We start from the raw sequence: 288,358 nt of genomic DNA on the forward strand, positions 1-288,358 counted from the left end.
GTATTTGAGTAGCTACTGGAATGATTGTTGTATAATGTACTGTAGATGACTTGATCCAAGTTAGGAAACGTAGGGTTGAATGTAAAAAGATGTGAGCAAGCCCCAGAGTCGTGGTGGAGTGGGAAAGGTGTGGCTGTCGTGCAAATGGCAAGACGTCTTTAGTGATAGGTAAGGAGTCTGGGCTGAGCAGCGCTGTGGTTGATACATCATTAACAGTAGTGGATCATTGTGATTCATGTTTTTGGAGTTTTGAGGCCAGAGGAGCTTTAGAGCAGTATGTATGGGCCTCAGATGTTGCATTTGGTGATAATATTATCAAGGCATGGTTTTTGGCCCTAAAAAAATATAATTCCGACGCCAAGAAAACGTGTGACAGGATGAGGCCAATAGTACTGCCATGACTGCACCGCCGCTATGTTAACAGCCACCGCAAATTACGCCAGCAGCACCATTAGCGTTCTACAAAATTGTTTATATTTGTCACTCCGTAAATGGACTAGATACATGTGGCATTTGGTTGATTTTAATAATAATCGTGGAGTTACTAATACTCTGTCTTATGTCCATGATTGTCTCAAATCACAAACACGGACAGGAATCCTACCCTAATGAATTTAATTCCAAGTGTCCTAATTTATTATTCGACAGCTGTAAAAGCAGTTGTGATTCCTCTGTAATGTGTGTAACTACAGTGTTTAAAGTTCAGTTTTATAGTTTGTGAAATACTGAACTTCTAATGCAGTTACAAATCAGTCTGCAGTCATTTCCTTAAATAAATTGCCTTATTTGAAAAGCTTCCTGATAATACTAGAGTTGGTCTGAGGCGAAAAAGGTTATTAATTGTTGCACTTATGCAATTTTATTAGAATTACAAAGAACTTGTGATGGTATTTGCACAGTCAACTACAGGGTGTTTCAGATATGATCGGTATATCTGAAATGGCAATAAAAACTAAGCGATCAGAGATAGAAATACACCGTTTGTTGCAATATGCTTGGGACAACAGTACATTTTCAGGCGGACAAACTTTCGAAATTACAGTAGTTACAATTTTCAACAACAGATGGCGCTGCAAGTGATGTGAAACATATAGAAGACAACGCAGTCTGTGGGTGCGCCATTCTGTACGTCGCCTTTCTGCTGTAAGCGTGTGCTGTTCACAACGTGCAAGTGTGCTGTGGACAAAATGGTTTATTCCTTAGAACAGAGGATTTTTCTGGTGTTGGAATTCCACCGCCTAGAACACAGTGTTGTTGCAACAAGACGAAGTTTTCAACAGAGGTTTAATGTAACCAAAGGACCGAAAAGCGATACAATAAAGGATCTGTTTGAAACATTTCAACGGACTGGGAACGTGACGGATGAACGTGCTGTAAAGGTAGGGCGACCGCGTACGGCAACCACCGAGGGCAACGCGCAGCTAGTGCAGCAGGTGATCCAACAGCGGCCTCGGGTTTCCGTTCGCCGTGTTGCAGCTGCGGTCCAAATGACGCCAAAGTCCACGTATCGTCTCATGCGCCAGAGTTTACACCTTTATCCATACAAAATTCAAACACGGCAACCCCTCAGCGCCGCTACCATTGCTGCACGAGAGACATTCGCTAACGATATAGTGCACAGGATTGATGACCGCGGTATGCATGTGGCAGCATTTGGTTTACTGACAAAGCTTATTTTTACCTGGACGGCTTCGTCAGTAAACAGAACTGGCGCATATGGGGAACTGAAAAGCCCCATGCTGCAGTCCCATCGTCCCTGCATCCTCAAAAAATACTGTTCTGGGCCGCCATTTCTTCCAAAGGAATCATTGGCCCATTTTGCAGATCCGAAACGATTACTGCATCACGCTATCTGGACATTCTTCGTGAATTTGTGGCGGTACAAACTGCCTTAAACGATACTGCGAACACCTCGTGGTTTATGCAAGATGGTGCCCGGCCACATCGCACGGCCGACGTCTTTAATTTCCTGAGTGAATATTTCGATGATCGTGTGATTGCTTTGGGCTATCTGTAACATACAGGAGGCGGCGTGGATTAGCCTCCCTATTCGCCAGACATGAGCCCCTGTGACTTCTTTCTGTGTGGACACTTGAAAGACCAGGTGTACCGCCAGAATACAGAAACAATTGAACAGCTGAAACAGTACATCTCATCTGCATGTGAAGCCATTCCGCCAGACACGTTGTCAAAGGTTTCGGGTAATTTCATTCAGAGACTACGCCATATTATTGCTACACATGGTGGATATGTGGAAAATATCGTACTATATAGTTTCCCAGACCGCAGCGCCATCTGTTGTTGACAATTGTAACTACTGTAATTTCGAAAGTTTGTCTGCCTGAAAATGTACTGTTGTCCCAATCATATTGCAACAAACGGTGTATTTCTATCGCTGCTCGTTTAGTTTGTATTGCCGTTTCAAATTTACCGGTCATTTTTGAAACATCCTTTATATTTTGAGTAGGTTAAAAGACTGACTATCAAAGCACATTTGTTATTCAATGAGTTACAGTTCGTTATGTTTCACTTAATAAATAATTATTTATGAGAATACTTAGTATTTCTCGTAATACTTGTGTAATTTTGTTGGTGAGCATGGTTCTTCAAACCACGAAAGTTTAAGGCCCTCATGTACTAGGCTAGTTAGTTAATGAAGCAAAGCAAAAGCTCCTTCGGAGTCAGTGTAGTTGGATTTGCATTCTGTGTAATTGCTTCAAACCGAGCTTAAGAGAGATATACGAACTGTCTTAGCTACATTACTGCAAGTTGACAATGCACGGGTATTGAGACCCTGTACTAAGTAATGATGTTATAGAATATGGTCTTTAACAGACCCCCCCGCCCCATCTAAATCAGAAGCATTTCATTTTCTTCCCTGTTAGGTATTACTACTAGTTTCATGTGTGTTGGTGACTGGTTCTGTAAACTGCTGCATCTAGTTCATGTAAGGTACGTCTTGTACATATCTCACTGACCTTTTGTTTATCTGACTTCCAAGTTAGTAGTACATTTATCTACAACGTTAGGTTACTGTGTTGTAGTGTGAACAGATATAAAGAAAGATTTAAATGTGTGTGTCAAGGAAGTTTAGGTTGGCCTGCTCCTTTATGATACTGATTGACACAAGAATATCTGATTAGGCTGATGACCGACATTAATATGTAATGTTACAACTTGCTTTTGTGCTGGGAAACGCCTGTCTCTGACTCAACTGTTTACTGTTAGTTATACTTTGCTGGAGTGTTTCGGAAACGAATCCCAATTTCCATTCCCTTATCTCACGGTCAGCCTCTTCAGAAATTCCTCGTAGAGGTTTAACGGTAACATCGACTGCCGTTTAAGCTGGCCTGTGTTACCGTTACAAGTCCTTCCGACAAACATTTATTTTTCGATTTCTTCACGTTTTTCATGTAGCCATTTCGTCTTAGCTTCTCTACACCTCCTATCATTTCATTCCTCAGCGATTTGTATTTCTTTATTCGTGAATTACCTTGATCGGATGCAAAGGACGAAGAAGAAGCAGAGTTATTGTTTTTCGAAATAAATACACCAGATCAGAAACTGCTAATTGGAGTAATCTATAAATCTCCAAACGTCGGTGCCATTTCCTCCTTTTAGTCTGCCCTGCCCTCACTCGTGACACAGTATGAACACATAATCATTATGGGCGACACAAACATCGACTTACAGTTAAAATCTCCCTCTGCCGAAAAACTAAGGCGACTGTTCCACTCCAATGATATGAGTTTAACACCGCTGGACCCAACTCATCACACGCCACACAGCCACACAATCATAGATATAGTAGCAACAAAGCGACCAGATAAAATAATCCGCGCCAATCAGACATCCGCTCCGGGACTCTCTGCTCATGACGTGATATTTTTAAATTACTCAATGCATACTACCAAAGAAAAATCTCACCTGGTAACCTACAGAAACTTAAAAAATGTTAACCATGACGCTCTTCAAAAGGATTGCTCAGACATCCCTTGGCATGATATAAGCAATGAACCGACTTTAGACGAAAAAATTCGGCAATTATGTCGCAAAATTATTGCACTGTATGATAAACATGCTCCTCAACGCACTGTTAAGGTAAAGAGAGCTCCCGCTCCGTGGCTCACCACTGCATTACACCAGTTAATGAATAAACGTGATGCTGCACATAGGGCCTTCAAGCGTAACCCAACTCCCGAGGCGTACGAAGCTTATAGGAAACTCCGAAACAGAACCAAGCAAAGCGTGAGGAATGCCAAAATCAGACATGCCCGCTCTGTCGTATGCGGCATATCAAAACCTGCTGCACTGTGGAAAAAGCTGCTCAGTTTCGGTATAGGGAAGCGAAGATCTGACGCTGTTTATCAAGCGTCTGCAGAAGAATTAAACGATTTCTTCTCAACAGCTGCAAACTGCCACGCAGCGACAAATTACCAGCCCCAAGATATCAATCTCTCTAGAGACAAGTTTTTCCTAAAACATGTCACTACCGGCACAGTACACAAGGCAATTATGAGAATCTCTTCCGAGGCAGTAGGAAATGTTGGAGTGAGCATTGGCTTGATTAAGAACGTCGTAGACACTGTCATTCCAGTTATCACAGACATCTTCAACCTGTCTCTTGTCAGTAGTACATATCCTACTGAGTGGAAGCAAAGTTTAATTAAGCCTATACCCAAGACTGACAACCCTAAGTCGCCAGGTGACTACAGGCCGATCAGCATACTACCTGCAATTTCTAAAGCCCTAGAGTACATCGTCCATGAACAACTGACGGATTACCTCAAAACTCATAACATCCACGACGAATATCAGTCAGGCTTTCGAAAGCACCATAGTACATCAACCGCATTAATCAAAGTAACTGATGACATTAAACATGCTATGGACAGACGTGGAGCTACTATCCTAACACTGCTTGACTTTAGCAAGGCTTTTGACACAGTTGACTTCGATATATTACTAATTGAAATGAAACAGCTGAATTTCTCAAACAGCGCAATACACTGGTTCGACAGCTACCTCAAAAAGAGAAGTCAACAAGTCATTTGTGGGTCGGAAAAGTCATCATGGAAAAGCGTGCGCTCTGGAGTTCCCCACTGTACATTAATGATATTTCTTCAGTGATTCACTCCTGCAACTACCATCTTTATGCCGACGACATCCAACTGTACATAAGTGCAAGCCCTAGAAACATTGCTGGCGCAGTAGCGAGTATGAACGCAGATCTTTGCTCTGTTTCTCGATGGGCACAGAACCTAGATCTGAAACTAAACCCCAAGAAATCCCAGGTCATACTTATATCTCATCCAAAGTTAATCAGCCGGTACTTTCTCGAAACAGTCCCTCAAATACTCCTCAATGGTACCCAACTACCATACCAAAAACAGTAAAAGACCTTGGAATAATCTTGGATGAACACCTAAACTGGGAAGAACAAACAGTCACAGCTTGCCGGAAATCGCTCTCCTCCCTACATGCAATTCAAAAACTTTGAAAAATATTTCCAACCCATGTTAAACAAAAATTAGTCCAAACACTAGTCTTGCCTATTCTTTACTACTGCGATGTAGTTCAACACGGCACAAATAGTGAAAATTCTAGATGCCTCGAGCTAGTGATGAATGCTTGCGTTAGATACGTGTGCAATATTCGGTTGTATGACCATATCAGTCCTTCATACTCCCATCTAGGTTGGATACGCCCACATAAGGCACGCGATCTCCACACGATGTGCTTACTTCATCGATTTCTTAGCCACTGGTGCCCCCAATACTTATCTTCTCACATTAAACACCTATCATCATTCCACAATCGCAACACCAGATCGGATACGTCTATCATCTTGGCTGTACCTTTACGTAACACAAAATCTTTCTCCGTGTCATTCTCCATCTCAGCCATACGACTATGGAACGCGCTCCCCTGTGATCTGCGTCTTATCCAGAACTACTCAACATTCAAGAGGGAACTCAAAACTTACATGTAATGGACGGTATAGCCACCATTCTTGTGCCCCTCCCATCTCTTTCTTTCTCCTCTCCATCACAGCTTCGAATTTTACCGTTCTATTTCTCTTCCTCTAACCTATTTATCTCTTATATATCTCTTTCACCCCATTCTACCATCTTATGTCTCTGCTCGATGAGAATAACTCACAAGCTGCAAGAACATAACGAGAAAATTCCCAAATAACAATGGGACTGACATTCAGAAAAGAAAAGTATGTTTACTTTCATATACATAGTCATTATTATTATTATTATTATTATTATTATTATTAATTGTTATAATTACTTTTTATTGTTATAATTATCATTGTACTACTGTTATAATATCAATTTTTTCTTTAACATCAATACTGCATAATAGGCTATATGTCCTTAATGTTATGTAGAAACTGTAACTCGTTCAATCTGAGTATGCCTGGTTAGGTGTAAGAGAGGGCCTGAAGGCCCTAATCTTGCCAGGTAAAATAAATGCATAAATAAATAAAATAAATAAATGAAGTATTTCTTCTGTTACCCATGGTTTCTTCTCTAATGTTACCCGACATATCCATCAGAAGCCCACATTTTCCGTTGAACGGGAAAGACAGTTGCCTGTTAGCGTTTTAGTTGCCTCAAGACGTCTGCGACGTGCTTTTACCCGTCCCTGGTGAATACCAGTGGGACGTATCCGTCCACTTGATCTTTTCCCATTCTTCTACTGTCAGATGACAGTAGAGACCGGCAGTTGCTAATCCGCTCGCTTTCTGTACCCGAGTATTACGCTGATTCCCAGACCTCAGTTAGTGACAAGCCAAATTATTCAATACACCACGGCAAGAGTCTGTTTTTCGAGGTGGGCATCAAATGAGGAACTCGAAGGAAAACCTTGTACTATGTGTGGAATAAAAGATCGGCAAAAATTCTTGAACGATAGGGAACTCCACTGTTAGCAAAAAACTGAGAGAGAAACAGAATAAAGTGTAAGTGGCTGAGTGATCTCTCTTCCCACAGTATACGACAGTCCTCCTGGAATGTAGTATGTGTCATGAATCAGTTGTCAAAAATACGTTTCTTGCAATAATACTTAACAAATGAAAAGACAAATTTAATATCAACACAGAACTATAGGTAGAGTTCAAGGAACCTAAAATCTCAATGTAGTTCTCATGCTATTCTGCATGAACATTAAATTTTTCCAACACTGATTCACAGACGTTTCCAGAAATCCTCCGGGACAGTAGATCTTCAAATTCTGATTGTGTTCCTTTCTTCAGATGCTCAAAATCACGAATCTTGACGAAATAAACCTCATATGTTAGTACGCCCCAACTGAAAAATCTATGGGTGTGGGATCTGAGGGTCGTGGGGATCCTTCAGTAGTGTCCCGTCTGACAAATCCATCCAACAAATTTTTCATTTAGGAAGTCCTTCAGAACTGACAGTAAAGTTAAAAAATAAGACACAGTTAGCCCATTGCTCAAAATCACAACCCCTACACACACTCCATGGGGATTCGTGGAATTCCAGTAGATACAGTTGTGTCTGTCTACTCTGCCTTTTACTTTGAAAGTCGAATTGTCGTTCGACAGATTGGTTTGATAAAAGTTGCCTTCGCATTCTTGTCGGATTGTGTACAACTCCCAGAATTCCATAGCCTGTCCGTTTCATATTCATTTAAGCCCTGAAGTAAAGTACACCTATATCGTATGAATTTCAGCTTTTCTTATTCCTACACAGCCTTGTTCTTGCTATTCATACTCAGTGAATGCATTTCTTGGAGATTTAGTCGGTGATTGCTAAAAACGCTGTGTGGCAACATTAATATTGTATGCTGTAGTAAGAGACGAAGACACGCAGCCGACCCTTTCTCTTCAAATTTTAAATTTAACTTGGGAATACAGTGTCGAGATTGAAGCTGGATGACACGAAAATCGTCTATAAACAAATGACAAACATTATTTTAATTTTGGTCATGTTTTCTCCATGTTTCCAAACAAATAAAAACCGATCTGTAATTAATTTTATAGCCATTGTTTATCAGTTAACAACAAGCAGCATACCTGATATTGTTTGTTTCAACAAACATGTGTATAATTCACACGTGTCAGGTTCACAACTGGCTATCAGTACGCTAGGCAAAAGAGAGTGTAAGGACTGGCAGTGACAACTGACTTATGGACTACCCTGTGTATTAATCTGTACATTCAGTAGGCACTCTGATACACACAAAACTGTTTAAAAAAATTGATCTGCTAAGGGCTTCTCTTGCACCAAAAAATTGGACCTGGGCGCCTAATTGTGGCTATTAAGGAAACTTATTAAAAAGACTAAACCACGAATGCTAGGTTCCTCAATCCTTTGTCCCTGGAACGGAAAAGTGTCTATAAAAGGGTAATATCCAGCGCGGCAGTTGAGAACAACTTGTTGCATCCTTTGGCTTGCCACCCTCGGCCTGTCTGCTTCATTGACTGTAGCTTATTGTTTCTCGCTTTCAGCATCTAACTTACAATCAGCTCACTCTCCCTGCGTCGACGGCGGGGTAACGGCTCCGACGAGGCTTCGCAATACGATACTCCCGCTCGTTTACCCGTTTCAGCCTACTGAAACAGTGTGCGCTGTAACATCTTACTTCCCATAAACAGAAAAGTGCTCCGGACGAACTTTTTCAATCTTTCATAATCCAGCGCTGCTTTTTTATGGAATGATGGCACCCTCCATCTAATGCAACTGAATGCCCTATTACTTCAAACGCTGTCGATGTTTACTTATTGTATACATACTCTCTCGTCTAGGAGAAAATGACGTACAGTCTTTGATATTAAGATATTCACATACGTTGTTCTATTTTTATATTTTTCAAGTGATAGTCACAAGAACATCCCACAGCTCCTTGTGAAATGGTCGTAGAATTATCTCTTAAAATTATATACAAAAGCACTTATTTCTTCCATGTTCCTGTAATCACAAGTAAGGCAATAGAGATTCACATCACTGATTAGGGAAATACACAAATGCGAAAATTTGTTTCTAAATATTGTAATGGAACTTTTCTAAGTTTACTTCTGTGAATTGATGCAGAATACGTAACATTTCATCGAAAAATTGATCTTTTGGTAGATTAGTAATTATAGTGAAAATATGTTTCTGTAAGAAGATCAAGCAGGTGATCAGTTTAGCAGTTTAAAATAGCTTAGTCATGGATACTGAAATAATTAAAGTCTCTTTCTGAGGATAATATAGCCATACGACAATTTAAGGTTAAGGTTCGATGTAAACATACAGCTTTAGAAGTATGTAATAGACAAATTAACTTTTAACAGTCATAATCTAGTAATAAATACTAAGAAACATTTGATATGAATATTAATAGTAAGAAAGTTGCTCGCCTTCCCCTCAGTCTGTTTCATCAGTGATTCCCTTAGGCCTGATGACACGAAATTTCTTTATATCCTGTTTCTGGTTCCACTTTTATCAACCAGTCTGAAATAGCATATTTCACATATCTGCACTTCCATTAAGAATGAATTTTCCGCAACGAAAGAAAATAAGAATTCTCCACTATGAACTAAAAGCATTTCCACCTACCTCGTTGGGATGATGAATGGGCCTTACTGCCGAGTTTCGGATCGATAAACTGTCCTTTCTGAGAAAGCATGGCATTCCTTTAACAAACTGAATTAGAATTCAGCACACGAGTCTGTGGGATGGAATGGCGGACCCAAGGGGGTAACAACCGTATTATCATTCACAGTTGAACCAAATATATCACTGCTTTTTTAATAAAGCAGGTAGAAAAGTGTGAGAAGACATTAAACTACTGCAAATGTGACGAATTATTGAAATAAAGTCTTACTACCATTGCTTGGATTATTTCTCGTACATGGCAGAAGGTCCTACTTGAAATTCAAAATTATTTACAGATGTATAAGTTAATAAATTTAATCAACGTAAATGCAAATAGAGTTCATAATCTTAAAAGTTATGGTTTAAATCAGTAGCTAGCTGCGTCAACAAATGAAACGTTTAACTATTAAAAAACAACTGAAATGGCCCGGTAAAAGTATCCACGATCACAATTAACAACGTTAAATAAGATACAAAAATAATAGAATGTTTAAGCAAACTGTTTAGCTGACCAAGGGTTAGTGACTTAACATCTGTGGTCATCAGTCCCCTAGAACTCAGAACTACTTAAACCTAACTAACCTAAGGACATCACACACATCTATTCCCGAGGCAGGATTCGAAACTGCGACCGTAGCAGTCACGCGGTTCCACACTGTAGTGTCTAGAACTGCTCGGCCACAACAGCGGGCTCATAATGCTACAGAAGGCCTTCAATATCTGGCGGTACCCAGAATAAAATTGACTTAAGTATTAATAAAAAAATCGGAAGAATTTTTCATAACACTCCAGAAGGTGATGAACTTAAATAACTGGCATAATTATTTCGGTAACTAGCACCAAAATAATGATTACAGGCTGGAAGAATTTTCAGGGAACTGTTGCTACCAATAAGCAATTAGAATAATTCGGCCTGTAGCTAATGACAATTAGGTAAGGCAAACAGTAGACACCACGCTCATACTCTGGTCGTATTTTACAGACAACCGTGAATCTATGATATGACAAGAAACCAGAAAGCTTAACGAGCATGCTTAATCAAAGATGCTCATACAATTGATAAGGAAAAACTTCGAAATCTCCAGAGTCTTAAAAATAACTCGTAGCGAGATGGCCGTTACTGCCTGAACCGCAATACCAATTAAACAAGCAGAAAAACTTAAACTAAGAAAATTCACTCAGTCATAGCAGAATTTAGGACAGGCATGATTTTGACCCATTGTGGTAGAGCGCCTTGCTGACAACGCACAGTAACTTCACACAATTTAATGCCCGCAAGATTCATATCAAATGTCAAAGATTCAGTTCGCACCGACAGTTCCCATCCTTACACAAAGTCTCAAATTTCTCCTAAGGTTCTCGCAACTAGCAGGGAATGGCTGCGAATCCAGGTTTCAGGTTGTCCCTCAGAAGCTTACTTCCCGAGGCGTAGCACGGCAAGGAATAGAGAGCGGACGCGGCTCAGTCACCGTCGCGCCCGTTGCATGCACCTCTGCTGGCCGTCCAAGACATTCACTTGCCCCAACAAGCCCACAGCTTAAACAGCTAACGTAGCGCTTCACACGATGGTTTCTCTGACCCCAACCGCCGAGGTTCCGCTGTCGCGCCGCAGAGGCACGCTAGAACAAAGATGGGCACACAACGGCACAACCGACAATCAAGAGATCGAAACGGGCGCCACTACTCACTATGAGTCTGTAATGACACACTCCACTGGAAATGAAACCAACACACGTGTTGGTAATCATAATGAGGTCATGAAAACTACTTTCGAATACTTTCATACATTCTCTGAAGGAAGAATCTGTGGCGGCTCAACATTTACGCTACCACTATCCTGTCAGGCTTGGGTAGCCAACTTGAGCGTGTTTAGTAGAAATCGCAAAAGAACTTGTCGAAAGTGTCAAAAGTCCTATACTCACTCCTTGCCTCTTTTTGTTGTTGTCTGTTCTGCTCCAGACACAGACGTACATCTGGAAGTATTTCGATTAGAAGATTCTCAATAAAAGAAATCATTGTCATAGCGCAAATGTTCCAAGCGTCACAGTCCGCAAACGAAGTTTGAAAATGGTCCCTTCTCTGCTCCCAGATGGATGTGCAAATGCAAAAAGCGGTGTAGAGTACAGTCTGCAAATGGCGGAATATATATTAGCACACGGCATCGAACAAGATAATGCACCCCAGTTTTGGGCAAAATGGTTGACCTGAGTGGCTGCCGCTCACACTTAAAGGACTTCCTTCGTTGTCAACGGATAAGAACATTCCACTTAAGTCTTAATTTTCACTAAAGGATTTGAACATCGTGTAGTCATTCCTCCTCTTCTGATGGTGAATATTCCGCTCCGATAGCTGAATGGACAGCTTTATGGGATGCCGTCCTAATGGGCCCGGGTTCGACTCCCCGAAGGGTCGGGAATTTTCTCTGCTCAGGGACTGGGTGTTGTGTTGTCTTCATCATCATTTCATCCTCATCCGGCGCGCAGGTCGCCTAACGTGGCGTCGACTGTAATAAGACCTACACCAAGGCGGCTGGAGCTGCCCCGTAAGTAGCCTCCCGACCAGTGACGCCAAACTCTCATTTCCAATGGTGAAAACGTTAGCTTTTGTGCACAGGAACCACTGAGGAATTATCCGAGTGCTGGCCTATGCATGTGTTTTAGTCTGTTACCCAGGGAACGTCTCAGAGATTGAACACATGGTGTGTACATGTAAACATTGCGCCAAGAAGCAGCCAACCATGCCATAATATTAACGCTTCCTAATCCACGCCACGAAAGCCGCGGGATCACATTCACATGCATTTCGGATACCACTTCTGTAAATCTTTCTGGTTGGCACTGCCTAATGCACATTTTTAATTAGCCTACAGATGTGGGTGAAGGATCCACCACTACGGAAACGACTAATCAGTTTTCGTAAAAATTGTAGAAATTAGTTCGATAGTCACCCTCATCCCATCCACAATATAATAGGGAGGCAGAACGTCTATTGTGAATATTCAAATCGGATGTGAGAAAGAGATTCCACGAAACTTGCAAAGAAGCAGTACTGGCGCTTTCTCTCAGCACGAGGAGACAACACCAATTCAAGCCAAGAATCTGGTGCAAATCGTCCACGGCCGACAACCCGTGACACTGCCGCATCTTCTGCTCTGCAGCTGCTCGGAAGGGTCGCCAACGGCATCTGCAGCCGGCGTATCCTGAAGCCAAAGTCTGCTGCCCAGAGCAGACTATCGTCCTCTTTTTTGTTGTATTTCGTCATAGGAGACACTAACAGAAGCTATTCAAAGGTTTTGAATGACGCTAGCCGTACTTAGGCATTGAAATCGCCAATGGCGACCAGTGGAAATTTGTGCTGGTCCGGAACTCGAACCATTGCTTCCGCTTGGCGATTGGTCACCTTAACCGCCTCGGACATCCAAGCACGCTTCCCATCCGACCAAAATTTCCAGCCTGACGCACACTACTTGCACAACATCAGCTACCCGTGAACCCACACTCCCATTTCAGGCTCTCACGAAAGATCGGGCTTTATGTGTATCCGTACTGAAATAATTTGTCACTGGATGTCGTGCCTTAATGATATAGCCAAGTCCGAAACACACCACACATATCACTAAGGTGTCACGACAGAAGATCCATTCTTTCATTGCAGATGCACATCCAGGCCAATGTCCAGCAGGAATCTGAATTGGAGAGTGCGTAGTTCACGAGCAGGTGATGCTACACTAGTAGTTTGCCACGTTCTGTGGATTTGGGTTGGATGGGGAGCCTGTTTGCATGATAGAGGTGGTTAAGTACAGAGCACGCCTTAAGCAGCAGACATGGCTTTAAGTTTCCGTTCGGCACAAGTTTTCAACTGTTGTCACTGATTAATTTCAGTTCGCAACCGTGGCTTGTTTCACTGAAAACCTTTGATTGGTATTTGTATGGCTGCTGGATCACATAAGACTTCTGTTCTTTTGGACATATATGAAAGAACAGGCATGCATAGATCGGAACTTAAGGCCTTCTGATCTACAATACTTGCATGGTTTTCGAATCTTTTTCGACTTTTATGTGTAATGAACACATGTGTACGTTAGTCTTCGTTAGCTACTGTCTTCAGAGACAGTGTGTGACTACAGAACAAGTTTGCCTAAGTAAGTTCGTTTCCTTTGGTAATTGACACAGCTTATAGGAAACGTCCCTTTTGGAAAATTATGAATTACTGTCCTGGTAAACTTCTACGTTGACAGCTGAGTAAAACTTAACGTACTCAGACAGTTCTCTCTTTAATTATTTTGATCATCACTAGACTGACACACAATAACTTTTTAGCGCAACGCGATCTGACTTTCAACAATCCATACAAAAGAATGGCCCTGACTAACAATAACCTATACCTTTAATGAATCACTTACCTCACAAAAATCTTCGTTACTCGAACTACTGCAATACATCGAACGCCAATACTGCCAGCTAAATAAAAAGACTAACTACTGAAAGCACTATCTACTAACAGGCATAGTTAGCAAATGAAAGATTTTGATAGAGAACAAACAATGTATTTACCTTAATAGCGTTCAAAAGTTATCAGTTCATGAAATCTACTCTTACAAATTTCCTTTTTCTGACGGACACACGTCCAGATCATCCGCTCTCAAAACTCTGCCATCTCTCTCCCCATGTCCACCACTGTTGGTAGCGCACCTTCACCTGCACAGCGCTCCGCACTGTTCACATCCAACACCCAACACTACGATAGCGAATATTCCAACAATGAGTCCAACCAGCCGCAGATGCACACAGCACAGTCAGTAATTGGCATACAGAGCGCTACGTGGCGTTACCAACATAAAATACCTAGATAGCCTACTTACAACTTTTGTCATAAGGATTACTGTCATAGGTGCATTGGCTGTGTGTACTCTTTCATTCCTTCCTAGAAACAACAGTAGGTGATTGATTTAGGTTCTAGTTCTCTGGAAAAGATACTGCCGTATGTCGATCATACACACATAAGACGTTATGCTTAACTAAAAAAGATCTTAACAACAATTCGCTAGTGCACTAAATGTACGTCACTACCCCGTTTTCCCATCACACAGACGCTTTGAAAGTAATTGATGGGTATTTTCTTCTTCCTGTTGGGTCCGTACAGCTGCCGCCGCATGCCACTTATCCATCCCCAATGATTTCCTTCTTTAGTTTCTGCATGACGTTATTCACCTCATGTTACTAAGTAACCTTCCGTCTTCTCCTTCCCTCTTTGCCCTGAGGATGGTACATCAATGTGTTTCTTGGCCATCTGTCGTCTGTCATTGGCATTCGTGTTCATAACAGGTGTCTTGCCCTTCTTTTGTTCCTCCTATGATGCTTTCTTGAGACTAGGTAATTTCCCTAATAGTGCTTCTTACGTGGTCTCGCCGAGATGCTCTACACGATCATCTGAGAAAGTCCCTATCCAAGGCTCTCAATTGGTTTTTATTTTTCCCAATAAATTCCCGGCACATACATTCATAAGTCGTTATAGGCACTACAGTACTTTTGTGGAGAAACGTCTTTACTTTCGGCCAACGGCCTTGCCGCAGTGGTAACACCGGTTCCCATCAGATTAGCGAAGTTAAACGCTGTCGGGCTGGGCTAGCAGTTGAATGGGTGACCATCCGGTCTGCTCTTGGCAAGCAGGATGCTCTCAGCCCTTGTGAGGCAAACTGAGGAGCTACTTGATTGAGAAGTAGGGACTCCGGTGTCGGAAACTGACATACGGCCGGGACAGCGGTGCGCTGGTCATGTGTCCATCCATATCCGCATCTAGTGACACCTATCAGATGAAGATGACACGGCGGCCGGTCAGTACCGTTGGGCCTTCATGGCCTATTCGGGAGGACTTTAGTTTTTATTAGTCTTTGCTTTAAAATTTATCTTAGGAGACCATAAAAGAGGGTTTAGCTTCTGGATTGCTGTTTTGCCTTGGGCTACTCGCTACTGGATTTCGCAATTACACGTTCCATCTTCCGAAAGGAAGCTACCAAAATATTAACATTTTTCACTCATCTTTGTGTGCTGGCCATCTAATATTACATTTCTTACATTTTCTCCACTGCGTACACATTCATTCTTTTAAAACTTCTATTCAATAATTACCAAATTGTGTTGCTTGAGGCTTTGCCGACGGACATGTTATATATATGGTTCTCGGGCGAGACGTCCGATGTCATAGTGAAAACTCCACAATATTTCATCAGCGCAACTGGCCGACATTTTCAGGTGCGACGAACACACTGCTAAGGCATGACTAGATCCCCCTATTTATGGCAGTTTTGGGCAGGAAGTGTGCATGCGTGGAGGCGCCAGATTCGATGGCCAAAGCGACGATATCAACCGAGATTTGTAAGGACAACAACGCCACCTGCAGACGAAGAACGAAAGACTTCGGTGCACGCGCGGAAGCTTCCGCTGTTACTCTGCGCTGTCATCGGCCGCCCCAGCGACCCCTGTCGGAAGCCGCAAACAAAAATGCGTGTCCGCGTAGGCGCGTGACCATCCTCCCGTTGTCAACAGAATATTTATGTTGCTGGCGAATCGCCATCCGTCGTATGACCAACAGTACTCCTCTCTGCTCGATGCGACTTCAATATGGCCGCTGGTGGATCCCAAGCTGTACTGAGCTGAAAGCCCGTGTCTCTATTTACAAGATTCGTCCAGCTACGTATTTCCGCTGCTTCCTTAATAACGCTATCCCAGTACGAACTCGTCGACGCGAGAATTTTGGTGTGTTGATATTTCATGGAATGGCCCTTACTGAGACAATGCGCTACCACTGCAGACATTTCTGGTTGCTCCAGACGAATGTAGCGTCGGTGTTCAGTACATCTCTCTTCTTGTGCGACAAGTTTGTCCGATGTACGACATGCTGCAGCTACTAGGAATCTCGTAAACAACGGGTCTTCTTAGGCCAAGTTGTCCTTAGATAGGCCCAAGAGAGCTCTGAGTTTTGCCGGCGGACGAAAGACACATTAAACTATAAGCCTCTTCAATAAACTTCCTTTTTTTGAATAGACACCGCTCATGTAGGGCAAGATGACCATTCCCCGTTGTTCTTCGCCTTGTTCCAGGTCCTCACGTTGCGAAACCCGATTCGGGTGTAAGGCACGGCGAATCTCCCTTTCGGATTTATTTACTGGCCGGTTTGGTCCTGGACCAAGATCATGGTACTACACAAAAACAGAACAAGAAGGGTAGAAAAACGCAATGACCAATATGACATGCAAGGCCAAAAATTACGTTAGGAACATTCAATATAAGATATATATGTTAAATATGCATTATAAAGCCAACGTGTCATATAATATGTTTTTCGAAATCCTAGGTACATGATTTAAATCAAGCAGAACAATTCTGAATAACCATATGAAATGCAGGCGCTAACCACTACAAATGAAGACATTAAATCGCCTCATGACAGACAGCAACAGAACCACATATGATCACGATATCATATTCAGGCACTATAGAGCACAAAAATAACACAAACATTGGGCTTAAGTGAAGACATCAGAGATTACATGGTCAAAATGTAGACACTTGTACACACTATGCTGTACAAAATACTACACTGCAACATATGTAAAAGTTTAAAATAGAAATCGGTTTCTTGTGCTTTAAAAGTAATCACACTTACTATAACCATACACAGACTGTGTCACATACTTGTAATTATTATAGTTAATATCAGGGACAATATGTAATCACACCAAATGGTAAGTTGAAAATACATGTTATCACCTTCCAGATGTAAATTAAGAAGCCAGGCTGATAGAGCCAACATTATCTACCTCAGAAGTAATAAAAAACAATGAAAATATAATCATATTTATGTTAAAGACCTAATCATATTTGTCATCACAAATGAAAAGACAAGAAAACAATAGAGGCGGCAGAACAGTAGATGTTTTAGAAGCATGAAAATAACATTTAAATACAATATCCTATATTGTGAAAGTGACAGAAATGTTATTGAGATAATTATTATTCAATTAACATCAGTATGTACATAAAGTGTCCTTTCTGGGGATACAAGCGTCCTTCTGAACCATTCAGTTTCCACCTACATGTCTATAGTAATTGGTTTAATACAAAGGGCACAACCTTCCAGTCTTGCTAACCTTACATATGTTGTTGTGGTCTTCAGTCCTGAGACTGCTTTAATGCAGCTCTCAATGCTATTCTATCCTGTGCAAGGTTCTTCATCTTCCAGTACCTACCGCAACCTACAGCCTTCTGAATCTACTTAGTGTATTCATCTTTTGGTCTTCCTCTACGATTTTTACCCTCCACGCTACCCTCCAATACTAAATTAGTGAGCCTTTGATGTCTCGGAACATGTCCTACCAATCGATCCCTTCTTATGGTCAAGTTGTGCCACAAACTTCCCTTCTCCCCAATCCGATTCCATACTTCCTCATTAGTTATGTGATCTACCCATCTAATCTTCAGCATTCTTCTGTAGCACCACATTTAGAAACCTTCTATTCACTTCTTGTCCAAACTATTTATCGTCCATGATTCACTTCCATACATGGCTACACTCCATACAAATACTTTCAGAAAAGACTTCCTGACACTTAAATCTATACTCGATGTTAACAAACTTCTGTTCTTCAGAAACGCCTTCCTTGCCATTGCCAGTCTACATTTTATATCCTCTCTACTTTGACCATCATCAGTTATTTTGCTCCCCTAATAGCAAAACTAATTTATTACTTTAAGTGTCTCACTTCCTGATCTAATTCCTTCAGCATAACCCGACTTAATTCGACTACATTCCATTATCCTCGTTTTGCTTTTGTTTATGTTCATCTTATATACTTCTCTCAAGACACTGTCCATTCCATTCAACTGCTGTTCCTAGTCCTTTGCTGTCTCTGACAGAATTACGATGTCATCGGCGAACCTCAATGTTTTTATTTCTTCTCCATGGACTTTAATACCTACTCCGAAATTTTCTTTTGTTTCCTTCACTGCTTGCTCAATGTACAGATTGAATAACATCGGGGATAGACTACAGCCCTGTCTCACTCCCTTCCCAACCACTGCTTCCCTTTCATGTCCCTCGACTCTTATAACTGCCATCTGGTTTCTGTACAAATTGTAAATAGCCTTTCGTTCCCTGTATTTTACCCCTGCCACCTTCAGAATCTGAAAGAGAGTATTCCAGTCAACATTGTCAAAAGCTTTCTCTAAGTCTACAAATGCTAGAAACGTAGGTTTGCCCTTCCTTAATCTAGCTTCTAAGATAAGTAGTAGGGTCAGTATTGCCTCACGTGTTCCAACATTTCTACGGAATCCAAACTGATCTTACCCGAAGTTGGATTCTACAAGTTTTTCCCTTCGTGTGTAAAGAACTCGCGTTAGTATTTTGCAGCTGTGACTTATTAAACTGATAGTTCGATAATTTTCACATCAGTCAACACCTGCTTTCTTTGGGATTGGAATTATTATATTCTTCTTGAAGCCTGAGGGTATTTCGCCTGTCTCATACATCTTGCTCACCAGATGGTAGAGTTTTGTCAGGACTGGCTCTCCCAAGGTCGTCAGTAGTTTCAACGGAATGTTGTCTACTCCAGGGGCCTTGTTTCGACTCAGGTCTTTCAGTGCTCTGTCAAACTCTTCACGCAATATCGCATCTGCCATTTCATCTTCATCTACGTCCTCTTCCATTTCCATAATATTGTCCTCAAGTACATCGCCCTTGTATAGACCCTCTATATACTCCTTCCACCTTTCTGCATTCCCTTCTTTGGTTAGAACTAGTTTTCCATCTGTGCTCTTAATATTCATACAAGTGGTCCTCTTTCTCCAAAGGTCTCTTTAATTTTCCTGTAGGCAGTATCTATCTTAACTCTAGTGAGATAAGCCTCTACATCCTTACACTTGTCCTCTAGCCATCCCTGCTTAACCATTTTGCACTTCCTGTCGATGTCATTTTTGAGACGTTTGTATTCCTTTTTGCCTGCTTCATTTACTGCATTTTTATATTTTCTCCTTTCATCAATTAAATTCAATATTTCTTCTGTTACCCAAGAATTTCTACTAGCCCTCGTCTTTTTACCTACTTGATCCTCTGCTGCCTTCACTACTTCATCCCTCAAAGCTACCCATTCTTCTTCTGTTGTATTTCTTTCCCCCATTCCTGTCAATTGCTCCCTTATGCTCGCCTTGAAACTCCGTACAACCTCTAGTTCTTTTAGTTTCTCCAGGTCCCATCTCCTTAAATTCCCACCTTTTTGCAGTTTCTTCAGTTTTAATCTACAGGTCATAACCAACAGATTGTGGTCAGAGTCCACATCTGCCCCTGGAAATGTCTTGCAATTTAAAACCTGGTTCCTAAATCTCTGTCGTACCATTATATAATCTATCTGAAACCTGCCAGTATCTCCAGGCTTCTTCCATGCATACAGCGTTCTTTTATGATTCTTGAACCAAGTGTTACCTATGATTAAGTTGTGCTCTGTGCAAAATTCTACCAGGCGGCTTCCTCTTTCATTTCTTAGCCCCAGTCCATATTCACCTACTACGTTTCCTTCTCTCCCTTTTCCTACTACCGAATTCCAGTCACCCATGACTATTAAATTTTCGTCACCCTTCACTATCTGAATAATTTCTTTTATTTGATCATACATTTCTTCAATTTCTTCGTCATCTGCAGAGCTAGTTGGCATATAAACTTGTACTACTGTAGTAGGTGTGGGCTTCGTATCTATCTTGGCCACAATAATGCGTTCAGTATTTTGTTTGTAGTAGCTTACCCGTATTCCTATTTTCCTATTCATTATTAAACCTACTCCTGCATTACCCCTATTTGATTTTGTGTTTATAACCCTGTAGTCACCTGACCAGAAGTCTTGTTCCTCCTGCCACCGAACTTCACTAATTCCCACTATATCTAACTTTAACCTATCCATCTCCCTTTTTAAATTTTCTAACGTACCTGCCCGATTAAGGGATCTGACATTCCACGCTCCGACTCATAGAACGCCAGTTTTCTTTCTCTTGATAACGACATCCTCTTGAGTAGTCCCCGCCCGGAGATCCGAATGGAGGACTATTTTACCTCCGGAATATTTTACCCAAGAGGATGCCATCATCATTTAATCATACAGTAAAGCTGCATGCCCTCGGGAATAATTACGGTTGTAGTTTCCCCTTGCTTTCAGCCGTTCGTAGTACCAGCACAGCAAGTCTGTTTTGGTTATTGTTACAAGGCCAGATCAGTCAATCATCCAGACTGTTGCCCCTGCAACCACTGAAAAGGCTGCTGCCGCTCTTCAGGAACCACACGTTTGTCTGGCCTCTCAACAGATAACCCTCCGTTGTGGTTGCACCTACGGTACGGCTATCTGTATCGCTGAGGCACACAAGCCTCCCCACCAACGGCAAGGTCCATGGTTCATGTATATCCATAAAAATGCATGTGAAAATTTGTGGTTGATGAGGATAAAGTTTTAAATGAGAAAACAAAGCTGTTAACCTCACCAACACATGTTGTAACAATAATACAGAAACTGTGTGACACTATTGTAACTATTACACCAATAACAAATAAACATAACGTCAAAAGCATGAGATAAGGAAAGCTAGAAGTCCTCACTGTCACGCAAATAAGATAAGTTAGAAACACAAGCACTAATATTAGGACTCGAAAAAAATTAAATATGCTAACACATTTAACATCAGCAATCACCTTCAGGAAGCAAAAGAACACAAAGAAGTAATACTCAGTGCACAAATTGAAATCTTACTAATCTTACTTTTGAATACCTCTAACAGTGTCACTGTTATAAAGTCGTATAAAAGGATAAGTAAGAGAAATGAGCTGCAAAACTAATTAACAAACAAAAATTCAAATATTTAGTGACACACTTGTAACTATTAGATCAATAACAGAAAAATGTGTCATCATAGGCGTAAGATGAGTAAAATCCATAGGTCCTAATCATCACAAGCATAAGATAAGTGAAAAGCACAGATCCTCATCTTCAGATTCGAAAATAGGAAAATATGCTGACACATCTACGATCTGAAATTAAATTCTGGAAGCAACAACTGCAGCAGAGATATGACTAAAATTTAGCTATTATCTACTCATATGTGTCCACACAAGAGACAAAGAAAAACGACTGTCAGGATGACAGGTTTCAAGAGGCCAACGTAGTAAATGAACTTCAAAAATTCGTACCTATACTGAAGGTACAGAAGACAATAAATCCACAGGGATGCTGAAATACAAAATACTATGGTAGCATGAAAATAACATTTATATCTGGCACCGTACATTTTCAAAGTGACAACGAAGTTACTGTTGTAATTCTTGTTTCAGTAACATCAGTGCCTACATTAAGTGTCCTTTAATAGAAAAACTGTCTGTCACAGTTCTAAGTATTGCACTAATACCACACAAATGCGTTTTAACAATCATAAGATAAGGGAAAGCAGAAGTCCTATTTATCAGATTAAAAATGGGAAAATATGCTAACACAATAGCATGAGAAATCACATTCGGTTTGCAACATCAACAACAAGAAATAATTCAAATATTACAACTTATCAACCTTGCAAGTAGCATACACGAATGTATATAGAAGTGTAAATTAAAGTGGGTGATGTACAAGGAAAAATGAGATGTTTAACTCAGCGACATTTGTTTTCTTATTAATTCAAAAGTATGTGATAACACTTGTAGCTCTTACACCAGTAATGGGTAAGCATGTCATCACAGACATACGGAAAGTCAGAATCACAAGTCTGCATCTAGAAGATTATATCTTTTTTTTTCAATTTATCATATGATGTGATGACATATTGTGCCTGACATTAACTTTAATGTTATTACTATGTCACACACTTTTTATATCCTGGCAATAAGTGTGGCTAGTTTTATAGCACAAAGAACTGACATTTATTTTAATCTTTAACGTAAGATGCATTATAGTATTTTGTACAATTTTTGTAAACATGTATTTTTCATTTGGACATCGTAATGTTTGATCCCTTCGTGTATGTTCCATGTTCGTGTTATATTTGTACTCAACGGTGTTTGACAATGGTATTGTGATCGTACGTCGTTCTGTTGTTAACTACCATCTGCCAGTTTAATATCTTCATCTGTAGTGATCAGCGCCTGCATTTCACACAGTTATTTTGTTCAGACTTGTTCTGCTTGACTTAATTATGTACCTCAGACTTCGAAAAATGAATGCTATGTAATGTTGGCTTTATAACTGGATATTCGACGTAGGTATCTGCTAATGAATGTTATTATCATAATTTCGTATCTTGCAGTTCATACTGTTCACTGCAATTTGCTACACATTTTGTTTTGATTCTACAGAATGGTGATCATGGGCCTTGACTGAAACCGGTCGATAAATTAATTACATTAAAGTAGCAGACTGATTAGGGAACAGGCCTCCTCGGCAATGATGGGTTTCACATTTCACTCTAGCTATATGCATTTAATTTTCCTATAGTTTCCCAAAATCATTTTAGTTAATCGCCAATACGATAACTTTTAATAGGTTGCCAAGATACTAACACACATTTCTTGAGTGACTGTTGTTGCGTAAAGATGAAAAAATATTTATTGATGAAAAAGTACAACACAAATATCTTTTACTGAATTTTACTTTGAAATGAAATGGTTGTTGCTCCGTCCTATGCTACACTGAGAACTTAATTTTGTTATTTCTTACTGTTGACTACTGACAAATGCAGCCCATGTACAGAATCTGCCCTGCAATAATCAAAGCGGTATACTACCATACACCGCTCTGATTACTGCAGGGACAGTTTCTGTACATGGGCTATCACCTATATTTGTCACAAACACACCATGGATAGTTCGTAAAAGGCCACAGATGTCTAAAACTAGTCAACAACAAGAAATAAAAAGTATACTTCTCAATGCAACTTTTTACGGACGTACAATCCTTTATTTCAGATATAAGACAAGTTGTGGATCTATTCTCCACTTGCAGCGTGCTGCAACTTCGTGAATCTTACTTTGTTAAGCACTGTCTATGAAATTAATGATGACTAGAACTGAGCAGTTCCAGTTTGCAAATTATTGAACAGTGCGACTCCACTCGAATATCTCTCTCAGCACTCTCCTGCGTTCTGCAGTGCACTGAATTAAACTGCTGGCTCGCTTGCACGTCCACCGATAATGCAACTGTCAATTCATTACCCTCTCTGACAATATTGCATTGCCCTCACTAGAACTACCTTACAAGTGATATTTATTTAACTTCATATTCAGATAACATTAAATTTCATCATACAAATATTAGTACACTTACTTACCAACACTGATGCTATGTTACTAGTAACTCATAGTCGCACATTGTCAGATACGTGCTCAAATTTGAAGTGTTCTTAAACTATCGCCAATGTGACATTTCTTAACTTGCGTCCTGGGGGATACAATCTAGACATTTGTTTCCTCGTTTCATTATGACAAGAAATTCACGTCTATTGATTTTATACTTCTTGTGCTCAATTTATACTCGCATTTCGGTCATAGAAGTGTGCTGATAAAGATTGAAACCAATTAATGTTTTGCAACAACATCCATATCTTTACCTGTGGAGTAGTAGAGGAGATTGAAGGAGACATTACATAACAGTAGTAACTACACAAAGTGATTAGCAGTAATTTTTACTGAATAGTAATAAAAGTTGAAGGTATGACATACCAATGAGTTAGTAAAATCCTACCACGAACTTTGCCATATTTCTAAAATCGAAATTTTGAATTTGCAAATTATGTAACTGTAACTCACGGAAAAGTGATTGTTGACTGACTCTGTACCATTACAGTAAACTATGAACTGAACTACAGAATTCATTAATGAATAAATACAAATAACTTTTTGAGTAAAATTAAAGATAGTAAATGTTACATTGAGCGATGTCACGAATTTTTGCATTTAAATAATTGTTTACTAGTGATGAGATCTTGTTCGTTCATTCTTACTGATTCATACCCATGAGCTGCTACCTAACAGAAACGTATTTGTTCACGTTGACATATCCGTCTGAAATCATGCTTGAGCAATATTTACCGATTGTGTGCTATCTTCTCCTTGCGACAAAACCAAAATTGTTCACCATTAACAAACAGTTACTATAATGACAGTAATTTTACTGGCGACGGTTAATTTTCTTTTTTCATCAACTAAATTTATAACTTTTTCTGCATTTGACTAACTAGTGTAATTTAGTACAGCCAAATTTTATATTCATTTAACATTATCCGCCGTTTTACCTCTTGTTGTCACTGCTGCAAGTACAAAGCAATGGCGATTCAGTTATAACTGTACCTACATTTCACGGTCTTAATTTATTCCTCAGAGCAGATGCCTTTCCCGTGCTAGGGGAACTTTAAGCACAAGTTCAATTTAAGGTCTAATTAGCTTTAACTGTAGTTGGTCGTTATAAAGTCTCTGAAAACTATGTTTGCCATTTTGTGACATTTTGTCTCATGGATGAGGGTGGGGTATTCGTGAATAAGTAACATTTTTACTAAAGTGTAGAGCTATATTAACTAAGTAATCAAGGAAAATGTTATTCTAGATCCATACGACATCTGGAAGTAATTTTCGGAACCGGATAGTGTATGGACACGACTGTATCTGTATAATAGTATGAGAAAAGTGCAGAAACTGTATTTTGTGAAATACAGTTCTCTTCTTAAAACGATTTTCGAACAAGATACATTTTCAAAGGAATTTGGCAATCATTCTTTCTTGATAGTTGAACTATACGCGTGCTTCTCCTCAAACTTCATGCCATCAGCGTATTTACTGTTAGAGCCCATAAATGCACCGAAATGACAGAAGGAACAATGTACTCATAAGTAATGTACTCAAAAAGTTATTTGTGCCTTTGATTTGGTTTGATTATGCTGATTGTTTGTCACGACTCAAGATATCCAGCCTTCCAATGTCAGGAGGAGTACTGATCACGTAGAACAAGTTTAACTGGTCAAGATACTCTGACGATGTATGAGCTGCGTCTGGGAGAGCTTGCAAAGTGTCTAACGTAATGCTGCTTGCGTAATTTTTTAAATTATTCCACATTAAATTTATGTAACAGATTTTTTGTTTTCCTCGTCATATTTCAGGTATATGAGGCCAAGGAGGAATCAAGAAAGGGAATTAAAGTTCATGGAGAAGGAATAAAATCGTTGTGTTTATCTGATGAAATTTAAAGGCTTTTACAAACATCTTTGAACATGGAAATTTAGTCCACTATAATGCATAGTGCCTTGAAAATGGTTTATAAGATGGAAATAAAACTACGGTTATTGAACAATGTCGAATTAAATGAAACGATGCTAAGGGAATTAAACTGGGAATTTAGACACTGAAAGCAGTAGATTAGTTTTTCCATTTGGGCAGAAAAGGAATTGACTATAGGTGATGTACAGAGGGTATAAAGCCTGATGTGTGATAAGTTTCCATATACTCGTCATACTTTTTGCGATGCGACAATAAACCTATGTCACTCTTGTCCAGCCAACTGCTGGTTCTTTGAGGTGGCGTAATGGCTTCTTTATGCGGAGGCTTTAAGTTCTAGTATAGCGTCGAGCAATGGAGCGTTTTTGAAGAATCTAACATCGAATTTAAATTTGTTAGAAGTGTTCCCTAAATCAATTTTTCTGGATTGTACCTGTGTGTGGAAGATAAACGTTGATGATTAACGGTTCAGGCAAAAACAGAAGAGAGAGTCTTGATATGAAGCGGTAGAGCATAATTTCGAAACTTGCGGGAGTGGATTGGATAATTAAGCAGATACTGAATTGGGGAGAAATAAACGTAAGGCCACAACTAGCCCAAAATAATAGTTCGGTTGATGGAATACCTCCTTAAGCACAAGGGAGTAAGTAATAGAGGAAAGTCTGAGGGATTACAACTGCAGAGGTAGACAAAGCAGTAAGCAAGAAGGCTTTCCTTACCATTAAGAATAATCCTGTATATTGCCTAGTGGATCAGTTTCAACACCTCCGTTAATAATTGTTTCAGGGTAGAATTGCCATAAATAAAAAATAAAAACAATAAACGTAGTAACTAACGATCTTCGCCCCCTTGCAATGTGTGACAGATGTTCAGTGTTTTGGGGGCTGTCGTCCGATATTCTACCAAACGCTATACAGCAGAGTAACTGAGCATTTGCTACCATTCTGGGACTTTAAGCGGACACTTTGTATCGGTATATTATGCAGAGGGCAGTATGGCGCTGGCCACACCCTGGGGAGTGCTGGTGGCATAATGATGAGTCACTGCTTATTTACGCAAGTGTCGAGTGAGGCGCGCCGCGTGGGCAGCGGCACTAAAATGCAAATGAGGGCTTCCCAGCGGCCAGCGTATGCCTCTAGTCCTCGGTCTGCCACAGGACAGTGGAAACGGAGAGTCCCGTTACAGCGGGGGCGCCTGCCCAATCTCGGTGCTGTACTCATACAGTCGTAAACGGATGCGACACCAGCCGCCACTAAATGTTTACCATATACAAGGAACTACCGGTCTGTATATGTATAGTAGGAACGTGAAGTGCAGAGATTATCATTACATACCTGATGCAATCAAAATTCCCTGATGTGTGATAAGCTTCCACATTCTCATCAAGTTTTTTGCGATGCGACAATAAACCTATGTCATTCTTGGTCAGCCAATTGCGGTTCTTTGAGGTGGCGTAAAGGCTTCTTAATGGGGAGGTTTTGAGTTCCAGTACAGACTCGGGCGTGGGAATGGTTTTCAATTGTGTCATTTGTCAGTTCTCTCCAGTTGCTGACCCAACGTCAAAAGTAATCGTTTATCTATGAAACGTTGTATATTGTTATGTGCACACACGGAGGAAACGTCGGAATTAGAGACTTCTTGGCTTCTAGTTCATCTTACAGAGGGCCAGCAAACTGGATTGTAACTTGCATGACTATATTTTTTGAAATATTTATTGTAACATTCTCAGTAGCAGTTAGTCACAACTGTGACTGATACAATGAGAATTTAAAAAAAATATACAGTTGCAGCATCCTTTATGACAATATGGCATCCATTAATATTTTACGATTTTGGTCATAGTTATCGACGATTGGGTTATCAAGTATTTCTAATAGTGACGGCCTTTATACAGCCTTTTTCTGCGTGCTGGAGCTGGCTCACCATGTATGATTTGTGGCAAACTGGTACCTTCTAACGAACTGCTCTAGCACACACCAATAGAAGTCTGTGCACTGCTGTTCAGAATTTGTCCAGAGGCGTAAACATTTAAGATCTAGGATAAATGAGTCTGGGTTCATTAATAGAAAAGAGAGTGCCGTATGGGAGTGCAGGCTTTCTCGCGAGTTCCGATGATAAAGTCTGCTCGGATTATCGGCCGGGTTCGTGTGCAGCTCGTATCTTCATACATGATGGATCGCAGGCTCTCCTGCCTTGTCTGCAGTGGCTGGACCAACCGCCAATCTCTCACCTCAAGAAGGATTGTTTCGGACGGTGCGGGAACTGTGGGGAATCGTGGCCAGAGGAAGGGGGGGGGGGGGGGAGGGAGACTCCCAGCTTAGCACAGTTCTGATGGAAACCGCTATCCAAGTTGACAAGGCCATCATTTAGCCGTATCTCCACTGCCTGTTTGATGATCAAACCCCACAACCAGTTCGTCCTGTACAACACCTCTCTCTCTGTTCAAAATCAAATATAGATATTTATTAAAAGTAATATCAAAATACGAAGAACATTTAGTCTTCCTAGCCGTGACGAAGGTTGACTACAAACAGCGAAGCGCGAAATCGAAATCGTAAATTTGTGGTAAGATCTCATGGGACCAAACTGCTTAGGTCATCGGTGGCTAAGCTTACACACTACTTAAACTAACTTACGCTATGGACAACACACACAAATCCATGCCGGAGGGAGGACTCGAACCTCCGACGGGGGCAGCCAAGCGTACCTTGACAAGACGCCCAAGACCACGCAGTTACCCGGCGCGGCGTGAAGTTCGTTTCATGACTTCATAACACAGCCCTTCCACTCAATTGCTGCGGCGAAAACAGATTTATTATCCTTACCTTCAGTGTAGATAAAAGTATTTCAGCAATATAGCTGCACAATGAAATCCTTATTCAATTTCTTTGTTCTTAATGCTGGCTCAAACGAGATACAACGCAGACAGTGTCGTTGAATGAAATATTCCATGACCGGTCACCGTTTGTGTTCACTCCTTAAACATCAGAAAAACAAAACAGAAAATATCGCCATAAACAGAAAAAAAAAGATTGAGAATGAATCTGTCTTCAAGAAACAAGTTGAGGCAACTGAGCCCCTGCTTTGTCGAAAGCTAAATTTTAATTTATAAGAAACCAGACTGCTTTCAACACGAGCTCTACGAGTTGAGTTACAACATATTATTATCTTCCGTAACAAGTTTGTTCTTACGCAGTAAATTCACTTACTCTCTACAGAAGCCCATGGATACTGAGTTCATTTTTTACTATGCTGAAGTGGTCATTAGATTAAAAGAGTCCCACAGTACGTGGTTTACCGATTCCAGGTGGATGGAGAGATAGTTTATTTCCAATAAGTGGCTGATGTATCATCTACAAATGCCTAATGTCTTTGAAGAATTTAAATAAAAAACGTTGTTGTGGTGTAACTAAAGGTACCATCAAACATCATCTTTACCGACAATTGAGTTTTGGTCGGAAGAGGCATGGTCCTGGTGAATCTTGAAACTGGGTACGTCAAAAACACCTGTTGTGTATATACTGCCTGACAAAAAAGTTAAGGACCCAGAAGGCGAGGAGGAAACGAAACGAAACTACGCTGATTGGGTGGTTGGGAGGGTATGTGATGTTATTTCACTGAGTAAAAATTCTACTAAAATTTGCTAAGAACTTTGCAGTATGAACTATGGCACTGCGCCCCACAACCCCTTCCCAACTGGCGTGTCCGCGCGGGGCAGTGGGTCGCCACGTGGTCTAGGGCGTCTTTCCACGGTCCGCGCGGCTCCCCCCGTCGGAGGTTCGAGTCCTCCCTTAGGCATCAGTGTGTGTGTTGTCCTTAGAGTAAGTTAGTTTCAGTTAGATAAAGTAGTGCGTAAGTTTAGGGATCGATGACGTCAGTGGTTTGGTCCCATAAGACCTTACCATAAATTTCCAAAAAAATTCCACTGGACTGGATGCATACTCTGATTCGGTTTCGAAGGTTGTCATAGAACCGTCGTATCTTCTCATAAGGTAAGATGGCCCAGAAATATTGTAACATTATGGATATTAGTACTGGGACGTAGTTGACCTGCGATCTGGTCCCATCATGTTTCATTAGAGGCAGATCTGGGGACTCTGCTGGTCACGGGAGTGCCTTAACACCACGCAGATGATTCATAGAGGCTGGTGTCATGTGTTGACGAGCATTGATTTGTTTGAAAGTGACACCACAATGCTGTTGCATGAGAGGAAACATATGAGGACGCAGGAAATCCGTGAGTTATTAGTGTGCTTCTGCAGATCCCACAGTCACCACTAGCTGTAGCTTGTAGACATGTCCGACGGCTCCACACAACGCCAGAAGTAACACCACCGTACTTCTCTAAGATAACGGAAGGATTGGACCTCTAGCCAGGTAGCCACCACACTCGTCGGCGATGTCCATCCAGAGTGGTGGAGAACTGTGACGATCATTGAACACATTTCGAGGTCATTTATCAGCAGTTCATGCTTCCCAGTCACTACAACACGCAAAACCAGTCGCTTATGTTGTATTGTTAACGGCAGTCTATCCATACGAAGGTATTCCTACAGTTGCTAGTCTCCGTTCAATGGTGTGGCTAGACACAGAATGATCCAGGGAGTTCATTACTTTTCTCAGATGACGTGCACAGATGTTGAGGGGTTACGATATGCTTGGTATACTACACGGCGATCATTCGTTTTGGTGTTTAGATATGATCCGCCAGAAACTTGACGATAATCTGCTGTCTCGTTCCCAGGCAATCGAATATTGGGCTTCCCTCACGTCAGAATGCCCCACAAATCAGGACATTGCATGATTTGACTAGCCAGCCGAATGGAGGCTATTGATCTGTCCCTCTCTTTCATAAACAAAATAGAGCATGTAAAGTTGAAAGATTAATCAGCTTTGACATAAAATTGCAAACACATTAAATACTTTGTTTCAGTGAACACACCGCCATTTGAGTCATACCGACCATTACGACTTAAGAACATGTGTTCGTCTTTTATATACCTGTTTTTATTAAATATGACGTGTTCGCACTATTATTTACTGATATTTTTACAAGATGATGATTTTACATATGACACTTCATGAGGAGTGAATGTTTTTCTTAATTTAAAGCCAGTTTTGAGCTTGATGTCCTGCTTTATATATTAATGACATTAACCCAATTATTGGAAAACCACGTAAAGGCCGAAATCTGGGTCGTAATTAAATAAAGAACAAAGAAATCAAATGGTGGTGTGTTGGTGTGTTTATTCAAAACTTATTGTACGACTATTGCTCAGCAACACCAAAAACAGTCATGAACACAAGATGAAGGAAAAAATTACATCAAATTAGGGAGCACATAGGAACGCAAAAGAATAAAAAAATTAAAATTCGCAGTATTTTAGAGGAATATTTTACATTACATTATAGCTCTACACCACCAAATATTATTAACGGCAAAGGCTGTTACAAATGGGAACAGCATGCATCCAGGCCCTAAAATATGCCAACAGTGGCTGCCTGCCATGTGAGCACTCTGATTAAAGGCTGGCATAGAAACTTCTAAAACAAGAAACGAACATACATACATAAACTAAACATAATGGTTTCACAAGCTCACAACCCGCTTCCTGTGCAGGGTTGTAGCACGCAATGTCAATAACAGTAATTATTACAATACTTTGGTAAATAAGAAAACTTTTTTAAAACCCAACTTTAAACAAAGTATACACTGCGTCAGTCAATGGCGCCGCAAAATTACTCACCAGTTACATTACTTGAAAAGGCAATACTTACTCTAACAATAACCGTCCAATAGCGAGCAAAACGGCCTTGCTGTGCTGGTACTGCGAACGGCTGAAAGCAAGGGGAAACTACAGCCATATATTTTCCCGATGGCATGCAGCTTTACTGTATGGTTAAATAATGATGGCACCTTCTTGGGTAAAATATTCCGGAGGTAAAACAGTCCCTCATTCCGATCTCCGGGTGTGGACTAGTCAAGAGCACGTCGTTATCAATAGAAAGAAAACTGGCGTTCTACGAATCGAAGCGTGGAAAGACAGATCCCTTAATCGGGCAGCTAGGTTAGAAAATTTAAAAAGGGTAATAGATAGGTTAAAGTTAGATATAGTGGGAATTAGTGAAGTTCGGTGGCACGAGGAACAAGACTTTTGGTCAGGTGAATACTGGGTTATAAATACAAAATCAAACAGGGGTAATCCAGAACAAGGTTTAATGTTGTTGTTGTTGTTGTTGTGGTATTCAGTCCTGAGACTGGTTTGATGCAGAACTCCATGCTACCATATCCTGTGCAAGCTTCTTCATCTCCCAGTACTTAATGCAACCCACATCCTTCTGAATCTACTTAGTGTATTCATCTCTTGGTCTTCCTCTACGATTTTACCCTCCTCGCTGCCCTCCAATTCTAAATTTGTGATCCCTTGATGCCTCAGAACATGTCCTACTAAGCGGTCCCTTCGTTTTGTCAAGTTGGAGAGCTGCATCAAACCAGTCTCATAGCTGAAGACCACAACATCAACAAATGAGCAATTAGTGAACAGCTGCTGTGATAACGGGCCAATGATTGCAAATTTAAGGTGTATTTCCGACAAACTCGGCCCACTTAACATAACTCAATACGACTGAAATCACAATAAGCTTTTAAAGGAACTTTACTCACGTATGAAAGTAAAAGACCGCTTTTGAAAAGCAACTACTACATTGACACACATAATTAACGTAAGGCTATCGACCATTTCACTACAACATGTCCTAGCAAAGTCTTGATAGTTAACGATATTTTTTATCTTAGCCAGAGACTGCCCTGAGGTGTTCAGCGCCGGCCGCGGTGGTCTCGCGGTTCTAGGCGCGCAGTCCGAAACCGGGTGACTGCTACGGTCGCAGGTTCGAATCCTGCCTCAGGCATGGATGTGTGTGATGTCCTTAGGTTAGTTAGGTTTAAGTAATTCTAAGTTCTAGGGGACTGATGACCACGGCAGTTAAGTCCCATAGTGCTCAGAGCCATTTGAATCATTTTTTGATGTGTTCAGCATTCGTTTTCTGGTTTCCGGCTGAGTGTTCCCTACTTTCCTCAGCTGGGGACTGGTAAGCGCCGCCAGTCCTCTGTAAAGTTTCAGCTACCACTTACTATATGGTGCGGCAGTGGAACGTTGTGTGCTACATGGAACGGCACTTTTGGCTTGACTACCCGGGTCGTGAGGATAGTAAAAACCTCTACAAAGACCTCTCAATAGCAAGGTGTAGTGTGCGCTGATGAGAAGCATTACTCTTGAGGTCGAACAATTGTTAGGGGGCAACCTCTGGGGGAACTGGACGCATCTTAGTTATATAAAGCTTACCTACGCTCGTGGGGCTCTGTCTCTGTGGACCCTCATTTTCGTGGTTGTAAACTTCGAAGTTAAATTGTTCCTCTCCCAGAGGAATGGGTGTACCGTTTCTGGGTAGGCCTAGTAACACCTAGTCTAACACGAAGACTCACGAAGTGAGACCTCATGACTCTAAGAGTTTTCACAGTTCTTGTGTTAATATTAAGAGAACGCTTCCTGTCGGCCAGGATGTGTTTTTAATAATTAAAAGAAAAGAAGGCATCTTTGAGAAAGTTTCCCCTTACCACATTAAAAAGGGCTAAGAGGGCATTGCTGGAAGTTTCAATGTGTCAGACGATTGTGCACTGGGAAGCTCTGGTATAACCTAGTTCGCAGCAAGTAAAGAACCTCCAGAAAGCAAAATGCCTCAGCGAATACGCCACTGAAACGGAACTCCACAGCACCTTCAACTAGTGCAAAGAAATAGTGTAAGTCGGAGCTCTGATAGAAAATCCCAGAGATCAGTGTGTCCATGAAGCCATCATTAGTATGTAAAACATAATGAAAAACTTGAGTGGCGATCTACTCAAGTCAGGTTCATTTACATTTACATTTAACAGCGCGACAACCCCAGAGCACGTCAATGATGGTTTTCTTCACGGAAGCATGTATCCTTATGTGCCCAGGCCAATGTGCTATTTTAAATAGACGTACTAAGGGCACACTACTCTCGGTTCTAAGGGTGAAGTCACTAGAGGCAACTGTGATAAAGCCTCTCAGAAATAGCTGGTTATTCATCTCACTCGAAGTGTGTTAATTGCTTTGGAAATCATCCTTTCTGAAGCAGGGACTGCTCTATCTTCGCCGGCAGCAGTAGCCGAGCGGTTCTAGGCGCTTCAGTTTGGAACCGCGCGACCGATGCGGTCGCTGGTTAAAATCCTGCCTCGGGCATGGATGTGTGTGATGTCCTTAGGTTGGTTAGGTTTAAGTAGTTCTAAGTTCTAGGTGACTGATGACCTCATATGTTAAGTCTCATAGGTCTCAGAGCCATTTGAACCTTCCTTGAAGAAGCAGTAGCTGAAAACATGATGCATATCCCCTGTGGTGAGGCCGATGACATCTATTAGACCATATAACCTCCCACATTCCCTACACATCTTTCACTTCAGCCCTTAAAAATCATATTTGGACAGCTGATGCCTCTACACAAACGAAGGTTGCTAGACTCAGCACTGCTGATGGCGTTCGTCAGTACACGTGTAACACTTCTGTTCTCTAAAAACCTAAAGCCCTTCAGTGAACATTAGATAAAGCCTTGGTTGCCAACCTTGCGGAGCTCCCTGTACCTTCAAAGTGGGAGTCTCGTAAACTACCCAGCACTGCCTCTACAGCCAGTGCCATAGATTCGTCTTTGGCCTTCTCCGGCCAAAGAAGGAAATGAGAAGCTTCCACTGCAGCTGAAAACAAGCATTAAACCGTCACAGTAAGTCGATGTCATTCGACCTGATGGTCCCACTGTTTCTGCTCCAGAGCCTATGGAATGTGAAGGCTGAACGTGGCATTAATTTCGCCCAAAGACTGAACATCGAGCAATCCACTACAGAGACAATGTAAAAGAGCGACACCATGATAAATGACTGATATACTACAGTGATACACGAATAGCTGTAGGACCGATGTGGAGATACTGAAACGCCTAGCGCAGGCACACCCTATATGCCTGTATTATATTTTGAAACCACTGACAACCCTGTGCTGTGGGACTAAATTCTCCACTGCTAGGAGGACCTAGTTGGGGAAAGAGCCATGGGAGGGCTTGTTGTCTTTATCAGTAAAGTAAACCACACCTCTGCTCTACCCTCTGTTAGTGATCTATAATCCTCAGCTGTTGATGTTCACATGAGTTAGAAGATTACTATCAGCTCACTCCATTTACTTAAACAGTATAGGCGATGTGTCTTTCATAGGTCTTGTAGACCAATACCACTGCCAATTTCTTCTACTGGGTGACTTCAGCACAGAAGATGTATTATGGAGCTCAAACTCAACGTGCTGTAGGAATCGAGTTTACGAGACCCTAGTGGTGTCTCAGGAGCTGTGCTTCTCAATACAGCAGTCCTACTCATTTCTCGGCTGCTGCTAGGTAGTCCCCGGCTGTCGATCTCTCTGCTCTCCGGTTCTCGCAGACGCTACTAAGTGGGAAACAACTGATGACAGTCATTCCAGTGAAGAATTGTGAGGGCCAAGGCACTATGCGTGATTAAAGAGAGGATGTAAAGATCATGCTATGCGTCCTGAACTCTACCAACAGTTCCACGTGTCCTACAAAAGTATAGGAAGCCATTAGGTTCAAAAAGGGCTCTGAACACTATGGGACTTAACTTCTAAGACCATCAGTCCCCTAGAATTTAGAACTACTTAAACCTAACTAACCTAAGGATATCGCACACATCCAAGCCCGGACAGGATTCGACCCAGTGACCGTAGAGGTCGAGCAGTTCCAGACTGTAGCGCCTAGATCCGCCTGGCCACCCCGGCCGGCAAGCCATTAGGAGTTTTCCGGTAAACACAGTCGTTTACGCTTAGCAGCAGCGACAAAAGAAGGCTATCACCAGATAACATCCAGGGACGTCGTCTGGACAATAGCAGAGCATTTTGTAACGACTACTGCCAGTGTCAGTCAGGATCAGATTCTCTGCAGCTATCGACCGACTGTGGAGACGGGCCAGATCATAAAATTGTGAGTCTTACAGCTGCCCTTTCTCCATGTACGACCTGGATTCAGCACTGCGTGAGGCTCCTGACACTGCTACCAATCCGGTACAGCATTTGGCAGCATCGTCAAATGAAATCATTCTCGAACGTTTTAATTTGATGTGGCAGGCAGACCACTTTCCCAACTCGTGGAGAGCGGTAATTCAGATACCTCTCGTTAAACTGGGTAAGGACTGTAAGTGTTCCAGCAGGTTGAAGAGTGTCGCTTTAATGAGTTGTGAAGTGAAAGGCCCTGGAACGAATGATTAACCGTCGCCTAGTTTGGTTGTTAGTGTCCTGGCATCGCCTTAGTCGCTCGAGTGTGGCTTCAGGAGATTTAGAGCCGGCAGCGGTGGTCTTGCGGTTCTAGGCACTACAGTCCGGAACCGTGGGACTGCTACGGTCGCAGGTTCGAATCCTGCCGCGCGCATGGATGTGTGTGATGTCCTTAGGTTAGTTAGGTTTAAGTAGTTATAAGTTCTAGGGGACTGATGACCTAAGATGTTAAGTCCCATAGTGCTCAGAGCCATTTGAACCAGGAGATTTTGGTCTACTGTGGATAACCTGACACATCTAGAGGTGGTTGTCCAGTAAGCTATCCTTCGTGAACATCACTGGCTCAGTATATTCTTTAATTTCAGCTGTGCATACTACACTACGTTGTATTCAAGAACAATTCGACAAGTGGAGCCGCCACCTCCCAATTTTCACATGGTCCCCTTCGGATCTATGCTAGTGACGTAGTGTTCGATCGTTCTGAGAATAAGAATGGTGCTTTTAAGAGGAATTTTCTGTTTCCCAATGTTTGTTTGTACATTACTCCATATTTGTGGACAAATTTGCTGTTTTCTGTTCCTCCGTTAGTACTGCAACAGCGACTCGTCAGTTGCAACTTACAGTGCGTAGGTTAGATGAGTGATCAGCAAAGATGGGTTTTCAGATTTTTGCACATAAGGATGCGTTTGCTCATTTTAATCGTTCTCGTCGTATTTTAAAATTACCTGATTTATATATGAGGGACACCATTCTGCATTTTAACACTCGGTAAGGTTTCTAGGATGCATTGTTGATTCCAAACTATTTGTGGGTACCACGCCAGAGAGAATTGAAAACCAGGACTCATAAGGCACTGAATGTCTTGCAGTGCCTTAACTACAGGCATTGGAGATGACAGGACGCGTCTGCTCGAGTTTTACATGGATATTGTGTGATGATGGGTGTACTGTTGGTGCAAATTGTATGGATCTGACGGGCCTTCTTATCTGAAGATCATAGCGTTACCTACCGTGAAGGGATCGGACTGCACCATCTTGCGCTTCCATTGACAACTTTTTCCATTCACGCATGACGTCTTATTTTCACACATCGTACTTACTCATATGTCTTTTAGGCGTGAATAAGTCTTTAGGACCTGAGCAAGGTATGGGGCACTAGTTTGTGAACAGAAGTAAAACGTTTACAATGTAGTACATTTTGAGTTATTACTGCAAAATTTATTTTGGAACCAAAATTAAGTAATCTCACTCGCAGAGAAAATAACCATAATCGGTTCACTTCATCTCGTTCCCCGAACACATTAGAGCCTTATCAACCAACACAACTGAGTACCACATTATCAGCAGTATCGTCGTCACTTCTGTTGTACGTAGTGGAAGATTACACGACAGCGAGTCACTTACACATAAATCCTTCATTTGCTGAAAAAGTAATTAATTCAAAATTGCCAATTTAATATGTCCGTACTACACAAAGGAAAAACGACTATGGTCGAATTATCGAGAAGGTGTGTGTTGCGACGTGCCACGACCTTGACTTGTGACTCAAAACAATCAGTTACTGTAGTAAAATCCAAGATGGCCGCCGAGTGAGATCACAGGTATTTTCTTCGTCCGCTAAAATAACTTATTTAAGAGGAAATAGTGCCAACTTTAAATATTCTTTGTTTTTATTACTTGCTGTAGTGTCCGTTCTTGTCACATAACTGAATATTAGCGTCCAAGCAGAGCTTGTTCTTGAAAAAACTTGTTCTTTAGCTGAGGTCCCGATAATCGCGACATAACCCGTAATTTTGCGTGACATAAACACAACAAATTCTATTCAAGTTTTCTTGATAGTGCAAAAATCGTTTAAAAAAGACAGCTACTAGTTTCATCAGTGTCTATTGTCGCAATAAAAGTGTAATTAAACATTTCTAAATCGTATTTAACTAACACATTTCGTATTGTTTACTAGTTAGATAGACGCGATCTAGGTCTAAATTTTCCGTGTTATAAACGTTTAAAAACCTGACCAAACACGCCTGATAACTTAAATTCTCTAAAAGCAAAGTAATTACAAATTCATTCTTCTGTTTTTGCATCTCTAAATCAGTAGAAAAACAACAACCACCGCACATAAGATCTTTGTGTCGTTTTTTTTTGCTTGCAGACATACAATCTCGCGACCTTGACAAATTTAAAACATTCTTTAAACTTAACTATTCTTTCGAAACTGACCATGAGTGAGAAATGTGGGAGCTGTTATAGGGTAGTGGGTAGAGGGATTTGTTGCCAATCTTGTAGGAAATATTTTCACTGGGGGGGATGCAGTGGGGATGGCTCTGAGGACGGCCAACTTTGCTCATGTTTCTCTGGTGCCCGTCGGGACTATCAACAGATGGGGTTTCACTAGGCATGGCCTACACCTAAACAGGACTGGGAAGGGAAGATTGGTACAGCTGATTCATGAAAGTATAGGGGGTGGATCTCGGGCCACACATGGTCAAATACCTGTTGTCATAGGTAGGAAAAGTAGGTCTTTTTTAGGATAAATCCAGACAACAGGTTCCCCTGCCTAAAGAGTATCTCTATCAGTTCAAAAAATACTGAAACAATCACTCACAAGACAGATTATAACACTTCAAAAATCACACATACCAGATGTCACAAAGAAAAACAAACCATCGGAAAGAGTAACATGGGGCATTTCACAGACTTAACAATCCTCCATCAAAACGTGCAATCAATAAAAAATAAAATACAAGCATTAGAAGTTGAGCTCCAATCTTTGAACTGCACAGTAGTTTGTATTACTGAGCACTGGTGTAGAGACACAGAAATCCAACATGTAGTATTATCATTGTATGAAAGGGCAAACTCTTACTGCAGAACTACTTCAAGGGGTGGAGGATCATGCATTTATATCAGAAAAGGAACACAGCTCAAATCTAGACATGACCTCAGTACAGTAAGTGAAGACAAACACATTGAAATTTCAGCTATTGAATTATCAGGGCTCGATATCACCAAGAAATTAATTATTTTGTGTGTGTATAGATCTCCCAGTGGTAGTGTGGACACTTTTTTCAATAAATTAACAGAAGTTCTAGATAAAGTCTCAAGTACAAAGGTCAACATAATTCTGTGTGGGGACATAAACATCAACACTAATATCATAAATGAATCCAGCAGCACCTTCATAAATATCCTTCAAAGTTTTGGCATGTCCCTATTGGTCAATAGTGCAACAAGGGTTACTACAATGACTGCATCAGTAATTGACCATGTGGCCACAAATATAGACAGGGAAAAATGTGATGTAGCTGTAAAAGATCTCGGACTATCAGACCATCTCTGTCAAATAACAACAGTAAAATCAGGCATCGAATCATTCCCTAAACTACAAGCCTATAAACGACATCTATCAGAATTCAAAATAAAAGATTTTTCAAAAGAACTAGAAAAACAAAGCTGGGATGAAGTGTATAAGGAAACCAATGTGAATATGAAATTCTCCAAATTCTCCACATTGTTTAAATTGAACTTTGAAACAGCATTTCCAAAAGTATGCATGACTGTATCAACATCTCACAAAAACAGATGGATAACAGCAGGTATTAAGAAGTCCTCCCAAACACTTAAACACCTCAGTTCCATGAAAAAGATTCACAATGATCCAGAATTCTTAAATTTCTATCATAGATACAAAAAGATTTATAGGAAGGTGCTGATTGCTGCAAAAAAGTCATTTGATGACAAAATAATATATAATGCAGAGAATAAAAGCAAAGCAGTCTGGGATGTTATAAAAAAGGAAACGGGGAGAGGCAAACAAACGCAGAATAACATACTGCTAAGGGAGGGGGATAAGGTAATAAATGATCCACAACACTTAGCAAACTATGTAAACGAGCATTTTTCAAGTATTGCAGAGCAGTTACAGCAAAAATTCCCCAAAACAAATATAACACCTGCAAAAATTGTTGCACTAGATACAATGATGTTACTTACAACCACAGAGAATGAAGTCAATAAAACTGTTCAAAAGCTAAAAAATAAAAAGTCAGAAGGCTTAGATGATGTACCAATGTGTGTACTGAAACAATGCATAGGGATTATACAAGGCCCATTAACAAATATAATAAATGAATCCTTCACATCAGGGACATTTCCAGAGCAGCTAAAACAGGCAAGAGTTGTACCTTTGCTTAAGAAAGGTAATGCAGAAGACATAGAAAATTACCGGCCCATTTCCCTGCTGTCAGCATTCTCAAAAATAATAGAAGCAATTATGAAAGACAGATTAATGAATTATCTGAATAAATACAATCTTTTAAGCAAATCACAGTTTGGTTTTCGAAGTGGCAAAAATACGGAGTCAGCCATAGTAGAATTCACAAAAGTTGTACTTAATGCTCTTGATAAAGATGAGTGTGTCACAGGCATATTTGTGGATCTTTCTAAGGCTTTTGATACAGTCGACCACAAGATTCTATTAAATAAATTAGAAGCATTAGGAATAAGAGGGGTAGCTAATGACTGGTTTCGATCATACCTAACAGATAGGGTACAAAGAGTAGAGATAACACATACTTCAAATAGATCTAAACATTTAGTAAAATACTTATCAGAACCAAAACATATTAATATAGGGGTTCCACAAGGTAGCATATTAGGACCAATACTATTCCTGATATACACTCCTGGAAATAGAAATAAGAACACCGTGAATTCATTTTCCCAGGAAGGGGAAACTTTATTGACACATTACTGGGGTCAGATACATCACATGATCACACTGACAGAACCACAGGCACATAGACACAGGCAACAGAGCATGCAAAATGTCGGCACTAGTACAGTGTATATCCACCTTTCGCAGCAATGCAGGCTGCTATTCTCCCATGGAGACGATCGTAGAGATGCTGGATGTAGTCCTGTGGAACGGCTTGCCATGCCATTTCCACCTGGCGCCTCAGTTGGACCAGCGTTCGTGCTGGACGCGCAGACCGCGTGAGACGACGCTTCATCCAGTCCCAAACATGCTCAATGGGGGACAGATCCGGAGATCTTGCTGGCCAGGGTAGTTGACTTACACCTTGTAGAGCACGTTGGGTGGCACGGGATACATGCGGACGTGCATTATCCTGTTGGAACAGCAAGTTCCCTTGCCGGTCTAGGAATGGTAGAACGATGGGTTCGATGACGGTTTGGATGTACCGTGCACTATTCAGTGTCCCCTCGACGATCACCAGAGATGTACGGCCAGTGTAGGACATCGCTCCCCACACCATGATGCCGGGTGTTGGCCTTGTGTGCCTCGGTCGTATGCAGTCCTGATTGTGGCGCTCACCTTCACGGCGCCAAACACGCATACGACCATCATTGGCACCAAGGCAGAAGCGACTCTCATCGCTGAAGACGACACGTCTCCATTCGTCCCTCCATTCACGCCTGTCGCGACACCACTGGAGGCGGGCTGCACGATGTTGGGGCGTGAGCGGAAGACGGCCTAACGGTGTGTGCGGGACCGTAGCCCAGCTTCATGGAGACGGTTGCGAATGGTCCTCGCCGATACCCCAGGAGCAACAGTGTCCCTAATTTGCTGGGAAGTGGCGGTGCGGTCCCCTACGGCACTGCGTAGGATCCTACGGTCTTGGCGTGCATCCGTGCGTCGCTGCGGTCCGGTCCCAGGTCGACGGGCACGTGCACCTTCCGCCGACCACTGGCGACAACATCGATGTACTGTGGAGACCTCACGCCCCACGTGTTGAGCAATTCGGCGATACGTCCACCCGGCCTTCCGCATGCCCACTATACGCCCTCGCTCAAAGTCCGTCAACTGCACATACGGTTCACGTCCACGCTGTCGCGGCATGCTACCAGTGTTAAAGACTGCGATGGAGCTCCGTATGCCACGGCAAACTGGCTGACACTGACGGCGGCGGTGCACAAATGCTGCGCAGCTAGCGCCATTCGACGGCCAACACCGCGGTTCCTGGTGTGTCCGCTGTGCCGTGCGTGTGATCATTGCTTGTACAGCCCTCTCGCAGTGTCCGGAGCAAGTATGGTGGGTCTGGCACACCGGTGTCAATGTGTTCTTTTTTCCATTTCCAGGAGTGTACATCAATGACTTTCCCAGTAGTGTTACTCATGGTGAGAAAATTCTCTTCGCTGATGACAGCAATATTATAGTCAGTGAGAGAACAAGAGAACTCCTTACCGAGAAAGCAAATGAAACTCTCAAGGAAGTTTACGATTGGTCAATAAGCAACAAATTGACATTAAACATAAAGAAAACTAGTGCCATGAACTTCAGTTTGAAGAGGAAAAATGACAATGTTAAATTACATGTAGATGGCACCTCTATATACTGTGTAACAAATGCAAAATTTCTAGGAATGAATATTGACTCTCAGCTGAAGTGGTGCGAACACACGAAGGTACTTGCAAACAGAATGTCATCAGCATGTTATGCCCTTAGAATTCTATCATCTGTGTGTAACATGCAGTGTCTTTTAGTTACATATTATTCATATGTACACTCATTTCTTAGCTATGGCATTCTTTTTTGGGGAACAAATCCACAAAATATGAACACAATTTTCAAACTCCAGAAAAGAGCCATAAGAATAATAACCAGAAATAGTAGTCGAGATCATTGTAAAGATCTGTTCAAAACACTGGTAATTTTAACTGCTCCATGTGAACACATTTACCAGTAAGTTGTACACATCAAAAGTAACATTGGCAAATACTGCACAAACAGCTCTGTCCATGACCATGCAACAAGAGATAGACTCAACTTACATTTACCAAGAAAAAATAAATATAAAACTCAAAACAGCATTTTCTACCAAGGAATAAAACTGTACAATAAATTACCGAAAGAGATTAAAGAAATTTCAAAAATACACTTATTTAAGAAGGCAGCTAAAAAGTACTTGTTATGCAATACATTTTATACATTGAAGGATTACTTAGATAAAGCAGAGTAGGGGTTTGATAAAAAAATGTTATACAAGCAAATAATAATAATAATGATGATTATAAAACATCCAATATTCCACATAACACCTTCACTTTATTATTTTTCTTCTTTTTTCCTTTCTAGAGACACTCTCCCCTCAAGCTATGCATAGCACAATACTAACACCTCTTCCTCTTTCTGAGCTCAACATCTCACTCATTATGAAGGGATGCTGACTCAGTTTTTCAGGATAGCAAATGGGAACTTGCAGTACAGAAAATGGCCCAAGGATCACCTGTGTGTGTGTGTGTGTGTGTGTGTGTGTGTGTGTGTGTGTGTGTGTGTGTGTATGTAGTGAGTGTAGTGTTATGAAACAATGTGTGTATAGTGTGTGCAGTGACTGATAGTGAAATATGAGTGAATAGTGTGGCATTACATTATATAATGAGTTATTTGTAAATAAATTATTGTATACCAGGAGTAAAATCTAATGATTGTCTCTAACTAGAAGTCTGTAAATATATGTGTATACGAATTAGCTTATTGTAAATTGATCTAAGCTTTTAAATACTTTGACATGTCCTATATCCTTGTAAAAAGAGATCTACGGATGAATAAAACTACTACTACTACTACTACTACTACTAGTGCAAAGTAACAGTTATATCCTACACACAGATGTTAAAATGCAAACAGTGTGAAGCTGAATATTGTGTTCATGCAGTACAGTTCACTTGCTTCATCTCCAAAATAAGGTTTGATAATTTTTTCCGCATTATCTTAACATTATTATTTACGATTACGGCCTCAACACCGAGAAAGAAAAGAGAGAAGGGAAACTTAAAAGACGTTACACACAAAGCAGAAAAATTAATTCAGAGTGTGATAACAAGAAGAAGAGCTATGTAAATGGAATTAATGGCGGATGCAAAGGAGAAGGGACTGGTGAGGGAAGTATACCATGCTCCTTCCCTCCACAAAATGTCCCGTAACCACCATGTCTCGATTCGAAAGACTATGGCATGTGTCGCAGTGCAACTTATACTTCGTCCTAATCTCCTCCTTTGCCCTCCTTCTGTACATGTCCTTATCCCCCTCTTTTAATTCATCTCCTCTTCATCCCTTCTCTCTCCACTTCCTCCTCCTCCACTCTCCCCTCAGTGTTCATCTCCACCTTCCCCCATCTCTATGTCTATTTCCTACCCCTTCTATCTGTCCGTCTCCTCTTACCCATCTCTCTGACCATGAAACTTGTTATTGTCAACAAAACCCTGAGTGGGAATTGAAGTCTTTTAAAACTAATAGGTAAATCTTTTGGGATCATCGGTGTACAGGATACGGGCTACCTGTGTGGTTGCTTACCTGTGAGAATAGTATCTTCGATCTCAATATGTCACATATTTTTAATCTGCGAACGGGTAGGACAATAAAGTTTCGAACGATTCGCATTCCGCAGTATTTTTCTGATAGTAAGACGATAACCTATATATACAAATTTTCATGTTTTCTTTTAAAACCGACTCCGAGAAAGAAAACAGCATGCAGTTGTGTATAGAACTTTTGCTTGAAGTTATATATAAAGAGAAAGCACAGATACTCGTATATGTGGGAGAAACAATTTGCTAAATGGTTTATATTCTCTCTAATCGTAGTTAAAACTGAATACGAGAAAGCTGACGAAACCCTACATTTTCAGAGCGCAGTATTTTCTTTCTCGCAGTCGGTTTTTACAGAAAACCAGTATATTATTGATTTTCTAACCATTACTTATTATATTATTATACTTAGCTGGTAACGACCCTCTTATTGTCTATTTTCATTTACTTTCTGAAAACGTTCCGTATCATTCGCAAACGTTTGAGAACATCGGGGAAATATACATTGAAAAATTCATGAACATTTTAGTATTTACGCGAAAAATACTCTCTAGTTCCCACTAAACATTTTAATTACGGTACTCTTAAAGCCACTTAATTATTCAACGCTAACCTAATTCGAAATAATGTATTGTGTCATTTACTTATAATTTTTTTTACAGAGCACTGAGAACATTCCAGAACATCCTGAAACATTCGTCAGCAGTCCAAAACAGTAATAATTAATGTTCGCGAACATTAACGAAAACTGAAAATTCCGATTGTTCGTTGCCAATGAAATACGTTAACAAAAATTCACAAGATTCTTCTGGCAGTTGTATGATTCCACTCATTGTTAGACTTGATTCGAAAACACAGGACTGAACTGATGTTCCATACTACTCATGGACGTAGCACCAAATGCTGTCATATCGAAGCAAGTACTGTATGCTCTCATATTCTGTAGGAATTTGCTTGATTCCGTAGCTTCTTCATTCATAATATAATTCTGCCAGACACACCTGCAGCAGCGCTAATCGAATTTTTCCACTCATGCAACAGAGCATACTTTAGACTTCAGGATGTGCTGAAGAAAAGATCCGTGTCAAGAAGTTTTAAAATCAGGCTGTACCAAAGTATGATTAATCCAGTGGTTATGTACGGTTGTGAAAGCCTCACCTTTAGGAGAAAAGGTGAAGAGAAACTACTTGTTTTCGAACGAAAAATCCTCAGAAAAATATGTGGTCCCGTGATAGATTCACAAACAGTAGAATGAAGAATTAGAAAAAAAGAATTAAAAGAGCTTTACGCGCAGCCTGACATTATAAAAAGAATAAGAAGAAGAATGTTGACCAGGGTTGGACATGTAGGAAGGATGAATGAAGGGAGGATACCCCATGATGTGTTTCAGGGAGCTGTAGCTGGAAGGAGGTACCAGGGACGACCGCGGACAAAATGGAAGGACAACACTGACAAGGACACCGAGGACATGGGACTACGAGCGACCGAGTGGTGGCAGGAGGCTCGCAACCGAGAACGATGGAGGAGGAGTGTGGAGCAGGCATACGGTCACTAAGGGCCAAGCCACCGATAAGTAAGTAAGTAGGTAGGCAGCACATTCCAGGTGGTTCTCTAAATAAGTTTTTGGCTCCAAGGAAGCCTGATCCATTTACTCAGTGACAAGGTGTTTGTGTCTGTTGTACTCTTAAGTGTGACTATAACGAGACGAACCATCAGCCAAACTATAATTTCCACGTCTTCTGTTTTGCACGTTTCACACACTAATCTCCTCCTCATGCTCTTGCAATCGTTGACTTTCACGAACTTCACTCACGGTAACTGTACCTACTTTATTTTGCACTCTCTTTTCTTCTGCAGCTTCTGTACCATAGCTGTCTGAGTGTCTCACTCAACCCTCTCCTGTAATTTCATCTCGCTGTTCATTTGTTTTCTCTTAATCTATTCCTCCTGTTAGATTGTGTAGCTAAATACTCTTCTCGTTATTGTGAAGCTAAACACGCATATCGCTATTGATCTGTTTCATTTTTGACGTTTTTCCTCTTTCTTTTCATTTTACCACTGGCAAGATATTCTCCTGTTTTCGATATCGGCAGTCTATTGAATGTTTTCTTTGATTTACACACTAAAATTTCACTCAATACACTACCTTACGAAAATCACTTTCACTTACATTTATTTCATGTTACATAATTTCCACTTTCCCTTGATATGTCGTAACCAGTTCCAAAATAATAGTGAAGCTTGTGCTAGACCATAACCTACGTGTACCTTATGAGCTGCAGCATATCGCCACCACAACTGGATAAGGGAACATTCGAGTCTACAGTATTCTTCAACATACTGAAACATTCTAGAACAGGCCTAACAGTCTGTAACATTTTGGAAGATTGTAGAACATTCTGGAACATTCCCGACACTTCTGGAAGATTCTATAACATTCTGGAATATAGATTATTTAGCATTCTGGCCAGTCGCGGCCACTTCGGCAGTCGATTCCCACCTGCTCCACCGCCTTCCCATGAGAAGTCTATTGGTGCGACCCCCTCTTTCGACATTTGAGTCTTCGAAACCAGTTCTTGCCATTGGATGCTGAAACCTTCTTCATGGAAGCGGGATGGAGGGCTACCATACAGCACACACCCTAGGGCTACAGGGTTGGGTTGCGGAGTTATAGCGACACATACAGACAAGCCACAGGTTGATTTATGAGAGTGATGCCTTCTTTCGACATCTATATTTTAGAAACCAACCTCTGCGGTTCAAAACCAAAACTTCTTCATTGATAGGGCGTTTGGGGGTGGGGATAACCACACCAAAAACATAACCACCATAGGGCTGCTGGGATGGGTTGCACAGTTATAGTCGCATGCACAGGCGTACCACTTTATTATACGTACATATTAATTACAAATATAAAAAAATGGAAGTAAATCGATCAACTGCTTTTCGAGGTTTCTGGTAACAATGCGAAAAAACGACATGTCTTTATATAGCACTATAAATTATGAGGTTTTTCTCTTCTGTAGGGACTTTGAAGCTCACATAAGTAAACTGCTACACGTCCAGTCACACTGACGTGACCACTTGTCAAAAGCCTGAAAAGCCACCCTCTGCTCAGCGCACCGCTGAGAGACGTGAAGGAAGAGAGGCAATGAGGTTCTACAAGAGTAGCCATGCCGACTACAGTGCCGTGGCCAACTGCACTCGGTTTCTCGGTTGAACACCCACGACGCGAACAGTCCTATCGAGAGGGTTCCACAGATGATCGATTGCATTTAAATCCGCTGAGTTTGGTTGCTAGGGGAGAAAGGTGAAGTAACTCGCCCTGGCTCGCCCTTTTGCTCTTCGAACTACGAACGTACACCACGAGCTGTGTAGCACGTTGCACTGTCGGGGTGGTAGGTGCCATCGTGGCGAGGAATACGAAACTGAATTTATCCCAATGACAGAAGCATACTTTTGTTGAACTATTCTGCCTTCCGGAATGACGAAATGGTTCATATGGCTCTGAGCACTATGGGACTCAACTTCTGAGGTCATCAGTCCCCCAGAACTTAGAACTAGTTACACCTAACTAACCTAAGGACATTACACACACGAGGCAGGATTCGAACCTGCAACCGTAGTGGTCGCGCGGTTCCAGACTGTAGCGCCTACAATCACGCGGCCACCCCAGCCGGCAATGACGAAATCATCCAGGGAATGACACGAACGCATACCCTATACCATAACGGTCCCTCCTCCGGCCTAGACCTTTCCGACGATTGTGCATTTCGCGCCGATGGAACATTAAACGTGATTCCTCTGAAAAGGGCACCTGTTGCCACTCAGTGGGAGTCTAGTTGCGGTATTAGCTCACAGATTCCAGCATTCGTAGCCAATGGAGATCATTCAGCATGGGTGCACGAATCAAACACCTGCTGTGGATGCCCATACACAGCAATGGTCGCTGCGGTCGTTGAGGAGGACGCTTGGTTCGGGCGATTAGCTTCTCACCTCTGGTCGCCCATACACATCTACGTACCCTGGGCACTATAGCGTGTGTTGTACCACTGTTGCGTCGGCCTCGGTTTTGGACAGTGCCGTTTCGCCATGCACGGTATACTTGAACTACGGAGGCACGAGAGCAATTTACAAACTTTCCCGTGTCGGGACTGCTTCTACACTTGGCCCGAGAGCCAATGATCATGCCATTTTGGACGTCACCTAAACGTCTCCGTTTCCGCATTAGGAGGACGGTGGCTCTGTTTTCAGACAGCGCCCCCTTTCTCTGTCCCCGACACGCTTTATGTCCATTCCGCTGCTAATGTTCGCACCTGCCGTCTGTGAGAGTTTATTGCACAATGACGTCGAATATAGGTAGTGGTCACATTAACGCGACTGGACCGTGTAGTGTTGTGTAGGTGGAGAAACATTGTCACTCGCAACCTTCGCTAGTTTTACACTTGCAATCAAGGCGACCAGCTCCGGCGCCTCCTTTTCCATCTCTTTCATAATACTGTAGACAATTTCCCGTAAAACACTGGATTTTGTGGACGAGTTGAATTTCCAGCTTGTTCCCAGACTTCTTTATTTATACAAAAAGTCAATTTTTTAAACTCCTCCTTTGGGAACCATATTAAAATTTAAGATTATCTCACCCAAGAAATCTGCACTTAGCACACTGACCATGGGCACTTAGCACACTGACCATGATTCGCTCCCCTCCCTCACCCCCTTCCACAGATTTGTCCCTGACCCTTGGGGAATATTGACTATTTATAACTGCGCATAAACCTATACTGAATTTATTGTTAAAGGCAGTCATACTCATGATTTAAAAGAGTAAGGTGGATGTGGAGATCAGTCTTTTACCTACAACAGAAATATAAATTTAATCCACCTTCCATGTGCAATATAGTATTCATAAGCGGAAATAATTAGCAAACAGGCATTATTCATTATGAAGATGACAGCAGCAACTAATTTACCGTTACCATAGCCTTTTGATACAAACATTAAATAAATAACATGATCCCCAGTCCTGATAGGACAAATTCTGAATATTCTTTTGTACTTAACTGAATTACTTTAGTTCAGGCTTTTCTTTTATTACTGCAAAATAAATTGGAAACAAGATGAACGCAGTTATACATGGCTATGTAACTTACTGGTTACCATTTTAAGAGTTGACGTGACCTAACTATAGAAAATAATTTTCTTTAAATATTCGTTTGACAAAAAACCGAATTTAAATCTACTATCTTATTCAAAATTCAAGCCATAGAACATGTGCACTGAGATGACTCTTACTCCCAGTACACGGTTAATTATTGATTTACATATAAATTCTTGCTTTGTAGCAGTTGAGCAGACGTTATAAGTGGTGACAAATACACTTAAAAATTTTTTCATGTATCAAATATTGCGAATTAGTAACGGCGCACTACTTTGCCGACCAGACCCATTGTTCTTGAAGTACTTGTGGCTTTACTATTTCACCACCTGTCTAGAAATTCTTGCATCCTCTACCGCTCATTTTCAGACACGGTTTAAGCTGTGCAAACTGTTGTCGCACTACTTCGTGGACAATATAACTAAGATTTCGTCGCACTAAAATTCACATTTTTGCTATACGCTTAAAAGTGTCAATTATATGACTTCACTATATGCTAACTAGAGTCAGTCAACATAATACACTTTTAAATACTCGCCAACACCCTAATTCGATAAGGAAATTATCTTAAATGACTGATACTAGTATTTACCAAACTATTTCACTTCTATGTATGACAACTGACGCCGCATGGAGACACGATCTGTCCTACAGGCTCGCTTAGTAGATTCTATTCTGCATTCGCTGCTAAAGGCAAACCGACGTCAAACAGAAATCGCGCCGCGGGAGAAGACAACGCTGTTCCCCGGCTGGGCTGGGTTCCTGTTGCCAAAACGGATTCAACGTGCTTGGGTGATAAACAGTCATTTGCAATAAACAACTTGTTTCTCAATAGTATTCAGATTATTAATTTAAATATATATTAATAAAATCTTAGATTTTTCAGATCAAACATACACTCCTGGAAATGAAAAAAGAACACATTGACACCGGTGTGTCAGACCCACCATACTTGCTCCGGACACTGCGAGAGGGCTGTACAACCAATGATCACACGCACGGCACAGCGGACACACCAGGAACCGCGGTGTTGGCCGTCGAATGGCGCAAGCTGCGCAGCATTTGTGCACCGCCGCCGTCAGTGTTAGTCAGTTTGCCGTGGCATACGGAGCTCCATCGCAGTCTTTAACACTGGTAGCATGCCGCGACAGCGTGGACCTGAACCGTATGTGCAGTTGACGGACTTTGAGCGAGGGCGTATAGTGGGCATGCGGGAGGCCGGGTGGACGTACCGCCGAATTGCTCAACACGTGGGGCGTGAGGTCTCCACAGTACATCGATGTTGTCGCCAGTGGTCGGCGGAAGGTGCACGTGCCCGTCGACCTGGGACCGGACCGCAGCGACGCACGGATGCACGCCAAGACCGTAGGATCCTACGCAGTGCCGTAGGGGACCGCACCGCCACTTCCCAGCAAATTAGGGACACTGTTGCTCCTGGGGTATCGGCGAGGACCATTCGCAACCGTCTCCATGAAGCTGGGCTACGGTCCCGCACACCGTTAGGCCGTCTTCCACTCACGCCCCAACATCGTGCAGCCCGCCTCCAGTGATGTCGCGACAGGCGTGAATGGAGGGACGAATGGAGACGTGTCGTCTTCAGCGATGAGAGTCGCTTCTGCCTTGGTGCCAATGATGGTCGTATGCGTGTTTGGCGCCGTGAAGGTGAGCGCCACAATCAGGACTGCATACGACCGAGGCACACAAGGCCAACACCCGGCATCATGGTGTGGGGAGCGATGTCCTACACTGGCCGTACATCTCTGGTGATCGTCGAGGGGACACTGAATAGTGCACGGTACATCCAAACCGTCATCGAACCCATCGTTCTACCATTCCTAGGCCTGCAAGGGAACTTGCTGTTCCAACAGGACAATGCACGTCCGCATGTATCCCGTGCCACCCAAAGTGCTCTAGAAGGTGTAAGTCAACTACCCTGGCCAGCAAGATCTCCGGATCTGTCCCCCATTGAGCATGTTTGGGACTGGATGAAGCGTCGTCTCACGCGGTCTGCACGTCCAGCAGGAACGCTGGTCGAACTGAGGCGCCAGGTGGAATTGGCATTTCAAGCCGTTCCACAGGACTACATCCAGCATCTCTACGATCACCTCCATGGGAGAATAGCAGTCTGCATTGCTGCGAAAGGTGGATATACACTGTACTAGTGGCGACATTGTGCATGCTCTGTTGCCTGTGTCTATGTGCCTGTGGGTCTGGCAGTGTAATCATGTGATGTATCTGACCCCAGGAATGTGTCAATAAAGTTTCCCCTTCCTGGGACAATGAATTCACGGTGTTCTTATTTCAATTTCCAGGAGTGTACAATGGGGTGCCACATAATTATACTCACTGAACGGTTACGGCGGTTTTATTATTCAGCAATATTTTATGAACTTAAATTATATGTAACACTAATATTGCTCTTTTGTAACTTACTAAACTATTTCAAAGTCAAAAAAATCATCATCATCATATGCACTTTTGATTCAGGCATCCTTGCCTGTCCTAATTTCAAGTAGAAAGTAGAAGATCTTTCCATCTCTTCCTTTCCCTTGAGGTATATATTTGTGTATTACTTTAGGTATTCATTCTTATAATATCCTTTGAATGTATGCAAGCCCATCTTTCTGTACTGTTCTATTTTATGAAGAATGGTTTTCACAATCAATTCATTCCAATTTATTGCGTGTTTCACAATTTTTTATCCGATTCATGAGTTTTTAACCAGTTATAGGACTTAGCAGTGTCATCTCTGCTGGCGGTTAGAGTCCAAGTCTCTGACGCATGTAGTAGAACTGGTACTGCCATCACATTAAAAAAAAAAAAAAAAAAAAAAAAAAAAAAAAAAAAAAAAAAAAAACGTTAGTGCTGTCTCATTTCTGACTCTTTTGAGCAAAGAGCGGTTTATAGCACATATCAACGAAGGTTTCGCTGTTTTTGTTCTTGGTCTTTGTGATTATGAGACCTCACATCGTAGTTATTTAGAAGTATTTATTTGTTCTAGCGGCGTACCATCAGTGAATTTTTCTCTTTATTTCACCTTTCTATGGAATCCAATTTCTCAGTATTAGCTTTACATTTTACAATATCATAATCGCTGCTCTCTGTAATTCATCTTCTGAGGCCGCTAAGATTATTTGATCATCTGCAAACAGGAGTACACTTATACCTTTATTACTTAGCTTATAATGGGGCAGTACGTTATTGTGCCATGTCTTTATGACTCTGTGTGTATATTAAACAATATGGGTGATAAAAGACATCCCTGTCTCGCTACTTGACAGGTTTTTGTGGAGAATGGAATTCCTTTTCGTACTTTGATTTTGTTGTGTACACTTATTAGATGTTGGGACATACCATTCTTTTCAAAAAATTTCCATTAATTATCTCCGTTAACTTTATCAGAAGCTTCCTTGTAGTCAGTAAGGGCTGTGTATATGAGACGGTTCACTTGTGAAATGGTCGTACAGGAAAATTCCCACCCCATTGTAACCTCCTAGATGCTGTGTCCCACCGCTCGTGCACCTAGTATAACACCACGTTCAAGCTCACTTAAATCTTAATAATCTGCCATCGTAGTAGCAGTAACAAATCTAACAACTGCGACAGACATTTGTCATATTATACAGGCTGTATCCTGCCTCTCAGCATATCTTTGTATTTGAATATGCATGCCTATACCAATTTCAAAATGGTTGAAATGGCTCTGAGCACTACTCGACTTAACTTCTGAGGTCATCAGTCGTCTTACAACTAATTAAACCTAACTAACCTAAGGACATCACCCACATCCATGCCGCAGGCAGGATTCGAACCTGCGACCGTAGCGGTCACGCGGTTCCAGACTGAAGCGCCTAGAACCGCACGGCCACACCGGCCGGCTATACCAATTTCTTTGGTGCTTCAGTGTACATTATTGAATGGGCTTTCAAACAGCCACAATCAATGGCTTGACTTTTGTGCGTTCTGTGTCTTGTATGGGCGTTATCCACTTGTGTAAAGTGTTAGATAAGCTTGGAAATTGTTAGTACATATAGTGGCTGCCATTGTAACTCATTGTTCTGACAAAATTGTTCGTTCAGCCTGCTTTTCGTCACGTCTAGTTCGTTTGACATCTTTCTTGTATTTGGAAACTATGTGCTTCCAGTTTCGAGCCCTGCTGTTAATTGTATAAATTGCTAAATTTTGTTATTAATTAACTGAGCCTCTTCAAGTTTGTTTATGGACTGTGGGCATTGTGATTCTTTTAACAAGGATTCTTTAAAATTTTAATTATAATATTATTAATAAGCAATAAAGTGTATTCCCTGAAACAACAAATAACCAAATATGTGGATCCACTTCCATGCGTTTTACTTAAAGTTATCCCAACACTAATTGCGAGATATTTGTCACGTTCTACTATAATTTCAAAAGAACAACTTCAGATACCCTCGAAAACTGTGAAAAATAAATAATTTTTCTTTGAGGCCATCAGTCTTCTCATTGGTCTGACGCGGCCCGCCAGGAATTCCTCTGCTTTGCCAACCTCTCCTTCTCAGAGTGTCACTTGCAACCTAAGTCCTCAGTTATGTACTGGATGTATTCAAATGTCTGTTTTCTTCTACAGTTTTTGCCCTCTACAGCTCCCTGATGTTAAGTTTCTCGCTCTTCTCATTTCTGCCACATCTCATTACTTTCGTCTTTCTTCGATTTACTCTCACTCCATATTCTGTACTCATTAAACTGTCATTACGTTCAGCAGATCATATAATTCTTCCTCACCTTCACCATGGACAGCGATGTCATCGGCTAATCGCATCATTCATATCCATTCACCTTGAATTTTTAATTCCATTCCTGAACCTCTCTTCTTTTTGCATCTTTGCTTGTTCTGTGCACGGGCTGAATAGTAGGGGCGAAAGACTACGTCTGTCTTACACCCTTTTAATCCAAGCACGTCGTTCTTGCTCTTCCAGTCTTATTATTCCGTCTTTCCTCTTTTGCATATTGTGTGTTTATTACGCGTCTGTCTCTATAGCTTACCCTCATTTTCTCGGATCGAACATCTTGCACCATTTTACATTGTCAAACGCTTTTTCCAGGTCAACAAATCCTAGGAACGTGTCTTGACTTTTCTTTATTGTTGCTTCCATTATCAACCACAACGCCCGAATTGCCTCTCTTGTGCCTTTACCTTTCCTAATACCAAATTGTTCCTCATCTAACATCTCCTCAGTTTTCTTCTCCATTCTTCTGTATATTATTCTTGTCTTCGGAAATGTGTAGATGATATTTTTCCGAAAATTAGATAGTATGTCGCCAGACTCATAGATTGTACACACCAACATGAACAGCTATTTTGTTGCCACATCCCCCAATGATTTTAGAAATTCTGATAGATTCTTCTGACTTATATGATCGTAAGTCCTCCAAAGCTCTCTTTAAGCTCTGAGTCTATTACTGAATCCCCTATCTCTTCTATAGGGACTCCTGTTTCTTCTACTGTCACATCAGACAAATCTTTTCCATCGTAAAAGCCTTAAGCACTCTTTCCACCTATCCACTCTTTCCTCAGCACTTCACAGTGGGATTCCCTCTATCCTCTTAATGTTACCAACCTTGCTTTTAATTTCACCGGATGTTGTTTTGACTTTCCTGTATGCTGAGTCAGTCCACCCGACAGTCATTTCTTTTTCGATTTCTTCACATTTCTCAATTTCGTCTTAGCTTCTCTGCACCTCCTATTTATTTCATTCCTCACCGACATGAATTTCTTATTCCTGAATTTCCCTGAGCATTTTTGTACGTCCTTCTTTTCCCTGTACTGCCTACTGAGATACTCCTTGTTGCTGTATCTATATCCTTAGAGAACTTCATGCGTGTCTCATCATCCCTTAGTACCTCCGTACACTGCCTCCTTGCATGTTGATTCTTCCTAGCTAATCTCTTGGATTTCAGCCTACTCTTCTACATTGGGATCTGAGTCTGTATCTGCTCCTGGGTACGCCTTACAATACAGTAACTGATTTCGGATTATCTGCCTCACCATGATGTAATCTAACTGAAATTCTACCGTATCGACTGGCCTTTCCCAAGTATACCTCCTTCTCTTGTGATCCCTGAAAGAGTATTCGCTATTACTGGTTGAAATGTATTACAGAGCTCAATTAGTCTTTCTCCTCTCTCATTTCTTGCTCCTAGCACATATTCCCCTGTAACCTTTTCTTCTGCTCCTCCCCTACAACTGCATTCCAGCCCTCATGACTATTAGATTTTCATCTCCATTTACGTACTGTATTACCCTTACCGTATCCTCATACACCGTCTCTATCTCTTCATTGTCGGCATGTATACCTGAACTATCGTTGTCGTTGTCAGGTTGCCATCGATTCTGATAAAATCTACCCTGTCAGTGAACTGTTCACAGAGACACACTCTTCTGTTCATAACGAATCCTGCTCCCAGTATCCCATTTTCTGCTGCTGTTGGTATTCCCCTATACTCATCTGATCAGGAATTTTTATCTTCTTTCTATTTCACTTCACTGACATCCAATATATCTAGATTGGACCTTTGCATTTCCCTTTTCTGATTTTCTAGCTTCCCTAGGACAACTCTTCTGACTCGTAGAACGTATCGTTTCGTTGCTTATTTAGTGTTTTACTCATGGTCGCCTCCAGGTTGGCAGGCCCTTTCCTGGATGGGGGACTATTCTGGAATCTATGGCCAATGAAGAGATCATCATCACACTTTTTCAAACACAGGCCACATGTCCTGTGGATGCACATTATGTGTCTTTAATGCAGTGGTTCCCGTTGCCTTCTGCATCCTCATGTCGTTTATCATTGCTGATTCTTCTGCGTTTGGGGGCAGTTTCGCGTCCCAAGGACAAGAGAGTGCCTTGATCCTTTATCAACTCCTCCGCCTTCTTTGACAATGCCATTGGCACAATAAGGTTGACGTCTTATGGCGGCAGTGTTCGGTCGACAGTACTATTAAACAAAATTTAAGTGATGGAGGGTTTCGAACCAGGGACCGAGGACGTTTTGGTTACCAACAAAATACGTGCTACCCCATTTTCTTCATTATGGTTCGTTGCATTTGTTCGAGGCGGATATCCCATGACATCAATTCATGTTTAGTTTTTTATTATAGAGGGCAGCTAACCCTCTGACCGAATACGCTGAACAACCGTGCCCGCTACCCACAGGCCACGGGTGCTTATGTAATATGAATAAAATAATGTTGGTTCCTGGTATTGTCTTATTGGTATCGGAGTATTGGAGAAAAAAACACGCCGATATATATTGACGCTATTTGGTAAATATATCGATATATCTATGTGATGCTATTTCATCAACAGCCCTGTGGTCTTGTACTGAAGAGAAACGGTTATAAACAGTTGAGACGAGAAGAGTATACAAACTTCAGAATGCAGAAGATGATCGAGTAGCTAGCGACGACGTACTGAACCGAATGGGGGATTAAACATTATACGGCACTACTTATATAAGAAGGTAACACTTGGACAGGAGACATTGTAGTGGGACGTGAAATTGAATCGTCACCCATCCACCAGTGTCAGCCCAGTTTGCAGGTGAATGTAGTTTAATTTAGTGTTTTATTTAGGTATTTTGGTAATATTTATAATTGTTGTGAATTATCTTAAGTTTTGTATTTATTTTTATGTTTCATGTACGGAGAGGGCGGCGCAATGAACGGAGACAGAATCTTCGCTGCCGGGACCAGAGAGAAAATTGCTGGCCACTAAACGTCGCGGGTCGACAGCCAAAGAGAAACAGAAGATTCTGAAATCGAGTTGTTGCGTCGTGCTTCTAAAAACTGAAAAAATAAGAATTTGTAATGTTTCTACAACAATGACGTCATAGAAAGATTAATCATGTTGTAGATGTTCAGTACTATCTTGTCAAGGCTCAGGTTCACGTCTATATGTAGTATATAGGAAGATAATAAACTAGTGTATACTACAAAAGTTTAAATACGTGTTCCGTGAATTTATTTATGAAGAATTATTGATTTATTTGACAAGATTATTAATTTTGACAAGTTCATCGCGAGTTTGAGTCTTAAAAGTTTATTCAATGTGGTTTTAATATTTATTAAAGCAGATTCTTGCGTTAATATAATTTCTGGGATAAAACAAATGACATCTAAATTGAAAAAAGTTTGCGCACACCAATTGGAGTGAGTGACGTAATCCTGCGCATACGATTCAAATTATGATGTTTTCATTACAGTTTTGTTCAAGAACCATTCAGCGACCACTTATAAAAAGAGTGTAAATAATTCTGAAGTTTTTTGTAACTGACGTTGGTGACGAAGTCTGCACATGGTCATATGTCAAAAGAAAATCATTTATACAAAACTTTCGTCGTTACACTACAACATCCTGAGACGTCAAAGAAGTATTGCGGTAAAAACTGTAGAGGGAGACGAAGGCCTATCTTCTTCAAATGGGCTCAAAATGATACAGTGGATTGCACTACATATGGTAATGTCCAAATGTTTCAAAGTCGAGTAGCTATCATATAATACCCAAATAGCCTTAATTTCTCATCCTGTGACTAATACATCTTTCCGCATCTTATGTAATGCGTTACATTACATCGTTTTTTAGAAACTAAAGTGTTAGAAACTTCACTTCTCCACTTGTTGCAATTCTGTCCCGCACACAAGGCTAATGCCTTATCCAAGACAGCAAAGGAAATACAACAGCATATCATTTTCTGAGGAAACCGCATGCTACTTCTTATCAGTATGGAGCTGAACTATGAGACTGTCGAGGAAGTATTTTCTACAAATTAATTCTGGAGTGTACGTTACACTAGCATGCACGCTGCGCTAACCCCTCATCCCTGTGCCTTTGCCATGAACCTAGCAATTAGAGACCTTTTGACACTTTCCAACATGAGCTGAGGAGGACTGTCTCTTATGCCAGATAGTTAGGTAGATTTTGATGGAATATTAACACTGTGCAGATGGCTGAGGACCCAGCTATGAGGGACTGTGAGGCGGGCAACTACTTTTATTAACTTTAGTAGTACCTCAAGCGTTTCCTACATGATGGCACCTGTGGACGCCCACAAGAGTCTATCGCTCGCCTTTATCCATTGTACAGTGTCTGACAGAAATAATAAGCACACAAATTGGCAGGAGGAAACGAAATGAAACTTCACCTACTGACAGGGTATGGGATAGGTGTTGTAGAGTAGTTGTAACCTATGGTAAGCCGGCTGACGACTAAAGTAACTGTTCCTTGATATCCTAGCAACTGATACTGGAACGGAGTTGATGTCCGAGCTGGTCCGACACAATTGCTATCTGGAACATATTTGATAATATTAAAGGTCATGTGAGTATCTCAATATCAGGCAGACAGTTCGTTGAGACGCGTGTTCACGGGAATTGTCCTGTTGAAACATGGTACCACGATATTGCGCATAAGAGGCAACACATAAGGACGCAGGATATCCGTGATGTACCGTTGTGTCGTCTGAGTTGGCTCAGTCACTATTATCCGTGAGCCTGAAGACATAACTGACGACTCTTCACACGATGACGCCAGAAGAAACACCGCCCTGACTCTTCAAGACAGTGGAAATATTAGATCTCTCCTTAGGTATCTCCCATCTCATCAAGGATAGCGTAGAACTTCGATTCATCGCTGAACACAGTGTGACACCATTCATCAGCAGTCTATGCTTCCTGGACCCTACAGAAATCTAAACGGTATTTTTGTTCTGGTTTTAACGGAAGCCTATACACTGGCTGGTAATTCCCCAGCCTGGCTGATGCTAGACTCCGAACATTGGTACGGGATAACATAGGACGTTTCAGGAAATTCCTTACTGGTTCTCGGATGGCAGCCACAGATGCAAAGGGGTTTAAATGTGTTTCGTGCACAACACGGCTATCCTCCCTTGTGATGGTTTGACGTGGTCAACGTGTATCTCTGCCCTCACATTTCCATAGGGTGCAACATCGGGCCTTTCCCAGAACTGAATGTCTCAGATATTTATATATTGTATGATTCGACCAGTGAGCCAAACGTAGACCTATAATGAAGCAACCATTCAGACTTTACCAATTGCTGATAACTCTGCCCAATACGAGTACATGGCATGTTTGTGTCCACAGTGATCACTCTACATCTGACGCTGACATGCTCCTTGTATTGTCTAGCAACGCACAAAACACAAATAACACTAATTGCACCCTGTTAGCAGTTCTAGCAGTCACAGAGAACTGTGACTCTAGTCATTTACACATTCTCCGATGCTATTTACATGTACATAGCCACTCGACAATTTCTTCTGGGTACTTCAGTTTTTTGTCAGGCAGTGTATATACACTTAAAATAGTCGCTTCGTAACCAGAATCAAGACCAGTTCCGAAAGCAGGGTCGTCAATAAAGTTTGCTTAACACTGAAAGCAAGTTTCTTCGAACACAAACGTGCAGGCGCAAAGGTACAGAAGTGAACTCCTAGCCGCCGGCCGCGGTGGCCGAGCGGTTCTAGGCACTCAGACTGGAACCACGCGACTGCTACGGTCGCAGGTTCGAATCCTGCGTGGGGCATGGATGTGTGTGATGTCCTTAGGCTACTTGGGTTTAAGTAGTTCTAAGTTCTAGGGGACTGATGACCACAGATGTTAAGTCCCATAATGCTCAGAGCCATTTGAACCATTTGAACCTCCTAGCCGGAAAGTGCTGCTACTCATACAAACATCAAATAGTCCAGAATATACTAATACTAGCTTAGAGCCCGCTGCTTCGCTCACGTGAACTGTATGGTATGCAGAGACTTTTTGTTCTTATTGAATCGAACTTTTATGTTCAAAAAGTGCAACCCTTCTAAGCTTTTCACGCAAATGAAAGCCATATAAGCACGGTATTTTCCGAATGGAATTCTGACCAAAAAGCGATTCTGGTAGCTGAAGTCCAAAGTCTTTGTTAGTCACGTCTTTTGAGTTGTTGTAGAGATATTTACATAGCAACTTTCCCACACTAACAACTATTCCTTTATTTCTTACCGGGAATACCAACTGTCATAAATTTAGTTTAAACTTTCTTTAATGTTATGAAATAATTTCTTAGAAATTTGCATCTACTAGTGCGCTTCCTTAGACGTTGAATGTTCAGAAACGCTGAAACATGGACGATGAAACACTTTCTTCTTTAAATTGCTAACCGAGAAGTCAAATACCAGTGATCACAGATGTAGCAAGAAGAATCCTTTAGTAGTTTTTTAATAATTATTTATTTTCAAAAAAAGTTTCACCCCCTATTTTACACCCTTAGTGGTTGAATTTCCAAAGATGCTAAAACGTGTATTTTTCATTTTTTAACTGAGTAACCAAATACCAGTTTTCGTACTTCTACCTTCAAATTCACTTAATAGCCATATACTTTCAGAAACCCTTCCATCCCCTATGTCAACCCCCCTTAGAACTGGAATTTCGGACAACCCCTTCCTAAGACACGCCTACAGTATGAGCCATGTTCTCTCGAAATTTCAAGTTTCTCTCATTAGCGGCTTGGGCTGAGCGATAATGAGTCACTCAGTCAGGACAATACCTTTTATATGTAGAGATAGAAATCACTATTAACCTCCAGAAATGATAAATAAAAATTGGCCAAGTGAGAGAAGGACTGGCGCACTGAGGGTTTCGTACAAACTTCATTATAGATGTTGTTGTTCTTGTTGTCTTTAGTCCTGAGACTGGTTTAATGCAGCTCTCCATGCTACACTAGCCTGTGCAAACATCTTCATGTCCCAGTACTTACTGCAACCTACATCCTTCTGAATCTGCTTAGTGTATTGATCTCTTGGTCTGCCTCTACGATTTTTACAGTCCACGCTGCCCTACAATGCTAAATTTGTGATCCCTTGATGCCTCAGAACATGTCCTACCAACCGGTCCCTTCTTCCTGTCAAGTTGTGCAACAAACTCCTCTTCTCCCCAGTTCTATTCAGTAACTCCTTATCAGTTATGTGATCTACCCATCTAATCTTCAGCATTCTTCTGTAGCACCACATATAGAAAGCTTCTCTTCCTCTCTAAACTATTTACCGTCCATGTTTCACTTCCATACTTGGCTACACTTCATATAAAAATTTTCAGAAACGACATCCTGACACTTACATCTATAATTGATGTTAACAAATTTCTCTTCTTCAGAAACGTTTTCCTTGCCATTGCCAGTCTACATTTTGTATCCTCTCTACTTCGACCATCATCAGTTATTTTGCTCCTCAAATAGCAAAACTCCTTTACTACTTTAAGTGTCTCATTTCCTAATCGAATTCCCTCATCATCACCCGACTTAATTCGACTACATTCCATTATCCTCGTTTTCCTTTTGTTGATGTTCATCTTATACCCTTCTTGCAAGACAGTGTCCAATTCCATCAACTGCTCTTCCAAATACTCTCTGACAGAATTACAATGTCATCGGCGAATTTCAACGTTTTTATTTCTTCTCCATGGATTTTAATTCCTATTCCGAATTTTTCTTTTGTTTCCTTCACTGCTTGCTCAATATACAGATTGAATAACATCTGGAAAAAGTTACAACCCTGTCTCACTCCCTTCCCAACCGCTGCTTCCGTTTCATGCCGCTCAACCCTTATAAGTGCCATCTGGTTTCTGTACAAATTGTAAATAGTCTTTCGCTCCCTGTATTTTACCCCTGCCACCTTCAGAATTTGAAACAGAGTATTCCAGTCAACATTGTCAAAAGATTTCTCTAAGTCTACAAGTGCTAGAAATGTAGGATTGCCTTTCCTTAATCTATTTTCTAAGATACGTCATAGGGTCAGTAGTGCCTCACGTGTTCTAACATTTATGCGGAATCTAAATTGAACTTTGCCGAGGTCGGTTTCGACCAGTTTTTCCTTTCGTCTGTAACGAATACGCGTTAGTATTTTAGAGCTATGGCTTATTAAACTGATAGTTCGGTAATTTTCACATCTGTCAACATCTGCTTTCTTTGGGAGTGGAATTATTTTATACTTCTTGAAGTCTGAGGGTATTTCGCCTGTCTCATACATCTTGCTCAACAGATCGTAGATTTTTGTCAGGACTGGCTCTCCCAAGGCCGTCAGTAGTTTTAATGGAATGTTGTCTACTCCCGGGGACTTGTTTCGCCTCAGGTCTTTCAGTGCTCTGTCAAACTCATCACGGAGTATCGTATCTCCCGTTTCATCTTCTTCTACTTCCTCTTCCATTTCCATAATATTGTCCTCAAGCACATCGCCCTTGTATAGACCCTCTATATACTCCTTCCATCTTTCTGCTTTCCCTTCTTTGCTTAGAACTGGGTTTCCATATGAGCTCTTAATATTCATACAAGTGGTCCTCTTTCTCCAAAGGTCTCTTTAATTTTCCTGTAGGCAGTATCTATCTTAACTCTAGTGAGATAAGCCTCTACATCCTTACATTTGTCCTCTAGCCATCCCTGCTTAACCGTTTTGCACTTCCTGTCGATGTCATTTTTGAGACGTTTGTATTCCTTTTTGCCTGCTTCATTTACCACATTTTTATATTTTCTCCTTTCATCAATTAAATGCAATATTTCTTCTGCTACCCAAGGATTTCTACTATCCCTCGTCTTTTTACCTACTTGATCCTCTGCTGCCTTCACTACTTCATCCCTCAGAGCTACCCATTCTTCTTGTACTGTATTTCTTTCCCCCATTCCTGTCAATTGTTCCCTTATGCTCTCTTTGAAACTCCGTACAACCTCTGGTTCTTTCAGTTATCCAGGTTCCATCTCCTTAAATTCCCACCTTTTTGCAGTTCCTTCAATTTTAATCTATATTTCATAACCAATAAATTGTGGTCAGAGTCCACATCTGCCCCTGGAAATGTCTTACAATTTAAAACATGGTTCCTAAATCTCTGTCTTACCATTATATAATCTATCTGAAACCTGTCAGTATCTCCAGACTTCTTCCATATGTACAACCTTCTTTTATGATTCTTGAACCAAGTGTTAGCTATGATTAAGTTGTGCTCTGTGCAAAATTCTACCAGGCGGCTTCCTCTTTCATTTCTTAGCCCGAGTCCATATTCACCTACTACGTTTCCTTGTCTCCCTTTTCCTACTACCGATTTCCAGTCACCCATGACTATTAAATTTTCGTCTCCCTTCACTACCTGAATAATTTCTTTTATCCCATCATACATTTCATCAATTTCTTCGTCATCTGCAGAGCTAGTTGGCATATAAACTTCTACTACTATAGTAGGTATGGGCTTCGTGTCTATCTTGACCACAATAATGCGTTCACTATGCTGTTTGTAGTAGTTTACCCGCACTCCAACTTTTAGATTCATTATTAAACCTACTCCTGCATTACCCCTATTTGATTTTGTATTTATAACCCTGTATTCACCTGACCAAAAGTCTTGTTCCTCCTGCCACCGAACTTTACTAATTCCCACTATATCAAACTTTAACCTATCCATTTCCCTTTTTAAGTTTTCTAACCTACCTGCCCGATTAAAGGATATGACATTTCACGCTCCGATCCGTAGAACGCCAGTTTTCTTTCTCCTGATATAGATATACGAGGGTTATAGATATACGAGGGTTATTCAATAATTAAAGAGAAAATTGGTCTGATGAAGAAACTAACTGTTAGTAAGAAAGTTTGGTACTTGAAACGTCCACATTAGCTGAACAACGGTCTGTTATTCGTTTTTTACTTGGTTTTGCGAGAAACAAGTGAATCTGTAATGTAGAATGTCCAAAGTTTATAGAGAAAGTTGCATGTATAGTGAAAATTTTTATAATTGGGTAGAGCAGTTCAAAACTCAGTGACTGAGGAACACAGTTCTGGCCGACTAGTTGCAGTTTCAATTCCCTGAGTTGAAAGTCGAAATGGTCGCGTTATTGGTGCAGACCGCCGTGCGAGAGTGGAAATAATAGTTGATAAGGTTAAAGTTAGTACTGGTCCAGTTAATAAAATTATCTTTAACAAGCTGAACAATCTTAAAACATATTCAAGATGGGTCCCAAAGGAGTTAACGTGACTACACAAGGAAACAAGGTTGATAGCGTGCACGTTATGAAGGAGAAGGTGAGCATTTCCTCAACAAAATATTAACTTGTCATGAAACTTGTGTTCACTGTTATGAACCACAATCAACAACACAAAGCATGGCGCGGAAGCACACCAACTCACCTGTGAATAAAAAATTCAAAACCCCAACATCAGCAGGAAAAGTCATGTTGACGATGTTTTGTGATGCTGAAGGTCCAGTTTTTTGTGATTACCTCGAAGAGCAGCGTGCAATTAACAGCCAATACTATTCGTATTTGTTATTAAACAAGGTGAACTCAGCAGTAAGAGACAAACGTTATGGTTGTAAGGAGAGATGTGATACGCCAGCAAGACAACGCAGGTCCTCATATTGCTCAACTAACCCGTGAAACCATCGACAAAACGGACTGGGAGGTACTGCATCACCCCCCTTACAGTCCTGATTTAGCACCTAGTGAATTCCATTTGTTTGGTGCACTGAAGGAGGCGTTACGTGGGAAGATGTTCCAGGACAACGAGGACATGAAAACGTTTGTCGGAAATTAGTTCAAACATCGAGATAAAGAGTTCTTTGCAGCAAAAATTAAGAAAAAAGCTTGTAGCCCCTTGGAGAAAGTGCTTAAATGTTCAAGGGGATTTTGTTGAAAAGTAGAAAAAATATTGTTTTGTAAAAATAAACGCCTTTATCTCCAGATCCATTTGTCCCTTTAATTATTGAAAGAGATTCATATGTATCCTGGGAATCGAGAATCTCAACGATTTTTGTTTCTTGCCTAGTACTGATAATGATACTGTGAAGGTACTGGATGAGTGTGTTCCAAGCCCGTACCAGAATCTCTAAAGTAGTTCCTCAGTCCAGCACTTTAAATTCCTGAAGATAAACGTTAACTATGGATATTGTATAAGAGACACAGTCCCTTTGACTGTTGAGAGATATCACTAAACTCACCCAAAGATGTAAACAACCACGCATGAGCAACGCCTATTAGACGAAGGGGGCCCGGCAGCCGATCAGACCCAGTCATTCCACCAGGAAGGAGGTAAACGGCTCGTGATATCTGTTGTTCAGCCATGCCTAGACGGCCAATACCGTGGTTCGATCACGTCCGTTACTTTTTTATGACCGGAAGGGCTCTCGATAGGGGAAGTGTCCAGGCGTCGCGGAGTGAACTAAAGTGATGTTTTCAGGCATGGGGGAGATACAGAGAGACAGGAACTGTCGATGACATGCATCGCTGAGGGCGCCCAAGGGCTACTATTGCAGTGGATGAAAGCTACCTATGGATTATGGATTGGAGGAATCCTGACAGCTACGCCATCATGCTGAATAATGCTTTTCGTGTAGCCACAGGACGTTGTGTTACGACTCAGACTGTGCACAAACGGCTGCAAGGTGCGCAACTTCACTCCCGGTGTCGATGGCGAGGTCCATCTTTGAAACCTCGACACCTTGCAGCACGGTACAGATAGGCCCAACGACATGCCGAATGGACCGCAAAGAATCGGCGTCACGTTCTCTTCACCGATGAGTGTCGTATTTGCCTTCAAGCAGACAATCGTCGGAGACGTGTTTGGAGACAAATCGGTCAGTCTGAACGCCTTAGACAAACTGTCCAGCGAGTGTAGCAAGGTGCAAGTTATCTGATGTTTTGGGGTATCACTATGTGGGGCCGAGGTACGTCGCTGGTGATCATGGAAGGCGCCGCAACGGCTGCACGATACGTGAATACCATCCTCCGACCGATAGCGCAATCATATCGACAGCATATTGGCGAGGCATTGGTCTTCACGGATGACAGTTATACCCCCATCGTGTACATCTTGTGAATGATATCCTTCAGGATAACGACATCTCTCGAGTGGCCAGCATGTTGTCCAGACATAAACCCTATAGAACATGGCTGGCACAGATTGAAAAGTTCTGTTTATGCACGACGTGACCCACCAACCACTCTGAGGGATCTACGCGCAATCACCTTTGAGGAGTAGGACAATCTGGACCAACAGTGCCTTGATGAACTTGTGGATAGTATGCCACGCCGAATACAGGCACGCATCAATGCAAGAGGAAGTGCTACTGGGTATTGGAGATACCGGCGTGTACGGTAGTCTAGAGCACCAACTCGGAAGGTCTCACTGTATGGTGGTACGACATGCAATGTGTGGCTTTTATGAGCAATAAAAAGGGCGGAAATGATTTGTATATGTTGATCTTTATTCGAATATTCCGTACTGTTTCCAGAACTCTCGGAACAGCCATGATACAAATCAGCTACGCCAAACTGTAGAAAAATTGGACTACATCTTTTGCGATAGGTTCTAATCTTTACGTTCCTATTTTGGTGATACATCTCATATACAGTGCCTAACAAAAACATGGGATCACCCAAAATCCACTGTCTAATGTTAATGAAACTGTTTAGAATTGAACTTCTTTGTGACAGAGCGGTCACACCACAGCGTATCACTGATGTTAGTGTTTGGCGGTTTAGCAAGCCTGGGGCGTGTATAGCGTCATATATTGTTTAGTGATCACTTTGAAGGACACGGAAATGCAGCGTACTAGTGTCAGACAGCTTTATCAGCACTTAACAGAGTTTGAAAGCAACTGTTTGGTCGAATCGGGAAATACGTGGATTTGAGGGACATTTGTTTGCGACAGTAGGCCGATATTGGATATTGTGATCGAAGCACATCGTAAGTCCTATACATCTGCGCTTGCCATGCAAGAACATGCAACGGGTTCTGTGCAACTTTTTGTATCACATCGCAAAATTAGTCGCAGACTAGCAGCAGCCGCACTAGGAAGTTACGGACTTGTTTGTTGGCTGCCGACACCAACACCAACGGCTGCGTCTGGAGTGGTGCCGTGAACGGGAAGAATGAACTGCCGAATAATGGCGTCGCATTGTGTTTCGAGTTGTATCGCAGTTCCGCGCTTCTGAAGACCACTGTCACCGAGTTTGGCAGCTACCTGGGGAGAGATCCCATTCTTCCAGTGCCTTGGACAGGACAGCGGTCTTACACCTGGCGCATGGTGTGGGGAGTCGTCTAGTATAACCACAGACCGTGGCTGGTAATGAATTAGGAGCGACAGTCCCCTACTACGTTAGCTACTGTAAGGTCAGGCCAACCCAAGGCGGAGGTGTGGGCATTTACATAAAAAGAGGGGTATCCCATCACCAGGTACTCTTACCAGCTACCAATAAAATCGAAGCTGTGGTGGTGGAAGTAACCACTGCCACCGGACCTCTAACAATTGTTGCAATCTACCGACCCCCACAAGACGAAATAGAAAAGGGAGACATAGCTCAAAAAATAATTGAAATGGCTCTGAGCACTACGGGACTTAACATCTGTGGTCATCAGTCCCCTAGAACTTAGAACTACTTAAACCTAACTGACCTATGGACATCACACACATCCATGCCCGAGGCAGGATTAGAACCAGGGACCGTAACACCTAGAACCGCTAGACCACCGCGGCCGGCGAGACATAGCTGCTCTAGAGAAAACTGAAGGCAAACTCATAATAGGAGGTGACTTCAGTGCCAAACATCCAGACTGGAACTCTAGAGTAACCTCAAGAGCAGGCGCCAAAATTCAACGACTAGCGCACGACTACCACTTCGAAACATGGTGTCCGGTGGAGCACACACACTTTCCAAGGAAAAAAAAAAAAAAATTGAGGTAGGCCCGACGTCTAGGAGAATTGTGGGGTTTGTGGCCGCAAGAATGTCCTCCGACCACAACCCAGTGATTCAAGAGATCGATGAGAGAGAATGGGTAGCACTCCCACGCAGTGGAAGACCCCCCGCAAATGGACGGGCCGCACCCGCAAATACAGCTCCTGGAACATTTGCTTACTCATATTCGACATAAGAACATAGGGGCAAAAGTGTGGAAGATCACAAGAGATCAGAGCACCAGGAGGCAGCTCAATCGTCTACAGAGAGAGCTAAAGGTCGTGCTCAATGAGCACAGAAACCAGCAATGGATAAACCGCCTCAGAGCTCTCAAAGTAGACGATCACACACTATGGAAATCAACTAAGCAATTCACAAAAAGACGCGCTAGGATGCCGCCACTGCATGGCGAGAGGGGTCTGGCCTACAGCCATGTTGAAAATGCCAACGGCCTCGCCGACTCCTTCGAGAAGCAGTTTCAAACAGCAGAACCCCAGGATGAAGAGCATGAAGAGGTAGTCCGTTATCAGCTAGCCGTCTTCCTCAATGCTGGGGAGGACCCAGAGGACGAACCCACACTTTTCGCCCTCGAGGACTTGGAAAAAGTTATTAGGTCCCTCCCCACAAAAAAGGCGCCAGGACACTGCAGTGTCACCAATCAGTTAGTTAAAAACCTCCCACAGCTCGCGAACGTCTTCAGCGAGATTACTCGTTCCCGCTAGTTCACAGCTTACTGGAAACACGCGGAAGTGGTCGCGATATACAAAGCAGGGAAAGACCTTCTATTCCAGCAACACTTCAGACCGATTCGCCTCTTGCCAACTCTCAGCAAGATCTATCAGCGCCTCCTGCTAAAACACATACAGAAACTTATTACCAGAGAGCAACTTCTGCCGGATTTCCAATTCGGATTCCGGCAGAACCACTCTGCCCTACAACTGACCATGAGAGTGGTTGAAGCAGCCACAGAGAGCTTCAACCACGGAGGCTACAGCGGGATAGTGCTACTAGACGTAGCCAAAGCCTTCGACTAAGTATGGCAAGAGGGCTACTCTACAAGTTGTACACACAAGTGTTCCCCGGGAGCATAGTTAAGCAGATCAAAAGCTGTCACTCGAATAGAACTTTCTCTGTCAAAGTAGAAACAGCCACCTCCACCAAGAGGCGTATTCGTGCTGGGGTGCAACAGGGATCGGTCCTGGAGCCCGTTTTGTACAGTCTGTACACTGTGGACACACTGACGGCCCGCCTGATCACACATCACAATACGCAGATGACACTGCCTTCTACACACGAAATGCTAACAAGGACCTGGTCAATAATAGACTGCAAAGGGTTTTAGATGACACAGAAACTTGGGCCCATCGCTGCACACTACCATCAATTCTAAAAAGGCGCAGGCTATGCTGATCACCTGGAGGGTCGGAAGGCGGAGACCTCCTCAAGCCCTCCGCCGCCCCCCCCCCCCCCCCCGAAGGTCACCATCATCTAAACGGAACCCAACTCCCCTGGCGCAGAGCTGCCTAGTACCTTGGCCTAAGCTTGGACTCTCGTCTTACGTGGAAACCCCACACTGACGAGGTCCACAGGAAGGTCTGTGCCAGAATGTCCATCCTATACCCACTCCTCAATTCAACCAGCTCCCTTCCCTGCTCTGTGAGTGTGAACGTATATCAGGCCCTGAAATGGAGTATGCATGCCCTGTCCGGGGATACGAGGGGAAGCAGCACCTGGACAAACACCAGAGGCTGCAGAACCGTGCCCTCAGGAGGGCTCCCCACACCATGATGCCGGGTGTTGGCCCTGTGTGCCTCGGTCGTATGCAATCCTGATTGTGGCGCTCACCTGCACGACGCCAAACACGCATACGACCATCATTGGCACCAAGGCAGAAGCGACTCTCATCGCTGAAGACGACACGTCTCCATTCGTCCCTCCATTCACGCCTGTCGCGACACCACTGGAGGCGGGCTGCACGATGTTGGGGCGTGAGCGGAAGACGGCCTAATGGTGTGCGGAACCGTAGCCCAGCTTCAAGGAGTCGGTTGTGAATGGTCCTCGCAGATACCCCAGGAGCAACAGTGTCCCTAATTTGCTGGGAAGTGGCGGTGCGGTCCCCTATGGCACTGCGTAGGATCCTACGGTCTTGGCGTGCATCCGTGCGTCGCTGCGGTCCGGTCCCAGGTCGACGGGCACGTGCACCTTCCGCCGACCACTGGCGACAACATCGATGTACTGTGGAGACCTCACACCCCACGTGTTGAGCAATTCGGCGGTACGTCCACCCGGCCTCCCGCATGCCCACTATACGCCCTCGCTCAAAGTCCGTCAACTGCACATACTGTTCACGTCCACGCTGTCGCGGCATGCTACCAGTGTTAAAGACTGCGATGGAGCTCCGTATGCCACGGCAAACTGGCTGACACTGACGGCGGCGGTGCACAAATGCTGCGCAGCTAGCGCCATTCGACGGCCAACACCGCGGTTCCTGGTGTGTCCGCTGTGCCGTGCGTGTGCGTGCGTGTCCTCTCGCAGTGTCCGGTGCAAGTATGGTGGGTCTGCCACACCGGTGCCAATGTGTTCTTTTTTCCATTTCCAGGAGTGTACATGCTTCGTAATTTGTCTTCACTGAAGTATATCACAAGCGCTAAGCTTGAAATGAGTTACTGGCCGTATCGTCGTGCCTTGTCGTTCCATTAGGACAGGTACTGTCTGTGCCGTACAGGTGCAGAAACGTAAATAGCCTATGGTACTGCCTGAGATTTCCCCGATAGATCAGCTGGAGAACTTACGCTGAAACAGACAATTATTCCATCTACTTTCTATATGATACAGTATATAATTAATTTAATTACACTCCGTTCAATGAACAGTCACCGAGTGAATGTCTTTTCTCCTGCTACATGCTCGTCGCGCCGGCCTGGCGATTATTGAAGGCGGCACGGTATTACTGCGTCACCGGATTCGGTACTCCCTGATAGAAGGCCGTTCGCAGAATGAATAATTCACAAACTGTACCGCATCTTCTGCTCCAGTCACGCTTATATAACGAAATAAATGACTCATAATGAATGTAATGGAAGTCGTTAATATTGCATCCAGTTCTTTTTGGCGACACTAGTATTATTACCTGAGATTGCAAAAAAAAGGTTCAAATGGCTCTGTGCACTATGGGATTTAACATCTATGGTCATCAGTCCCCTACAACTTAGAACTACTTAAACCTAACCTAAGGACATCACACACATCCATGCCCGAGGCAGGATTCGAACCTGCGACCGTAGCAGTCGCGCGGTTCCGGACTGCGCGCCTAGAACGGCGAGACCACCGCGGCCGGCTCTGAGATTGCATAACATACCTCTGTTAGCAAATAAAACTGTCACAATATGCATCTCTCAAAGTGAAGTATGCTGTATACTTTTTGTAGTGTGCCAACTGTAAATTATAACTGTTCCTTGAGTTAGTAGTTGTTCTGAGTTGCTTTCTCTTTCTGTAATGTTGAGAATTAATTTATTTGTGGGGATCGTAATGAGCCTGCGAACCAATTTGAGATGAATGTGGAAGAAATTCATAATCGTCACGTTATCCATCCATATTTTCTTAAGAGCACTTGAAGTTTATTTGTCAAACGTTTGTCAAATCTATCAACTGAAGACAGCTACATGGATACTCAGCAAATTCCATTTGAGTGTCTGGCAGTTGAAAAAATTATTTCAACTGCGAGAAGTGCTAAAATGCGTTGTGATATAATAGCAACAATATTTTCCAGTATCCAACAATATATTTACATATTTTAGTCACACTACAAGTCACAAAATTTTTTTCTACATCGAATAATTAATTTCGGTTTGTAACAACCATCCTCACACAGAGTATACAGTTTTTAGCAATATCTGCTGACTCTGTATAATAAACAAACCGTGTAAGCTTTTCTGAAGATGGTTATTACGAAACGAAAGTAATTACTTGATCTATCAAAATATCTTTTGTTATCCGTGAATGGAACATTTACTGATAATATCTGTTCATTAAATTTTTCGCCGTGATACACTTACAAAGAAAGAAATGAACTCTTCACTGAAAGTGGATTGTTGTTGTTGTTGTCCTCAGTCCTGAGACTGGTTTTATGCAGCTCTCCATGCTACTCTATCCTGTGCAAGCTTCTTCATCTCCCAGTACCTAGTGCAACCTACATCCTTCTGAATCTGCTTAGTGTACTCATCTCTCGGTCTCCCTCTACGATTTTTACCCTCCACACTGCCCTCCAATGCTAAATTTGTGATCCCTTGATGCCTCAAAACATGTCCTACCAACAGATCCCTTCTTCTAGTCAAGTTGTGCCACAAACTTCTCTTCTCCCCAATCCTATTCAATACCTCCTCATTAGTTACGTGATCTATCCACCTTATCATCAGTATTCTTCTATAGCACCACATTTCGAATGCTTCTATTCTCTTCTTGTCCAAACTAGTTATCGTTCATGTTTCACTTCCATACATGGCTACACTCCAAACAAATACTTTCAGAAACGACTTCCTGATACGTAAATCTATATTCGATGTTAACAAATTTCTCTTCTTCAGAAACGCTTTCCTTGCCATTGCCAGTCTACATTTTATATCCTCTCTACTTCGACGATCATCAGTTATTTTACTTCCTAAATAGCAAAATTCCTTTACTACTTTAAGTGTCTCATTTCCTAATCTAATTCCCTCAGCGTCACCCGATTTAATTTGACTACATTCCATTATCCTCGTTTCGCTTTTGTTGATGTTAATCTTATATCCTCCTTTCAAGACACTGTCCATTCCGTTCAACTGCTCTTCCAAGTCCTTTGCCGCCTCTGACAGAATTACAATGTCATCGGCGAACCTCAAGGTTTTTACTTCTTCTCCACGAATTTTAATACCTACTCCAAATTTTTCTTTTGCTTCCTTTACTGCTTGCTCAATATACAGATTGAATAACATCGGGGAGAGGCAACAACCCTGTCTCACTCCTTTCTCAACCACTGCTTCCCTTTCATACCCCTCGACTCTTATGACTGCCATCTGGTTTCTGTACAAATTGTAAATAGCCTTTCGCTCCCTGTATTTTAACCCTGCCACCTTTAGAATTTTAAAAAGAGTATTCCAGTCAACATTGTCATAAGCTTTCTCTAAGTCTACAAATGCTAGAAACGTAGGTTTGCCTTTTCTTAATCTTTCTTCTAAGATAAGTCGTAAGGTCAGTATTGCCTCACGTGTTCCAACATTTCTACGGAATCCAAACTGATCCTCACCGAAGTCCGCATCTACCAGTTTTTCCATTCGTCTGTAAAGAATTCGCGTTAGTATTTTGCAGCTGTGTTTTATTAAACTGATAGTTCGGTAATTTTCACATCTGTCAGCACCTGCTTTCTTTGGGATTGGAATTATTATATTCTTCTTGAAGTCTGAGGGTATTTCGCCTGTCTCATACATCTTGCTCACCAGGTGGTAGAGGTTTGTCATGACTGGCTCTCCCAAGGCCGTCAGTAGTTCTAATGGAATGTTGTCTACTCCGGGGGCCTTGTTTCGACTCAGGTCTTTCAGTGCTCTGTCAAACTCTTCACGCAGTATCGAATCTCCCATTTCGTCTTCATCTACATCCTCTTCCATTTCCATAATATTGTCCTCAAGTACATCGCTCTTGTATAAACCTTCTATATACTCCTTCCACCTTTCTGCCTTCCCTTCTTTGCTTAGAACTGGGTTGCCATCTGAGCTCTTGATATTCATACACGTGGTTCTCTTCTCTCCAAAAGTCTCTTTAATTTTCCTGTAGGCAGTATCTATCTTACCCCTAGTGAGATAAGCCTCTACATCCTTACATTTGTCCTCTAGCCATCCCTGCTTAGCCACTTTGCACTTCCTGTCGATCTCATTTTTGAGACGTTTGTATTCCCTTTTGCCTGCTTCATTTACTGCATTTTTATATTTTCTCCTTTCATCAATTAAATACAATATTTCTTCTGTTACCCAAGGATTTCTAGCAGCCCTCGTGTTTTTACCTACTTTAATCTCTGCTGCCTTCACTACTTCATCCCTCAGAGCTACCCATTCTTCTTTCACTGTATTTCTTTCTCCTATTCCTGTTAATTGTTCCCTTATGCTCTCCCTGAAACTCTGTACAACCTCTGGTTCTTTCAGTTTATTCAGGTCCCATCTCCTTAATTTCCCACATTTTTGCAGTTTCTTCATTTTTAATCTACAGGTCATAACCAATAGATTGTGATCAGAGTCCACGTCTGCCCCTGGAAATGTCTTACAACTTAAAATCTGGTTCCTAAATCTCTGTCTTACCATTATATAATCTATCTGATACCTTTTAGTATGTGAATGAAAGTGGATTACCGATACTTATTCCAAAAACCTGAAAAGAACCAGAGAGTACGTTAACGTGGAAAAATTTTAATTTCACCTGTAACTGATAGTGTAAATACTAGTATTCATAGTCAGCTCGGCGCTGGGTTAAATACTACCGTTGTTTGTCGAAGCAACGAAAAGAATAAACACCAAAATTACCACGACCTTTGGTAAATACTACGAGGAACAATTGTTTTCTTCATGTTATTGTCCCTCGATTGAGGCGACCGTTTAAAGAATTAACAATAAGCAATCGGAAAGAATCAAATGTCAGAATGTGTGATGGACAATGGACTGCACACGGTTATTCCATAACCTAATTACGTTTAAGAGGAGACAGTTTGATTGCATTCTGTTAAGAAACTGAAACGATTGAATGGAAGAGTACGACATTACCAAGACTATAATCCAGCTTTCTTATAGGCCCAATGTTTGCTGCCGTGTCATTTGTTGCTGAACATGTAAGACGAGGTTTCAGTACTTCTGAATAAAGTTGGGAACCCAGTTCTCTTTCGACTGATGGGAACACCGTCGAGAAAAAATACATTCGAAGCAGAAAATATCCTGTTTGTTTCATGCAGTATACTGTCAGCGTGTTAATAACACTCAAGTAAATGCTCTAGGCAAAATGTATCAAAACCTGCTCATACGCTTTCAGCACCTGTTTAGAATATAAGCAGTATATTGTGTGTGTGTGTGTGTGTGTGTGTCTGTGTCTGTGTGTCTGAAATAGAGAGAGAGAGAGAGAGAGACTGTGTGTTTGTGCCATTCCTTTTTTACCTTTCCACCTGGGCGCGCTTTTGCCAACTCCCGTTTCAGAAACAGCTTTGGTGCAATTTTCACAGCTGGCAATAAACGGTGTAAAGTGCTAATACTGTGGTTCGTGTTTCATATACTGCGCAATAAATAGGTTTTTCCATGAAAACTTCACTCACCACTACGAGGACTGTTCAGCAATTCATGAGAAATTCGCAGAGCAGTTACTACGTGTGAATATTTGCTAGTTTCGTTGTGGGTTTACGCCATGCTCAAAGGAAACTTGAAGTTTATTCACATAAATGATCTCTAGAAACAAGCGCTTACGTTATAACGAGGGCATCTATTTCTCCTCTTACATAAGCTGAACGTGTACCCAGAAATAACTAGTGCTCCTTCTTAGTTGCTGTATACTTTTCCAGGTTTTAACGCTGCTAGAAATATCTCCTTTCGCTCATTTAAAGTAATTTTTACCGCTGTAAGATTCTATTGTAAGCCTCTTAAATAATACTAACATACTCTGTTACGAGAGAAAGGCCAAAACACTTTTTATTGCGTATTATGCACAGAGTATATTGGTACAGAATGCTGTGCTCAGTTAATAGCCAACTTGTTAACAGTCAACTTGAATTTTCTACCAAAATAAAATTTCTGCGATGTTTTTGAAAGTATTTCGATGGCGCTCCCTACAATCTTCAATAATGGGCACTAGAGTGGCCATCGCGAAATGAAGCACCTAAAGGCCACATCCGCTGTCTGCAGTCATCAGGCGTTACGCGCTGTGGGTCGTTCGCCTCATGGCTTTGTTACCGAAGTGCAGCAAGCCAGCGCCAGCTGAATGTTCAGCGCTTCCGGCCTATATTGTGTGTTCAATCCATGTTAACATTGCATCCACGGCGCAGAATCTCTAAATGTGAACATGTGCTTTGATTCTTCAGGAAAGGGAAATTCACAGCTGATATCTACCGGACTCTAACGATTTTGATAAAGATTAAATGACAGCTTCCGACTGTTAGAAAATTCCGCGGTGACGTCCTTGAGAAACAAAAATATTACCTAGAGACATGGGATATTTTAACATCTGAGTTTACTTGGTTTCTGAGCCAGAAGGCGTAATTTTAAAGAATGAAAGCTACCTAAATAAATAAAAAATATATAGTGAAAGTTATCTGAATAAATAAAAACATAGTGAAAGCTATGAAAATAAATAAAAATATAGACTGAAGTACTCTCTGCTTCTGATTGTAAGCCAGAGAATTGGAAAACTGGTAGAAGCCGACCTCAGCGAAGATCAGTTTGGATTCCGCAGAAATGTTATAACACGTGAGGCACTACTGACCCTACGACTTATCTTAGAAAATAGATTAAGGAAAGGCAAACCTATATTTCTACGATTTGTAGACTTAGAGACAGCTTTTGACAATGTGGGAGTGGAATACTCTCTTTCAAATTCTAAAGGTGGCAGGGGTAAAATACAGGGAGTGAAAGGCTATTTACAATTTGTACAGAAACCAGATGGCATGAAAGGGAAGCAGGGTCGTAGCTTATCCCCGATGTTATTCAATCTGTATATTGAGCAAGCAGTAAAGGAAACAAAAGAAAAATTCGGAATAGGTATTAAAGTCCATGGAGAAGAAATAAAAACTTTGAAGTTCGCCGATGACATTGTAATTCTGTCGGAGACAGCAAAGGACTTGGAAGAGCAGTTGAACGGAATGGACAGTGTCTTGAAAGGAGGATATAAGATTAACACCAACAAAAGCAAAACGAGGATAATGGAATGTAGTCAAATTAAATCGGGTGACGCTGAGGGAATTAGATTAGGAAATGAGACACTTAAAGTAGTAAAGGAATTTTGCTATTTAGGAAGTAAAATAACTGATGATGGTCGAAGTAGAGAGGATATAAAATGTAGACTGGCAATGGCAAGGAAAGCGTTTCTGAAGAAGAGAAATTTGTTAACATCGAATATAGATTTACGTATCAGGAAGTCGTTTCTGAAAGTATTTGTTTGGAGTGTAGCCATGTATGGAAGTGAAACATGAACGATAACTAGTTTGGACAAGAAGAGAATAGAAACTTTCGAAATGTGGTGCTACAGAAGAATACTGAAGATAAGGTGGATAGATCACGTAACTAATGAGGAGGTATTGAATAGGATTGGGGAGAAGAGAAGTTTGTGGCACAACTTGACTAGAAGAAGGGATCGGTTGGTAGGACATGTTTTGAGGCATCAAGGGATCACAAATTTAGCATTGGAGAGCAGCGTGGAGGGTAAAAATCGTAAAGGGAGACCACGAGATGAATACACTAAGCAGATTCAGAAGGATGTAGTTTGCAGTAGGTACTGGGAGATGAAGAAGCTTGCACAGGATAGAGTAGTATGGAGAGCTGCATAAAACCAGTCTCAGGACTGAAGACAACAACAACAATTACATTGTTCCCCAAAAAACGACATTCTTCCAAGAAGCGACGGAAGAATCAGCTAACATGGTATAATGTGTCACAACAGCACAATTAGCAGCCTCTTACAGTAGACTGTTGAGACAGATAGCAAGGCTAACAAAACTCAGTTGGTTAACAGTGTTTTCATTGCAAAATTGCGCCGAAGTACGTCACCATAAAGTTAAGAGGAACATGTACCGCTGCGAATGAAGCCATTGAAGTCGCGATATATACGAGGATGAAGGAAGAAGTCAAAAAGTGGTATCGTATCTATGGCACCGTCTGTACATACCTAAAAGTCATAAACAAGACCATCACACCAAAGTTCCACCTACGTGAGTTTGATGTTTTTGATAGCGAAGCTAGTCAACGCTTGAGTGCTCTCACACATCACATATTGTTGTTACAGAGATAGGAAGTAGCTATAATTAGTAATGTTACTGCACTTCTAGCCCAAATGTACAAAGAAATGTTTGAGAAAAGTTTTGAATACGCTCTTCACATCTTCCATCACAAGAAAATAGACAGATGTAATGAATTCAGTACCCTCTAGACAGTATTGTTTTCTAGAAGCACACAAGCAAGATGTACACATCTCTCCAGTTGTATCATAATTCATTGTTCCAATTTACAAACTGGTTAGTACACTGGATACATTAACCAAATGTAAGATATAATTCAGATCAATGTATGGTATTTCTATCTCAATGTACCTGGTATATAGGATAAAAGATCTATCGGTCTCACATAGTGCTAAATTAGTATTCTTTGATGTGTAAGATTTGTCTTCCAGCATACCAGTAGGGGAATGTGATGATATTTAGACAGAGTTGACGTACAGGTCTAATGTCAATACTATTTTCCGTGCAAAGGGACCCTAGATAGTTCAACTATGTTGTTTCTTCCTAATCCACTTCCACTTACATACGCATGGGAAATTATCAGTAAACTTTTTTGAATACATAGTCACTTAGTGAAAATATTAAATACTGGTTCCGGTCTCTAGATGACGTCCTTAATTTATGGACAGGCTGTACAAGGCAACTCTGCACTTTTTCTTTTCATACCTGTAACATCCAACATAAAAACATTCATTTCACCATGGATGGTGATAAAAAATCCATAAATTTCCTAAATATAACCAGCAACATTAGCGTGGTAACACACTGTTTCAAATTTTGTAGAATAACCACCACAAACACAGTATAAATTTTTGCTCACAACACCCAGTAATATACAGACACACGGTTTCCCACTCAGTAACTCACCGTCTCATATCTGTTCCCGTGACAAGAAGATTTCAAAGCAGAGTTAGATACAATATAATTTATTGCCTCAAACAATGCCTGCAGACCTATCCTGACTGACCATAGCATGCATAGGAAACAAAAACTGAAAATCATACCCGATCCCTGTGTTCACTCTGCTGCTGCTTCAACTGTCTGATGCAAATGGTCTACAATTCCATACCTGGATCAAGTACCAAGAGGTTTAACGAAAACACTGAAATCCTGGAACTATGAGGTTTCCTACTACGTAAGAAACACCGCAGTCCAGTGTATTTTTAAAAGTGAAGTAAGATCTCGATTACTAGCCAATGATGGGATGGTTGTACAAAATTACTTGTCATGACTTTAATAAGTTTTGTGTTGGTCGATCAGACAGACAAATAGCAGCTAGGTTGCCTAAACACCAACGCAGCTGGAGTTGGCAGAATTACGACACCACATTGCTGAGCATGTACTGACAGTCACAGCTATCACACACAGCCCCTTGTCATGCACACAACCAACAACTGCCAAATACACAGCCTACTGAAAGCCCTGGGAATCAACAAACATCTGGTCCGCAGTCCTGATTTAATATTAAATGACCAAATACAGCTCAATACCCCCCGTCTTCTAAATTTTACTCAATCCTCAAATTTTGCCAAATGTTTTCCAGTCTCTGTTTATTTCGGTTCCTACATATTCCTCTATTTATTTACTTAATTACAAGTGCCTGTGTCTTGCAAATACTCTGTTGTTAAAATTGTAAATTCTATCTTTAACCTGTTTATGTACGACTTTCCATATGTAATACCTATTCAAGTCATTTCTTTTGTACTGTTATCAAGTACTAATGTTATCGTATTCGTTTTGCTAATATAATTTAAACTCTTATATGGACACTGGTTTTCGAGTGAAGTGTTTGTGTTTTTCCTTGCTTTCTGCCTTTATATTTATTTGCTGTTCAGGTTTTTAGATTTGTTATTACTTTACCGTTGCTCTCTTAAAGATGACATTTACTGTGGTTTCGCACCTCACTTTAAATGAGGAACATCTTTTCCAATGTTGTTTACAGATACTGTGACTTCTTTGACGACGACAGTCATTTAAAGTTCCGAGAAGGCCTTGCAGACCGAAAACTGGTTTGCTAAATTAATTAATCGTGTAGAAAATTCATTTATAATTGCAGAATAAATTTCTTCATTTCCGTCTATGACCACAAACTTGTTAGGTCCTCAGACTACCGGTTTTTGTCGGCAATGGCCATCTTCAAATACGCTGCAAAATATGGGGAAATCTCAAACACAACCATTGGATTTTCTGCAGCTTTAAACAATAAAATAGACCATAATGAAAAGTATTACTGGCACACTTCTGAAAATTACGTGCTTTAAATATGACGAGGCACATTTGTTTTACAGATATGTTCTAATGTAATGAAACCATAATGGCATCGTCAAAAGTTAAATACAAAATCAGCTTAGCATTGTCACACATATATAAAATATGTAATGCACTAGAGTTATCTTGTTGACAGCGCTACTGTTCAAACGCCACAAGTCGCTGTTGTAGGCGTATACATATTCTTAAATGGCGCTTTTGTACGATTTGTAACAAAAAAAGAACACAATCGGTAATGTCCGTAGTGGGTTTACCAAGTTTATGAGTCATTACTGTTAAAAAACGCAATAAATTAAAAATACGACCGAAGTTAAATGATTAACAAGGAAATAGTTACGTAACAATAATTCTGATACGCTATTGTGGCGAATTTGAGATTAAAATATAATGACGTGTTTAAGGATAAGCTTACGGAGTCCATGGAATAATATAAAAATGACAAACGAAATAGAAAAAGAACCCAATTGACTGAAAACAGACTGTAATAAGTAATTAGCGCCCTCTGTTGGCGTGACCGCTAGAATGCCGCGTAGAAGAGGTGGTCAGAGGAACTTAACTGGCAGAGAGCCCCTTGTGCTGTGTCCTGAAATTCGCACCCAGTGAAATCCGCAGCCCGAAAGGTCCTTTAATCTCTCCGTCCTATCTCCGCCCGGCAGGCAGAAACGCTGCTCGGCAGAGAGGAGAGCCAAAGGCCTTATTTTACGACAATGTGTGGCAGCAGTAGTGTTGCCAGCAATATTGCTGCGACGCGTCAATCCCCAGGCCATTACACGAACCACTGCCCCAAGAATACAGAATCAGCTAAGGGCATTTAAAACTGGGAAAACGAGAAAACCAAATCACGAAATCTGTGAACCTAGTAAATACATCTATGACTTGAGTGAGAGAAACAGAAATTAACGTATACAAAGAGTGAATTCTGAAAAAGGCACTCCACCATCCACTAATCATCAAATACGCGACTGAAAACGATTCATAGAAACCTTCAAGAATACCTTCATCACCATATGAATCACAATCCATAGAGTGAGAACTATAAACGCAGAACACTATTGTGCGTAGATTTCGTTGAAGTACAAATTAAACAACACGATTGCTTTCAAACAGTACTGAAAGGAAATGAAATATTTATAGTACAACTGTGATGTGATAGGGCACTGTCTTACACTGGATATCGTCACTGATATTAATAAAATTGCGAAGTAAAATGTATAGATCAAAGATTATATATGTCATACTAAAATTCGTTGCATCATCATCTGTTAAAATTGTGATAATATTTACAATAAATAAGTCAGCGGGACGCACACTGTAGTTCATTGAGGAGCTTCTCCATTTTACATAAAATATTGTTGTCACGTGAATCACACCGTGTTGGATAATTAAGGCACAACAGTGAAGGAAAATATATATTATGCAGGTGTGTTAACATAATACAGTAAAGTGTAATTAAAATTGTGACAAATTTTAACACTGATCTAAGATACATGTAAGTTTTGACATAAATGGAACAGTCCTCACCAAACACATCCTACATACAAAATACGAAAGTAGTTAACATATGAACCATACTATTACTGATAGACTACATTTATTATCCACACTCGACGAATCGACTCGTTACAAATTTTATTCTCTGTAACAGGTGGCAAATGAAAATTGGAAATAGCCCGAAACTTATCAGCCAACACCAAATAAATAGCAGTTCTGGTGTAAAGTTAAAAAAAAAATTCAGCTCTTGAGACAGGAATATGAGACCTCCGTATCAACCACTATAAGCCGAAAACTGGACGGTGGCCACTCGTATATAGTAGTTAATAGTGGTATTAGTTTTAGCAATTCTATGATATATTCGAAATCGGATTGCAGCATTCTGGAAAAAATATGTTCCCAATATCGGCTAACAAGCTGAAGTTCCGTTAGCAGTTCGCCTGCTTTTAAAAAGAACGCATTCATGATGCTGTATTTCTTTTGTTTTCGCTAGTTTTTTCCTTGTAGAATGCAAATGTAGGGGAGCTCCACTCCCATCCACTATCTTGCTTTTGTTCATAAGCGGCCATAGCGTGGTTCATATAAAACATTTGGCCCGGAAATGTTTTGCAGCAAACAGTGCCATGCACCAGCGGTAGCAATGTTGCCGTACATTTGACTCTAATTCGTGTGGCCGTGTTATTGCTAGACAACACTGAAGGCCTATATTGTCAGCAATAGCCAATGTTTACAGTCCTTGTAAACGTACATTTACGTGGTGTACAGGGGAAGGGGACTAGTGATGATCGAATATGATTCGTAATGCCACATTATTTATTATGGGAAGTGCTCATTTCTCCTGTTAGATTATTTTTTACTTACTGTTATATATTCACAGACTACAATTGTAAACAGAAAGACCAATTTATAAACACAGATTTAAAAGATATAACCACTTCTACCTCGCAAAGAATATTTCAAGACCAACATAAAGTAAAACATGGTCCACAGTCGCGAATCAGCATACGATATATGTAAAGTATCTAAGACGCGTTGTCGTACTAACTAAACGTCCAGGGTTAGGCACAAACATAGGTGAAGTTAGCTATACACGGCTTTCCACGTCACATCTAGCACTACATAAGCGCAGCCCTTGTACCGGGCACCTTCATCTTCCCATGTTAAGCGAGAACGCATGTTATGTACTTTACATTACATATACATCATATACAATCCGTAGTTGTGAGCCATACTTTATTTTATGTTTCTTTTAAAATATGCTTTTGACAAGTAGAAGAGATAGGATTTTTAAATTATGTGTTTGTCATTTTACGTATATGTTTTATATTATTTATGGAGATGGACGACGTTGGCCTATACAAAACGTATGTGACAATTTTGTGAGTGCGTAAGAGAAAAAAGTAAAAAAAAAGCTATCAAACAGTCAGTATGATACTGCATATATGAATCGTCGTTTCTTATAGGAAATGATAATGTTGCGTCTATAGATTTTTCGTAATACTCCCATCACACTTTATACAGCCTTTGGACTGGATAAATGGCGAGAGCAAACTGTCATGTAGGAGTGTTTAAAATCAGTTTTTTGTAGTTTTATATGTTTTCTTTTGTATTTCATTTTTGGTTAGTATGAGCATTTAAATTCTGTACATTCTTGTCATATATGTCATCCAACACTAACTTATGGCTTCAATCAAATTTTTGGACTTAAGAGATAGCTTTCAAAAAAGTTCTGATGTTACCATCATCTTCATAGTTTTGTACTATTTTTTTCGAGCATTTCATCAAGTTTCTTGCACGTTTCTTACTTTTCTTTGCCTTCCATACTTAATCGTGACCACATTATTGCACATGCTGAGTTCTCTGCTTCTGTTTTCATACACTCGGTCACGTCTTTAATTTTAGGATTCGATTTTCGGAGGTTATTAGTTTTGTTATGCCAACTTTCTACATTGTCGGTGGTACGATGGCGGCATTCATAGCAGCTACAAAGACTGAACGGGGTTTCGTCATTTTCCAACCACCTCTCTATAAAATAGTGGAAAAACAGAAAAACCTTGGCAATATCCGGTGCTTGTGAATGTATCACGAGCCAGCCATCGCAGACATCTTCAGGTCGAAGGAGCCCAAGACCAGCACACATGCGAATTTGCGGCCTTACTTCTTCGTTTTCTCGGTGTTCGAAAGTACCTGGCAAGCTTGCACTTTCCTCCAGAGAGATTTCTTCAAATGGAAATGGTAGCCACGCACTTGAACCAATATTTAGCGCAGAAATCGCAGATGATTCGAAATCAACGGTGACGTTATTAGTTTTCCATTGTGGTACATTATCCACAACATCGCGGAAAAGACAGATATAAGGTTCTTTTCTTTTCTTTGGTAAGAGCGCAAAAGCCACCGGATAGACGTTGGATTAGTACTTTGAACTTCTTCATGAATAGTATATATTTGTGAAAATTATTGCTACAGCATTTGAAGGTCCCATCCAGATAAAATGTTGTTAATCTTTAGAGTCTCTCTTCCTGCTTTTCAGCTAAAAACTATGATCCCATCTCCAAAACTGTCATCACTTAAGAGAAAACCGCTTCCGTCATTCATGGTTAGTAACTGCTTGAAGATCAACTTCTTGTCGTGTTTCTGGCTCTTTCTGATTGCCATGTGATTTTGCCCGGTGCATGTATAATATCCTCTTCATTGATTGCTGTTCTGGAATTTCGGTAACAAAATCATGTCTTCAACTGTGTAAGTCGCCTAACACTTCGATATATATTTTAGAAATCGAAATCTCTGCCTCTCGTGACCTCTTCTTCACCTGATTCCACATCTTTTTTACTCCTAATCGAGCAACATCCGGTGTGTCACCTTGATGCTCGTTTGAACTAAGCACGATACAGTATTTGGTCTTAAGGATTCCTCGGCAGTGTGTTGTTCTATGTTTCGAACAGCGCCATATCACTGACCTATCTGCTTTAGTGGGCACATGGTCTACCGTGGGTGGTTGTTGATAGTTCCAAATCGAACATATAAGCACACAGAAACGTAAGGTGGAAGAGCTGAACACTCCCAGAGCTAGACTCACACTGACTGCGACTAGCCAAGCGGTTAGTCACTTGAGTGAACTAGGACTTCCCAAGTGCAGATAGGCCGTGCCGCACAGGGATCGTGAGCAGGTAGCTTCCAGCAAAAACTGGGTGTGAATTTCACTGATTTCTGGCTGAATGAGACTTTCACTGGGTAGGATTTTGATATATCCCTTCATATCCTGAGACACACGCTTCCTAGAAAAGATTGATCAAATACCTTATCACTCAGTTAACAGGGTTAACTGGTTAATGAAATATATAAATAGAGAAGGGACAAGAAATCACGAGACTAATACACTCAACGTAAGGAAACGGAGTGAATGTGTAATGAACTGTATATTAGGTAAAGTCAAAGGCAAGGATATATAAGACAAGCATTCAGTGATTATCAAACAAAGCAAAGTTAGCATTGGATTCAAAATAGCTCTTCCCATTCACGAATTTTACTGCCTCTTGTTTTTTCGATTTATAAATTTCGAGCACTCCTAACAAGGCATGCCTTCGCCGTGTGAAGAATACGCATATAATGTCAATGCTCCCTTAGAACGACCAGTTTATGATAAATCCAAACTCAAGGTAGTTTTGTTATGCGACTTCTTGGCCCTCTTTCTCTTGAGTAAAAAGCACTAAAAAAAAGCACTCCGTATTCAGGCTACAAGTGGCCCATCGGGACCATCCGACCGCCGTGTCATCCTGTGTTGAGGATGTAGATAGAAGGGGCATGTAGTCAGCACAGCGCTCTCCCGGTCGTTATGATGGTTTTCTTTGACCAGAGCCGCTATTGTTCGGTCGAGTAGCTCCTCAATTGGCATCACGAGGCTGAGCGCACCCCGAAAAATGGCAACAGCGCATGGCCGCTGGATGGTCATCCATCCAAGTGCCGGCCACGCCCGACAGAGATTAACTTCGGTGATCTCACGGGAACCGGTGTATCCACTGCGGCAAGGCCGTTGCCCCTTGAGTAAAATATCAATTTTTTGTTGTTGTAGTTAGCTAACAAGAAGAGGAAGAAGAAATATTTTAATAACGGAGGCACTAACTGGAATCAGCATAATCAGCAATTATTGTTTCGCTACCAATATGGTGATGTGTGACCGTGGGAAGATGTGTAAGTATTGCAAGGGCACTATTGTCGTTGCATAGCAACGGTTCTCTTAGAAGGACCAGACTTAGTGCAACAAACTATAAATAAAGATAGTTTTTCTTACTGATCATGCAGTTTACATTTATTATAGAATCAATGGCTGCCGATTATTAGCTTCACCGCATTAACAGTTTACAATTTCGTTCTCTGCTCACCATTATAAGACTGTGCAAACATTTACAATCCACATTGGGACAAGAAATAATGATAATGTTAAAAAGGTATTACAGTCGAAATTAGATATAATTAAAAATTGGAAAATCCAGGATGTAATAATCACAGTATTATGAGGAAAGATATATCGGAGATGCTGAGTCGCAGATAGGCAGATATACCGGAGATGCTGAGTCGCAGATAGGCACTACAAAAAGACTGTCAAAGAAATAAACTTTCAGCCAACACACACCTAGACACACACACACACACACACACACACACACACAAACACACACACTCGCGCAAACGCAACTCACACACACATAAGACTACAGTATCTGGCTGCTGGCAGTCTGTCATCGGCACGCGGAGACTAATAAACCTAGGTTACACAGAGATTAAACAGAATCACATTCTACTTCCGTGCAGGGAGAAGGGGAGCTAGAGAGGAAGAGATGCATGAAATTGAGCCCGTTCCAGCAAAGGCTTTAAGACAAATATACAATGAAAAGTATTCACAGAAGTTACATATTTTTCGTCATCTCAGATCTTCGGAGACTGTGGTTTCTCTTTCAAAATGTTCTATTGCATAAAAACTTCCTAGCAGATTAAAACTCTGTGCCCGTCCGAGACTCGAATCGAGTCCTTTACCTGCGAGAGGAAAGCTGCTCCACCCACATGTTTTCCAACTGAGTTATCCGATTACGACGTACGACCCTTCCACTCTTACCTCATCTCCTACCTCGGTTACTTCACGTAAGTTCTTCAGCGTAACTTAAAGAAGCAGGACTCCTGGAACAAATGAACTACTATTGCCAGAGTACAATGTTGTGGCCTCTTACCAGAGACAATAATAATTCTTCTTGGCCCTCCTACCGGTATCAATAAGATTGGTTTTTCATTGCTTTTTTGTTTAGTAGATGAGAATTTCCCATTAATTGTAAATGTGTTAATGGTTTTAGTTATAGCATTAGCGGTTTCTAATACTTCCACAGGAACGTTTGTTTAACAGAAATACTCAGACCATTACAGGCAAGACAGATGACAAGCTCTGGTCGTGAGATGTTTGTACATATTATTGTTATATATATCCGCTTCAAATGAACTGATATAAGACAACATATCACTACGTCTCCTAAGCTCTGGATTAGATTTAGTATTTTATACTTTTCAGTAACTGCTGGATAAACTTTACCTCACATAGGCACAAAATACTAGAAGCGGAATTACCAATAGAGGTTCTGCAGGAAGGAATGGAATTAAAGGCTCCGAGGAGGAGAATACAATGGAGGAAGGAATATAGGGAGGGGAGATTGAAGATTCAGCCAAGTCCGAAGAAGAAGAAAGAGACGGAAATCTAGAGGAACTACTACTGAGAGACAGAAAGGCTGTTTAGCGCCGCTGTCCTGTTCTTCTCTTCATTGTGAAACAAGTGCGACATCCGTCTGTAATTGACTTAATTATATCAGACCAGTAACCGAATTCAGAACTCATTTACGTCCCTTTCGATTCATTAGAGCCAATTTTAAGACCGGTTTCATTTTATTACTCCATCTCCTCTTACTTCTCCTTCTGTTAAAGCGGAACTGGAGCTAAACATTACTGCCTCGCCTGTTTGACGTTCTTTATTTTCGATATGGAAGAATCCGCATGTAACGAACATGCAGTTACCGTGGAATAAAGCCACAGCACAGAGCTTCTGGAAGCCGCTCATGTGGTCACAACGCCTTGAGGAGTCATTATGCACCTGTGGCAACAATGGTGAACCACCTGAACAGATGAACTGTCGAAAACAGTAACTTTCTTTCGAAGCATTGTTATTGCTTGCGTCCTCTTACTTTGAAAGTGACACTCCTTCAGTAGGGTTGCTGGATCAATAAGACAGCTTTGAGAATTTCGAATCAAGTGATTCTGTGAATCTCTAACAAGTATTTAAATGTGAACTTCAGGATAGTGATGCAGATGTGGAGGTAGAACGCAAACTTGAAGAGTTAACAAGTATGAAGACTTTTCTTACAATATGTAACAGGAAAAAGGATCTACTGTTTTCACCTTAAAGCAAAACAATTTTTTTATTGTTGTAATAACACACCGATATCCATGACTGCTGACATCAAATCGGAGTTCGTACTAGTACCTGAACGTGCTATGAGGCATATCACTCATTAATTTTAACAAAACAGAAAGAAAAGTTACAACCCTTTCTACTTGGTTTATGCCTTCCTCCCTCTCTTCCTTTTTCGTGTTATTGCTTTTGATTTATGCATACATGCCACTACAAAAATCACTGATAATTTTATTTATGTATAATTATCTTTGACTGTTACAAGTACATCTACATACATACTTTGAAAGCCACCATATGGTGCATGGATGAGGGTACCTTATATGCTTGTAGTCATTTCCTTTCCCTTCCCTATTGGAAACAGTGAGAGAGATGAAAAATTTTCTGTATAAATCCGTAGGAGCTTTAATTTGTCTTATCTGGTCTTCAAGGTCCTTAGGCGAAACCTGCATTGGCGGCAGTACAATCGATCTACTGTCATCTACAAATGCCGGTTCTCTAAATTTTCTCAATAACTTTCCGCGAGAAGAGCGTCGACTTCCCTGCAATGATTCGTATTCGAGTTCACTACGCATCTCCGTACCACTGGTGTGTTGATCGGACCAACCGGTAACAAATGAAATAATTCGATGTCTTCCTTCAGTCCGACCTGGTGGCAACACTAACCGCTCAAGCATTAATGAACAACGGGTCGCACTAATCCTTTGTAGGCGAACTAAACTCTCCTAAAATTTGTCCACTAAACCGAAGTCGACCATTCGTCTTCCCCACTACGATCGTTACGTCTTCCTTCCATTTCATATCGCTTTCCAACGTTACACCTCTAAACTTAAACGAACTGACTGTGTCAAGCTGCACACTATTAATGTTGTATTTGGATATTACAGGATTGTATTTCATCCGCATCTGCATTAACTTATATTCTTATAATTTTTTATATTCAGAGCAAATTGCTATTCATCGCACCAACAGAAATTGTATCTAAGTCTTCTTGTATAGCCCTACTCGTACAGCTACTCAACTGCAACACCTCCAATACAGCGCAGTATCATCAGCCAGCAGCTGCAGACTGCTGCTCATGCTGCAACACATAACTGAGTAAACTTTCGACATTTTGTAATTGGTCTGTCACTTATTTTCAACATTTTTCCTACTTTTCTTAACTCACATATCACTATTCTCCAGACGTAAACGACGAGCAAGTGGTAACGTTCTGGATTTCCATTACTGTACGATCATCCAGATTAAAGTTTCCCTTTGACGATTAAGGTGAATGATTAGATAGCTACCTCGTAAAGAACACGACCTACATCTTTCCAAACTTTGTAATGTTCGAGTATCTACTTGTTTTCCGGTTACATGTTAGACGGGTCGTTAAAATACTGATCTATCTTCCTTCTGGACGAGCAATATTCGAAATATTCTGTAGAAATACTTTTCAATACTCGAAAAGGTTTTATGCTCTTATACTTATTTCCACCGTTTAACGTTAATCCTTTGATCTGAATACCTGACAGCGTGTCTCCTATTTCTTTGATTTTTCATATTCTTCATAACACCTATCAATGAGAATACCTCTGAATTCATACCACTGCTTAGTGATTAGTTGTTAGAGATCAAGTCATTCAGTACACCCAGCAGTTTTCATTTCAAAGACGACGCCAGTCATATTTTTGCTTAATGATTATAATTGAATGTTGGACTGAATTATTTGTCCCATTCTCTGACAGCGCAGCAGAACAGTGGCACATAGGCCACGAGTCGCAGGGATTGTGTAACACTGTCGCCCATTGTCTTGAACTGGCTGCAAACAAGATATCGACCTGCCAGATAAGGCTGCGAGAACCAATTAATGGCAAGATGCAATCTAACCGTTTTCGCAGCTTAGCCTCCTCAGCCATGAGAAAATATTTATTAAATTTTTTTTATGTTTCCTTACACAATTTGATTATTACAGTACTAGAAACACAAGATAAATTTCTAAGGAAATCATTTAGTGTTCCTAGTCCTACAAAGGAATGCCCCCACAATGGACGTTATGTCTCAAGGTGTAATGAAGTTCCACAAATCATATTTCATCGAGAACATTATTTTTAATTTTATCGATGCATTTTTTATTTAAATTACCACAGAAATAAATTATATGGTTACAAAATTGTACCTATACATCTCTACTGTACAAAAGCAAAGTAGGTTAGAAAAAAAAATTGGGAATACAGTAGGACAATCATTTATTTCTGATGACAAATTTAATTTATTTATTCTTCGCAGCTTATGATAAAGCGTGAAGCAGTAGCGTGTATCTTGTAGGTAGAGGAAAACTTTGCAGGTGAAACATCGTATGCGTGCCTTATGAACTGAACACGCTGGAAACCGACAGCGATTTTTTGTAACTGATTGAGGAATTCTGGTAAGTGTAGAACATTTTTGGTTCGAAGGGTATCAGGAGGGAGATCAACTCCAGATTTTGAATGCTTTCTTGCTCGATTTTTGAAGTCATGATAATCATCAGATACCATTTCAGGTTCACGTGTATGCCATAGATATTCCTCATACGTTTCTCTGAACTAGAGGCAGTCTAGAACGTCATTCTTCAATGTACCCAACACAGCTTGATGACGTCTGTATTCTAGCCATGAAGCACAAATTGCGAAATCTGTGAAGTGTATAATCACTCTTACAGCCCACTTCTTAGTTCTGGCACTTACTGTATAATAGCTGATCAACCATTCGAGAAAGTCAACACTTCCCATATCTGAATTGCCGGTGCTTGTAGTTGAGGGATGGTCCACTTGAATGTACTTTTTTTATTTCCTGCGCCAGCGGTGACATTTATCAACTGGATTTACTTCTTATCTACTGGACATGAAGACAACAGGGCTATTGTCGAACCAATTCACTACACAAACGTGGCCGTCACTTCTCATTGGATCCGTTGGTAGGACATGTTCTGAGACATCGAAGGATCACCAGTTTAGGATTGTAGGGCAGCGTGGGGGGGGGGGGGGGGTAAAAATCGTAGAGGGAGACCAAGAGATGAATACACTAAGCAGATTCAGAATGATGTAGGTTGCAGTAGGTACTGGGAGATGAAGAAGCTTGCACAGGATAGAGTAGCACGGAGAGCTACATCAAACCAGTCTCAGGACCGAAGACCACAACAACAACAACAACAACAACAACAACAACATCCTAATCCTAGGATAGCACAGGTGTGACATCACTATTACAGAGATAAACCTTTTCATTCAATCTACTGCACATTTCAGCTTTCTCCAAGTATTTTTAAGATACCTCCTGTTTGTATATTCAGTAAGGGGGCCAAAAACATTTTCTGGCAGATTTTTACTCGCACAGTCATGAGGTCATGAGTTTACACCGACTTGTTCCTCAAGTCAGGTGCAGGTGGTAAGGGGAAAAATTCAAAGTTTTCTTCCAAAATATTCTGTCGGTGGTAGACTGAGTAGAACAGATTCTTTCAGATCTGCTATTGTTCCTGCCATCAGCTTCACCTACATCTTCTTAGCTGTATCTAATTCTTGTTCATTACTAACACGGTAAAGTGGATCTGTACAGGTATCATCATTATCATCATCATCATCATCAACACCATCTTCAGAGAGCTTCAGTTCACTAACATGTCTATTATATAATTCATTTACAAATTTTGAAATGTCTTTGAATCTGAAAAAAATCGAAATTAGGCCTAAAAATTGTAAAATTGTCCACCTGTAGCTTACAAATTTCTGAAACATAACTAATATTAACTTAATATTCACCACAGAATATAAAATGAACAATCAAAATATTATTTTTGTGAAACAAATGAAATATCTTTTCTTCACAAATCATGTTATGCATTATACAAGCCCCAATGTACCCTACAGGTTGCTCTGGAATTTCAATACATTATTCGAAGACAATTGTAAAATTGTTAAAACTATAATTTTAATTATTTATGCTCTGACTATTCATTTACATTATCCCATATTAATTATACTGATTAAATTAGAATAAAGTAGTAATAAAAAACTTACAAAGAGCATCTTCTCTGAAAACACGCTTTCTTCTGTCATCCATTTCTTATTCTGCCTGGCAAAAATGTGATTCAACACAATGACGATGAGGTGCTGCCAGCTCTGAACTTCCTTCAAAAACAATTTCCAGTGTAGCCAATGTGATATGAGGTCGCAGACAAAATTTTAAATAATGCCATGTTTGATGTCCCCAACAGGGGACACCAGGACTGAGAAGGTTAGGGGAATGTACACTTCGTACAGTTGCTGAGAACGGGTATGGGTGAGGCTTTGTTGTGAAGGGGACCATCATAATCACCTACACTATCCTTTCACTTATTGGGTGCTGATATTAACTTCTGTATCGAGTGTTCTGAATCGAAGTACCTGATTGCTCATGAGTTTCTACAATTCGGTATTTCCGTGTTCTTGATATTACCACGAATTCTAAGACATACAGGTATATACAAACGTTTAGTGTTAGTTTTCAAGCTGTGTAAGCTGGCGTTCGAGATATCATAGTAATTTTATTTCCTTCAGTTCAACTCGAACAGCGTTTTATTGGATCAGTCCAACATGTTTCTGCAGTACCCTTCCCAGTGCTTTGAGAACTGCATTGTGAATATTCATTATAATAAAGGGACCAACAGAATAATGTAAAACAGAATATGAAGTGTTGAAGCTATTACTACGGAACATAGTAACATTATTAGAAAGGAATTCGGTGCACGATATACGCGTAACAGTTCATGTGTGATCGGTTTCCAATCGGAACCATTATCAAAGACCGAATCCATAGGATCGAAAGGTACATTCAGGACTGATGTGGTCGTCCACAGCGTTCGCAACCGGGGCATTGTTTTTCATCAGCACAATGAAAGGGTGAGGTGCCGATTTGAAAGGCGAGTGACACAGCAGAATGAATGCTCCAGAACAATTAGAACTGCGGATTCAGACTCACCGTAGACGGCGTAGCTGCTAATGGTGAATCGTTTCCGCAACGGTGTTTGGCAGCACGGCCACAGTCGGCTCACCAAATCCGAGCGCGACAGACGCCAACAGGCCGCAGAGCTCGACACAAAGCAGGACCTGGCAAGTTATCGGGGCGGGCAGCTTTTGTCGGAGAGCATTCTGCTATATACAAACCGGCGGTCTCACAGCGGGGAACGGGTGAGCTTGAATGCAACGAGAATTCAGCGCCCCTCGCACCGTGTGCTAGAGAGAGCACTGTTCGGCCTTCGTTTAACACAGCCACGCTTTCAGAACGCGGGTCTGGAGGATTACTGATTCGTGTCGGTACTGAAATCTCTGGATTACGTACAGTATATATAAACGTCACAGTCTCTGCCGCTCGAACTTTCTGTGTGACAAAATACTGTCAGGTTTCAGCCCATAATAACTAAGAGACTAATAACACGAAAACAATCGTTCAGCCCACAAAGGACAAATCATGTCTGTACTTGTTAATAGGAGGGCACTGGGTATTACGAGAAAGAAGTATCTGACATCAACACTATGTTTCAAGCTTCAGTTCCCATCAGATTAAGCTGATGCATTTGCGCTTATTTCATTTAAAGTCACCCCTTCCCCCCTCTCATGTCCTCTAACCCACCTGTCCTTCACCGTTTTGGTTTCGGTCAATTGCATTACGATACTCTTGGCCAGTAGCGGTTATTTTAGTTCTGTGCTCTGTAGCGTGAGGACCGCAGTCAATCTGGTTAATTGTCGAACGGTATGATAGGGAAAAGTGCTGGTGTACCTGTCTGATGTGCAGATACACAAGAACGCATACCCAACGTGTGCCTGTGTGTGTGTGTGTGTGTGTGTGCGTAAGTCATTTTTAAAGTATGAAATAAAAAGTGTTTTGTTAATTGTTGTGCCTTAAAAGCTGTATTGTTGATAAAACCATTTGTTACTTTGTTATTTATTACAACAGAAGACAAGTATATTAATTTTTGAAAGTAATACTATCAAGTAAAGGGAAACAAATTATTCACACTGAAAACTATAATTAATCTATATACACCACGTTTCCTAATGAATCTTTATACCGCAGAGTCTTTTCCTTTTTGTATACAGTTTTCATACAACATTCGCGAACCGAGCAGTGCTTCACAACTGCAAAGTATATATGGAAATTAGATACACATCCTAAACTAGTTCGACCCTCCTCCTCTCTCGTATAAGCCTCCCCCACTCTTTATCGATCTCCTTTTCCTTCCCTATTTCTGTGTGCATAACCCCCCACTCTCTTTGTCTATCTCGTCATCCCTCCTCAATGACTACTTCCTCCTTCCTTTTCCTCTGTAAGTGCTCTTACGACAACATTTAACCTGAAGCTTTGTCAATCGTTAACACAAACGAAACCTTGACTGGATTCTGAAGTCACTTACAAAAAATGGATACATCAGTAGAGTCATTGGTATGTGGGGTTTGAGAGACACTAATCCATCGGCTCGATCTATGAGGATAATAGCTTCAGAGAGAGTATGTCACATAGTTTTAATCTGCAGATGGGTAGGACTCAAAAGTTTTGGACGATTGAGGTTCCTTAAAACCTACACCTAAGAAGAAAAAACAGTACACTGTAGTCTATACAAATTTTGTTTTAAATTACGAACTATTGGAAACAATAATATGAAAGAAACAGTATGTCTAATGGTTTATATGCCCTGCTATCACAGCTGAAAATGACTGCCAGAAAGAAATCTATATCACACATTTTTCACAGCTTACCTTATTTTTTCTTTCACAGAGTCTGTGGCAACAGAACACCTACGCATTACCAGTTAAAAAATATAGATCCTATTTGTGCCTCAATGTTCATCAGTATTTTGTGTAAAAGTTTGAAATAAACCATTGACGAGCTTTTTGAGATATTTCGGAACAATGTCTTTTCAGATGTCTTCTGAAGTAAACTGGTCGAGGACTTCTTCGGATTTTAGGTAACAACTTTGTAAATATTACATATATATCCTAATATTACATACAAATCTGAATTAAGTCAGGCAGTAATACACTCCTGGAAATGGAAAAAAGAACACATTGACACCGGTGTGTCAGACCCACCATACTTGCTCCGGACACTGCGAGAGGGCTGTACAAGCAATGATCACACGCACGGCACAGCGGACACACCAGGAACCGCGGTGTTGGCCGTCGAATGGCGCTAGCTGCGCAGCATTTGTGCACCGCCGCCGTCAGTGTCAGCCAGTTTGCCGTGGCATACGGAGCTCCATCGCAGTCTTTAACACTGGTAGCATGCCGCGACAACGTGGACGTGAACCGTATGTGCAGTTGACGGACTTTGAGCGAGGGCGTATAGTGGGCATGCGGGAGGCCGGGTGGACGTACCGCCGAATTGCTCAACACGTGGGGCGTGAGGTCTCCACAGTAAATCGATGTTGTCGCCAGTGGTCGGCGGAAGGTGCACGTGCCCGTCGACCTGGGACCGGACCGCAGCGACGCACGGATGCACGCCAAGACCGTAGGATCCTACGCAGTGACGTAGGGGACCGCACCGCCACTTCCCAGCAAATTAGGGACACTGTTGCTCCTGGGGTATCGGCGAGGACCATTCGCAACCGTCTCCATGAAGCTGGGCTACGGTCCCGCACACCGTTAGGCCACCTTCCGCTCACGCCCCAACATCGTGCAGCCCGCCTCCAGTGGTGTCGCGACAGGCGTGAATGGAGGGACGAATGGAGACGTGTCGTCTTCAGCGATGAGAGTCGCTTCTGCCTTGGTGCCAATGATGGTCGTATGCGTGTTTGGCACCGGGCAGGTGAGCGCCACAATCAGGACTGCATACGACCGAGGCACACAGGGCCAACACCCGGCATCATGGTGTGGGGAGCGATCTCCTACACTGGCCGTACACCTCTGGTGATCGTCGAGGGGACACTGAATAGTAGACGGTACATCCAAACCGTCATCGAACCCATCGTTCTACCATTCCTAGACCGGCAAGGGAACTTGCTGTTCCAACAGGACAATGCACGTCCGCATGTATCCCGTGCCACCCAACGTGCTCTAGAAGGTGTAAGTCAACTACCCTGGCCAGCAAGATCTCCGGATCTGTCCCCCATTGAGCATGTTTGGGACTGGATGAAGCGTCGTCTCACGCGGTCTGCACGTGCAGCACGAACGCTGGTCCAACTGAGGCTCCAGGTTGAAATGTCATGGCAAGCCGTTCCACAGGACTACATCCAGCACCTCTACGATCGTCTCCACGGGAGAATAGCAGCCTGCATTGCTGCGAACGGTGGATGTACACTGTACTAGTGCCGACATTGTGCATGCTCTGTTGCCTGTGTCTATGTGCCTGTGGTTCTGTCAGTGTGATCATGTGATGTATCTGACCCCAGGAATGTGTCAATAAAGTTTCCCCTTCCTGGGACAATGAATTCACGGTGTTCTTATTTCAATTTCCAGGAGTGTATTATCAGATCTATATAACTGTTCCCCTTTATATAATTATGTCTGTACTACTGTATATAAAAACAGGTCACTCCTTAACACTGTTATCAAATATCTCGGAAATTACTAGACCGACTTATGTCAGTTTTTTACATAATTCTCTTAATGCACATTCTGATATAGGCTATACATTTTCAATCTATATGACATATAGATGTACATGTAATATGTAAGAAAAGTTCCTGATTTTACTTCAGGTTTTTGCATGATGCTCTAACGAACATTCTGACAGACATAGGCCATATATGGTGAGTCAAACTACAAGTTTTTAATGATGTAACAATTTACCGAGATACCTTGCAGAATCGGTGAATGCGTCATTTTGTAGCAAACAACCTGACGTTTCATTCATGTAACGCATCAGTAGCCTGTTCCTCCACCAGAGACAGCTAGTGGAGTACACGGCATAAGTGGCTACTTAACCCGGTGCGGAGCGTGCTCATCGCGTGTTCTACTTTCTTGAGTGCACAGTTAATGTGCTACTTACACTGATGTGACAGCGCTCACTGTGTGCTCACATTTCTTGAAACGAAGTCTGCAAAAACTGTTCGGCATAAATTTCTCACTAAATACGCTAAAGAACTTCCCAGTAGAACGTTTTTGAGAAATGTTGTTCACTCCCACTTGGTAAATCATTGGGTCGTCCACGTGCTGAAAATTATGTTATCAGGTTAGGGAGAGTTTGGCCTACAGCCTGCAAAAGTCAGCGCGACGTTCATCGCACGAAACTGGCATTTCACATACGATTTTCGAGTACTGCACACACATTTAAGCTTGAAATCATTTAGATTCACAATTGCACAGCACTTTAGTGATGCAGATAAGGTTGCTGGGGGGGATTTCTATGCGGAAACGTTGCATCGGATAGAGGACGAGTCCGCAGCTCGTGGTCGTGCGGTAGCTTTCTCGCTACCCACGCCCGGGTTCCCGGGTTCGATTCCCGGTGGGGTCAGGGATTTTCTCTGCCTCGTGATGACTGGGTGTTGTTTGATGTCCTTAGGTTAGTTAGGTTTAAGTAGTTCTCAGTTATAGGGAACTGATAACCATAGGTGTTAAGTCCAATAGTGTTCAGACCCATTTGAAAAATTTGAACCATAGAGGACGATGAGACATTTCTGAACATAATAATCTTCAGTGATGAGTCAACATTTCATATCATTGGCATGGTGAGTACCCGCGGCTACAAAATATTTGGCAGCGAAAATCCACATGCAACCATGGAACATGTTCATAGCAACGTCAAAGTTACTGTGTTTTGTGCCCTTAGAAAACTGAAAGAGTATGGCTGTTTTTCTTGGTGGAGAAAAATGTCAGTGGTGATGTGTATCTGGATAAGCCTGAAAACTTTTTAACTGCATATATGACGAAGGTAGGATCGTTTACTACCAGCAAGACGGTGTCCATCTCATTTCCACTCGGAAGTTCGAGGTTTCCTCGGTAATCACTTCCTATGTCCGTGGATTGGCCGTGAAGGCTAATCTCAAGGCCACCTCGCTTCTCAGACTTGATACCAGCGGAGTTCTCTGGGTTTTACTAAGGATCGTGTGTATTTTTCTCCCCTACTAATGTACCCGATCTGAAAAATCGAATGTACGCTGCCATTGCTCAAGTTAGGCCAGATTTGCTGCAGAAAATGTGGAAAGAAACTGTCGCATAAAAAATAGTAGCCACGTCGAACCAAAATAACTCGACACTTTCAAGTAAAGCTTGAGGTTCTTTTCTATATCTACCTATTTCGTAAGCTGTTGCAATAAATTTCTGTATCATTGCAAAGTCGTAAAGTCCTTTCTCATTCACCCTGTTTATTTGGAATATATGTAGTATATTAATATACATAACGGGGAAATGATGTTACCGAAAATCTCGAAAAGTTATTGAGCGATTTACTTCAAATTTTACTCTTTATTCTAATAAGCACTCAGATGGACAGAGGATGTATATTTAAACGTATGTAATATATAAACAATTATATAATACATAAAGGGGAAAAGTGGTTATCAAATGTATATCAAATCATTATATGATACCCCAATGAACATCAGAGGGACAAAAGTTATACATTTTTAAAATAAACAACATATGGTTATATCAACAGTATACATAAGGGACACATTGTTGTCAAAGTTTTATATAATTCTGTATGTACGTTCATATATATATATGTGTGTGTGATTTATAAAGGGCGCACATTGTTCCCAAAAATGTCGAAAACTACTTAGCTTATTTATTTCAAATTTTTCTGCAACGCTGTAATGAACATTCAGATGGATATAAGCTTAACGTCACTTAAACGACAATGTATAGGTTTTCTATTAAAACAGACTATGATAAAAAGAAGTTGTGCTGTACTGTGTAAAATGCACAGTTCCATTTTGTGTCGCCGTTTCAACTGTGATGAGACGGCATGAAAACCATCAGATAAATTGTTTCTGAACATTATTATTTTCACTTGTATGTTTCCTCAAACAAAAATTACTTACTCAATAATGTGGAGTTTTGTTTTCTTATTTGCCATTGCATTTACAGAAAAAATAGAAGTTTATTTATGGCTCGTCGGATTACGTTTAGAATCTTACTACGAAATCTGAATTGTCCAAAATTTTATAAACTTAACCATTTGCATACTAAGACTGTGGAATACTATCAATGAAGCTACTGTCACCACTGATCCAGAAACTGGAGAGCAGTCTTTCATATTTCATATACCTAGGATCCCACCAGTTTTACCTATTCATTTATGCGGCTTCAGTTCCCAATGAAGGGGGCAGAGGAGATGGACAGAAACGAGGGGGGGGGGAGGGGGAGAAGGTGACGCACAGGAGGGGGCAGCAGCGGGAGGGGATGGGAAATGAGTGAGGGGAGGGGGTGATAGGTAGATAGAAGGGAGCAAGAAGTTGAAGATGTGTATTCAGTTTCCATATACCAGGTGATCAAAAAGTCAATATAAATTTCAAAACTTAATAAACCAGGAATAATGTGAATACAGAGGTAAAAATTGACACACATACTTGGAATGACATGGGGTTTTATTAGAACCAAGAAAAAAAAGCTTCACAAAATGTCCGACAGATGGAGCTGGACAGCAAAACGTCAGTGCTATCGTGACGGGTGAGAGGTACGCCGCCACTTTCGTCATGTTTGGCCTCCCAGGTCCCCAGACCTCAGTCTGTGCCATTATTGGCTTTGGAGTTACCTCAAGTCTCAAGTTTATCGTGATGCTCTAGGGATGCTGAAAGACAACATCCGACGAAAATGCCTAACCATAACTCTGGAGATGCTTTACAGTGCTGTTCACAACATTAATCCTCGACTACAGCTATTGTTGAGGAATGTTGGTGGACATATTGAGCATTTCCTATAAAGAACTTCATATTTGCTTTGTCTTACTTTGTTATGCTAATTATTGCTATTCTGATCAGATGAAGCACAATCTGTCGGACATTTTTTTGAAATTTTGTATTTTTTTGGTTCTAATAAAACCCCAAGTCATTCCAAGCATGTGTGTCAATTTGTACCTCTCTATCTACATTATTCTGTGATTTATTCAGTTTTGAAATTTATACTGACTTTTTGATCACCCAGTATATTTAGCAATTACTAGGTAATGCTGATTTTGGTACATATACATTTATATGTGATTTGTATTATAAAAATATCCTATGTGCACCGGAATATTCTTTGGGGTATCAAAGAAAAGTTTGAAGTAAATCGTCAAGAATTGTTTTAAACTGATGGTAGCAACAGTTCTCCTATTTTATTAAATATTTTGCCAATGTCCATCAGCATGTTTATTAGGGTATCATGCAAACATCTGAAGTACTTCAGTCAAGAACTTTTAGAAATTTTGGGAAACGACGCTTCCCCCTTACATATTACAAAACATACAGCCTATGGACATAAAAATGTTCATTAGAGTACTGTGTAAAAATTTGAATTAAATCATTAAAATACTTTGTATATTACAGTTACACTGAAGAGCCAAAGAAACTGATACAACTGCGTAATATCGTGTAGGGCACCGCGAGCTCGCAGAAGTGCCGGAACACGACGTGGCATGGACCCGACTGATGTCTGATGTAGTGCTGGAGGTAACTGACTCCATGAATCCTGCACGGCTGTCCATAGATCCGTGACAGTACGAGGAGGTGGAGACCTCTTCAAAACAGCAGGTTGCAAGACATGAGAGATATGCTCTATAATGTTTATGTCCGGGGAGTTTGGTGGCCAGCGGTAGTCTGTTAACTCAGAAGAGTGTTCCTGGAGCCAGCCTGTAGCAATTATGGACGTGTGGAGTATCGCATTGTCATGCTGGAATTGCCCAAGTCCGTCGGAATGCACCATGGACATGAATGTATGCAGGTGATGAGACAGAATGCTTACGTATGTGTCACCTGCGAGAATCGTATGTAGACGTATCAGGAGTCCCATATTACTCACAATGCACACGCCCCGCACCATTACAGTGCCAGCACCAACTTGAGCAGCCCCCTGCTAATATGCAGGTTTCATGGATTCATGAGGTTGTCTCCATACTCGTACACGTCCATCCGCTCGATACAATTTGAGACGAGATTCGTCCGACCACATAACATGTCTCCAGTCATAAACAGTCTAGTGTCGGTGTTGACGGACCCACATGAGGCATAAAGCTTTGTGTCGTGCAGTCATCAAAGGTACAGGAGTGGGCCTTAGGTTTGGAAAGCCCATATGGATTTTTCGTTGAATGTTTCGCATGCTGACACTTGTTGATGTCCCAGCATTGAAACCTGCAGTAGTTTGAGGAAGGGAAGCCATTCTGTCGCGTTGAACGACTTTCTTCAGTCGTTGATGGTCTCGTTCTTGCAGGATTTTTTTCCGGCCTCGCCGGCCGCGGTGGTCCAGCGGTTCTAGGCGCTCAGTCCGGAGCCGCACGACTGCTACGGTCGCAGGTTCGAATCCTGCCTCGGGCATGGATGTGTGTGATGTCCTTAGGTCAGTTAGGTTTAAGTAGTTCTAAGGTCTAGCGGACTTATGACCTCAGCAGTTGAGTCCCATAGTGCTCAGAGCCATTTGAACCATTTTCCGGCCGCACCAATGTCGGAGATCTGATGTTTTACTGGATCCCTGATATTCTACATGACTACTCTGCAACTCACATTTAAGTGCTTGGCAGAGGGTTCATCGAACCACAATCATACTATCTCTCTACTATTCCACTCCCGAACAGCGAGCGGGAAAAACGAACACCTAAACCTTTCTGTTCTAGCTCTGATTTCTCTTATTTTATTTTGATGATCATTCCTACCTATGTAGGTTGGGCTCAACAAAATATTTTCGCATTCGGAATAGAAAGTTGGTGACTGAAATTTCGTAAAAAGGTCTCGCCGCGACGAAAAACGTCTATGCTGTAATGACTTCCATCCCAACTCGTGTATCATATCTGCCACACTCTCTCCCCTACAACGCGATAATACAAAACGAGCTGCCCTTCTTTGCACCCTCTCGATGTCCTCCGTCAATCCCACCTGGTAAGGATCCCACACCGCGCAGCAATATTCTAACAGAGGACGAACGAGTGTAGTGTAAGCTGTCTCTTCAGTGGACTTGTTGCATCTTCTAAGTGTCCTGCCAATGAAACGCAACCTTTGGCTCGCCTTCCCGACAATATTATCTATGTGGTCCTTCCAACTGAAGTTGTTCGTAATTTTAACACCCAGGTACTTAGTTGAATTGACAGCCTTGAGAATTGTACTATTTATCGAGTAATCGAATTCCAACGGACTTCTTTTGGAACTCATGTGGATCATGCCACCTGACACACCATACAGCAATCTTTTCTAAATCGCTTTGCAGCTGATACTGGTCTTCGGATGACCTTACTAGACGGTAAATTACAGCATCATCTGCGAACAGTCTAAGAGAACTGCTCAGATTGTCACCCAGGTCATTTATATAGATCAGGAACAGTAGAGGTCCCAGGACGCTTCCCTGGGGAACACCTGATATCACTTCAGTTTTACTCGATGATTTGCCGTCTATTACTACGAACTGCGACCTTCCGGACAGGAAATCACGAATCCAGTCGCACAACTGAGACGATACCCCATAGCTCCGCAGCTTGATTAGAAGTCGCTTGTGAGGAACGGTGTCAAAAGCTTTCCGGAAATCTAGAAATACGGAATCAACTTGAGATCCCCTGTCGATAGCGGCCATTACTTCGTGCGAATATAGAGCTAGCTGCGTTGCACAAGAGCGATGTTTTCTGAAGCCATGCTGATTACGTGTCAATAGATCGTTCCCTTCGAGGTGATTCATAATGTTTGAATACAGTATATGCTCCAAAACCCTACTGCAAACCGACGTCAATGATATAGGTCTGTAGTTAAATGGATTACTCCTACTACCCTTCTTGAACACTGGTGCGACCTGCGCAATTTTCCAATCTGTAGGTACAGATCTATCGGTGAGCGAGCGGTTGTATATGAGTGCTAAGTAGGGAACTATAGTATCAGCGTAATCTGAAAGGAACCTAATCGGTATACAATCTGGACCTGAAGACTTGCCCGTATCAAGCGATCTGACTTGCTTCGCAACACCTAAGGTATCTACTTCTAAGAAACTAATGCTAGCAGATGTTCGTGTTTCAAATTCTGGAATATTCCATTCGTCTTCCCTGGTGAAGGAATTTCGGAAAACTGCGTTCAATAACTCCGCTTTAGCGGCACAGTCGTCGATAACAGTACCATCGGCACTGCGCAGCGAAGGTATTGACTGCGTCTTGCCGCTTGTGTACTATACATACGACCAGAATTTCTTCGGATTTTCTACCAAATTTCGAGACAATGTTTCGTTGTGGAACCTATTAAAGGCATCTCGCATCGAAGTACGTGCCAAATTTCTCGCGTCTCTAAATTTTATCCCATCTTCGGGATTTCGCGTTCTTCTGAACTTCGCATGCTTTTTCCGTTGCCTCTGCAACAGCGTTCGGACCTTTTTTGTGTACCACGGGGGATCCGTTCCATCTCTTACCAATTTATGAGGTATGAATATCTCAATTGCTGTTGCTACTATATCTTTGAATTTGAGCCACATCTCGTCTACATTCGCATAGTCAGTTCGGAAGGAATGGAAATTTTCTTTTAGGAAGGCTTCTAGTGGCACTTTATCCGCTTTTTTAAATAAAATTATTTTGCGTTTGTTTCTGATGGATTTGGAAGAAATGGTATTGAGCCTAGCTACAATGACCTTGTGATCACTAATCCCTGTATCAGTATTCACGGTACACTAGCGAAATGGTGCTAAGGGAAAATCGTCACTTCATCGCTACCTCGGAGATGCTGTGTCCCATCACTCGTGCACCGACTATAACACCATGTTCAAACTCACTTAAACTGAGGTAACCTGCCATTGTATCATCAGTAATCAACGTAACAACTGCGTTAGACACTTACTGTCATATATAGGCGTAGCCGACTGCGGCGCCATATTCTGCCTGTTTATATATCTCTATATATGAATACGCATTCCTATACCGGTTTCTTTGGTGCTCCAGTGTATATTTATATACCATGTATGCTAAAGCAATATTTATTATATGTCTGTCTGAATGTTCATTAAAGTATTGTGTAAGAAAAAATGAAGTAAACTCGTGAAGTACCTTCGACTGTTTTGGTAACAATGCTAAGCAGAGAGTTGACAAATGGTTCATTCAACTATTCCACAAACATATCCAGTATTTACAAAAGATAAATAACCATCCACATACTCAATTAGTCAAGTGTATAGTTTGAGTATGGGAGGCTCATGTTTCCATCTACACAGGTCAACCATTTTTCACCATGATGCCACAGGCTGACTCTCAGCTGCAGTGCAGTATGTACCTTTCAACCGAAAGAATACTTGTTGCACTTCAAGAATATTTGTTTCCCCGCCAGTGCCCTCAATCAGGTGCTTCTCATAATTTTCAGTCGTGAGAGACTGTGAGGGTGCACAGTGCACACCATTAGCCTGACTTCAGATGGTACCAGCATGTATACAATATACGATTATATACATTTTAGATCTGAACCCTACGCTTCACCATCTGTGACCCAATCAGAATGTCTTTCATTAAGCTGATAACCATTCCTTTTTAGGTGTTGTGCTATAAGATTTATCATCCGCATTTCCAGACATGTTGAACCCATTGAAATAGGATCTAATTACTTCATATTGATCACAGTAGATGAAACTGTTTGTGCCACAGACAGTAATTTGGGACCACCGAATCTTGGCTTCTAATCTGATGGTGGAATCGGTATTTGTGGAGTTTAGAGAGGTACAAGATACACTTACCGACAAAGACAGGATTCGTGAACTCCAGTGAAAGCTTAGGCACCTTACAGCGATTAGAAATTCATTGAAGATTGTGAGTCACTTAATTTGGCCTGGAAATGTAATCTCTTGGGCCAGTATGCCCTTCCCAAATGCAAATTAAATAATTTTGATTGCTCTTTTCTTACTTTTTCCAGGACATCTACGAAAACAGAGTCTTTTTCAATAAGGAGTCCTTTTCCATACCACATATGACGAGAATCCTCTGTTCGGTATTAACATTAACGAACTCCTTCAACCAGGGACGCTACTTGAAGGTGAAGTTGTTATTGACTCTAATAAGTTACAACCCCAAAACTGAGATGCTGTTGAGGTATCTGCAGTGCCAAATGTATCTTTGCTTTCTCCCCAGCACTGATATCAGCTTGTGGACAGAAACATTCCGCAGGCCTGGGCACTCTGGACCCAGAGGCAAGTCGCTGTGTGCGTCATCCAAATGGGTGGGATATGCCAGGTCTGCCTCCAAGGCATATACTTCACCAAAATTCGCAGCCAAATTTTGGATCCTTTTCTCCTATTTGGCTGTTTCACTTTTGCGGATGGTCTACGGAAGGCAGGATTCAGAACCTGCCTTCAAGACATATACTTCACCAGAATTCGCAGCCAAATTTTGGAACTTAATCTCCTATTGGAAGATTTCATTTTTACACATGGCGTAATGGAAGGCAGGATTCTGATTGTGTTTGGTAATGCAACACTCCGAAAATTTTTAGAAATGTCTGCTAGTAGGTGTACTCCAGTGTCCATGTCATATTTACCTGTTATATTTACCATATTATCGTAAATCATTGATGTTCAACTCTCAGCAAACATTACTGGATACATATGGGCTGCGTCCGATGACAGTGACTGTGAGTTTACTGGTGAATGCAATTATGACGGGCAATGTGTCCTCGATGTGTCTCTCCTTCGAATACAGGTATTAATAACGAAAGACCCACATCTTCGTCACGAGCAGAAACGTTACATCATCATAATATGCAGCCCTGGTAATATATGTATTTCCCAGACGTGCTGTCACACCAAGATTCTTAAGAGTTGGTTTCATGAAACACAGTGAATCCAGGAAGCTGAGCGTTACTCTTGGCGTGTTTTGGATGCAGACAGAGTTGTAATTTTCTACATGTAGTGTATGATGCTGACCTTATCATAATGGCACCCAAAATTAGCAAAATATTCAACTCAAATTATGGAATGAGACGGAAATGTGTCATTACAGTTGATATGTTGCATGCGTTGTGAGCCAAAATACAGAATATCCCTGCTGGATGACACTCTGAGTGGAGCTTCTGTATCTCTGTCCAACAGCAACACGCATTATGACAGTCCGCTCATGATAGTCATCGGAATAGTGTTACAATAAATCTCATTAACAATGACCATAAGTTTTTCGACTTATGAGTGCAACCATCTTTCATAACTATCCCTGATGCATGATTCAAAATGCTTGAGATTAGCATCATAAGGTCACACCATTGGTACAGCGCAAATCATGGTGCGTGTTATACAGTGAAGGTGCCGTGAGAGGGATTGTGATCACATTCACAACACACCTAGGAGCTAAAAAACAATCACTGCTTACAACTAAGGGGTAGTGCTTCTGGTGGTGAGCAGTCTTAAAATTTAAAAAACTTTTTATTCTCAGTAGGCGTTTCCACATGTAGCACATGCTGGTTGGCGTAATCAACCAGATGCTTTCCTAAGCATTCATATTAGTAAAGCAATTGAGACATTTACGAAACAAAATGTCATATACCACTATGTTTTCAAATTTGGGAGAATAAAAATAAATCTACACGTTTGGGTACAACCAACTACTTCATGTTTGACTTCTTTCTGCACAGTGTGTTCTTCTCCTGCCTTGCTTTATCTATATTCATATTATAAATGTGGACTGAACATCGCACTTCTGCCCCTAGAATTTTGGTATATCCTGGATTTTGATGGAACATGAGATGCTGTTGAAGTAATAATGCCTACAAACATCAGTTGTTCTGTTTGTATCTGTAATATGTGGATTTTTTGAGTGATATGAATCACTAGTCAGAAACGACCATGCAAACCAATATTCATCCCTGCGTCTAGATTTGGACGTTAATACATGCCTGTTTGTAAACTATATCTTATGGAAGAGGGATGACACTGAATCCTCCCCCCTCCCAGTATGTGGGTGCATACTGAGGTGGAATATGGGGCTGTGTGCCTCACCTGAACCTCTTTGGGAAAATGGTTCTGCATTGTGCCCTTTCTAAAAGTTCCAAACCACTTTTGGATTGACTCACTCTTAGATACCGCACCATTTTTTCCCCAGGTATTGACACTGATTCTTTCTCTTGGCATCAATGCCTTCTTTTGAGAGTTGGATGAGATTACAGTGTAGAACTATCTTGCATCTTCTGATGGGACACGACAGATCGTCGGATTCACAGAGCTATGGTTCCAAAATGTCATGAAATTCTCTGAAGACGTGGTATAGTCTCAATAACCCACATTAGCATTGTCAGCGTTAGCTGGTACGAGCCTGTCGCCGAAAGGGCCAGTAACATTAGCGCACCCCATTGTTGCTGCATGATTTACCTGGTGATCGCTAAAAGAGTGGGCCATTGGACTGCTGCTCGAAGGTTCACACTGACGTTTCTATCTAAACAGTATATTGTGTGACACACAGGGCAGGGGCGCATGCTCCATCCTCTATGACCTTCTCGCAGTGAATGCATCATGGTCCATGGACCCAGCTGTGATTATAAACACACGATTGTCACTTTTGAACGTGATTTAAATCGCCCACATTTTGGTAACAGTGGGTTCAGTGAATGTTTCATAGATTGAGCACCAGCAGTGAATTCATCATCATTAGGTCTGGCTGTGATGTGGCTACTGGTAATGCAAGCCTGCCTTTAGAAGGCACCAGTACTCCTGCAAAGAAAGAAATGAGATTTATAAATGTACTGTGTATAATACGCAGTAGGGACATGCATCTGTTAACAAATAATTTATAATTATGGTGCATTCATGATGGTGTAGCCAATAACAGATTTCATCCATACATGATCAGCATCATTGAGTATATTATTCATGCATTGTATTCAGTCTATTGTCAACATCATTTGCTGTATTCATGTGAAATGCATATAAAAAAACTCAAGAACATTCCATAATAAGCATTACATTCGAGCATAATATTATCTGTAGAATAAGAAGTAAAACTGCTTGTATATGATTCTTCAAAATCTTATTAGATCCCAGTGAATTTTAGCTTGACAAATGCAAGAAAATCATTTCATTCAGCTCATATGTTGTATTCAGATCTAGAGGAAAGAATGAAAGTAATTCATACGTTCATCTTCCTACACATCATTCTTGAGGAAATCCTTAGTTTCATCATCAGAGAGTGATGGCAGTATGCTTATGGCCTACTTGTCATCAGCTGGGAAACAAGGGTGTTTACTCGCCCCATCATCACTAGCATAGTCAGACTGCCGTCTTGTATTGAACTAGTAGCTGGAAATGATCCGCCATTCAGTGCAGCTTATTTACAGCCAGTGCCAGCATCCCTGTTCCAACTTTCAGAATACTGATGGTAGTGTATTTCACTTGCACCGCTCAGCTCGGAAATCAGTGAAGCAATGCACTTGCACGAAATTAGATTTGTCACAAGCGCACTGATTTGGTAGAGTATGGGTTGATTATGTGTTTGTACGTGGAACAGGAAGCCTCTAGCCTTGGCGTATACACATGTGCCACACAACCTGCTGTTATATAAGTGGCTGCACTGATGTAGATCATACTTTTTATGTGGGACCACTTGATGATGCATTTACACGTGGTGCACACCACTTTGAAATCTGATGCACACCAGAAACGCGCCAAGGCGACGAAGTGTGCAGCTCTCTTAAATACCAAACATGTCCTGTAAAGCTATCGTTATTGTACTCGATACATGCCAGCCCATGGGTCTCAAGAGAATGTGTCATGCATACTTAACCAGTAGGAGGCGTAGGAGGAGATGGGTAAACGAATACTTGTTTTTTTTTTAAAGACAATGTAACTTATTTGTAACCCAGAGCACCTGCTGCAAAAGAGTTAAAATAAAAATTGGGCATGGAGGAGAAGAGGAAAGATCATTTTCGAAATAGGCACCAGTTTACATATTAAGTAACTGGCGTAATTCTATATAGAGAGAGGCCCACATGGGCCCCTGGCTGCAGGATATCATTGATGGAAGCTACTTCCAACATTACATAGATGAAGCGCCTAAAATTCCATCTCTCATCCTTGACAAACTTGCACAGATAGCGTGTGCCGAAAATGGGTATAGAGGAGGTGAATAAATAAATAATAGTTATCTTTAAAAGACAGCTTCTTTTATTGATAATCCAACATAAATAAAATTTGCAACTCATCTGAAGGAAACATGTAACTACTTGTTGTTGTCACCATACATTTGCTTGAGTATTCAATTGACTGGTAGTGGTAAATCTCGAGAATTTGAAATGATGCGATGTTGAAGATTTCAAGAAATAACATCAACACTTTTGACGTAAGCTATGCCATCTGTATGATCACAGTTTCAGAGCAATGTCACCATTTTTCATACTAATTTCCCTCAGCATCCCAGCACTTGCTTTCATGAGAGTAAGCTACTTATGCAACGGTTCTTGAAGTCATAGTACACTGTACTGTAGTAAATTGTTTGTGTAAAGCGAAGATTATGTAATATTTCGTTTATACTAGAGCAGTGCTGAAGAACGTCCTAAATACAGATTGTCCACAGTCACAGTGAAACCCCTCTCTATCTGCAGTGATGTTTACGCTCTGACACATCACAATTAAATACTCCTCATGTGAATTAATTATTATTATTAAGTTATTACCCATAGCACTTTGAACCAGAATGACTTCCTGCTTGGTATTTGCCATGATGTACTTATTATTCTCCACCCCATTAAGATTTTGAGTGTGGTAAATGAAGTCTATACAATATTCACTTCACAGTTGTAAAAACAAGTGCTCGCACATCTGATTCCTTCAGAGTATCAGAAGGTTTGAGATGGGGTTATGTCCCATCCCCACAACTGTACAACATGTATGCAGACCATGTCATTAGGAAAGATCTTGATAGCTGGACCAAAGACATTTCAATTGGTGGGACAACTATCAACTACTTCCATTTTGCTGATGACACTGTGGTTTTATCCAGCAGTGAAGACGAACTTGCTGAGCTACTAACAAGACTAAAGGACCTTAGTCTAGAATATGGGTTATACATCAAGCTCAGCAAGTTCCAGCTCATGATAATTGATAGAGAAGAACAAATCCAGCTCACAGGTCGATTATAGGAACTGGAGGTCGTGCATTGCTTCATCAATCTTGGGTCAACCATCTGCAGCAGTGGAAGCTGTGAAGATGAGATAAGAAGACAGATCAGGCTAGGGCGAGTGGCTATGAAGAAGCTTACCAAGATCTGGCTCAGCATGGCAATAACTAGTAGCACAAACATCTGGCTAGTTGAAACACACGTGTTTCCTGTCTTCTTTTATGGTAGGGAAACATGGACATTCAAGGCCAGAGACAAACAGCGCATTGATGCATTATGCATTTGACCTATGGTGCTGGCTTACGATACTTCGCGTAAAATGGACCGAAAGAAGAGCAAATGTGTCTGTTATTGAACAACTAGATATTTCGGGACGCCTTTCTCTTTGAATCACCGAAAAAATTCTCCAGTTCTTTGGCCATTGTGTGAGAAGAGATGGAAAAAATCTAGAGAAAATAATCTTGCAAGGAAAGATCGAGAGCACAAGACCAAGAGGAAGAGTAGCGCGCAGATGGCTAGATCAAATCAAGAAGATCTCCGGTCTACCTCTTCCTCAGGCACTCAGAGGAGCTGGCAACCGTCCGGTTCCAACGGCTCTATGCACTATGGGACATAACATCCGAGGTCATCAGTCCCCTAGACTTAGAACTAATTAAACCTAACTAACCTAAGGACATCACACACAGCTGGCAGGGGTGGCCGAGCTGATCTAGGCGCTCCAGTCTGGAACCGCGCGACCACAACGGTCACAGGTTCGAATCTTGCCTCGGGCATGGATGTGTGTGATGTCCTTAGGTTAGCTAGGTTTAAGCAGTTCTAAGTTGTAGGGGACTGATGACCTCAGAAGTTAAGTTCCATAGTGCTCAGAGCCATTTGAAGGGAGGGAGGATTCGAACTTGTGGCCGCAGCAGCAGCGCGGTTCCGGACTGAAGCGCCTAGAAACACTCGTCCACAGAGGTCGGCCAATCGTTCGTGATGGAGATACTTGGTTCTTGGGACAACGACGTTCAGAAATGAGCACAGCGACTTATGATGAAGATGAAATGCACTGAAGTGGCTAGTTATAGGTCCATGTATGAACCAATTCGCATTTTGTAAAGCATTCAGGTCCAAAGTTGATGTGAAGATGTATGATTTAAGGGTCGGTGTTATTACAACGTTTCCTATGCAGTGGACCAGAATCCCATTCGGTGCATGTCTTGTTTCTTGAAGCACAAAGTTGAATTCCTTACATATCAAGCTGCGCTGTCACTGCTGGAATGCTTCCACCCCTCTTTCTCTTCACAAATTTTCCTTCCAACTATAGGAAGCTCTAGCTTGAACTCTGAAATCGTCTTTACGTTGAATGAGAATTCTTATCGTTTCATTAGTGCTAAGCTAAAGATTTGTGGGAGAATTCTCCCTAACAAATGATCTCAACATCGTTTGGTTGTACTAGGTGTGTTGTTCTTTGCTTCCACATTAATGTATGCAATACTTCATGCTCTCTTGGCAGCTCTATCAGAGCAAAGTAGTTCACTCTCAACAGTGACGAATTTTCTTTAAAGTATGAGTGTATGACATTATATCTAAGACTCAACTCTGTAATGATGAGCATGCTACTGGTTTTCTGTGCAGTCATTGGGCGAAGAATTAGGCAGAAATGTCCACATAGATATGATTCGACGTCTGAGTAACAGCAAAAATTGTAGAATACCTGGATCTTGCTGGTAAAGTCATCATCATAATTTCCTTGGGTCGACCTTGTTACTAAGGCTTTGGCGAGGTTAGTGTCAGACGGTGGATGTGTATACTTCCTGTAGCCACTCTGTGCCCCCTGTGACAGAATCTGTGTGCCCCACCTGTCTGTGTCTAGTGTAAGCGATGAAGTAGTGCGAACGTTTTCAAATGTATGTGCAACTAAGGCGGGACGTGGGGACCAGCCCAGTATTTACCTAGTGGGATGTGGAAACCGCCTTAAAACCACATCCAGGCTGTACAGCACACCTGCCCTCGTCTTTAAACCGCCAGGAGGATTCTATCTTGGGGTGGTGGGCCAACCCAAGTCGAGGAAGCAGTCCATTAGCACTCTCGTCTAACCTGGCAGGTGATCGCGCTGGTAAAGTAACGACACATTTCTTCTAGTGATCTAAAATAATCAAATGAATAGAAGTAATATATGACAATCCCAACCCTGTGAGTCCCACATTTTCCTGCAACATCTAAACTGGCAACTGCACATAGTTTATACTTCCATATTGTATTTGCCAACATATTCTGCATAAGCAGTTTACAAAATCTCGGCATTTTGAGGCTTCTGATAAATTTAAACAGTTTTGTATCTGTAAGCAATCAGTCTGGTAGTATCGATATGAGCTTATGTTTATAAAGAGCCCAACAACTTCTTTCCTTTGCGGTTTTCAATATAATCCATTATGGATAGCAATGGTGTCCCTACTATTCCTTCTAGCCTCCAGGAGTTACTCCTTCATATTTTGTGGATTCTCCTCTCGATTGACACATGACACCTGGCCCTTCTGCTAGTCAGTTGCTGGTAGGCCTGCAAGAGCAGATATTCAAAATGGGATGATTCCACCAGATGTCTTATGTAATGTCTTGTTCTGATGGGAAGCTGAGCCACTTCACTATGTCTTTGTGCCCTCGGCCTCTTATACTCTATGAGAAAAACGTCCAGTTGAGAGCTTTTCTGTAATTCGTCACTTCCAGCATTTTTTCACCTTCACCATTCTTCAGGATGAAAGTTTTAAGTTTTGTGCATTGCATTCTGGAAACTGTAAATGTCTCCATTGATCATTTCTGCAGGTAAGATTCTTCTGATTCAGTTTTGTGTTTCGAAATAAGCACCAAATGACCTACACTATATCACTACTGATGTGTTGCCACCATCTTGATAACATCATATACTGTGTATAGAAGATAATTATCATGAACATCAACTAGCCTAACCTTAATCTTAAAGTTTGGCTTGATTAGACTCCCTAAAAGATTGTTGTAGAGTGTATAGCCATTAGTATGTCCTTCTAAGTTTGAATCTCATCCACATATAGTTTTCCATCACGCTGTTGAAATCTTCCACAAAACTTGCTTGCATGTGGGAGAATGTCAAGCAGTGTTGTATTCCATATCGTTCGGCTACAGACTTGAAATGTCTATAGTAAAATTCACTTCCCTGGTTGGTTTCAAGATTGTCAGTGATTTGTTCCCATTTGCAGCAGTTGCTTAAATACCATTCCAGCTTCTTTCCCTGACTTTGCTTTCAGAGGCAGAGCCCAGCCAATATGATAATACAAGTCTTTGACCGTTAAAATATATTCGAAATCTCTACTGCATTGTAAATATTATTCTCTGAGAGCAGCATGCCATACACCACTTAAACCTTACATGCCTGCATGGAAATGTTTTGCATGCCGGTTTGTGGTCCTTATGAAAGATTCTCTCCATAATTACTCGAGCTGACATCTTTCTGGAATTTCTGAAATGATTGATATGATTTCATTCATGTGAACTGTATTCCCTCTGGCAGCTAAAGCTGTGAATAATTGTAGTCACTCTATGATTTCATTCAGATCATCGCAGTATATGTACTAAAGAGGAGGAGCGTCCAGTCTTTTATGCTCAACGTTAATGCCTTCACCAACGGTACGTGAATTAGCTAATGTGGGTCCCATAATACTCTTGTGTTCCCTTTTGACTGTAGATACATTTCAAAGGGAACCAAAAAATTTTTCTGTGACGTACGTTTACAGTGTCAGTTTAGATACATATGAAGTGCTTTGCCTATAAATTATTTTCTTTGAACAGACTCTGATTCTCATGATAAACCTTTCTATAAGAAATACACGTTTCTTTTTATTAATTGTCCTCATTAACTTGTATTTTCCGAAGTAAACAACTTTTCTCAATATGACCTGTAACTCAGTGTGGCCTAGTGCCTTTGTCTTGGTAACAGGAAACCGACAGATGGCACCTCATGCGTGTTTGAGGAACTATGTTAATAATCTCTGCTTCTCACAGAGAGCGCCGTGACTATCAGTCATTTCACAAGCGACCTATTGTTGTTTTCCATTTAGTCGTTATCATTTTGTGCAGATCAGATTCTTGTATAGTTCATTGGTTACAATTTTTCTAAAAACATTATAGTGTGCCAGTTACATCACGCAACTGTCCTGTTTGGACGTTTTTGTTACAGAATATATGACTTCTTCAAGAAAGTCTTGAGTTAGTAATCCCGACCATTTCTGCTACATATCTGGTAAATACCGTCAAGGAAAGCAACGACAAATATGTATGATTTTGTAAAAAATGCTCTTGGACATATTTTGGTAAGCAACTTGGACAACAAGATAAAAGTTGGGTCACACACAACATTTGTAGAACCTGCATCTAACACTTCGATACTGGAGGCATAGAGGACGAAAAGGTCTTCCATTTGAAATACCGATGACATGGACAGAGCCAAGAAACCACGTCAATGATTGCTACTTCTGTGCTGTGAATGTAAAAGGTATGAATCGCTGCAAAAAGCGCTCCTGGGTATACCTAAACGGACAATCCGCTAAACTACCAACCTTGCTTAGGGAATATTTGCCAATACCTGTATTTACATCCTTATCAGACGATTACTGTGATGATGTTGAAATGTTAGACAGTCAGAGTAAAAGAAATAGTGAACGTGAATTAGAGGACTGCTGTCCTGCACTGAAAAGCTTTTCTCAGCGCGAGCTAAACGACTTTATTCGAGATTGAAATTTATCTAGGAAATCAGCTGAGCTTCTTGCATCAAGACTAAAATAAAAACATCGCCCTCAACGTGGCTAATCAATAACATCCTGTCGAATTAGAGACAGCGACGTATTTTTCCAAATTTTAACGAGACGAATAACATCATTCGTTGTAGTGATATTTCTCGACTTTTAAATTTATTGGGTGTTCCAATACACCAACCAAAAAAGAATAATTTTCCTGTATCGCTGAAAGAAAAGTTTTAAATGTTTGTTGCTGCATAGCGGACATCAGTCAGTTTCGATCCGAGTAGATCATTCATCAACTCAAAAGAAAGAATATCAAAATGTTAAACTTGTTTTATAGGAAATTTTATTTCATCAACATCAGTCGTCAGTGTGTGCAGATTTAAAAAGGATGAATATTATATTAGGTCAGCAAAGTGGATACACTAAATATTCCTGTTTCCTTTGTCTGAGGAATGGTCGTGCGAAAAACGAACACTAGAGCCGGAAAGACTGACTGACGAGAATGAACCTGACGGTAGGAAAAGATAACGTCGTTCATTAGCCGTTGGTCACTCGGAAAAAAAGTCATTCTTCTGCCCCTACATATTAAACTTGGGCTTACAAAACGGTTATTTAAGTCTTTAGATAGGAATGGCGAAGCTTCATATATATTTCTCAAGAATTTCCTAGTCTCAGTACAGGAAAGTTAAAAGCAGGAATTTTTAATGGGCCCCAAGTCCATACTGTTATAAGCAATAATGATATCATGAAACACGTGAATGGAGTTAAACTGGAAGAATGGTCGAGTTTGCTATCAGCTGTCCAAATTTTTTGGGGATCAAAAGTTAAAGAACAGTAGACAGAAAGCTCCAGAATTTCAAAATCTAGGCACTAATATGAGGCCTTAAAATTTCATTTGTGCACAGTCATATAGGTAAATTTCCAGGGAACTTGGGCGATTACAGCGAGGAACAAAGGGAACGGTTCCACCAAGACATCAACGTTATGGAGGAAAGATGTCAAGGCCATTGGGATCGCCATATAGTGGCAGACTACAGCTGGAACTTGCAGAGATAATGTCTGGACTAAAAACTCCGAAGAAAATCCTTTACAAAATGTTTTTCTTATTTCTTATTGCTATATTTTTGTTGTTATGATTAACTTTACTATTCTTAGTATCATTTATTGCACTTTGTTTGTTTGAAATCATCTGATAACTTTAAAATAAACGTTTTAAAAAGATTATTCTCTTTCTTATAATTTAATGTCCAGTAAAAATTGATTATTCTTATCTCAAAAAGTACAGTCAGTTCAACAACAATATTACTATATCCGCATTCAGCAGGGCAGCATTGCCTGAAGCTGATAAATAAATCCCATGCTCCGGAATCACTGTTATCGTACGCAGTACTACATCATATGTTAGTACCTATTTTGGCCAATACTTGTTTCGGGTCCATGTTTTTAAGAATATTCGATTCAGTAAACCTAGTGTTCTTTCAAATTCCTTGCTCCCAACCTACACTGCATGCTCGGTTAAACGTATAGGACGTGTACCTAACACACGTGGTTTATCTGTGCTGGGCCTGTATGTTTGAATTCACTATCTCTCTGGTAGTTCATAAAATCGGTAATAGCGTATCATTCTTCGCATTCTTTTTCTTCTTCTTCTTCTTATCCATGTCGTCATCCTCCATCCTTAGTGTGTGAGAACTTTTCAGACTTTCATTTACTTGTATAAACTTTTCTGTGAAGGAATGGTCTCATTACAACTCTAGTAATTTTATCACTGGGAACGTATGGTGACTAGCATAAGATTACTTTAAGCTTTTTCGACGTGCTTTAGTGTACTAAACTGGTTTTGAGATGACATACAACTTATATATACTCTGAGACTAGCGGTGTTAATGGAACATACGTTCGATATCTATTGCCTTTCTAAAGCTCAGCTTATTCGTTAGTTATTTGTTGTCATCTTCAATTTTTCCATCAACATTTACCTCCTGTTGCTGGATTCTGTTCTTCATCATTTCATCTCTTCGAGCTACTGCATTGATTGCATGATCTATTTCTATTAATTTTGTGGTGAGTGACTCAGTATTTTTATCAGCATACAGAATATGTTTGTTCTGTGTAAAACACTCTACGAAGGAATGCATAACATGAGTGTAAATTTGTCCGTAGCCTACAGTATACTGATACAATTATCTGTTTGTCGACTGACTTCTAACCAAAAACATTTGGATGTTTCATCCATATTGATTGTTGTTTGGTTTCATCTTTTAATACATATCCAGAAAGCCATGGTGCCATCAATTCTAACACATGCTAACAAATCTTATTTATAATAACAATATATATATATATATATATATATATATATATATATATTGTTATTATAAATAATATGTTTTTAGGTTTTAGGTTGGACAGTACGTCCAAGTACATTAGGCAAGAGCAGCCATTAATCGATATTCCCTGGACAGCAGGTCTGGTGTTGAATTGAAGACATGTTGGTGTGAAATGGTTAACCTATACGATAGGTGTAGCAGGGGAAAAAAACCAACACAGTGATGTGTGTACATATTAATGATGATGCGGTGCCTCAACACAGAGCTTTTTTCTTCGGTTTAATTATTCAGGGAATTCCCAGGAGGATTATTTGCGTATCCGAACTGAACAGTATTGAGATACTACACCCGTTACAATTTTTTCAGGTATGCAACAGCTAGCATCACAGCTGATGAATTTTGAGAGACGTTATTAGGACCTCGTTTATCACCGTCTACACTACTCATTTGCAACAGACTGATTTATTTAAAATACTACAGTGTGTAAAATCAAGACCACGAAACTTGCGCTATACCAGCGGTACATCACTTCAAAAACGTCATCATTATACACTATGCTCTCTAATTCAGTGTCTGGTCTAACAGTCCTGCTTACCTGTGGCGTTAGCAATTAGAAATATTCTGTTGTGTATACGACTGATACAGTAGATGATATGAAAAGGCCTGACTCACTTCGCTTGTCGTCCGCAGCTCGTGGTCGTGCGGTAGCGTTCTCGCTTCCCGCGCCCGGGTTCCCGCGTTCGATTTCCGGCGGGGTCAGGGATTTTCTCTGCCTCGTGATGAGTGGGTGTTGTGTGATGTCCTTAGGTCAGTTTGGTTTTAGTAGTTCTAGGGGACTGATGACCGTAGATGTTAAGTCCCATAGACCTCAGAGCCATTTTTGAACTTCGGTTGTCAGAAGGCACGTATTGAGGTTTCCGGTACTAATATTTTTCATCACCAAGACAAAGAAGCTTTTGTGACGGGGAAAATAACCCGGATTGAATTATGAAATAATAACAGTTACTATTTAGACACTTGTCAGAAGTGATTCTTAGGACTGGGAGCACAGTAATTCGACGGCCCACAGTTCACCAGCTTCCATGGACTTTCAGCCTGTTCGACCTTAGCTTTGTGATTTAACCACGAAGCCAGTTTCACAGCTCACAGAACTAACACCGGATTGACAGTTTTCAGATCTTGTGGAAATAGGAAGTTATAGATAGCTTTTCATGGGAGAATTAAATGACTATGAAGTATGTCGACGTTTTATATAATAATGTGCGACGCATCAATATGATGGTAGGATTATTGTCTTATTTGGGTACTTCTACAGTCAAGGATCTAATTTTGTATACAGCAAGGAGATGTACATCAGCTGAAGTCGTTCGGTTACAAGATTTACCTGTTCTGAACACGTGAAATTTGCTCGTAATGTGTAAAAGAAAGACGGTCATTGGTGGAAGGTAAAAGCCAACAAAATAATTAATAAATAAGTAAAATAAAACAGAAAATTCTATCTTCACAGATCTATACAGCTAAAGAAGTATTGACGGCTATGTGTCTTTGTCCGTACGCCCTTGAAACTGTCGTACATAACAGTATTTGTAAATAAACACATAAAGGCACGACAAATTGAATTTGGCAGACACCATTTATCTTCTTTTTAAAACGAGTGCTTCCTCGCATATCGAGCACGGCACATTTTTCTCTGTGTTTTGTTTGAACAACAGTAATAGGTTAAACATGGTGATAAATCTGTACAGTCAAGTAAGCCAAGACCAAGGATTACATTTATATCCACTGCACAGAAATTATTGGTCCGCAGGAGGCAGCTCCGATTAACGTTCCCTGACGCCCCTATTATGTCGCTCCTTCCATTCTTCTCGACTTTTCGTTGTATCTTTGTTTCTAGATAAGGTCTGGCTGGTTCAAATGGCTCTGAGCACTATGGGACTTAACATCTGAGGTCATCAGTCCCCTAGAATTTAGAACTACTTAAACCTAACTAACCTAAGGACATCACACACATCCATGCCCGAGGCAGGATTCGAATCTGCACGGTTCTAAACTGAAGCGCGTAGAACCGTTCGGCCACACAGGCCGGCAGATAAGGGCTAAATGTCATCTCCAGTAATCCTTCTATAACGTCTGCTGTTATCTAGACAGCTTTTATTCCCCGACAATCCTGCAGCTGGACCCGTCTTCTTCTTTTCATTAGCTTCAGACTTCATTTATTCTACGAAATGGTCATTTTCGCTTGTCTTGTGACAGGCCTACCTTAGACCTCTCCACAGATAAACAACAGTTGTGCGTATTCTTTTTGTCTGTTGCAATTATGATCTCTCTTCTTATCCGTATAGGGTGGTATTGCAATAAGATTTGTGAAGATAATATACCCATTTCAGCACTACGTGTGAGCAGCCACGCTGCAGACACGCTTCATACATGGCAGAGGTATTGACGAGAGAGAGTGAATAAATTTCCATCAATTTGACAAAAGCCCAGAAAAGTGGTACCAAAGTGAATATATATGACTCTTTTTCGAAAGGAGCGATCCACCCCTGGCAACATTTTCCCCTTTGTTTTAGATAAAACGTAGTCGTCATCGCAGTTATTTGTTATCAGTTACCAGTTTTCCTTACAAACCATCGTGAGATTGCACTTAGGTCAATTCAATCGAATTCGGTGATGGTTTCACTGCGAAGACAATTGCATAGCCTATTCATGCTCTTTCACCTAAACTTTGACGTAAGGTCGTAATGACGTAGTTATTGGTGGATCTGTAGCATCTGAATTTCTCTCATTTCACCATTCTTGCTCGGCAAAATGTACACATTGGTATACATACCCTGATCGTAATTTACCGACTCCAGTCATGGTGGAGGACGCCTTGAATTGCTCATACATTTTCTGACAATAATTAGTACACTCATAAATTTTATTTTATTTTCTTAGATTTCATGGAATAATCCGAGACAAAGCAACTGAATCATCCACTGACGAGCCTAAACATTATCACCGCTTGTTTAGTATCATGTCTTTTGTCTAGCAGGGTTCAGTTAAGAAATCTCATCGACAGTCTCTGTGCTTCGTATTAGCTTGCCTTTGTGATCTTAAGAAGTTTGGTTGTGCCAATACATGTGTAAAACATCAAGGGGACGTTATTATTTTTTTACTTTTTTGGGTCTTTTAAATTGTAGTTTTTAAACTGTAGCTTAATGCTTCCTGCAGCGCCACAATCGTGTTGTCAAGTGTCAGCCTCTGTCCGTGAACTGCGAGGAGAGCAGGTCCTTTGTGTGTGTGTGCCAGCGTGAACTCATCTAATCTCTATGACAGGCTTAATGTTCTCTAGTAGTTTGCATTTGTTTTTAACAAGTCTGGTAGAGCAAATCCCTGTCCAAAAGACAGCAGTGTTAGTTCTCAGTTTTCTTCTTTTTTTATACATGCTGTGGATGCACGCAGGAGCTTGTCCCAGTTCGAAAACAACCGAAGACACAGTAGGCCGCGGTCAGCTTCACTGTCTGCAGTGTTGATGCCTTGGCCTACAGCGATGGCAGAGGTACCAGTGTGTCACAGGGGACACCTAGGTGTTGTCTGTTTTTCTCACTGGCTCTACTGTCTAGGCACCTTCCAACATTCCCAATGTCCGTAAACCGTGTTCATCACAGAGTGCGTGGTAGGCTGTAATGCATTTGCGTTGCTCGAGGTGGAGAGTCAATGTGGGAACTGGCCGTCTGAGCCTGGCCCATTCGCCCTGTGAGTGCACAAGCGGTCGCTCCTTCTGCACGGTCTGAGCAGGCGGTGTTTCCTATTTCTTGGCAGTTGCTATGTTAGGTGCGTTAATGAGACCCTTAGAAAAATGGAAGACAGGTCTGCAAAGCAATCTTATGCGAGTAGGACGTTTCAGCAGCCACTGACTCACTTTCTTAACAGAAAGCTCGTCAGCGACTTTCACATGCTCACTCGTTTCCTTTACAAAAGTTACCCAGAATCTACTGCAACATCCTGCTGCTTCAGGTCTAACCCACTTATTTTCATTAAAGACCTATATTTTATTATAAAATAAATAGAAAATTGAGAGGACTGAATAATTTTTCTTATTATGTTCACTAATTATAAAGAACTATCTCTTTTATAAAAAAGGTGAATAAAGAAAATAAAAGTAAAATTTAAAGAAATAAAAAAAACAGTTATTTACCTAAAACTTTTCTAATTCTTTGTTCTTGAAGCGTCGTAAGATTTTTATGAAAAGTTATTTGTATTTTTTTTTTTTTTTTTTTTTTTTTTTTTTTTTTTTTTTTTTTTTTTTGAGACAAGGCTTGTTCATAGTTCTTCAGCATTCACATGTAACTTTTATCCAACCTACGTCCTCAGTTATTCACTGGATGTATTCCAGTCTGTATCTTACCCTATAGTTTTTGCCTTCTTCAGCTCCCTCTAGTACCATGGAAGCTATTCCCTGATGTCTTAACAGATGTCCTATCACTTTGTAATTTCTTCTTGTCAGTGTTCTCCATATATTCCTTTCGTCTCCGATTCTGCTGAGAATCTCCGCATATCTTATCAGTCCACCTATTTTTCATTATTTGGCTGTAGCATCACACCTCAAATGCTTCGATTCTCTTTTGTTACGGTTTTCCCACAGGGCATGCACTACCATACAAAAGTATGCTCCAAAAGCACATTCTCAGAAAATTCTTCATCAAGTTAAAGCGTAGGTATGATACTAGTAAACTTTATTTGACCAGGAATGTCCTTTTTGGCAGTGCTAGTCTGTTTTTCCTGTCCTACTTGATCAGTTCATCTAATTCGTGAACACCAATCCAGATGTTAAGTATCCCGCTGTTCTCATTTCTGCTACTTCTCATTACTTTCGTCATTTTTAGACTTACTCTCAGTCCACATTCTACACTTATTAGACTGTTCATTCCATTCAGCAGGTCCTGTAATTCTTTTTCACATTTACTGAGCACAGCAACGTCATCAGCGAATCTTATTATCAGTATCATTTAACCATGAATTTTAATTACACTCATGAAACTTTCATTTATTTCCATCATTGGTTCTTCGATGTACAGATTTAACGCTAGGCGATAACGTCTACATCCCTGGATTGCACTCTTTTTAACCCAGGTACTTCTTTCTTGGTCTACACTCGTAATATTCCCTCTTGACTCTTGTAAGTGTTGTAAATTACCCATCTCTCTCTATAACTCACATCTGTTTTCCTCATAATTTCGAACATCTTGCACCATTTGACATTATCGAACACTTTCTCCAGCTCCACAAATCCTATGAATCTGTTTTTATTTTTCTTCAGTCTTGCTTTCATTATCAACTGCAATGTCAGAACTGTCTTTCTGGCACCTTTACCTTTCCAAGGGCAAAATGTTCGTCATCTAACACAACCTCAATATTCTTTTTGTTTCTTGGGTGTATTACTCTTATCAGCAACTTGGATGCATCAACTGTTAGGCTCTGCCTTAATAACGGTAGAGAAGGATTATGGTCAGTAAATAAGTTGGAACGTCTGCCATACACATAAATGTGGCATTTCCTGAGTGTGAAAATAATACTCGTAACAGGAAACGACATATTTCGATTTACTGAGTGCATTTTAGCCTACGTTTTTAAACTTCTTACCTGTTTCTTGATCTAGGAGCCAAGTTACGTATTTTAATAAGAGGTTAGTTTATATTTCCGCCGTTTGCATCGCGACCTGCCTATTTTCACATGAGCAGTCGGGTACAGTTTTTGACCCGTCAGTTGAGTTGAGTGCCAGCTCCCGTCTGTACAGCAGGAGCTTGTTTGTCCAAAGTTCTACCCTTCAGTAATTGTGTAGTCTATAGTTCCACCGACTATAGTGTGGACAGGAACTGTGAATATTGGATTCAGATGCGAACTAATTGGTGTCCCCTTGCATACAGCTCCACCTTCGGTCACGCAGCTTGAGGATGTTACCAATGGTCCCTCGTGTCCCCTGAAGGATCCACTACAGCGACCGTCCCAGTTACTGTCTGCACTGAGGATGACCCGTCACTCGTGGTCGAGAGTCAGGTCATTTCGAGATAAGACAGTCAGAGAAACACTTTCTGGAGGACAGACCGCAAAGCCTCTCCACTTCGCCTGACGAACAGGTTTCGGGTGCTGTCTGTGGCTGACAAAGATCCCGAGTCAGTTACAGTCGTCTGCCCTGTTCCAGAGGAAGCGTCTCGGTCAACAAGCTTCGAGCATTCACAGATTTTAGGATTAATGGTAGTTGGGAGATACATTTTCAGGGGCGTAATTGGGCACCTTAGGTGTATGGCTGACAATGAGGGGAAGAAATTCAGTTCATAGAGGAGTCATTGCCGATGCGGAATAGGTGTTCCGGTAGACATGAAGAGCAGATGTTGCAATCAACTAGTTTACGTCAGTACTAACGATGTGTGTCACTTTCGATTGGACGACATTCTCTTTGGTTTCGTGTAGGTAGCCGATGTTGTAAAGACCGTCAGTCTTGCTTGTGAGATGAAGGCATAGCTCACTATATGCTGCATCGGCGACAGGACCTGTTGCGGATCTTCGGTACAAGGCCGAGTCGAGGATCTGAATCAGACATTCGGGTGGTTCTTTGACCATGTAGGTGGCAGATTCATCGATTTGTGCCAAAGGGCCGTGGGTGTTCGGTTTCTGCTTCCTAGGTCAGAGGTCAAACTACACACAGGAGGCTGCTCCACGCGTAGTGGGTGCTGTAATGAATGAACTGGGCGGATTTTTTAGGTTAGGAGATCTCGGAGAAAGTACAGATAGGGCTTCGGCTACTAACCTAAACTCAGGTAATGAATCATAGATGGCGTGATCATTATTAGACGCGATCTTGTAGTTTATTTAATGCCACAAATGGACCTACCATTATCCTCCCTTCAAATGGCACTATTAAACAGATTCTCTACAACTGACTAACTCAGTGAGTTTTAGTAAGAGCACAAGTACCTGTTGTCACTGTTTAACGTTGTATAGATTTCCCAGTTGCAGCAGTAAATTTATTCAGTATCACGCAACCCTAGCGACAGCCAAATAAAGGACAGCATTTCGTAATAGTACCGCCGCAGGGTTATCCTAAATGTTTCCTACCTTTGTGACATTCTTGCATTTCCTCGAGAACTGGTACACAATAGTCTCTTTCAAAGTAGTGTGTAACTGCTCGTGGGACCTCATTTGTAAGTTACTCCTCTAAAATCTGGCGTGACGTATACACATGCCTTAACTCTGCTTCCAGACCACATTAATACTAAATATACTACAACGCCTACAACTATTCGGCCACCTTTGCCGTATAAAAGTTACTTAGCGCAATCCACATATTTGAGAAATATTAGCTGCTTATCACAGTCTACACATGAATTTTAACGGTAGCTACTCAGACCCGAAATGTGGGTGGAAAAGATATGGGTTCACTATTCATTTACGCCTACTATAGTAGTACAAGTTTATATGCCAACTAGCTCTGCAGCGGACGAATAAATTGATGAAATGTATGATGAGATAAAAGAAATTTTCAGATAGTGGAGGGAGACGAAAATTGAATAGACATGGGTGACTGGAATTCGGTAGTAGGAAAAGGGAGAGAAGGAAACATAGTACGTGAATATGGACTGGGGATAAGAAATGAAAGAGGAAGCCGCCTGGCAGAATTTTGCACAGAGCATAATTTAATCATAGCTAATACTTGGTTTAAAAATTATGAAAGATGGTTGTAATGATGGAAGAAGCCTGGAGATACGAGAAGGTATCAGATTGTTTATATAATGGTAAGACAGAGATTTAGGAACTAGGTTTTAAATTGTACGATATTTCCAGGGGCAAATGTAGACTCTGACCACAATCTATTGGTTATGAACTATAGAGTAAAACTGAAGAAACTGCAAAAAGGTAGGAATTTAAGGAGGTGGGGACTGGATAAACTGATTAAACCAGAGGTTGTACAGAGTTTCAGGGCGAGCATAAGGGAACAATTGACAACAGTTGGGGAAAGCAACACAGTAGAAGAAGAATGGGTAGCACTGAGGGATGAAGTAGTGAAGACAGCAGAGGATCAAGTAGGTAAAAAGACGAGGGCTAGTAGATGTCCTTGGGTAACAGTAAAAATATTGAATCTAATTGATGAAAGGAGAAAATATAAAAATGCAGTAAATGAAGCAGGCAAAAAGAATACAAACGTCTAAAAATTAGATCAACAGGAAGTGCAAAATGGTTAAGCAGGGATGGCTGGAGGACTAATGTAAGGATGTAGAGGCTTATCTCACTAGAGGTAAGATAGATACTGCCTACAGAAAAATTAGAGAGACCTTTGGTGAAAAGAGAACCACTTGTATGAATATCAAGAGCTCAGATGGAAATCCAGTTCTAAGAGAAGAGGGAAAGCAGAAAGGTGGAAGGAGTATATAGAGGGTTTAGACAAGGGCGATGTACTTGAGGACAATATTATGGAAATGGAAGAGGATGAAGATGAAAATGAAATGGGAGATACGTTACTGCGCGAAGAACATGACAGAGCGCTAAAAGACCTAAGTCAAAACAATGCCCCGGGAGTAGACATCATTCCATTAGAAATACTGATAGCCTTGGGGGAGCCAGCACTGACAAAACTCTACCATTTGGTGAGCAAGATGGATGAGACAGGCGAAATACCCTGAGGCTTCAAGAAGAATATAATAATCCAAATCCCAAAGGAAGCAGGTGTTGACAGATGTGAAAATTACCGAACTATCAATTTAATAAGTCACAGCTGCAAAATACTAACGCGAATTCCTTACAGACGAAGGGAAAAACTTGTAGAAGCCGACTTCGGGGAAGATCAGTTTGGTTTCCGCAGAAATATTGGAACACGTGAGGCAGTACTTACCCTACGACTTATCTTAGAAGATAGATTAAGGAAAGCCATTTGTAGACATAGAGAAAGATTTTGACGATGTTGACTGGAATAGTCTCTTTCAAATTCTAAAGGTAGCACGGCTAAAATACAGGGAGCGAAAGTCTATTTACAATTCGTACAGAAACCAGATGGTCGTTATAAGGGTCGAGGTACATGAAAGGGAAGCAGTGCTTGGGAAAGGAGTGAGACAGGGTTGTAGCCTCTCCCCGACGTTATTTAGTCTGTATATTGAGCAAGTAGTAAAGGAAACCAAAGAAAAATTCGGAGTTGGTATTAAAATCCATCGAGAAGAAATAAAAACTTTGAGGTTCACCGATGACATTGTAATTCCGTCAGAGACAGCAAATGACTTGGAAAAGCAGTGAACGGAATGGACAGTGTCTTGAAAGGTGGATATAAGATGAACATCAACAAAAGCAAAACGATGATTATGGAATGTAGTCGAATTAAGTCGGGTGACGCTGAGGGAGTTAGATTAGGAAATGAGACACTTAAAGTAGTAAAGGAGTTTTGCTACTTGCGGAGAAAAATAAGTGATGATGGTCGAAATAGAGACGATATAAAATGTATGCTGGCAATGGCAAGGAAAGCGTTTCTGAGGGAGAGCAATTTGTTAACAGCGAGTACAGATTTACGTGTCAGGAAGTCGTTTCTGAAAGTATTTGTATGGAGTGTAGCCATGTATGGAAGTGAAACATCGACTCTAAATAGTTTGGACAAGAAGAGAATAGCAGCTTTCGAAATTTGGTGCTACAGAAGAATGCTCAAACTTAGATGGGTAGATCCCATAACTAATGAGGAGGTATTGAATAGAATTGGGGAGAAGAGGAGTTCGTGGCACAACTGGACTACACGAAAGGAGCGGTTGGTAGGACTTAGGACGTTTTCTGAGACCCCAAAGAATCACCAATTTAGTATTGGTGGGCAGTGCGGGGGGAGGGGGGGGGTGTAAAAGTCGTAGAGAGAGACCAAGAGATGAATACCCTTTGTAGATTCAGAAGAATGTAGGTTGCAGTAGGTACTGGGAGATGCACATGATGGAGTAGCACGGAGAGCTGCATCAAACCAGTCTCAAGACTGAAGACCACAACAACAACAACAACAACAACAACAACATTCATTTACCTTCCTAAAGTAAAATGCTACATATTTTGAAATGTGCTTTAGTCCCATCTAGATGAAAAGGATATGGATATTCCAGCGATGTAGAAAGAATAGACTGAACACTATATGTTGGACAAGAAGCATCATAGTTGCGGAGCTATGAATACTGAAGTTTGCTGTGGAGTCCAAGATCGAAACCAAGCCTCGAAATTTGAATCACTTTCGGGTTCCCGCTTATCTTTTTCAGCTAATCATGCCTACGAGGATACATCGATTCATTTCTAGAAAAATAGGAGGTTGGGGCGGGGGGAGGGGCTGTTGGAATAAGAGGAGGAACTTTTCCGCAGAAGTATTGTGCTAGTTCCAAGGGAAAGATATGCATCTCTAGTGCAATGACGATCTCCATTTAGTATAAGTGGAATACAATGTCACAGTGGAATATACAAGACAATGATAAATTATGAGGAGTTAAGGAGCATAAAGAAGTATTTTCTTGTCTTATCCGTGAATTAACTGGGTTGAACAAGAGGTTGCTAGTAGAATTAATGTTTTTCAGATCACAAAAATCTTACTATGAACATTAGAAATTACATTTAATTCTTACACAAAGTACGTAGAAAATATCAGTTACTTTCATAACTGTCACTATATTTTTATGGTATTTAATGATTCGTAATAATTCAAGCTCGCCTTGTCGAAAGAAGGGGTGTAGTATTAGAAGGTAGCAGCTAAATAGTTTTTAGGTATTGCTGTTGTTATGGTAGAAAAATCATTCTGCTTTGCAGGTCGGACGTGGTACTGATCAGTTATTAAGTCATGTTTTATTGTTTTGAAACATTATTTTGTTCCATTAACTTTTCTACATTCCAGGCCTCTCCTCAGGCACTGGTAGCATTTATTTATCCATCACAGAGGGTAGGAAGTTCGGCGTGGCAGGAGGGATCTGAAAGTGGTTCGGTACAGCAGTTCTCCAGCAATAAGGTAATGAGAAGAGTTTGGAGCGACTGGGACGGACAAAAAGAACCCTGAATTAAGATAAAGAGTGCGGACATGTGCTTTTATTAAACTTTTTCCTGTAAGTGTGAGTTTTGGTGAATCGCCAGTGCGTGAAAGCATAATGTAATGACATTACACTAAAATCGTGTCGCGTGAGACGTACCGATTGCATATTTCACTTGTTCTATGCAGACTTCTACTTAATTTCAGTGTTTACACTCCTAAATGCACAGTCAGGCGAGATGCTTGGAAAGCCGCAGTAAACTAAGTTTTTTTGTAGCTAACTCTTTCCTTCGTGTAATCATACGTTATTATTCCAATGTATGTGTTTATGAACAGTTATTTTTTCTCTTAATTCACAGTAAACTAAAGAAAATGAGATAAAATATTTGCCGAACGAATGGTTTTCTGGACTTTGGCGTTAAAGTTTTCTGCATCTGTCACGTGTTGCATTTATGATATCGTCATGGAGCTGATATAAAGGCTACTACAGCTTAGACCAATCCAGTAATAGTTGTATGAAATACGCTGCTCGACAATAAAGGTGAGGTGCCCAGGACAGATGGTCGATGTCTACGTAACTTCGTACTCGTACACTCCGCAGGAGGATGAGTAAATGAGTGGAATGGCAGTTTTGTGTGACATGAACTGACACATTAGTGTTACTTGTGTTTATTGTTATTAGGTGTGGTGTGGTATATAAACGCCGCCAGCAGCGTCAGATATTAATGACTGTGAAGGTCCTCGTCTTGGCAGGAGCCTACCTTATCAGCACCTGGCAGGATTTTAAAAGTGGTTCATTGTAGGTCTCCATGTGGCCGGCCGGTCGAATCGTGCAATATCCAGAGTTTTAGGACATTCAGAGGTGACAGTGAGCCCATTTTTCACCGCTTAGGAACGTGAGGGTACGCTTACACGTCGTCAAGTTTCTGGCCGATCACATCGTACCACCACAAAGTGAGGATCGGCGTATTGTGCACCAAGCACATCCTAACCCCTTCACACTGAAGCCTACCATCCGAGAACAAGGAATGTACTCCTTGACACATTCTGTGTGTTCGGAGACTAGCAGCAGCCGGTGGAGGGAATTACCGCCCTATTGGCAGGCTGCTGTTAACATTACAACTCAGGCGGGTACATCTGGAGTTGCGTCGTGACCGGGAGCATGGAGTGCTGATGAATGGCGTCACACTGTTTTCAGCGATGAAGTGCAGTTCACCACTATCTCGGACGACCATCGTCATGGCAGCAACCTGGGGAGAAGTCCAACTACATCCATGTTTTGGAAATACACAGCGCTGCCTCTTCTGCTGTCATCATGTCACGGCTGGAAGCTGTTGAAGGCAAGAAGGAAGGAGGGAAAATTAGGATTCAACCTCCCGCTGACAACGAGGTCGTTAAAGATGGAGCACAAGCTGGAATAATTTCAAGGATTTGGAATGATTGAGAATCGGCCATTTCCTTTCAGAAGAACCATCCCGACATTTGCCACGAGCGATTTAGGGAAATCACCGAAAACCCCAATCAGGGTCGTCGGAGGCGGATTTGAACAGTCTCCCTCACGAATGCGAGCCCACTGCGCCAATGACTACGTCACCTAGCTCGGTGGTGATGACTGAGAAAACAGTGATGACAGTGGTACGTCGCACATATCCTGCGTCCTGACGCGTTACTCTTCGTGTGAGAGCAACAGATCAGTATTCGTCCATACATGGTACTTGTCTCTATTAACTGTCTCCGTGTTGTAGATGTACTCCCGTTCCCAGCAAGATCCCCAGATAAGCCGCTGATAGAACATGTGTGCTACCAGCTGGAACGTGAACTCCTTCCCATTGCCAGTATTCAGGATATCATGGACCAGTTAAAACAATTGGTCAGCTTGCCTAACGAAAGGATGGATAAAACGGGTTTCTGACACCTGTAACAATTGAAACACTGCATGGATCGAGGCCAGAGGGAATGCAACATCGAACTGATAAGTGGGTTCATACTGCCCCGTTCCTTGTTAAGTTTGGCTCGGTCTTGTAATAACTGAAATAACATCATATACTCTCTCAATCAGCAGACGTTTCGTTTCGTTCCCTCCTCCCCTACTGGGTGCAAACTTTTTTTCTGAGACAATGTAGCTGTGTTCATACAGGAACGCATTTTTCGGTTCCATTACCATTACTCTTAAGTGTGAAAAGAATGTTACTAAAACTCAGGTTTATACTTCCGTCCACAACGCTTATTTCTGTAGCTAAGTCTATACTAAGCGAATCAGAGTTAGGTGCATCAAAGACGGCACTTTTTATTGTATCATACACTTTAATTTCTACCCATTCCACTAACGGAGAGTGTGCTGAGATAGACATGTGTTTTCCGCTGTTTTTATTTACCTAATTTTATTCGCACGATATCTGCGAGTTTATAAATTTTTTAAAATATTTCTGTTATACTTTCCATCCAGTTAACCAAGTCTCAGATCATTTGCATGTTTCGTTGGAATATCCTCCATTTCCCTGCTACTCCGACCTGATACGGATCCCATACACTTGTCTGTATCGTACAAGCATCTTGTGTAAAATCGCATTTGTAAGTAAACTGCACCTACTGAAATGTGCAGTAACAGTATCCGAAAATACGAATGAAGCTTCGTATCTGTGCCCACAGTGATTCCCAGTTACTTGTAAGACATACCTAACTTTAGTTGTGAGTCATGAACCCTCTAGGTGAACGTCATCATGCTTTTACGTTTCGTGAAGTGGACAACTTCTCATTTATCTACATTAAGAGCTAGTTGCCAGTCTTTGCATCAGGAAATATTGCGTATTGCCAGAAAATTTACATGGTAGAATTTCCGCACATATAAGTTCATCATCTCCGAAAGTTGGGAGAGGGCAACAAATACTACTCTCTTAGTCATTAATGTATTGGGTGAACAACAGCGGTTTAATTACAAGTTCCTGGGGCACGGCAGACTTTACTTTTAACCATCAATTTAGAATTTCTTGATATATATGACTCATGGTTCGCTGTGCAAATAGATCGGAACGAAGTTGCTCGCTCATTAACACACTGGAATCAAATTCAAGAGGGCCACTACTAAAGTATCTGTCCCGTCGCAAGCTTTTAATTTTTCCGTTCTATACCCACACTAGTGCCATCGGCCTTGCCGCAGTGGTAACACTTTATCCCGTCAGATCACCGAAGTTAAGCGCTGTCTGGCTGGGCTAGCACTTTGATGGGTGACCATTCGGTCTGCCGAGCGCTGTTGGCCAGCGGGTGCACTAAGCCCTTGTGAGGCAAACTGAGAAGCTACTTGAATGAGAAGTAGCTGCTCCAGTCTCGGAAACTGACATACGGCCGGGAGAGCTGTGTGCTGACCACGTGCCCCTCTATATCCGCATCCAGTGACGCCTATGGGCTGAGGATGATACGGCGGAAGGTCAGTACCACATTGGTTAAGACAAACGTCTGCTATTTCGTTTTCGAAGATCCTGACGGACGTCGTTTGTCGAACTTCACCAAGCCTAAACGATGCTCGGTTTCCAATGACCTTATCGTCAAAGGAACAATAACCACAATTTTCCTTTCTCCTCCAACTGGGTGGTAGCACAAATACACCACTGGCCATTAAAATTGCTACACCTATTCATTGGATAAATATATTATACTAGAACTGACATATGACTACATTTTCACGCAATTTGGGTGCATAGATCTTGAGTAAACCACCTCTGGCCGTAATTGCGGCCTTGATACGCCAGGGCATTGAGTGGAACAGAGCTTGGAGGAGTGCACAGGTACAGATGCCCAAGCAGCTTCAACACGATAGCCGGCCGCGGTGATCTCGCGGTTCTAGGCGCGCAGTCCGGAACCGTGTGACTGCTACCGTCGCAGATTCGAATCCTGCCTCGGGCATGGATGTGTGTGATGTCCTTAGGTTAGTTAGGTTTAAGTAGTTCTAAGTTTTAGGGGACTGATAACCACAGCAGTTGAGTCCCATAGTGCTCAGAGCCATTTTTTTTTTTTTCAACACGATACAGTTCATCAAGAGTAGTGACTGGCGTATTGAAAAGAGCCAGTTGCTCTGCCGCCATTGACCAGACGTTTACAATTGGTGAGAAATCTGGAGAATGTGCTGGGCAGGGCAGTAGTCGAACATTTTTTGTATCCAGAAAGGCCCGTACAGGACCTTCTACATGGGGTTGTGCATTATTCTGTTGAAATGTAGGGTTTCGCAGGGATCGAATGAAGGATGGAGCCACGGGTCGCATCACATCTGAAATGTAACGTCCACTGTTCAAAGTGCCGTCAGTGCGAACAAGAGGTGACCGAGACGTGTAATTTATGGCACCCCATACCATCACGCCGGGTGATACGCCAGTATGGCGATGACGAATACACGCTTCCAATGTGAGTTCACCGTGATGTCGCCAAACACGGATGCGATCATCATGATGCTGTAAACAGAACCTGGATTCATCCGAAACAATGACGTTTTGCCATTCGCGCATCCAGGTTCGTCGTTGAGTACACCATCGCAGGCACTCCTGTCTGTGATGCAGCGTCGACGGTAACCGCAGCCATCGGCTCCGGGCTGATATTCCATGCTGCTGCATACGTCGTTGAACTGTTCGTGCAGATGGTTCTTGTCTTGGAAACGTCCCCATCTGTTGACTCAGGGATAGAGACGTGGCTGCACGATCCGTTACAGCCATGCGGATAAGATGCCTGTCATCTCGACTGCTAGTGATACGAGGCCGTTGGGATCCAGAACGGCGTTCCGTATTATCCCCCTGAAACAATCGATTCCATATTCTGCTAACAGTCATTGGATCTCGACCAACGCGAGCAGCAAAGTCGCGATACGAGAAATCGCAATCGCGATAGGCGATCAAAGTCGGAAACGTGATGGTACGCATTTCTCCTCCTTACACGAGGCATCACAAAATCGTTTCTCCAGGGAAAGCCGGTCAACTGCTATTTGTGTATGAGAAATCGGTTTGAAACTTTCTTCATGTCAGCACTTTGTGTGAATGCTCTGAAAAGCTAATCATTTGCATATCACATCATCTTCTTCGTGTCGGTTAAATTTCCCGTCTGTAGAACGTCATCTTCGTGGCGTAGCTATTTTAATGGCCAGTAGTGTACATAAAGCTCTCTACTGTCTTCGAGAAACAACCGAGTATCGTGGAAGGTCCGATATGAGAAATGACAAGTATTTCAGGATATAGTTATTATTGCAGATCAGCGACTGCATGAGCTGTGTGTGCCGCGTGGTACGCACAGGTAGACTAATATTTTGGAAGGTGTTGGAGCATAACAACCCACAGCGGTTGTAGTAGGACCAGCCGATTTGGTACCTGGAATGAAAGTTGTGCACATCAAATGCGAATCGTAACTACTACGATTACACCCACATTCTTATTCTCGTCTGGAATGGTTATCGAGGAGAACAATTTTTGGTAAGTGGCCGTGTGAACTCGAAACTATATAAATTTATAATATGAAGGCGAGCTAAACGTTGGGTGACTCATCCAAGAACGCACGCTCTCGAAATTGTACCAGTAAACCGTACATTATTTGTGTGACTATCCCTGTGACACTTTTGTTTTCCTAAACGACCCCTTGACGACACAGTGTCTTCCTTGTGTCTTCTCTATTTCATATTCGAATTCTCCCTGCCAAAGGTCCTAGTCTAACGAGAAATAGTGAAGTGTCAGACGAAAAACGATTTTGATGCACCATTCCTTATTGTGTGTACTATACATAAAAGTACATGAACGTTCTTTGAATGAATTTCAGGAACATGAGCATTCTGTCAATGAATCTCAAGAACATGAGCATTCTTTCAACGAATCTCAGTTTTTTTTTCATGTGATTAGTGGTATGTTTCCATTTTAAACCTTTGTGTACGTATACTCTCATTAGTTTATGGCAGTTTATAGCCACTGTTCGGTATCCATGTAATCAAACAGTAATAATGACTGAAGGTGAGGACGCCATATCCGTGTTCCTCCAGAACCTGAATATGTTCTCCCCTATTAGTTTCACCTGGTCCTCCTCAAATCAACAAACAACCAGCCTCGATGTTGACCTCTATCTCAAGGTTGGCTACAATAAAAACGTCCTATCCCATTCCTCCAGAACCTCTACTCATTCTCTCCAATTCACTTGACCCAATCCTCCGCAATCCAACTAGCCTTCTTTCTCGGTGTTGACCTTCACATGAAAGATGGCTAGATCAGTATCTCCGTCCATAAAAACCTACCAACCATCACCAAATCCACCTTTCTGACTGCTGTACCCACTCCACACCAAGAAGTCCCTTCCACACAGCCTAGCCAGCCGTGGTCATCGCATATGTAGTGATAATCAGCCCCTGTCGTAGTATGCCAAACGTTCCACTGACGCAATCAAAGACTGAAATTATTCACTCGCCATTGAATGGAAACAGAACTCCTGTGTCTTGTCTCTCCAGTCACCCACCACCTCCCACATAGCCACTGTCCAGCAACATTACTCTCATGATGCAGAATCACCCAGCACAGGAGCAACTGTACTACATTCTCCACCAGGGTTTCGACTACTTTTCATCATGCTCTGAAATTAGGCTAATTCTACTCACAGCCTGTCCCATTCCTCTTACAGTGGTATTCTGCTGCCCACTGAACCTTCTCAACGTCCTTCTCCATCTCTGTAATAGACCTAGGTGCAAGTCTTGCCCACATAGCCTCGCGCCACACCTACTGAATATTGTGTGCTGTGCTGTGGTGCTTTCTACACGGGCATGACAACTGACAAGCTGTCAGCCTGCAAGAACGGCCACTGACAAATTGTGGCTAAGAGACAGCTGCACCACCCAGTTGCTGAACATGTTGCCCACCATGATGTGCCTCACTTCACTTCAGTGACTGCTTCACAATATGTACCTTCCATATCTTTCCTATCAAACTAAGCTACTGTTAGTTGTGTAGTAGGTAAAACTCCCTGCAATATATCGTTTGTTCCCATAATTCATTGACCTCAACCTTCATTAGTTCCTGTCCTACACACACTTACCCTCTTCCTAGTTCCCACTCCAGTACTAACCAACCTTCTATTCCACCAGTCGGTCATTCACCACTGCCTTGAAATCCATTCACTTTATATATAAAAGATCCCTCAACCTATTAAGTAACTACACAAGTTAGCGAATCGGCATGGCGTTCCAGAAGTAAGAAATATAAGAAACTGTTGATTTTTGCTAATGTCAGACACACCTCACCTACTGAGCAAGTTCTCATAGCTCTTAAGGTAAGCCTATTAGAGAACATGACTTTTTTCTTTCCTGTCATACTCCCGAATATCGAGCATTCCTCTTGGGACACACTCTCTACATACATTCTGACACAAAATAGAAACAACAAGCAACTCAACACGAAGAAATTATTGTAAAGGAATCATTAGATGTGGTTTACATGTACAGACGAACAAATGATGATATTATCAGAAAACTTCAATGGTTTATTCAAGAAGAAAGAGCTTCTCAAAATGAGGAAGGCAAAGAGGTATTGGTCTGTCTCTCACACTTTTGCAAGCAGTTATTCGGTTTGACGTTGTTTTATGTCCTCCCAAGGGGTATCGCGTCAAATTCTGTGGAACTGGAATCTCTTTGACTGGGGGGAAAACTATCTTCAGAGATGAATCCCTCTTCGAATTGCGCCCTGATGATCAGCAAAGACGTGTCTGGAGACGCACCGGTCAGTGGTGGGATACCAGTCTGATTGTCGTTCACCAAACGGTCCGCCAACCAGGTGTGACAGTCTGGGTTTAAATTTTTTTCGTAGCAGGTCCACTGTGGCTGTCTTCCTCGGCATCCTCACAGTACCAGGTATGTCAACAGTTTTCAGCGCCCCGTTTTATCGCCGTTCATGGGAATCCTTCCTGGGCTTACATGTCAGCACAAAATGCCCTCCTACACACGTTGAGAGTCTCTACTACTTGCCAAACTCTACCTTGCCCATGAAGACCGCCACATATCTCCCCAATTGAGAACGTTTAGAGCATTATGATTAGGGCCCTCCAACCTACTCAGGATTTCGACGATCTAACGCTCCAAATGGACAGATTTTCTCACGATATCTCTCAGGAGGACATTCAACAACTCTATCAATGAAAGCCAAGGATAATAACTGCTTGCATAAGGGCCAGAGGTGTACCAAAGTGTTACTGACTTGCTCAATTTGTGAAGTTCCTTCTGTCGAATAAATCATCCAAATTCTTTGAAACTGTAGTTTTCTTTTTTTTCTGTACAAGTATATCACAGCCTAAGGTTTCCACAATCCCAATCAGATAATTTTTGTGGTGGGTCACTGTTTTTTTCTTAGAGTGAATGTATACAGTGTGTCCCAGGAGCAATGGTCAGAATTTGGGGTGCTACAGAAACGATCGTTCGAAGAAACAATGTCTAGTAAACGTGGGCTCTAAAATGCATATCTTAAGAACTATGAGCACTTGATAAGTAGCAGAGATATCTTAGAGTATACTATAAAATAGTGATCCCCACCATGTTTTTCTTGTTGTACGTGAAGTCTAACTAAGGAAATATTGAAGTAATTTTGGAATATTTTGCAATAATAGATAGAATGATTCAAGAGGAATGTTTAAGGGTATAGTCAACAAATATTTGTTGAAAACTGGCGAAACTACGACGAATTAAAGAAGAATACAGTGCCACAATAACGTTGACTAGTCAGTGTACTATGTTCAATGATTTCAATTTCAGTACACTTATGCAGCATTATGCCACCCACACAGTACAGATGGGCCACCGTAACAATCATGTTCAACAGTGTTCCTGAGTGCATTACACCATCCTACCTCTCTTCATATGCGAATAAGTCCGGAATCATTATTCAGATTGAATCTGTCACCATCCAAGAAGTACACGTGACCCTGCTCCTCGGTGGCGCATCCCTAGGTGCCTGGCACCGTCGAAAACAGTACCGTCGATGTGAAAGTGTAGGCACTCACAACGGACTGGTCGTCAGACAGGGAGATTAGGCCTTTGAAGTCACCGTGCCGTTGTTGAATATGAAGTTGGTTGGCTTGCAGCAGTGTTAAATGTCATTGCTGGTGCACTTGCTCTAGGACTTGGGTCTCTTATCACCTATTGCACTATGTGGCGGTCATCTACTGCTGTAGTTGGCCGTAGTCGACTACCTCGTCGCTTTCGAGCCGCAGTGCCTGTTGTTCGGAACGCTCCCCATGCCCGTGACACACGCTGTGAGCAATACGAAACTCATGGGCGACGGTCGTCACACGTCAATGTTCTTCCGGTTTCCTGATGATTATTTCCTCTGTGTTGTCGTACAAAGTTTGTGTGCACGAGATGTTGTATGAAGAACACCATAACTCTGCACCGTAACTGCTCGGTGACTAACACGCAGTCTGGAACCGCGCGACCGCTACAGTCGCAGGTTCGAATCCTGCCTCGGGCATGGATGTGTGTGATGTAGTTAGGTTAGTTAGGTTTAAGTAGTTCTAAGTTCTAGGGGACTGATGACCTCAGAAGTTTAAGTCCCATAGTGCTCAGAACCATTTGAACCATTTTTTGACTAACACGCACTGCCGTTTTCCGTCCCATTAACTGTCACGTATTGCAAGGCCTGCCCAGTTTGGCGCTACAGTCACGCTGACCTCGCGCCATGTGACATCCTGCTTTCTTTGCACGACTGGGAGACCTCTGACAACATTCTCCAGGACTTCCATTCATTCCCATCAAGCTGTTAATACATTATGTTACTTTATCTATCTCGTCTTTAAGTTTCGCAGAGGCTTGTATATACAGTTTGTAAGGGGTGGATATGGAGACATTTTTATATGTGCCACCTTAATATGTGCACACATTAGTGTGCTGTTTGTTTTTTATCTGTGCCGAACAGTCACGAGAAACACGTCAAACCTAGTATTAAATGCATCGCCGTAGTTGCACCACTAAGTGGACTAAGCCTTTCAGTATAGACTAGATGTTTTGCGTCAACGCGTCTATACTTCATCTGACCAGTTGTCCATGGGGAAAACGCAGCAATGACTTACTTTTGCCACTTGTACTTAGAGGTACTACCCAACTTAAAAAAGTACGATCTGTAATACCTGTAATTATCAACCTGGAAAATATGTAAATACTGATGAAATGTTGTTCAGTGCACCGTCCTCAGTGACCAACAGAAATATATGCACTTGTACACATTACGCCCTTTATATGTACTGTATATATTATATATGAATGACCATTATGGCGTTTTTTATCTGTATGTGAAGGCTAGTCTCAGGAAGTACTGTGGAGATTTTGACACGGTGTCTACTAACAGACAGGCTGATTCAAGAGAAGGATTTGTGAATCTAATGTACAGATATTTCGTGCACACCAGCTGAACTATTTTGTAGTAAGGTCCCCAGGCCAGTTTTCTTCTCTGTATGGGAAAGCAAACCGCAGAAACTTTGATACGGTTTGCACTAACCACTTTAAGAGGAGTATTTGTGTCTGTACGAAGGCTATTCGAAAAGTATGGAACGATCGGTCGCTCCAGTGTGCTTCCGTCTATCCCCACCTTCACCTCTGCATAACTACGGCAACCTACAACTATTGGAACCTGCTTACTGTATTCATTCTTCAGTCGGCCTCAACAATTCTTACATCCCGCACTTCCCACCTTTACCATGCTGGCGTTTCTTTAAATTAAGATGTTTCCTGTGAACCGGTCCCTTCCTTAAGCCACGTTATGCCCTTCTTTCCCCAGTGCAGCTCAGTATCTTACCATTACTTATTCGTGCTACCAATCCAATCCCCAGTAGTTTTTATAGCACCACATTTTCCATTCTCTTCTTGTCTGAATTATATATATATATATATGAGTTCGGGCACTGTTTGTGCATCCGCACAGAAGAAGGTTAAATGGCCGGTGAGCCTTAACTCTTACGGGGAATATGCAAAAAACCGCGAGTAATGAGTATAATGGACAGGGACACTATGAATATAGTGCGGGAAAATAAGTTGAGAATGTGCGTCTCATGGTAGGCGTGCCAGAGATAACTCCTTGCCGTCGCACTGTCCCCTGTGTCCTCGGTGGCCCAAATGGATAGAGCGTCTGCCATGTAAGCAGGAGATGCCGGGTTCGACTACAGGTCGAGGCACACATTTTCAACTGACCTCGTTGACTTATATAAATGCCTATAAGCAGCTAGGCGTATTCACTTCATTGTAATATAGATTTATATAATTTGTTAACAAGTTCCTCTTCTTGAGAAATATTTTTCTTTCTATTTCCAGACTGCTTTTTGTATCCTCTCTGCTTCAGGAAAAGTCTGTTAATTTGCCGTCTAAATAACCAAACTCATCTATCACTTTTAGTGTCTCATTTTCTACTAACGAACGAGATGATGCAGTAGTTAGCAGAGTAGACTCACATTCTGGAGGACGTCGGTTCAAATCTGCATGGAGCCATCCAGATTTAGGTTTTCCGTGAATTCCCTAAATCGCTACAGGTAAATGCTGGGGTGTTTCCTTTGAAAGGGGGCTTCCGCTTTTCTTCCCCGTCGATTAAATATTCTCATCTTGTCTCCGTCTCTTAAGACGCCAATGCGAAGGAACATTAAACCCTATCTTCCTTCTTTCATTTTCTAAACTAATTCCCTCAGCACCGCTTTATTTAATAAGACAGCATTCCAGTACATTTGGTTTAGTTTGCCAATTGTTGATCTTATAACCTCGTTTCTAGTCACATCCATTCGGTTCAACTGCTCTGCCGTCTGTGACAGCGTCATCTTTCCCTGAGCGTTAATTCTATGTCCCAATATTTCCTTGGTTTGCTATACTGCTTTCTCAGTGTATGAACTGAATAGCTTCGTAGATACAATACTATCTCATCCCCTTCTAAACTACTGCTTTTCCTTCATGTCGTTCATTGCAGTCAGATTTCTGTATTGTATTTTATCCCTACTACCTTCAACATTTCAAAGGGTTTAGTCCAGTCATCTTTGTCAAAAGCTCTCAATAACTCTACAAATGTTATAATTGTAGTTTCCCTTTATTCAGTATCGCGTGTTCCTGCCTTTCTAAGGACCCGAAGAGATCTTTCCAGTGATCAGCTTCAACCAGTTTCTCCATCTTCTGTAAATAGTTCACATCAATAATTTGCAACCACGACTTATTCAAGAGATGATTCTGTAGTATTCACACCTGGCAGCACCTGACTTCTGTGGAACTGGAGTTATTGTACTCTTTCTGAAGTCTCAGGGTATTTCACCTGTCCCATACATCGAACTCACGATGCGTTTCTGTCATGTCTGGCTCTCCCAAAGATCTCAGAAATTCTGAGGGAATGTCGTCTACTCCAGGGGGCTTGTATCCACTATCTCTTTCAGTGCTCTGTCAAATTCTTCTAGCAGAATCGTATCTCCCATCCAGTCTACACTACTTCCTCTTTTCTTTCTATAATATTCTACGCAAGCTCATTTCCCTTAAATAGACTCCACCTTGCTGCTTTCCCTCCTTCACTGGAGTACCATCTGAACTGTTGATATTCATACAGTGCTTCCCTTTTCTCAAAGTTCTCTGTAATTTCCCTAAGGCAGCATGTATCTCTCCCCTAGTTACAAATGCTTCTACAGTGCAGCATTTGTACTCTAGCCATTAATTTACAGCCATTTTTAATTTTTGTCAATCTAACTTTTAGAGCCAACGGCCTCACCACAGTGGTAACACCAGTTTCCGTCAGATCACCAGAGTTAAGCGCTGTCGGGTTTGGTTTGCTTGGTAGGGTGATCGTCGGGGGCTGCAGAACGCCATTGGCAAGTGGGGTGCACTCAGTCCTCGTGAGACCGGTTGAGGAGCTACGTGATTTAGCGGTAATGGCTGTAGACACGGAAGCTGACAGCGGCTGAGAGAGTGACGTGCTGATCACAAGCCCCTCTATATCCGCATACAGTAACGCGTAACGGACGAGAATGACACGGCGGTCGATCGATACCGTTTGGCCTTCAGAGGCCAGTTCTGATAGAGAAGAATTTTTAAGGCGTCTACATACCCTTTCCTTGCTTCATTTGCTCCCTTTCTACGTTCTCTCCTTTCATTACTTAAGTTCAGTAACTACTGTGATATTCAATGCCTTCTACTAGAACTGGCTGTTTACATAGGTAATCCTCTAATGCCACCACTATTTTGGCTCTTCAAGCTATCAAGCTCTCAAAGATATTATTAATTTTTTATTTTGCTACTCTCCCCTGCTAATGCTTACCCTGAAACTCTCAATAACCTCTGGTTATATCAGTCACGTTACTGGAACTAATCACAGATATAATGACGTTCATTCTATAAATGAAACTTTTAGTCTGTTCATATTTGGACTACGTTACACTGACATGTATTCCACACATATATCTGAAAATGACTTCCCACCCAAGATTGCAACAAAATGGAAATAAAATGTATAGAAGATATACTTAATTAGTGACAGTTATAGTGGTAAAAGTTCTCTTTCAGATATTCCAAATCGCCCATGTAATCGTAAGTGAAATCCCTCCTAACGGTTTTTTTAAATAATAGTTACCGATGTAAAAGTGTTAACGGAGAGGAAAACTGCTTCTTTTATGCATCTCATAGGAGAGTTAACATTCACGGAAACAATATGGAAAAGTCAGAATGTGGTCTAGTATAGGACAGAAAGTGAAATACATATAAAAATCATCCGATCCTGTCTGAAACGGAGATGAAATTCATGACTACCGCGATTTCATAGTCAGCACTTGACGTTTGCGAGTGCTCAGGAATACAATGAACAAATGAACGTTCCTCACCTTACTTTCGCATTCAGTCCTAATGTATCTTATTTGAAACTTTCGTGACAGTAATAGGGGACTGAGTCCTGCATATTCATGGGTCTCCTTTGTAGGAAGTCAGAGTAACAGTCTTGAATATTTATCAGACATTTTTTTTAGAAATAAACTGACTTATCGTCGCGCTTTAAAACAACTCGGCCAATATATTCAGAGCAATTGGCAAATCTGGACATCAGGAAGTTATGGGTCAAAATCTGTCCGTCTGTAGGTTTTTGAATATCGCGTGTTATTTTCTGTCACTAGCGCCTTAATGTAAATGTGCAGTTGAATGTCGTAAGTTAGCTCTTCAGTAATATATATGTTCTAACAGATCCACATGAATGAAATATTGGTAAAAAGGAATCAAAAAATAGAGCCTAATCAAATTCGAAATGACTCTTTAACGATAAACAGTCCAGAGACGTTAGGCCAATTTAGGGAATCTACAAATATGTTAGTACCCTGTTTCCGGATAAAGTCGTATTCAATGTTATCTGCCTCACACGTCAGTTTCCTTTTCATCTTATTACTTAAGTGTCCTGTTCCTGAACGACGACAAATTCAGTGTTTCGTTCCTCACGTATCACTTTCTTGCATTTCTTATTACTTACACTCGGTAGCCTTTGTTAATGCTGAAGCATCTTGTTGCACTGTAATAAACCACATTCACGATGCCCATCCGAGCGACGAGACGCCTGCGTTTCCTCTTCTACAACCCCGCTGTAGAAAGAATCTCTCTTTGCAATGTAGCCATTTATTCAGGGGATGACCTAATGATCCAGCTTACAGATTTTGTGAACATTGCTGTGGTTGAAGTGGTATCGAAAGCATATCATTTGCTCACACGACTAATATAATAGGAACATCTTTGCGGAATAAAATAGCTGCGAGGACATATCTCAATACCATACTTCACTACGCAGCGTACGTAATTTATTTCTTGCTAAGACTATTCGATAATTGCCGTCTATGCCTATATATCAATAATTGAGTCTTACCGACCCCAGTATTTCTTCTCAGTCCTTAGTGTTTCAGTTACATATAGCGTGACTCAGTCACTGGACAAGCATAATCTAGTGGGATCGAAGTTGTACAGCATGATCTCGAATCCGTTCATTTTGAAAGAATAGCTGCAATAAATTTCTCTTTGGTTTCCGACACAGTAAGAGCAGACTAAGGAAATATCTCTTCCTTGCACTGAAAGACTGTGTTTTTCTTTCTTTACGTAAAAAATTTGAAAATTTGTTGACAATAACCCACATTATCCGACTGCATATGTTCCAACGCGTAAGTGCGATTACAGAAGATCTCCCATCTACGACTGTCATAAAACCTTTATAACCACCAAACCGTTCTCCAGACACAAAAGTCGTTAATGGTCGGTCGGATGGGCATTATTAGATACCAAATCTGGTGAATGGAATGTATGCTCTAGTAATTCCTACCTCAAATGCCTCATTCTTAATAACTCAAAGAATCTTTGTGAACGGAAGCGTCGCTCTGATGGGAGAATATTTCTAGTCATTCAAATTGAATTGTGTTGTCCAGAGACTCTGTAGCCTCCTGGAGCTTGGGTGCGAGGCAGGGAAGGTCTCGAAAGAAGGGCTTCTAAGTGCCGTTGTCCGACCATATGGGACAAGTGATGTTGTCTTGCTACAGGGACACATATTTCTCACACGTTTTTCATGAAGGCACTATTTGGAGTGAGCGGACGGATCGGCAGCACAGGAGAACACAGAGTTTGCTGCACTTGGGGGAAATTAAATGTAACATCTACAAGTATATTGCGAAAGCCACCATACTGCGTGGAGAAAAGGAAAGTACTGGCACTATTATCTTTATTCCCTTTCTCTCTTTGATTCATAAATGGTACAGGGGAAGAACAACTACCGACAAAATTCCATATGATAATTTCTCTCACTCTCTCATGGCGGTCATATCACGAGATGAACGTGGAAAGAATTAATCTGTTAAACGACTGTTCCTGGACGCAAACTTTCTAAGCCTGTCTATGTTGCACAGTGCCTCTCCTGTAGCACCTGCACCTGTTGTTTAGTGAGATTCTCTGTAATGCTCTTGCATCCTCTAAATTAGGGGTAACCAACTTATTAGCTTACCCTGACCACACTGCAGGGGGATGAGTATAATTTTATCTCATCCAGTTCAGCCTAGCATCATTTCACTCTAGATCGCTCCAGTTAGCTGCTTCAGTGTACTAGCGGTATGAATGCGTGGTGTCTGTTCTTCCAAATATGTCCAAAAGAACAGACACTATCCAGTCATATAATTTATTCATCTCGATGGGCAATGAGTCAACCACCTTCAGTGCAGATGCACAAGTATCTTCGACCTCTTGCTGGAATCTCAAAGTAGCGAGTATCGCAGCTTCGAGTCACAGTCCAGTACAAATTCGACATAACGTCCAGATGCAGATGATATCATAATTTCCTTCCCTTGCCATTCCTTTCTCTCTCTCCCCCCCCCCCTCCACCTCCAGTTCACTGCTATTTATGGCTATTTAGGCTGGTCAGGACTCAGGAAATAACGAGCAAATTGCAGTGTAGCGTATTCTTGTTGTAGGATAATGTAATGGAGACCTTGAACATAGCGAATACCAACGACCTTAACACAGCAGAAATGTAATACCTGCTCTGCAAATTACGGACTGTGTGAAACAGACCTGATAGTATTGTGCAACCTTTAGCACCCCGTAGAATCGCACTTGATACGCCGGTAGGTGAAGTGGCCAATAAAGACAATCGAACATCTACAAAAGCTAACTTGGTACATACTTTGTCTATAATATGTAAACTTAATAACAAATAACTTTGTAGTGTTGTAGGTCGTTCTCTGGTGCTATGTTATACAGTGAGGGCGATGTTCTTGGTAGAAACAAATAGTCTTGAACGCTAATACGTCACTCATTACTAATAATGTTTGATGCGAGCCTGAAAGCTCACTGAATCACTGGCCAGTCAGAATTGCAGCCAATGTGGTTATGTGATTTGGCGTCCTTTGTTGGTGCAAATCAGTGACCCATTCCCCCCCCCCCCCCCCCCCTCCCCGGCGTCTGAGCGGGCGATGGAAGAGCGAGCTCGCCAAGCCGTGTGATGGCGGGGCATTTAAATGTACCGTCTTCCACGAAGCTGTGACCGATGCGTGGTGCCCCGGCTGTCGTCAATGAAGCTGCTGTCGATAGTGCAACACCTGATGCTTAGTGCGTATGACAGTGAGAGATGGAGAGTGACAGCAATCGTTTTCATTGGAGCCACCGCACACATACAGCTGCATTTATCATGAAGCTGTAGCCAGAGTCTAAGCCCGTCAGAGACGACACGGTGCTGCTCCTACGCCCAGTGTTGTCGCTGCACGCATGCTGTCGCGCGCCTCCTGCAACAACCGCGTCCAGGGAAGCTACAACAGTGGTCGCTGTTCTGCCACTCCGTGGTGCTCCTTACGTCGTCAGACTGCACATGTGATTACCTGCGTTGCTGAAAAGAAATCTATTTCCAGGCACATGTTATATGTTACACGACGTGGCTCTATGATTCTGCACCGCTAAGCTAAAGGGGGCTAGTCGCGTGGGACCGTTGTGTGACATCATAGGTCTATACCACTGCCACTGACGTCTCACAGTTGCCAACAGAAACACACGTTTCCGGCAGATGCCGATAGCGTTCAGGCAGCGGATCCAATAGTTACCCACGTGCTGATCCACGCTCTCCCCTGCAGCGACATAGGATGTACGGCAGGAGCTACACTGCGCAATCTCAGTGACCGTCCACAACAGGCTTCAGTCTCAGTCAGCTTTCGACAGTTCGATTATGCAGTATCAGTGGGAACCTCACACTGTTTCTTCTTTTGCAAAGTTTCTTTGCAACATTTGGAGAAAGCTATAAGTTGGTTGGTTGATCGATTTTGGGGGAGGGGACCAAACAGCGAGGTCATCGGTCCCATTAGATTAGGGAAGGATGGGAAAGGAGGTCGGCCGTGTCCTTTCAACGGAACCATCCCGGCATTCGCTTGAAACGATTTAGGGAAATGAAGCTACAATTTAAGTAAAACTTCACTGTACTTCCATGTTTGTTAATCATTTCTGCTCCTGTCCGGCTTCCATTCGATGACAGCTGCTCCTCCACTCTCTGGCCCACATCTCCATACTTTTGTGTACGAAGTAGTAGGCAGCACACTGAGTTCCTGTATGGAATTGAGTATGGCCCTTCTCAACTTTTCTATTTCAAATAATCATGACAGTCGTTCGATCCCGAGCAAGGTAATCATAAATATCGCCGAACGATAAACTTCATCCTTGATAGCTTCAGAATTCCTACACGTGATGGTAGACAAGTACTTTTTATAGGAAGCATAGCATGATCCTCTTACTAATATTCAAATACAATTCCTGAAAAAAAATCTTGTAATATGTCCTTTCCTACAGAATGTAGATGGCGGTACTCCTATCCACGCTGTGCGGTTGCTGTGAGACGTAAATCAATTACATATACCAGCACGGCGTACACTTCTGTCCAGTTTGACATATCTTGTACGTCGTCAGTGTTCCAGTTTAAATACTGAGCGGCGTAGTAATACTTACTAAAGAAAAAGGTTGTAAACCAATCTATTTACATTCCTGCAACTGATACTTCTACTCTGTCTGCCTATTAGTATTTGAAAATGCTGCACTCAAGTACAATTAATTGTTAATTAATTATGGTGATTAACATCAATTTTCTGCAGAATGTGTACCTTAAATAAGTTAATAATTATACAGGGTGATCAAAAAGTCAGTATAAATTTGAAAACTGAATAAATCATGGAATAATGTATATAGAGAAGTACAAATTGACATACATGCTTGGAATGACATGAGGTTTTATTAGAACCAAAAAAATACAAAAGTTCAAAAAATATCCGGCAGATAGCGCTTCATCTGATCAGAACAGCAATAATTAGCATAACAAAGTAAGACAAAGCAAAGACGATGTTCTTTACAGGAAATGCTCAATATGTCCACCATCATTCCTCAACAATAGCTGTAGTCGAGGAATAAGTTGTGAACTGTAAAGCATGTCCGAAATTATGGTGAGGCATTCGCGTCGGATGTTGTCTTTCAGCATCTGTAGAGATGTCAGTCGATCACGATACACTTGCGAATTCAGGTAACCCCAAAGCCAATAATCGCACGGACTGACGTCTGGGGACCTGGGAGGCCAAGCACGACGGAAGTGACGGCGGAGCACACGATCATCAAACGACGAGCGCAAAAGATCTTTCACGCGTCTAGCAAAATGCGGTGGAGCGCCATCCAGCATAAACGTCGTACGTTCCAGTAGGTGTTTATCAGCCAAGCTGGGGATGATGCGATTCTGTAACATATCGGCGTACCTCTCACCCGTCATGGTAGCAGTTACAATACCAGAATCACACTTTTCCTCGAAGGAAAAAGGCCCGATAACGGTAGATGTGGTAAATCCAACACATACCGTGACATTCTCGTCGTACAATGGAGTTACCACGACAGCTCTAGGATTTTCGGTCGCCCAAATTTTGCAGTTGTGGGCGTTGACAGACCCTCGGAGCGTGAAATGAGCTTCGTCGGTCCACAACACGTTACTCAACCCATCGTCATCTGCCGCCACCTTTTGAAACGCCCACACCGCAGATGCCCCCCGCTTCACTAAATCGCCAGGTAACAGTTCATGATGCCAATGGATTTTGTATGGATAGCGTCGGAGGGTACGCCTAAGTGCAAACCAAACAGTAGTGTATGGCAGGCCGGTGCGACGTGCGGCTATGTAAACGCTGATTTCCCCTGCATCCACGAACCCGCTACAGTCTCCATTTCTTCCTGAACGGTCTCAGCAGCATTACAACTTGTGCTCTGTCGGCCACTACGGGGTCTATCGTCTAAACAACCCGTGGCTTCGATCTTCGAAATCATTCTCGCGACAGCTGCATTTGTCAACGGACCTTTACCCGTTCGAATCCCCTTCCTACGGCGACAGGATCGTAACGCTGAACTAGCACATTCCCCATTCTGATAATACAGCTTCACTAAAAGCGCTATTTCAGGTAACGTCAACATTCTGCGACTGCTGGTGCATCTGATTCTCTCTCTCATTACAGCTCCTTTTATACACGATTGTGATGCGCAGTCACTGATGTTTTGCTGTCCAGCGCCATCTGTCGGACATTTTGTGTGTTTCTTTTGTTCTAAGAAAACCCCAGGTCATTCCAAGCATGTGTGTCAATTTTTGCCTCTCTATCTACATTATTCTGTGGTTTATTAAGTTTTCAAATTTATACTGGCTTTTTGATCATCCGGTATAATTAAGACTCATCTCGCTTATTGTTCCATCCATTAACTGTGACTTACTGTTTTATTCGCTAAAGGTAAACAGTAATAATAATAGCAATAATAATAATAATAATAGTAGTAGTAACAGTAATCCGTTACGTATTTGAGAACGTAGCTTTGAAAACCTCTTTTTTAAATGATGCCATTTTTCATGCCTGCTCACCGTCGTTTGGTGTATTTCCTCTGCCTTCATTAACGGTATTACCATTAAAAAGTTCGTGTTAAATCTGTAAATAAGTTAACGTTTTTGTCCTGCCGCTGATGCACTATTTATTTATTCCATTTTCCGCAAGGTCTTGTGGGATTATGTGTAAAATAGATGTCTCACTACATAATTCACAGAAAGCTGATAAAATATGAAAACCCAAAAACATTATGAAGAGTAGTGATTTGCGGGGGTATGCACAAACAAATAATACGTTTTAGCGATATTCTATAATCTGCTCCGAGAAACTCCTGTATGGTATAGAAACTGTTCACCGTTTTCATGTACATTTTCACTTCTTACGTCTTGGAATAAAATCCATAATACAATAGCAATATTCATTTCATAAATAGTACATGGCGTTAGGGGTTAAAATAATGATACAAGACAGTGATAGAACCAATCCATTCACAGTAATAATTATGCTTTTTTCTAGAATTAAATGATAAAACATTCGCTTTTACCTTGTTCACAAGCTCCAGTCTGTCGAAACACCATAACGATTATGGTGATAACGATCATTAAGGTTAAGGCCATGTCGCACCATTGTAGTCAAGATTTACGCCAGCGGCGTCTACTTTCTGGTGCAGGACAATTGTGTGACGAATTCCTTCCAATAATACCCCTGTAAAGTAAGTGGTGGTGTTTATGAATAATGTCTGATTCAAAAAGGTATTCGCATGTTTCATTACAGTTTATCAGCACTATGTATTAGATGTGTACTCGATTATAAATTGAAATTAAAAGCGCCAGAAAAATCCATAAATTACGTTCCGTTGTTCTTCGAAACGAGATCATAATGTAGCCTAGTGCGACATATTAACGTTTACCATTGACACAGAGATGTTCTAGTGAGATGAATTTAAGAACATGAATTTATACATTAAACAGAAACATGACATGAAATAACATTGACAACCGTTGCTTTAAAGTACAGAAATTACCGTAAATGGGAGGTTCTGGATTTACAATTGAGCTCTGAAACATTTAGCAGATGTTAGGGAAAGCCCAGTGTACTGCCCTTACTTCACCGTCTTTTGGAGTATTAGAATGCCATATCTTACTTATAATACCACCTCCCTCTCGAGCTACCCATTCATCTGACAGGATGGCTATAGGACATGTTGGAAATTTAGAGTTTCTTGAAAAGCTTACGCGCAGTGCTCTACTAGCTTATCAGGTTAGAATACGCGTGCGGCATTAACAACCTTTTGTCTGGTACACATGCCAGCTCGATAGTGACTTTCAGGATCTTTCTGTACTTATTTAGTCAACTGCCCATTTCCTCCCCATTACAAGCCTCATAAAAATTGGTACCCAAACAGCTAAAGTACGGTTGCTTACTGAACAAAGTCCATGTAATTGACAGACAGACGTCGCTCACGACATTCCGTCTTTAGGTTAATTAAAGATTATATGGGTCGGAGTGTGTTCCATCCAAATATTTAGAAGAAATTAGTTCTAAATTATGAAAACGAAATCGTACCCTGTAACAGAAAGACAACTACAGGAAGTGGAAGAGGAAAAAAACTGGCATTCAATCAGACGCCATTTTCTGGTGGGTCTTGTCCGGCGCCGAGTTATGACATTTATATTTCTCAATAAATGTCCTAGCTCATTAGAGGCACTGCACAGCAGCTACCGCTAGCACATTTCTACTGCTAATAGTTATTCGAAAGTTCACTAACAGAATTTCCAATGCGAACCTCTGTAGCAGTAGCGCCACAGATCTGATCCATCGCCATTCACTAAGGGCAGCAGACTGTAGCAACAAACCACTAAGTGGCTGAGTCTTCAAACTTTGCTACAAATATGAAACAAAAGTGAGGTTTATTGTGGTAATGATACAATATCAGTTGCAAAGACAGCGAGCATTGACAAATAACTGAGTGCTAACGAATCCAAACAGTCATTCCGATATCACAATATCAGACTGTTAGACATTGTCCTGAGCAAGATTCTTCAATCTGTTGTGAGGTATCAGACGTGTATTTGTAAAGTTTGAATAACTGTGCTGAGTGCTTGTGCAGTGTTGTTACGGACGAAGAGCAGGAAGAGAGCGAAGTCCAGTGTCGGAGCTTAAGCACCAGAAAGTGTTTAGTATCCCCACTTGACGAACAGATTTTTTTCGAGCTAACCTGTCGTATTTCTTGATAAGTGATGAGCATTAATACGGAAAATGATCATTCGGAGTTAGCTTCTTTCCTGTCAACACTGCCGACGGCTATAAATAGAACACGAGGAAGTGAAAGACACGAATAACTTGAATATTAAATCCATACTGGGTTTTGTCTTTGTTACTTTTTATCCTTGTCCTTCGGCCTGCTTTTATTTTGTGGCAGAAATCTACTGTTTTCTCGAATGATGATACAAGAGAACAGTAGAGTACGTAATGAATCCAAACTGAGTCCGCATCCAAGCAGCAGAGATTATATTGACAACCTGATGAATATGAGTAACAGACAGAGCGAGATCCAAACACGAAGTAACGCGGCACTGCTTGTATAATTTTAGTTCCTTGTTACAATACGCAGAGTGTGCTTTTACACATCCGATCTATTAAAGACCTCGGTTTTTGCGAGCTATATCCCAGTGATCAGGTAGTGAGCCAGTCGTTGCGAGGTGGTTAAGGGTTTCCAAATTTTCGTTACGATAGAAGCAAACTACCTAAAAATCTAGGTCTGATTCGAGAGATCTATGTTTAATTTACTTATGTAATGGTGTCCTAAACACAAAGAAGGAAACCTGGAGTGTGTATGCCTGTGTGGAGATTGTAAAGTCGATGACTTGCCTTACAAGTTCTGACGTACAGCTGTTGTGAACCGTACTGTCCCTCCCTAGGGACGTGTTGCGTGTTATCACGAGTGATGAACGATGATAGGGCGGCGGCGTGATTGGCTTCGACACCGGGTGAGCATCAGTGGTCTCCGCAGCACCCACGCCCGGCTCTGTACAGGTCCGTGTTTACATCCCCCCTTATTGGCCAGGACGGTAGAACGTTGTCTCGTAACATGACACCCAGTTCAGGAGTCTGGAATTAAGCCAGGGGATTCGAGCAGAGTAACGTGATCGTAAAGTCTCCTTCATGCCTGCCTAACACTTGTGTTGACAGTTCAAGTAAGCAACAAAATTCGAGCTACTAACCTACTACCGGACAATGCATGCATTTTAATGAAACGACTTATGGAGATGGGTTCTGTCTAGTTCAGTACTGGACAGTATGAATCGGCAAACCACTTCTTCGATAAAGTGAACAGAGGCCATCGCACTACCGTCTGCTTCTGACCGCCGGGAGCAACAGGACGTCGGGATTAGCGTGACGCATGAACTCTAGTTATGGACACTCGATGCATTGAGGAAGGTCATCTTGACTGACGATTCTCGGTACATTCTCGTGTACGCCGATGAAATACATAGTACAACCACGTCGAAAAACATATGAGTGATTCCTTTCGCTTGATTACAGCATCTGGTGGATATATGGCGTGCCTATATGAAATGGGGCTGTTGGTATTGCACGTATTGTCTCGTATCGGCGTAAAGGGCTCTTGCTCCGACAGCAATTTCTTTCCTCCAGGATATTATCTGAGTGTATGAAAAATGATACAATTAATGAGAAATATTGTGATTATTTGAATAAAATAATTTGTATTAGGATGAGCGATTATAAAACACTAAAACCCACGTCGATTGTACAGCAAAATGATTTTCTTCAAACTGGCCCCAGCAGTGGAACACATGTAGTGCAGAGATTGTTTCGAAATTCAGGCCGTTCATTTCTGATTCAGCATCGAATAATGCTTGATGTAGACGCGTTATCTAGGTGGAATAGCCTATTTTGTACGACTAGATATTGGGCGCTACAGCTACATCCTACTAAACGTATGGCCCTAAGTTGTAAATAATTTGAGACAATCAGTGCGTCGTCTATATCATCACACACTAATTGTCCCTAATCATTATTATTACCAAAGTGCTTTAATTTGATAAGTATGTTCTTAATGTTGTTGTTGTTGTTGTGGTCTTCAGTCCTGAGACTGGTTTGATGCAGCTCTCCATGCTACTCTATCCTGTGCAAGCTTCTTCATCTCCCAGTACCTACTGCAACCTACATCCTTCTGAATCTGCTTAGTGTACTCATCTCTCGGTCTCCCTCTACGATTTTTACCCTCCACACTGCCCTCCAATGCTAAATTTGTGATCCCTTGATGCCTCAAAACATGTCCTACCAACCGATCCCTTCTTCTAGTCAAGTTGTGCCACAAACTTCTCTTCTCCCCAATCCTATTCAATACCTCCTCATTAGTTACGTGATCTATCCACCTTATCTTCAGTATTCTTCTGTAGCACCACATTTCGAAAGCTTCTATTCTCTTCTTGTTCAAACTAGTTATCGTCCATGTTTCACTTCCATACATGGCTACACTCCAAACAAATATTTTCAGAAATGACTTCCTGACACTTAAATCTATATTCGATGTTAACAAATTTCTCTTCTTCAGAAACGCTTTCCTTGCCATTGCCAGTCTACATTTTATATCCTCTCTACTTCGACCATCATCAGTTATTTTACTTCCTAAATAGCAAAACTCCTTTACTACTTTAAGTGTGTCATTTCCTAATCTAATTCCCTCAGCATCACCCGATTTAATTTGACTACATTCCATTATCCTCGTTTTGCTTTTGTTGATGTTCATCTTATATCCTCCTTTCAAGACACTGTCCATTCCGTTCAACTGCTCTTCCAAGTCCTTTGCCGTCTCTGACAGAATTACAATGTCATCGGCGAACCTCAAAGTTTTTACTTCGTCTCCATGAATTTTAATACCTACTCCAAATTTTTCTTTTGTTTCCTTTACTGCTTGCTCAATATACAGATTGAATAACATCGGGGAGAGGCTACAACCCTGTCTCACTCCTTTCCCAACCACTGCTTCCCTTTCATGCCCCTCGACTCTTATGACTGCCATCTGGTTTCTGTACAAATTGTAAATAGCCTTTCGCTCCCTGTATTTGACCCCTGCCACCTTTAGAATTTGAAAAAGAGTATTCCAGTCAACATTGTCAAAAGCTTTCTCTAAGTCTATAAATGCTAGAAACGTAGGTTTGCCTTTTCTTAATCTTTCTTCTAAGATAAGTCGTAAGGTCAGTATTGCCTCACGTGTTCCAACATTTCGACGGAATCCAAACTGATCCTCCCCGAGGTCCGCATCTATCAGTTTTTCCATTCGTCTGTAAAGAATTCGCGTTAGTATTTTGCAGCTGTGACTTATTAAACTGATAGTTCGGTAATTTTCACATCTGTCAGCACCTGCTTTCTTTGGGATTGGAATTATTATATTCTTCTTGAAGTCTGAGGGTATTTGGCCTGTCTCATACATCTTGCTCACCAGCTGGTAGAGTTTTGTCATGACTGGCTCTCCCAAGGCCGTCAGTAGTTCTAATGGAATGTTGTCTACTCCGGGGGCCTTGTTCCGACTCAGGTCTTTCAGTGCTCTGTCGAACTCTTCACGCAATATTGTATCACCCATTTCGTCTTCATCTACATGCTCTTCCATTTCCATAATATTGTCCTCAAGTACATCACCCTTGTATAAACCTTCTATATACTCCTTCCACCTTTCTGCCTTCCCTTCTTTGCTTAGAACTGGGTTGCCATCTGAGCTCTTGATATTCATACACGTGGTTCTCTTCTCTCCAAAGGTCTTAATATGTTTCTGTTTTAATTGGAAGAAAGTACTAATTTTGGGTACTGAAGCTAATGTTTGCAGCGGGATCCTGAAGTTTACAAAATTGTTAAGCCTTTAGTAGCCACTTGTTGACAAACTGTTTTTTGGCTTACTTCTCGGGTTTTTCAGCCGACATATGTCTGATGAGTTTTCTGACGTTCCGCCACCAGGAATGGAGGTTGAAGATTTGACAATGTCAGCCACTCATGGTGGCGAAACGCCAGAAAATAATCAAACGTCGGCCGAAGAACTCGAGAGATAAGTCAATAGGCAGTTTGTCAGCCTAAAGTTTCACATTAATGACCAGCTGCAAAGAACTAAGCGCGAAAGAATTAGGCTTCTGTGACACAGTGACGTTTCTCACCTTTTCCTTCATTGATTATTTTCTTGCTAAAATGAATATCACAACGTACTAGCAAATGTAAGTGAATAACTGGAAACCGAAGCACCTGCAAAGTTCACCGAATTTCTTCAGTGCGACGGAGTTAACCAGTTTTATTTCCTTTCGTTCCTCATTACATGGTACCAGCGTACTTACTTATGCATGCCAACTTTTAACGCGAGACCAACACTGACTGCGCCAAGAGAATGAATGCAGTTGATTGCCAATGAAGATGAAGTTACTACAGATCCCTTCCTGTAAGCCAGCAATTCCCACATTGTAGTATTTGAACATCGAACTGCAGCTACAGGATAAAACGTAGAGCAAGATATGCACGGTACGAGGTGCATTCAAGTTCTAAGGCCTCCGATTTTTTTTTCTCCGGACAGGAAAGAGATAGAAACATGAACATTGTTTGAAAATGAGGCCGCGTTCATTGCAAATACGTCCCAGAGATGGCAGCACCGTACGGCAGATGGAATTTTACCGCCAGCGGCGAGAATGAGAACTGTTTTAAATACTTAAAATGGCGACGTTTTCCTTACTTGAAAAGCATGCAGTCATTCGTTTGCTGAATTTGCGTGGTGTGAAACCAATTGCAATTCATCGACAGTTGAAGGAGACATGTGGTGATAGAGTTATGGATGTTTAGAAAGTGCGTTCGTGGGTGCGACAGTTTAATGAAGGCAGAACATCGTGTGACAACAAACCGAAACTACGTCGGGCTCGCACAAGTCGGTCTAACGACATGATCGAGAAAGGGGAGAGAATTCTTTAGGGGGATCGCCGAATGACTGTTGAACAGATCGCCTCCAGAATTGGCACTTCTGTGGGTTCTGTGCACACAATCCTGCATGACGACCTGAAAATGCGAAAAGTATCATCCAGGTGGGTGCCACGAATCCTGACGGACGACCACATGGCTGCCCGTGTGGCATGTTGCCAAGCAATGTTGACGCGCAACGACAGCATGAATGGGACTTTCTTTTCGTCGGTTGTGACAATGGATGAGACGTGGATGCCATTTTTCAATCCAGAAACAAAGCGCCAGTCAGCTCAATGGAAGCACACAGATTCACTGCCACCAAAAAAATTTCGGGTAACCGCCAGTGCTGAAAAAATGATGGTGTCCATGTTCCTGGACAGCGAGGGCGTAATCCTTACCCATTGCGTTCCAAAGGGCACTACGGTAACAGGTGCAACCTACGAAAATATTTTGAAGAACAAATTCCTTCCTGCACTGCAACAAAAACGTCCGGGAAGGGCTGCGCGTGTGCTGTTTCACCAAGAAAACGCACCCGCGCATCGAGCTAACTTTACGCAACAGTTTCTTCGTGATAACAACTTTGAAGTGATTCCTCATGCTCCATACTCACCTGACCTGGCTCCAAGTGACTTTTGGCTTTTTCCAACAATGAAAGACACTCTCCGTGGCCGCACATTCACCAGCCGTGCTGCTATTGCCTCAGCGATTTTCCAGTGGTCAAAACAGACTCCTAAAGAAGCCTTCGCCGCTGCCATGGAATCATTGCGTCAGCGTTGTGAAAAATGTTTACGTCTGCAGGGCGATTACGTTGAGAAGTAACGCCAATTTCATCGATTTCGGTGAGTAGTTAATTAGAAAAAAAAATCAGAGGCTTTAGAAATTAAATGCACCTCTTATTATGCGTTGATAGGAAGTATTCAAGCTTCCTTAGGCCTGAATTTTTGCTACATAAAATTCGCTTCAGGGTATAAAAAAACATGAACATCTAGCCTGTAATGAATTTACTGTTTCTCAGTTTAATTACTTTGACTCTTTTCTTTACATTCTTTGCTTTTAATGTTACAGCCTTTTTGTAGTCACTTTTATTAGTTTTACTCTATATTCCTCAAGTGTCGATAATTATGTAAGTCGATATATGTAAATAACTATTATAAATTTCAAGTGAGTAGTGCATGTGTAAATCGTCATTCTTGGTGTAGACACATGCCAATTGGAATACAGTAGCAGAAGTTGTTATATTAAGTTTCGATTCACACCATGACAGTGTTTTTTGCACACATGTTTACTTTTCTTTGAGTTTGTTTTTATCGAAATGACAATATTTTGTGCGTTGATGCTCTTGTGTGCTATGTTGAATAATTTTAACAGACAACACTATATTAATTCATGAATAGTCCACGTTCATTTATATTCTTCGTTATTTCTGATGGGAATGAGTTGATGTGTATTGTTACGCTGACGCAATTTGTCTTGGCTATTTAAATAAGGATGTTCGATGATGATACTATTATTTTGACTTTATACAGGCAAATGATGAATGTCATATTCAATTTCAGAGAACATTTCCAACACATTACTTTCTCTCCCATCATAGTCATTACGGACACTGAAGTACACAAATTTTACCAGTAGGTAGGTATGGGTTTTTATTATAAGTTTGCACTTTTTTTCCAACACTCAGTAATTATAACTTGCAAGTCCCGACAAATAGTCGTCATTACGATTTTTACACAAATAATCACTTTAGCTTGTTTGACTTGGTATCCACCTTGGGCGGCATACAATTTCAACAACAGTATGGTCTCTAGTCCCTATTGGTAGACACACGTTTCATTAGTAGACTCAAAACGACGTCAGAAATCCATAACGTAAGTTTCTGTTATTTTAAGGTCTCATGTGAAATGTTTTACTTCTCTTTCTCCATGCTTCCCTTTAGCAAAGTGTACGGTTCTTGTGTATATTTGTGAACCTCTTTAATTCAGGCGAATTTTGCATGAGAACGAGAAATGCACTCGACGCCCTCCTTATCTACCAGCTGATTAATTATACGCACAACGGTAACAGAAGGAAATGATGGTGGACCCTGCTAGTTGGTAAAATAAGGAGTGCACACTCACAACAATTTAATAAAAATCGTGATCTACTAAAAAAAAGTACTTCATCATAATGAACAACAGGAAACGGGATTCTGCCTATATCTACGAAATGATATACGGATTAAATATTACAGTGAGATTTATTATATATCGGAACATACATGCACATAATTGTCGACACACACAGTAGGTTAAAGGAAAGGGTATACTGAAATATTATGAGAATAAGAGCTGGCTCGAGAACAAGGTGCTCCTAGTGTCTGTGACGTAATAGATTGGCGATAATGATTGGAGGTCCTAATGACTCAAACATTAATCTCCCGACTACATAGCAGTATCCTATTAGTAGTGAGAGCTCAAATGGGATCACATGGAGAAACAAGCAAGGTGGACTTGTAGCAAAGTGAGAGCGCATTCAGTATAAAATTAATAAGGTCCTACAATGGTGGAGCCGCAAAATACTGTACCACTACTGAAACCTGCAGCACGCCCTCGGTGGGCAGCGTTCTGATGATGTAGGCGCCGACCTCTGCCGTGCAGCAACTCTGTGTCAACCCCCGGCCGTGAAGGCTGTCCGAGAATTCTAAGTTCTTCCGAAAACGAGCGACCAACTCGCAAGATCGTCCGACTCCGAGGAAGATCAGATCCCGAATCCACTGCCCGGGCAACTCAAGAGCGAAGCCAACATTGCTCTACTCCCTACTCTCCCCGAAAACTGCGAATCAGCATTCAGTTCTGATTCTAAAATTGACCCAAACTGTCTCAGAACATCGTTCACGCATATAGCGACTATTCCCCCCAATTTCGAGCAGGATTTTATGACGGCAACTAGTCTCAGTTTAAGTTCACCTATCTGCCTCTACTATTCAGCTGAGGGCACTGAATTTGCCGTTTGACCGGCTACAAAATCAACCTACCTAGACCACCGGCCATCGGGCGCCAGACAGTCGCACCCAGCAGGGCACAGTCCACAAGTATTCTCAGAATCATGAGGACAATGCAGTCAGTCGGTGCCAGGAATCTTCGTTCATGACGCGCTGGAACGGTAAACACATAAACTGCAGCGACACTCAGACTTCTCGTGCGTCGTTTCGCCCTGCTTACAATAGGCGAAACTCGACCGACGTCAGTCGTTCCGCTAGGCGCTTAAGCCTATTGTATGAACCCCACAGAATTCAGGGAATTTCAGCCCCCAACCGAAAACACAGTGTGCCGCGTCCTCCGATGCTCGCCCCACACAGGCCACACAAGGAAGTAAAACATGTTTAGGAAACAAGTGAAACGTATTTTTTGGGCTCTCAGTACAAATACTCTCAGTATAATAACATTATTTGGTCTGTTACTACCGTGCAATGTCATAGAACATTAATAAAATTGATGAAAATGAGAGTAGACACGCGAAAGAGGGCATGGAACCTCATCAGTATCGCAAGTAAGCACACCAAATTGGTGGCATGCACAGAACACATATACACTACATGGGAAGATGTATTCAGTCCACTGGCATTGCAGGAGGCAACACCCATCGGTTCTGAAAGTCGGTATTCTGACACATTACAGCGCCAACAGGGGTTGCGGAGAAAATGACAAACAAACAAAGCCAGTGCAGGTGTCGTCAGGATATCCCATCGATTACGCTCGGTAGCTACAGCCTGTAATGACCTAGGGGCCAGGAATGCTGCCATATGAGAAACATTATCCAGCCCGGCTCATACATATACCACCTAACGTACTTTCAGTTATGCTCAGTACGCTCGTTTATGGAGTCGACGCCAGCCGTTACGAATAGACGCCCCAGTTCACTCGCAGTCTGAAATGAACCAGGAAGTGGCCCCCGCCAGACTTTGCCGCCAACAGCTGCACGCAGCTGCCTGAGCTGAATCTGTGTGTTGTCATCTTGGCGGCTTTGTGTGGTCGCACAACCTGCTGGTTGATTCACATATGATGAGTCATCTTCCAGCTAGGCCGTGTATTCGAGTCTGGGCCATCTAGCCTACATCACTGAGGCTGGTCATCACATCTCTGACACCACCTCTAGAGTTGCTAAGAAATAAGACGTATTCTTCTAGAAATGTCTCCATGACGAGTCATCTTCGAGCACCTGCTATCGCACAACTGTAGTTGCGCTCTGGGAGGTGAACTGAACTAAAATCTTGACACAACACATCCTTTACACATCGCACGTGTTTATCTCAGGATTAATAAATACGACTGTCATTAAACATACCGCACCATCTCTTGCGTAGCTTTATTCTGCGTATCAGGATTATTTTTTTACTTTATTATACAGGATATCCGGCTTTTACGACTTTTTGTCACCGATCCTCAAGAAATCATAAAATGAGCGTTGAATCAGTCGGTTTGTTCCAACAAAAAGTTGTGTGTTGTGGATTGTAGACTTTTCCGGCGTGATTACTGTTATGATTATCTCAGAATCATCGTTGGTCGAAATAAAGTGATCTTAAAGCTCTGGTATTTTCCTTTTACAGCTTTCTCGGAGGTATATACCTATTGTCTTAGTGCACCAACTCTTCCGAAGAGAAACATTAACAAGATATTCCTATCCTGCATGATTTTCTGTAATGGCATCGATCTTTAACTGCGAGAGGACAAACCACGAATAGTGGATGCGACTGTATTGTTCAACTAACGGTCACCTACTGAAAAAACTGAGGAGCCGAGCCATTTTCGCTAACCGAAACAGAGGTGATGGGCCTCGCTGTGTGTATGGGAAACAACAATGTTTCATGCGACTGTTGATAACGAAGTCAATTTAATTTCATGTGAATGAAGCGTGCAGAATCGATGCTGAGTGTCAGAGAGTGGTCCACGCCACCATACAAATGTGATTAAGTCCCAACAGGGCCGAAAATTAGATTCGGTTATGGTCTCTGTGGACAGTCCTCCGCTCAAAGAGCCGGTATTAAATCACGGTGAAAGCAACGAAAATTCAGTTATAGATTCCGTTTACGCCTCAGTGTTACTAACTGATCGTCATTGTTCGTGGTGCAGAGAGCTCATTTATTTATTTTTACACCTGTGTCACAATAAGAGATTGGAAGGGCATATATACTATAATTGTTGAAGGCAGTTGGAAATACGTGCTTCCTTCACTCACTATTTCAATTTATGGCCGATTATAATCGTAACATTAGTTATGGAAGTAACTGAATGCATTCAGGTCGCTCTTCTATACAAGTGTATTTCAGAGTTGTTGAAAGCGTAATACAATACATAATTTTCCTGATATGCATCGAATTACTGTATGTACAGAACGGAACAAATTTCTAAGACTGAGAAGAAGGCACAAACCATACTGCTTCAATTCCTTACATAACACAGCCAAAGGTGCATAATGCCACAGGGTACTCCATATTTATTGTGCTAAATATGGTAATTTTCCTCCTTCATTCGCACGGTTTATGTATAAGTAATGGGAAATGGATCACTTCACAGATTACGTAGACTTCATTTGTTTGTGTGTCCAGATACGCGGTAGAAGATTACTAAATAGATGACACTCTTAAATTTGATAGAAAGAACATAATAACCTTTCATATTACTCATAATATATATGAAACAAAAATGTATTGCTCGTATCTCGATAACAATCGTCGCATGAAACCAGATTTTAATTAAACATTCGTTCACTGCGTAGGAGATATTGTAAATAACACGATTGAAAACTGAATGGGAAATTATTTACTATCCGATACACAGTTTATGCTATCAGACAAATGGTGAAAGGTTTTTCTGTGGTTGCTCATTGAACAGCCATTGACCGCTTTCTTAAGGACTAATGAAGGGTTTTCATTTTCTTCTTCTGCTATAGATGTGGAAAACATTTACTTCTTAAATTGTAACCTATTTCATACGGTGAATGTTATTGGCGAGTATATACAGCGAATCAGTATGGCGATAGTTCAACACTACTTCTCACGCAAGAAGAAAATTTAGCTTATGTTCTTGATTGCCTCATCTTAGCTAAGAGTGGCAAGGAACTAAGAATTTAAACGAGAAGCCTCGGTATTAATCTACTAAGAACGCTGAATTTCATAAAGAAATAAATATATGTTAAAAATGGATTAAAACAGTCTTGACCACAATAAAATATTCATTTGCAATGGTTACCGGTTTCAGCCACAATTTGATCATCTTCGTACCATATATACTGTGACATAAATACAGAATGGAGGGAAGTCTGATAATTGTAGTAACATATAAAATACATGAAACATAAACAAAATTAAAAGAAGTTATACTCTTAGTGGTAAGCGGTGGCAGTGTGAGAGCAATAGAGTTGTTGCTTAATCACGATAAGCTTCACCCACTGCATACTGAATTTCGTCGGCGATCTCCATTTAGGCATACAGGATTAAAACATTCGTTCCAAGGAGATATATACAGAGTAGTAACACAATGAAGAAACCAGTGCCTGTACATTGCATTATAGGCCTATAAATTAACAGCTGTAGACAGAATTTCATCAATATGCTGTAAAACATAGTATATGGAAGAGATAACCAATAAGAATGGGTTGTGACAACACGGAGAGCACTCCGTGGGGATTTGCCGAAAACTGGTACATCGTATACCAGCAAAGATAGTTGTTCCCCCGGAGACGGTGTTGACTACCAATGAGCGCCACACAGCGGAATACGATTTCATACTGCGCCAGTGACTGAATGGTAAATACGGACTGGGATGCAAATTGCCATCTAGAAATGCTTGCCAGATAGTGTCTGTCTGTCTCCCCCGAGGTACTCTCCTCTCTGCCCACTCTTCTACTCGCGCGAGAACAGCTTAATTATGATTGGCTGTTGATCTAAACGACCAGTCAGAATGTTCCTTCCTGATCATTCTTGTGGCAAATCTTGCCTTACCCAATTAATAATTTGATAGTAATTAATGTCAGCAAAACTTCAATTTCTTGTATTATGTTTAATCAAAATAAGAAAAGTGCGAAATATTCTCCAGACTGATAAGTAAACCTATTCTGCCTCTATCTTACATTCTTGCTGCTTTTATACAAAAGCATGCTGACTCAGATATACGTCACCTGAATCGTAGTTGTAACATAACTTTCTCACGGTTCGTTTGAACAAGGTTTTACGTAAAACAAAATATTAAATTTTAACGTGTGTCCCACATACACTCCCTCAATCATTCTTACGCAACAAAATGTAATCAAATAATAATTTTGAGCGATTTTTGTATTACGTAATGCAGAATGACAAAATTTTTAAAAATAAAATTCTAATTAATTGATTTATATGTTCTGACAACTTTGTAATGACTTCAAATGATAATGAAAGTCAATCTGTTACTGTTACTAACTTGGTTGTAAACAACGAGTGCAGGTTTTAGGACTTTTAGGTACTTCTATTTGTCTCCGGAACTATAATAAATAAAAATCTGAAATTTACACAGTATCATTCCATTTATAACAAAAGGCTGTTTACCACATTTGAACAAAATCGGATAATAACTAATATGGATTATTCAGGTTCGTAGTGGGTATGAATTTTTGTACTATATGCTACGCTATGCATTTCTCACGGCAGGCAGCGTCAGCTATGCTGTGAGCAAAGCAAAAAAAAAATCTTATATAGTAATAACTTGCTGCGTTACAAACTAGGTTGCCGTTTGGAGCTTTGAAGTGTAGGCTTGGAGGATTGTACTTGGTGAGATTGGCCTTCAAAGTTCTATAGAAGTTAAGTATATTTGTGTTCTGGAAGTCTTTCAATTTGTGCCAACAACATTTTCTGAGATGTAATCTTCACTCCCCTTATGATCTTTTCAGTGTGTTTTCTAGCATTCAGGAAGTTAGTTTTGTTAGCTTCATTTTTCTTGGCATTCCATCTCTGGCACGGATGCTGTCTTTGCTTGACTGCTGCCTTGCAATCACTGTTCCATTCAGAATCGGAACAGTATCCTTTGCTGTTGTGACAAGGGCTTGTTGCAATATTTCCCAACACTCTGGATCTAAGGATTCAAGTTTACGCGTGAATCCTCTCTTGGACATCAGCTTTTCCGTGTCAAATCTCTCTATCTTCTTTACCTGCGTTTTTCTGGAATTTCTGGGAATTTGCTCAATTTTAATCTATGAAAGATAATGATCTAAATCCAGACTGGCATTCCTCAGTACTTTAATAGTCTGGATCTCTCGTTGTGCTTTTTGGGTGATGGCAACGTGATCAATTTGATATTTTCCAAGATCCGGATTTGGGCATGTCCAAGTTTTCTGTTTTCCTGGCAAGTATTTGAATGCTGTTGATTTCATTACTGTGTTAAAAACTTTACACTCTACCACAAGTCTCTCTCCATTGCGGACGGTCCTTTTATGTATTGAGTGATTTCCAACAATGTCTTGGAATCTCCGACCAGGATGATGATATGTTTGTCTGGGATCTTGGATTGGAGGTCTTCTAGTTCTTCCCAAAATTCATCTGTGCCTTTCGGATCTCTCATGTTTGCCTGGTAGGTAGGTGCATGAACATTTACAATGCTCTACACTTTGTTTGTGCTTCGGAAAGAAATAGTAGATACTCGGCTATCTGGTGAGCTGAGGTCGATGATGGAATCTACAATTTTCTTGTTTACTATAAATCCCCTGCCGGGAGAAGGAATAGTTTTTACAACGCGTTATATATTCTGAACCCCTTGTGACACAAAGTTGTGTCCATCTGTGAATCTTATTTCTTGAATCGCTGCAGTTAGTATCGTAAGTTGCTGCAGGGTATTTGTAACTTGGTTTAGTTTACCAGCCTGTAAAGCGAGTTGGCATTTAAGGTGGGAAAGTAATTTAGGTGTTTTTGCTTTATCTTTGCAGGAGTCTCCGGTGTCTCCAAGCATGCTAATGCAGGCTCCTCAGACTTCGAAGGCGTGAATGCGTCGTCATCGACAACGGTGGATTGGGTACCACGTGGGGTAGTAGCATTTGCAGAGCTCTCCTCCATGCTTTTGTCAGTTGAAAAACTATTTTCTGAGGTCGACAATGTTTCGCGCCAACTGAGTTCCTGCCAAGGTTTTGAGCCTTGGAGCCCCCAGCATTCATCGGCTCGCCGACGCAGCTTCGTGTTGGTATAGGTTACCCAACCTTCCACTGGGTTGCCCGGCTTAACAGTTGCACTGTGGTTACGTCCTGGAGTTGGAGTGAAAGAGGCTAGTTGGATTCTCTTGCTGAATCCAATGTATTGTGGTTGCAGGTGACAGGCAACGACGAGTTTCACTCACATTGGCCCAGAGTCACAATTGTGATTCCTATATTGCTGTAAGCAATGAGAACCAAATACGGCCGATCCCATTATGGCGTAATCTATATCCTAAACCACACTATTACAAAACCTAATACCCAAGTGACTTTTACAGATCCATATTATGGCCTCACTGTAATCACATACCAAAATGCTTAAAACTTACTAGACAATCGTGAAATGATTAAAAAAAGTCTTTTATTTACAAAATTGTCATTGGAAATGAACAATGCTTCTGGAGCGCCAGCTGTGGACGCAGTCTCTATCCCAGAAGTCCATTATTCAGAAAAGAAAGAAAAAAGATTATTTAATGAATGTAGGTTTTTGGTCAATTCCCATTCTCTTTCAAATTCTGAAGTTGGCAGGGGTGAAATACAGGGAGAGAAAGGCTTGCTATTTGCAGATGAAAATATAACTGATGATGGTCGAAGTAGAGACGATATAAAATGTAGACTGGTAATGCCAAGAAAAGCGTTTCTGAAGAAGAGAAATTTGTTAACATCGAGTATAGATTAAAATGTCAGGAAGTCGTTTCTGAAAGTATTTGTGTGGAGTGTAGCCATGTATGGAAGTGAAACATGGACGATGTATAGTTTAGAACAGAAGAGAATAGAATCATTCGAAATGTGGTGCTACAGAACAATGATGAAGATTAGATGGCTAGACCACATAACTAATGAGCAGGTATTGAATAGAATTGGAGAGAAGAGAAATTTGTGGCACAACTTGACTAGAAGAAGGGATCGGTTGGCAGGATATGTTTTGAGGTATCAAGGGATCACCAGTTTAGTATTGGAGGGCAGCGTGGAGGGTAAAAATCGTAGAGGGAGACCATGAGATGAATACACTAAGCAGATTCAAAAGGATGTAGGTTGCATTAGGTACTGGGAGATGAAGAAGCTTGCACAGGATAGAGTAGCATGGAGAGGTACATCAAACCAGTCTCTGGACTGAAGACCACAATAACGACAACAGGTGGTATGGTCGATTTCCATTAGGTATATGATGTTTGGCCATTCCTTTAGTGACGCTGCTTTCTGTATAATGTTCGTTTTATTTGTGCGTCCAACCGATGGGAGTGATTATGTGAAATTAGTTGATTGATGGTCAATTTCTTGTGAGAACATGTACATCAAGTGCATAAGGTCGTCCATTGTACCTACAAATGTGAAATATTAAAACAGAACTGAAAAATACAAAAGGAAACTAAAGTTTATGTTTAGTTTTCATTAGTGCTATTTCATGTGACCATAGATAGACTCCTGTGTAATAAAATTTCTTGTAGTAACCCTGGTTAAAAGCGGTTAGTAGCGTATTTTGTAATTTTATTCTTGTTAGCTCTGGATCATTAGAAAATTACGTGTACATAAGTTAGCTCGCCTGACGATTTGGAGTATTCCTACATTAGTTATAATGGGGCATGGCTTTTAATCAGAGGAATGAATTTCTGGGATACAGACTACATCGGAATGCGGTGTTCCATAGACATTTCCAATGACTTTTGTGTGAATTTTTTCTGTCTTTTTATTTGACGCTTATCTAGTAAGTTTTAAGCATTATCCCATACCATTACAGTTGTAAGGTGGCAGGGTAAATTTCATCACCTAGCACATTAATTGCCTCTCAGGTCGATTCTACTTATTAAGCCGATTCGTTTGATATGTCACAATCCACACAGAAAATGCCATTAGATAATTTCATAGCACGAAGTGTAACAAGAACATATGTAGCTTCATGTGCACAGCACTAATAAGTTTTACTTCCTTATCATGCACATAAATACGTAATATTTTTGTAGTAAAGCGGAACTGAAGCAAAGGGGTTTTACAGTTGACAAAGCAGAAATGCGACATGGAAACACACTTAGCGAGCCATAACAGACCGACCCCCGCGCCAGTGTGGCCACTTTAGTGTACAATAGAGGCGGCCCTTGGACTTGCATGAGAGGAAAGCTCAAAATGCAGTGTCACAGGCCTTCCGTAAACAGTAAAATAATGTGATACAGCCGTGGGTAATGTGTATGCTGCACGTGCTGAGCACTTAGCATTGTGGAGCTTTTAACGGAAGGGGGCCCATCTCGAACGCTAGTTGGTGAGGGAGAGGTCAGCATATGCAGAAGTTAGTTTTGGAGATTCTGCTTGGTCGAGTAAGCGACATTGTCCGATACCGTAAGAAAGTTGGAGTACAGTGGAGAAAGTTAGCGACGATATAGTCAATTGTGTAGGTAAAATTGAGGCCACTCTCTCTCTCTGTAGGTGTCGTGTGTTGCACAGAGCACTTACTGGTCTGTGGTGATACTGAGACAGATATTTTTCGGTGAACACTTTATTGACTGATGAAGCTGTGTGTCTGCCGAATTTGTGCTGGAATTCTCGTGTATCTCCTTAGCGACGGATACGAGACGAGCTGTTATATTTAACAGCCTTGCAAGAAGTTTTGAGGGCAACATTGTGCACGTCGTCCAGACTTGGCGAGTGTACAAAGCCATTTATCTTATTTAGGAACGTACACAGTTTTCCACTTCACGGAAACGTAGAGAAGTTTTAGACTGTTAAATTCAGTCAGAGGCCAGCATAGTTTTGTCAGGTCAACAGGTACAAGAGGCGATGCACAGGACCGCTGACTGCCCCCGACATTATCACTTCATTCTGCGAAAGGTGAATGATGCATTGCTTATGAGCTAAATGTTCAATCACCAGCGCTCCTTCAGGTCTGCATTAGACTGGATTATTTGCATTCCCCCGTGCCCATGTGTGATACTGGGGTTCAAATTTGAGGACGTGATCCGGCAGGTAGGAATTATTGCCCAGCCACAGTCGTTTAGTTTCTGTTGCCACAGTATACAGATTTGATATTGACAGCAATGTCACCTGAAATATTTATAGAAGATTTTCGGTATTAAGTTGCTGGTGATGATAATAAGTATTTTTTTTTTTTTTGTTTATTTTCTGTGGGATTTTCCTAGATTTTATACGATTTTCCTAAGATATTCGTTTCAGCTCGTGGAACCCAAATGTGTAAGGTAATTCTTGTAATATATTCTTTTGTACAGGGAACAGATTGTTGTTTGTCCTAAAGCAGAGTTTTCTCCCTTACCTTCTGCAAATTTTTTGACTAGGCCAATAGCAGCTATTGTTCTGATCTCTAGCAGTCGGCATGTATGGGTTCTCCACACATTTTAGGGCCTGAATTCACCTGCTTAAGATTTAATTTTCCTTTTCAGAGCATTCTATGCACACTAAGTGGTGGGAGAAAAATGCGGAACCAGCACAAGCTTGTTAGATAATGGCGACCCTACGAGGATGCTTCAATGAGTGTTTTTCTGATCGTTAGTAGATTGGGGGTAATATCCTGATGGAAGTCAGAATTGCAAAACTTTTGCCATCGTATTTAAGTGTTACAGTCTCAGTAGTATCACTTGCTAGGATTCTTTTTTGATTAGTATTGTGTGAGTCAGTAACTCTCATGAGGTGCTCTGTCATATTTAAATACAGTGGAACAGTGTTACTCCAAACTCATGCTATACCTGAGAGAAAATTTTAAGTGAACATATGACTTAACTTCTGTGGTAGATTAAGTTTTCGAATTGGAAAAAAATTCGAATTCAATTTGAGACTTAGTAGTAAGAGTTGTTGTGAAATTTATTTGTGTTATGCAGATGCACAGGTAAATGTCTCGTCGTTGTTGGGTTGCATTGGACTCTTCCAACAACATTTAAAAATTCTTCGTTGCTTCGAAATTTCGAAACTTTCATGAAGCAATAGAACTCATAAAGAACATAAAGGGCTATGTGTGTTGTTTGGGAAGAGAGTTTAGTCATATAATCGGATGTTAACATGAAGTCAGGCACGTAAACGGCGTGAAGCTCAGACATTGTTAAAAGATTTGAAATGGCGGATAGACATAGATCAGACCAAAGATAGGTAGTAGATGATCTGCACAGGATTGAGCGTGAATCACAGCAAGAGCATTTCCATGAATACCACGATTTAGAACAGAGAATGACACATGATGAGACAGGAACAGTTTCAAGACAATCTCACCAATGAATTGAAATAAACTCGGAGAAGAATCAGTTCTTAAAGGAAACGTGGAATCAGATGATGGTAGTTTACAGTATGCTGATACAAACACAATCATACTGAACCAACTGTGACAAGGCTGGACTGAAATAATGAGTGTCAGTGCCCCAGTAATCTGTTACGAACTCAATGAATCAGCACAGGAAAGACAGTTTGCATCAAATAGCTACCAGGAAAGTTACGAACGTACATAATAAATTGTATTCAGTGTTCCAATATTTGACTCAGACCATGCAAAATGTGCAAAAGACCTTGTTGAAACAAGAACAATAAGGCGAAATGGTCATACAGAACACTGAAAAGGAGCATACAGAACACCGAAAGGTGCATACAGAATCTAGGTAAACAATTAGATCAGATTAAAAGGATGCGAAAGAATCGTGAGATGTAAATGAATCGTTAACAAACAAATGCGAGTGGTGATGGATGAGGTCCAATAAGACATGTCTAAGTTTAGTGACTAAGCACCGAAGAAGTTAACCAACTAATCGATACATTTGTACCAAGAACAACTCATACAGCAGAACAAGTCATTCAGGAGACAGTTGCACAGACAAGGATGACAAAATTGGCTTTAAAGCCATTTGATAGACAAATTCCAAAAATAGAATAGAAAACAAGAAACAATCCAACGGCTCCGGTCGGAATTGTTGTAGTTTATCGAAGGTCGAAGCGATAATTACATCGAGTCTTGTAGTCTATTGTGTTGTCGAAATCGGCGGTAGAGGTGAACTATAGTGCTGTCAAGATGCAACGAAATCACCCGCCGGTGGCAGTGAGACGGAAGAAGATCGTGGAAAAGTTAATATACTCGAATGTGGCAGCATGACTGAGTGAACGAATGTGCAAAGTGACAAAACATGAAAAAAGTATAGTATTCCTATCCACGAAATGAGTACTAGGAATAAGCACATGAACTGATCAGTTGTGCAGAAACTGATTAAGCCACAGGTAGAAACAGAATTACGTGGAGTGCAACAGAGCCCAACGTGTTAATCGCAAAGTGTGGGTTACGCTGACCATAGCCTAACAAATCAATATGCTACACCACAACAGTTGAATCAGGTAGCAGCAAGTTGCTGTACAGAACGATACATGCCGTACCGTAGTCCGATGCCAATGGCGAAGCTGGATGCAGATCCTGTAGGCAGCGGTATGTGCCAAGCTCGCTAACCATTCCCAGTGACAGACGATTTGCTACGTACAGCGCAGTTAGGATCAAATAACTGTGTACCTTTGCAACATAGTAACACATGTTTGGAGGACAATGGAAGTCTACAGTACCCGATGGCGGTACATCAGACAGAGTGGGTGTAATCGGAGGTTGGACTCCTGAATGGGAACAAACACCATATGCTATCACAACGACATCTGACGACTGCTTCCCCGGTGTGAGAAAGTTTTGACATCATAAAAAGGAAGGAAATTCCTTGCATCCAATAACATCTGAAAATCAGTTTCAAGTGGGTTTATCAGAACATTACCTTTATCGGAAAAGCAAGCTTTCATTTGTGCTTATAAAAACGGCGCTGTCGCAGAAACAATGTAAAGAATAGCAAAAACCTACAAGTCCTACGATGACTTTAAATCTTCATTTCTCTCACAATACTAGTCACCTGAAGTGCAGAATAGGATCAAATATGAGCATAAATTCGAAACAGAAAAGCCCGGTAAAATTCTTTGAGGGAGTGGTAAAGAAAACCAGTGCCTACAAAATCCATATAATGATGGACAATTAGTCCGTCTATGTAGGATAAAACTATAGTTACAGTATCAAAAGTCGGTGGTAGGAGGAGGAGAGAGCGTGCAGGCCTTTAAGGGAATCCTCCCTGAATCAGACTTCATATTCAGCGAGGATGATGTACGAAAGCGTAGAAGCCAACAAGAGAGTAACGTCAAAGGGCGAAGAATTGGAAACGGGAACAATGGGAACAATAATAGTAATGGAAGCCTGAATACAGGATGGAGCAATGGTCGAAATGGAGAAATTTGGTACTCATCATGAAATAACAATGGGTACAACAATAGGATCTACCAAAATAATAGTAATAACAAAAACAGTAACTGGACGAACAAACGTATGGAGCAAATATGTTTCAGTCACGTAATCCGAACTATTCGAACTCGAGCAACCCTCCGAAGCTAGCAAGAGAGCAATAGAATCCAGAAATATATAGTAGCAGTAAATTTCCAGAGTGTTCGGAATACCAGGAAGCGTGTGGCGCGCAAATTATTCGGGACGGAGACCTGAGATAGGAAGTTCTGAAATATTTAGTGACAGTTGGAACGTGTATCGGAATTACAAATTAGACACGTAGGAGGTGGTGTCTTCATTGCAGTTGACAAAAATATTGTGTCTACTGAGGTCAAAGTAGAGTGTGATTGTGAAGTTATCTGGACACATTTAGCAGGGCTAGGGGAAATAAAGTTTTGTTGAGTGCTATTACCGGCCACCATGTTCCACCGTGACAGTTCTAGAATCATTCAAAGGGAGTCTACACTCTGTATCGCAGAAGTACCCGGATCATGCTATATTAGTCGAAGGCGACTTCAACCTGCCTAGTATAGACTGGGATGTCTATGGATTCATTACAGGTGGTACAGACAAGCCGTTGTGTGAATTACTTTTGAACACATTATCCGAAAACTGTCTTGAGCAGCAAAATCGACAGCCAACGCGTAATGGAAACATTTTAGGTCTCGTAGCCACGAACAGACCAGACCTCAAATGGTTCAAATGGCTCTGAGCACTATGCGACTTAACTTCTGAGGTCATCAGTCGCCTAGAACATAGAACTAGTTAAACCTAACTAACCTAAGGACAGCACACACATCCATGCCCGAGGGATGATTCGAACCTGCGCCCGTAGCGGTCGCTCGGCTCCAGACCGTAGAGCCTAGAACCGCACGGCCACTCCGGCCGGCAGACCAGACCTCAGCGACGGTCAGTCTTGAGACAGGGATTAGTGATCATGATGTTGTCGAAACGACTATGGTTACGAAAGTTAAAAAGTCGGTCAAGATGGCTAGGAGAGTATTCTTAACAGAAAGAGCAGATAAGCAGTTGTTTGCATCCCACTTAGTAAATGAATCGACTTCATTTACTTCCGGCACGATGGACGTGGAAGAATTATGAGCAAATTTTAAACGCATTGTAAATCACGCATTGGACAAGTATGTGCCGAGAAAGTGGGTTACGGACGGAAAATACCCACCGTCGTTCAACAGCACAATTTGGAGAATGCTCAGGAAGCAAAGACAGCTGCACTCGCAGTACAAGAAAGATCGGGAGAATGAGGACAGGCCAAAGTTAGTAGAGATTCCTGCTGCTGTAAAAGGAGCGAGGTGCGAAGTATACAACCACTACCACCGTCATAACTTAGCAAAAGATCTTGCTAAAAACCCAACGAAATTCTGGTCTTACGTAAAAGCGGTAAGCGGGTCGAAGGCTTCCATCCAGTCACTCACTGATCAGTCTGGCCTGGCAACGGAAGACAGCAAAACGAAAGTTGAAATTTTAAATTTAGCGTTTGAGAAATCTTTCACGCAGGAGCATCGTAAAAACATACCGCCGTTTGAGTCTCGTATAGATTCCCGTATGGAGGACATAGTGATAGACATAGAGTTTGGTCTAGCTGTTATTCCATGGTTACTATTCATTCGGCCTGTATGATTGATATATCTGATCTATAGACCCGGAGTTGGAAGTGAATTTCGTAAATATTGGACGTTGTATAACTTGGGAAAACTACAAAGAGCTTTCTCTTAAAGAGATCGGCTATGCTGTCACTACCTTGAGATGTGTACAGCAACGGATGACGCCTACCTGACATATCATTACGGAACTCTGACACATGAGCCACTTACACTGATGATTCTCTTTTGCTGCAGAATCCCTTAAAGTTAATTGTCAAAGTGCATGTAACACTACCTGAAAAATATAGCTTCCAACAGACTTCACACAGGTGTACTTACAGAGGAGTAGCTTTTGTGCGTATCTATGTTACCACATGTGGGCTGAAAATAGGGTGACCTCAGTAAGATTAGTAAGGGACAGTTTGCACTACAAAGGCTCGTGTATGATTTCACGAAGTGTTGGTGGGTCCACCCTGAATGATGCATCTGTTGTTCTAATGACAGAGGAGGGTAAACTGTGAAACCATGTAGCTGATTGTAATTGGAGAGCGCTGCCATAGCAAACACTAACCTAAGGACATCACACACATTCATGCCCAAGGCAGGATTCTAACCTGCTACCGAAGCGGTCACGTGGTTCAGACTGAAGGAAAAGATTCCTACCAGACTCTTGGCAGTGGAGCACCATAGAAAGAGAGGAAGCAGGACAGTCGCAAACTGATTTGGTCCAGTGGATTAGTGAGAATCGTTCTTTTGTTTCTCCATAGGGACAGAAACTGTATCCCAAAGACCACAGCAGAGTCTACCACGTATGACTTCAGAAGAGAGTACCGTTATTTGATTGTAAGGGCACGACAGTACCGCCTTCGTAGTCCAAGGCAACTGGAATGTGAGCTCGCAGTATGCACTGGAAGGGTTATATCGAGGCAACGGTGTGCAGAAGACTTCGGCAGAGTGGCCTTCATTGTCGGAGACCTGCTGTACCTCTGACGAGTCTTCACAGATATAAACTCTAGAGTGGAGTCATCAACATGCCACCTGGACAGTCGAACAATGGGGCAATGTTGATTTCACAGATAAGTCTCGATTTAGTCTGGAGAGTGAACCTCGATGTACTCATCTGGAGGAAACTTGGAACACTATTTCAGGACCCAAACGTTGTGGAAAGAGACCGATATCTAGGATGATACTGGGAAGGGATTACGTTCACCATTCTAATCCCTCTTCATGAAGTTGTATGAGTGAATCGGCAAGGTATAACTGCTCTCAGGTACAGTGAGAAGATTTTGGGATATCATGCACGAATGTTCAAAAAAGGCTCTGAGCACTATGGGACTTAACATCTGAGATCATCAGTCCCCTAGAACTTAGAAGTTCTTAAACCTAAACAATCGAAAGACATCACACACATCCATGCCCGAGGCAGGTCTTGAACCTTCGACCGTAGCGGTCGCGCGGTTCCAGACTGAAGAGCCCAGAACGTCTCGACCACTCCCTCTGGCGTACTATTGTTGCTTGGTGCAGAGTGCCCAGACTTCGTATTGATGGACGAAAATGCTCTACCTCATAGAGCATTGCTGGTCGATGTTTTCTTGGAAACGGAAGAGATTGCACGCATGGCGTGGCCTGCTCGCTCTTCCGATTTGAATTCTGAATCCCATAGAGCGTGTCTGGGATGTTCCAGCGAGACGGCTTGCATCATGTTGACATCCACCAACCACTCTCCAAGACTGCGTGCAGCTCTGCAAGAAGAATGGGTGTTATTGTCTCAACATGAGACTGCTGACATCATTCAGAGCATGACCCATCGTTGTGAGGCCGGTATTGCTGCCAGAGGTGATCACACCAGACACTGAGTATATTAACCAGTTGTCGGAATGTGTGTGCACACCCGTTAAGTTCGAAAAACAGAAAAACATTTTTGTCTGCTCTAAGCATGTTGCAGTTGTTTACGATCTGTATTCTTTACGCTGTTCCTATTTTACTAGCACCTATTTATACAGTGTTGTGTCAAAATGAACGAAACCTTGCAAAATCTCCGTTTGTTGCTTTAATTTTGGACACCAGTATACTTTAGAAAATAAAGAAATAAAAAAATTCTGACACCAATTAGTGAGAAGATAATTTTACGACGAGATGAAAAAAATCATTGAATAGCAGTACGTAGATGTACAGATGGCTGTAGAATCGCGTACACAAGGGATCAAAGGACAGTGTATTGGCGGAGCTGATGGGACATTCCATTCCGGAATTTGTTAGGAAATTCTATGTTCCTAGATCTACAGTGTCATGAGTGTGCCGAGAACACGAAAGTTCAGGAATAATCTCTAACCACGACCGACGTAGCGGTGACGGCCTTCACTTAATGGCCAAAAACAGCGGTGTTTGCGTAGGGTTTTCAGTGCTAACGGACAAGTAACAGTGCGTGAAATAACAGCATAAATCAATGTGGCACACACGATACATACATACGGTAGGACATTGTTGCGAAATTTGGTGTTAATGAGCTATGGCAGCAGAGAACCGACGCGACATAACTTGCAGCACCTCTCCTAAGCTCTTGGCCATATCGGTTGTCTTCTAGACGAGTGGAAGCCAGTGTTCTGGTCATATGAGATACAATTTCAGTTGGTAAGAGCTAATGTTAGGGTTCGACTGTGGCGCAGATCCCACGAAATCATGGACCCAGGTTGTCAACAAGGCAGTGAGCAAGCTCGTGGTGGCTCGATAATGGTGTGGACTGCGTTTACATGGAACGGATTGGGCCCTCTGGTCTAACTAAACCTATCGTCAACAGGAAATAGTCATGTACGGCTATTTGGAGACAATTTTCAGCCATTAATGGACTTCTTGTCCCTAAACAACGATGTGATGCAACCGGGCCACAATTCTTCGCGATTGATTACAAGAACATTCTGGACAATTCGAGTGAATGATTTTGCCACCGATATAGCCCAACATAAATCTAAATGACCATTTATGGGACATAATCGTGGCCGGCCGGAGTGGCCAAGAGGTTCTAGGACCTTCAGTCTGGAACCGCGCGACCGCTACGGTCGCAGGTTCGAATCCTGCCTCGGGCATGGATGTGTGTGAGTCCTTAGGCTACTTACGTTTAGGTAGATCTACGTTCTAGGGGACTGATGACCTCAGACGTTAAGTCCCATAGTGCTCAGAGCCATTTGAACCATTTAAACATAACCATGAGGAAATTTTGTGCGCACCATCCTGCACTGCCAACACATTCGCAGTTATGGATGGCCATAGAACAGCAAAGCTCATTATTTTAGAAGGGCCTTTAAACGACTTTTTGCGTCCCTTTGACGTAGAGTTGCTGCACTATGGCGGGAAGGAGGAGGTCCAATACGAATTATGTAGTATCCTATGACTTTTGTCACCTCATTGTATTCTATTGACAGTTTTGCTCATTAATGATCCCCGTCTGGCATAAAAACGACTGTCTTAGCATGAGTCATCACGGTTTCGGATCAGACCATTATATTCCAGATTAGTTACTATAAAAATTTTATCCTCAAGGGAAACCTCTGTACTCGATCTCGTGTTGAGGTTTTAGTCGTGTCATTAATTCTTGCCTCATTATAAGAGGCAAAAATCTTCATATCAACGAAAAGTAACAGTTTTGATCCCAAAGTAAGTGATTATGCTGTGCCTATGTCAAAATTATTTGAAAGGTATTTTGTTAATATCTATCATTGTCATATCGTGAGGCGCGTAGTAATGTATTATTATGTAATGGATTCGATCGAAATACTTTTCAAATAATGATGTCATTGGCACACCTTCATGTTTTATAGTGACGAGAATTATAGATAATCCACTATGATTGGAATTTTTTGTCTTGGTTTCGTCTTTCATAATGATGCAAGAGTTAATGATATCTACCTTAACCTGTATTTAATTTTGTTTGTTATTGTAGAGCTTCATTTTTTAAAGCAGATTTAACCTTATAGTGACTAATTTATCCCTCTAATACATCATAAGTGTTTAACCATCTGATGCTATGGTCACGGTTTTTAAGCCCAATTATAATCGTTAATGATTGTAATGATAGCAAAATAAGTGATTCATTTTAACAGTTACTGGATGTTTTAAACATGACTTTCTCCAAAATTTAAAAGTCGTTAGGCAATGTTTACTGTCAATTTTGTTTCACGAAACCTAAAAATGTTTTCTTTGTTAAAAATCAGCACCAAGGACAGATCTTTCGTAGTCAGAAGATATTCCAAGAATCGGTATTACCTGTTTTGTGGCGTATGAACGTCTCCTTCTCTGTAACTTCATTCGTTATTAATTACACAGCCATCTATATCTCAGACGTTCGCCCCGTTATTAGCACTGAATGTTAGGTTACGGCCTCATATGACAACCGTTCAGAATTATGAAGGTTACGGCAGCTCAAATACTCTCCTCGCAAAGAGCGGCCGGTACCAAGCGTCGGTTCGCTGGATGCTTGTGACTGCAAAAGACGCACTTCGAGGAGGGAAGGGTTCGCAGCGCTCCAGCACAGGCCGTTGACCTCGTCGAGTCTCTGGATTACCGCGTGAATAATTACCGCTCTTTACGGGCTCAACTTTTGCAAAAAAAGCGCGCCCGCTTTTTAGGGACGCGCCTCGCCGTGTTAAAGCCCTCATCCATTATTACTGCGAAATGAAGTGTGGTGGTGGCGTTTGCTGCGGCACTCCCACCAAATTCGGATCTGCTACTCGGGAGTTCCACCCTACAGCGAGCTGCAGCTCTGTCTCTGGTGTTTTTGCCACTCTGATGAATTTGCAGTAAAATACTTCGCGAGCTTTCACTCTGGTACCTGAAAGACTCCAAGAGCTAGTTGGCATTTAATTCGGAGGCCTCTTACACGACGCGTAAGAGGAAAACGTTACGTTTCACTGTTCGTTTCATAACTTCAGAGAAACCTGAGATAAAAAGGATGCAGAAGGCCAAAAAACCACAATTTCTTGCCGACTCTTGTACATAATGGAATTTCCCGATTCACGGTACTTAACGTGCTTAAGAAAATGAAGCAAGTTCTCCGGAGGAAGTCAAGGTGCAAAAGAAAAGTAAGACCACGTAATCGGATTACACGACACTTTGTCACTTTTTTTGTAGCATACGAATATCACAGACATGGTCTTAGTTAATACTGAAACCACTTTAGCTGTATTTCGAGACATAATGGAAAGGGCACAGAAATTATCGTTGCTGTCTCTTTTTTAGCTGTCCAGAATTTCTGGTTTTTTTTCTTTGTTGAATTTCGATTCCCCCGAAACAGGTGGGCTGGCATCAGCTTAGTATGCCGCTCTTCAGCCTACAGACTTTCTTTTAAAAAGGTGAAGATAATATATAATAAAAACAGGCGATAAAATCGGAGACTTAAATGGTAACATGGCGAAAAATCGTGGAACTTAAAACATAGAACTCAGGGGTGATGATGTTCATAAAATACATATGAAGCAGACAGGTAAAATAATAGACAATTTTAAAAAACGCGCTGACAGTCTTTCTGCTCGCAAAAAGACATAAAATTCACACCCAGCGACAGCATGGTTTCTGTTCACAACACTTGGAAAGACGAAACAACACTGAACAGTCACTAGAACACTGCACTAAAAGGTTGGCTAATATGACATACCACAGCCGAGAGCAGGTGGGGGGAAACTGGACAGATGATGGGAAAAATAAAAAAAGGTGGAGGGAGAGGGAAAGCGAAGGGGGAGGGGGAAATGAGCCAATGGAGGATGAGGGCCCATGAGAGGGGTGGGGGTGCTGGGCAGACACGACAGAGAATGGGGAAGGCAGAGGAGGGGAATACAAAAGGACTCGGGGGGGGGGGGGTGAGGGAGGTAGGGAGAGGTTAGGCTGGGAGAAACACAGGATGGAAGGAGGGGAAGAGAGACGCGAGGGAAAGGATGAAGGAAAGGAGGAGGGGTGAGGATGAGAGTTTATAGGAGGGTAGGAGGGATAAATGGAGGGAGAGTGGGCATCATCTGGGAGGGGGAGTTGATGGAAGCCACCTTGGGAAAGGAGATGAAGGGTGTAGAGATGGAGGATAGGGGGGACACAACAGTGAATGTGTGGCAGGGGGTGAGGACGTGAGAGGAGAGGAGCAACCAGGGGGTGATGAGGATCAAGGTGGCAGGAGGTGTAGACTATGCAGATATGTTCGAGGAATACGAATAGATGGGGGGATAGGAATCAGGTCATAGATGATCCGCGTGGGGGACGGGAGTCTTATACAGAAGGCAAGGCGTAGTGCATGACGCTCAAGGATATGGAGGGACTTATAGAATTTGGGGAGGGTGGGGGGCAGAATTGGGGGCAGAATTTCTACTATCGTTTATTATGTTACATTGGAAGAAGATATAAGCTGAAACAAGAATCTTTGTAGGAAAAACAAAATTAAACAATAAAAAATGGATTACGATCTGTGTATGACCCAAAGAGAAAATAGATTTCTAAATACAGGATGGTTTTAATTAAACTTTCACTACTTGTACTAACGTGTTCACTGTATGGGTAACCAACTTTACAGGAATGACGTTCAGGCTGTGCACTGCGGGATTTGCGTTGTTTGAAGTGTTAGTATCATGATTATTTGTTAGGTGCCGGTACTTGTACGGTGACGAACGGTTGAAAAGCTCGTGTAGGTGCTGTTACAGATAGTCACTGGGGTCTGGACCAGCTGTACAGGGCACTAATCGTAAAGCTGTTTTATCAACAACAACAACGAAAACAGCAATTGTGCAGCTGTTCTTGGCGATTAACGGCTGGTCAAAGAATGTGCGATCTTCAAGCAGTGCACGAGCTGTGCCACGACAGCTGAACATCCCACTCTCCACGTTATTTCGAACAGCAGTACAGCAATCAATAGTATGGTTCCAGGCTGTCGTGGATGCAGATGGTCGATACATTGATCAGCGTTTGTAACCGGAACGGAAACATGGTTCGAAATGAATAAGTGTTACCCTCTCATGTGGAAATTAAAATGGATTTATTTCAGTGGTTTATTCATTGTTTCTGTACCACATGGCTTTACAAGTATTTCCACAAACCTTCATTGTCCAGCGATTTCTTGTTTTTAATGCCTCCCCCCCTCCCCAATGTAGCTAAATTTGAATTATAGTTATCCTGTATAACAACTTCATGACATGAACAGCGCGAGGCGGTATGTCAGCGGTCATTCTTTTTCCAGGGGTTCAGAATTTGTCACAAACAGAAACTGAACCTACTCCTCATCATGCTCAGTCAGTTAGTATCTAACTTTCCACATAGTTTTCGGTGTTGTACACATGACTAAAATTTAGGTTCAGCCAGATACTTTAATAAAAGAGAAAACAAACAGCCTTCAGTCACAAACCGAGCTTTTTATTTCAACATACGATACACTTTAGAGCGCCGGGGCTCGTCGTCGTGTCTCTGATCAGTCATGTCTGTGATCAGTTTACATCGATTTTTAATGCCACGTGTACTGAAATAAAAATCGTGATTTACAACTGAAGGCTTTTTGTTTTTTTTTTTTTTTTCATGAAAGTATCTCCCTGAACCGAAATTTTACTGGTTGTGAGAGCAGTGCTGGGCTTCTATTAGGCGACAGGTCATTTGGTGAGAAGTTTAATGTGAAAGTCATGTATAGATACAGTCGTTTGCGTCAGGTTCAATCATTTTTCAGAATCCGCGCTGCCTGTGGACCACCAGCTTGGAAGGCGACATCGGGCACCACAGATCACACGGTTACGGTCATAGTCCTGTCACTGAGATCGGTGTAAGAACCACTGCCCAATCACAACTTCACCAACCTTTTATATACTGCGGGCTAAACAGTACGTGAGATGAATATGGAACGATAGGGCAATTTTACACCAAGAACAGTCACAATGGATATTACAGCTGAAGCCTCATAAATGTGGGGTTAATGAATTTGTATTGCCCTAAAAACTATCTAAAATCCACAGATTATCATTTAGTAATAGAATCTCAAAACTGACTCCGAATGCTGCTATACTCGAAAAATTAAACTTTAATTCATTACATAACCTTGAAGAAATAAAATAATTTAAAATATTCTCTCAAGTCCACAGATTTTTGTTTTATTTTTTAAAAATATGTTAGTACACACTCATCTTCTCACAATTAATGCCACTGTTTCGCTCTACCATAGCACGTAGAGCATACAGAACAACAAATGAACCCTGTTCCCCAGCCACCATCTGACACAATACACGTAACACAGCACAGAACTGCTGGCACTCAATGCAGAACCTTAGTTGTGCGGCGTTACGTGCCACGCTGTCGACACCGCAAGGCACATGCAGACCCAGCAATTCATTTCTCGTGCAGAGCAATTTAGATAGCTTAATACGCCTTAATATAGATTTATTCTAAACAAGGCCAGCATAACAGCTCTTATATTATGATAGGTATCCTTATACTTGACAATAGTAAGTATACTAGCCGAAGGCACTGTGATGCACCACATTTTGGGACCGATGACCTTTGTAGTCTGGTCCCTTCAACCCCTCAAAAACCAACCGACCGACTACCACGTTTTAACTTAAAATCAGGGGGTTGTCCTGCTGAGGCTCAAAGAAAATTATCATACTATAGTTCATAATGAAATTTAATAAATGGCTCTGAGCACTATGGGACTTAACTTCTGACGTCATCACTCCCCTAGAACTTAGAACTACCCAAACCTAATTGACCTAAGAACATCACACACATCAATGCCTGAATCAGCATTTGAACCTTCGACCATAGAGGTCGCGCGGTTCCAAACTGAAGCGCCTAGAACCTCTCGGTCACACCGGCCGGCCTAATGAGATTAAGTACTACACTGACGGCTAGTATAGAAAGGCCGTGCAGGCCGCACTTTAGCTCATCTTACGAAATCATCACTTTTCTGTTCACACATAATGCGGCAAAACTGTAAATACGTTTTCTGTCATTTTTCACCAGACACAAAAGGCGTATAATATTTTCACAGCCCCTACCGCTAACGGGTAAGCCCCCTAGCTTCTATCGTGCCTGTGGCTCCAGGTACTAAGTCTCAACGAGAATTCCAAATAAAATAAAATCTTACCCGATGAGCACACATTTGTAAAGTCTGGAATTACGTTCCCACCCAAAGCTGTAAAACGCCGAAGTCCATAGTTTTTTTGCGTGTGCTGTCGAAGTGATTCCCCAAAATTCCAGTCCTGGTGACTCCACATAACAAACACCTGTCTTCACTAGAAGATTCTTTCTCTAAGCTAGCAGTGAACACTCGGCAAAATAACGAGACAAAGAGCTCGCTGTAAAAGCAACGGTGGAACAAAATCTAACTAAACGCCAGTCCCAATTTCGTCCATAAGAACGTGCCTACACATTACGACCACCAACAACGGCAACGACGTTAGCTAGAAATGTTAGTAGCAGACATAATGTTCATATGAAAAAAATCATAACTGGCCGATGTCTGTAACTAGACCATATTTAAGAAAATATAATACGAGGGGTCTTCACAACAGCGATAGAAGCCAATAGTATTATTATTTTTAGAATTTTGTCTCCCTGTCTGTCTTCCTGCATGTTTTTACGTGCATCACACAAAAAAATACTCCATGGAATTGGATGTAGTTTCCACAGTTGTATTGTTGAAGGTCTAACTTAAAATATGGTACTTTTTCATTTTGTTTCGCCCCCTAGAAGCCGAATTATTTATACTTACAGAAATTTTTCCTTAACTGGGTTAGTATGGGAAGATCTGAATCCATAGGAGATACAGGGAAACTGCCTTAGGAACCTTTAGGTGCTTTTCTTTTTAAAACAGTATTGCCATAACCAAATTTTTGGTCAAGCGTGAGTTGTCCATGAAAATGAGTAAAATTGGTACTTTTTTAATTTGAATCTACTCAGTTCCGTCTAAGGATCTTTTCATTGTTTTGGAGGAAAAAATTGTAACATCAGAAATTATATAAAACTGAACTCAGTAAACGAGGGTAGAAATAGTAGACTTAGTAACAGGTAGTATTTTTTAAATGTTATGATTCATACGAGTTCGAGATCCACGAGGATGAAGCCGCTGACAAAAGCTAGCAGAATATAACACAAACCAGTCACTCTCAGCGTAAACGAACGGATTCCATTGCATAACCAGGTATCGGTATCTGCACTTTGGATCAACGAACCCGCACACTACTGCAATGCTAGCCTTTCAAACTGATGATTGCAATAAGTCATGCTGAACTCACAGCTGCAAAAGCTGCAAATCAGCGATGTGATCAAGGACATTAACTCTGTTCTATTATGGCCGAGCCGCATAACGCTACTTCGGCCCTCAAAACAGAAGGGCTAACAGGCACCAGGCCACAGAGCCTGTGTGTGTGAAATATTATGGGACTTAACTGCTGATGTCATCAGTTCCTAAGCTTACACACTACTTAACCTTAATTAGTCTAAGGACCAACACACACAACCGTGCCTGAGGGAGGGCTAGAACCTCCGCCGGGACCAGCCGCACAGTCCATGACTGCAGCGCCTGAGACCGGTTTTTTTTTTTTTTTTTTCGTTGATCTCTACATCTACATCTACATCTACATCCGTACTCCGCAAGCCACCTGACGGTGTGTGGCGGAGGGTACCCTGAGTACCTCTATCGGTTCTCCCTTCTATTCCAGTCTCGTATTGTACGTGGAAAGAAGGATTGTCGGTATGCTTCTGTGTGGGCTCTAATCTCTCTGATTTTATCCTCATGGTCTCTTCGCGAGATATACGTAGGAGGGAGCAATATACTGCTTGACTCTTCGGTGAAGGTATGTTCTCGAAACTTCAACAAAAGCCCGTACCGAGCTACTGAGCGTCTCTCCTGCAGAGTCTTCCACTGGAGTTTATCTATCATCTCCGTAACGCTTTCGCAATTACTAAATGATCCTGTAACGAAGCGCGCTGCTCTCCGTTGGATCTTCTCTATCTCTTCTATCAACCCTACCTGGTGCGGATCCCACACTGCTGAGCAGTATTCAAGCATTGGGCGAACAAGCGTACTGTAACCTACTTCCTTTGTTGTCGGATTGCATTTCCTTAGGATTCTTCCAATGAATCTCAGTCTGGCATCTGCTTTACCGACGATCAACTTTATATGATCATTCCATTTTAAATCACTCCTAATGCGTACTCCCAGATAATTTATGGAATTAACTGCTTCCAGTTGCTGACCTGCTATTTTGTAGCTAAATGATAAGGGACGTATCTTTCTATGTATTCGCATCACATTACACTTCGCTACATTGAGATTCAATTGCCATTCCGTGCACCATGCGTCAATTCGCTGCAGATCCTCCTGCATTTCAGTACAATTTTCCATTGTTGCAACCTCTCGATACACCACAGCATCATCTGCAAAAAGCCTCAGTGAACTTCCGATGTCATCCACCAGGTCATTTATGTATATTGTGAATAGCAACGGTGCTATGACACTCTCCTGCGGCACACCTGAAATCACTCTTACTTCGGAAGACTTCACTCCATTGAAAATGACGTGCTGCGTTCTGTTATCTAGGAACTCCTCAATCCAATCACACAATTGATCTGATAGTCCGTATGCTCTTACTTTGTTCATTAAACGACTGTGGGGAACTGTGTCAAACGCCTTGCGGAAGTCAAGAAACACGGCATCTACCTGTGAACCCGTGTCTAAGGCCCTCTGAGTCTCGTGGACGAATAGCGCGAGCTGGGTTTCACACGATCGTCTTTTTCGAAACCCATGCTGATTCCTACAGAGTAGATTTCTAGTCTCCAGAAAAGACATTATACTCGAACATAATGCGTGTTCCAAAATTCTACAACTGATCGACGTTAGAGATATAGGTCTATAGTTCTGCACATTTGTTCGACGTCCCTTCTTGAGAACGGGGATGACCTGTGCCCTTTTCCAATCCTTTGGAACGCTTCGCTCTTCTAGAGACCTACGGTACACCGCTGCAAGAAGGGGGGCAAGTTCCTTCGCGTACTCTGTGTAAAATCGAACTGGTATCCCATCAGGACCAGCGGCCTTTCCTCTTTTGAGCGATTTTAATTGTTTCTCTATCCCTCTGTCGTCTACTTCGATATCTACCATTTTGTCAACTGTGCGACAATCTAGAGAAGGAAGCACAGTGCAGTCTTCCTCTGTGAAACAGCTTTGGAAGAAGACATTTAGTAATTCGGCCTTTAGTCTGTCATCCTCTGTTTCAGTACCATTTTGGTCACAGAGTGTCTGGACATTTTGTTTTGATCCACCTACCGCTTTGACATAGGACCAAAATTTCTTAGGATTTTCTGCCAAGTCAGTACATAGAACTTTACTTTCGAATTCATTGAAAGCCTCTCGCATAGCCCTCCTCACACTACATTTCGCTTCGCGTAATTTTTGTTTGTCTGCAAGGCTTTGGCTATGTTTATGTTTGCTGTGAAGTTCCCTTTGCTTCCGCAGCAGTTTTCTAACTCGGTTGTTGTACCACGGTGGCTCTTTTCCATCTCTTACGATCTTGCTTGGCACATACTCATCTAACGCATATTGTACTATGGTTTTGAACTTTGTCCACTGATCCTCAACACTATGTGCACTTGAGACAAAACTTTTGTGTTGAGCCGTCAGGTACTCTGTAATCTGCTTTTTGTCACTTTCGTTAATGTTCGTTGTATTTGTTCATGGCGGACGTCCCATGACGCTCGTTCAATTGCATCATTGGTCCACTAACTCAGTTTTTTTATTACAGAGGGCAGCTTACCCTCTGACCGAACACGCTGAGCTACCGTGCCGGCAAGACCGTTCGGCTAAACCTGCGCGGCCGAGTGACTGCTCCTCGCGTTGACTGTGCACCCTTCGCTCAAGGGCTAGAGAACGCCTAGCCGCTAGCAGCGGATCAATGCACTCAAATCCGGCACCAGCAAACAGACATGTGAATTCATATCGCTGGAACGAGGATCTTGCGGAACATACCTACATGAGTAACCGGTCACTTATGCAACATGTACGTATTACATTCACATGTTGATGTCAACAAAAGTAACCGATTAAACTGGGAATCACTAATTAGCGCAATAAAATCATCCAACTTTGAGGTCATTTGTACTAAATGATACACTTGTACGCCCTCCTATCCACACGACCAAATGATTTGCTCTCAGACTGCTGATACCCTGCTGAGACACAACATCTTGAGAGATAAGAATCAGTCGCGTTGAGAAGTCGAATCGGTAGTATCCTTGCTGAAGGATTGTTGAGAAATATAGCAGACCGCCAGACAATCTTGCAATTCTCTCGTGCTGTGACAAAAAACTGGTAAAGGGGAATTTCCTGTAAGTACAGTCACATTAATGTAACGTAGGCGACAGTATTAAGTGAGAACCATATTGTATCCAACAGCATCCCTTTTACAATGATGTCCATCCAATGTCGGGTATTCGAGTGATAATATTTGCACTAAATAGTGCAACAGCAACACTTAACATGTGACTCAGTTAGTGAATACAAATTACACCAGAAAACCAGTAATGTGCGTGAATGCCAGCTGCTGTTTAGCAACGAAGTCGAAATTTTTACTGGAGTGCAAAATACGTAATGATTCCACGTAAAAAGATGTCGGATTTGGTAACGACTTACAGTGGTGGACAATATCCAGTAGAGAGAAGCAATGATTAATTGAGTCGACATTAGAGTTGAGAGAACTGTTCACACCAGACACGAAATGTCCTTTTGTTCCAGTCACCCATAAGGCCAGTGAAGTGAAATTGCGCATAATCATCCATTGTGTAACCACGTTCATATGCATCACAAAAAATTAAAATGGCCTTGCATGGTAACATATCTGTAGCCCGAAGCCGTCATAGAAACTCCAGAACACAGTCTAACACACACAGTTGCAACAGTTAGGCTAATCTTTGTTGTACACTGATAGAGGCGCACTGTGGGCGGACAGGAAACGACAAGTCTGAAGAAGATATCGAATGCGTACGAATAGAATCGAAGAATGGTTCAAATAGCTCTGAGCGATATGGGACTTAACTTCTGATGTCATCAGTCCCCTAGGACGCAGAACTACTTAAACCTAACTAACCTAAAGACATCACAAACATCCATGCCCGAGGTTGGATTCGAGCCTGCGACCATAGCGCGGTCGCACGGTTCCAGACTATAGCGCCTAGAACAGCCCAGCCACCCCGACCTGCATGAATGGTATCGTTTATATTGATTTGTAATATGCATTTTGCAATAATCAGCATTTGTAGCGCCAGGAAAATTGGCACTAACTAAAACGCGACACATCATTTGTCATTCTATAGCTTCCTAATGGCTCTGGGAGAGAAGAAACGGTACATTACCAGTTTATGTGTGATTCTATTGTAACCTATAGATTGTTACTGAAGAATGTCGTTTCTTTTAAGAAAGAAAAAATGACTAGTAAACAGCAGGAGACCTTAACTTTTGCTGAAAGACGTCGTATATATACTTACCAACACGAAATTTTCTTCATTACACTTCCCGTCAACTAAGTGATTGTCAGCGTGGGAACCTGGTATGTAATGCAATATCTACGTTATTTAAAGTACCAAATAAGTCACCACAAATATAACTGAAGGAAAACAAAGTAGACGCGATAATATAACGTGAAAAGCAATAAAACTATTTCGCAACACTGAAGAAAGTAATTCCAAAAATGTTGCCACTTCTGCGGCATGACTCTTCAACATATTTCCTTTTGAAACAAAATGAAATGCAGTTACAAAAATAGTCGTGAAATAGAAATTGGAGTGGCGTGAAAGAATGCGCAAATCTGTAGACTCCCTACAAAATTTTTTCATGTCAAGGAGAGTGTCTGTCATAATAAGGGCGTGCGCTGAACCGCTGATCCTGTCGCAGCAACTCAGCAACGATGTCTGCAGCAGGGGAAAGAAAGGCAATCTGCAAACCAACAGGCTCCACAACAGCCTAACCGTGTACCCAATATGGACGGCCGGCTGCAGTCAAATTGTAAGTTCTTTTCCCAGTTACTTGAAAAATCCGTAAAGCAAAACATTGAGCTGTGGCAGATTCAACCTAGAAGATAAGGATGGACGCAGCAAAATTCACCAGTCCCTGTTGTAGACAAGCTTTATCGTAAAAAATGTTTTGACAGTTCAACAAAGTCACGGGGTTTATATATATTCGTTGTGCGGTCTGACACTCCTTGATATCTTTGCCAGAATAAATTGAAATTCTCCTGATTTTTCCCTAAATAATTAATTAATGTCACTAAAGACTCAATCCCTTTCTCATTCAACGAAATATTCCTCTTTAAAATCGATCCTCCCGACCACAATCGCCGATAAAGTTTCAAAACAGAATCCTAACACACTTCACAGTATCGATTGTTTTGAAAATATCAATACGTATCGACCTCTCACCAATCAAACTTCAAACCAGTCAATCATTGAAGATCGTCCACACTGTCGACAAAAACCTGCTAGAACCTCTTCAAGTCTGAATTTTAATAAAACTTGCAGGTCTTATACATAAGTAATATTTACGATGCATGTCGTGACGACAGAGTCAACTGACTGTTCCAACTTCCTACTCGAAGTTTGTTTAACAGCTGATAACCAATTGACACCCAATTACAAACTTTATACTTCCGCCTTCAACATTGAATTCCTTTTCATTTGATCAAAAACCATAAAAACATATTTTAATAATGGTCAGCATGATGTTTCAACCGTTCTTCCAGTCGCCGACCGTCAACCACGATGTAATAGTGGTTAGACGCCGTCGTCCGCCGCGTCTGGAGTCCCCACTGGATCATCTTGTTGCCAAGCTTGACATGAAAGAAAAGAAACTAAATCTCTTTAAATAACAAGTGTCCACTTAACATAATACAAGTAAATAAATATATATTTTAACATTTCTTACCTGGCGTCGCTCAAGCGGTAAAGAAACGCGATGTTTCCTGATTAGACTTTTGAAACACCATAACCGGATGACAACAGAGATATTTACTTCTTATGCATGAAACACGTGTTTATATTATCTTGCTTTCAGCGGAGTAAGCTGCAGCTACAGACATATTAGAAGGTAATTCTTCATGAATAACTTGTAGGTTATGTCACTGAATCAGTGAGATTAGGCTGTTTTTAGCTTCATTTCACGACCATTCACGTCTCTTCATAATTTACCTAAGCCTGGAACACAAAACTATAATAACTATTTCGTTCATTATGCACAAAAGTAATTAAAGGCGAACCTTAACCTTACAGCTGCTTTCTCACCGCTATTGGCGCTAGTGGCTTTCCAGCTGTCAGAAGGTAACAACTTTCACAGCAGTGAGTGACGCCACTGTATATCAGACTGCTCCCCAGGATGTGTACGTGCTCCTTACATGGTGGCGCCGCAGACAGCTACACTAACGGAATTTTCACAATACTGGCAGGAATGTAACACGTTTCAGGACTGTGCCAGATGAATAGATGACAAAATTCATTCACCTACCTAAATCGTGTCTCATACTTGTACAGGAACCCTATGTAGCACTACCTTTCAAAACAGAAGAAACATCACAACTGTTAAGCAAGTGATGTTTTTATGAGAAGAAAATTTAGTGTGTGGGGAGGAGGAGCCCAGAGTCTTTTTCTTGTTGTTCTGGCGCAGAATTACAAGAAGAGGCCGACATTGCTAATACTGCCACTGTGCCACTGAAATGTGTTTCTGCTTGTGATTTTCCCCCTAAGCCATGCAATCATATTATGTGCGATGTATAACTCGCTGTTCACCTCACGTTGACTACATCAGACGCCTAATCCGTAAATGTTCCGGTCTCGGGTAATACCATCCATACGGTCGCTGTATCAACTTGCACATTACAACAAATATGAACAACGTGCAGTCAGAAACAACGGTCCCATGATCTCAACATTTGCGGTACATTAATCAACCTCGTACTAGAATGTTATGTACGCCCTATGTTACCATCTTCACTCTATCAGCACAGTGTAGCCATGACATCTATTCGTGTTGTGCCAGAATATAATGTGGAGCGAGGACTGGGTGTTGGACCGACTGACACTTTCAAATATTTATTGCAGTTAAACATTTACACAGATTATTAAATCATTAATCACAATATTCCTTTTCGGGAGGACGACGGTTCAATACCGCGTACGGCCATCCTGATTTAGGTTTTCCGTGATTTCCCTAAATCGGTCCAGGCAAATGCCGGGATAGCTCCTTTCAAAGGCACGGCCGACTTCCTTCCCCATCCTTCCCTAATCACATGAGACCGATGACCTCGCTGTTTGGTCTCTTTCCCCAAAACAACCCAACCCACAATATTCCTTTTTGAGCCCAACTTCTGTGGGTTATGTGCCTCAGGGGATTTTTAGCAAGTTACTTTTAATTAAATAATTCGTGGAAACTTACAACTAAATAGAACTACTTGATTTTAAAATTTTAATTTACTTGAAATTACGTAACCGAGAAACTGTAAGAGCTTAACGACCATTTCCACAATTAAAATTTACGTGAAACTGCTGGAGTAGAAAAGTAGTAAAACAACAATAATTATTTACAAATGTCAGTATAAGAGGAACAATTTTCTATTAACTGTGAAATAGTAATTGAGGGATTTTATTTTATAAATGCATCTCACGTACTTCCACAATCAGGTAAGCTTTAACAAGCGTTAAGGTTACTTTAAATTACCAACACTTGCCAATTTTTTCAAGCCTACAGTGGCAAACAGCGCCGTACTAGTACTGCTAACAATATCCACTGGAAGTCAACGAACGTCACATTGTACCAGACATTTCACCAAGTAATCAGAAAACAACCACAACTATTTCCTGGAAATCAATATTAATAAGGACTGCTAGCCAAGGGAGGTAGTTTCAGTGACACCTCTGAAAAACCATACCTTTCTCAGGTAACAAAAATCATTTGAGTAATAATGTCATGACTGCCTGCTTTTGCCGGGCGCTCACATAGTATGTGTTATTTTATACCATTAGTACTTATCACAGTAGCAAGTACCGTTCGTCAGTCACTTGTAACGGCTGTAGTGATGCAATAGACGCTGTTGTTCCCAGATATGTGACGATTTATTCCTGTTAGGTGGTGGTGGAGGTTGTTAGAGTTTAACGTCCCGTCGACAACGAGGTCATTAGAGACGGAGCGCAAGCTCGGGTTAGTGAACGATGGGGAAGGACATCAGCCGTGCCCTTTCAAAGGAACCATCCCGGTATTTGCCTGAAACGATTTAGGGAAATCACGGAAAACCTAAATCAGGACGGCTGGAGACGGGATTGAACCGACGTCATCCCGAATGCGAGTCCAGTGTGCTAACCACTGCGCCACCTCGCTCGGTCCTGTTAGGTAAACCCTTGAGTTGCATATTACATCGGTACTGTTGAAATTGTAAATATCACTCTGGCATTTATCACAATCAAAGGCTTTAGCAGCGAATCAGTTTTAGTGGTAATAGGTATATACTTGCAGCCGAAATAAAGACTTTAAATTTGCTTCCTGTAACGAAACAATATAACTGTTTAACTTTTGTTTTACACCTTATTAGACACATACTTGTTATACGCAATAAGTAATCTACAACTATTGATTACCATGATTGATAGAAGTGACAGTTTGCTTAAACAGAATAAATATTAGTCGAAAAGTAACATTCGCCCTTCCTTTATTCCACTACAGCGTTTCAAAGCTTATTATGTACTATATTTTACGTTGATTATTTTAATTGTTAAGTAGCAGGTAACCGAACTCTAACCATAGATGTACAGATTCCTTTGAGAAGTAAAGGAGCATTCAGGACTACTAGAAATGGAAGTAAGTCAGTGAAGTGTGAAAGTACAAGAACCATTATGATCTTGTAGTGATGTACGAATATTGGTGCATATAACACATATGAAACTATATTTCATGGTTTATAACAGTATCTTTATTAAAAGTCTGAAGGCGTTATATAGACTGCTGTGAAAGAAAGGAAAAGGCGAAAAATGCATGAAACAGAAAAGAAGAAACTATATGAGTCAAGATAAGCGTTGGTAAGGTAACAAGAGTCGTGTATGTCACTCATACGAACTTAATCAAATATATGAAAAAAATCATTCAACATGAGAAAAAAATGTGCTGTATTTTGTGAATGCATCATTCTCACTTCATCTCAAACCCCGACGAATCAGCGATTTCATTTAGAATTGTGAGAGAAACATCGCTACTTCCAAGAAATTTCAGGGAGAAAATTGTCAAGGCCCTTTTAAAGTTTACGGCCTATTTATGCAGTAATGGAGGAGGAAAGATTGCATTTAAAGTTCTTTTGTAAACTCCAATAAAGTAACACTTGTTCTGAATGGAGTTTTGCGAAGCAATTATAATAATGCATCGGAAAATCGGAATGAGGAAACCGTAGCAGGGGTTACGGAAACGCAGCCTGTGGGAGGAACGCAAACAGAACAGACGCCAACGATCACGATCGTAACAATTACAGAACTTGACAAAAGTTTTCGCAATGTGCACGTCTGAAAATGACTTCAATAACATTACAACATAGTAAGCCCCAGAAACAAAAAAGGATCTCGATGACGTTTGAATTTCCTAGCCGATGAGAAATTTATTGCATTCCAGCGCTTGCCTTAGCTGTTCGTTATTGGTTTGCTTTACTGAATTATCCAGCGAGCCGTTCTTTCCACGTATGCGGTAAATGCGGAAATAGCTGACTTGCGGGATAAAATGAATTCAGTATCTTTTTTTTCTATGCCATCTCTTTTTACTCTTTTACTGCGTATATTTGTTTCCCTTACGCAGTAGCATGAGACGTCTCACGCTAGCTGAACTACAGCAAAAACCCTCTGAATGACAGACGTCATACAAGAATCACAATCCGTACCCCGCCTGGGCTGGTCTTGCGGCATAGAAATTCTGCTTCTCACTTAATCTCTGTCATCTGCGTTTTCCGCCATATTGCTGTTAGGCAAAATGTTTGTTCAGTCTATACGTGGATAACGATCATGCACTTATTTCTGTTGAGATACCTAAAGTTGTAGCATGTAACACCACTTCAGGCAGAGAAATATCAAATCAGCACACCGTTGCAATTTCCCTCCCCACAGGATCAGAAAAATTCGTCCCTCCACATAAGTTAAGCTAGTGTTTTTGACTCTGAAAATTCAGACAGAACATCACGACAGCCTCATTAAAGTAATATATAAATTACCTGTCGTCTGTTACACGTAAATCTGTTATGAAAATAAATGAACGAACATCATCATCCAGACTGAGTCTTTGACGTTCAATTACAACCGGAAATATGCGCAGGATGAAATATTGTTTCAGACATCTTTGTATTGTTAGTATGTGAGGAATCGCGCTACAGAGTACAAAAATGTCTGCCACAATATTTCGTGCAGCGCATATTTCCGGTAGTAATTGGACGTCAAAGACTGTCAGTCTGACAACACTGTAATCACGTGTTTGGTAAGTAACACTGTCAGCGTTGTAGTACAGCTGTGCAGTTGGTGCAGTGGATAACGTTTTGGGTTAAGTCGAAGTTTCTAGCCTGGATCGAGGGGTTTGTTTTAGTTTGCTAGTTTCATTCTGCAATATAATGCTGTAGTAGGCCTATACACTGTTTCTTAAGCCACACGTATTCCGCATTTACGTAGTACAGTGTTTTGTAACGATGAACATAAAAAAAAACATGGTCAGACTAGTCAGATACAGGCAGCTGAGATAAATAACCTCTCATAAGATAGACTAAATACAAAAACAGCATTAATTTCGAGTTGCTAAAAATGGTTGCACAGTTAAATAGCTCAACATCTACTAGGCATTTATTCTGCATGTAGTACATCTACACAAATGTAACATAACCAGTGACAGTAATAATTTCCATGTTACTGACGCCATGATGTTTACAAAAGAATACGTTGTCCTCAGTGCATGTGCCCAAAGCGACCCGACCCCCCCCCCCCCCCCCAATCCCGCTCCCTCGGCCCTTCGCAACATGACTGCACCAACAGATGAACACCTGTTATCAATTCATCCACATGTGTCGGTGGAGTAGAATACACTAGCCCCTTCACGTGTCCCCACAGGAAGAAATAAAAAGGGATTTAGGTTAGGTGAATTCGGAGGCCTTACATGTGGACCTCTCCGGCCGAGCCATCTCCCTGAAAATGGTCTATCTAAATACCGTCGTACATTAACTCCAAAGTGTGAAATTGTAACATCATGTTGGTACCATAGCCTCTGCCGAACATGAAGTGAGACATCTTCCCGTGCGTCAGGTAGATACAAATCAATTAAATGTACCATAGCCTCTGCCGAACATGAAGTGAGACATCTTCCCGTGCGTCAAGTAGATACAAATCAATAAAATGTTTGCATCACTTCGGTTTCTTGATTTTCGGAACCTGTACAGAAATTTGGAATAAAGATCAACATAAAGATCATTTCCACCCTTTTCATTGCTCATGAAAATCAAACATTGCATGTTGTACCACCGCACAGCGAGACCGTCAGAGGTGGTGGTCCAGATAGCTGTACACACCGGTAGCTCTAATACCCAGTAGCACGTCCTCTTGCATTGATGAACGCTTGTATTCGTCGTGGCATACTATCCACAATTACGTCAAGCCACTGTTGGTCCAGATTGTCCCACTCCTCAACGGCGTTTCGGTGTGAATCCCTTAGAGTGGTTGGTGGGTCACGTCGTCCATAAACAGCCGTTTTCAAACGATCCCAGGCATATTCGATAGTCCTTCCTGGCACAAAGTAACAAAGCGGACACGATCGGACCGCAGTCAACACGAGCCATGTACCTCCTTCCTGGTGGAATAACTGGAACTGATCGGGTGTCGGACCCCTCCATCTAATAGGCTCTGCTCATGCATGGCTGTTTACATCTTTGTACGGGTTTAGTGACATCCCTGAACAGTCAAAGAGACTGTGTCTGTCATACAGTCTCCAAAGTCAACGTCTGTTTTCGGCAGTTCTGGGAACCGGAGTGATGCAAAACTTTTTTTGATGTGTGTAGATTCAGGGGAATGCATGACACCTTCGTGCAGTCAACGGATCAGGCAACTAACAGGGACTCAAACTGCAGTTTCCCAATATTCCGTCTCAGACGTTGATGCCAAAGCAAACTTCATAATCAGTGTCACAGATGAAGTGCTGGTTAACGTCACACCAACTGTGGGCATGGTTCATATTAAGAACCGTCACAAGTAAATGCGGTTTCATCCTACCATATGACAGTGTTCATGAAGTCATCATTGACTTCCTGTTGTGGTTGGAACCACTCAGAGAACTACATTCACAGACGCCGGTCTGCAGAATGCAGGTGTTGTGTTAAGAAATAATGATAGGGGTGCAGCCCCTGCTCGTACAGAACGTCAAAGACCGTGCGTTGCGAGACACGCACCAACCTTGCTGCTTGTAATTGCCCGGGGTTCTTAGTCTATGACCTCCAGAACAGCTTCCTCAGTAGCTGGAGTACGGCGAGTCCGTGGACGACCTCTGCCAGGCGATGGTACAAGGAGAGAAGCTTTCACCCGAAGGTGAAGGCGTAGACGACGGAAAACATTTTGTCGAGGTGATGTCGACGAGGATATCTACCAACATATTCACGAGCGGCACCACAAGTCCGGTTGTCGTTTGCTCCAAGGACCAGAAGCATATCCATGTATTCCTCGTCTGTGCATGCCATACTTCTATCACACTGTTTTAGAATAACACAAGAAGGAAATACAATAAGAGTACCCATGTACATAGAGTCTGTCGCACATTACTTCACTAGAAACCAGTCCCTGTCCGCTGAACAACGCATACAGCATCAGCAGGCTGTTCTACCTAACGTGCACACCTCTTCAACAATTATTATTCAGCATGATTCACCCCGAAACTGCTAATTGTATTAACTTGGTTTTAGAATAAGACTGTTTCCCTAACGATAATGGACGTGATGGTTCCACATTTCCATCGATAACAGTAATAATACTAGAGACGCATGAAATTACTAACTAAACACAATGCGCTTTCCAGACTCAGTGTTAAGAAGCGTAATTAGTGGTTCCATGGTGATGATACATGCAACTGGAAAACTAGTTTGGAAATTATTTTCAAGACATCTAGCAGAGCGGTCTAAGGCACTGCAGTCATGGGGTGTGCGGCTGGTCCCGGCGGAGGTTCAATTCTCCCTCGGTCATGGGTGTGTGTGTGTTTGTCCCTAGGATAATTTAAGTTAAATAGTGTGTAATCTTAGGGACTGATGACCTTAGCAGTTAAGTCCCATAGGATTTCACACACAGTTGAACATTTTTTCAAAACACCATTGCTAGCCCTACTGGTGACGTAAGGTCCTAACAAAGTGTAATGGACCTGAATGTAACAAAGGATAATAGTTGGTACCAATGGATGGAACCATTGGGGGAGGGTATACAGAAAGCAGGCTTGGGATCAAGTAGATGCAGTGGTGGAAACCATTTCGCTTCCACGACGTGAAAAACGCTTCTTTAAAAGCTGACAAGTGAAAACGATTGCATTTCGGAGTTAGTAGAATGTAAGTGCAAATGTTTTATAGAAGACCAACTGTAGTCGTTTAAGAGGATTAAGGCCCCAAATACCGTACCACGAGGACTATTTTTAACATATAAACGAAATGCACCTCGATCAAGTTCTGAACCGTGGACGTCCTGCATGCTAACTCACAATGCTAGTCACTGCAACAACTCCACAGCTGTGAGCTGAAATTCTGACGGAGGTAGTTAATTTCAGTTAATCGCACAAAGTACTTGTTGGGCAACACCGTTCCTGGCAGGCCTCTTGAATGTGAGCGCGCGACGCCGCGACGATAGGCTAATTTCAACGCTAAGTAACTCGGAAACGGCGGAACGTGTCGAATCTTTTTGTTAGCATTTATGTCTCAGTACAACCTGCCATGCAACATCCCTACAAGACATTTTCTGACCACCTTATACATAGTTTCCATTACAGACGTATCCAATAAAAGACAATGAATGAATAAGTGTGAGTGTGAGTAATGTGTGTGTCTGTGTGTACGTTTGTGTGGATTTGAATTGTTTTTGTGGGCAGTCAGAGGCAAGAAAAGCAACTTCTTGTCAAACATTGTGGGGAGCCATTGCATAGAACGAAAAGCAGTGGTAACGGGAAAGACAAATTGTAGTTCCGAATATTGTAAAGATGTTATTGATCAAACATAGAGGCAGTTGCCCCGCTCCACCAGTTAGAACAGAAGAAACGTTTTGGTCAAGCCCCATGTATCGACACTCTTGCGACAGACGGGTACGTGCACAGACATACTCTTCCTGAGCTGTATTGTTGAGTTATGAATACACGTATTTGAATTTTATTGCGTAGCTTATAGAAGTGATTAAGCCATACAGTTTCAGCTTCTTTACATTAGTACAACCTTCCATGACACGTTTAGCGATGCTTTTTATTTAATTTCGTGAGGTTATGGTATGTTAATGGGAATATGGCTAGTTCAGTTCTCAGCTACTACCATGTGTGTCCTGAGACTGATGCATTAGATATCGTGAAATCTCCCCTTTGCTGGTTTCATTGTTTATTAACCAATCTATTGGTTTGCAAATATTATGCCATGTGGGGAATATTGTCTTACATCAGTTCTATTAGAATTTGTGACTATCATCTTTGTCCGCTAGACACCCACATGTTTGTGATTGCATAGTTTTGAGTTAACGTAGCCATGCGTTCTGAAGAACGTGAAATTTTATCCCTAATAAATACCTGCTTATGGGGAGACGTATCACTCATACACTATTTCTTTGGTTTCTTTTCCTTTTTTTAAAAGAAATTTTGCGACCATGCATCTCTGAAGCGATACCACTTACCGTCATCTCTGTTCACCCTTTCTTTGGCATGATGGAAATACATTGCAGCATTGACTGCCACCTTCTCTTAGATGGTATCAATTTAAATAATCTTCATCCTCTGGTCTAGAACTTGATGTTTCGACCATGAGATCAATTTCACTTATAATAATCGATGTACGCTGATTGCTCCGTCTTGGTAGATGCTAAGGTACCTCTTAAATGAATATATAGTGATGAATAGGAATCGTAGGTTAAACTGTGTTCTGCTCTTTTCATCTTGATAACCGTATGTTATAAATGTGCTTTGAATTATTCTCTGTAGCAATCCGAAGTTTTATCGTCAATAAATTGTCATTATCTATGATAAAGGTATATATCATCTCTGTAAATGGATTAACCAACAATCACACCGTTTCCCATCCCCCAACATGCACTTAAGCCTGAATGTTCAATGAATATGTAGCATTAGTGTGTTATATAGAAGAAAGCAACACAAGGAATTAAAAATAAGTAATAACATACAGCCATTTTGATTTTCATAACATTGCCTATGTTGAAATGCTTGCTTATACTTGAATTATCATTTGTGCAAGATGATTAATTGTCTTATTTGTTCGACTACAGTAAATGTAGCGTACCTGGAAAATCAACCCTCTTGATTTAACGTATCTGTGCAGGATTCCTTCTATCTTACACCAAAACAAAAAATTATTCACTCCTCTTTCATGTGGAGAGTCTGCCAGCGTTCCAAGCAAAAATTAGGGTTTTCTGAAAAACACATGGATAACAGGATGGACATTAATTTTTTTTTTCAAAGTTCACAATTGTTTTATGCTGATTCAGCATTGAATATCGGCGTTATTTCCAAAATATTAACAGTGTATTTGAATGTTCTTTTGGGCAAAATTTCGTTTATGTCGTTCCACATCCCTTATTCTGCCTATCACTTTCGTCAAAAACCCCTTAATATTACTTATGCACTAATTATTTTTAAAAGTTTTGAGAAAGGAGAAGTTACTCTCTCACCTACTTTTCATAAAGCTTTTATTACAATGTTACCGACTTGAGCGAGACTCTAGAAAGTTAACGACCTGAGCAGGACGATGGAGGCTGGTAGGGCACGAAAAGTATGAGGTATTTTTGTGGTTCTTAGATCATAGAAATGGCATGTTGGAGGTTGAAAGCAAGAGACGGTGGGCCCATCCCTCAGTAAATCTCGCCGGAGAGACCCACAGCCGTGCAGGGCAGACAGAGCAGCCCCTAGTCGAGACAGGTCTCCAGCAGGACAATGCCGAGCTATACCTACATTGGCTGGGGGCGACGAACTGAAGGAACGCGTCTACACAATGGGGTCATAAACTGGGCATTTGTACAACGCCATAAAAATTAACAAATTTTCGTGTTCGCCGATACAGCAAATAGGCCTTTGACCCACTTCCATCGGCCGCCTCGGTCGTATAAGAAACCCTGGCGTCTGAGAAAAGTTTAGAGATAAAATCTTTACGACACGTCATAGCTAGGACTAATATGATCCAATGCAAAGGCGATTTAGATAAATATCTTTAAGATTAAATCTGTTCGCTTTTTGGTGTGGGAAGCAGCACGACTTCAAAGAGAAACATCTTCTCCCACCGCGATAACTTAAAAAATCTAGTAATTGAGGGTATCTTTGTTTTTCCAGAGACGCAGGTTTCTTAACTCTTGCGCTGGTTCGACATGAGTTTCTGCTGTCGTGTAGGAGGGGAGATTTAGCGCCTCTAAAGCACTGTGATTGGCTCAAGACGTTGTGAAAGCGGTGTCGTTCGTGCACTTTGCGGGAAAACGGAATTTTTGTATCTGGAGAAGTGTAAGGCACTTGGGCCTTGGGCTTCGGTCTGGAAGCAACTTCTGGTCGAATCTCTGGCATGTATGGTTGGTGCTGGGGACCTGTCCCAAGACTGACTGCAGTTGCAAGGAGTTACACTGGAGAGCCTGTAGTGAAGTACTTACTGTACCGACAGTGTGACTTCAAACATCTCGGACTACTCGTTTGCTGAGGGCACACTTATTCGTTTTGGTTTACCAGTCTTCACGTTTGGCTTCATTGTGTGCTCTGTCGCGTAAGCTACCCAAACTGTTATGTGGTACGACCAACGAACGAATGTGTCACACACTGAAACCTATCATGATTACAGGACTCTTCTAGAGAGTAAATGGCGATCCTTCTGCCTGATCGCTAGATCGTGAGATTTTGCATTTCCTTTATGGTCGCGACCGACTCACAAGTGCCGCCTTACACCCTCGCCTCCACCAAACACATCTCGCCAGCTGCAACTTACATCACTGCACGAAGTGAACACGGAAACATACTGCTGCTCCGGCCTTGTGAGGGCATACGAACCTCAACTGCCACTTGCTCTCCGCTGCACCGATATAAACTTATGTAGATTTCAATAGTCAAAATTCTGTTCAGAGTCAGATAAATTCAGATTGCATTATCCACATTTTTAGGGTCAGTGTACATGACACACTTCTGCCTTCCAGCAGGATCCCTGTCCATTGTGGTCTTAAAGCACCTGTTAGTTGTTTACAATATCCTATCGTACCGTGTTTAACATAAATTCTGTCTGTCATTGTTTTGGGGAAAATAAATGTTGTCAGTGAACTAGGTTTTGCATACATTCTTAATCATTTTTTTGTAGTCACCCCAAGGTTAATTTTCATTGTCGCGTCCCATGCCACAATAACTTTCATTGTGGCATCCTCTGCCAGGTTCTCAATTATTTTTATATAGCCCCCAAACTTGCTAACTTTCATTGTGGCGTTCCCTGCCAGAATCTGGAATTAATGGCATCGTATGTGACCGTCAGATCGCGTTGATTAGCATTGTCATTTAATTTGACGGCCCTTGCGCAGAATTTTGCAATGATGGTACCTTCTGTGACAGTCAGATTGTAGATACTGTTGCATAGTGAACTTCCTGTTCCCCACGTTTAATGTGGTGCACTGGATAGAATAGATTCGCGCTGCTGGCGTCTAGTCATAGTACTAATATTTAATTATTGTATGGTTGTATTTTATGTTTTGGTTGTGACTTCTGTGCCACTTGATTGTTTCTGACGGTGAACGGCGTTGTTCTGATTTGTTAGCACAGACAAGAGTGCTTTATTTGTATTCGTTGTCAGGAACAAGGAATCAGTAGTTCACGGGAGCGTAATTTAGAGTAGAGTCTGCGTGGCATAGCAATGTGTAGTTTTCAATTTCATTTGGGTCAGAATTAGAGTGCATGCTTACAAGGAGCAAGGCACGTTTGCTACAGGATAGCGGAAGTGATTGTGTTTTGTTACCCAGATATTCGCGTCAGATTATTAGCGGTGGCTAGTCAGATATTACACGGGATTCTCAGGTAAATGCAGTTGCGGATCGGGCAGACATTTCGAACGTAGAACCTGCAGAGTATGGAGACATGTCACTGTAAGGTGACTAAAGTGAACAGGAGACCGCAGCAGAACGAAATGTAGGCGCTGCTGGCACGAGACACACTGTCAGTGAAACTGACTGACCAGAATTACGAACGAAACTTTACAGAATTGCGGAATCTCGTTCATCTAGTCTTGGAGGTATCTGCGATTGAGTTCGAGGCTCTCATGCAATTCATGCAAGAGGTAGAGAAAAAGAGATACGAGGAAGAGGAGGAAATACACAAATTAAAGAACGGCCGCATACGGTATAGAGGGAGTCAAGAAAGAGATCACAGGAATCCAAGAAGAGCTATAGAATGTCACGGAAACGACAGCAGAAACGCGTGAGGTCGCGGACCAGACGAAGCGCAACGCTAAAACATCGCGATTGGCAGCACAAGTAGCACGAAAGGAAGCATCAGTGGCCAAAGAGCAAGTTAAACTGGCACGGACTAAGGTGTGTAAGACAAAAGAGGCATTTGCAACTCTTCAAAAAAAAGGAAAAAATAGTTCAAGAAACGCAGGAAAAAATGAGAGAGGCTTCGAAGAGAATTGAGCAGATAGAAATATAACAGGCAGAAATCTCTGAAGTTAAAGATCAACAGTCCCTAGTCGCCGCTCAACAAAACGAGATGGCAAAGGAATTTTAGCAGGTACATGAGCGGTTCGCGTAATTGCAAGCACAATCTCGTCCGGCAGAGCGCCATCGAGAGCATCAAAAAGTGAATAAAATATTTTGCGACTCTCTGAACCGCTATGTGAGTAAACACCCCCTGTACATGGGCGAATGTAGCAGGAACATGCTCCTGCCCGGCGAAACGCGTAATACAACACGCTCCGTCGGTAACACGCAGCATGTCAGAGACCTAGCCGGAAAACAGCTGAACACGTCTGCGGAGGTCAGAAATGTTATTATGTGAATCTGACAACACGAGGGGACACGACAACAGTGCACAAGGGTCGTTTGGGTACATATGTATGAAGACGAGAAGGAAAATTCGTACGGCGGAAACGTCGAACCTTTCGACCACAAACTTTTCTTGACGAGCCACAATTTTCAAGTACACAAGGAAACAAACAATGCATTACATCCAAAGACCTGGATGACACACTACGATCACGTGCTACCAGAATATTGGCCACTGAAGTACAAGCTCCAGTTCACCTGTGGTTTCTTAGAATGGTCGATTGCAGAACATATGCTCGAATTTGTGGAGAGTTGTCGCTCCTACCAAGAGTTTAGGGAAGCATTCCTTAGCACATATTGGGCGCAAGACACACGGAAGAGGATAAAACAGGAGATCTTGTTAGGGAAGGATTTAGAAGCGTCAGGATTCCACAGTCCTGTCAAATTCTTCGAATCTCTGGTCAAGAAGAACCAATTCTTGGGTCAACCGTACAGTCCAAAAGAAATTATTCGGCACTGCTATGTTAAATTACCATTATATTACCAGCAACTGTTCGTTCATCGGTAGATGCAGCGATTCAATCGAAGCTTTCAAGAGAGCGCTGTACGAACTCGAGTACGTGAATGAAATTCACACTTGTGGAGGGAGCGATAGGCTACCTCTCTGTAATATCATTATGTAATATTTTTTTATGTTTTTGTATGTGTGAATGAACTTCCTTGTTTGTGTTTTTATGTGGTTCTGGACGTTTATTAATGCTCTGATTATGTGCCTGTATTTGTTTTCATGTCGTACAAAATAATACACAAATTACACAACTTAGGTAGCGAGATAAACAGATTACACATGCAATTTCCTTGTTCATTGAGAATTTGAGAATGCATGTGTCTGATGATTGAGATAAAATGACTGATAGAGCAGGGGTAAATCAATTAACAGGGATCAGCTCATACTCCAGGACACTGTAAAGGATTTGTGACATTAGACAACTCTGACTTCAGGATATGGTGTGAATGCATACATTACTTTGCTGCAGCGCCTTTAAAGCGCCTATCAAATGTTTATTGGAAGTCTGTCATGTAGCAATGACTACTGGGTCTAACGTAATTGATACTACTCCCAGCAAACTTTTCATGTGCCCTTTCTGGCTTGCAGCTTAATGTGAGTGAATGACCCCTGGATTGAATGAGGCAAAGCTAGCATGTGTTTTAGCCATGAGCAATCCTTATTGGCCAAGTTACCTTTTCCCACACACATATGTATCGGTTATAAGGATGAGATTCTCCTACTATTATCAGTGATTTTCTCTCGTTCGTGTCACACTAACCAATGTTGAAGTGAGACACTACCCATGCAGAAATCAACGGCAGGTAGAGGGGAGTGAGAGAGGACAAGTTACTCTCTCAGCTATTCTTCATAAAGATTTTCTCACAACGTTATGCGACTTGAGCGAGACTCTAGAAAGTTAACGGCCTCAGCAGGCATTGATGGAGCCTCGTAGGGCGCTAAAAACGTGAAGTATTTTCATCGCTGCACGAAGCGAACAGGGTAACATACTGCTGCTCCGGCCTCGTCTGGGTGTACAAACCTCATTGCCACTTGCTCTCAGCTGCATCGATACAAACTTACGTAAATTTTAAAAGTCAAAGTCTGTTCAGCGTGAGATCAATTCAGATTTCGTTATCCACATTTTCAGCGCCAGTGTACTTGACTCACTGCTGCCACCCAGGATCCCTGAACTTTGTGGTCTTAAACCCTGTTAGTTGTTTACAATATCCTATCGTAACGTGTTGAACATTAATTCTGTCTCTCTTTGTTTTTGGGAATATAAATGTTGTCAGTAAATTTAATTTTGCATACATTCTCAATGATTTTTTACATATTCGCCCCAAGGTTAACTTTCATTGAGGTGTCCCATGCCATGTTAACGGTCATAATCACGTCCCATGCCCTGATAACTTCCCAGGTTCTCAATCATTTTTATATAGCCTCCAAACCGGTTAACTTTCAGTTTATTACATTTTATTTGGTATCTGGACTGTGCGGCTGATCCCGACAGAGGTTCGAGTCCTCCCACGGGCATGCGTGTGATTTCACACACATTTGAACTTTTTTTTTTTTGGTAGCTGGTAATTACATGGAACACATTTTTGCTATACAATATTCGTGAAAGTTGAGGTCCCCGAGTATCCCTTTAAAATAGTGAAGAAATAGAAGAAATGTCACTACTCGGTCCAGGATGAAAAGTTTAATTCATATAGACAGTGAACATAGTGCCACATTTCCAGAGGCTGAGCAGTTTAGCAAGCTTCCAGGTGAAGTACAGGCTACCTTAAACTTACTCCCTTAGAAGCTTAATGGGAATCAATACGGCAGATAATCTGCTAGTTCCGCAGGAAAATGATAACGGGTTCGGAATCAGATTGACTGACACAACAGCCGAAGCGCTACGTGTAAACTAGTGTATGTCACCAAGAGTGAGATATCATAGGCAGAGCGGAAATAAGGACTACTTCGTCACTCACCAAATTTGTGTATTCGCACTGCTTCTGTAGAGTCGTAAGGTGAATATTTACAACTTTGATGACTAACAAAAGAGTCAACAGGAATTAAATAAAAAGCTAGATGAGTAAAACAAATATCAATGAGAAATGAACGGTAAATACGACGGTCAGAATAAACGGTTGGATTAACTGGGTTCTAGAAGAGATGCAGTAGTTGCATAGGATTTGTCGACCTGGAAAAGCATGTGACAATATAAAACGGTGCTAAACCTTCGACATTCTGAGGCCAATAGCTGTAAGCTATAGGGAGGTATGGGTGATGTATAGCACGTACAAGAGCCAAGAGGGATAGTAGGAGTGGAAGATTAAGAACGAAGTGCCTGGATTAAACGGGGTGTAAGTCAGTGATGTACTATTTCGCCACTACCGTCCATTCTATACATGAAGAAGCAGTGATGGAAATAAGAGCAAGGCTCAAGAGTGGAATTAAAAGTCAAGGAGAAAAGATATTAATGATAAGATTCGTTGATGGTATTGCCATCCTCAGTGAAAGTGAAGAAGAATTTCAAGATCTACGGAATGGAAAGAACAGCCTTCTGAGTACAGAATACAGATTGAGAGTAAATAGAAGAAATACGAAAGTAATGAGAAGTAGCAGAAACGAGAAGATCGGGGAAGTTAAAATCAGGATCGACGGTCATCAAGTAGATAAAGCTAAGAAATTCTGCTGATTAAGCGGTAAAATAACTGATGACGGGCGGAGCAATGAGGACATCAAAAGCAGACTAGCAGTGGGAAAAAGGGCATTTTTGGCCAAATTTGAGGAAGAAATTTCTGAGAATGTACGTTTGGAGATCAGCATTGTATGGCAGTGAAACGCGGATTCTGGAAAACCGGGACAGAAAAGAATCGTAGCATTAGAGACGTGGTGCTACTGATGAATGCAGAAAATTAGGTGGACTGATAAAGTAAGGAATGAGGAGGTTCTCCGGAGAATGGAAGAGGAAAGGAATATACGGAAAACATTGTCAAGAAGAAGGGACCGAAAGGTAGGACATCTGTTAAGACTTCAGGGAATAAGTTCCATTGTGCCAGAGGGATCTGTAGAGAGTAAAAACTGCAGAAGAAGACAGATTGGAATACATACAGAAAATAATTGAGGTAGTAAGTTGAAAGTGCTACTCTGAGATGAAGAGGTTGGCTCAAGGCTCAAATGGCTCAAATGGCTCTGAGCACTATGGGACTTTACATCTATGGTCATCAGTCCCCTAGAACTTAGAACTACTTAAACCTAACTAACCTAAGGACAGCACACAAAACGCAGTCATCATGAGACAGAGAAAATCCCTGACCCCGCCGGGACAACGCTAGCGCACGACCATGAGCTGCGGACCGTTGGCCCAAGAGAGGAATCCATTGCAGGCACCGTCAAAGCAGTCAGAAGACTGATGACCACAAATAAAATGCAGAAAGCCATTTGAATAGTAAATACATTCGACAGGAAGCGAGTGGAGTGAAAAGAAACTGGATATTAGTGAAATTCGTCATTGGAAAGACGAAGTTGCAGGCATGATTAGTGATCGATTATTCAAAGTAACAGTCACAATCGCATTATTTATTTTTCCGCCAACCGGTTTCAACCCGCGATGGGATCAACTTCAGGCCAATGATAGTTACCAACCATGCACACGCTGGGTGATGACTCCAGCGAACGACCAAGTGGTGTAAAATGCCCTGAAGATAAATCCATCGCGGGTTGAAAGCGGTTGGCGGCAAAAAAAAAGTAATGCGATTGTGACTGTCATTTTGAATAATTGATTATAAGTAAGTTAATGGCTTTTTAGCTCCATACAACTGTGTTGTCTAAAAATTTAGGAGTAGTGAATTGCAGGAAGGTCAGCAGGAGTTACGTGAGCGACGTGGCTGTGATCAAGTGAAACTTAACAACACATTCCGATGGAGCGCTCGCAGACAGTGATCAGATTAAGGAAATAGTAGCTGGGACTTATTCTGATAAATGAAGGTTGTTAATTGTGCCTAGCAGCAAGAATCACACCTAGAAGCTGTATTACGGAAACATATGGTCGAGTCGTTGAAGAAATTAGATGTACTCGCTGCATTTGTTGAACAAATCTCCTTGTGGAGAATAGGAAAATCAGGCCTCACTCAAGCAGCAAATTTTATTAACCTTTTGTGTGAAGAGCCAGGATTGTCAAAAGGTTCCGTCACGGGCAAAGATTAGGAACCTTTGAGCTAGTTCAGTTCGAACACGTATTAATACTCGAGTGGGGACCCTTACCGAAGATTAATTTTGTAGACATTTGAGAGACGAGGTGGCTGGTAGAATGCAGATTTTGATGAAAAATTGTAGGACGTGTGATACGTTTAATAGGGTGCTCCTCAATGAATGTTGGTCGAAGGGTATACAGGTTAAATTGAAGTCGAGCTTCCACACGATGGAATGTTGTAATGGTACTGATTACAGTAAATACGCTGCCTAGTTCAAGGAAATGGTTAAGTGAATAACACCTATGATACATTGGAATTAAACTAAATTGCATAACGAAGTGACCCCGTCGATTATGAGGAGTAACTGTGATGCAGATAGACATATGCGGGAAGCAAATTAATTTCAGAAGTTACTACGAGATTGGGCTGTGACAGAGATCCAGACAGTTCCAGTTTCGGGAGAATGTCAGGAGGAGATACTTTTCAAAATACCAAGAGCTGTGCAAAGAGGAGTTTGCTGCTGAAATATTTTCAAAACAGATATTACTTGAGATGGAATGGAAACCGCATACATGGCTCATGCTGGCCATGTCCCGATAGTAACGACACGGAGCACTTATATGTGAACGTACCATCCAAGAATGCCAGGCCTATTCCACATAGTAGACATATGATTTTCTTATCACCACGAAAATGAATGAAAACGGCGGCGACTGGGAAACCAACGGTAGGAACAGAGAGTATAGCAATGAGGGAATGTGAGGGAAGAAATGGAGCGCTGTGCATAGGCTATGATGGCGTTACGGACACATTGTCTGGGTAAAATGAAGAGGATTCCATGGTTCATGTAAATATAGACAATATCTTTATTTAATGTCTACTCAGTTCTGGAAGCCAGGTCTTGGGCATCAGAGAATATGCGTACATATGCTGCAATGCGAGAAGACATTGGTCTGTACTACTGCTACAGAAAACCAGGATCCGAGTAGCAGTACATGGTAAAGTTGTAGATGTTTAATAACAAATGCAGCTGGGTTTTATGGGCGAATTACAAACACATAGTGCTAATTTTTTAATTATCTCGATGTTAATGGTTGAGGCAGTCCTTGATCTCGATTTGTTAAATCGCTGTCTGGCTCTGTTAATCTTGAAAGGTTGTTCAACATTGACCTTCGATGGAAACATGCTAGGTTTCGAGAACTCCGAGAGAAAGACGGTAATGGTTTGTGACTCACGCGGCAGTTTGGTAGCTTCAAATGTACAAGCAAAGCATAGGTTTCATAACACCTTCAGATTGCGACGGAAAGATTTTTGTGTGAAGGAACTGGAGGAATTGTTAAAATTAGAGGAAAATCGAACACAAGTGCGAACTGAGCATAAAAAAATTAGGTGAACTACTGGAAACTAATAAAAGTGAATTTTCGAATTTGCTAGGGACCATTAAGAACTTCATGTAATAACTTTGAGTAGAGTAACGTTGTCATATTTTTGTACAGTCCTGTTCCGTACCTCTCATATCAAGGGAAAATTGACACTGAGATACAATCAAGATTAGCGAAAGATGTTATAGAATAAACAGTGAGTTTATGTAACAGCCCTCTACTCTGTGCGCAGAAGAAAGATGGGTCAGTAAGATTAGTCCTGGATGCAAGACAAATCGATTGTATGATTGAAATTTAGAAAGACCGATCAGAGACGATGAATTACTTCAAAGATCCCACAGAGTCAAAGTACTAACTTTGGTCGATCTAAGAACTAGTTACTGGTGCATGAAATTACACCCCTCCTGCCGGATGTACACTACGTTTATATATTACGGGAAATACTTCCAGTTTAAGAAACAGCCTTTCGGTCCAAACACGTGATTTACGGCAGTTTATTCGTCTATTAGATGCTTTTATCCCTGAGTGGCTATGCAAGAAGGTCACGTTCTAAGTTTATGATGGGAATATAGCTGAAAAACCACAGTCAGAGTACAATCAAACGTTAGACACATTGTTACGACCCTCTCAAGCACATGGTGACACTGTAAAATTCAGCAAAACATAATTCCGTCTACTTACGTTTCTTGGTCTCATGATTTTTTATAAAAGTTGCCTTAAGATGGAAGATTTGATGACCACATATTTATGTAGACTTGCAGGAGAGAGAACCATGTGGAATTGCAGTGAGCTGGTGAAGAGAGAGTCTGAAGAAACCAAAGATCATTCCTACTAGTTTCGACATTAGTCCACCCCCACCTAGGCAAGAAATTATGTCTATCATTGGACAAAAAAAAAAGGTTCAAATGGCTCTTAGCACTATGGGACTTAACATCTATGGTCATCAGTCCCCTAGAACTTAGAACAACTTAAACCTAACTAACCTAAGGACATCACACAACACCCAGTCATCACGAGGTAGAGAAAATCCCTGACCCCGCCGGGAATCGAACCCGCGAACGCGGCCGTGGGAAGCGAGGACGCTACCGCACGAACACGAGTTGCGGACTATCATTGGACAGCTCATGTTCTGCTCTTGTCTGACACTCTTCCAGCAGTTCGAACAAGGTGGTTTGATTGTACCACGAATGATTGTATTGATAAGAGAATTAAGCAAAATAGAACTATTCTATTACCCAACTCCAGGCTTCAGCCTTTGTGTGCGGCTCCGTCAAATTCAGGTACTATTTTTTTGGCCAAGTGACCAAGGTATATTATAACCACCGGGTGCTGCAATTATTGAATGTTGGCTATATCAACACATGAGTGATTAATGCTATTTGTGCTGTAACTTAAAGTTTGAGATCATCTATGTACCGAGAGAGTAGAATGTAGCAGCTGCTGTGGTATTCTGTTCTCCGACTTCACTTGAGGAAGTGATAAAGTACTGGATGTGTATCTAGTGTATATCTGGCAGAGAGCTTTGAAGAACTATGTAGGAATGCCCTTGTCAAACCTCATGAGGGAGCAAGATAACAACACGGGCTTGAAATTGTTAAATTATGGACTAATAGGGGAGGGAGAAAAGGCACTGTACAAATTTTATAGGGCAAGCGGTAATGCATTATTTCTCAAGAGAAGCCCTTAATGTACCAGCTCGGTAGATCACGTTCCAGAGAAGCTAACAAAATTCTAGTACGGTACGTGTACCTCAGTTATGCCCAGTTCAGCACACTAAACTTTTCCAGTGATATTACGGGATTCAGTACATTTTAGCAATCTGGACAGATGGGTTGGAAAAGTACTCATCGCTTGTCAAGTATGTCAGAAGGCGAAACCATCTACCTTCTAACAAGAGGCACTCTTCTTCCCCTTTATTGTGGCACACATGCGAGAACTTGCAGCTGTGGATCTGTTTGGACCATTACTACAAACTATGAGGATTTCAGTATGTATTTGTTGCGACAGAAGTATCTCTAAATATGTCACTTTTTCACGGTTGTGAAGTTCTACAGCGAAAACTGAGATGTCTGCTTTCTCAAACGACTTTTTAAAAAGCAGTAGGACATCTCGAGTAAGTAATATAAACAACAATAAACGAAATGTCTTTATTTCGACCTACAACACGTCGTCGAACCTGGCTGAATGTGTCATGAAGGGGTTCTGAATGTTATGCCAAGTATTTACAATAGGCAGCACGAGAGGTGAGAAGTTGCGTTTAGGTTAAAAAAATGGTTCAAATGGCTCTGAGCACTATGGGACTTAACTTCTGAGGTCATCAGTCCCCTAGAACTTAGAACTACTTAAACCTAACTAACCTATGGACACCACACACATCCATGCCCGAGCCTGGATTCGAACCAGCGACCGTAGCGGTCTCGCGGTTCCAGACTGTAGTGCCGAGAACCGCTGGGCCACCCCGGCCGGCTGCATTTAGGTGACACAGGGCACAATGAATGAGTTGCTTCAAGGATCGACTGGGATGTCTTCCATAACAGTTCCAATGAACAGGGCGTCACAAGATCACAATATGAGAAAAGACAGAGACATGCAGATACGGCTAGACTCGTGGTCGACCAAATCAGAAAAGAAGTAACTAGCAGAAAAAGTAGACAGGAAGGAATATTGCACCAATTAAGGTGCTGGTGAAATCCCATCCAATCTGAAGAAACACAGATCTCTGCGCTGGTCCTTTCCGTATTAGGAGAGTTGTACACAAAAATGCAGATGAGGCTGAGACCCCTCAGAAGTCACAGAAGTCGAGTCGAAAATTTTTATAGATTGGATGGTTAGTAAATTTCGTGAGAATATTCCCTTTTGAAATAAGAGGGCTTTTCGTAAAGTAATTTCCGATTGATCGCGAAATGGAAACCACCATGAAAATCAAAAATGTGTTTGGTGCCACAGTTAGCTACACCTTCCAGCTTTTTCTATACATAGTCGCCTCTGCGACTTACCCATTTGTCGCAGCATAGTACCATCTTTCCAATACTCTCGTCGCAGAAGACGGCCGTCTGTGCTTTACGCCGCCGCGAGGGATTAGCCGAGCGATCTTAAGCGCTGCAGTCATCGACTGTGCGGCTGGTCGCGGAGGAGGTTCGAGTCTTCCCTAGGCCATGGGTGTGTGTGTTTTTCCTTAGGATAATTTAGGTTAAGTAGTGTGTAAGCTTAGGGACTGATGACCTAAGCAGTTAGGTCCGATAAGATTTCAAACACATTTAAACATTTTTGCTTTCTGCTAATTTCCTGCGCTCCTCTACATCAAATTCTCTGTGTCAAAATGTTGTCTTCATAGGCAGTGGTTTAGTGAGCACAGATGAAGTTCATGGGCAGTCAGTTAAGGGCTGTATTGTGGGTGATCAAACACTTGCCATTGACAACTTTGCAGGAGCATCTTCGTTGCCCCTGCAGAGTTGGGCCGAGAATGGTCATGAAGAAGTTAACGCATGACTGTTGTGTTACGTGGGCTCCATGACATCAGGCGAAATCTATCACCAGGCACTCATATTTGGCGGAATACGCTGTTTTCTAGGCATTCTTACATGCTCACTATGCATTCAGAACTGGAAAGAGCGACGTAACGCGATCGACGGCCATATTGGGGACACTGGCCAGTATATCTGTAGAAAGCTTCATCGGATTTTCTCAGTGGTTTACATTTCGTGACCGATCGGAACTTACTTTCCGAATAGCCTTCGTATTTAGTCCATTAAATTATAAGTTAACGTGTATTACTCTTTTCATTTCTATGTTGAAAGATATATCATCCAAGACAAAGATTGCCCTTTTCCCTAATTATCGTGATTGTGTGATCAATCTGCAGTTGTATTCATATTGTAAAATGGTATACTTCGAAGCATGTGAGAGAAATTTGCGAGGGAATTTCTAGATGGGGACTGTAATGAAAACATAATTACGAAGAGTAAGTACATAGGATAGATACAGAGTTTATAGATGGATAGCGGATTTATGAAGATCTGCGCCAAGAGAGCACCGTGAGTAATGGTAGCAAGAGACGCTCATGGGGCGTTTTCCTTTTTTTTTTTTTTGTTTAAAATTGTTGCCAGGTTAGCACAGCCGCACCATAGTGTCACTGATATATTTCTAATAGATGATGGTGCAGAGGATGTGTTCAGGTCAAATAGTTTGTATGGATTTAGAAGTGGTACACCCAAAGGACAGATTATTCATAATCTGTATTCCAGAGAAGCCGTGTGTAGAGGTGCCTCTGTTGAGCAGACATTTCATGAGAAAACCACGCAAGAAGGGAACAGGCCACAGAACAACTAAGTAGCGACACAGAGGCAGAGAAGAGATGCTGACTGATGATTGGACAATACTGAGTATATTTATTGTTAATAATGTATTTTCTTCCTACCTGTATTGTTTTTATATATTCTTTATACGTGGAAAGTGTACAATGGAGATAAAAAAATATCGGAATTCTTGGACGAAGTCCTCAAAAATATTAATGGACTAATATTGAAGAATAATTTTGCATGCTTTACTCAACAGACTCGAAATTCCAAAGGATCATGATTGCAGTGAGATTTTTCGGAAACCGTTGTGGACTTGTCCTGGGGCTACTTTTTCTGACAGGAACCCATGTAGTGGATGGAGTAGTTAAAAATGAAGACAAGAAATTAAACAATCCTTTGTATGACATGTGTTAAGAAAAAAATAATGAAGACTCGCGAGGAAAACCTCAGAAAGCATGCTTGACTTCAGAGGGGACATAGCACACTTTTTGTAGATGTGTATATAATTTGCCAATTAATTATTTCCTTGTGTTCACTTATGGTTCAAACCGCTGAATAATGAGAATGTGGCATCTTATACAGAGTGATCTGCATGATTCAACAATTTAGAACCTTTATAGATTTTTTGTATGTGATATAGTTTTTCTATTATATTCTTTTGAACAATTGTTCCTTTGATCGTGAAGCCATGGGGCAGAGATAATGTCATTTTGTTTGATTTAGTGAGCTATTGGCATGCACTGTATACTGCTGAGTATTACGATTGTTAGAAGAGTCATGGAAGTGTGAATCTGTCAAAGTCGTGATTCGAGTCAGAGTAGTGGTAGTGTAATGATTTAGATGGGAATGACATAAGATCAAGTTAGGAAGTTGTTGGATAAGTAGCAATAGTTCCCACTTGGGGAGGTAACTTGAAAAGTGTATACAGTATAACATAAAATGTAAACAGTTAGCATTTCGGGTATATGATTGTGGTGATGGAAAATGGAAATAGTGTTGGTTTGTTCATCTTTCCCCCATATCCATTTCAAATTGCGTCCTGTGAGATGTTAGTGTAAACATCCAGGGCTTCTATTGTGAGTCACTTCTATGTAAAAATACGGTTTGAATGGATATGGTGACCCACTCCTGTAAAGCACCACTGGAGACTTGTGTAAAAATAATCCATAAAGGGATCGATACTGTCTATAGCATTGTAAAATATATTGTTTATACAATTATAAGACGTGTCGCAATGTCACTGGGCCATGAAGCAAGCTTTAGCAGTTGACACAGGTCTCCCACACTTCCAGAAGCCCGCCTTGTGCCATCACTGCTCGGTTCACGGGAAAGCCCCTCCACCGTGCCATTCCTTCGCCTTCACCATTCCTGCCTTGTATTGGGGGACACACAGATCGCTGAAAGCAGGGGTGTGACTCGCTGATGTCACGAGCGTCATGCTGGGGAAACTGACAGCTGAGTCGTTGGCGATACCTGCTCTGTACTGGCCAACGACCCGAGCGACTCAGAAGGAGAACGACAAATCCCTCGCAGTTCTTGGGGACTACAAGCTCAAAGACATGCTGCACTGTGAGCAGCGTGAAGAGCCAGCGTGGTGCTCAACGGGCATATATATATAGTGGCATATGGCGAATACAATTATCTTCAATGTCAGTCCGCCGTTAAAAGAAAAGAGACTACATACAGATTTGTCTGTTAACACACACTACTGTTATATGACATCTCCATGGACACTCAAGATGTTCATTGTCTTTTAAGAAGACGAAAACATTCAAGTTTGTGTGTGTGTCACACCAACGAAATATCATGTGACATATCATAACCTGTATCGAGCTGGAGTATGTTCACTGACTCTGTGTCGAGCTCACTCTAGACGACTGTACTTGTGAGACATTCCTAGGGCATTTGATCCAAATGGTTGTCATGTGATGGAGATGGCAATCTACTGCCCATGCAGTAGGAGCCGATGAGATGAAGTGATGTGTCGGAGACACCAATCGAAGGGCCTGAGGTCACTGGAACTGCCACTGGAGAACATTACCTTGTAAACGAGACTTGCTAGTGCAGTTTTTCTTCTTAGCTACATCTCCAACTCCCTTTTAGAAGCATTTCATCCTCCACAAAGGCTCTAGAACATTCCTGTGATTTTGTGCTCTGTGCCTAGTGATGAGTGAAGTGAAAATCAGTGTTAAAAACGATACTCCGGACTTTTTTTCACTGTTAGCTGTAAACCATTGAATTTTGTATCTGTTATAGTGAGGTACAGACTCGCCTTCATTACTGTGATCTGTGAGCTGTTGGCAAAGAAATATCGATATTTTATTATTAACTAAGTCTATTTACTACAGACATTTATGAAATTATGTTCTTTTTATGTTTTATTTGCACTGTTTATTGCCCTAACTACATTATTTGAGCTGCAACCACAGCGTTATTATTTACTGTAAAGTTAGTTTAACTATAATTGATCATTTGTCTGTCCAAATAAGTCGATCCTTTTAATTATGTTTGAGATGATCCAAAGAGGATGTCTCTTCCTATTTCTCAACAGTGTTTCTTGAATGACTGACAGTGACTGACGTTACTGCATAGTTCTATACTGGAATGTCAAAATGAAGTGCATATTTTTTCCCACGACGCTTTTAATCTCAGCATATTAATAAAATCTTTCAAAATTCCTAGTTACGACGCATTCGGGAGGACGAAGGTTCAATCTCGCGTCCGGCCATCCTGATTTAGGTTTTCCGTGATTTCCCTAAATCGCTTCAGGCAAATGCCGGGATGATTCTTTTGAAAGGGCACGGCCGACTTCCTCCCCATCCTTCCCTAAGCTGATGAGTCCGATGACCTTGCAGTTTGGTCTCTTCCCCTGAAATCAACCCCCAACCTAGATACGAAGGTTAGATGTCTGTACATAACGAACTCAATTTTCTCACCATGTTATGTGTGTGTCTTACCTAAAAAAAACTCTTAAATGCAAAGTATTTAGACCTGGTTAGAGTGTATGATGTGTGTCTCACCGTGAAAGGACAATGCCCTAGTAAAATTCTTTCGTGTGTTGCTTATTTATTTTTATTGCAACAACTGAATAATATGTTTGTGCTTACCTCCATCACGTTTTGATTATCCATCCTGTGATTTTCTGTGGCATGACAGAAACGTCTAGTTTCTTAGCAGTTTACATCTGACACTTGTGACGTTACCCGTTAATATTTATGAAAATAAGGAGTCCATAACTCCCCTCGTTAATGGACAAGACAATGTGCTAGGGACTTCCCGTCCATTGGGAGGACATTCCCAGCTCACTTGTTCGTGATGTAGGGAGTTACGAAATGGATCAGTGCAGCCATTTCATCAACCTTGCTATCATGACGCATCTCGTGCGCTTATATATATATTAAAGATGTATCACATGAAGCATCATGAATGAAGACGAGTGTGTGTGTGTGTGTGTGTGTGTGTGTGTGTGTGTGTGTCTATGCAGGCTCACTTCAGTCGTTCTTATGGATGTTCAGAGTTGCTAACTTAACCTTGAGCGGAGACTTTACGGTACATTAAATCTTTCATGACGTTGACAGGCATTTGGCAGACTCTCCTTGACATAGCCCCACAGAAAGAAGTCCATCAGCGTAATGTCAGGTGACGTAGGATGCCAGGCAAACTAGCAAGCCATCAATCCGGAAACACCTCGTATAGAAAGTCTCGCACAATATGAGCCCAGTGTGGTGGTTCTCAGTATTGTTGGAAAACGACTGTGTCTTGATGGTCAGCCATTTGTGGCAAAGGACACAGTTCCATGTTACATAAAGGTTACTGTTAGAATTACTTCATTTCTAAAAGAAAAAAAAAACGGTCCTACAATGCAGTCAACCATCAAACAACACCAAAAATTCATTTTCCGTCTGTCACGTACTTCGTCCGGCACAGTATGCGGTTTGGTTATACCCCAGAAGATAACACTGGGTTTGTTCACAATGGAAAGTTGCTTCCTCGGACAATGCTACATTTTAGGCAAAATTTCCACTCTGCGTTGAACGGCGAAGAACGTCCACAGCGAATTGCAAACATTGTCGCTTTTCGTGTGGTTTAAATACGTGTAACAGTTGCAGTCGGTATGGACATATTTATGAACGTTTCCCAAGGACCGGGTCCACAGTCGTCCTTCGGACTTGCAGCTCCCGCGACGCCCTCCGAATGGACTTCTACAGCGAACCGTATCCGTTCTGTGTCGGCTACATTTGTTCCAGATCGTTCAGTATCGTGCTTCGTATCAACGCTTCCTACGGCATAAAATTCCTGTATCACCTACGTATCGGCGTCCCCAATGGTGGTTGCTTTCCACACCGTGTTTGGAAGATTATTTGAACATGCATGACCTATTTGGTCTGAACATACCATTCCACACACTGAGCCTTTTCTTGAGCTGTTGTCATTACGCACCCGCAGCTCGTGGTCGTGCCGTAGCGTTGTCGCTTCCCACGCCCGGGTTCCCGGGTTTGATTCCCGGCCGGGTCAGGGATTTTCTCTGCCTCGTGATGACTGGGTGTTGTGTTATAGGGGAGAGAGTGTGGCAGATATGATACACGAGTTGGGATGGAAGTCATTAAAGCATAGACGTTTTTCGTCGAAGCGAGAACTTTTTACGAAATTTCAGTCACCAACTTTCTCTTCCGAATGCGAAAATATTTTGTTGAGCCCAACCTACATAGGTAGGAATGATCATCAAAATAAAATAAGAGAAATCAGAGCTCGAACAGACAGGTTTAGGTGTTTTTCCCGCTCGCTGTTCGGGAGTGGAATAGGAGAGAGATAGTATGATTGTGGTTCGATGAACCCTCTGCCAAGCACTTAAATGTGAATTGCAGAGTAGTCATGTATATGTAGATGTAGATGTAGATGTCCTTAGGTTAGTTAGGTTTAAGTAATTCTAAGTTCTAGGGGACTGATGTCCATAGATTTTAAGTCCTATAGTGCTCAGAGCCATTTGAACCATTTGTCATTACGCCTCTATCAAGACGCGCTGAACTCACGCAAACAAAACAGTGTGATTTTGACCGTCACATTAACCGAACATGGTGTGACTATCTTAATTAGCTTGGCTGCTATAAAACATTGAAGTAGCAGCGTATCTCTTGAGACACACATTAAGATAGGGAAAGCCAGTTAGGTCATCCAGCACACTGCAGAAATAATTTTTGCCTAGAATGATACTGATCTTTTAATATGCAGCCTCGCGGGATTAGCCGAGCGGTCTCAGGGGCTGCAGTCATGGACTGTGCGACTGGTCCCGGCGGAGGTTCGAGTCCTCCCTCGGGCATGGGTGTGTGTGTTTGTCTTTAGGATAATTTAAGTTAAGTAGTGAGTAACCTTAGGGACTGATGACCTTAGCAGTCAAGTCCCACAAGATTTCACACACATCTGAGCATTTTTTTTTTAATGTCTCTGTTTCAGGTGACATTGTATGATAACTCCATTTCCTTCGATATTTCTTTACTTGAGACGTTATCTAGTTCATTTGGTTGTATCCACCCTAACAAACAGTTAAGCTCATCAACTCCTTTGATGTTTCCATGTTGTTTTTGTATATATTTTTCTCTGTTGTGTTTATGTTTATTGCATTCCGGTTTAAGTGTGATGTGATACAAATGATAGTACTATCGGACTACCAATAGTCTGTCCCTGAATGAGACTGCTTTTAGTCAGTGGGCTAGTGCTTATTTCGCAGTAACACTAGAATTTTAAAGGTTTTTCTTCCTATAACACAGCACAAGAGCAGCTGCTCGGACAGAGATTGACTTCTGAGTTTTGTGTACTTCCCTTAGTTCCTCTTTCCTCTGAGATATAGAATACTTACTACATAAACGTTTTTATTGCACGGAAATGACATAATGGTAACTCGTGTCGCCGTAAGGGGAAGAATAAGTGGATTTGCAACAGCTTTTACAGACAGATTCTAGAAGATCTAGTCACGTGTATTGTCAATGATCTCATCCACCAACTCGTAGATTATTGTGATGTTGAAAATGGGTACACGAGACAGACAGCCGAAATGTAAGTTTCGATTTTAAAAATTCATTCCACGGGAGACTACTGTCACATTAATGTTGTGTTTCACAACCACACAGACATACAAATGAAAGATTTGGAAATAGGCACTGACAGTTACACAAAACTAGACTTCTCAAATTGACTCCACTAGACACAATTGGTCAAATGACCTGCCGCCTTTCATTTCATTATTGCTTGTTGCAATAGTTTCCAAAGCAACTGACGTAAGTGATATAGGACACTTTCGTCGAATTTCATGCATTTCAGAATCAATCGTCGTACTTCCTCTCCCTATGTCTTTCCGTTCTCTTGTACCAAAACGTAGTATATGATGATTTGGTTTACTTTCAAAAATATTTCTGATCATGAAAAAACACTCTCGATTAGTTCTACGTCCCAGCGTTAACTTATACATTACGTGTAATTCTCATTCTTTCAAATATTATGAACAGACGTGTCGGTTTAACAAAAATTATACAGTTAATAAGAATATTTGGATACTGCGATATGTTCACCAACCCGTGAGTGGTAATCAACTCATTTATTTCTCAGTTTTCCCCTCTAGCAGACCACCAAACTCATAAATACACGTGCGTATTTATAAATAATGCTACTAGACATAAATTTTCCATCTGGAAAAAGAAATTACCAAGCTACTCACTTTTCACCTAAGCGGTTAACGAAAATCTTCCATTTAAACGTATTCCAGTGAAACAGACACTTCAGTTAAAATCTACTGCCATTATGGAATGAATGAGAACAAAACTGGTTGAAAAACAAAACTTATGAAATAAATGAAAATTTAAAGTTCATCAGAAGAGAATAAAACTAGCTGGAAACATAAATATATAGGTAAATGTTGAGTAACCATGAAATACATAATTACACGTTGACATGGAACACAAAGACGGAAAAAGTTAAAAATACGATGGACGTCTCAACGAAATGGAGTGGTACTTTTGATATACGGAATCGAGAAACAATGAAAATGATCGCAAAAAGACAGTCACAACACCGTAACGAATCGTTTTTCCGACAAATATTTGGATTACCATCGACTACTGTGATCATTCGATTTGTCTACCACTGCACATTACCGGCCTAGAAATAAATCGATAAAGTGAACTTACGATATTGCCTATTCCATTTATGCTATCTACAATGCTGTTAATGATTACACTACCTTTCAGCAATCAAATTTAGCATACCAGAGTTGAAGAAGCTTCTGCACAGCGGTTGCTGTCTATCGCCTTCCATTACTACTAACCTGGAGCAGTGCTTACAGTTGTTTATCGTCGCCGCCCTTTGTTGTCTAGATTACGACAGCCGCGGCAGTAAAAACACTGAGGAAACGGGTAGTACGAAGGACGAGCAAAGAGCCTTCCAAATAAAATTAAAAGATGGATACTGCAGTGTATCGATAACATAAAACATAGATTTCACTAAATACCAGACAAGCATTTACTGTGGGTTTCATGTACACGAGAGTTAATACGCCAACGATGCAGGGTGAAAGACAAGTAAAATAACCTTCCTTAAGGCCTTCATTAATTAAGATCAGTGTACTTCAGGCGCAAAGTTTGGTTGCTGTTAACATTAGGAGACCACGCTCTGGGCCTAGCATCGCATTTAGGCAAAGCACGCTCCGAGGCTCAAGCTAAACTCATGCAAGAATCTTTGCAAACTGCACAAAATGAATAAAATACTGTCTAATTACTTTGTAATATATCATATGGCCATTAACTAGCTGTTTTATGGGAAAATGGACTGGCGTTAGTCAATATCAATAATGCCAAAGAAATAAGTTTCTACCAGAATGAGACTTGCAGTTCACACGTACTGATGATTGTTTAGTTGTGCCTGGGTAGCTATGTTGGAAAGAGAATTGCACTCGAAAGCAAAGTTCCGGATTCTAAACAGGGTGCGGAAAGAAGCTTCAATCTCTCACGAAGTTTTAAAAAGAAGTCTGTTGTTTAAAAAGTAAAACAGGTTATGAGAAAATGTATCTCCCACGTTCGGAACGCGTCGTAGTGTTATTGAAGTGAAATGACTTGAACATACAGAACTTCCGTTGGTAGGAGTCCAGTCGAGATGAAAGATAGTTCTAAAGTAGTCAGACTAATGAGCCCCAGCAAAAGAAGTCTCTGTCGATACAGGAGTCAGAAGTAGCTTCGATAAATTTCACTTAGAAATTATAAGAGGTAATTAAATAGTTTTCGTCTCAGTGCGTTGCTGCAGTGTACGACTCCACTATATATGCTCCGAAAGAGGTTAGTGTGGATTTCGAACGGAAACTTTTTGATCGCCCCTTTGCGGTGGAGCTGTAAGTATTATTTACTCATGTCTTCTTTTTACTCCTTTATTGTTCTTCTGTTTTTTATCTCTGTACATTTAGTCAACAGCATGTAATGTGTTATACATGGCTTCCTGTGTATTCTCAGATGTGGTGGAAAATTCCTTCATTGCTGAAGTAAAAACTAATATATCAGTTTCCGATGTGATTACTTTTTTAAGTGTGAAATAAAGCATCCGATGTCATAAATGTTAAGCAGAAATGAAGAAAACTTCACTCTATAAGGAGAACGCATCTTTATGACTTACGGGTACACAGGCAGAAATCGCATACTAATGATTCGAAACTTAAGCTTCATTCAAGTGAGGTGATGTTAACCATTACGAAGCAAACATTAAAGTGAAAAAGCGGGCACTCAGTTAAAATTACTCACCAGAGTCCAATTAAATTTGTGTATCGCGTCGGGACTTTGACTGCCGTTGGCCTAGTTAATTGGCGGTTCGCAGCAGACGTACGGCGACAGCTCACTGGCCACGGCTTTAGCAGCGAAATCAAAACTGCATAATCGTTTCTCGATCCAGTAGGCAATTCCAGCCAATCAATGAAAGTTAATTTCATTGAGTACTCCCTCTCAGAGTAGAAGTCGTGACATGCGTTCGCTGCGCTGTCGCTGGCGATTTATCTCTGACGTTCGCTCATATTTATGTGTGTTCAAGTCCAGCTGCCAAAAAGAGCGTGTCTGATGGTACGCATTACGAAAGAGGCACTCCTGTGACCCGTTCACGTTCCAGTCGCTACTGATTGTAAATAACATCCATGGACCTTACAACAGTCTCAAACGTCCAGTATTACGTTCGAAAAGAACCAGATATTATATATCAAAAGCATGTTAAGTCTTACTTTAAAATATCTACAATCAGCTCTCAAGGAAAAATATTCAATCTGCAGTCAGCTTACACTAACTTCTTTTCTTCGGTCGGAACACTGTCTGCCTTATCCGCTCCCGTGTTTCGGGATGCAGACTGAAATGCAGCACCTGATGTGCACTCTACTCTTATCCAGACAGACAAATCGTACATCTACATCTACATGGATACTCTGCAAATCACATTTTAGTCCCTGGCAGAAAGTTCGTCGAACCACCTTCACAATTCTCTATTACTCCAATCTCGTGCAGTGCGCGGAAAGAATGAACACCTATATCTTTCCGTACGAGCTCTGATTTCCCTTATTTTATCGTGGTGATCCTTCCGCCCTATGTATCTCGGTGTCAACAAAATATTTTCGCATTCGGAGGAGGAAGTTGGTGATTGAAATTTCGTGAGAAGATTCCGTCGCAACGAGAAACGCCTTTCTTTTAATGATTTCCAGCCCAAATCCTGTATCATTTCTGTGACACTCTCTCCCACATTTCGCGATAATACAAAACGCGCTGCCTTTCTTTGAACTTTTTCGATGTACTCCGTCAGTCATATGTGGTAAGGATCCCACACCGCGCAGCAGTATTCTAAAAGTGGAAGGACAAGCGTAGTGTAGGCAGACTCCTTAGTAGGTCTGTTACATTTTCGAAATGTCCTGCCAATAAAATGCAGCCTTTGGTTAGCTTTCCCCACAACATTTTCTGTGTTTTCTTTCCAATTTAAATTGTTCGTAACTGTAATACCGAGGTATTTAGTTGAATTTAAGGCTTTTAGATTTGACTGATTTATAATGTAACCGAAGTTTAACGAGTTCCTTTTAGTACTCATGTGGATGACCTCACGGTTCTTGTTATTTAGGGTCAACTTCCACTTTTCGCACCATGCAGATATTTTTTCTAAATCGTTTTGCAGTTTGTTTTGATCTTCTGATGACTTTATTAGTCGATAAACGACAGCGTCATCTGCAAACCACTGAAGACGGCTGCTCAGATTGTCTTCCAAATCATTTATATAGATAAGGAACAGCAAAGGGCTTATAACACTACCTTGGGGAACGCCTGAAATCACCAATGCTTTACTCGGTGGCTTTCCGTCAATTACTACGAACTGTGACCCCTCTGTCAGGAAATCGCTAATCCAGTCACACAACTGAGACGATATTCCATGGGCACGCAATTTTACTATGAGCCGCTTGTGTGGTACAGTGTCAAAAGCCTTCTGGAAATCCAGGAATACGGAATCAATTTGAAATCCCTATTCGATAGCACTCAGCACTTCAAGTGAATAAAGAGCTAGGAACGAGGTTTTCTGAACCCACGTTGATTGTGTGTCAGTAGACCGTCTAGGTAATTCATAATGTTCGAACACAATATATGTTCTAAAATCCTGCTGCATAGCGACGTTAACAATATGGGCCTGTAATTTAGTGGATTACTCCTACTATCTTTCTTGAATAGTGGTGTGATCTGTGTAACTTTCCAGTCTTTGGGTACGGGTCTTCCGTCGAGCGAACGGTTGTATATGATTTTGAAGTAGGGAGGTGATGCATCAGCATACTCCGAAAGGAACCTAATTGGTACACAGTCTGGACCAGAAGACTTGCTTTTATTAAGTGATTTGAGTTGCTTCACTACTTCAAGGATATTTACTTCTACGTCACTCAAGTTGGCAGCTGTTATTGATTCGAATTCTGGAATATTTACTTCGTCTTCTTTTGTGAAGGCATTTCAAAAGCTTGTGTGTAGTAACTCAGCTTTAGCAGCACTGTCTTCGATAGTATCTCCATTGCTATCGTGCAGAGAAGGCATTGATTGTTTCTTTACATACGACCAGAATCTCTTTGGATTTTCTTCCAGTTTCGAGACAAAGTTTCCTTGTGTTATAGGCATCTCGCATTGAAGTTCGCGCTAAATTTCGAGCTTGTGTAAAAGATCGCTAATCTTGAGGATTTTGCGTCTGTTTAAATTTGGCATGTTTGTTTCGTTGTTTCTGCAAGAGTGTTCTAATCCGTTTTGTGTACCAATGAGGATTAGCTCCGTCGTTCGTTAGTTTATTTGGTATAAACCTCTCAATTGCTGCCGATACTATTTCTTTGAATTTAAGCCACATCTGGTCTACACTTATATTATTAATTTGGAATGAGTGGAGATTGTCTCTCAGGAAGGCGACAAGTGAATTTTTATCTGCTTTTTTGAATAGGTATATTTTTCGCTTATTTTTAGAGGTTTTGGGGATTGCACTATTCATTCTCGCTACGACGACCCTGTGTTCACTAATCTCTGTATCGGTTCTATATATCAATAAGTTGGCTCTGTTTCTTGTGATAGTATTGAGGTGCCTGATAAGGCCCTCCGATGTGGGGGAAGGTAGGAAAGCTTTTCTTCTTGTAATGGCCAATTATTAAAACACAGAGCTACGGTAAATCTCGCCACTCTTGGGCGCCAATTCGTTACTGTAACAGAAATGTCCTAGCGTGTCCTTCGCCTGCTAGAATCTCATTAACAGAAGCAGAACTGTCTCCAGTGATCAGTCCCGCTTCGAGCTGAGACTCGATGACCAACGAAGACGTTTATGGAGACGCCACGGTCAGCAGAGGGATACCAACCAAAGTGTCTTCCGCCATACGGCCCGACCACCGGGATGGGTGGTATGGGCTACCATTTCTTTTCGCACCCGGATCCCTTTGGTTGTGATCCGCGGCAACCTTACACCACAGCGGTACGTTTACGGTATTCTACGCCCCGTTTGTTGCCTTTCGTATCAAGCCATCCTGGGCTTACACTACAAGCAAGAATATACCCGCCTCAGCACGGGGGGAGTATCTATTGCTTGTCTTCGTGCTTGCCAAACCCTACCTTGGCCGGCAACGTCGCCTGATCTCTCCCTAATCGAGAACGTATGGAGCATTCTGGGTAGCGTGCTCCAACCCTCTATGTATTTTGATCATTTAACGCAGCAGTTGGACAGAACTTTGCACGATATCCGTCAGAACGACATCCAAGAGCTCTGTCAAGCAATGTTAAGCCAAATAACTGCTTGCGTAGGGGCCACAGGAGGACCGCACATCACTGACTTGCTCAATTTATGAAGCTCTTTCTCTTGAATAAATCATCCATTTTTTTCTGAAATTGTAATCGTTTGTTTGTCTTAACATGTATATCACATCTACCGATCTCTGTCCCATTTCTTACACGTAATTAGTCATTCAATTTGAAAAATAACAAGATTATGCACAGAAGAGCTTCCTCCTGAACAGTAGCATTCACAAAACCCTTAAAAATGTCACTGATTTCAATATGATTACCTTCTTCAGTTCTAATTAAAGAGAAATTCAGTCTCCTTAGCAACAGTATGGACCTGTTGTAACTTTTAATATTTTTAATTTTGAAAAATATCAAATTTCCTGGCAAATTAAAACTGTGTGCCGGACCGAGACTCGAACTCGGGACCTGTGCTTTTCACGGGCAAGCGCTCTACCAACTGAGCTACCCGAGCATTACTCACGCCCTCTCCTCACAGCTTTAATTCCGCCAGTACCTCGTCTCCTACTTTGGAACGTAGGAGAGTCGTGCTTGGGTGGCTCAGTTCGTAGAGCATTTGCCCGCGAAAGGCAAAGGTCCCGAGTTCGAGTCCCGGTCCGGCACACAGTTTTAATCTGGCAGGAAGTTTCATATCAGCGCTCGCTCCGCTGTAGAGCAAAAATTTCATTCTAGAAAAGTATCGTTCACTGCGAGCTACTGAGACTGGTAAATTGTTGACAAACTCTAAATCCTGTCGATAAATTAGGAAATACTGAAATTATGTTCTCTGAAAGTTTGGAAAGTTTTAACAAGGTTGTACAATCGCTAGGAAAGGTAAGTAAGAGCTGTATTTCCCTGAAAAAATCATTTTTATCAAACGAGGCTCAATTTATTCTACGAATTTAAACAGAATCCTATTCTGCTTTCTGAATAATTTTTCACTTATGTAAGTGTTGCAGAAAGAAAAAGCTGTCTGACTTTCATTTGAAAATTTGAATCTTTTTCAAGTTTTTATATAGCGCTCTCCAGCAAGTAAACATGTAAGTGACAAGTGTTTAGAAGCCCACCCTAAAGTTAGTGCCAGGTCGTGGTGTCCACACGTCGATTGGACTTCGTCGTTTTGGAGCAAAGCGACCGTAGGTGCAATAGTGAATCAGGTCTTGCTATTCGGACTTGCAGAAATGAAGACATACAGAGATGCAGCGCAGTAAATGTCAATTTGCGATGCACTAAAAAGTGTCGGTGCAGTTCACTATCACAGTTTTTTCACGTACTCGGATTGTCAGACGATATACAAATAGTCGTACACAAGTAGTTGTGATGTAGAACAAATTTCCTTTGACAAGTCTTTACGCAAAAAATTGTAACACGACTTTACATTAACAGTTTGTAAACAAATTTCAAACATAAATAGTTCGTCACCCCTATGCACATAGCAATATATCATGAATAGTCTTTCTCAACTATATGGCTTTGCGCACCAGTTTCCTCGTAGTTACAAGTTCAGCGACATAAAGGAAACGTCCACAAATAGTTTTAGGTTATGCAAGTCTCATAACTTTTCATATACAGGCGCATATAACAAGGATAGATATCAAATGCAAAAAAGCATATATCGTTTAGCTTTACCTAAATACATATATGATATGGTATGATATGATCGTATGGCATTGTTCGCCGGGAGACCCCATGCGGGGTTGTTCGGCCGCCGTATTGCAAGTCCTTTTTAGCTGACGCCACTTCGGTGAATTGCGAGTCAATGATGATGAAGAAAGACACACAACACCCAGCCATCTAGAGGCAGAGAAAATCTCTGACCCGCAGGAATCGAACCCGGAACCCCGTGCGCTGGAAGCGAGAACGCTTCCGCAAGACCACGAGCTGCGGACGCCTGAATACAAATAAATACATACGAACATATTAAATATAGGTTATTACATAGGTACAAATACATACAAACATATTACATATTGACTTTAAATAAACATAGAAACATATTTCTCTTGTTTTCAAAAAAGTATGGTTGGCCACTTACACTACAGGCCATTAAAATTGCTACACCAAGAAGAAATGCTGATGATAAAGGGGTATTCATTGGAAAAATATATTATACTAGAACTGACATGTGATTACATTTTCACGCAGTTTGGGTGCAAAGAACCTGAGAAATCAGTACCCGGAACCACCACCTCTGGCCGTAATAATGGCCTTGATACGGCTCGGCATTGAGTCAAACAGAGCTTGGATGGCATGTAGAGGTACAGCTGCCCATGCAGCTTCAACACGATACCACAGTTCATCAAGAGTACTGACTGGCGTATTGTGACGAGACAGTTGCTCGGCCACCATTGGCCAGACGTTTTCAATTGGTGAGAGATCTGGAGAATGTCCTGGCCAGGACAGCAGTCAAACATTATCTGTGTTCAGAAAGGCTCGTACAGGACCTGCAACATGCGGTCGTGCATTATCCTGCTGAAATGCAGGGCTTCGCAGGGATCGAATGAAGGGTAGAGCCAAGGGTCGTAACACATATGGAATGTAACGTCCACTGTTCAAATTGCCGTCAGTGCGAACAAGAGGTGACCGAGTCGTGTAACTAATGGCATCCCTACCATCACCCCGGGTGATACGCCAGTATGGCGATGACGAATACACGCTTCCAATGTTCGTTCATCGCGATGTCACCAATCACGGATGCGAACATCTTGAAGCTGTAAACAGAACCTTGAATCATCCGAAAAAGTGACGTTTTGACATTCGCGCACCCAGGCTCGTCGTTGAGTGCACCATCGCAGGCGCTCCTGTCTGTGATGCAGCATCAAGGGTAACCGCAGCCGTTGTCTTCGAGCTGATAGTCCATGCTGCAGCAAACGTCGTCGAACTGTTCGTGCAGATGGTTGTTGTCTTGCAAATCTCGCAATCTGTTGATTCACGGATCGAGGCGTGGCTGCACGATCCGTTACAGCAGTGTGGATAAGATGTCTGTCATCTCAACTGCTAGTGATACGAGGCCGTTGGGATCCAGCTCGGCATTCCGTATTACCCTCCTGAACCCACCGATTCCATATTCAGCTTACAGTCATTGGATGTTGACCAGCGAGAGCAGCAGTGTCGCGATACGACAATCTGCAATCGCTATAGGCTACAATCCGACCTTTATCAAAGTCGGAATCGTGATGGTATGCATTTCTCCTCCTTACACGAAGCATCACAACAACGTTTAATCAGGCAATGCCGGTCAACTCCTGTTTTTGTGTGAGAAATCGGTTGTAAACTCTCCTCATGTCAGCACGTTGTAGGTGTCGCCACCGGCGCCAACCTTGTGTGAATGCTCTGAAATGCTAATCATTTGCATATCACAGCATCCTCTTCCTGTCGGTTAAATTTCGCGTCTGTTGCACGTCATCTTCGTGGTGTAGCAGTTCTTAGGGCCAGTAGTGTAGTTACTTTTCTATAGTGTAAACCGGTGATCTGCCCAATGTATGCAGTGACGAAGGGTCAGTAAGACCCGCAAATAATAATTTTCCGGGAGGAAGGGAATATTCTCGGTCGTGTTGGTGCGAACCGTCGGCACTAAAATCCTGGCGGCGACACGCCACGATGCACTCGTGCTCTGCCGCACACGGAGTCTCTCGCAAATAAAACATCTTCGAGGTGTAGCAATTTTAATGGCCAGTCGTGTAGAAATATTTTTCATATAGCTTTACACAATTTTACAATATTTGCAGTATTTTCAAGTATTACAAGTTTAGATGCACGTTTTGCTTTTGCAAATGATGTCACATGATGTAGTGGAGGATTAGCCTCAACATCCCACACCAGCAATAAGACTAAGTGCACAACACAAATAAGCAATAACAAAAGCAATGAACTATTATCGAACACAAAAAATATTCGCGACACGAGTGTAAGTGTGTAGTGTAAGCATGGCCTTAGCTACTCGTAAGTGTGTGTGTTCAATTGTGAGACGCGTATCCAACCATTTTCAAGGTGAAAGTGTAAGGGTACAGAATAATTAAATATTTACGTAAATCAGTCTTTAATAGTCGAAAACTGACGGTGCAGATAGTCTCGTAGGCTGAAAATATATCTTCTTCACATCTGTATAAAAGTGAATATAAAATTTGTTTTAAGATTTTAAGTGGCTGCTGTAAGTATTCTGCGAAGATGAATCTCTTCTTTCTCCTTCTGCTGCTGACAAGAACAGCTGAAATAAAACTCTTGTACTACGTAGCTTCTCTGTAGGAGTACTGTGAAGTACGTGTATTTAATAGTTGTGTATAACTTAAGCTTGATCGATAGATATGTTTACTTTTGAGCACGGTATACTGTCAGCAGCTCGTGGTCGTGCGGTAGCGTCCTCGCATTCCATGCCCGGGTTCCCGGGTTCGATTTCCGGCGGGGTCGGGGATTTTCTCTGCCTCGTGATGACTGGGTGTTGTGTGCTGTCCTTGGGTTAGTTCGGTTTAAGTAGTTCTAAGTTCTAGGGGACTGATGACCTTAGTTGTTAAGTCCAATAGTGCTCAGAGCCATTTGAACCATTTCAACCATGGTATACTCTAAGATCACGGTGAACATGTAGTCCAATAATTCTGTTATAGGACGCTGCAGCAGATATGCACCAGGATGCGGAATGCTCACAATAACATAAGGACCGTCGTACAGCAGACACCACTTCGCGTTGCGCCGCTGATGTGCAGACGAGTTATGGTGAGTAGCCAAAGCACTAACATACCAGCTTTAAATTCCTTATTCCTCTTCCTCTGATTCCTCTTCCCTTATTCCAGTGAGGATCAGATTTCTGCAACGTTGACATGTTTCTATATAAGTCGATATAATACTTACGATATAGCTTGCCCTGCATGAGAATTATTCACTAATCATTCACATTCTCCAGGTCAGAGTTACACTCATCCAAGCCTTGAGGCAGAGGAGACAAAGCGACGGCAGTTATGTTGTCTTTACCCTTAATATATGCAATTTCAAAGGAATAGTTTTGCAAAGATAAAGCACACCGTGATAATCTGGGATGTAGACGCTTACAAGTTAACAGAAATGTGAGAGGTTGGTGGTCAGTATAAATTTTAGTGTGCTTGCCATACAAATAATAAGTGACTTTCTTAAAGGACCACACAATAGGTAGTGTTTCAAGTTATGTGGTAAGAGTAAGTGCGTTCACATCCACTAAGTGCACGGCTCGCAAAACCAACAATTTTCACATGTTCTTATTCTCCATTCCTTACGAGTTGAAACAAACAACAGCCAAAGCCATAGGATGTGGTGTCACATGTCATACAAGAACCTAAATTAAAATCAGGGTGATCGAAGTGTTTGCTTTAACCAAAGCATGTTTAGTACTATGAAAGTCTTTCTGACGGAAGTCAGACCATATCCAAATCTGATTCTTTTTGAGTAGGTTCCATAGATTTGCTCCTGTTTAAAAGTTGCTGCTGTTTAAAAGTTGGTGTGATGAAAATCGCCGAAAGAAAGAGCAAAAGCAAAGTCGAAGGAACGATTTCAATTGCTTTCTAGTCCGTGGACTAGGAAAGTTCCTGATTGCGTCTAACTTACCTGGGTCAGGTTGTATACCTTGAGCATTAATAATATGTCCAAGATACTTAATTCCACTGCAGTCAAATCTCGATTTTTTGAGATTAGCTATCACACCGGATTGTGAAAATTTATTGCAGAATCCTTTGCAAAGTACCAATGTGTTCAGACCAAGTCTTACTAACTATGAGCAGGTCGTGATTGTAGTGAGTAACTGATTCAATCAATTCATCACCAAATAGAGTGTCCAATGCGGTGATAAACACACCTGAACAGACATTCAGGCCGAAGTGAAGGACTCAAAATTGATAGATTCGCCCCCCACATATAAATGCAACATGTTGTATAGAATCTGGAGTGATTGCGACTTGTCAGAACGGACTGGTCAGATCTATCGTTGAAAAATACTTAGAATCTAAAAATTTCTGGAATTGCTCCTCTAATTCTCAAGTTTAGTTCGAACAGTTAAAATACTCTCATTCATTGCAGGAGCATGCAAAACACCTCCGATATTGACGTTGGGCTGCAGTAATGTGACGTGGAAGGTTCGACGGTTTTCCACTCTAACACTTGTTTCATCTTACGCCACGCATGAGGTGGCTGGGATAGTGGCACACTATAGGGTTTGTGGAAGAAAAACTGGTGGGGATTAACCTCTAATTTAAACACATATGTGTTGATCACACCTGGTCGGTTGCTAAATACGTGTATATACTTGGACAAAACATCATAAAGTTCATTATGTTCATCATGTGTGACAGCTGTGGTTTGCAAGTGCATGTGTGTCAACATCATCCGTGTCCTGTATTAACTGAATGTTGTTCCCTGTACAATATTTATCGTTTTTCAGAGTCCTGGTATCTAGGTCAATTGAAACTTCACATTTACGTTGGGAGAAGTCACCAGTGCTGTCCTTCTCGTATATGTCTAAACCTAAAATACAATTAGTGACCAGGTTTTGGACGACGGGTAATGGCCACTGTACGATTCCATTCAAATGGTTCAAATGGCTCTGAGCACTATGCGACTTAACTTATGAGGTCATCAGTCGCCTAGAACTTAGAACTAATTAAACGTAACTAACCTAAGGGCATCACACACATCCATGCCCGAGGCACGATTCGAACCTGCGGCCGTAGCGGCCGCTCGGCTCCAGACTGTAGCGCCTAGAACCGCACGACCACTCCGGCCGACTACGATTCCATTACCTACCTTTAGTGTCACAAATAAGTGTTTCTTAACCCTAGAAGATTTCTTGCCTACGGCAGTTAAAATTTTACATTTCTGGACAGATACTCTGGTATGGGTTCAAACTCACATTTTCCTGTAAAAATCATAGGACAAGGCACTAACACCCGCTCCTGTGTCCAGAATAATAGTAGTGGGAATACCACCCACAACACCAGTAGCTGTGGCCAAAATAATTTCATTGGGCCATGAATGACATTGTGTTGTCTTGTAACAGTTCATCAGACAGGTTTTCGTCATGATTATACCTTATTAATAATAATGGTTGCTGTATACAACTGTCATGTACATACCATTGTGCTGTTGCAAAGCGGGTGTGTCAAATAACAAATTTAAACTGAAGTGCCCCCCCAAATCATCCACAGGCACGACCTGGGTCACAGTAGTGACTGTTTTTCGTTCGACGTCGTCACATTTGTAGTGGTTGCAGGCACAGACGGAGCTGGAGTATCACTTGCTACTTCGATAATATTTACGTTAGGATATTGTTTATTCGAGTCTCCAAACAGTGGCAGTCGTTGCGTTTTCATGTTTTGACTCACCTGCGAGTTCGTAGATGCTTTCCAGCTTTGAATTTGCATTTGCAGCGGTGGCATTTGCCACTGGCCTGTGTTATTGTTTTGCTGCGGTGGTGTTGCAGTGTTTTGATACTGAGCAGCGAAGTTGTTGTTACTCCAGCTAGCTCTATCGCTGGTTTGGTGGAGACTGATAGTTATTTTTCTTAAATTTTTTGTTGCCATTCTGATAGTTATTATTATCGCTGTATTTGTTGTTTCGGCGTCTCTTATTTGGATTGCCGCCAGTAGAGTAAGAAGTCTTATAATTGCTGTTTGTGCTGTGTTCAGCATGTTGGTTCTGTTGTGTATATTTCCATGGGAAGCGGTTGATTCTGTTGGATTACGTGTCCGACAGCAGCCGGCGCGCCGGAATTGGGTTTGCTAGACTGTTATCTTGCATGGCGCTGGTGTAAACGTTGTATCAATTGCTATCTCGTACAGAACGCTTGTCCACCTAAAGCGTATCAACAGAATCGAGCATTGTGAGAAAATACTCTGCGTCGTTGTCTGGGATGTACAGAAGTTTTTCTTTGATATTAAATAGCAGTCTTGCCCTCAAGGCGCGGAGGATGTCCTCGTTTCAACGGGCTCGTCAAGAAAATGTCCCATATTTCAATATTTCTCAAAATACCGGCAGAAATTGCCGTGCTTAGGATTGAATGGTTCAGGATCCACAATCTGCCTACAAAGTCGTTCCTGTACAGATTGTGACCAAAATTCAGGTAAAAAGGCTCTCTCAAATTGTTCGTACGTGACGCATCTATCGGCTTCATTATATGCCCATAGAGCTGCCTCGCCTTGGGTACAACCGACGACATAAGATATCGTCTTACGGTCACTCCTCGTACGAGAAAATGTATTTCTGAAAGCATTAAGAAAGATGACAGGACGTTCGATACTGTTCCAGGTACAAATGGTTGAGACTGCCTTAGTTTTATGAGGGTCTCCTCTCCTTTGGTATTATAGTAATGTTTAGTTTCAGAATGATTACTTTAAGGTTCAACTGGGGAATGGAAAGGAGAATGTTGTTGATAATTATGACGACTGCAATGCATTGTGTCATGTCGAGGTGCGTACTGTTGTTGCTGTGAGTACGTGATGTGCGGTGTGTATGCGTCACAAATGTACTTGTATTCATTGACAAACTGTGTGTTCTGGTTGCTATTACCGTCATTGCTCACTGGTTGTAAGTAATTATCAAACCTGATTACGTGTTTGTTGTTATTTATAAATTTCGCGACAATGTCGTAGACAACAGTAGGCAATTTTTCTTGTAAGAACTCGTCAAAATATTTGTCTTTTAGTTCTGTCCTACAGTGAAATTCTCTATTGATGCATGAGAAATGCCGGATAAGATTTAACCTGAATAACTAGACTCGCATGTTTTACTGAGACTGTTTACTTGTACTTAGGTATCTGTAACATCTTTATTTGTGTTTTCTTGTTGTAATGTAAGCTCTGACAGTTTCGCCTTGAGGTCGGACCCTTTTCCAGTCAGTCTATTATTTATCTCCTTTACTCGGCAGCACAAAGTGTTATTTGACGTTTTAAATGCAGCCAAATCTGATTTAATTTCATCTTGTCCTGTTTTCATCTCGTCATGGCGCACATAGACGTCATCTGGTGGTCGATGCGTGCATCAATGTTCTGTTTATGTTGTGTCAGTTGATTCTGAATGGATTCCATCTGATTTTTGTTGTGAGTCATCATGTGTTTTTGTTCGTTCATCTGTTTCATAATAGCATCGAAAATACTGGGAAATACTAGTGATGTGCAACTGTTCCGCTCCCGCCACGTCGTTAGACATGACGTCAGACACCAAAATGGGTTGGGAACTAGATTTACGCATAGTTCTGGTCGACACTCTATTTCCTAAATTATATCACCAGGATAGTCAGTAATATGTCGCTCGTTAGTATTCGGGTGAACCGTAACGTCACTTTAATTATTTAATGGCATGTCAGAGTCGGACTGTGTCTGTTCAAATGGTTCAAATGGCTCTGAGCACTATGAGACTTAACATCTATCGTCATCAGTCCCCTAGAACTAAGAACTACTTAAACCTAACTAACCTAAGAACATCACACAACACGCAGTCATCACGAGGCAAAGAAAATCCCTGACCCCGCCGAGAATCGAACCCGGAAACCCGGGTGCGGGAAGCGAGAACGCTACCGCACGACCACGAGCTGCGGACGACTGCGTCTGTTTTTTTCTGTCTCTTTGCTAATTGTTTTCTGGTCAATACCATGCCACACGTAATGTATGACAACAAAAATTTAAACACATATATGTAATCAGAATAAATGTAAAAATTAATCTCGCTGTGAGACAATATCTGAACAAGAAAATATCTGTCATAGGTAATAGTGTAATTTTTATCACTAATGGCTGCAGGCCATATTATGTCCCACAGAACAAAGGTCAGCCATATGGTGACCTGATAAAACTGTATTGTTGCACTGTATGAATAATGAAAATAATTTAGGAATCCGTGAAGTAGCTTAAAATCACTGCTACGGAAACGGAAAATTGTGATAGATTTACCAAGCAAGCTACGATAATACAAATTGCTTGGGCAAGACTGCTAACGTAAAAATGCGGTTCCTTACCTTGCATCCGCGACTGCAACGTAATTTGAAGTGTAGACATACAATTCGTCTTACTTCAATGTATTCCAACAACAGGGTGTCATCTCGCATCCAGTTCATACCATCCAGTAAACATGTAACAAAAGGAAGACAATATGGTACACCTAACAATACGTGTAGACACCAAGACGCCAATTTAATTTTAGCTCGTTTGTACCTGGGTCGAGACAATACAGGAAATTATAGTAATGAAAATTAAATATCATGCAAACTCTCGGCGCTTGAGTACGGACTTTTATTGTTAAAGGTCCGTTTATGTATTTCTAACGGGGTTTCCTCTCTCTGTGTTTCCACTAAAATTGGACTTCGTAGTAAGATAGCACCCGAAGACGACGGTGGATCGAGCTGGACGACTTTTTGCCTAGAAGCACGGAATCTTTTGTCATGCCAAGTCATCCAACAATCTTACAATGACTGAAGATACAAAATGAAAGATACATAGGTTAGAAAAAAGGTATATTCTGAAATATAACACAATTAAATTACGACACTTACATCGAGATTTGCATTATGCAGTTACGAGTGTCGTTTGCTTGCAACTCGTGGGTGAATTACTAAAATAATGTACTACTAACACGGTGTTCCAAAATACGTTCGATCTGGTCAAGACCTAGAAAACAAAAGGTGCCTATTATTCCGCCAATAATCTGGTGGTTATGGAAGGCATCTTAACGGCTGTACGATACATGAATGCCATCCTCCTATCTATAGTGCAACCATATCGGCAGCATATTGACGAGGCATTCGTTTTCATGGACAACAATCCGCGGCCCCATCGTGTACATCTTGTGAATGACTTCCTTCAGGATAACGACTTCGCTCGTCTAGAGTGGCCACCACGATATCCAGACATGAACACTATCGAAAATGCCTGGGATAGATTGAAAAGTGCTATTCATGGACGACGTGACCCACCAACTACTCTGCGGGATCTACACCGAATCGCAATTGAAGAGTGGGACAATCTGGACCAACAATGCCTTGATGAACTTGTGAATAGCATGCCACGACGAATTCAGGCGTGCATCAATGCAATAGGACGTGCTACTGGGTATCAAAGGTACCGACCGGTGTGTACAGCAGTCTGCACCACCACCTCTGAAGGTCTCGCTCTATGGTGGTGAAATATGTAATGCGTGGTTTTCATGAGCAATAAAAAGAGTGGAAGTGATGTTTATGTTGATCACTATTCCAATTTTCTGTACAGGTTCCGGAAGTCTCGGAACGAGGTTATGCAAAACTTTTTTATGTGTATATGTGTATATATCTATTATGGTGTGACGAGTAATTTTAGCTATGGAAAAATGTCAGTTTGGCAGACATTAAAATTCCCTCCTCTCTTTGGTTGGGTGTGGGGTAGATGAATTCCGTAATTAAATTGCTTTCTGTGAAAATTTTATTTAGAAATGTTATGAATATTAGAAAACCAGAAAGTCATTTCCGTTAATGTAAAGATTGAGAAATGATATAATTGAATACTTATGCTTTTAATAGGCCATAGCAAGTTAGATGACATTATTATTACAATTAACCTTTTCAGTGGAGAGTGTGTGAAAATATTGTTAGGAAATAGAATGAAATATTTGCAAGTGCGATTCTGTTATTATCGTTTTCGATGTGTTTTTGTTCCAGAAAGCACTGTAATGTTATGTCACGTAATTTTCTTTTCCCTCTCCTGACTGCTAACTAAATATTTTCACTATTTTTCTGTGATTATGTGGAGATATTTTCTTGTCGTAGTTGAATGTTGTTTGAATGTAGATTCCAAATATACACTCCTGGAAATGGAAAAAAGAACACATTGACACCGGTGTGTCAGACCCACCACACTTGCTCCGGACACTGCGAGAGGGCTGTACAAGCAATGATCACACGCACGGCTCAGCGGACACACCAGGAACCGCGGTGTTGGCCGTCGAATGGCGCTAGCTGCGCAGCATTTGTGCACCGCCGCCGCCAGTGTCAGCCAGTTTGCCGTGGCATACGGAGCTCCATCGCAGTCTTTAACACTGGTAGCATGCCGCGACAGCGTGGACGTAAACCGTATGTGCAGTTGACGGACTTTGAGCGAGGGCGTATAGTGGGCATGCGGGAGGCCGGGTGGACATACCGCCGAATTGCACAACACGTGGGGCGTGAGGTCTCCACAGTACATCGATGTTGTCGCCAGTGGTCGGCGGAAGGTGCACGTGCCCATCGACCTGGGACCGGACCGCAACGACGCACGGATGCACGCCAAGACCGTAGGATCCTACGCAGTGCCGTAGGGGACCGCACCGCCACTTCCCAGCAAATTAGGGACACTGTTGCTCCTGGTGTATCGGCGAGGACCATTCGCAACCGTCTCCATGAAGCTGGGCTACGGTCCCGCACACCGTTAGGCCGACTTCCGCATCGTGCAGCCCGCCTCCAGTGGTGTCGCGACAGGCGTGAATGGAGGGACGAATGGAGACCTGTCGTCTTCAGCGATGAGAGTCGCTTCTGCCTTGGTGCCAATGATGGTCGTATGCGTGTTTGGCGCCGTGCAGGTGAGCGCTATAATCAGGACTGCATACGACCGAGGCACACAGGGCCAACACCCGGCATCATGGTGTGGGGAGCGATCTCCTACACTGGCCGTACACCTCTGGTGATCGTCGAAGGGACTCTGAATAGTACACCAAACCGTCATCGAACCCATCGTTCTAACATTCCTAGACCGGCAAGGGAACTTGCTGTTCCAACAGGACAATGCACGTCCGCATGTATCCCGTGCCACCCAACGTGCTCTAGAAGGTGTAAGTCAACTACCCTGGCCAGCAAGATCTCCGGATCTGTCCCCCATTGAGCATGTTTGGGACTGGATGAAGCGTCATCTCACGCGGTCTGCACGTCCAGCACGAACGCTGGTCCAACTGAGGCGCCAGGTTCTTTCTTCTAAGATCCATGTAAATGTTTTACTCTTTATTTATGTCAATGTAATTACTGGATGGGTGTAATTTTAAAAGTAATGTTCTGTGAAATAACGAATATGTTAAAACTTTTGCCGGCCGGAATGGCCGTGCGGTTCTAGGCGCTATAGTCTGGCGCCGAGCGACTGCTACGGTCGCAGGTTCGAATCCTGCCTCGGGCATGGATGTGTGTGATGTCCTTAGGTTAGTTAGGTTTAATTAGTTCTAAGTTCTAGGAGACTGATGACCTCAGAAGTTATGTCGCATTGTGCTCAGATCCATTTGAACAATTTTTTTGTTAAAACTTTACTTGTAATACTGATTCCTGCAAAGCGAAAGTAGGTTTGTAATCATGTAAAACTGTGAGGAAAATCGCTCCGCAGCGAAACTGGCTTGGCAGGAACAGAATAGGTGGATTTGGCGGTCGAAGTCCAAGACTCGCTTGAGGCATAAGTTAGTCGGTGGGTAGTACGCGAAGTGTTTGCATCTTGTAAACTGAACGAATCAAGAAGGTCAGCAAGATTATATAACATAGCCTTGGATATGGAAGTAAATTCGTGTATTATTCATGGCATGCTTTGGTTAGATCTATACTACTAAAATCCGGTGCTAAGAAGAGAATTCTCAGCTTTTACTACACAGCAAGAGCCCTGGATACTTTTGCCGTATGTTTTAAACAGGCACACGAGATCGACACTGCAACCAAGTTCATATCAAGGAATCAGTTGAGTACTGTATAACTGGATGGAATGAACCGGTCATGGGGTTTCTTACTCAATAATAAATTCTTGTTCTTTAAACTTTGTGTTGGGAACCCATACTTTATCCTTAGGCATTTACCTACACATGGTCATATTCCAAGAGCAAGTATATCCTTGAGTATTCTATTTTATAGGACTTAAAAGTATGGTAATTGTCTTCCCTAAAAATCTAATAAGCTCCGTGGAGTAATAAATTTCATAATTATTCAGTGGGCCTTGTGCTAGAATTGAGGAAGCTTAAGGTTTCACCAAAATACAATTGGAAACAGAAGATATGAAGTATTCAACATAAAGATTCTCCTTATTTAAATCACAGTTCCGTATTACAATGAGATGCAAATCTATGATGATTCATAATAGTTCTTGGTTAGCAAAAACTGAAATGATTCATAGCAGTTCTTGGGCAGTAGACTCGAAGGACCAGCGTAGGAATAAATTGTGGTCTACGTTTGCTTGTAACAATGTTTATAATTTTATATGTACATAATTAATGCTGTTTCTCATATTATGTTATGACCAAAATGTTCAGCCTTGATCTGAGCCCACTGATGATTACTTTCTGGGCCTCAGTGCCAATTGTTGAGCCAGATTTCAATTTCACGCTACCACTACAACATTAACGAAGTGCATTTGTCAGCATCTAAAAATTCTATTGTGTAATAAAGAGTTGGCTACTACTATTTAGACTATACATGTCCAGATACGACATGTCACATTTGAGCTAAAAACGAGTGGTATAAGAAATTGAATGCTCCCTAGGAACACAAATAACAATCAGCAAAAAATATACAATTATTTAAAAATCATTTCAGCGATAGCATTTTGAAATAATTCAACTGATGAAAAAGTCCCATGTCCACGTTAGTAGTGCTCCACCTCAAGTGCATCATTTACTTATAGTAATACTTACTTTGCTGCTGTATTGTACAGATATTTAAGTATTACTGAGAGCCCGTTGGTGCAAAATCATTTAATAATGTTGTTGTGTTGTTCATGCCAAACTACTATCACAAGTAATTAATACTAAGGACAACTTTGCCTAATTAGGCTGGCGAATGTTCATTTTACATAATTACAGTTTACTTACAACAGTTAGAAAATGGTTCGAACCTGGTTCCTCATGCCATTGCCTCCTTTCTACAGCAATCTTTCAAGGAACGAACACATTCCGATGCCTTTCCATCACTCATGATCACAGTCAATACAAAATCCTTCCACAAGAGTAACATTAACGGTTTATTGCCCATTTAGTAAGAACCCATAACGTTATATGTGGGCTCATAGGCATATATGTCACTGACTGTCGCACTGCCACAGTACATGTAAGTGGTTGACACAGTTTGCAAATTATTACGTTTATAGAAGCTGTTATTTCTTTTTATTGTATCAGTTTCGGTATAGCGTTCTGAAATAGTGAATAGAAGAGAGTGAGTGCGTTTGATGTTTCTTGTGAAAAAAGATACGAGTGCTTCCCAAAATCTGAGTACTTATGAAAGTAATTTTTGAGAACATTTCTCGAGGCGAAAAGCGGTTTTCTTAGTGCTTTACAATGAACATAAACAGTCTCGACCGCAATAAACCTTTATTCTTGTGGTTAACGGTTTCAGACAGCTTAGACCATCTTCAGATCTCATACGTTGACGGAAGAGTGTGGCAGTGAACGGAGCGGGCGTTACGACTCCACTAACGTCAGTTGCTATGGGACATACTGGATGCTGGCAAAGTTTTGCTTTCACAGTGTATCTGCAAACCTGTTATGTAAAACTGCGTGATGTGGTGCAAGTGCCCATAACAACGGATGAAGACAGATGGATACTAACATACAAAAAAGCCGCTCGTATTGTGGCAAGCCAGCTTCTAGCATTATGCTAGAAATAGATATATAACTTCCGAAAAACCATCTGAAGATGAGCCTTAATGCTGTTTTATTTATTTACATTGAATAAACAGTCACGGGTTCTAAAACATCCATAATGGATAAGCCTAGTTTCACTTCATTACCTGTTTCACGAGGTACTACTATGTTTCTTCAGTTTCAGTTTCGTTAACAGAGACAGCTCACGATTTATACACGTCTACCGGCTACTTGTCTTCTCGCGATCATATTTTATACATTTCATTGTTTTCGAAATACAGTACAATACATCATTTGTATCTAGGACGAAGGCCAGTTGTAGGTGCCTGATCTACATCTACATCTACATCTATATGAATACTCTGCAAATCACATTTAAGTGCCGAACCACGTTCACAATACCTCTCTATTATTCCAATAACGTACAGCACGCGGAAATAGGAACACCTATATCTTTCTGTGTGAGCTCTGATTTCTCTTATTTTATTATGATGATCGTTTCTCTCTATGTACAAAGAGAGTTTAAAATGTTTTGCACAGTCGTCTCAAACTATTTTTTTTGAGGTGGAGAATGAAATGTTTTGTGAACATACTTGAAACATTCAGCTATAAGTTGCTATATAAATGTATTTTCTTTTAATTACAGGTGATCTATAATGGACCGTGAAGTAGATGTCAGGTTGCGACAACGGTCGGTGATGGATTTCCTCTTCAAGGCTCAAGACTTTAGCACATCAATTTACAGGTATTGGCTGCCTGTTTATACAGAATCGCAGCAGTATCCAGCGGTGGTTACAGAGGTTTAAAGGTGATTTCTCTCTGCTAGACAATCCACGATGTGGTAGACCATGGACGACAGTGATTGATGTGAATAAGGAGACCATTGATCAAATCATCCAAAATGACAGATGTGTGACGACACGACAGCTTGCTGAAATGACTCGTTTGTCATTGGGTAGTGTGGTATCAGTGGTGCAGTCACTATGGTACAGAAAAATCTATCCACTTTCGGTGCCTAGGTTATCGACAAGAGAAACGAAGACGATGAGGAAAACTGTGTGCGAGGGTCTCATGAAGACCTTTACTGAAGAGTGGAAACAGTGTTTTGACGGTGTCATTAGCCGGGATGAAACATGGTTGTTTTTGTCATGACCTGAGAGTAAAACCCAATCCATGGAGGGGCGTCATCCGTGTTCCCCTCGGAAGAAGAAACAAAGACTTTCACGAACAGCAGGCAGAAAGGTGATAGCCTCCTTCTTCTGAGATCAGTGTGGTGCCATTTTAATTGAGTTTTTGGAACCTGGCTCCACAATTAACAGGGACCGTTACTGTTTGTCATTGGACAAGCTTCGACGTGTTATCAAGACCCACAGACCACAGCTTCAAGGGCATCTCATCAGATTATACCATGACAACGACAATCCCCAAAGAGCCCTTATGACGCAGTAGAAAATCAGGAAAAGGGGGTTGGAAAATTATTTCTCTCCTCCCTACAGTCCGGACTTGGCCCCGTCTAAATTTTACCTCTTTGGTCGTCTGAATGCCCACCTGCGCAGTAAAACATTTAAAAGTGAGAAAGACCTCGTTTCCGGTGTCAAGCGAAGGTGGAAAAGTCAATCCCCAGAATTTTACCAAAGTGCATTTATGTCATGGAAATAACGATGGGTCAGATGCGTAACAGCTGATGGAGGCCACATTGAGTGGGCTCAATGTATAGCCAAATGTTCCAAGTATGTTCACAAAAAATTTAATTCTCCTCCTGCAAAAATAAAAGAATTACAGACGATTGTGGAAAACTTTTTGAACGCCCTTTGTAGACCGGCATCATCAAGATATTTTCTCATTCGAAGGAGAAAGTTGGTAATCGAAATTTCCTGAGAAGATTCCGCCGCAACGGAAAACGCCTTTGTTTTAATTATGTTCACCCCAAATCTGGTATCAATTCTACGACACTCAGGCCCCTATTGCACTACAATACAAAACGTTCTGGCCTTCTTTGAACATTCTCGATGTACTCTATCAGTTCTACCTGGTAAGGATCCCACACCGCACAGCGTTATTCTAAAAGAGACGGACAAGCGTAGTATAGGAAGTCTCTTTAGTAGATCTGTTACATTTTTTAAGTGTCTGCCCATAAAACGAAGTTTTGGGTTAGCGTTCTCCACAACATTTTCTGTGTGTTCCTTCAAATGTAAGTTGTTTGTAACTCTAACTCTTAGGTATTTAGCTGAATGTACAGCCTTTTCATTTGAGTGGTTTATCGTGTAATGGAAGTTTAACGGATTCCTTTCAGCACTCATGTGGATGACTGATATAGTAAGGTTAGGAAATACACAACACCACTTCATAGTATCGCGTAATGTAATGTTTCACTGTGATTCCTTCTCAAGTGGGCTCATCTGTTACTGAGACTCAAAGTACAAGTCTGCGTTTTAGAAGGATAAGTAGTTAGCCATGTAATAGACAGAGGACATCTATGGCTTCATATGACATCCAGTCAACAGATTGAAGCCTCTTTTACTGATTAACCAGATTTGTCAGCACAGATGAAATTCTGTATTTTTAATCAGTAGTTTTGTATTCTTGTTGATGAAAGATATTAATACGATTATCTCACTTTCCATCCCAGACTGTTTCTCCGTCGACTACATTTTTTACATCTGTCTCCGTCTGATCCTACTGTCCCTTATGTTCATTCTTTTCGCAACACATAATTTGTTTCAGACTTTGGTAGTGGGACTAAATTTTCCACTGCGCATGTTTAAAAGGGCTACTATAACTTCTTTCAGATTTCTTTTAAACGCCATAAACGCAGCACTATTATGACTACAAGATTTTTGTAAATTAAAGGATATTACTTCTTTCCAATAACACATTTCTTTTTATTAAAATCAGTGTTTAATGACTGTTCCTAGTCCACTTCAGTCAACGTTCATTTTCCAATTATTCTCATAAATATAGCGGTGACCTACTACTCGTAATTCCATCTCTATATAGCTTCTTTCAATATGCCAATTCGTTACAGCGACCACCAAATTGATTATGCATTTAGTGCCTGTGAGAATTATGTTTAAATTTATAAATAAACTAGGGGGACCAAACTTCGTCACCTTAGTGTGTCAGGACCTATATAAGTCCTGAAAGGGTAAACATTGTTATATATGTATTCGTGAGTTTATGGTCGACCTGAAAGCGAGTTATAGTTAAATTGTTGGAACATGCTAAAGCCAGTATCGCACATAAACGTTGCCATTACAAACTAGAAACACAAAAAGTGTTCGTAATGTCGTCCCACCACAAAAATTCTCTAAAGTACAGTTTATTTAAATGTACTTTTACTTTCTGACATTACAACGCAGTTTCACTAGATCACTTCCGTCATGAATGAGCACTCTTTTCAAGTTTCTTCAGCTGTCCAAAGATGTGTACCGTACAAGTTTATATGTCAATATAGATGAGGAGCATGTTTTGTGGTAACAAAGTAAGCATTCCGTAAACAAATCCATTTCTCTTCCCTTGTGCTTACCCTTAACAAAAAAGTAAAGTAATCTTTACAAAAAGCAAATAAAATTAGCTTTTAATAACAGTTCCGATTACGCCCCCGGGACGAAAATAGGAACTACAGTGGGATGTAATTATTTTGTTGGCTGAAATAGCAACATAGGCCAAACCCTTGGCTATAACGACTTGCCACCAAAAACTACAATAAACGACTGAAGTACACCTCAATATTTGAACATAAATCAGTGCTCTCATTAAGAATTGTGAGCTGTTAATTTGACCGCTTAACTAACTCACTTAAGCATTAGAAAAATAACTCTTTTTCGTACATGCAACGTACACTTGCTCCATACAACAAACTCTCTCAACAATACAATGGACGGAGGTCACGTCCGTAGGAGCAGGTTAACGTTTGTTACCAACAGTGGAAACCGAAAATTGGTAGGGGGACGAAATTACGAGGTAGGAGGATATTAGAGCGCCTTACTTTATGCTCTGTTGTACGAAACTGTTGTAACTGCGACCAGGACGGTCGCGGGGTAGCAATGACGCAAGGCGCGGCGCGGCCCGCGGAGAGGCCAGCGAACAACAGAACGGAAGAGGACGGGCGCGACCAACGAAGGATAGAACGAATGCAACGAGACCGAACAACAGAGTCACAAGGAAACAAACACGTCCACTCGCACAGGGAACAAGGAAGTAAACTGTCTAACGTGAGGCGAGGTGTCAACCGAATTACGCGAGATTAGACTGACTGGCTGGTTTTTTTTTTTTTTTTTTTAATTTCGATTGCCCCCGAAGGGGGTGGGCTGGCAGCGGATTAGTACGCTGCTCTGCAGCCTACAGACTTTTTAAAACGTAAGAAGAAGATAAGAAATAATAAAATCAGGTTATAAAACGGAGACTTAAATTGTAAAACGGCGGAAAACTGTGGAAAGTTAAAACATAAAGGAAAGGGTTGGCAGTGCTAATAACACAGGAGGCAGAAAGATGACGATAGACAATTAAAAAACATGGTGACAGTCTGGTTTCTGTTCGCAAGAGATACAAAGATCACACCCAGCGACAGTATGATGTCCGTTAGCAACACTTTGGAAAAGACACACAATATTGAACACTCACTGTAAACACTGCACTAGAATGTCGGCAGAAACGATGACACACCATAGCCAAGGGCAGATGGGGGGGGGGGAGACCTGGACAAATGAGGGGAAAAACAAGGAGGGAGGAGACGGCGGTAACCAAAGGAGGGAGAGGACTCATAAGGGGGAAGGGGCATGGCAGATGCGAGAGGGGACGGGAAAAGGCAGAGGAGGTGTAAGTAGGCTGTTTAGGTTTTCTTATATTGGTAACGCCTCATAGCGCTCTGAAAATCACTGGCTGTGCTGTGTGCAGTCAGTGGCTGGTTGGCATTGTTGTAATACTCGCCATTGTAGTGTTGGGCAACTGGATGTTAGCGGCGCGTAGCGTTGCGCAGTTGGAGGTGAGCCGCTAGCAGTGGTGGACGTGGGTAGAGAGATGGCGGAGTTTTGAAATTTGTAAGACTGGATGTCATGAACTGCTATATATATATTATGACTATTAAGGAAAATACATTGTTTGTTCTGTATTTAAATATTTCATCAGCTAACTATGCCTATCAGTAGTTTGAATCTTTTATTTAGCTGGCAGTAGTGGCGATCGCTATATTGCAGTAGCTTGAGTAACGAAGATTTTTGTGAGGTAAGTGATTTGTGAAACGTATAGGTTAACGTTAGTCAGGGCCATTCTTTCGTAGGGATTTTTGGAAGTCAGATTGCGTTGCGCCATAAATATTGTGTTTCAGTTTAAGCACAGTCTTGTATAAATTTTCCAAAGGGGACGTTTCAGAGGGAAATGCTAAAAGACTTGGGGGAGAGAAGGGGGGCAGAGAGAGGGTAGGTGGAGAAAAAAAAGGATGGAAAGGGGGAGAGGGAGCCTGGGAAAAGGACAGAGGCAAGGAGGGGGAGTGAGGTTCAGAGTTGATAGGAGGGATAAATGGAGTGAGAGGGGGCAACATCCAGGAGGTGGACTTGATGGAAGCCACCTTGGGAAATGAGATAAGGATGTAGAGATGGAGGGTAGGGGGACACAACAGTGAAAATGTGGCAGGGGGTGGGGATGGGAGAGGAGAGAAGCAACCAGGGGATGAGAGTGATCAAGGCGGTGGGAGGTGTAGAGTATGCACATATGTTCGAGGAGTAGGAGCAGATGGGGGAAAGGAATGAAGTCATAGAGGATCCACATGTGGGACGGGAGGCATATACAGAAGGCAAGGTGGTGTGCATGACGCTCAAGGATCTGGAGGGACTTATAGAATTTGGGGGGGGGGGGGGGGGGGAGGGCAGGTATCCAGGTGGGACTGGCATACGAGAGGATGGGACGGATTAAGGATTTGTAGGTGTGGAGGATGGTAAAGGGGTGCAACCCCCATGTCCAGCAAGAGAGGAGTTTGAGGAGTTGCAGGTACTTGTGGGCTTTGGTTTGGATAGAGTCGAGATAAGGGATCCAGGTGAGGCGATGGTCAATGGTGAGGCCAAGGTAGATGAGGGTGGGGGTGAGGCGGACAGGATGGGGGCAGACGGTAAGGGAGAAATCCAGGACCCGGAAGGTGTGAGTGGTATGACTGACAATGATTACTGGGTCTTGGAATGATTGATTTTCAGGAGCCACTGTTTACACCGAGCGGCAAAAAAGTCAAGGTGATTCAAGAGAAGGCGTTGGGAACATTGTAGGGGAGGAGCGAGGGCGAGGAGTGCGGTTTCATTGGCATATTGCAGGAGGTGTACTGGAGGGGAGGATTGGGGCATATCGGCAGTGTACAGGAGGTAGGGGAGAGGGGAGAGGACAGAGCCCTGGGGCACACCTGCAGAGGGGTAGAAGGTGTGGGAATTGGCATTATGGATGGTAACATATGAGGGGCGGTGGGAGAGGAAGGAGGACATCGGATGGATGTAGTTGACAGAAAGGGCATAGGTTTGCAGTTTAAACAGGAGGTCGGCATGGCAGACACGGTCGTAGGGCTTTTCGAGTTTGAGGGAGACAAAAATGGCGGAGCGACGGGAGTTAAGCTGCAGGGAGACAGGATGAGTAAGGCGGAGGTGTTGGTCATCAGCAGAGAAGGAAGGTCGAAAGCCACATTGGGTGTCGGGGAGGAGGTGGTTTTGGCAGAGGTGGTAATGGATGCGCCGGGAAAGGACGGATTCCAAGAGCTTGCTGAACACCAATGTGAGACACATAGGACGATAGGAAGAGGCGTCAGATGGAGGCTTGTTGGGTTTGGAGAACATCAGTATACAGGAGGTTTTCTACAGGTCGGGATAGAAGCCAGTGGCAAGGATGACATTGTACAGAGTGGCAAGGACTGAAAGGAAGGAGTGAGGGCAGTGTTTCAGGTGGCGGCGGGTAATGCAGTCGTGGCCGGGAGCAGTGTTGCGTTTAGTGCGGAATGTCAGGCTGATGTCCTGTGTAGTAATGGGAGTGTTAAATTCAGATGGTGGTGTGTGGCCCAAGTACTGGAAGCTAGGAGCAAGGGGAAGAACAGAGGTATTCGTACGGTCCATGACGTCAGGGAAGAGGTAATACTCAAAGTGGGGATCATCTAGGATGGAAAAAACATCTGAGAGGTGAGGGGCAAAGTGGTTGGCCTTACTGAGGTTGTCAGGAAAGAGACGGTCATCAAGGAGGAGAAGGTACTGTGGGGTGGGGCGAATCCCGGTAAGGCGGTGGAAAGTAGACCAATACTTGGAAGAGTTTATGGGGAGCTTGGTGTTGAGTTGTGTACATGTCTGTCGCCAGGCACAGCGTTTCTTCGGAGTAAGCAGGTTGCGGTTGTGTCGTTGTAATTGCCGGTGGCGGGTAAGTGTATCCCGGTCACGAGTACGGAGAATGCACTGCATGTGTGTACTGAGTCGTCAGGGGCATTTTCTCTGGTGTTTCGGAAGATATTTATAATTTTGTTTTCGTATTGTGCAGGTGGGGTCAGCCTAAACAAATACTGCTCACGACCTCTTCCATACGACGCGCAATGTCCACCAGCTGCGTCGGTTTGTTTCCCGCTGCAAACAAAATTACATGTAAAGCGGAGTTTTACGTGCCAATACGATATAGCGGACCCAGAATAGACTAGTAAGATATTCGTTTTATCGGTATGTTTCCACAGGGACAGTAAAACTCGAAGATTAACGAGCACTCCAAAAGCGACAAAGCACTGCCCTAACCAGTGCTGACTGCTACCGTCGGACGTGCAGCGTTACTGAATCACCGCTGTATTTCTGATTTTCCAGTTTTGCTGTTAATACATATCGAAAATACGAACGTCGCACTAAACTAATCTGGGACCGCTCCATCTAGTGGTCACGCAAAATTCCAGTTTAAAAATAATTTTGTTTGTAACTGGAAACAAATCGACGCTTTCTGTTGACACTGGGTGTCGCAAGAAAGACGTGACGATCAACAATTGTTTGGGCTGACTACAATTCTACAATGCAAGAACGAAATTGCAAATATCTGCCGAAGCACCAGAGAAGACGCGCCTGATGACTCTTAGGAGAGACACCGGCTATACATTAACTTCTAAATTTCTCTACTTGTCAGATACATTTTCCATAATACTAGGTGGACTTTTGTGCTCAATAACTTTCAATTGCTTAGTTTCTACAGACTTTACTTGACATCTCAATAACAGGTTAATGTTCTACTGTTTGGCCTACAGGGACCCTATTTTTAAAGTTTGCTTGACAGTTATCTACTACAACCCGCTTAACAACTTGAATATTCTTTATCAGAACACTGGCTTCAGTTTTTAAGACCCCTCTCGTCTGATTACATTCAGATTTAAACGTTTCCTTAGGTTTACCGAATTCATATTTAATATCAGGTCTTAATCCTACATGTGTAGCATCTAACTTCAGTTAGTATTCAGTTCGTATCTAACTCAATAAGAGTAAAATTCAGTTCTGACCTTGACTGCTGGTTATCAGATTTCAGTTCCTTACAATTAGTATTTAAACCCCTACTAAAATCAATGAGTTTATTCAATTTAACACAATTAGAGTCTAATTTGAAATTTCGTTATCTATACATACCTTTCGAGTACTGTGTGAACTCGGTGTGTTCTCTGTCTTCCTTCCTAATTATTGGCAAATAACTATCTCTCAGGTTTGCCTTAAAAATAACAAGGCGGTGTAGTGCAACCATTGTTCCACCACCAACTGGGTTGGGTTCATTGTTGATTGACTCGTGATGCTGAAGCTGAAGCCGCGAATCCCTCAATTGTAGAGCAGAGAATCGCGTTGTTAAAAACGATTCTGCCGCTAGCCGCCGTTAGCTGTGATGCATGCCCAGTGAGGTTCAGAAGAAATACAGCATCACACCACATACACCACGAACTCACTCGTATTGCAGTGACAAAGCCAGTGAGGTAACGAGCTTACAGCCCGCTCTCCGAACTCAGCAGTCGTTCTGCCTGTAACACCACGAAGATTGCTTTTGTTTCCTTTACTGCTTGCTCAATATACAGATTGAATAACATCGGTGAGAGGTTACAACCCTGTCTCACTCTCTTCCTAACCACTGCTTCCCTTTCACCTCCCTCGACTCTTATAACTGCCATCTGGCTTCTGTACAAATTGTAAATAGCCTTTCGCTCCCTGTATTTTACACCTGACACCTTTAGAATTTGAAAGAGAGTATTCCAATCAACATAGTCAAAAGCTTTCTCTAAGTCTACAAATGCTAGAAACGTAGGTTTGCCTTTTCTTAATCTTTCTTCTAAGATAAGTCGTAAGGTCAGTAGTGTCTCACGTGTTCCACTATTTCTACGGAATCCAAACTGATCTTCCCCGAGGTCGGCTTCTACTAGTTTTTCCATTCGTCTGTAAAGAATTCGTGTTAGTATTTTGCAGCTGTGGTTTATTACACTGATAGTTCGCTAATTTTCACATCTGTCAACACCTGCTTTCTTTGGGATTAGAATTATTATATTCTTCTTGAAGTCTGAGGGTATTTCGCCTGTTTCATACATCTTGCTCACCAGATGGTAGAGTTTTGTCAGGACTGGCTCTCACAAGGCCGTCAGTAGTTCCAATGGAATGTTGTCTACTCCGGGGGCCTTGTTTCGACTCAGGTCTTTCAGCGCTCTGTCACACTCTTCACGCAGTATCGTGTCTCCCATTTCATCTTCATCTACATACTCTTCCATTTCCATAATATTGTCCTCAAGTACATCGCCCTTGTATATACCCTATATATACTCCTTCCACCTTTCTGCTTTCCCTTCTTTACTTAGAACTATGTTTCCATCTGAGCTCTTGATGTTCATACAAGTGGTTCTCTTATCTCCATAGGTCTCTTTAATTTTCCTGTAGGCAGTATCTATCTTACCCTTAGTGAGATAAGCCTCTACATCCTTACATTTTTCCTCTAGCCATCCCGGCTTAGCCATTTTGCACTTCCTATCGATCTCATTTTTGAGACGTTTGTATTCCTTTTTGCCTGCTTCATTTATTGCATTTTTATATTTTCTCCTTTCATCAATTAAATTTAATATTTCTTCTGTTATTTTACCTACTTGATCCTCTGCTGCCTTCACTACTTCATCCCTCAAAGCTACCCATTCTTCTTCTACTGTATTTCTTTCCCCCATTCCTGTCAATTGTTCCCTTATGCTCTCCCTGAAACTCTGTACAACCTCTGGTTCTTTCAGTTTATCCAGGTCCCATCTCCTTAAATTCCCACCTTTTTGCAGTTTCTTCAGTTTTAATCTACAGGTCATAACCAATAGATTGTGGTCTGAGTCCACATCTGCCCCTGGAAATGTCTTACAATTTAAAACCTGGTTCCTAAATCTCTGTCTTACCATTATATAATCTATCTGATACCTTTTAGTATGTCCAGGGTTCTTCCATGTATACAACCTTCTTTCATGATTCTTAAACCAAGTGTTAGCTATAATTAAGTTGTGCTCTGTGCAAAATTCTACCAAGCGGCTTCCTCTTTCATTTCTTAGCCCCAATCCATATCCACCTACTACATTTCCTTCTCTCCCTTTTCCTACACTCGAATTCCAGTCACCCATGACTATTAAATTTTCATCTCCCTTCACTATCTGAATAATTTCTTTTATTCCATCATACATTTCTTCATTTCTTCGTCATCTGCAGAGCTAGTTGGCATATAAACTTGTACTAATGTAGTAGGTGTGGGCTTAGTATCTATCTCGGCTACAATAATTCGTTCACTATGCTGTTTGTAGTAGCTTACCCACATTCCTATTTTCCTATTCATTATTAAACCCACTCATGCATTACCCCTATTTGATTTTGTGTTTATAACCCTGTAGTCACCTGCCACCGAACTTCACTAATTCCCACTATATCTATCTTTAACCTATCCATTTCCCTTTTTAAATTTTCTAACCTACCTGCCCGATTAAGGGATCTGACATTTTAATCTCCAATCCGTAGAACACCAGTTTTCTTTCTCCTGTTAACGACATCCTCTTGAGTAGTCCCCGCCTGGAGATCCGAATGGGGGACTATTTTACCTCCGGAATAATTTACCCAAGAGGACAACATCATCATTTAATCATACAGTAAAGCTGCATGCCCTCGGGTAAAATTACGGCCGTAGTTTCCCCTTGCTTTCAGCTGTTCGCAGTACCAGCACAGCAAGGCCGTTTTGGTTATTGTTACAAGGCCAGATCAGTCAATCATCCAGACTGTTGCCCTTGCAACTACTGAAAACGCTTTTGCCCCTCTTCAGGAACCCCACGTTTGTCTGGCCTCTCAACAGATACCCCTCCGTTGTGGTTGAACCTACGGTACGGCTATCTGTATCACAGAGACACGCAAGCCTCCCCTCCAACAGCAAGGTCCATGGTTCATGGAAGGGGGGGGAGGGATGAAATAACTAACTCCGTTAAATAACACGTTCAACAACAGACTAAAACATACATAAAAACAAAGAGGAAACATTTATGACAGTTACTGCGCCTAAGATAATCATTAAAAACAGTTATCACTTGCACGTTACATTAAACAACAAATAACACAGCACTTCACCAGCCCCCATTAGCGTCAACGACATTTTCTGTCGAATCGAACTCGGCGCTCGGACCAGGTAACAACGGTTCGTACACAGACTGCTGATGGCACAGTACAGGTTGTCTTCCACGTCCGTTGCAACTGATCTGTAACTGGCGGTAGTGGGTGGAATGTTAGTCATGTCCGTGGTGTGTGTTCACACACCATTTTAGGACGCACGAAAAGCAGTCATGGTGGTTGGCGTACAAATCACATCAACTTTGAATGTTTTGTTTCCACTACTGATAACACGGTACCCGTGGTCTAGGGGTAGCGTCTTAGATTCATAATTAAAACCGTTTTCGGTCCCGGGTTCGATCCCCAACACTGCCTAAATTTTGATAAATAATCAGCATTGGCGGCCGAATACTTCCGGCATAAGAAGTCAGCCTCATTCTGCCAACGGCTTTGCCAAAGAGGGTGGAGGAGCGGATAGAGGTTCAGGGCACTCTCTTGTCCTAGGGGTGGGAAATTGCCCCTAAAGGCGGAAGAATCAGCAATGATCAACGACATGAGGATGAAGAAGGCAATGGAAACCACTGCATTAAAGACACGTAACGTGTATCCACAGGACATGTGGCCTGTAGTTGAAGAAGTGTCATGATGATCCCTCCAATGGCAAAAGATTCCAGAATAGTCCCCCATTCGGATCTCCGGGAGGGGACTGCCAATGGCGCAGATTGAATAATCAACGAAAGGATAATGCTCTACGAGTCGGGGGGGGGGGGGGGTGGAATGTCGGAAGCTTGAACGTGGTAGGGAAACTAGAAAATCTGAAAAGGGAAATGCAAAGGCTCAATCTAGATATAGTAGGGGTCGGTGAAGTGAAGTGGAAGGAAGACAAGGATTTCTGGTCAGATGAGTATCGGGTAATATCAACAGCAGCAGAAAGTGGTATAAGAGGTGTAGGATTCGTTATGAATAGGAAGGTAGGGCAGAGGGTGTGTTACTGTGAACAGTTCAGTGACCGGGTTGTTCTAATCAGAATCGACAGCAGACCAACACCGACAACGATAGTTCAGGTATACATGCCGACTTCGCAAGCTGAAGATGACAGATAGAGAAAGTGTATGAGGATATTGAAAGGGTAATGCAGTATGTAAAGGGGGGCGAAAATCTAATAGTCATGGGCGACTGGAATGCAGTTGTAGGGGAAGGAGTAGAAGAAAAGGTTACAGGAGAATATGGGCTTGGGACAATGTATGGAAGAGGAGAAAGACTAATTGAGTTCTGTAACAGGTTTCAGCTAGTAATAGCGAATACCCTCTTCAACAATCACAAGAGGAGGATGTATACTTGGAAAAGGCCGGGAGATACGGGAAGATTTGAATTAGATTACTTCATGGTCAGACAGAGATTCCGAAATCAGATACTGGATTGTAAGGCGTACCCAGGAGCATATATAGACTCAAATCACACTATAGTAGTGATGAAGAGTAGGCTGAAGTTCAAGACATTAGTCAGGAAGAATCAATTCGCTAACAAGTGGGATACGGAAGTTCTAAGGAATGACGAGATACGTTTGAAGTTCTCTAACGCTATAGATACAGCAATAAGGAATAGCGCAGTAGGCAACACAGTTGAAGCGGAATGCACGTCTCTAAAAAGGGCCATCACGGGAGTTGGGAAGGAAAACATAGGTACAAAGAAGGTAGCTGCGAAGAAACCACGGGTAACAGACGAAATACTTCAGTTGATTGATGAAAGGAGGAAGTACAAACCTGTTCCGGGAAAATCAGGAATACAGAAATACAACGGGAATTCCACTGTTAAATGCAGAGGAGAGAGCAGATAGGTGGGAAGAATACATTGAAAGCCTCTATGAGGGTGAAGATTTGTCTGATATGATAGAAGAAGAAACAGGAGTCGATTTAGAAGAGATAAGGTATCCAGTATTAGAATCGGAATTTAAAAGCGCTTTGGAGGACTTACGGTCAAATAAGGCAGAAGGGATAAGTAACATTCCATCAGAATTTCTAAAATCAATAGGGCAAGTGGCAACAAAACGACTATTCACGTTGGTGTGTAGAATATATGAGTCTGGCGACGTACCATCTGACTTTCGGAAAAGCATCATCCACACAATTCCGAAGACGGCAAGAGCTGACAAGTGCGAGAATTATCGCACAATCAGCTTAACAGCTCATGCATCGAAGCTGCTTACAAGAATAATATACAGAAGAATGGAAAAGAAAATTGAGAATGCGCTAGGTGACGATCAGCTTTGCTTTAGGAAAAGTAAAGGCAAGAGAGAGGCAAGTCTGACGTTACGGCTAATAATGGAAGCAAGGCTAAAGAAAAATCAAGACACGTTCATAGGATTTGTCGATCTGGAAAAAGCGTTCGACAATATAAAATGGTGCAAGCTGTTCAAGATTCTGAAAAAAGTAGGGGTAAGCTATAGGGAGAGACGGGTCGTATACAACATGTACAACAACCAAGAGGGAATAATATGAGTGGACGATCAAGAACGAAGTGCCCATATTAAGAAGGGAATAAGACAAGGCTGTAGCCTTTCGCCCCTATTCTTCAATCTGTACATCGAGGAAGCAATGATGGAAATAAAAGAAAGGTTCAGGAGTGGAATTAAAATACAAGGTGATAGGATATCAATGATACGATTCGCTGATGACATTGCTATCCTGAGTGAAAGTGAAGAAGAATTAAATGATCTGCTGAAAGGAATGAAATGTCTAATGAGTACAGAGTATGGTTTGAGAGTAAATCGGAGAAAGACGAAGGTATTGAGAAGTAGTAGAAAAGAGAACAGCGAGAAACTTAACATCAGGATTGATGGTCACAAAGTCAGTGAAGTTAAGGAATTCTGCTACCTGGGCAGTAAAATAACCAATGACGGACGGAGCAAGGAGGACATCAAAAGCAGACTCGCTATGGCAAAAAAGGCATTTCTGGCCAAGAGAAGTCTCCTAATATCAAATACCGGCCTTAATTTGAGGAAGAAATTTCTGAGGATGTACGTCTGGAGTACAGCATTGTATGGTAGTGAAACAATGACTGTGGGAAAACCGGAACAGAATAGAATCGAAGCATTTGTTGAAAATTAGGTGGACTCATAAGGTAAGGAATGAGGAGGTTCTACGCAGAATCGGAGAGGAAAGGAATATGTGGAAAACACTGATAAGGAGAAGGGACAGGATGATAGGACATCTGCTAAGACATGAGGAAATGACTTCCGTGCTACTATAGGGAGCTGTAGAGGGCAAAAACTGTAGAGGAAGACAGAGATTAGAATACGTCAAGCAAATAATTGAGGACGTAGGTTGCAAGTGCTACTCTGAGATGAAGAGGTTAGGACAGGAAAGGAATTCGTGGCGGGCCGCATCAAACCGGTCAGTAGAACGATGAAAAAAAAATGACACAGGGAAAGAGGAAAGAGAACCTGAGGCAGAAAACGTAGGTCAAGAGTCATCGCACTGAGGCTGCAGTTGCTCGCATACTGCGCCATGCTGTACAAAGACGTGATGACACTCCCGTACCTCATCAAAAACCAAAGGGCGACGGGTCTGCTGTTCCCCTGGAGGAATGTGGCGTACTTGCCTGATTTGTCTACGCAGCTTTTGCAGCAATTGTCTGGCACGTTGGCAAAGAACTCGCCTAGCAGTCCTATAGGCTGGCCATAAACAAATTCGGCAGTCGTGGCATTCACGTCTTTTTTCAGGGATGCACGGAACTCAGGAGGACAATGGGCAACGTCTCTGTCCATCGCTGTGAGTCGTGACATCGAAGCGACACTTTCAGTTGGTGGCGCATGCATTCATCTTAAGCATTCGCAGCCAGGTGATAAGCTGTAGTTCCAGTCCGCTTCGTACCTAGTAGGAGGGCGAGTGCTTTGGAAAGATACGACTCAAATTGTCTTCTCTGGTCATTTGTATTTCGCAGAAGCACACCGAAACGGGCGATCAATCCCCGGAAAAATGCAGTCGTGGCAGTGTAACGTCGGCGATCAGGAATACCTCGGGTCGGCTTGAAAAACGTTCAATGGCTGTTAGGCAGTAGGTGCATCCTGTGGATGCATGCGAGAGGTCCTATGAGGCCGAGGTGGACATATTCAAATCGATTACTTAAAGAAAGAAATGCGGCAAGAGGTGTCCTAATATGCCAGCTAAGTTTATTTCGTTGACAGGCCACACTCTGTCGCACATATTACTGGCAGTCTTTTTCCATGTGTTGCCGGACAAAATTTCGCTTCACCGTGTTGGTAATGGCTCGTACTCCAGGGTACAACATGTTACGTAAAGAGGTGATGGCCTTTTGGCGAAAGTCAATAGTCACAAATAGTCGCAGGCTGTTAGTAGCCACATCACAATATAGGCAGCACAATTGACGGTGGCAGCGTAATACGGCGGAGTGGTGGGGATGATGGTTGTGCTAACAAATCCCATAACTCACAATCTGATTGTTACAGTGTGGTAAGAACTTCAAAATCAACTACATCAGTGATTGCTTCTATTCGAGAGAGGGCGTCAGCTGGCACGTTCAGTTCTCCATCAACGTGGACAATATTGGCAATGAACAGTTCAGTACAGTCGAGACATCGCAATTAACGAGGTGACGCTTTCTCAGGACGCTGACGGAAAGCGTATGATAGTCGTTTGCGATCTGTGATGAGAGCGAAAGTCTGTTCCTCTGTGACACATTTAAAAAATGCAACGCCTGAAAGGCAACAGAACAGCAGCCAGAACGAATAAGTTTTCTGTAAAGTACTCAGAGTACTAGCCCGCCCGGCTAGCCGCCCGGTCTTACGCGCTGCTTCCGAGCGCGAAGGCGTACCGGTCTCCAGCACGAATCTGCCTGGCGGATTCGTGTCGAGGTCTGGTGTGCCGGCCAGCCTGTTGATGGTTTTTAAGGCGGTTTTCCATCTGCCTCGGCGAATGCCGGCTGGTTCCCCTTATTCCGCCTCAGCTACACTATGTGGGCGATTGCTGCGCAAACACTGTCTCCACGTAGGCGTACACCATAATTACTCTACCACGCAAATATCGGGGTTACACTCGTATGGTATGAGGCGGGGTTACACTCGTATGGTATGAGACGGGGTTACACTCGTCTTGTATGAGACGTTTCTAGGGGAGGGGGTCCACTAGGGGCCGGATCGTTCAATAACTCTGGGTTCGGTGTGGGGCAGCGGTTAGGTGGGTGGACTGCTGAGGTCTAATTTATGGTTGTGAACTACAGAGTGCTACGGTGGGACGAAGCCTCTCTAGATACCCAGCTGAATACACACACACACTCAGAGTACAAAGGAGACGTCTCGGGAAAGGTACTAGTTTGGGCGTTGGCCAGAAATGTTACTTAGACTCACGAGGTATCACGTGTCGACCCACGAGGGTGACAGTGCGTTGGTGGTGACCATAAGTGGTCATACACGACGCCTCGAAGGGCGGTGTCCTGAAGTGTTAACGTAGAAGGAAATTTTGGAAATTTGGGGTAAGTAGTTATGGGATCAAATTGCTAACGTCATAGGTCCCTAGGCTTATGCACTACTTAATCTAATTTAAACTAACTTAGGCTGAGGACAACATACACACCCATGCCCGAGGGAGGGCTCCAATCTCCGACGGGGGTAGTCGCACGAACTATGGCAAGACACCTAAGATTGCACGGCTACCCCGCGCGGCTAACGTAGAAGAGGCAGCGTGGCCTGCTGCACAGTATAAAGGCAGAGACGGCGTAGCCCATGAGGGAGAGTACATTACAGACAGCAATCCAAGAGGTACGTAGGTGTAGAACAGGACCGGAGCCTGGACTTGTAGTATTCGCTCTGGCTCTGCTCATGCTAATACTCAGCCACGTACTTTGAGCCACAAGATTTAACAATCTGGATTAATTTACTTCCCCAAGTCATTATACATAAAAAAATGGTTCAAATGGCTCTGAGTACTATGGGACTTAATATCTGAGGTCATCAGTCCCGTAGAACTTAGAACTACTTCAACCTAACTAACCTAAGTACATCACACGCATCCATGCCCGAGGCAGGATTCTAACCTGCGACCGCAGCGGTCAAGAGGTTCCAGATTGTAGCGCCTAGAACTGCTCGACCACTCCGGCCGGCCAAGTCATTATAGCTTCTGGTTCAGGAGAGTAATTAAAGATTGTCGTTATCAAGTTTTGCCTTTGTTCGATTATTTCCCGACCAAGTTCCGTAACTCTTTCGTACTTCCACTTAGCCGTATCCACGTTAGCTGACTTGATAGACCTACTGAAGTCTCCAGTGCCATTGAGCGTCTAGACCGCTCGCTGGTGTCAGGTGTTGGTTTGGCCGTGGATTAGAGTGCAGTTACCACACCATGAGTTAGAGGAACAGGTCATCTCTCTTCAGCCCGACATCAAGCAAAACGACGGAACAGCTCTAACAGTTCCTTTTACATTACTCCAGCGCCAGAGCCAGGATTCAGATGACTAACAGAGCGCCCAAGAAGAAGAAGAAGGAGAAGACGGTTCCTATCCAGTGCCAAGCAATGGCGACTGAAGAAGAGGCCGGGACCAGCCCACCAGAAGGCGCCCTCGGATGGTCAGTCTGGGAGGCGGGCAGAAACAGTGCAGCCTCAGTGGCAGCGAACGGACAGCGCCCGGAGTCACCGAGGATATGTGGGAAAGTGGCCAAGGGCGGCTGACGACAGCGCGAGGAAGCGGACGACAGCACGAGGGCAGCGAGCGGCCACGACAGGCTGCGCGGGATCGGAGACGGCGTGCAGAGGCACTGCATCGGCACCGGCTGTTGCGGACAGCTGCGGGATGTCGCAGATGGTGCGAGAGACGGCCAACAGCAGCGGCAGCTCTGCGGGTAGCACAGGGGGACAATGGTTTAAGCGCAAGCTCTAATGCGCCTGAGTTACAATGCAGGCTATTCGTTAGTTTGTATGATGTGCTGAGATTAATATGCGACATCTTCTGATGACACTAATAACGCTCTAAATGAGTACCTTGACAACTGTGATCATGCGCTTGAACTTATAGACACAGAGCCGAATGATACCATTTTAAAATATCTTAAAACAAAAATAGTGGGCTCAGCACGTAGCAAGTTGTTAGTCAGAGACTAAGCGCCACTTGACGAGATGTGAGTGCCATATTAGCAGAAAACTATGCTAGTAAAAGGACACTTGACCTTACACATTTCAGACGTTTACAAGTCAGCAAGAACGTGGGGAAAGCACATCTCAATGGGGCTCGAGGTTGGAAACCTGCAGCAACATTTCAGGAAGCAATCAGAGGTACCATTCGAGAACTGGAGCTAGGAGGCAGCCTTGCTCTCATGTATAAATGAAGCACAGCAGTGTTTATCCAAGGAATTTACAACGACAGAGTAGAGACAACAGTGCGTGCGTGAGATAAGGAGCTAACGTTTGCAGAGGCTGTACAGATAGCTCTTACAGCGGAGAGCGCGATAGCCTCCGCCCGAGAAAGGATGAGCGACTGAGGTGGTGATGCAGTGCCGAGGACAGAGAAGAAAGCCACCAAGTGTCTCACGTGTGGTAAGCCAGGCCATATGGCGCCAGAGGGTCGTGCAGATAAAAGAAGAAAGTTGGGGACCGATTTACTGTATGAAGAAAAGGCAGGGAAGCGGACCAAACACGAATTGTGAGGTGCTCACAATGTAATTCGTCAAATCGTAGAGGCCCACGTGCGTATCTAAAGACCGCAACGTGTTTTAAACCCAAAGGAAACGGTGACTACGCGAGAGCATGCAAAAAAAAAAAAAAATACCATCACGTAACGCACATACAAGAAGTAAAAGCCAGGAAAACTAATTAATGGCTTAAGAAATCAGTCACCTTAAGCCTTGTCTGGAAAGATATTAACAGTTGACTGTGAAAGTAAAAACGAGTTTATATAATTAGAGTATATGGACGGCATTACTTATTGCATGAGATATATCGTAGATAGCGGTGCACATACAAGCCTAGTTAGGATAACCAGTTTGAGAAACGGAGAGTATAACCCAGTCCAATGTATTAGGATTCGTGGAATAGATAATACGGTCTCAATGACAGAGATAACTACACTCCTGGAAATTTAAATAAGAACACCGTGAATTCATTGTCCCAGGAAGGGGAAACTTTATTGACACATTCCTGGGGTCAGATACATCACATGATCACACTGACAGAACCACAGGCACATAGACACAGGCAACAGAGCGTGCACAATGTCGGCACTAGTACAGTGTATATCAACCTTTCGCAGCAATGCAGGCTGCTATTCTCCCAAGGAGACGATCGTAGAGATGCTGGATGTAGTCCTGTGGAACGGCTTGCCATGCCATTTCCACCTGGCGCCTCAGTTGGACCAGCGTTCGTGCTGGACGTGCAGACCGCGTGAGACGACGCTTCATCCAGTCCCAAACATGCTCAATGGGGGACAGATCCAGAGATCTTGCTGGCCAGGGTAGTTGACTTACACCTTCTAGATCACGTTGGGTGGCACGGGATACATGCGGACGTGCATTGTCCTGTTGGAACAGCTAGTTCCCTTGCCGGTCTAGGAATGGTAGAACGATGGGTTCGATGACGGTTTGGATGTACCGTGCACTATTCAGTGTCCCCTCGACGACCACCAGAGGTGTACTGCCAGTGTAGGAGATCGCTCCACACACCATGATGCCGGGTGTTAGCCCTGTGTGCCTCGGTCGTATGCAGTCCTGATTGTGGCGCTCACCTGCACGGCACCAAACACGCATACGACCATCATTGGCACCAAGGCAGAAGCGACTCTCATCGCTGAAGACGACACGTCTCCATTCGTCCCTCCATTCACGCCTGTCGCGACACCACTGGAGGCGGGCTGCACGATGTTGGGGCGTGAGCGGAAGACGGCCTAACGGTGTGCGGGACCGTAGCCCAGCTTCATGGAGACGGTTGCGAATGGTCCTCGCCGATACCCCAGGAGCAACAGTGTCCCTAATTTGCTGGGAAGTGGCGGTGCGGTCCCCTACGGCACTGCGTAGGATCCTACGGTCTTGGCGTGCATCCGTGCGTCGCTGCGGTCCGGTCCCAGGTCGACGGGCACGTGCACCTTCCGCCGTCCACTGGCGACAACATCGATGTACTGTGGAGACCTCACGCCCCACGTGTTGAGCAATTCGGCGGTACGTCCACCCGGCCTCGCGCATACCCACTATACGCCCTCGCTCAAAGTCCGTCAACTGCACATACGGTTCACGTCCACGCTGTCGCGGCGTGCTACCAGTGTTAAAGACTGCGATGGAGCTCCGTATGCCACGGCAAACTGGCTGACACTGACGATGGCGGTGCACAAATGCTGCGCAGCTAGCGCCATTCGACGGCCAACACCGCGGTTCCTGCTGTGTCCGCTGTGCCGTGCGTGTGATCATTGCTTGTACAGCTCTATCGCAGTGTCCGGAGCAAGTATGGTGGGTCTGACACACCGGTGTCAATGTGTTCTTTTTTCCATTTCCAGGAGTGTAGAACCGTCGAATTACGAATGAGAAACGGAATTCAAGTGACGCACCGTTTCCTGTAATTGGGTGAGATGTGGATCTCCCATTTTACGGGCCGGTGAGCTGAGACTTTTCCAAAGAACATGGAGGCGTAATCGGTTATATCACCGGAACTCTGTAGATCCCTGGGGAACAGATCAGAATGAACTCTGAGGAGGAGTGTGAGCTCCGCCCTGTGCGGATTGGTACTAAAAGTCGGAAACTTGCTAATATGGTAGTGCAGGTACAAGAAAGAGAAAGCTCTTAAGCCAGAAATGTATGAAATGGCAAGAGTGAATAGTGACAGAAACTTAGTAACTGTCGTAACGCAACAGAGACACAACAGGTAATGCCGGAGGGGAGCAAACTGAGCGCAAACAAATTGTTTCAGCATTAACAATAGGACCCAGGAAGGAACGAGAGGTCCAACTAAAAATAGAGGCGAATGGAATGAGGGAGGCTATCGTTTCGAAACAGAAAACAGGCAATGGCCTGCATTTACCAGAAGCACTAGTAAAAGTGCACTGAGCAGAATGCCTAACGTATGTGCTGAAGGCTATAGATGAGAGATGAGAGTTATCAGTAGACTGCCCACGGGTAGTAGCTGAAGCAGTTCCAGAGCGGACATTCCTTTGGCAATGTGTTAAATGTGGACCGTATCAGTGAAGGTAAGCCATAGATGAACTCAAGAAGAAGTGTATTAAAAGAGAACATCTAGAATTATTTGAATGCGGAAGAGAAGTCAGCAATCATAGACTTAGGCACCATGTACAACGACGTCTTATATTATCCAGGGTACATATTACTCTTACTTTGCACGGATAGTATCAGGCACGAAATTAAACTGTTACAGAAAGCAGAAGGTAATGTGATATGTTCGAGACACTCCAAAACAAAGGAGATGCTCCTGCAGGAAGTTGAAAAGATGTTAATTATAGTGCCAAGTAAAAGTGGTTGGAATTTTCCCTTGAATTTAGATCGGAAAAAGATGGATACCAGTAGAAAACGACTAAACGAGGTCTCCCTAAATTTAGTGTGTCCATAGCCGAAAATTAATGAAATTCTTGACGGTTCAGGAAAGGTAAAATACTTCTCGACCCTCGACTTAGTGAAGGGCTATTATCAAGTCTTACTGGACGAACAGGATCGAGAAAAGACGGCTTTCAGTGCCCCGTTTGCGCAATACGAGTACAAATGAACGCCCATAGGTCTTGAAACAGCTCCTAGTACAAATCAGAAATCAGGGCTAGAAGGTGACAAATTGTTCATTTATTTGTTGACATGGTAATATTTTGCTCCTCCGTAGAGGAACGTAATTTGCACCTGGTGGAGATTTTTGAAATGCTTAGACTACAAGTGGACAAGTGCGAGTTTTCGTGAAAAGAACTGTGCTCTTTGGGTCATATTTTATCGCCCCTGGGCTTGAGACCAGGTCCACAGAATATAAGGTGATAAAGGAGTATACACAGCCCAAAATGACGAAGTAATTAAAGGCGTATTTAGGCCTTGTTGGATGCTACCGGCGTTTGATAAGAAACTTCACCAAATCGCGAAGCCACTACATGAATAATTAAAAAATATATGTCTTACACCTGGAGGTGTCAAGAAAGGAAAAGATTTTCAGCATTTGTAAGAGAAGCTGATCAGTCTACAAATACTACAGTACATGGACTTTGAAAAGGACTTCATAATTATGACGGACGCTCGGCAGTCAGTTCCATAACTCTTTCAAACTTCCAGTTAGCCATCTCCATGTTTGATGACTGGAGGGACCTTCTCCAGTCTCCATCGTCACTGAGCGTCTAGATCGCTCGGTGGATGCGACACCTCCAACATGTGACGAAAGTTCTTGACAGCAGCATAGGCAGCATACAGTTCACGACTATATGTGGAGCAATTCTGTTGTGATGGCGATACCGTTTTACTGAAAAAGGCTAAGGGTTGCCTGTGATCGTCTATTCGCTGTTGCAGTGCAGCACCAATTGGAGCGGCAGACGCGTCCACCGTGAGGGCGAGAGGCGCCCGCGGAACTGAGTGCGGTAACAGTGTAGCGTCTGCGATGGCAGTCTTCACTTTGGTAAATGCCAACTCGGCCTCGCTATTCAACTGCAGCTCCTCCTTTGGCTTCGATGAACCATGCAAGAATTTATTCAGTGGTGCATCCAGGAGGGCATGATTGCAAACACACCGCGTAAAAATTGCTTACACCAAGATTCAGCCATAGTTCTTTAACTGTCGTAGGCTGTGAAAATTAAGTATAGCTTATAGTTTCTCTCGCGATGACCATATGCGTTGCGCATTAATAGTAAGTATAGCCTAGGAACTGCACTTAAGCTGCTCCGAAGACCGCTTCAACGGGTTGATGAGCAGGCCATGTACATGTAGACGAGTGAAGATCTGCGTAAGTGTGACACGTTTTCTGCCTCTGAGTGTGACATCACCAGGACGTCGTCGATATATACATACCTAAAGTCTGTCACGTGTGCCTTCATCCATGATCCGTTGAAATGTTTGGGCAGCATTACAAAGTCGAAAAGGCATGCGGGTAAATTCAAATAGTCCTAAAAGTGTGCAGATTGCGGTCTTAGCAACGTTGTCCGGTACCACAGGTATCTGGCAGAATGCATGAACTGAGTCCAACGTACAAAAGATGTGCTTACCATGGACATTCAATGTAAAACATTCGATATGCGGTACTGGGTATCGATCTGGAATGGTTCTGGCATGGAGCTGGCTGTAATCGCTACGTGGACGTCATTCATTATTACTTTTTGGGTCCACGTTAAGTGGAGATGACCAACTACAGCTCGACGAGTGGTAGATTCCTTGGGCAAGCACTGACGAGAATTCCGGTATAACTATCTACAGTTTCTATAGTGTCAAGCTGCGCGGTCGAGCATGAAGTGGTTATTCAGGTGTAGTCAGAAAATAGGGCGCCGTCAAGTGCCGCACAGATGCCAGTTTGGGAGCCTGGCATATGATCTTGAGGAACTGTCTGAGGAGCTCCGTGAACGGAGAATCACCGGTGATCATCTACACTGGTGTTTCTTCCATACGACGCACTTTACTTTCGTTTGTCAGATTGGTAGTAGTGTCAAGAAGCCGTCCGTGACGGTCAGGTAGGAAATCACAACACTGTAGAAAGCCCGTACCGAGTACGGGGCGCGTCACGTTCGCTATGACGAAGTACGATTCAAATTTGCGCTGTAGGCCTAAGTCCAACAATGAAGTGACACGACCAGATGTTACTATTGTAGAACGACTGGCGGCGAAAGGGTGGCAGTCATCACAGTTGCGATGCGGCACAGGGACGGATGTATAGACTGACTCGTCAGCATCCATGTCTACAAAAACTACAACTGTGTGCCATGTTCCGTAACAAACAGTCGGCGGCTGCGGTCTAGAGAGCCGGTGGCCGTCATCACCGACTTTCTGCTGAGCTTCCCTCTTCACATGGCGAGCTACACTTCCGCTCCACGGAACCACACCGTCAGTAGTACCAGAAAATTCTTGCTTATGTAGGTGAGCGGCTGCTGTTTTCCGATTAGCGGCGGCAACGCGATCGACGACTGGCAGTCTGAGTCCGTAATGCGGCAACTTGCAGTGTGAGCTCGGCAACCTGTGTTTGTAGCGCGGTGAGGGCGTTACATGCCTGAAGCTGTGTGCAAAAAGTTGAGACACGCGGACGGATATGTTGCAGCCATGCGATCTGCGGTTTGCGCGAGTGCATCTAGATCGCCGTCGCACGTAGGATCGCTTGCGCGATAACCAAATACTCCGCAGAATGTAGCCACTGATGGCATTTCTCGCCAATGTACGCAGTCAGAATAGCAGCGTCGATGGGGTGCGATCGCCTAGCTCTCCAGTGCGGTGTAGTTCCTCCAAACTCTTCGCCTCGGACTGCTAGACCCTCGTAATCAGGGCGTTCTTGATGGCTAAGTAACGATCAGTGCTCGATGGTGACGCCAGAATGTCTTGCACTTCTGTAGCCAAATCTTCATTGAGTGCAGCAATTATATAACTGTGCTTCGTGTCGTCTGCAGTTACATGCGCTTGCATAAACTGACTCTCTAGCTGCGCAATCCACAGCACGCGATTCTGCTGCCGAAACGGTAGTGACTTTACTGCCACAAGATTAATTACTGCGCCAGTAAACACGTCTACGGTTGGTGATGGGTGTGGCATCATTGAGTTACTATGAACTTGGATGTGGAAGGTGTGGGATGCGGTTGACGAAGATGTTCGTACTTAGCACGCCGCGTCACAATACGAAGCGTTAATGACCGTCGAATGTACAATGAACGTCAGAGGTCACATCGGGGTCATCAACTGTAGCGGTGCCAGATAATTAGCTTTATAGCAACATAAAACCTAAACCGCAACTCATACAACTCCGTTAAACATCACGTCCAACAACAGAATAAAACATTTAAAAACAAAGAGAAGACGTAAGCTAGTGGTTGCGCCAGAGACAATCACTAAAAATAGTTATCACGTGCGCGCTGCATTACAAAGTTTTTAACACAGCACTTCAGATGCATCTTAAGATTTACCTGCTAAAACTACAAAACAATACAGTACCATTAATTACAACGGATATATTTTCATGATGTAGATGGAGAGATATTGAAGGATAATTACGAAGCATTTAGAAAGTTACATACGTTTAGATCCAGACCATACTGGTTCAAAATGGTTCACATGGCTCTAATCCCAATGGGACTTAACATCTGAGGTCATCAGTCCCCTAGGCTAAGAACTACTTAAACCTAACTAACCCGAGGACATCACACACATCCATACCCGAGGCAGGATTCGAACCTGCGACCGTAGCGGTATCGCGGTTCCAGACTGAAGCGCCTAGAACCGCTCGGCCACAAAGTCGGCCGACTGTGTAGTATACTGCGTACTGCTTCCCTGCGGTGTAAGCATCAATGTTGACGTTTATTGTCAACAACTGAGACGTTTTGCAGACGCACCACAAGAACGATGACTACGAAGATTGCGATAAATGATGGTAATACACTATAACGCCAGCCCGCATTCTGCGATTCTGACAGAAAACGTTACATAGGAGTTGGATTGGGAAGTCTTTCTGTACCCACCTCATTCACCTGATTTAGTGCCTTCAGATTTTTCACTTTTTCCGTTCTTTATCGAACAGCCTTCAAGGAACTTCCTTCCCGGATGAAAATGCACTCCGAACGAGACTCGACGAGTTCTTCGGCTCAATTCTACAGTCGCAGAATCGAAAAAATTACGCTAACGGTGGCAAAGTGTTGTAAATAGAGAAGGAGAGTGTGCTATTGACGAATAAAGCCTATTATGTGCATCTGTTGTTTTATTAAGCTTACGCAAAAACGCTACAAACTTATGCACCAAAGCCATATTAATGCCACGTCCATTTGTTAGAAATAAGCTAGAAATATCTCTGTACGCACAACTGATATGTGTCCACTTCAATGTCAATTGCCATGTTGGGCTGATCAAAATAAGTCTTTTCAGATAAATATCTTCGAAATGTTTGTTATACATATATTGTTCTACATATATCATATTCTTTTAATTTTATGAAATATAAAATATTTGTATCGTATTTACGTGTTTCTTTTACATTTGATGTTTTTTGTTTTCAAGTTTCAATACTTTCAGTTTTAATTATGCTATATTATTTTTCTAACATTATCATCATCTTGTACAATAATGAGGAAGTATCGAATTGTTTGGGCCAAAAAAATGCTGAATATATTTCGATTTTGCGCACCAAGCACATCGGACAATTACAATACCATGACAGGAGCGGGTAACATGATCTTTCTCACAGTCGACCAATCTTACCAATGCGCAAGGGCTGTGGTGTGAGGAAACGCTTCAATCCCTCATTCACAATCAGATTTCTCCTCCCAGATTCGTCCACCTTTTGAAATACGTCTGGGTAAAGGGTTACGTTGAACAGAAGCCATCTAAATGTGAGGCATCTATTCACTTTTACTAAGAACCTGGAATCTTGTATGTGACTCCTTACATGAAATTGCAACTATCCAATGCGCTTGGCATGCAAAATCGAAGTGTATTCAGCATTTTTTTTTTTTACCCGAACAATTATACGCTTCCTAATTGGTATACAGATTTGGAATAATGTACAAACGATACCAAACAAAATGAAATTAAAGACTAAATATTAAACTTATTTTATCTTTTCAGGAGGTGTTCCAGCCCCTTAGCGGCCGTATGTACAATTATTGTTGTTGTGGTCTTCAGTCCAGAGACAGGTTTGATGTAGCTCTCCATGCTACTGTATCCTGTGCAAGCTTCTTAGTCTCTGAGTAACTACTGCAACCTACATCCTTCTGAATCTGTTTACTTTGTTCAGCTCTTGGTCTTCTCTACGATTTTTACCGTCCACATTTCCCTCCAATACTAATTTGGTGATCCCTTGATGCCTCAGAACCCGTCCTACCAACCGGTCCGTTCTTTTAGTCAGGTTGTGCCATAGTTTCCTCTTCTCCCAAATTCTGTTCAGTACCTCCTCATCAGTTACATGGTCTACCCATCTAATCTTCAGCATTCTTCTGTAGCACCACATTGCAAAAGCTTCTATCCTCTTCTTGTCCAAACTATTTATAGTCCGTATTCCACTCCATACAAAAACTTTGAGAAAAGACTTCCTGAAACTTGAATCTATACTCGATGTTAACAAATTTGAATGTAAGCTGAGATATGGGACAAAATGCTTGGAATTTCGTACGAATTTTATATTACACTAACAGAATTACAATTAAAACTTAATAAAGTCATCCTCTTCGATATATTTAAAGAATCCCATGAGAGCAGTGTACTACATAGTAAGAGATTAAGAGAAAATTTTAAAGCCATCTCTTTAATAGTTCCTGAATAAAAGGTACATACATAAATAAAATTTTGAATTCCATAAAAATTTAAATTTATAAAATCCAAGAATCTTTACAGTAAATGTGTTCAATTCATGTAATGCATGATACAAAATTTGACTGCCGTATCTTCGAAATTGTGGATTTGGTGCATCTTTCAAACAGTTGCGGTGTTTTCCATGAACGTCCTCCCTTCAGTATTCTGACAGAAATAATAAAAAGTGAGTAGCACTTGACAGAATCTCAGACGGTATTAGCGCAGAGCGGATTAGTCTACTGAATACGTGCGTTGCCTCAGCAGGGAACAAGGCATGTTTTTGTAACATTTTTTATTTGCATCTTGTTACAAGCGGTTCTCAAGGAATGAGAATAACGCGCAGCCACGGTTGTTAGCAATCAGGGCTTCTATAAGTTTCTCGTTGGTCGGAGGCCACCGCATTCCATCATTCGCGCACTAATTGGGGAGGCGGGTCAGCTATTACCATGCTCACAGGGCACACGCCTGCGGACGGCTACCGAGTGAGCGAGTTTCCACTGCGGAATTTCGGCAGCTGCCAGTGTAGCAACTTTATACAAGCGCCTGCAGTAATTCTCTTCTGAAAGCTCTGATGCCTGTAGAATGCGTGGCCACGCTAAAACAGCCTGTTTGCTCTCCTATTGTTTCAGCTGGAAAATTAGATGTCAATGAAAGTGGATGAACCTAAGCTCTGCGTTATGTACAGAGGAAACAGATGAGTATCTGTGCAGAATGTCCAGACCATTTTGTCCACTACAGGCAGTTTAATTTATTGGAACAAGAGGAACTTTTTTCCTCAACTTTTATAGGATGTTTAGTCCCTCGGCAGTTAGGAAACAGATAGAAGATCTATATAAGAAATAATTGCTTACACGTGTTCATGATTTTAATCTGATATTAGAGCCAGAATCAAATACGTCAGAAATTGAAGTGAAATGAGCCCTAGAAACTTACAAAAACAAGGCTAGTGGTCATCTTGAAATGCTGTCAGAATCGTTCAGTGTCGTCGGTGACAATATGGTGAAAGTATTACTTTATGTATGTCAGCAAATATGGAGCACCCCCACGGCCAAACGACTGGAAAAGTTCAGTATTCATCTCAGTTCCAAAGAAGGGACTCTCTAAAGAATGTTTGAATCACCGAACAAGCACACATCTCTCATATGTGAGTGAAGTCATGCTCGGTATCTAACAGACTAAACTATGGTAACATAGAGGTCGAGAGCTACTTGAAGAAACGAGCCGTATTTCGCAATGAAAAAGCGGCTAGAGACGAAATAGGGAACATTTATTGGATTATGGAGAAGGCAGGAGGATTGTAGAAGGATGTGCATCTCCGCTTTACTTTTTATGGTAAACGATTCGGCTGCCTCGACTACGAAAAACTATGGGAAGTCCTCAAAAACGTGGGAGTACCACATCATCTCGTTGCCCTCATACGGAATTTATGCTCTCATCATGAAGCCACGGTGAGTGGTCTAATGTGCCAAATTTGACCCATAGTTCAAGTTTATGCTGCAAGTCGACGCCACAGTCGTACCATTGCATGCAGTTGTGGTGATGGAAAATTCCAAAATCCAAGGCGACAGGCGACGAAGGATCTAAAAATTGGTGGGAAATTCGGGAAATCGAAGCAGTGGATCGCAGGAAGTCTAAAAATACAAGGCTACCAGAAATATAACAACTGTTGGGAAATTTACAACGCAAGATGACGGAACTAGTCCACTTGTGCAAGTGGGAAATTTTTATAAAATATGTCAAGACATGGATCAAGCGCAATTGTGCTTAAAATATTTATAAAATTTATCATTTATCAAGTACAAAAACACTCATTAAGGCAGGTTGCTTATCATTATCTCTAAAAATCAGACTTTTCGGGTGAATGAAATCGAATTATCTTTCAAAATAGGTAAAATTTTAAGCACAAAATACAAGTACAATGGTCCTTCAGCTTGTTTATTTCCACACCTCAATTGTGTATATTACTTATTAAAATGCAAACAGCTTGCATACTAACATTATCGATAAAAAAATGTAGGTTAACCATTTCTCAATAAGATGAAAGTTCGACTGTCGTACCACGTTTCCCAAGCTCTATTTCGACGTCTAAATTGTGAATATAACTTATTGACATACAAGCAGCTTGCTTGCATACACTACTTAAACGAATTATAGGTTAGTAGATAACTATAGTTCAATCTTTGTACCATCCATTCAATACGTTAGAATTGCTAACAAAATATGCACATAAGCACTACTTCAGATTTAACTTATAGCCCAAAGTACACTGAGAACTAACAGTGTCATTCTGATGTCAATAACTCACTTGATAACAAAGTCACACAAACGTTGCAGCAACATAAATGTACGGTATTACAGTAACTTCATTTTCTAGTTCAAAACATTGTCTTTGCTATTTTATAGCGTGAAACTGTGGACTTGTATTTCTTTCATTTCTATTATACACTCCTGGAAATTGAAATACGAACACCGTGAAATAATTGTCCCAGGAAGGAGAAACTTTATTGACACATTCCTGGGGTCAGATACATCACATGATCACACTGACAGAACCACAGGCACATAGACACAGGCAACAGAGCATGCACAATGTCGCCACTAGTACAGTGTATATCCACCTTTCGCAGCAATGCAGGCTACTATTCTCCCATGGAGACGATCGTACAGATGCTGGATGTAGTCCTGTGGAACGGCTTGCCATGCCATTTCCACCTGGCGCCTCAGTTGGACCAGCGTTCATGCTGGACGTGCAGACCGCGTGAGATACGCTTCATCCAGTCCCAAACATGCTCAATGGGGGACAGATCCGGAGATCTTGCTCGCCAGGGTAGTTGACTTACACCTTCTAGAGCACGTTGGATGGTACGGGATACATGAGGAAGTGCATTGTCCTGTTGGAACAGCAAGTTCCCTTGCCGGTCTAGGAATGGTAGAACGATGGGTTCGATGACGGTTTGGATGTACCGTGCACTATTCAGTGTCCCCTCGACGATCACCAGAGGTGTACGGCCAGTGTAGGAGATCGCTCCCCACACCATGATGCCGGGTGTTGGCCCTTTGTGCCTCGGTCGTACGAAGTCCTGATTGTGGCGCTCACCTGCACGGCGCCAAACACGCATACGACCATCATTGGCACCAAGGCAGAAGCGACTCTCATCGCTGAAGACGACACGTCTCCATTCGTCAATCCATTCACGAGTGTCGCGACACCACTGGAGGCGGGCTGCACGATGTTGGGGCGTGAGCGGAAGACGGCCTAACGGTGTGCGGGACCGTAGCCCAGCTTCATGGAGACGGTTGCGAATGGTCCTCGCCGATACCCCAGGAGCAACAGTGTCCCTAATTTGCTGGGAATTGGCGGTGCGGTCCCCTACGGCACTGCGTAGGATCCTACGGTCTTGGCGTGCAACCGTGCGTCGCTGCGGTCCGGTCCCAGGTTGACGGGCACGTGCACCTTCCGCCGACCACTGGCGACAACATCGATGTACTGTGGAGACCTCACGCCCCACGTGTTGAGCAATTCGGCGGTACGTCCACCCGGCCTCGCGCATGCCCACTATACGCCCTCGCTCAAAGTCCGTCAACTGCACATACGGTTCACGTCCACGCTGTCGCGGCATGCTACCAGTGTTAAAGACTGCGATGGAGCTCCGTATGCCACGGCAAACTGGCTGACACTGACGGCGGCGGTGCACAAATGCTGCGCAGCTAGCGCCATTCGACGGCCAACACCGCGGTTCCTGGTGTGTCCGCTGTGCCGTGCGTGTGATCATTGCTTGTACAGGCCTCTCGCAGTGTCTGGAGCAAGTATAGTGGGTCTGACACACCGGTGTCAATGTGTTCTTTTTTCAATTTCCAGGAGTGTAATATCGAATAATTTCGTTGACTCATTGTAGTAAAGTAAAAACATAGACTGTAACTCGGTTTCCACTCAGCTAATGACATGAATACAATTTAAATATTTGTCGGTCCGGTGTCGAACCGGATTTCCTGCTTCATGCGAGCAGTCACATTAACCAGTTCGATTATCCGAGTACGGCAAACGGCCTGACCCAGACTTCCATACATCGTCGTGCATGTGTTTCACTCCTACGTTCCATTAATGTGATTCCCGTACAGGGGAGACACTGTTTGTCGCAGGCCCGGTAACGACCGCTAAAAACGAAATGGAAGTGCCCATATTGTGAAGAAGTACGAAGTAATGTTCCTTCGAACATGCATCCTAGTATGACACATGGACGACAACACATGGAAGTTAGCGTCTGGCTGTGAGCTCGGATAGCCAAAGAAATTAAGGTGACCGTTCGCACAAAGCGGGAACTCCGAGTCTGAGTTCCGGTCCGACGCAAATTTTCATGGTCGTCTTTCCGTTATACAACTGGAGGCTGTTCACATTCGCCACAGTGAATGCATTTCATGTCTTTCAGGGCAACTGTAGTTGCTGCAGTGCCTGTTCCTTCGTACATGCATCCATGTTGGAAGGAACAATGCATCGCACTGCTTCACAACACAGGCACTGCAATTTCGTATCGCTCGTGTTCGAAATGTATAATATGTTCTCTGTTCAGTTCGTCTTACATTCAACCGACCTCTTTGTTATTCACCAACGGAATATTGTGTCTGCTATTCACAGGTAAACGTGAGGTATCGAACTTGTATCCACATTACGAGCGGCGCCCTTGTAAATATTAGGAGTTTTAACGTGAGACAGAAATCTATCTGTCTATTTCTACCCTGTATGTCTACATAGGACTCTTTTACAAGATTTGCCAGAAACATTTTTATCATGTATCAATAATGAGTGTCTATAAGAAAGTTTCTGCTACTGGAGAGGTGTCAGCACTGTGAGAGTTGTCTGCTACTGAGGTAAAACTGTATTCCCTCCGTAATTTACTGTAACATTGTTGTGTCATTAAAATAAGCATTACCGAGAGATAGAGGAAATTTCCTATAGTGTATAAATCAGAGAGATGAAATTCACTGATTATGAAGGTGAGAAGTATTGCACCTGATAATACTCATAACTATTTAACAGCTGATTCGGCAAGTGTTCCGCAAGGGATTCCTCAGGATCTGTTATTAATTAACAAGTGAGTCGAGGAGTGGGATGGCCCTGAAATTTCTTATCTCGTCCCAAACGCCAACAGTTTCCCGGCATACGGCAAAATGCAATCACTCCTCTACTTTCCCATTTCCAAGAAACATGAGTTTGTAAGCATTGTGCTACCTTCATCCAAGGAAGTTCTAAAACGAGAAAAGCTGCATTACATTTTATGTTACGCGTAATTAACTGCAGCGAACTGGATCAAAAAAAAAAAAATCAAACTTCCTTGTGTTGTATATAAATCCCACGAAACATGACACTTAGACATTACACAATGAATTCCACAGAGAATTACTTCATCAAGATGAAGTGCCAAATATGTTATGACGTCAAGAGAACTATAAGAATGAATGTATACTTTAAGCGAACTGAAAAAAATGTATAAATAAAGTTGTTCTTTTCCTGTCTAAGGTCGGTCAATACGTCAGCTAGACCAACGTTCACAATGGTGAGCTAAACTATACTTAAAAGGCATAGAGTGTGTGTGATTTTGACAGTGCTTTTTCGAATGTTGAACGCAAAAGAGTGCCTGTTTTAAGCACAATTCACAATTAATTGCCTCCTGCTAACATACTAAAAATTACATGGTTTAAAGGTTGTCCCTGTTCGTACTTTGTATCAAACAGTTGTTTATTAAGAACTTTAGCCACATAGGATAATGGCAGTCATTCTGTAAATTGACCATCATTTTCCAAAGACCATAATTCTCCACTGACCATAATTCTCCAATGGCCATAACCCCCAGTGACCACAGTTCTCCGCTGAGCATAATTCTCCAGCGACCATCATTCTCCACTGATGATAATTCTCCAATTTACACTGGATTCAAAAAATCTTGCAGTTTCAGAGATAATGTCGTAACTATTCACTTAGAGATCAAAACTTCATGTATGGATATTCGTTATATGTAGTTGTTCTCTTATTAAGTGGCACTAATAGACCTGTCGAAAATTGTACACGAAATGTAAAGGGTCTAGACTGGAATCAAGTATTATATGTCCTAGGGAAACCTTTTTTTAAAAAAAGAAGAAAACACTTTTTCTACTAATGAAATTACCCTCGAAAAGTTCTGACAGTGCGCGACCTCTGGGATTGCTACCGAAGTCCATCCGCCTGAAAGTCTACTCCGATGAGAAAGACATCGGAATTCATATATACTGTATCACTTGAAATAAAATTCGTAGTAACCTTTCCACTTTGAAAAACCCTATTTTCCTATTTTCTTCTGATACAACAACAAATCTCTTTTGTATCTATGATTTTATGACTATAGCAAATCATTAAACTTCCTGAAATGTATTCACTGTTCCAAATATGAACAACCAGCAGCTGTGCAATGGAATGACGAGCGTGAAAATTTGTATCGAACGTGGATACTAACACAGTTTTCCACATTATCACGAGTTCTCGCCTCACCATTTTTTTCCCAAAGACGCTAGGGATCTTCGTGGCACCCAAAGGAAAGGATGGGGACAAAGTGGGCAGCAATAGCAACCTGAGGGCTGGCCACCACGTCCCATTCCCATCTTCCAGCAACCAAGGAAGGGGTAGGGAACGTGGAGCACAGATACACTGAACGTCGAACATCAATGGTTTATTTATTTATTTTTTTATATAAAATTAACATTAACACCACCGAGAATAGACGGAAACAGGCGTCATGAGAGGAGGGGCAGTAAGGCGTCAGACACATTGAGGCTATCGACGTATACTTTTTCCAAAAGGAACATTCCGATGACCAGACAGTACATCGCATCTAAGTGCGGAAAAGGTGTGAATTAACTGTTCATAACAGAGACAAATTGTCTGTATGTTGGACTGTGGACAACTGAAAACGACGTTCGATAATAAATTGCCCAAAATCAAGGATACTTTTCCTGTCATCAGCAAACAAGTAGCGAGCTCCGTGTTTACAAATACACATCCCAGAGTTCGTCTACGCTTGCAGGAAGTATCCCGCGTCCGCAAAACGGAGCATCTAAGTAGGTATCTGATGAAGAGTCATACAGGTAACAACACTACTGGTCATCAAAATAGCTACACCACGAAGATGACATGCTACAGACGCGAAATTTAAACGACAGGAAGAAGATGCTGTGATATGCAAATGATTAGCTTTTCAGAGCATTCACAGAAGGTTGGCGCCGGTGGCGACACCTACAACGAGCTGACATGAGGAAAGTTTCCAACCAAATTCTCATACGCAAATAGCAGTTGACCGACGTTTCCTGGTGAAACGTTGTTGTGATGCCTCGAGTAAGGAGGAGAAATGCGTACCATCACATTTCCGACTTTGACAAAGGTCGGACTGTAGCCTATCGTGATTGCGGTTTATCGTATCGCGACTTTGCTACACAAGTTGGTCGAGGTCCAATGTCTGTTAGCAGAATATGGAATCGATGGGTTCAGGAGGGTAATACGGAACACCGTGCTGGATCCCAACGACCTCGTATCACTAGCAGTCGAGATGACAGAAATCTTATCCGCATGGCTGTAACGGATCGTGCAGCCACGTCTCGATCCCTGAGTCAACAGATGGGGACGTTTGCAAGACAACAACCATCTGTACGAACAGTTCGACGACGTTTGCAGCAGCATGGACTATCAGCTTGGAGACGTTGGCTGCGGTTTCCCTTGACGCTGCGTCACAGACAGGAGCGCCTGCGATGGTGTACTCGACGACGATCCTGGGTGCACGAATGGCAAAACGTCATTTTTTCAGATGAATCCAGCTTTTTTTACAGCATCATGATGGTCGCATCCGTGTTTGGCGACATCGCGGTGATCGCACATTAGCAGCGTGTATTCGTCTTCGCCATACCGGCGTATCACCGGTCGTGATGGTACGGGGTGCCATTGGTTACACGTCTCGGTCACCTCTTGTTCGCATTGACGGCACTTTGAACAGTGGACGTTACATTTAAGATGTGTTACGACCCGTGGCTCTACCGTTCATTCGATCACTGCGAAACCCTACATTTCAGCAGGATAATGCACGACTGCATGTTGCAAGTCCTGTACGGGCCTTTCTGGATACAGAAAATGTTCGAATGCTGCCCTGTACAGCACATTCTTCAGATCTCTCACCGACTGAAAATGTCTAGTCAATGTTTGCCGAGCAAATGGCTCGTCACAATACGCCAGTCACTACTCTTGATGACCTGTGGTATCGTTTTGAAACTGCATAGGTAGCTGTACCTGTACACGCCATCCAAGCTCTGTTTGACTCAATGCCCAGGCGTACCAAGCCCGTTATTACCGTCAGAGGTTGTTGTTCGGGGTACTGATTTCTCAGGATTTATGCACCCAAATTGCGTGAAAATGTAATCACATGTCAATTCTAGTATAATATATTTGTCCAATGAATGGCCGTTTATCATCTGCATTTCTTCTTGGTGCAGCAATTTTAATGGCCAGTAGTGTAGGAATAACATCTGTCTCCCCAATGGCCTTACACCTCGTGAAGATGTGCACAGCAGGCGATGCTCGTCTGTGACCAAAAAATTACAAGCGTCACACAAACGGCACGCCAATCGACGTGGGGATGCTTCCCCTCAATCACAGCTGGTGACCTGTGCTGCTGAAGAAAAAAAGAATAGCTTTCCTGGATGTCAAATGCGGTGGCATTATCGCAGTACGGACGTATCTCAGATCGACAAAAACGTCGCGGAAGTAAAAGGAAGACTACGGTACATCCGAAAGCGGGTTAGGTGCTGAGAGAGAGTATGGTGCAAAGGCCTCCAACGATAGGCTGGTAAGGCACGTAGGACAACGGCCCCACAACGCCATGTGAGAGACAATGTAAATGGCTATCACCCTGTCAGGCACATGATACAGACCTAAACCGCCCCTGAACCGCCCCTGCACCTATAGCAATAGTGTTTGCGGAGTATCCCTTCCATGTAGTCTTGATGTACCGAATCTACCTGCTGGCTAAAGTAAATAACTGCCAAACGTCCAGGCACAAAACGAGCGTGAGCAAGACCGATAATGTCCCGACAGCGACAGAGAGCAGACTGGGTGTTATTGGCACCTCCCAAAAGAAGGTTTATCGGGTGAAGCCACGTACCGGGCCTTCCGTTTAAGCCAAGCAACCAACAGCCAGGTAAAGATCTTTGCGTCGCTGTTGAGTAACGTCAAGGGGAGGAGGGAGGGGGTAATCGCACATCCGCGAGGTACCGAAAGGCTTGTGGATGGGAATCAGGAAACCATCGAGGGAACCGTCTGGAATTGGCACGAAAGGTGACATAAAGTCCTGACAAATTTAAGGCCACACTCGCACCAGAAAGGGCTTTCCGAAAAAATTCCATTGGGAGACCGTCATGGTCAGGCGATCTGTTCGTAGAACCCGCCTGGATAACCTCCTGGACTTGGTTTCCTGTGACGTTTAGCAGCCAGATCCATCGTCGCATCCTGGAACCGAGTCAAAGGAGGATCTGGAGCCAGCCTTGATGTTGGCAGGGTGTTGATATTGTTCAAAGTACTGCATAACATAATGTGTAAGGAGGGAATGCCCTATATCCCATTAGGTATACAAACGCCACCCACAACTGATCCTAAGAACATCAGTCAAATTCGTCCGACGGTGGCGTCGTCCCGCTATGACACGATACATAAATGGACGCTCCTGCCCTAACATGTCGTGTGTGCGCGCCATGACCGTAGCTCTTGCAAGGTGGTGGTGAGAGAGGGACGTGAGCTGTGCCTTGGCACGATTCACCGTCGCCTGGCGCTCTGAAGAATATGGTATCATAGTACATTCCTGACATAATCGCCGCCAAGACGCAACTTGCCTTCTGTAACCAATCAAGGTCTTGCAGAGGGCAGTCTTTGAACAGAGCACCCTCCAAGAAATCGCAGACTTATAACTATCGCGGCGTTGACGACAAGCTCCCCACGTGGTCTCTATGAGCTGCCTGAAGTCGGGTGAAGTAAGGTGTATCGCGTCCAGTTTCCATGGTACATGGCTGCGCCACACTCTTTGGCAGCAAAGATTGATAGAGCAGATTTATGAGTCAAGGTCAGAGAATGCAACGGGCCGACTTCAGCAGCCTGCACCCCTCTGATAATATCATGAGAGACGTAAATACGATGGAGAAGGCTGGAAAAGTGACCAGCGAAATGGGTAAGACCCGGAAATTCGCCACGAACAAGCTCCCAAGAATCCAAAAGGCTGAGATGATGGATAACTGGCGCTAGCGCCGCACATGGTGAGTGACGTGGTAGTTGATGTTTGGATGCCTGGGTGCAGTTGAAATCGCCTCCCATTATCAATGCATCCTGCGGACCCAGGAAAAGAGGCGTGACCGTCCTTGAGCAGAAGGTGGAACATTCACATTGGCGACGGAAACCAGACGGCTTGTAGACATTGACGATCCTGACAACACTAAATGTGAGAGCCATACTTCTGGCATCAGGGAGATAGGCAGCTGCGTCAGCGAGAATACTGTCACATAAGACGATCACCACACCAGCAGTGTAGCCTATTTACCTCTACGCTACTTGCAACTTGCATGTCCTTTCAGTTGCAACTCGGGTTGCATTTGTTTTGGTTCAGATTTGGACTTAGTATTAAACAGTTTCCTTTAATTGCATTTCTGAGTTTCTCAGACCCATTGGAACACCACCGGCATTTCCGCTAACGGTCTTCCTTGTTATTACTTCCAGTTGTTTCAAAAATAATTGTGTTAATGCCTCTGGTAATTCGTGTGTTAATCAAATAATCACAGTCAATTGTCTCGTTTGGTAAACCGTTCTTCTTCGTGACGAACCTTTGTTAAAACTGGTTTATGGTGTTGTGCACCTAAGTTTGAGAATCTGTGAGCATTTTGTGGATAGTTAAGATTCATCAGTTTTTAGTTTCAAGTTAGATTCTTATTATTATAACATTCTTACGACAGATTCTATTTTTTATGAGTGTTGTTTATCTCAGATTGTATTGTGTATTCTATGTGAACAAAATAAACTAGATTGATAAAAACTCATCCATTGTAAGTTATTTCGCTTAACTTTATTACTTTCAACAGATGATCCTTTATTATTGAAAATTCTATTACTATTTCGTTCACTGACGTTTGTTCATTTTGCTATGCAATTTCATTTTGCCTGTGACTCCTTGCAAAATAGGTATCCGCACTGGGGTCAATTTGAGGGCTTTTCAGCGGAACCTCTAACTGTTACATTGTGTATGAATTATTATTCACTGGGGAGAGACGTCCTTAATAGTTCTGAAAACGTGAAATCGATGGGAGGGTTTTCCATTTTTGGCTGAGTTTGTCAGAGTGGCAGGCAGATAGCGCAACCACTACCGTACCTCAGAACGCGTCATTCGAAAATAAAACCAATATTAAATGAGTAGATCAAACAGAGAAAGCAACATTTCACATTGATTCTGGGTTAGGATTGTTTACTTCTAGACGGTCTGATGCACAGTCAGACAGGCACAGTTAAGCGCAGATTTATATGCATTTCGTTGCAGTGACCAAATGGCGGTCACAACTAATTTGTAGCTTGTATCTTCACTTTTTTATGTGCAATAGTAGCACCTTTACTAACGTTAAAATTCTGTCTGTTTATTTTATTGACGTATGCTGGGGGTATGTTTTTGTGTATGAAATTACCAGTTACTGCTAGCAAAATGTTTCATCTCCTTAGGGGTTCTCGTTTGTGATCAGTAATACTTTTTTCATTTATTATTTACTGCATTGTAACTATTTTTGCGTAAAAAAACACAACACATAGGGCAGATAGAGTCAGATCTAGAGAGAATTGAAAAGTTACCTGTGACGAATATCCGACTGAATGGGAACAGAGTGCCACAGAACCTCGAGAAGAGAAAGCGGCAGTAGCAACTGGCACCCTGCCTGCGACCAACGACAGACCACAGGTTACTGAGCAGAGTGATGAAAACCAAACTACTGTAAGCGGTAAAAATGTGACACCTTGCAGTACAGTGTTTGGAGCAATGGGGGTATTGCACTTCAGAGTAAAATGGTGCCAGATGGGGCTGAAGAAACTGGAAGGAAAGCAATGGAAGGTAGGCAGAGAACAGCAGACCAAAGCCTTATAAGCATATATTTATTCCTCTCTGTAATGGACAATGCTGTGCGACTGAATTGTGGACTTCCACAAGTACTGCATGGATCTTTCGTGTGAATACTGTTCTCTACGACAGATAATACTGAACTCACTACATGCATATATTTCACTTTCCCTTTTAAAATTTTCTACATCGCGTTTCAGCAAAACGAACTCTGTAGTCTAAGTACTCTGAGCTTGCTCTCTCATTTTAGAAACTGATTTTTTCTCAAGTTTTTTCAGTCTGTGTGTTAAGACTTTCTTTTCACTCTCAGTGTGTGTTTTGCTTCCTTAACAAAGTAGGTGCCCCAGTCCTCTACTTTTCCTATATATGTTGAACTTATGAGGGCTTAGGCCATGGGAGTGCAGTAGGTGGTATAGCACCTAGCAGCCTCATCAGTCGAACAAATCAGTAACAGCTTGTATTGTAAATGATTGAGCATTGTTCTACAATATGATAGTGAGGTCCTGCAGACAGCGTCGTCACTTCTATATCTGAGGTGGTCATAGGTTGTGTTCCAAAAATGAACAGTATACAGACAGAATGTATACTTATATAGATAATATATCTTCATATATTGAAAAATGTATATTTCATGTGTTTCCCAATGCTAATGCAAGCAGCTTGTAAAAATCTGAAATACATTGGAGAGGCTAGTTTTGATAGCAACATTTTCCTTCATAAATTCATGTGTACATGTTATTTGTATTAAAATTATACATACATTATAGAATTAGTTTACTGAAAACACACTGTATTAGAATTCAACATTGTATCAAAATTGAACAGCAATTAGTCAGGCACTTTCGAAGGTTAATGATACGCAACAAACCAACATTGACCTTTTTATTATATTTCCCTTTATTACAAATTTACTACATATATACTAGATGACAACAAACGATATGTAACAAACCAACTTTGACCTTCTTATTATATTTCCCTTTATTACAAATGTACTACATATATACTAGATGACATCGCACAGTAATATAAAAATACTTTAGAATCCGAATGCAAAATTCTGTCGAAGTTTCCAAGAAATCCATGATGAATCTTTGGAACTTTGAGATCTCAAAGAAGCAAACTTATATGATTGTCCTAATGCAGAAAACATAGATATTGCTAATCGCAAAAGTCTGAGAGATTTTTACCATTTGCTTGAAAATCTTAAAAGACCGTTCTATTAGTAGACACTAATATTTTTATTTTCTAATATTTTAAATATATGTAACACAGTAACTTATATAAATTTAATAACATGGAAATGTCATTGCAAAATACCTCAAAATGTTGCATATAGAACATTTGAAAATACGTGATTTTAAATGGACAAAAATTTTCATTTTTTATGACATTTCCCCTTTTTTTGCATTTATGTATTACATAGATGAAGGATGGAGTTCTATCAGGGATATATAAAAACACTTGAAAGTTCAAGTGCAATGCTGTGTTAAAATTTCAAAGGAATACATGAAGAACTTTCTAACACTTGAGGTTTTATGGAGTAGTAAGTGAGTAAGTTGAGCACAATCGACATTTTTATAAATTAAATAAATTAATTATACATTAAATTTAATATAAATGTAATTAATTAAATTACTACTATATTAAATTACTACTATACATAGAAATCCTAGCCAATTTAATTGCTTCAGGAGGAAATACAATTGAGTTGGAAATAATAGGAATTTTGAGTGGACTAGAATTAAGTTTTAAAGAATTCATTGTGATATATAAAAATTCGGTGGGTTTGGCTATACCCCACGAGATTATTAAACAAGACGAATTTAATATTTTACTTATTGAATGTTGAATGGCCATCAAACATTAGATTACCATGAAAAAATCAGAGAAAACCTTCTAAGCCATGAAATTCATTAGTAATAATTTTTTTAGTCTCCCATATCTCAGATTAATATCACCTTCTTCAAATAGTATGAAAATTCTTAATGCGAGCTAATTTCAAATATCCATATGGCAAAATGATTTGAAATTCATTATTGAGTTCCAAACATAGTTTACATCCATGTCTAGTATTCAAATATTCAAAACCTGTATTGTTGTATAAAAATTACTTGTAGATCATCAATAATTTTAAAAAAATGAGTTTTGCTCAGCATCTTAATGAAGGCTTCGTTTTATACAGAATAAAATTTTTTTAGTAGAATTTAAAATCTGTATTGTATTGTATCATATGCTTGTAGAAGTAATCTTTTATCATACTGAAAAGTGGAATTCTATTTAATTCTTTTATTTCTTGAATTTTTAGTATTTACATCTCTAATTATTTGTTTGTACTCTAATTGTATCTTTTCTTTCACTTTATGCTCACATAATCTTTTTCTTTGACAAATGTAATCTTTGTCTTGAAGACGATAATTTCCAGGTGTAGTTGAAGTCCAATCTCTAATCCAGTTATTTCCTGATTCATCAACCCATTCACCAAGCACACAGGCTTTTCCCATAACATTAATACCATTATCAATATATACTATACTGTCTGCATCAAACTGCATAACAGGTTTTGTAATAGTTTATCTAATATATCATACAAACTGAGAATTTCCTTTGATGTAATGAATGTTGCTATACAAATATCTCTAGCTGAGTTATTTTCCACAAAATTCCAGTTTACACGTATGTTTGCAGTAGCACTTTCTTCTAAATTGTCCTTTATCACATCATTATCTAAGGCATCAACATTTATACATGTTTTATAACATACATTTTATTAGTTTCAAACTTATGCAGGCTTGTTTCTAATTTTCTTATCATAAAGCCTTTCATGTAATGTTTAAACTAGAGATTAAGAAGAAAGAGAAGATTTGATTAAAGTTGGCTGATCTGCATGGAGATTTAAGTGCTTTCTCATTATGTGAATAGAAATCTTCATAGACGGAGAATGTAATTTCTGTAAAATCAACGTGCTCTATAAAATCTAGGCAAACTTATTTTTCTAAATCCAAGAGCTTATTTTCTACATTAGTGAAAGATATCAAAATCAAAGAATTAGGATTAATAAAGGCAAATAGTGTCAGTTTATTTGTGGTGGAAAAAGAAAAATTTTCACAAGAAATATCATCCATATCCCTTTAATTGAATAAAATCAAGTACTTTGCATATTTAAAATTTACTGGAGAAAGGGGCAATAATTAGAAAACTTAAGCATGTTAGAAAGAAAACTAGAGTATGTCTATAATACACTATCTTTTAAGGAAGAATACCAATAGGAGGAAAAGAAGAAATAAAACAACAATGGACAGATTTTCCAAACAAGGAGTATATAAAATTTTTAGCTTTTGCTGTAAACAATAAAAATAAGTTTACATAGATTGGTGTTCTGGGAGAGCAAAATGGAAATAAATCTATGTATATTGTTAAATGCCCCAATAAAAATAATTTTATGGAACTGAAGAAAAGGAAAAAGATTTTAAAAAATAAATGATTTATTAGTATTCCATATAGTAGCCTCTGATGGGAATTATAAATGCTCTGGTATGTGAAAGGAACAAAAATATTTGGAAATAAAAGCACTTGCACTTCCCACTTTTAATGGAAAATTATTTCCCACAGTAATTTACTCAAACTTATTAAAACAATGTTGAGCCTTCGTTTGATCTTTATTATTCTTTTTTTGATCTCCATTAACCTTTATTTGTATCTGAGATGTCCTTAATGAGATCTATAACTGGCTGTGCTTAATACAGTATAAAAATATAACTCTTTTTCCCATGATCATTTTTCGATGGTAGTGCTACAAGTATTTAAAACTGATCCATATTTTAGTACCTTTTCTTTACAGCAACTACATTCTCAGCCTCTTTGAACCTTTCTATGTATTTAATGAGAGAGCAGCTAAAACTAAATACAGATCATAGAAATTTTCCCTATTTTTCTTTTTCTTCTTTATTACCTGTTCCAATTTTTATTTGTATTCGTTTTTTTGATGATTCTGTTGCATATGGACAAATACTAAGAGACTGTAGTGAATAAACAACTGTTTTGCAGAGCACCTTTTAATTTTTGTCACATTCTGGTATAATGGACCGGAATAAAAGGGAGCTTTCTCGAAAAATTGGCTGTTATTTGTTACTAATTCTCAAAAATTAGTTAATGGATCGAATTCCTTGTTCGTTTCGTAAATCTGAGTTAATATAATTATAAACTGCGGCCTCCAGTCTTGTAATTCCATTTTCTGTAGTTAATGTGTGAAGCAAATGTTTCTTTTAATCCTCCCAAAATGTTCTATTTGTAGCAGATATTTTACTTTCAGCTTCCATTCACACAGAAACATTTTAAATGGATTTGTGTAAAAGTAGATAAAATTACATATGCAGAATTGTTATTAAAGACAACAAATTCAATTCTTTTCGAAAATAAGTTAAAAATGAGTAGCTGAAAGCATAGCAGTGTGATTTTTGTACCTATTCGAAGCATATGTATACAAAGTTTCATAATCTAGTAAAATTGGTTGTTATATTAATGGGGAATAAAAATTATTGTATTTTTGAAAGTTCAAAGTGCAATAATATAGTTATAGGAAATGAAATGAAGTATTGTATGAAGGATCCCAGAGAAAATTCATTGTACCTATGCTGAAAACTACATGTGGTTTGATTATGATGCTCAATAACAAAGAGGAATTGTATTCCTAACACTATAAGACTTCCCATTTTAATCATGATAATGTTTATAAATTTAAAAAAATAATAAATTTTGAAACTCTATGACATCTCATAAAAATAATGATTCTACATTTATAGGTCATTATGCTGGCGATTATGCTGATTCACGATTCATTCTCAGTACTGTGTTGAAAATACAATAAAGCCATATACTAGCTACTAAGCAACTAAATTAATGTTATTGGATACTGAAGAATTAGGTAGAAACATTGTAGATAGCTTGAAATTTTTGCATGGAAAAGTAAGTACATTTCAAGAAACATTTGATTTGAAAGAATTAAACACAGGTTACTTCTCATATTTATGCAGTTCATGGAATAATGAAACTGACATGAGACTGATCACTGACATCAAATATTATTGGGCTGATACTATGAAACCAAAACGATGGAATCATTTATCAGATATCATACTCAAAAGAGTAAATCGAATTATATGTTCTACATGAAGACATAAAATAATGAACACACTAATTCTGATGCAGATATATTAAGAGAGGATCATATAGATCTAAGGGATTTCTTAGAAATAGGTGTATGCACCCTTCCTGTTACTTAACAATTGCTGTAGTATGTACGGCTCTATTGAGACATATATATTTAACTAAAGTAAGAATTTATGTATTGCATGAACAACAGAAGGGAAACTACAGTAAAAAATGTATAACTTTATTAAATACTTTAAACAACAATAATATCATACATTCTCTTAATGGTGGCGAAGCAAATACTGCTGGAGTTGAAGCAGGTGGGTTTGACAAAGATATCAATTCTTTTTATCAATACTTTGGTTGCTTTTGACATTGTTGTAAAAATGTTTTATAAATGAAAAGATTAACAAATTAATGGTGAATGAGTGCATGATTTACATCAAAAGACGATTCTCTGGATATAATTTACTAGAGATGTTAGAATGGTATTGGTTTAACTCAGCAATATATTAAAAAACCTAGGATATTGAAACAGTTATCAGAAGTTGTGGAACCACAGAACCCAAGAGATACTTTTTATGGGGGGCATACAAATACAATACAATTGAGAGCTACATCAGCTACTGTTAACGCAAATATAAGATATGTTGATGTTAGTAATCTCAATACAAATACACAGTATTTTGATTGTTGCTATATAGGTCATCCTACAAAAATGTATAAGCCATGCCATTATTCTAAAATATAGTGTAGGCTTATAAAACTTAAAGTTGTGGTATGTTAATGATTGTATCATCCTGTTTCACCAGTACAAATTGAAACTGATAAAAATTAAGTACTGTTGTTTCCTTTATGTGTAAAGAGTTAAGTAAAGCTACAGAAAAAAGTTTTAAAACTTTAGAATTCTATGAAGTGTCGAATTTTAGAAATAAAAGTAAAATGCTGTTGAAAGGTTACATGAGAGACATAATGAAAATAAAATTAGAAATGAGGCCCATAAGTCTGAAATACTAAAATGTATATAAAATATGTAAAACGGAAAACCAGTGGTGACTTCAATCCTGATAAGATAAAAGAAAATCCCAGAAAAAGAACTGTTGCTAAGATATGTTTAAATTCAATATGGGGATAATTTGGATAACGACAAAATATGAGTAAAAGTGAATATGTTACAGATCTGCAACACTTCTATGAGATACTATTGGATGATTGAGTAGATAATACGGATATAAATTTTACTAATGACAATGTAGTTCATATGAAGGACAGTTTCAATGATTAACATGTAGAAAGTAAAAGAGCTACAAATATTTTAATGGCAGAATTCACTACATAAAATGAAAGAATCAGATTGTATAGTTTATTAGATAAGCTGTTAGAAAAGCTGTTATATATTTTGATATAGACAGTATAATATATATATATTGATAATGGTGAAAATACTGTGGAAAAAAGGTGTATGTTAGGTGAGTGGACCGATGAAATAGTAAATAACTGGATTACAGATTGGGTTTCAACTGGACCTTGATATTATCATTTTGAAAAATAAATTATAAAAGTACAAAGATGAAAATAAGTGGATTCACCTTAGTTTTTAAGAATATTCAAAAGTGAAATGGGAATCTATGATAATATTAGATGAGGATGAAATGCAAAAAAGGATTGAATTAGAGTAGAGCTTAGTAAATAAAGATGAAAATAGCAAAGATTCTAAGAAGAAGCCAGTTAAGAGACAGTGCTAATATCAGTATGATAGAAAAATAGACCTACGAAACTGTGATACAGCACTCACATGGATTTTAAATAAAATAATAGACTTTGTTCTACATAAATTGATGTCTTAATGAATAAGCTCAACAACTCTAATAATGCTAATTGCCTATAATATTAGTGTGGAATAAGTTAACATTTCATATAATATTACTGTTTGAAAATATTTGAATACTAGATATGGTTATAACATATACCTGGAGCTGCATAATGAATTTGATATTATTTTGCCAGACATGTTTTTGAAACTAACCGGTATTTCGGATTTTCAGTATTTTGAAGGAGAGGATTTTGAAGTGAGATATAAAGGGATGAAGAAACATAGAAATAATCATAATTAATTTCATGATCTGCATGCTTTGCTCCTATTTTTTTCCACAGTAATCTAGTGTTAGATGACCGATCAACACTGTATAAAATGTAAAATATTAAACTAATTTCATATCATAATCTCACAGGAAATGGAGATCCACACCAAATTTGATAGATGAAAATGAAGTTTTTGGAAATTAATTCTAGTGTGCTCAATATGTCCATTATGTTCAAAAACATTTCATTTCATTCTACTGCAACCATAATAGACTTCG

The sequence above is a fragment of the Schistocerca gregaria genome, chromosome 1 (assembly GCF_023897955.1).
Source record: "Schistocerca gregaria isolate iqSchGreg1 chromosome 1, iqSchGreg1.2, whole genome shotgun sequence".
In the NCBI taxonomy this organism is placed as follows: Eukaryota; Metazoa; Arthropoda; class Insecta; order Orthoptera; family Acrididae; genus Schistocerca; species Schistocerca gregaria.